At 57.6% G+C, this 251,166-nt stretch overlaps 11 protein-coding genes, 2 non-coding genes and 2 pseudogenes across 41 annotated transcripts in view; 6 read left to right on the forward strand and 9 right to left on the reverse strand.

Moving 5' to 3' along the window:
- Positions 1-5,659, reverse strand: part of PLK5 (polo like kinase 5 (inactive)) — a 12,876-nt gene extending 7,217 nt beyond the window's left edge. Inside the window, 11 exon segments of the mRNA XM_050771038.1 lie at positions 234-311; positions 561-645; positions 1,073-1,149; positions 1,362-1,488; positions 1,641-1,839; positions 2,744-2,839; positions 2,948-3,035; positions 3,188-3,317; positions 4,111-4,227; positions 4,364-4,477; positions 5,495-5,659. Of these exon segments, the coding sequence (XP_050626995.1) occupies positions 234-311; positions 561-645; positions 1,073-1,149; positions 1,362-1,488; positions 1,641-1,839; positions 2,744-2,839; positions 2,948-3,035; positions 3,188-3,317; positions 4,111-4,227; positions 4,364-4,477; positions 5,495-5,602 (1,219 nt within the window). The 5' untranslated portion in view covers positions 5,603-5,659.
- A 13,770-nt stretch (positions 5,660-19,429) lies between these two features.
- ADAMTSL5 (ADAMTS like 5) lies at positions 19,430-29,529 on the forward strand. 5 transcript variants are annotated; one of them, XM_050770491.1, is made up of 14 exons: positions 19,430-19,534; positions 21,300-21,505; positions 21,649-21,751; positions 22,450-22,522; positions 22,637-22,728; positions 22,944-23,004; positions 23,113-23,221; positions 24,839-24,966; positions 25,324-25,435; positions 25,790-25,876; positions 26,030-26,193; positions 26,705-26,894; positions 26,972-27,043; positions 27,318-29,529. In XM_050770491.1, the coding sequence occupies exons 3-14, from the start codon at positions 21,696-21,698 to the stop codon at positions 27,617-27,619; spliced, it is 1,446 nt and encodes a 481-aa protein (XP_050626448.1). In that variant the 5' UTR covers positions 19,430-19,534; positions 21,300-21,505; positions 21,649-21,695; the 3' UTR covers positions 27,620-29,529. The 5 variants fall into 5 exon arrangements, with proteins under 5 accessions (XP_050626448.1, XP_050626449.1, XP_050626446.1 ...); XM_050770492.1 differs by having other exon boundaries at positions 21,300-21,751; positions 22,327-22,522; XM_050770489.1 differs by having other exon boundaries at positions 21,300-21,751.
- A 5,608-nt stretch (positions 29,530-35,137) lies between these two features.
- On the reverse strand, positions 35,138-42,913 carry REEP6 (receptor accessory protein 6). The gene is made up of 5 exons (XM_050770874.1): positions 42,539-42,913; positions 37,929-38,022; positions 37,710-37,848; positions 36,624-36,792; positions 35,138-35,876 (listed from the first exon to the last, which is right to left on the reverse strand). Exons 1-5 carry the CDS (start codon positions 42,651-42,653, stop codon positions 35,839-35,841), a joined length of 555 nt encoding a protein of 184 aa, XP_050626831.1. The 5' UTR covers positions 42,654-42,913; the 3' UTR covers positions 35,138-35,838.
- A 343-nt stretch (positions 42,914-43,256) lies between these two features.
- Positions 43,257-52,353, forward strand: PCSK4 (proprotein convertase subtilisin/kexin type 4). Of its 4 annotated transcripts, none has more exons than XM_050770214.1 (15): positions 43,257-43,332; positions 44,044-44,148; positions 45,350-45,442; positions 45,538-45,666; positions 45,768-45,844; positions 45,938-46,026; positions 46,477-46,649; positions 46,725-46,937; positions 49,713-49,813; positions 49,892-49,995; positions 50,072-50,189; positions 50,376-50,555; positions 50,819-50,943; positions 51,309-51,431; positions 51,577-52,353. In XM_050770214.1, the coding sequence occupies exons 3-15, from the start codon at positions 45,440-45,442 to the stop codon at positions 51,957-51,959; spliced, it is 1,818 nt and encodes a 605-aa protein (XP_050626171.1). In that variant the 5' UTR covers positions 43,257-43,332; positions 44,044-44,148; positions 45,350-45,439; the 3' UTR covers positions 51,960-52,353. The 4 variants fall into 4 exon arrangements, with proteins under 4 accessions (XP_050626171.1, XP_050626168.1, XP_050626169.1 ...); XM_050770211.1 differs by lacking the exon at positions 43,257-43,332 and adding an exon at positions 43,485-43,783; XM_050770212.1 differs by lacking the exon at positions 43,257-43,332 and adding an exon at positions 43,510-43,783 and having other exon boundaries at positions 50,403-50,555.
- A 3,317-nt stretch (positions 52,354-55,670) lies between these two features.
- Positions 55,671-61,752, forward strand: C19H19orf25 (chromosome 19 C19orf25 homolog). Of its 2 annotated transcripts, XM_050770924.1 has the most exons (4): positions 55,671-55,734; positions 55,996-56,127; positions 59,809-59,935; positions 61,606-61,752. In XM_050770924.1, the coding sequence occupies exons 2-4, from the start codon at positions 55,998-56,000 to the stop codon at positions 61,697-61,699; spliced, it is 351 nt and encodes a 116-aa protein (XP_050626881.1). In that variant the 5' UTR covers positions 55,671-55,734; positions 55,996-55,997; the 3' UTR covers positions 61,700-61,752. The 2 variants fall into 2 exon arrangements, with proteins under 2 accessions (XP_050626881.1, XP_050626880.1); XM_050770923.1 differs by lacking the exon at positions 61,606-61,752 and having other exon boundaries at positions 59,809-60,889.
- Positions 61,708-89,282, reverse strand: APC2 (APC regulator of WNT signaling pathway 2). Its single transcript, XM_050769985.1, is given in 16 exon segments — positions 61,708-67,153; positions 67,156-69,713; positions 72,896-73,110; positions 73,909-74,025; positions 74,203-74,280; positions 74,735-74,874; positions 76,374-76,469; positions 77,181-77,571; positions 78,001-78,099; positions 78,264-78,341; positions 79,029-79,145; positions 79,270-79,378; positions 81,872-82,052; positions 82,146-82,236; positions 82,340-82,498; positions 89,180-89,282. Coding segments are annotated over 16 exon segments (6,972 nt in total). The 5' UTR covers positions 89,234-89,282; the 3' UTR covers positions 61,708-64,664.
- A 5,775-nt stretch (positions 89,283-95,057) lies between these two features.
- Positions 95,058-97,153, reverse strand: RPS15 (ribosomal protein S15). Its single transcript, XM_050770886.1, is given in 5 exon segments — positions 95,058-95,203; positions 95,310-95,500; positions 95,503-95,543; positions 96,693-96,778; positions 97,008-97,153. Coding segments are annotated over 5 exon segments (456 nt in total). The 5' UTR covers positions 97,032-97,153; the 3' UTR covers positions 95,058-95,089.
- Positions 97,154-99,837: 2,684 nt separating this feature from the next.
- On the reverse strand, positions 99,838-129,060 carry DAZAP1 (DAZ associated protein 1). Of its 11 annotated transcripts, none has more exons than XM_050770567.1 (12): positions 128,845-129,060; positions 117,575-117,615; positions 116,622-116,788; positions 116,270-116,335; positions 113,918-114,025; positions 112,776-112,824; positions 109,217-109,299; positions 106,201-106,354; positions 105,183-105,212; positions 104,830-104,970; positions 102,816-102,992; positions 99,838-100,778 (listed from the first exon to the last, which is right to left on the reverse strand). In XM_050770567.1, exons 1-12 carry the CDS (start codon positions 128,871-128,873, stop codon positions 100,603-100,605), a joined length of 1,221 nt encoding a protein of 406 aa, XP_050626524.1. In that variant the 5' UTR covers positions 128,874-129,060; the 3' UTR covers positions 99,838-100,602. The 11 variants fall into 11 exon arrangements, with proteins under 11 accessions (XP_050626524.1, XP_050626522.1, XP_050626525.1 ...); XM_050770565.1 differs by having other exon boundaries at positions 113,918-114,028; XM_050770568.1 differs by having other exon boundaries at positions 99,838-100,775; positions 128,845-129,054.
- Positions 129,061-136,837: 7,777 nt separating this feature from the next.
- GAMT (guanidinoacetate N-methyltransferase) lies at positions 136,838-141,411 on the forward strand. Of its 2 annotated transcripts, XM_050770719.1 has the most exons (6): positions 136,838-137,103; positions 138,635-138,780; positions 138,983-139,046; positions 139,376-139,443; positions 139,545-139,655; positions 141,067-141,411. In XM_050770719.1, exons 1-6 carry the CDS (start codon positions 136,923-136,925, stop codon positions 141,205-141,207), a joined length of 711 nt encoding a protein of 236 aa, XP_050626676.1. In that variant the 5' UTR covers positions 136,838-136,922; the 3' UTR covers positions 141,208-141,411. The 2 variants fall into 2 exon arrangements, with proteins under 2 accessions (XP_050626676.1, XP_050626675.1); XM_050770718.1 differs by lacking the exon at positions 141,067-141,411 and having other exon boundaries at positions 139,545-140,747.
- Positions 141,412-142,865: 1,454 nt separating this feature from the next.
- NDUFS7 (NADH:ubiquinone oxidoreductase core subunit S7) lies at positions 142,866-196,313 on the reverse strand. 3 transcript variants are annotated; one of them, XM_050770770.1, is made up of 9 exons: positions 196,310-196,313; positions 155,620-155,644; positions 151,993-152,029; positions 151,265-151,336; positions 150,922-151,027; positions 149,194-149,373; positions 149,079-149,125; positions 146,775-146,863; positions 142,866-143,056 (listed from the first exon to the last, which is right to left on the reverse strand). In XM_050770770.1, exons 2-9 carry the CDS (start codon positions 155,633-155,635, stop codon positions 142,959-142,961), a joined length of 645 nt encoding a protein of 214 aa, XP_050626727.1. In that variant the 5' UTR covers positions 155,636-155,644; positions 196,310-196,313; the 3' UTR covers positions 142,866-142,958. The 3 variants fall into 3 exon arrangements, with proteins under 3 accessions (XP_050626727.1, XP_050626728.1, XP_050626726.1); XM_050770771.1 differs by lacking the exon at positions 196,310-196,313 and having other exon boundaries at positions 151,265-151,333; positions 155,620-155,674; XM_050770769.1 differs by lacking the exon at positions 196,310-196,313 and having other exon boundaries at positions 155,620-155,655.
- On the reverse strand, positions 156,231-156,304 carry TRNAN-GUU (transfer RNA asparagine (anticodon GUU)). Its single transcript has one exon. It is a non-coding gene; the product is annotated as a tRNA-Asn (tRNA).
- Positions 156,435-156,507, forward strand: TRNAF-GAA (transfer RNA phenylalanine (anticodon GAA)). The gene has a single exon. It is a non-coding gene; the product is annotated as a tRNA-Phe (tRNA).
- On the reverse strand, positions 163,941-164,691 carry LOC126942800 (uncharacterized; annotated as a pseudogene). The gene has a single exon (XR_007721613.1). The product of XR_007721613.1 is annotated as an uncharacterized LOC126942800 (transcript).
- On the reverse strand, positions 163,941-186,873 carry PWWP3A (PWWP domain containing 3A, DNA repair factor). 7 transcript variants are annotated; one of them, XM_050770233.1, is made up of 14 exons: positions 186,819-186,873; positions 185,326-185,451; positions 184,683-184,768; positions 183,412-183,482; positions 180,861-181,751; positions 179,639-179,740; positions 177,428-177,498; positions 175,617-175,693; positions 174,790-174,850; positions 172,877-172,952; positions 172,568-172,618; positions 170,828-171,264; positions 168,812-168,900; positions 163,941-165,838 (listed from the first exon to the last, which is right to left on the reverse strand). In XM_050770233.1, exons 2-14 carry the CDS (start codon positions 185,383-185,385, stop codon positions 165,781-165,783), a joined length of 2,130 nt encoding a protein of 709 aa, XP_050626190.1. In that variant the 5' UTR covers positions 185,386-185,451; positions 186,819-186,873; the 3' UTR covers positions 163,941-165,780. The 7 variants fall into 7 exon arrangements, 5 of the variants coding, with proteins under 5 accessions (XP_050626190.1, XP_050626191.1, XP_050626194.1 ...); XM_050770234.1 differs by having other exon boundaries at positions 186,704-186,865; XM_050770236.1 differs by lacking the exon at positions 163,941-165,838 and having other exon boundaries at positions 166,857-168,900.
- Positions 196,314-213,022: 16,709 nt separating the features above from the next.
- LOC126941663 (uncharacterized) lies at positions 213,023-228,681 on the forward strand (annotated as a pseudogene).
- Positions 228,682-251,166: the final 22,485 nt, after the last annotated feature.

Raw genomic sequence — 251,166 nt, forward strand, 5'->3', positions numbered from 1 at the left:
GTCTCAAAAAAAAACAAAAGAGAGACCCTGAAAGGTAAGGTTGCCTCAGAGCCCTCTGTGCCAGGCTCTGCATACAGGAGGGCTAACCCACTCCCCTGATGTCACCGTGTCCTGGGGCCCTCACCCCTACTCCTCACCCCCAGAAACACCCAGGAGGGCCCAGGATGGGAATGAAGGCAATTTTACTTGGCTACTAAGAGAACGGGTGATCTGGGGGTTGGGCTGGCTCCTACCCGGGAGGCCCACGTCCAGGCACAGCTGCAGGTGTCTGAGGGCTGCCTCCACCTCCGGCCGCCGGCTCCCCTCGGGCCCTGGGAGGACAGGTCTACGTGCCGCAGACAGGCCTGGGTTCCCACCACCGGGCTCCTCCAACCGGCCCCGCTCCCCACGGCTCCATCCAGGAACACCTCATCCTCACCCCAGAGGCGGCATTCCCATTTGACAGGCGGGAAAGGTGAGGCCGGGACGGCGGCTGTGACCCTGGTAAGCCACGGCCTTGGTCCCCCCTTTACGTGTACCTCCCCACCTGCAGCCCCGGGCTGGGACGGGGATCTGCTCACCGGCCAGGTCACTCTGCAGCGTCCCATGTGCGAGCAGGTGGATGGGGGCTTCCAGGCAGGGAACCCCTTTCGCAGACAGGGAGCTCTGAGGTGGGAGCAGCAGGGGTGAGGGGTGGCCCCAGCCCCTGGGAGAGGCGTGAGGTGGGTGGCGGGCTCTGGCCCCTGCCTGTGCCCGCCGAGCTCTGCACGCAGAGGTACTGCTTTCCCCTTGGGAGGCAGCCTCGGAGTGTCTCAGAGGCATACACGCGGCGCTCAATAAATGCAATGGACTGAAGCCATGGATGGGACCCTTCCCGTGGCCTGGAGCCTGGCCCTTGGGAAACCCCAGGTGGGCACATTTGGACGCAAATGGATCCCAGCTTTGAAGCATCAGGACAGGACCAGGGAGAGGGGGCCGGGCTTGGAGACCCCAGAAGGGGTTCAGAGAAGCTGGCATGGAGGAGGGGGTTTTAGCAGGGGTCAGGCATGCCCTCCACCTGTCCCTCCCCATGTCCCCCACCCCGACGTCTCACCTCACCGCCCCACTCCATGGAGTCAGGGTCTGGCCCATCTTTTCCTGGACCCGAGGCCTCTTTAGGTGTGAAGGGGCCTGAGGGAGGCACAAGACCTTGGAGGGGGCACAGCCTGGGCCCCGAGCGGGGCGGGGGGCACCTGCTACCCACACCCACCCCTGATGTGGAGACAGAGCGGAGCAGGTGGCAGATGGGGGCAGGTGTGGGCAGGTGGGAGGTGGGAGCAGGTATTGCGTAGATAGCAGGCAGAGGCAGGTGTTGAGCAGGTGTGGGCAGGGGTGGTACTTACAGGGTGGCCGGCACTGGGTGAGCAGCAGCTGGCCCACCTTCCGGAAGATCTTGCCCAGAGGTGGGGGTACGGCAAATATGGGGGGACTGTGGCAGGAGTGGGCCGGCAGCCGGTCCGGAGTGAAACCCTTCAGATGGGAGATTTGGGGTCATCCCCAGCTTAGGTCGCCCAGCTCCTGAGCACCTGGGTTACCTGGGGCAGGGGGCCTGGCCTCGGCTGAGCAGGGCAGGCTCTGGCTCATCACCTGCCGGGGACCCCACGCCGGGGACCGCCGCCCACCTGCGTGAAGAAGTCATCCTGCAGCAGGTGGTCCAGGCTGGGCCGCTCGGCCGGGTTGGGTGCCAGGAGGCGTGCGATGAGGCGGCGTGCATTGGCAGACAGATGAGCGGGTTCAGGGTAGTGGCCCTCACGGATGTTTTGGTACATCTCCGACAGGGGTGAGGCCATGAAGGGCGGGGCGCCGGTCAGCACCGTGTACCTGGGCCAGGTCGGGGGCAAGAACCTGGGCGTCCAGGCACCACTCACAGCTGCCCCTGCACACTTGACTGGACCTGCCTACACAGCCCGACTTTGCAACCCCTGTCGACTTACTCACCTCCCAACATCCGCCTGCACCTGGCACCCTGTGCATTCCCATGCACCCTGCTTGGTTGACACCAGCATCTGTCCGTCCCCCGCCTGCACCTGGCACCCTGTGCATTCCCGTGCACTCTGCTTGGTTGACACTGGTGTCTGTCCGTCCCCCGCCTGCACGTGGCTCGCCCTGAACTCACCTGCATACACTTTTTCAATTCTCCTTTTTTTTTTTTTTTTTTAGACAGGGTCTCCTTCTGTTGTCCAGGCTGGAGTGCCGTGGTGCGATCACAGCCCTCTGCAGTCTCCACCTCCTGAGCTCAAGCGATCCTCCCATCTCAGCCTCCTGAATAGCTGCATACCACCACTCCTGGCTAATTTTGGTAATTTTTGTAGAGACAGGGTTTTGCCAACTTGGCCAGGCTGGTCTTGAACTCCTGGGCTCAAGCGATCCTCCTGCCTTGGCCTCCCAAAGCTCTAGGATTACAGGCGTGAATCACCACGCCCGGCCTCCACCTTCCAACGCTATCCTATGCCCGCTCACACCTGCCCTGTGCCCACACATGCTGCATCCCTGTACACATACACACTGACCTGCCTGTGCTGCTGCCACCTGCCCATACCTGTCCACGTGTCTGTGCACACGCATCCCCACACACATACTGTTCATACTGCACACTTGGTGGCGACAGGTGCCTGTTCCATGTGCCCCACCCTGCACACCGGTGCCCACCTGTTCCGTGCAGGCTCCCCCTTGCTGCACCTGCCCCCCTGGAGGCCCTGCCCGCCCTCCCCAGGACCCCACTCACATGATGCAGCCCAGAGCCCAGATGTCTGACTGGCAGGAGTGCCCGTTTCTGGAGACAACCTCGGGGGCCAGGAAGTTCGGGGTCCCACAGAGCACTCTAGGAGGGGTGTCGTGGGGGGCTGAGGAAGGCTGGCATCCTCGTGCCAGACTTCAGGGCCAGCCGTGCCCACCCGGACAGACTGTTCAGAGCCCCCCTGGCTCTCACCCGTGGCAGCGGCCCCCTGGCCCCACCTTGGCCGCCAGCCCCAGGTCTCCAATCTTCACCTCCATGTTCTTGTTAAGGAAGAAGTTACCTGGCAGTGGGAGGGGCATGGTGCACGGGGGCAGATCTGCACCCACCTCCCCACGCCTCCGCCCACAGCCCCCGCCCACAGTTCCCCCTTCCCGGCACTCCTGACGCCTCCGCCCACAGCCCCCGCCCACAGTTCCCCTTCCCGGCACTCACTGAGCTTCAGGTCTCGGTGCACGATGTGCCGCTGGTGCAGGTAGTGCAGGCCGCTGACCAGGCCCCGCAGGTAGTAGCGCACCTCCGGCTCCGTCAGGGTCTGCCGCGCCCTCAGCACGTGGGCCAAAGACTGCAGGTGACCAGCAGGCAGCAGTCCCGGCACCCAGCGGCCCCACATTAGAAGGCAAAGGTAAGCTCAACCTGGCCGAGGTGGTATGGCTGACTCTGGGATGAGCACAGGTGAGCACAGATGACCAACCCCAATAGGAGCCTACGGGTTCAGATGGGCCCACGTGGCCACTGAAGGGGGCACGCACCTTTCCCCACAGGCACAGCCACTCAGCCCCAGTCCTGCACCTGGCACCACCTTGAGGGTGAACACGGCGCTGGTGGACATGCCCGTCAGCTTGAGAAGGAAGGACCAGGTGATCGGCAGTGAGCGCAGAGGGGGCATATTCTGGCACAGGTGGACCCAGGTGAGCTCAGGTGTACTTAATGGGCACAGTGAGTTCAGGGGTGTATGATGGCATGACTAAATTCAACTAGGCCACGGTGGGCACAGCTGGGTGCAGGAGGGGCGTGGGCGACCCCAGGTAGGCATAGGGGCATGCTGGTGTGTACAGGTGGGTATGGGTGAGTCCAAGGGGGCCAAGAAGAAGCAAATGTATTCTGATGGGCCCAGGCGGTCACAGGAGTATAAGCTGGGTCCAGGTGTGGCAGGTGGATCAAGAGAGCCTAGGTGTGCCCAGGTGAGTAAAGGATGGACACAAATGGCCCCATGTAGGCATAGGAAGCGCTGGCGACTGGACAGCAGAGGGCACACAGGATCGTTCGGGGTCAGCAGCGAGGTGCAGATGGACACGGGGTGGACACAGACGGGCACAGCCGACACGAATGCTGCCCTCTCCCCACCCCCCGGGCACCTGGCGGCTGCAGTACTCCAGCACCATGTACACGTGGTCGCGGTCAGCAAAGTGTCCGTGGAAGGCCACGATGTTGCGGTGTCGCAGGCAGCTGTGCAGGGCAATCTCACGCTCCACCTGCAGGCACGGCCCCGACATGTACCTGCCTGCCTCGTGTGCAATCTCATATCCACCCAGGGCTGGGACGAAAGGGCAGGGCCTTCTTTGGGAAATGCTGCGGGCTGCGGGCCCTAGGGACCGACGGGACACGCACCTTTCCCTGTGTGCGAAGGCACCCAGCCCCGGCCCCGCCACGCGGCACCACCTTGAGGGCAAACACAGCGCTGGTGGACATGTCCGTCAGCTTGTAGCAGCGGCTGAAGGCGCCCTGAGGGGAGGGCCAGCGGATCAGCGGGCAGGTGCGCACAGGTGTGCAAGCCGGCAGCATGTACAGAGGCACAGGGCAGCCAGGGACACAGGTGTGGCCAAGTCTCTTCACACACACACACACACCGGGGAGAAAACAATACACAGCACCCACCCTCCCACCTGGACACACAAGAACGCACAGACACAAGCACATCCACGCCTGGTGCATACAGGTGCGGACCACAACACAGCACCGGACGCACAACACCACGCCTGAATACGACACACGAACACACAATGCCCAGACACAGAGTCACCATGCATGGACACAGAACACCACACCCAGACACACAACGCAGCAACATGCAAACACATGAATATACAATGTCTGGACATACAGTCACCATGTGTGGACACACAACCAACACCCAGACACAGCACAGGAACACACAAACACACGGACACACAACACCCGGACACGCAATACAACACATGGACAAAGACACAGATACACAAACACAACACATGAATACACAACTCCCAGACACACCACATATGAACACACAAACACAAGCACACCACATGAACACACAACACCCAGACACACAATGACTAGACACACAAAGGCATGACGCACAAACACAACAGGTTAACAAGCAACACAACACCCTGACACACACACGAACACCGCACAGCACCCAGGCACTTGGAAGCAGTGGGCACAGACATGGCACACTCGGACCCTCGCCAGGCTCGCACACACACCCAGAGGCAACACAGCGTCGCATCCCGAGGCCGAGCCGCACGCCCACACCCCGGACACGCAACCCACGGACACACCGCGCAGCGCGCCCAACACGGTTCCCGCCACGCGAAATCCCGCACTGGAGGCCCCGCGGCTGCGGACACGCGCCCGCGCCAGACCCCGCGCTCGCAGGGACGCGCCGCGCAGACCTCGCCGGATAGCCCGCGCCCCCGGGGACCCCAGCCTAGCCTGGCCCGGCCCCCTCGCGGACTCGGGGCGCGGGGCCCCCACCTTGCCGATCAGCTTCCCGCGCCTGTACACGCGGCCCGAGCCCGGGTCTCGCAGGAAGGCGGCGACCAGGGGGCGGCTCCTGCGCCGCCGCCGCGGCCGGGGCTCCATCGCGCGGGCTCTGGCGCAGCAGGGCCGGGACCACCGCTCCGGGACCGCTCCGCGGCCGCTCTCGGGGCGCAGGAGCCGCCGGGGCGCGTCTTATTGGCCGCAGGGGCGGGGAGGGGGCGGAGCCCGGGCGCCGGGCCGGCCGGGGGAGGGGCTGGAGGTGCCCGGCCGGGGAGTGGGGGGCGCGTGGGCGGCGGGGATGCCGCGGCTGGGGAAGTTCCAGGGACTAGAGCGCGCCCGAACCCCGTGCGCCAACCGGGCGCTAGGAACCACGTTCAGCCCGCGAGCTCCTCCGACCCTGCACCCCCGGGCTGGCTGGGAACCGCTGTTGCGGCCCCTTTACCGAGCGGGAAACTGAGGTTCTCTCGCGCGTGGGGGTTTGGGGGCTTCTGGGGGCCTCTCCCCCAAAAGTGCACTTGAGGTATGAGCCTCGTCGTTCCGAATGTGTGCCATTTCGGGTCCTCCCTGCTGGCAGGTCCCTGGGGCCCACATGAAAACGCGGGGCTTGATAGCCTTGGGCACTGGGGAGCCACAGCAGAATTCGGAGCGGCAGAGAAGCCCAGCATCTGTGATGCTGGGGCTGGTGGGGAGGGCGGTGAGGCCTGGGATAGGGACCCAGGAGGCAGGACTGGGGCTTGGGGACCCATGGGCTGGGGTGCGAGGGAGCTTCAGCGCAGGGAAGGGATGGGCTGTGTGGAGCAACAGGTGGACCCTGGCTGGGGTTTGCACGGACAGCCAGGTGGGGACGTCCTTGAAATGACGACCTCAGAGAGCGTCAGAAACCTCAGAGACCTCAGAGAACAGCTGGGTGGGAAGACAGTAGGGGGCATGGGACCCCCCGGAATCGTGGCTCCAAGCCCTGCCCCAGACTCAGGTTCACCCTTTTCCTGGGGACGTCTCCCCTCACCCTTCCACCCGGCCTGGGGCACAAGAACGGGCCTTATCCCCATTGTACAGCCGAGACATTGAGACCCAGGGATGTGAAGTCGCTCAGTCAGCCCAGGAAGGGGCCGCGCTGGGTTTGAATCCCGGCAGCCGCCCCTGGATGCCTCGGTATTAATCCCCAAATGTTACATAACACCAGGAATGGGGAGGGGTTACCAGGTTCCGTGGGGCTGGAATTTTCCAGGAACCAGATTTCAGAATCTGGCCCGGCCACACCACTAGGGACAGAAAACACCTTCTGAGTTGTCACATGTCCACCTGGTATCGTGAATGGGGTCCCCGTGCATTGGACGGTGCTGAGCTCAGGCACCTTTGCCGGGGTTCTGGTCCCAGTGCCAGGGCAGAAGATTCCTGGCCAGCCTGGGTCCACCGGGTTGCAGCTGGGGAGCCCAAGTCCCCTGCCGATGAGAACCAGGTGAGGCAGCTGCAAGGTGAGCAGCTCGGGGCCCGAGTGTGTGAGGTGTCACACGACTGTCACCCTGGAATCCTCCAGGGCCCGAGAGTCAGTTGCTTCCTTCCTTTTTTTTCTTTTGAGACAGAGTCTTGCTCTGTCGTCCAGGCTGGAGTGCAGTGGTGTGATCTTGGCTCACAGCAACCTCTACCTCCTAGGTTCAAGCAGTTCTCCGGCCTCAGCCTCCTGGGTAGCTGGGACTGCAAGTGTATGCCACCACACCCAGCCTTTTTTTTTTTTTTTTTTTTTTTTTGGTATTTTTAGTAGAAACGGGGTTTCACCATGTTGGTCAGGCTGGTCTCAAACTCCTGACCTCAAATGACCTGCCCCGCCTCGGCCTCCCAAAGTGCTGGGATGACAGGCATGAGACACCGGGTCTGGCTTCCAGTTCCTTCCTGATAGCAGCTGCCCATCCTGGCATCAGTTCAGGCATTTGTTAAGCACCTACTGCGTATCTGCCTGTGTCAGGCTGTGCGGGTCCAAGGCAGACCCTGCCCTGTCCTCGTAAAAGGACCACTGCTTAGGGGACTGCAAGAATGTCCAAGATTTCACCAAGTCGGGGTCAGGGAGAGCTGGGAAGGTGGAAGGGAGTGAGCCAGGCCCGTTCTGGGCAGTAACTTGTCCCTGAGGCAGGTAGTGTTCTTAGCCCTATGTTACAGATGAGGAAACTGAGGCTCCAAACGGCCGGTGCCAGCCCAGGCTCACCCGGACTGCATGTGGCTGAGCCTGGAGTCTAGGTGGGAGTGGATCCAGAGCTCCTGGTCCCCCCACAATAGGTCTGTCCCTCTTTCAGGCTGCCAGCCCCAGCAGTCCCAGGGAGCAGTGCCAGGCAGCGCCCTCGTGCTGGGGCGGGCGTCTGAGCTTCCCAGGGGGAAAGAAATCAGAGTTCCTGGCCCAGAGCCTCGCAGCCTGCCTGTCAGCTGATGCTCCTTGCACAGAGACCGGCTCGCCCTCCCTCTCCCCTGGCCGCCCACGGCTTTTCCTGGCTGAGACTCCACTTTGGAGCTGGGAAAGGCCTCCTAGTCTCAGCCTGTGCCCTTCTGAGCAGGGACTCTGTCCCCCAGCCTATGTGAGCCCCACTAACCAGCTGTCCCCATCCCCCACCCTGCCCCAGGCTCCCTGCTCACCCCAGCCTGGCTGCAGGGGAGTTTTGGGGGGCTAAGGATGAATGCCCACAAACACACCCCTCGGCTCTCCCTGAAGGCCTCTCACGCAGATTAGGGGATGGGGAGGGACTGCTGTTGAGTACATGTCTCCTTTCGAGGATGAAATGTTTTACATTTAGATAGAGGGGTGCTTGTTCAACACTGGGAGGCAGGAAATGCCGCTGAATTGTGCACTTTTTAAAAGGGTAAATGTTATGTTATATGAATTTCACCTCAAAGGTTTAAAAAAAAAAAAAAATTGGCCGGGCGCGGTGGCTCAAGCCTGTAATCCCAGCACTTTGGAAGGCCGAGATGGGCAGATCACGAGGTCAGGAGATCGAGACCATCCTGACTAACACGGTGAAACCCCATCTCTACTAAAAATACAAAAAATTAGCCAGGCATGGCGGCGGGTGTCTGTAGTCCCAGAGGAGGGTTGCAGTGAGCTGAGATCCGGCCATTGCACTCCAGCCTGGGCGACAGAGCAAGACTCCGTCTCAAAAAAAAACCAAACAATTGGTAACGCACCATGGCTCATGCCTATATTCCCAGCGTTTTGGGAGGCTGAGGCAAGAGGATCGCTTGAGGTCAGGAGTTCGAGACCAGCCTGGCCAACATTGCGAAACCCTGTCTCTACTAAAAACACAAAAATTAGACCAGGCACGGTGCCTCACGCCTATAATCCCAGCACTTTGGGAGGCCGAGGCGGGAGGATCACAAGGTCAGGAGATCGAGACCATCCTGACTAACACGGTGAAACCCCGTCTCTACTAAAAAATACAAAAAATTAGCCGGGCGTGGTGGCGGCGCCTGTAGTCCCAGCTACTCGGGAGGCTGAGGCAGGAGAATGGTGTGAACCCGGGAGGCGGAGCTTGCAGTGAGCTGAGATCCGGCCATTGCACTCCAGCCTGGGCGACAGAGCGAGACTCTGCCTCAAAAAAAAAAAAAGAAAAGAAAAGCGTAGATATTCATAGCAGCCTGATTTAGAGCAGCCAAAAGGTAGAGACAGCCCAAATGTCCATCAGCAGATGAGGGGAGAAACACCATGTGGGCCGGGCGCGGTGGCTCAAGCCTGTAATCCCAGCACTTTGGGAGGCCGAGACGGGCGGATCACGAGGTCAGGAGATCGAGACCATCCTGGCGAACACGGTGAAACCCCGTCTTTACTAAAAAATACAAAAAACTAGCCGGGCGTGGTGGCAGCGCCTGTAGTCCCAGCGACTCGGGAGGCTGAGGCAGGAGAATGGCGTAAACCCAGGAGGCGGAGCTTGCAGTGAGCTGAGATCGCGCCACTGCACTCCAGCCTGGGCAACAGAACAAGACTCTGTCTCAAAAAAAAAAAAAAAAAGAAAAACAAAAAGAAACACCATGTGGTCCATTTATACGAGGGAATCACATCCAGCCTTGGAAAGGAAGAGAACCCTGACACAGGCCGCGGTGTGGATACACCTTGAAGACATCACGTCCAGCAAGAGACGCCAGGCACAAAAGGAGAAACCTTGTGTGTTTGTTTGTTTGTTTGTTTCTCTTTGTTTTTTTGAGATGGAGTCTTGCTCTGTCGCCCAGGCTGGAGTGCCGTGGCAAGATTTAGGCTCACTGCAACCTCCGTCTCCTGGGTTCAAGCAATTCTCCCGCCTCAGTCTCCCGAGTAGCTGGGACTATAGGCACCCGCCACCACGTCTGGCTAATTTTTACATTTTTGGTGGAGACAGGGTTTCACCATGTTGGCCAGGCTGGTCTCGAACTCCTGACCTCAAGTGATCTGCCCACCTCGGCCTCCCGAAGTGCTGGGATGACAAGCGTGAGCCACCACATCCAGGTAAGAAATCCCGTGTGATTCCATCCTAGGAGGTCCCTACCATCCTCAGTCACAGAAATAGAAAGTAGAATTGGGGGGGGGTGGTGTGTGCTAGGGGCTGGGGAGGCGGACAGGGAGTGAGTGTTTTATGGGGACAGAGTTTCAGTTTTTGAAGATGAGAAAGTTCTGGAGATGGGCTGGGTGCAGTGGCTCCCACCTGTAATCCCAGAACTTTGAGAGGCCGAGGCAGAAGGATCGCTTTAGCCCAGGAGTTTAAGATTAGCTTGGGCAACATAGCAAGCCCTCGTCTCTACAAAAATAAAAAAATTAGGCCGGCTGCGGTGGCTCACGCCTGTAACCCCAGCACTTTGGGAGGCCGAGGCGGGCAGATCACGAGGTCAGGAGATCGAGACCATCCTGGCTAACACAGTGAAACCCAGTCTCTACTAAAAATACAAAAAATTAGCCAGGCATGGTGGTGGGCATCTGTAGTCCCAGCTACTCGGGAGGTTGAGGCAGGAGAATGGCGTGAACCCGGGAGGCAGAGCTTGCAGTGAGCAGAGATTGTGCCACTGCACTGTAGCCTGGGTGACAGAGCGAGACTCCGTCTCAAAAATAAATAAATTAGCTGGGTGTGGTGGTGCACGCCTGTAGTCCTAGCTACCCAGGAGGCCAAGGCAGGAGGATTGCTTGAGCTCCAGAGTTTAAGGCTGCAGTGAACTACGATTGTGCCACTGTACTCCAGCCTGGATGACAGAGGAAAACCCTGTCTCTAAAAAGCAAAAAAAAAAAAAGAAAGTTCTAGAGAGGGGTGGTGGTTATGGGATGCTTATGCAATAATGTTAATGTACGTAATGCTGCTGAACTGTGCATGTCGTATGTTTAACATGATAAATTTGGCCGGGCGCGGTGGCTCACGCCTGTAATCCCAGCACTTTGGGAGGCCGAGGTGGGCAGATCACATTAGGTCAGGAGTTTCAGACCATCCTGGCTAACACAGTGAAACCCCGTCTCTACTAAAGATACAAAAAAATTAGCCAGGCATGGAGAATGGCGTGAACCCGGGAGGCAGAGCTTGCAGTGAGCCGAGATCGCGTCACTGCACTCCAGCCTGGGCGACAGAGCGAGACTCTGTCCCAAAAAAAAAAAAAAAAAAAAAAAAAAGATACATTTTATGTTATGCACATATTACTACTATTTTATTTTTATGTTTATTTTTCGAGACAGTCTTACTCTATTGCCCAGACTGGAGTGCAGTGGTGCAATCTCAGCTCACCTCCTGGGTTCAAATGATTCTCTTGCCTCAGCCTCCCAAGTAGCTGGGATTACAGGCATGTGCCACCACGCCCAGCTAATTTTTGCATTTTTAGTAGAGATGGGGTTTCGCCATGTTGGCCAGGCTGGTCTGAAACTCCTGACCTCAGGTGATCCGCCTGCCTCGGCCTCCCAAAGTGCTGGGATTACAGGCATGAGCCACTGCACCCAGCCCATATATTACTACAATTTAAAAAGGGAAAAATAAGGCCGGGCACGGTGGCTCATGCCAGAAGTCCTGTAATCTCACGCCAGAAGTGATATAATCCCAGCACTTTGGGAAGTTGAGGCAGGTGGATCACTTGAGGTCAGGAGTTCGAGACCAGCCTGGGCAACATGGTGAAACTCCGTCTCTCCCAAAAATATAAAAAATTAGCTGGGAGGCCAGGCGCGGTGGCTCAAGCCTGTAATCCCAGCACTTTGGGAGGCCGAGACGGGCGGATCACGAGGTCAGGAGATCGAGACCATCCTGGCGAACACGGTGAAACCCCGTCTCTACTAAAAAATACAAAAAACTAGCCGGGCGAGGTGGCGGGCGCCTGTAGTCCCAGCTACTCGGGAGGCTGAGGCAGGAGAATGGCGTAAACCCGGGAGGCGGAGCTTGCAGTGAGCTGAGATCACGCCACTGCACTCCAGCCTGGGTGACAGAGCCAGACTCCGTCTCAAAAAAAAAAAAAAAAAAAAAAAAATTAGCTGGGCACGATGTTGGGGGCTTGTCCCAGCTACTTGGGAGGCTGAAGCAGGAGAATCGGTTGAACCCGGGAGGCAGAGGTTACAGTGAGCTGAGATCTTGCCACTGCACTCCAGCCTGGGCAACAGAGGAAGACTCTGTCAAAAAAAAAAAAAAGGGAAAAATATATTAGATTCCCTACCCCCTGAAATACACAACCCTACTAATGCCCCAGGTTACAGATGGGGAAACTGAGGCACGGCTTGTGTGATAAGCAAGGATGCCATTTTGCAAAGGGGCAGGGCAGGGTTCAACGGGGCCACCTGGCCCTCCCATCCTGCCTCCTGCCCTGGGTTCTTGAGGCCTGGGTGGTCTAGCGCTGCAGCCCCCGTACCCTCGGCACCTCTCACATCCCAGGCCACGGCTCAATTTCCTCTCCGGTCTCTGTTCTTTTGCTGACCTGAGAAAACCACAGACTTAGCAGATTTCACAGGAGAAGTGCCGGGAAGCTCTGCTCAAAATACCTACTGCAGGTGGAGGGGGCGTGGCAGCTGACACAGCAGGCGTCAGACTCCCTGGAGGCCCAGGAGGCTCATGGGGCCGCCTCCAAGGTCAGCGGCAACCCAGGCCTCCCCAGCCCCCTCCTTCCGGAAGGCACCAGGGTGGAGGCCACCAACCAGTGTGGCTCAGCCCAGCTCCCTGGTCCCTGCCTGGTCTCCTGGCGTTTACCAAACACCTGTGGGTCCCACGTGCCTGGACGCCTGACCACGCAGGTCCCAGGGACCCATGGCCCTGGGAGCAGAGCAGGCAGGAGACATCCCACCATCACAGGGCTCCAGAGACCCCCTGATTGTGGTTTATGCTGCACGACATGGCCCAGTGTGAGCGCGGGAGGGGGCATCCAGACTTGGTGCCCCGAAACCAAGCCCTGTTCTTCCCTCTCTCAGCTCTGTTTCCTCCTAAAACACTGCTGTCCGGATGCAGGGCTCATGCCTGTAATCCCAGGTACTCTGCTCTAAAGGCTGAGGCAGGAGGATTCTTTGAGCCCAGGAGTTTGAGACTAGCCTGGGCAACACAGGGAGATCCCCGTCTGTACAAAAAATAAACAAGAGTTAGCCAGGTGGAGTGGTGTACGCCTGTGGTCTCAGCTACTTGGGAGGATGAGGTGGGAGGATTGCTTGAGTCCAGGAGGTCGAGGTTGCAGTGAACTGTGATCACACCACTGCACTCCAGCCTGGGTGACAGAGCAAGACCCTGTCTCAAAAACAATAATAAATACTAATAATTACTAATAAAAGCACCATCCTCTCTTGTCCTCTGGGAGACCCCTGCTCCTGATTTTTTCCCATGGTTTTGTTTGTTTGTTTGTTTGTTTTTGTTTGAGACAGAGTTTTGCTCTTGTTGCCCAGGCTGGAGTGCAATGGTGAGATCTCAGCTCAGCGCAACCTCTGCCTCTGGGTTCAAGCGATTCTCCTGTCTCAGCCTTCTGAGTAGCTGGGACTACAGGCATGTGCCACCACATCCAGCTAATTTTGTATTTTTAGTACAGACGGGGTTTCTCCATGTTGCTCGGGCTGGTCTCAAACTCCCGACCTCAGGTGATCCGTCCGCCTCAGCCTCCCAAAGTGCTGGGATTACAGGGATGAGCCACTGTGCCTGGCCCCTTCCCATCTTTCTGGATGCATTTTTCCAATTCTCCTTTAAGCCACCTCCTCCTTCTCCTGGGAGGCTGGGGTTCAGTGCTGGGGCCTCCCACCCCCCTTCACTTTCTCCGCTGACAACGTCCAGGTCAGTGGCTTTAGCACTGGCAGCTGGGGCAGGTTGCTCAACCCTCCTGGCCATCTGTGTGGGTTCCCCCAAAGGCAGAGCCTGAAGCAAGGGTTTGGTGCAGAGAGTTGGTTCGGGGAGCAGGGTGGGAGCTGGGTACCCCCCGGCCACCCTGAGTCCCACATTCATCAGGGACCCTCTGAGGAACTGAATACAACATTCCCCAGGGTGACCACCCAAGGTGAGGACACAAGGCCAAGGCATCTACCCTCTGGACTTCCCGTTGGTCCTCAGACCCACATCAAGCTCCCCCTGCCACAGGGCCTTTGCATGTGCTGTTCCCTCTGCCACCCTCCCAGGCTTTACCTGGCATCCCCTTCTCAGCTTTTAGGCCCAGGCAGGAAAGAGCCCCCTGTGCCCAGGAGGCCGCCCCTGCCCCGAGATGCCCTAGACGTGATCCATGCCTGCTTCTCCCCGGTTCCACCACAACCCAGAATGACGGTTTCCTTGCTAGCTTGCTGGTGTGCGTCCCACCTGACGGGGAGCACCAATGGCAGGGAGTGGGTCTGTATCTCCATTAGGTGATGGGTGGACACCTGCCTCCGTGCCCCTTCTCTCGATGGACACAGCATCAACTTCCCATCAGGGACACTGATCAACTCCAGCCATGTTCAAGGTGCTGCGTGGGCACTGGAACCCGCCCGATTGCCACAGAAATAATCCATTTTTAATCTGCGTGGGTCTTTTTACTAATTATGAGACAAATAGCTCAATGTCATATGGAATCCGGGAACAGAAAAACTACATTTGTTAAAAAAAAAAAAAAAAAAAAAAAAAAAAGGCCTGGTGAAATCCAAATCCAAATAAAATAACATTTGGAATTTAGTCAATAATCATGAAATAGTAATTGTTATCACTTTTTTTCTGAGATGGAGTTTCGCTCTTGAAACCTTGTTTCTATAATAATAATAATTTTTTAAAAAAATCCAAAATAAGATTGGGAACAGTGGCTCATGCCTGTAATCCCAGCATTTTGGGAGGCCAAGGTGGGAGGATCACTTGAACTCAGGAGTTTGAGACCAGCCTGGGAAACATGGCAAAACCCCATCTCTACTAAAAATACAAAAATTAGCTGGGTATAATGGCACTCACCTGTAGTCCCAGCTATGTGGGAGGCTGATCCCAGAGGATTGCCTGAGCCTGGGAAGCAGAGGTTGCAGTGAGCCAAGATCGCACCACTGCAGTCCAGCCTGGGTGACAGAGTGAGACCTTGTCAAAAATAATAATAATAATAAAAAATAAATAAGAAACTCAAAATTGCTAACATGAAAAAAAAAAAAGGGCAAATGCCTTCAGATGAGGCTCAATCCAGGAACTCAAACAACCTTCTAGAAATCTGTCCTTTTGGGCTGGGCACGGTGGTTGGTACATGCCTGCAATCCCAGCAGTGTGGGAGGCTGAGGCCAGATAATCACTTGAGCTCAGGAGTTCAAGACCAGCCTGGGCCACATAGAGAGACCCCATCTCTACAAAAAAATACAAAAATTAGCCAGGCATGGTGGTGCATGCCTATAGTTCCAGCTACTTGGGAGACTGAGGTAAGAGGATCTCTTGAGCCCAGGAGTTTGAGACCAACCTGGGCCTGGACAACATAGTAAGATGCAGTCTCTACTAAAGATCAAAAAAATTAGCCAGATGTGATGGCATGCATCTGTAGTCCCAGCCAAACGGAAGGCTGAAGTGGGGGGATCGCTTGGGCCCAGGAGGTCAAGGCTGCAGTGAGCTGTGATTGCACCACTGCACCCCAGCCTGGGCGACAGAGCAAGACCCTGTCTCAAAAAAATTATAAGAAGAAAGAAAAGAAAGGAAGAGAAGGATTAAAAAAAAAAAATCTGTCCCCTTCCATTTGCTGCTGTGTCAGCATCTGCTTGAGACTGCACACCTCTTGGAGTAGTCAAGAAAGTCCAGCATACCTCAACTCACACCATTCCCAGAGCCCACCCGGGAAACCACCTTTTCCTCCAATGGCCCAGTTCAAGTCCCAGGGCAGGCTCTCATTGGCCCACTTGGGTCACGTGGTCATCCCCCAGCCAATCCCCAGCTCTGGGAGATGGAATTATCTGATTGGCCAAGCATGGGTCACGTGATACACAATCTGTTGCCAGAAGGTGAGAGAATGGGTGGTTTTCAGCGCGTGAAGGTGGAGGGGAAGAGGCACCCTGGGGAGGCACAGCCGTGTCAAAGGCCTGGAGCCTGGGCAGAGGGGTAAGAAAGCAAGGGGTCTCTTCCAGGAATTCCGGACGGTGCCCGGGGCACTGGGTGTCTGCAGGGAACAGATTCCGAGCGTGCACAAGAAGCCGGCACAGAATGAGGACCAGGCAAGCAGCGGTCAAGGAGGGTCCAGAGTCCCGGGTCCTATGGGGCGACTCCAGCCGGGGAGGGTCCCAACTCCGCGTGGCCCTTGCTGGTGCCCAGGGACAGATGGACAGCCCCAGGGATCGAGGGGTCCAGGGATCTGTGGGGCAGGGATGGGGAGGCCCCACCCACTCCACGCAGGAGGTTGAGGTGTCCTGGGACCACGTGTCCGGGCCTGAGGGATCAGGAGAGGCCACCGGGAGTTGTGGGGACACAGAAGTCCACCAAGAGGACGCAAGATCTGCTTTGGGGCATTTCTTTTTTAAATTAAATTGAATTTCCAAAGCAGCTTTACTGAGGTATAATTGAAGAAATGTACATATGCAATGTTTGCTTTTTTTGTTGAGACGGAGTTTCACTCTGGTTGCCCAGGCTGGGGTGCAATGGTGCGATCTCGGCCCACTGCAAACTCCGCCTCCTGGGTTCAAGCGATTCTCCTGCCTCAGCCTCCTGCGCAGCGGGTATTACAAACGTACACCACCAGGCCCGGCTAATTTTTGTATTTTTAGTAGAGACGGGGTTTCACCATGTTGGCCAGGCTGGTCTCGAACTTCCGACCTCAGGTGATCCTCCTGCCTCGGCATCCCAAAGTGCTGGGATTACAGGTATGAACCAACATGCCAGCCCCCCCCCCCTTTTTTTTTTTTTTTTGAGAGGGAGCTCAAAAAAGCCAGGCTGGAGTGCAATGATGTGATCTCTGCTCACTGCAACCTGCGCCTCCCAAGTTCAAGCGATTCTCCTGCCTCAGCCTCCTGAGTAGCTAGGACTACAGGCATGCACCACCATGCCTGGCTATTTTTTTTTTTTTTTTTTTTTTTTTAGTAGAGATGGATGTCACCATGTTGGCTGGGCTGACCTCAAACTCCTGACCTCAAGCAGTCCCCCCACGTCAACCTCCCAAAGTGCTGGGATTACCACCGTGAGCCACCACGACTGGCTAATTTTTGCATTTTTAGTAGACACGGGGTTTCACCTTGTTGGTCAGGCTGGTCTCAAACTCCTGACCTCAGGTGATCCACTGGCCTCGGCCTCCCAAACTGCTGGCATTACAGGCATGAGGCCACCGTGCCCAGCCCGATGTCTGCAATTTGATGAGTTTGCACATATGCAGTCACCACACTCAAGATGACAGGCCTAACCATCACTTCCCAAGGTCCTTGTGTCCCACTGTTTTTGTTATTTTATGGTAAGAACCCTTACCGTAAAATCTACCCTGTGAACACCATTCGAAGTGTGCGGTACCATAGTGTTCACTGTAGCCCAGTCACACGCAGATTACGGCGTTCCTTAAGCCTCGAGGCCATATGACCATGCAGGAAACGGAACCTAATTGACCCACATCCGCGGGAACCTGTGTCTCAGTCCCCCCTCTAGTCCTGATGCTGCCTCAAGGAGGGGGTCCAGGCTGAAACTCAGAGTAGGGGGACTTGGCTGACTCCCGAGTCAGGGTCCAGGCAAGGGTAGGGGAATGTAGCAAGCTAGGACCCCGCCCGACTGGGACTCCAGGAGCCTCTGAGCCTCAGCAGCCGTCCCCTCCACCTACACGGTGTGTCTTAGGCTGAACTCCCAGCCTCCTCCTATGGACGTCCAGAGGACAGAGGTGGGAGATGGTAGGGGACAAGAACTGGGGGCTGGGGGACAGCCCTCCACATCTTCACCACCCCCTCTGCCAATCTTGCAAGCTCTAGAGCCCCCACGCAGGGTGCAGTGACTGCGGTATGCACTCCCAGGAGGGCACAAGGGCTGCAGGATACACTTTCCATAGAACTCAGTGCCTACTGTATGCATTCCCTGCAGGAGACAGCACCTTCTGTATACCTTCCTTGCAGGACGCAGCACCTGCAGTATATACTCTCTACAGGATGCAGTGACTGCTGTATGCACTCCTCTGCAGGTGTCATATCTACTGTATACACTCCTTTGCAGGGCAGAGTCTACTCTATAAATTTCTTTTTCTTTCTTTCTTTTTTGAGACAGAGTCTCGCTCTGTCGCCCAGGATGGAGTGCAGTGGCACGATCTCAGCTCACTGCAAGCTCCGCCTCCCGGGTTCACACCATTCTCCTTGCCTCAGCCTCCCAAGTAGCTGGGACTACAGGCACCCGCCACCATGCCCAGCTAATTTTTTGTATTTTTAGTAGAGACGGGGTTTCACCGTGTTAGCCAGGATGGTCTCGATCTCCTGACCTCGTGATCCGCCTGCCTCAGCTTCCCAAAGTGCTGGGATTACAGGCGTGAGCCATCGTGCCCGGCCCTACTCTAGAAATGCATAATTTCTACAAGATGCAGCGCCTGCTGTATACCCTTCCTGCAGAGCATCATGCCTGCTGTGTGTGCTCCCTGTGGGCACTGTGCTTTCTGTATACCTTCCCTGCAGGGCACAGGGCCTGCTGTCTGCACTCCCCATGGAGCTCTGTGGACTGGACGTCTGGGAATGGGGCACATCTGAGGAGGATACAATTGTCCTAATGACACATTGACACATGCCCTGAGCTGACTTCTTTCTTTCTTTCTTTCTTTTTTTTTTTTTTTTGAGACGGAGTCTCGCTCTGGCGCCCAGGCTGGAGTGCAGTGGTGTGATCTTGGCTCTCAGCCACCTATGCCTCCTGGGTTCAAGCGATTCTCGTGCCTCAGTCTCCCAAGTAGCTGGGATTACAGGCACTTGCTGGCACACCCGGCTAAGTTTTGTATTTTTAGTAGAGACTGGGTTTCACCATGTTGGCCAAGCTGGCTTCAAACTCCTGACCTCAGGTAATCTGCCTGCCTCGGCCGTGCTAGGATTCCAGGCATGAGCTGCCGCGCCAGGCCTACCCTTCTCTCTTGACCCCTTCCGTGAGGGCCTTCCTGACATCCCCACAACCACACCCCCCGGGGCCATCTGTGGTGGGCCTGGGCTATTTTCTCCAATAGTCCAGGTCAGGCCAGACGGTGGGGTTATACACTCTGGGGGGGCTGCCTTACCTGCTGGCCTGGGACTGGCTGGGTTGTTCACAGCTGTGCACACAGTAGGTGCTCAATAAATGGCATATGGGTGGCTCTGCTGTGACATGCTACAGGCTGGAGGGCTGACTGAGTTGAACCAGCAGCACCCTGTATGTCCCCAGCAAACCTCTCTCTCTGTGGTCAGCGCTGTGGGACAGCCGGGTGGGCTTCCAGGAGGAGGGGGTGCTCAGGCTAAGCCTGGGTGGAGCCCAGGGAGCAGAAGAGCAGTCCCCCCCCTCGTTTAGTGACTCAGCCCTTCACCCCGCCCGCCAGGGGGCGCCGGCGGGCAACACCAGAAGCTGTTGGAGCCCAGAACCCAGGACCTGGTCTCATTCCTGCGTGGGTGGGCACAGGGCGGCGCAGACACGCCCGGCAGGAAAGGGTGCAGTAGGGGAGTCCTGGGGTGCCCCCTCGCGTTGCGCGTCCGCAGAGCCGGGTTCCAGATGGAAGGTGCGCGGTGGAGACCCCTGCCGGCCCCACTGTTGGGATGGGGAAACTGAGGCCGGAGAGGGTGGGGCCGCGGCTGTGAGGGAGAGGGACCACCTGGACCCAGGTCTGGCTCTGAAGCCCCGCAGGCAGCCCCGGGACCCGGCAGGGAGGGCAGGAGGTGGGGTGGGGCGCGTCCCCTGGTGACAGCAGCGCCCGGGAATGCGCCAGCTGGGAGGGTCTCTCCGCCCCCCGCGCGCGGCCCCCGGGGCTGAGCTTCTCCCCAGTGCGCTGGGGCCCTGCGCTGGGGGTGGCCGGGACCTGGATCGGGGAACCCCCGGATAGGAGCCCAGGCGCACGGAAGTCCCCCTCCACGAGCAGGGCGACCCCCCCGCGGGAGGGGTGAGGGGCAGGACCAGGGGAGGGAGCTGTGACCGGGGACGGGGACCCCGGCGGGACGCAATCCGGGCGTCGGTGGGGTAGGGGCAGCGCCTGGGACTCCCAGACCCAGAGCGGGGTGACCTCGGTTCGCGCACATTCCCGGGCCCTGAGCGCGGCGCCCGGAATAGCAGCCCCAGGGCAGAGGGGGGCGGTCAGTCCCCGCGCCGCGCCCCCGCCCGAGACTGCCAAGGTCACCGGGACCCGGGCGCCCGACACTAGCCCGCGGCTCTGGGACCCCTGCGCTTCGGCAGTCCCCTGCCGCAGATCCGCGCCCGCCGCGCGAGGGCGCCCGGGGCCGCCGCCCCTCCTGACCCGGGCCTGGGCGCGCCTGCGGAGGCCGCGGTGGGAGGGGCCGCCCCAGTCTCGCACCCGCCCGGCACCTCGGGCCCCGCCGCTTCCGCTCGCCCTGGGGCCGCTCAGGGAGCCGGGACGCGCTGCCTGGGCTCCGCGCAGCCGGTAAGTCCTTCTTCCTATCCCGCCACTTTCTCCGGGGGAAACTGAGGCCCAGAGGTGCGACTTGCCTTGAGATCCCACCGCCAGTCCGGGCTGCAGCCCACACGGGGAGGGGCCTTGATTCTGGGGAGGGCTCATTGAGGAGGGGGTAGGGTGGTCCTTGTAGCCCCCCACTTTTCACCACCTAGACCCCCACTCCTCAAGCCAGGCTCAGAGTCGGGTGGGGGTTGTCAGAAGGTGAAGGCCCCTCCCCCTGATTTTTTGGTTGGTTGGTTGTTTTTGAGATGGAGTCTGGCTCTGTCGCCCAGGCTGGAGTGCAGTGGCCCCATCTCGACTCATTGCAACCTCCGCCTCCTGGATTCAAGCGATTCTCCTGCCTCAGCCTCCCAAGTAGCTGGGATTACAGGCGTGCACCACCATACCTGGCTAATTTTTGTATTTTAGTACAGATGGGGTTTTACCATATTGGTCAGGCTGTCTCAAACACCTCAGGTGATCCACCCGCCTCGGCCTCCCAAAGTGCTGGGATTACAGGCCTGAGCCACCACGCCCGGCCCCCCTCCCCTTGTTTTAACTTTCTGGGGCAGACTTCTTCCTGCTTCCTGGGCTAGCCCAGGCTCTGGGCTCAGAGAGGGGCACGGATGCAGCTGACCACACAGCCGTCTCAGCACCTGGAGACACCCGGGACCCCAGACCCTTGGTGCCCCAGAGGTCCAAATGCTAGAGCCAATGGGGCCTGAGAGCCAGGGAAACAAGGTCCGGGTGGGACCCAGCCTCCTTCAGCTGGTGCCTGGGCCCGGGCTCACCCGCCTGCCTTCATGTTCTGCTGGCAGCGGGACGTCCTGGCTCACTTGGCAGCTGCTTCCCTTCCCTTCCCTCCCCTTTCTCCCTGCAGGCCGGGGTCACGAGGAGGGTGTGGATGGCAAGTGACTTCATCCCTGCCCGACGGATGGAGAAACTAAGGCCCAGAGAGGCAGTCAGCCTCCTCCCCTTTCCTGCTCCAGCCTCAGCAGTGGCCCCCTCCCTCCACGGGCCTCCCCGGTGCTCAGTCCCACCCCCTCCGCTGATGAGGCCATGAGGCACCGACTGGACCCAGGCCAGGTCACCCCTCCCTGTCCCATCCCCAATCCGGGGGACTCTCTGCTGTCTGGAAGCTGAGGGAGCCCTGGGGCCGCGGTGCAGCTGGGGGCCTCTTCCGGGGACCCAACTCCTGATCCAGCCCCTGCCGGCCGCACCTTCTGCAGAGTGTCACAGAATCATGGACTGAATCCATTCGGCCCCCACTGCACAGATGGGAAAACTGAGGCCTGGGAGAGTGGAGTGGCTGGCCTCAGGCCACACGGAAAGGTAGAAGCATTGATGTTGGGGAGGGCGAGGAGGGGGCCCCAGCCCTAGGAGGCACCTGTGTACTATTCTTCAATGATCCCTCCAATCATCAAGCATCGATTAAGCACCTACTGTGTACATTATAGCACAATACACATATCAATGACATTGCAAGCTGGGCACAGTGGTTCATGCCTATAATCCTAGCACTTTGGGAGGCCGAAGCGGGTGGATCACTTGAGGTCAGAAGTTTGAGACCAACCTGGCCAAGATGGTGAAACTCTGTCTCTACTAAAACTACAAAAAGTAGTCGGGCGTGGTGGCGGGCACCTGTAATCCCAGCTTCTCGGGATGCTGAGGCAGGAGAATCACTTGAGGGGAGGGTTGCAGTGAGCCGAGATTGCACCCCTGCACTCTAGCCTGGGCGACAGAGCGAGACTCCATCTCAAAACAAACAAACAACAACAACAATAATTGCAGATGACATTTTGAGTTCTTCCTCTCCATACCGGGCTCCATGCCTCTTGTCTTCTTTACCTGATCCACGGGACCCCTCAACTTTCCTGTAAGGGAGGCTCTGTTACCCTGTTTTTCAGAGGAGAAGTAGGGCTCAGAGAGGTTTAGTTACTGTCCAAGATCACACAGCCAGTCAGGACAGAGCCAGGACACAATCCTGTGTCTGGCGGTGGCTCCATGGATCCAGCCCCTCTGTTCCCCAGGCCCCGCCTCTTCCAGAACCTCCTGCTCCTCCTGTGGGCCCTGCTGAACTGCGGTTTGGGGGTCAGTGCTCAGGTAAGGGGGGACATGAGCCCAGGGGGTGGCGAGTGGGCATGGGGACCCAGCCAGCACTGTGGGGTCACCAGCATCTCCCCACCAGGCTGACCGTGCCTCTGTCTCCCCAAGTAGGGTCCGGGTGAGTGGACCCCATGGGTGTCCTGGACCCGCTGCTCCAGCTCCTGCGGGCGTGGCATCTCCGTGCGCAGCCGGCGCTGCCTCCGGTGAGCGGGCTGGGGCTGGGAGGGGGTCCCTGCCCCTCCTCCCCCGCTGGCCCAGCCCGGCCCCTGGCCACACCCTCGGCCTGCCCACACATGCTGTGCCCTTTAATCCCGCTGATCCCACTGGAATGTGGGTGGGGTTGGCGGGGGCAGAGGGTGGAAGGCCAGCCCCAGGAGGGGGTCCCTGGGGGTTCTCGCCACACTCTGGCTCCCTGCAGGCTTCCTGGGGAAGACCCGTGCTGGGGAGACTCCCATGAGTACCGCCTCTGCCAGTTGCCAGTAAGTCCTGCCCACCTCTCAGACCACCCTCCCACCCCAGGCTGCCTGAAGCCCGCCACCTGCCCCTTGGGTTGTCCCAGCCTCTGGCTCACCTATCTCTGTCACTAGGACTGCCCCCCAGGAGCTGTGCCCTTCCGAGACCTACAGTGTGCCCTGTACAATGGCCGCCCTGTCCTGGGTACCCAGAAGACCTACCAGTGGGTGCCCTTCCATGGGGGTGAGTAGCCTGGTCTCCTGTGGTCAGAATTGGTTCAGAGTGAACAACTTATTACACTTAAGGAGAGGGACTTGGAGGGTTGCAAAGAGACAAGGGTATTAGCACTAGGGTTTTGAAGGATATGTAGGAGTTGGTGAAGTGAAACAGAAACAGCATATGTTAGGCGTGAAACAGGGGCAGAGGGAAGCAGGGTTCATGCTGAGGATTCCAACTGAGGATTGACTTAGAGCTGTATCCAGAGGCCAACAGTTCTCAAACTTATCCCAGTAGCAGGAAATGTTGCTGCATTGAGCTGAAAATAGCAAGTTATATAACTATGTGCCCGGGGCAGTGCGCCTCCAGATTTCAGGGTGACAGGCAGCTTCACACGCCATGGGGAAGGCAGACACAGATAGAAGAAAAGCCTGGAATGAACGAAGTGCCATCCATCAACCTCATTTCCTTCCTTCTTTCCCTCCTTTCCCTCCTTCCTTCCTTCCTTCCTTCCTTCCTTCCTTCCTTCCTTCCTTCCTTCCTTCCTTCCTTCCTTCCTTCCTTCCTCCCTCCCTCCCTCCCTCCCTCCCTCCTTCCTTCCTTCCAAGAATTGGAGGAAACCTGCTGTGATCCCACCCTCGCAGAGGCCCACTGGGGCCAGCCCAGGATCCGTTCCAGGCAGGGTCCACCAGCCAGACTCAGGGAAATGGGAGCCAAAAGGAGCTGGAGAGGAGGAGTGGAAATCAGGGCTGTCAGACTGTGTGTATATGATCAGACAGCCCATTTTTGCCCCACTTCCAGGCAGAAGGGGAAACTGAGGCCCAGGGAGGACCAGCGACACACCTCAGTTGTGCGGGACTCAGTCCAGTCAGTACTGGACATACACTTCACTGGGCACTTGCTAGGTGCTTGGGCCAGGTGCTCAGATCTTTTTTGTTTGTTTTTTTGTTTTTTTGAGATGGAGTCTCGCTCTGTCACCTAGGCTGGAGTGCAGTGGCATGATCTCAGCTCACTGAAGCCTCTACCTCCCTGGTTCAAGCGATTCTCCTGCCTCAGCCTCCGAAGTAGCTGGAGTTACAGGCTCCCACCACCAAGCCCAGCTAATTTTTTGTTGTTGTATTTTTGGTAGAGATGGGATCTCACCATGTTGCCCAGGCTGGTCTTGAACTCCTGGCCTCAGGAGATCTGCCCACCTCAGCCTCCCAATGTGCTGGGATTACAGGCGTGAGCCACCGAACCTGGCCTTTTTTAAGGTCATCCATCTGCACACTGATAGAGTTCTTGCTTCTGTATCCTAGAGCTTAGAACAGTGTCTGGAAAACAGTAGGTGTTCAGTGGAATGAAGAATGAGTAATGGTGTTAAAAATGAATAGTATGTAAGGACTCCTAATATAAAGACTATGAATGAATGAATGAATGAATGAATGAATGAATGCAGCCCCAGGATACTTGCCTGGGAGTCCTAGGTTGCTGGAGGCAGAGCACCTACGGTCCAGTCCTGGCTCTGCCTCAGCCTCAATGTGTGGCTTTGGCTGAATCTCTGGGCTTCATCTGCCCAAGGTGATGGTCGCCTGATGAAGTTTGGTAGAGGGGGCCTGGAACTCGAATAGGGGTCCCCGGCCCACTGACTCCTCCTGCCCTCAGCGCCCAACCAGTGTGACCTCAACTGCCTGGCTGAGGGGCACGCCTTCTACCACAGCTTCGGCCGCGTCCTGGATGGCACTGCCTGCAGCCCGGGTGCCCAGGGGGTCTGCGTGGCTGGACGCTGCCTTGTAAGGACTCGCCAGGCCCCGCCCGAGCCCCACCCACCTTTCACTCAGGCTCCACCCACAGCCTCCTCCCTAGGCTCCACCTCCACCTTCCCATTAGCCTCCACCCCTTCCCTAGACTCCATCCCTTCCCTAGACTCCACCCCTTCGCCTCCCCTTCCAGGCCTCGCCCCCAGCCCCAGCTTAGGCACCCACCCCCTGGGCACCACACCCATCCTCCTCCCTCCAGGTCCTGCTCCTCCCTAGGCTCCACCCCCATCTTCCCTCCGGGCCTTGTCCTCTTGCTCCCAAGCACTGCCCTTTCCCCAGGTCCTGGCCCTCCCAGCGTCAGTGACGCCGCGCCTGTCCTTTACCCTTTAGAGCCCCGGCTGTGATGGGTTGCTGGGCTCGGGTGCCCTGGAGGACCGCTGCGGCCGCTGTGGAGGCGCCAACGACTCGTGCCTTTTCGTGCAGCGCGTGTTTCGTGACGCCGGTGACTGCCTGCCCCGTCCTCCCTGCACACACGTCAGAGCGGGCCCTTTAACAAGCTGTGGCCCGGAAGCAAATTTCCGTGCTGATTGGCCAGTGTGCGGCCCAGCCCCTCTTTCTCCTCATCCTGATTGGCTACTGACAGATTGTCCCTCCCTTCCCCAGAATAGATGGGGTTTTAACGCTTTCCCTGCCACACTGAAGCAATAGTAATTGTAACTCCAACCGTTTACGAAGGGTTTTCCGGTTCCCAGGACCCTGGCTAGCTGTCTTACCCTCAGTAGCTCATTTCATCTTCAAGTCATCGCTCAAATACACCCCCACTGGCACCCCAACACCCTTTTACCCTCCCACCCAGGTGCCTTCGCTGGGTACTGGAACGTGACCCTGATCCCCGAGGGCGCCAGACACATCCGCGTGGCGCACCGGAGTCGCAACCACCTGGGTATCCTAGGGTGTGAGGCGGGAGGCACCCTGCAGGCCGCCCGTGGGCGGTTGTCCCTGTTTACAGATGGGGAGACTTGAGGCCTGAGGCGGGGACCCCGGGGTCTGGGAGACGAGATGGACACGTTCCTGAGGGCTGACTGTTCCCTTGCAGCGCTGATGGGGGGCGATGGGCGCTACGTGCTTAACGGGGACTGGGCAGTCAGCCCGCCAGGGACCTATGAGGCGGCTGGCACCCATGTGGTCTACACCCGCGACACAGGGCCCCAGGAGACATTGCAAGCAGCCGGGCCCACCTCCCACAACCTGCTCCTACAGGTGCCGCCGGGCCTCCAAGAGGGTCAGAGGGGGGAGGCTGGTGAGAGAGAGTCAGAGGGGGGCAGTTAGGGACAAGGTCAGAGAGGGGAGGCTGGTGACAGATTCAGAGGGTGTCGGCTGGGGACAGGGTCATGGCAGGGAGTTTGGTGACAGGGTGTCAGAAGGGGTCGGATGGGAACAGAGGGTCAGACAGGGGAGGCTGGGGACAAGGTCAAAGGGGGTCAGCTGGGGACAGAGTGTCAGAGGGGTAAGGCTGGTGACAGGTTTAGAGGGGGGCGGTTGGGGACAGGGTCAGAGGGGGAAGTCTGGTGACAGAGGGTCAGAGGGAGTTGGCTGCGGACAGAGGGGAGAGGTTGGGGACAGGGTCAGGGGATCAGCTGGGGACAGAGCATCAGAGGAGGGAGGCTGGGGACAGACAGGGTCAAAGGGGGGAGGCTGGGGTCATAGGATCAGAGGGAGGAGGCAACCCCAGCCTCTGGTGAAGCTCCGTGTGTGCCCTCCCCTGCTCCAGGTCCTCCTGCAGGAGCCCAACCCCGGCATCGAGTTTGAGTTCTGGCTCCCTCAGGAGCGCTACAGCCCCTTCCAGGCTCGGGTGCAGGCCCTGGGCTGGCCCCTGCGGCAGCCGCAGCCCTGGGAGGTGGAGCCTCAGCTCCCCGCAGCCCCTGCTGTCATCCCTGCACGGACCCCAACCCTGGCCCCAGGTGAGGTGGGGACAGCCAGGGTGGGGAATGAGTGGGGGCTGAGGCCTCTGCCCCTCACAGCACCGCCCACCCCACAGACCCCTGCCCACCCTGCCCTGACACCCGAGGCCGCGCCCACCGACTGCTCCACTATTGCGGCAGTGACTTTGGTGAGACCCCCGACCCCTACTCTCACGTAGCCCTTATTAACCTGGCCTCCTGCTGACCTCTGACCCTAATCTGACTTTACCCTTGACCCTTTCTTCTGACCCTAATTTGCCTCTTGACCCTAACCACTCATTGATCCCTCACGTGATCCTGACTCCAGTCCCTATAGATCCCGAGGTCCCACCTGACCCTCAGCCCCTCTTCTGGCAATGTGGGTGGGGCGTGGAGATTTGCGCAGAGTTGAGCAGCCAGCCAGCTCAGTATGACCCCCAACAGTGTTCCAGGCCCGAGTGCTGGGCCGCCACCGCCAGGCCCAGGAGACCCGCTACGAGGTACGCATACAGCTGGTCTACAAGAACCGCTCGCCACTGCGGGCCCGCGAGTACGTGTGGGCACCAGGCCACTGCCCCTGCCCGATGCTGGCACCCCACCGGGACTACCTGCTGGCTGTCCAGCGCCTCGTGAGCCACAACGGCACACAGGACCGGCTGCTGCTGCCCCATGCCGGCTACGCCCGGCCCTGGAGCCCCGCGGAGGACAGCCGCGTACGCCTGACTGCCCGACGCTGTCCTATCTGAGCCCCCGCAGGAGCCCTGGCCACACACAGCAAGAAAGATACATCTGACCAGTCTCAACATCAGCGTATTTCCCCTCTCACCCTCGCTTCCAGGCAGCTCTGAAATATGTCCCACCTGTGCAGCTATGTGACTCCCTCCCACACACACTTAGACACCTCTGCATGCAGTTGGAGTCACTGTCACAAGCCGGCAGGCACTGGTGAGGAGACACTGAAGAGACTCTGACTTGTATTTCGCTTCTCTCCTTGGCTGCCAGGAAGCTCATAGCTATTTATACTCAGAAAGTTTAACTCTGCTTTCATTCTCTTTGCGTCACGCTCACTTGGAGACACTGTCATGAACGAGCATGACACCCTGCTGCCCTGGGTACGCGGAAACTCATCTGTTTAATTCCCAGACACTGTGCTGTCTCTCCTCTCTGCTACTCACACGCACCCTCGTGTGTGAAGAGCAGAGACACTGTCACAAACAGGCATGCCCCTTAGAAGACATGCCTAACCAGGCACTGTAACGTACCAATTTCCCCTTTTCCCCTGGCTACTGGGAAACTCAGAGACAATCTTTTCAGCCTCAGCATTTCTGGCTGGATTTCTGCCCATCAATATGCTCACCCCTCCCCTCCTCTTTTTTTTTTTTTTTTTTTTTTTTTTTTTTTTTTTTTTTTTTTTTTTTTTTTTGAGACACAGCCTTGTTTTGTCACCTAGGCTGAAGTGCAGTGGTGCAATCATCGCTCACTGCAGCCTCGAATTCCTGGGCTCAAGCGATCCTCCCACCTCAGCCTCCACAGCAGCTGGAACTACAGGTGTGAATCACCATGCCCGGCTACCTTTTAATTTTTTTGTAGAGAGGGGGTCTTGCTATGTTGGCCACACTGTTCTCCAACTACTGGCCTCAAATGATCCTCCTGCCTCAGCTTCCCAAAGCACTGGAATTTCAGGCATGCACTATCGTACTGGCTGTTCACCCCCCTTTTATTCCTCTTTAATTTTTACAAGCACTTTTTTAAAACTTACTTTAAGTTCTGGGATACATGTGCAGAATGTGCAGATTTATTAGATTAGCATCCATCAACCTGTCATCGAGGTTTTAAGCCCCGCATGCATTAGGTATTTGTTCTAATGCTCTCCCTCCCCTTGGCCCCCACCCCACAAAGGTGTGTGATGTTCCCCTCCCTGTGTCCATGTGTTCTCGTTGTTCAACTCCCATTTATGAGTGAGAACAAGTGGTGTTTGGTTTTCTGTTCCTGTGTTAGTTTGCTGAGAACGATGGCTTCCAGCTTCGTTCATGTCCACGGAAAGGACATGAACTCATTCTTTTTTATGGCTGCAAAGCACTTTTTTTAAAAGCACCCCCATCACATGCAGTCAGTCACAGAGACTCAGGGACGCGCTGGTAGAACCCCGTCTCAGTTTTACTCATGGGTAGACACACATGTTCACATGCACCCCACCCCTCCTTCCGGCCCAGCCTCACCTCCTCCCTGCACATCTGACCCTGTGTGGGGTGAGGTCAGGGAATAGATGAGGATAGGAGCAGGTGGGGAATGAATGGAGCTTTGGTAGGTCCTGAGCCTCCCCCAACTGCCACATACTTTCTCAGGCCCACACTGGGAGCCCCTCCCCAGCTGAGGAGGTAGGTGAGAGCCGCTGCTATCTGTGGGCTGCCAGCCCACTATGTTCTTCTGCAACCAGGAGGTCCGACATGGGCTGTGTGTGTACTAGGGGGTGTCACGAGTTCACTCAGTAAACCCTCCCCTATGGGGTGCCAACCCTCTGCCTCTCACTCTTGATGGATGGCACACGCTGCCACCTGGAACAAACCGCTCTGTGTGGGACCAGTGGTTGCATTTCTCTCTGGGGCCTGGGATGCCTGGGGTCCGTGGGTTCCCTCTGACCACTGGGCACGGACAAGCTGCCCCCACCAGGGAGGGAGCAGCCAGAGAGAATGAAAGGCAAGGAGGCTGCTGAGGCAGAGGGAGTCGGCGAGGGGTGCAGGACATCGGTGGACTCGGCCCCTGATCTTGCAGGTGACCCCAGGCCAGGTGCAGCCCCTCTCCGGCCTCAGTTTCCCCCTCAGTGAATGGCGCCCTCGAAACCCCTCCCAGCTCTGACATGGGAGTTACTCTTTCCTGGAGCCCTTCCCTAGCCCCCTTTCTTCCTTCAGACATTTCTGCAGCAAGTGCTTATTGAACACCGACGGCATACCAAGGACCCAGCGAGGCCTGGGACGACCCGGCGCTTCAGTGATGCGGTGCCTTCTGTGATTGACATCTGCAGCAAGCGCTGCCGGCGGGGGTCCCAGGAGCTCCCCAGCCAAGGGCCGCGGGTACTGCAGGGCTGCGTGGGGCCGCAGTGCCCCCTGGCGGCAGGACGGGGCATGAAGGGACTCCGTGCGCGCCGCGTGGCTTGCAGCCCAGGTGCCCTGAGCCCACTTCTGCGTGGGCACTCGCTTCCCCATGGACGCGGGCCCCTCTTGCAGGCCTCCTCGTGACAGCACTGGCTCCTGAGGCCACTGTCGGTGCCTGCCGGGCCCCCACTGCCCTCCCTCCCCAACTAGTCTGCAAGGCGGTCCCCTCTCCCCGGCTGTGGTTTGGGGTGTGCCAGGGAATGGAGGTTTCAGGTCTCTCTCAGCCACTGCCCTGGCGCCTGGATCTCAGACAGTCACCCTGGGGGCTGCCCAACACGCCAGGGGAGCTAACAGGGACCCCAGGCTGTGCCTGAGGCCAGGGAGAAACACGCATGAGGCTGTCCCACAGTCCCCACCGCCAGGAGCACGCCATTCCCACGTGGGCCAGAGGACCCCAGCATGATTTGAAAATGACGACATTGTTTCCAGTGAGAACCACGTAACAATCGGCAATAAATGGTCTCCAGATTTGCGCTTTAGCTTTAAAGCCAACTAGTGAACGTTCAGGTATCTTTGTTATTTTTGGTTTTTTGAGCCAGGGTCTGACTGTGTCTCCCAGGCTGGATTGCAACGATACCATCATAGCTCACCGCAGCCTCCACCTCCCGGGCTCCAGTGATCCTCCTGACTGAGCCTCCGGTGTAGCTAGGACTACAGGTGCATGCCACCATGTGTGGCTGATTTTTCTTTTATTTTTGGTACAGAGGGTGTCTCTCTATGTTGCCAAGACTAGTCTTGAATTCCTGGCCTTAAGCGCATCTCCTGTCTCAGCATCCTAAAGCGCTGGATTACAGGTGTCAGTCACTGCACCCGGCTGTCACTCTTTCCTCCTTTTATTTATTTTTATTTATTTTTTGAGACGGAGTTTTGCTCTTGTCGCCCAGGCTGGAGTGCAATGGCGCAATCTTGGCTCACTGCACCCTCCGCCTTCCGGGTTCAAGTGATTCTCCTGCCTCAGCCTCCTGAGTAGCCGGGATTACAGGCACCCGCCACCACGCCTGGCTAATTTTATATTTTTAGTAGAGACAGGGTTTCACCATTTGGCCAGGCTGGTCTTTAACTCCTGACCTCAGGCGATCTGCTCGCCTCAGCCTCCCAAAGAGCTGGGATTACAGGCATGAGCCACCGAGCCCGGCCTCCATTTACCATTTTAGACCAGCTGTGGTGGCTCATGCCTATAATCCCGACACTTTGTGAAGCTAAGGCAGGAGAATTGCTTGAGCCCAGGAGGTCGAGACTACAGTGAGCTGTGGTTGCACTGTTGCACTCCAGCCTGGGTCACAGAGTGAAACCCCCTATCTATTTAAAAAAATAAAGGCCGGGTGCGGTGGCTCATGCCTGTAATCCCAGCACTTTGGGAGGCCGAGGCGGGTGGATCACTTGAGGTCAGGAGATCAAGACCATCATGGCTAACATGGTGAAACCCCGTCTGTACTAAAAATACAAAAAATTAGCCAGGCATGATGGCGGGTGCCTGTGGTCCCAGCTACTTGGGAGGCTGAGGCAGGGGAATTGCTTGAACCTGGGAGGCGGAGCTTGTAGTGAGCAGAGATCGCGCCACAGCACTCCAGCCTGGGTGACAGAGCGAGACGCCATCTCAAAAAAAAAAAAAAAAGAAAAAGAAAAAGAAAGTGAGGGACCATGCCAGGTGCAGAGCGAGCTCGGCACCCTCTCTTCTCCCTCAGGGCCATGACCAGACCACATTCTTCAAAGCAGCCGGGCCAGTGATCGGCAGATCCTGACAGCCTGGTCTGCCATCCCCATGTGGTCACCGACACAGGGTCGGGGGTGATTAATCATTACCTTTGCTCTTTGCTCTGATAAATCCCGCACCCGGAGTAAAAGACAAAGTCCTGGGCCGGGCGTGGTGGCAGGTGCCTGTAATCCCAGCTACTCAGGAGGCTGAGGCAGGAGAATCGCTTGAACCCAGGAAGCAGAGGTTGCAGTGACCCAAGATCATGTCATTGCACTCCAGCCTGGGCAACAAGAGTGAAACTCCGTCTCAAAAAACAAAGAGAAAGTGCCCCTGTGCCCTCTCAGTGCCTGTGTGGTGCAGCCCTGAAAACTCCCCTTTTCCCTCCTTCCTGCCCTCCCTCCTCCCTGCCCTCTGTCCTCCCTGACCTCCCTCCTCCCTGACCTCCCTCCTCCCTGACCTCCTTCCTCCCTGACCTCCCTCCTCCCTGACCTCCCTCCTCCCTGACCTCCTTCCTCCCTGACCTCCCTCCTCCCTGACCTCCTTCCTCCCTGACATCCTTCCTCCCTGACCTCCCTCCTCCCTGACCTCCTTCCTCCCTGACCTCCTTCCTCCCTGACCTCCTTCCTCCCTGCCCTCTGTCCTCCCTGACCTCCCTCCTCCCTGCCCTCTGTCCTCCCTGACCTCCCTCCTCCCTGACCTCCTTCCTCCCTGACCTCCCTCCTCCCTGACCTCCTTCCTCCCTGACCTCCTTCCTCCCTGACCTCCTTCCTCCCTGCCCTCTGTCCTCCCTGACCTCCCTCCTCCCTGCCCTCTGTCCTCCCTGACCTCCCTCCTCCCTGCCCTCTGTCCTCCCTGACCTCCCTCCTCCCTGCCCTCTGTCCTCCCTGACCTCCCTCCTCCCTGCCCTCTGTCCTCCCTGACCTCCCTCCTCCCTGCCCTCTGTCCTCCCTGACCTCCCTCCTCCCTGCCCTCTGTCCTCCCTGACCTCCCTCCTCCCTGACCTCCTTCCTCCCTGCCCTCCCTCCTCCCTGACCTCCCTCCTCCCTGACCTCCTTCCTCCCTGACCTCCTTCCTCCCTGCCCTCTGTCCTCCCTGACCTCCCTCCTCCCTGCCCTCTGTCCTCCCTGACCTCCCTCCTCCCTGCCCTCTGTCCTCCCTGACCTCCCTCCTCCCTGCCCTCTGTCCTCCCTGACCTCCCTCCTCCCTGCCCTCTGTCCTCCCTGACCTCCCTCCTCCCTGCCCTCTGTCCTCCCTGACCTCCCTCCTCCCTGCCCTCTGTCCTCCCTGACCTCCCTCCTCCCTGCCCTCTGTCCTCCCTGACCTCCCTCCTCTCTGCCCTCTGTCCCCTGTCCTCCCTGACCTCCCTCCTCCCTGCCCTCTGTCCTCCCTGACCTCCCTCCTCCCTGCCCTCTGTCCTCCCTGACCTCCCTCCTCTCTGCCCTCTGTCCTCCCTGACCTCCCTCCTCCCTGCCCTCTGTCCTCCCTGACCTCCCTCCTCCCTGCCCTCTGTCCTCCCTGACCTCCCCCTCCTCCCTGCCCTCTGTCCTCCCTGACCTCCCTCCTCTCTGCCCTCTGTCCTCCCTGACCTCCCTCCTCCCTGCCCTCCGTCCTCCCTGACCTCCCTCCTCCCTGACCTCCTTCCTCCCTGCCCTCCCTCCTCCCTGACCTCCCTCCTCCCTGCCCTCTGTCCTCCCTGACCTCCCTCCTCCCTGCCCTCCGTCCTCCCTGCCCTCCCTCCTCCCTGACCTCCTTCCTCCCTGCCCTCCTTCCTCCCTGACCTCCCTCCTCCCTGCCCTCCCCTTCTGTGCTCCAGCCACAGGAGCCTCCCCCTGTGCCTCCTACTCACCAGCATGGTCTTGCCTCAAGGCCTTTGCACAGGCTGTGCCCTCTGCCTAGAACACTCTTTTTTTTTTTTTTTTTTGAGAAAGTGTCTTGCTCTGTTGCCAGGCTGGAGTACAGTGGTGCTATCTTGGCTCACTGCAACCTCCACCTCCCGGGTTCAAGCAATTCCCCTGCCTCAGCCTCCTAAGTAGCTGGGATTACAGGCATGTGCCACCATACCTGGCTAATTTTTTGTATTTTAGAGAGACGGGATTTCACCATGTTGGCCAAGATGGTCTTGATCTCCTGACGTCATGATCCGCCCACCTCGGCCTCCCAAAGTGCTGGGATTACAGGCGTGAGCCACCCACCCAGCCTTTTTATTTATTTTTTTTCTTGAGATGGAGTCTCACTCTGTCGCCCAGGCTGGAGTGCAATGGCACGATCTCCACTCACTGCAACCTCTGCCTCCCAGGCTCAAGTGATTCTCTTGCCTCAGCCTCCTAAGTAGCTGGGACTCCAGGCATGTGCCATCATGCCTGGCTAATTACTGTATTTATAAGTAGAGACAGTGTTTCACCATGTTGGCCAGGCTGGTCTCGAACTCCCGACCTCGGGTCATTCTCCTGCTTTGGCCTCCCAAGGTGCTGGGATTACAGGTGTGAGCCACCACGCCCGGCTCACCACTCTTTTTCTTTTGGAGACAAGGTCTTCCTCTGTTGCCTAGGCTGGAGTGCAGTGATCATGGCCAGGCATGGTGGTGTGCGCCTGCAGTCCCAGCTACACAGAAGGCCAAGGGAGGAGGAATTCTTGAGCTCAGGAGGCTGAGGATGCAGTGAGCCATGATTAAATTACTACACTCCAGCCTGGGCAACAAAGCCAGAACCTGTCTCATAAAAAAAAAAAAAAAAAAGTGTCTCCAGACAAGACCCAGAGGCCTGGGGACAAAACTGCTCTGGGTTGAGAATAACTGAGTTATGGCCCCTTGGACAAATATAATATCAGGCTTTGTGGTTTATCCTGCTTTTTTTTTTTTTTTTTTTTTTTTGAGACAGTTTTGCTCTTGTTGCCCAGGCTGGAGTGCAGTGGCGTGATCTCAGCTGACTGCAACTCCGTCTGCCTCCTGGGTTCAAGCAATTCTCATGCCTCAGCCTCCAGGGTAGCTGGGATTATAGGCGCCCACCACCATGCCTGGCTAATTTTTGTATTTTTTAGTACAGACGGGGTTTCGCCATTTTGCCCAGGCTGGTCTTGAACTCCTGACCTCGGGTGATCCACCCGCCCCGGCCTCCCAAAGTGCTGGGATTACAGGCCTGAGCCACCACGCCCACCTGGGGGAGTTTTAAGAGAAGCAGGCTAATGCAAACGGGCCAGACAACTAGCTCGGGAGGGGAGAAAGCACTGAGGTTAAGGACAAGCATTTCCGGGGCTTGCACCCATCCTGGCCATGCAGGTGAACCTTGAGTGGGTGAATTAGCCTCTGGGCCTCGGTCTCCTCATCTATGTTATGGGGCTGGTCGGCACAGCTGGGATTCGTGCCTGATTAAATGGAACAGTGCCCTCGCAGCCCCTCCCCCAGACACGTGGAGCGCAGGTCTGGTCCGGGTTAGCTTTATTGGAGCCTCCTAGCAGGCCAGGTGTTTCAGGCACCAGTAGTGCTGCAGGCACGGGGGCCTGTGGTGTGGCCAGCTGCAGGTGATCTCAGTGGTGGACTCCGAAGTGTACTCCAGAGAGGTCCCGGAGTGGCAGGGGACCAGCTCGGGCACTGAGGTGCTGCTGGCAAGCTGTTTCGAGGATTGCTTCTGGCGCTGTCCGCTGGTCTTGGGGGCTGTGTCCTCTGGCTCGCCAGGGGGCTTGCTGGGAGGCTGCGTGGGGACGTTGCTGCTGCTGGGAGACTGGACCACGGGTGAGACCGGGCTGGAGGTGACGTTGGGTGGCTGCAGGGGCCTCGAGGATGGGAGGGCTGACTGGGAGGGGCCGGAGGAAGTACCAGGCAGCTGGGTGCATTGCTGAGACCGCTGGGAGCTGACCCGTGCCCGACGCTGGCCCTGGGCCTTGCCACGGCCAGAGCTGGAGGGCAGCTGGCCCTGGGATTCAGAGCTGGGGGTGGCCGAGGACTGGGACTGGGACTTGCCCGAGGTGGCATTTAAGGAGACCCCCAGGGCCTTGCCTGGACCCGAGGGACTGGCGTGGGCTGCCGTCGAGAGATGCGCTGAAGACGATGTGGAGGACTGGGAGCCCGGCGCGGCCCCCTCCTCACCAGCCGGGAGGTCCTTGCGAGGCCCGGGGGGCTGCTTCACTTGTCCTTCGGCTGCAGGGTCTGGCTTGGCTTGACTGCAGAGAGAGGGGCAGGCGGGGGAGGGCGGTGAGGCAGGCCTGGGCTCCGCTGACTGCTCACAGGTGGGACTGAGGCTACTGGATGTGAGCATGGAAAGTCGAGGGGCCGGGCAGCCACCCTCAGCAGAGATGGTGTCGACCACACGCACGCTTTCATGGTCACCTATACACAGAGGGGTGCACACAGAGCACGCACATGTGCAGTCACACACACGCTCACACACATACATGCACACGTGGTCACACGCACGCACACATGCATGCACACTCACGTGCACATACACCTGTACACGTGGTCACACACACATGCACACGTGAGAAACCATGCTCCCTTGCTCACTCATACACACATGGAAACACCAAACATACGCTTGAGCCATGCACACACACACCGTCATGCACATGACAAAACATGCACGCACAATAACACATGTGCAACAGCAAACATACACTCAAACACATGCACACACACACACACAGCTCCTACCTCCCCCACGGGTTACGTACTGTCAGCTTCCAGGGGAGTGGAGGGCCCGGCCACAGCCGCTGGAGTGACGCCTGCCCGGCTACGGGCCAGCGCCTGCAAGACTGGTTCCCGGAAGCGTGAGAGAGAGAGGCGGACAGTGAGAGGGGGCGGCCAAGATGCCAGACAGTGGGCAGTCAAAGTCAGAAAGGGAGGCAAGGTGGAGACAGGTGGAGACCCAGGAGACGGTCAGAGGCAGCCGGGCGCCTGCAAGCACCCACCGTTCCTGGTTATTCCGGCCGCCGCGTCCAGGGCTCGCCCGCTGAGGTTGTTGACGATTCTGTCCACGGCCCCGTGGTGCCTTAGGAACAGCGGGCGCACGACGCGCTGATACAGCATGAGAGCCCCGTTCCAGGGCCTGGGGGCCATGCAGAACAACAGGAAGGCGCACTGCAGGGCAGGGCAGGAGTTACATGCAGCCCCACCCAGCTCTGTGCCCCTGGAGGGGAGAGAGGCTGCACTACCCCACCACATGCCCTCCCTGGACAGGAACCGGGTCTCCACCATCAGACACCCTTTGAGGGGGCCCTCCACCATCAGACATCCTATTGGGATGGGCCTGGGTTTTCGCCATCAGACACCCTTTAGGGTGAGCCCTCTACCATCAGACATCCTGTAGGGTGGACCCTCCACCATCAGACATCCCTTAGGGTGAACCCTCCACCATCAGACATCCTATCGGAGCAGGCTTGGGTCTCCACCATCAGACACCCTTCAGGGTGGGCCCTCCACCATCAGACATCCTGTAGGGTGGGCCCTCCACCATTAGACATCCTTTAGGGTGGGCCCTCCACCATCAGACATCCTGTAGGGTGGGCCCTCCACCATTAGACATCCTTTAGGGTGGGCCCTCCACCATCAGACATCCTGTAGGGTGGGCCCTCCACCATTAGACATCCTTTAGGGTGGGCCCTCCACTGTCAGACATCCTGTAGGGTGGGCCCTCCACCATTAGACATCCTTTAGGGTGGGCCCTCCACCATCAGACATCCTGTAGGGTGGGCCCTCCACCATCAGACATCCTTTAGGGTGGGCCCTCCACCATCAGACATCCTGTAGGGTGAGTCCTCCACCATCAGACATCCTATTGGAGCAGGCTTGGGTCTCCACCATCAGACACCCTTCAAGGTGGGCCCTCCACCATCAGCCCCCGGACAGGGCCCGTTTCCCCAGGGAAAGGACTGAGTCTTCCCCTCCCATCTCCCATCTCCTGGTATTCTTTCCTCCGGACCTCCTGGCCCCAATACCTCCCAGGAATCCCCAAGCCCCATGCGCTCCATGGCTGTACCCGCCCTGGCAGGGCCCACCTTGCCCACGTAGTAGAAAGGGAACCAGGACAGGAGTAGATCGCTGAAGAACTCGGCCAGCCCGAACAGGGCGTACACCACCCAGTAGGTGAGCCACACAGTGTCGTCGTCCTTGCTTGGGCTCTCGATAGCTTTGATTCTGCAGGGGGGCGCAGCAGGGTCAGGGGCTGCCCGGGAGCCCCCAGATCCCCCCACGTGGGCAGCCAGCCGTGCACTCACGAGGCATATGCGGGGTAAACAAATCCGATGAGATTGCACAGCAGAGACGCTCCGTATCCGAACAGCAGATACAGGCTTAGCAGAGTGACGGCTCCTGCGGGAGAGAGGTGGTGGTGTGCTAGGGCCAGGGACCTGCTGAGTCCCCATGACAGCACCCAGGCCTCCTTTCAGTGGACAGAGACTGCAACCTCCTCAGAAGCCTTGGTGATGCCTCTAGGATGTGTCCACTGCCCCCAAAGTGTCTGTGCATCCCCCCATCGTGTCCCTAGGCCCCGAGCCTTGTGCCTGTAACTGGTCAATGTGTCCATGTCCCCCACCATGGTTGAGAGCTCCCCAAGGGCAGGCAGGAGCTTGACACTGGGCAGTGGGGGTGGGTGCAGAATAGCTATCCAATAAAGTGTTTGCTGAGTGAGTAAGTGTAATCTGGCCAGATGTGGTGGCTCACGCCTGTAATCCCAGCACTTTGGGAGGCCGAGGTGGGCGGACCGGGCAGGCAGACCACCTGAGTTCAGGGGTTCGAGACTAGCCTGGCCAACATGGTGAAACCCCATCTCTACTAAAAACACAAAAATTAGCCAGACTTGGTGGCGGGCGCCTGTAATCCCAGCTACTTGAGAGGCTGAGGCGGGAGAATCGCTTGAACCCAGGAAGCGGTGGTTGCAGTGAGCAGAGCTTGCACCAGTGCACTCCAGCCTGGGTGAGATTCTTTTTCAAAAAAAAAAAAAAAAAGAATGAGCATAATCTGCAATGATAGGCATCTCGTTCCAGGCCCTATGGGAGGCGCTGGGAAACGAGGCTAATGTTTCAACATAAGGGATGGGTGAAGCCTGCAAGGGAGGCCAGGCTGTCATGAAGACTTGGTTCCAGAGCTGAGAAACGCAACTGTTTCATCCGTTATCTTAGTGCAGGGTTTCTCTGCCTTGGCACTGCTGATGTTCGGGGCTGGGTCATTCTTGGTTGTTTTCGGCGGGGAGGGGAGGTGGCTGTCCTGGACACTGCAGGGTGCTGAGCAGCGTCCCTGGCCTCTGCCCTCTCCATGCCATCAGCTCCCCAGTCATGACGACCACAGATATCCCTAGACATCACCCAGTGTCCCTGGGGCAGGGTGGGGGGCAGTACTACCCCCCCGCCCCGTCTTGGAGGCAGCAAACCCCAGCATCTGGGTCCCCCGGGTGGAGGAGAGCCCTTTGGTTGGCTGTGCACTCACCAGCCGGCACTGAGCAAGGCTGTGGCTGCACGGAGCCTCAGTTTCCCCCTTGGTAAGTGGGAATGGTAATGGCCCCTGCCTCTTATGGTTTCAAGTTAACAGAGAGGGCTGGGCACAGTGGTTCATGCCTATAATCCCAGCACTCTGGGAGGTTGAGGTGGGCGGATCGCCTGAGGTCAGGATTTCGAGACCAACCTGACCAACATGGAGAAACCCCATCCCTACTAAAAATACAAAATTAGCCGGGAGTGGTGGCGCATGCCTGTAATCCCAGGTACTCAGGAGGTTGAGGCAGGAGAATTGCTTGAACCCAGGAGGCAGAGGTTGCGGTGAGCTGAGAACATGCCATTGCACTCCAGCCTGGGCAACAAGAGCGAAACTCTGTCGCAAAAAAAAAGTAATAACAAGTTAACAGAGAGAACTCCTTTCTGCACGTTTATTTTTATTCATTTATTTATTTTTGAGACGGAGCCTTGCTCTGTCGTCCAGGCTGGAGTGTAGCGGCACAATCTCAGGTCACTACAAGCTCCGCCTCCCGGACTCAAGCGATTCTCCTGCCTCAACCTCCTGAGTAGCTGAGCGAGCCACCACACCCAGCTGAATTTTGTATTTTTAGTAGAGACGGGGTTTCACCATGTTGGCCAGGCTGGTCTCAAATTCCTGACCTCAGGTGATCTGCCCACCTCGGTCTCCCAAAGTGCTGGGATTCCAGGCGTGAGCCGCCGCGACCTGCCCTTCTCCACATTTATTAAGTGCCTTCAGGCAACAATAACACAGTCCCAGCAAGGAGGGTGTTCAGAGAAAAAGGTGTGTGTGTCCAGCTCAGCCCCAATCCTGAACCTGGCTCTGAAAAGAATGATGACGACAGCTGCATTTATTAAGCGCCTATTGTGTGCCAGGTTTTGTGCTTTCCCTGAATTATCTTATTCAGAACTGGGGGTGGGTGGGTGTTGCCCAAGGTCACACAGGGAACCCCCGTGCTTCAGAGAGCTTGGACAGCCTCCTTCCTCCTCCCCTGGAGCTGCTATCTGCAGAGTGAGATAGAGGCCGCTTCCGGACCAAAGGGCAGAGGCCCAAGTCCCTCCCAGCCCCTCCTACCTGCTTTAGTCTTTATCCACAAGCACCCGAGGTCACGGGTAGGCGGAGTCCCCCAGCTGGGAGGCTGTGTGGCCTCCCGGTCACTGTCTCCTCTGAGTTTCTTCGTATGTTACCCAGGGGTGTGGGATTTGTCGATTTAAATGAGGTGGGAGAGGGGGATGAGGGAATGCTACCTCTCCCCAGGCCTGGCTTGTGGGGAGGAGTGACTCTCCCAGGGTGTCCCTCCCTTAAATCCCTGTTCCTGCAGCTTCAGCAACGGGAGGATGACCTTGGACATCAGAACTGTGGAGGGGGGCCCAGCCCCCACGATTAGCAGCAGATGGGACTGGGAGTGGGCGGGGTGGAGGGGTGTACGCCTCAGACACAACAGGCGCAGAGGCAGCCCCTGCCTCCCTGTGCCTCAGTTTCCTCTCTGGTGACACAGTGCCCCAGCCAGCCCCTCCCTGCTGCCTGCCTCCTGGGCGCTCTGTGACCTAAATTCCTGCCCACTGGCCCCAGGGATGTGGAAAGGGAGGGCAGAGGCCAGGGACCTGCTCCCGGGGGCAGGCACAGCCAGGCCATGCCCATGCCACCTGCTGCACTGCACATGGGACCAGGCACCTGGGGACCTCCAGGGTCTGGACACAGATTTCAGACTGTTCTCAGGCTGCCTGGCATGGGAACCCCCAGATGGTGGGAAAATGGAGGGGGGGACTGGACTCCGGGGATCCACCTGCAGAAGGTGCTCAAAAAAGTGGCACTGTCCTCTACCCAGAACACCCCAGGCCCAGATCAAGTCCTTTCAAGTCATTCTGCGGAGCTTCCTGGAAGAGAAGGCAGAGCCAGTGGGGCTGGGAGCAGTGGCTCCCACGTAAATCCCAGAGCTTTGGGAGGCTGAGGCAGAAGGATCGCTTGAGCCCAGGAGTTTGAGACCAGTCTGGGTAACATAGTGAGACCCTGTCTCTTAAAAAAGTTAACTTTAAAAAGTTTTAGGGGCCGGGCGCGGTGGCTCAAGCCTGTAATCCCAGCACTTTGGGAGGCCGAGATGGGCGGATCACGAGGTCAGGAGATCGAGACCATCCTGGCTAACACGGTGAAACCTCGTCTCTACTAAGAAATACAAAAAATAGCCGGGCGAGGTGGCAGCGCCTTTAGTCCCAGCTACTCGGGAGGCTGAGGCCGGAGAATGGCGTGAACCCGGGAGGCGCAGCTTGCAGTGAGCTGAGATCCGGCCACTGCACTCCAGCCTGGGCTACAGAGCGAGACTCCGTCTCAAAAAAAAAAAAAAAAAAAAAGTTTTAGGCCAGGCAAGGTGGCTCACACCTGTAATCCCAGCACTTTGGGAGGCTGAGGTGGGCGGATCACCTGAGGCCAGGAGTTCGAGACCAGCCTGGCCAACATAGTGAAACCCCGTCTCTACTAAAAATACAAAAATTAGCCGGGCATGGTGACCTGCGTCTGTAATCCCCGCTGCGCAGGAGGCTGAGGCAGGAGAATCGCTTGAACCCAGGAGGCAGAGGTTGCAGTGAGCTGAGATTGCACCACTGCACTCCAGCCTGTGCGGCAGGGCAAGACTCGATCTCAAAAAAAAAGTTTTAAAGGTGGGGAGAGAGGCATTTAAGGAGCGCTTACTACATGCTCTTGCTGTAGTTTTGGAAAGGCGAAGGGGCGCGGCGTCACCAAGGGTGAAAGGCCCGGAAGAACTGTAATGGAGTCACAATCGGGGTGCCTGGATCTCCCGCTCTGTGGGCCCCAGTCCAACCTCCCCACATCACAGCTGTCAGACAACCCAACTCCGTCTTAACAAATATTTACGCGCGGTGGCACTAAGCCATTGAGCGGGGCAAGGTGAGCTAGGGCAGGAGAGGAGGAGGAGAGGAGAGTCCTGAGCAGCCCCCCGGGACGGTCCGTTCCCCTCCCCGCCTGGAGCCTCCCCTCGGAAAAACGGGAAGATCTCCACTGCTGCAGCCAGGTCGGGGTCCACGGGGGGAGGGGGACGGCGAAACGTTTAGGACACTGGCATCCTGGCCTCTCCGGGGCCACTGGGCAACTGGAAGAACCGGACTTCGGCATGGCAGGCACCCAGCGCCCAGAAGGAGGCGGCGGGGGACGGCCAGGGATGGAAGCTAGAGAGGGGTGGCTCGGGAGCAGGGTCGCAGGGCGCGGGCAAGGGAGGAGTTGCGGGCGGACCTCGAAGTCCCGGTCACCCCGCGCGCTCCACGAGCAGGACCGGACCCCGTAGCCGGGGAGGGAGTCAGACCTGCGACCCCCGGGCCCATGGCCTCAGTGTGCCCGTTGGCGAAACGGGCTAGCGCCGACGGCTCACCTGCAGCCAGATACCGCTTCTCCAGCCCGGTCTTGGCCTCCAGCGCCCCCAGCACGTCGGTGACCAGGTTCCTTTGCTCCAGGAAGCGCTCCACGCGCTGGCTCAGGCCGTCCATGGCCCCGACGCGCCCGGGGTTGGCTGCTCGAGCTCGCCCGCGGACCCGCGCACCCACTCCGCTGCACGCGCGCCGCTTTCCCGCAGCCTGAGCCGCGCTGCTCCGGCCCGGCGCCGGTGTCCGCCCCCGGCCCCCCGCCCGGACCAATGGGAGGGCAGGGCGGACAAAGGAGGTGGGGCCTGCCCCGTCTCCCCCGCCGCATAGCCCTCCGCCCGCTGCCGCCGCTGCCCAGACCCCGCCGGGAGAGGGCGGGGCGCGCCGGCCCAGGGCACCGATTGGTCGGGCCAGAGCGAGACGTAGCTGATTGGAAGGGCGGCGTCAGGGGACGGGATTATTGGCTGCGACACTGAGGGGGTGGAGCCAGGGCGAGGAGAGGCGCGGGTGGGGGCGGAGCCGGTGGGTGGGGCTAAAGAAAAATCCGAGCCGATTGGAGAAACGGGACGCGATTCATTGGCGAGAGCAGTGGAGGGCGGGGCTGATCACAAAGGAGGCAGGGCGGAATGGTAGGGGCGGGAACGGGGCGGGGCTTATCGGGGGAGGCGGGATTACTCGAAAGAATGATTCTGATTAGCCCGGATAGGAGGCCGGGCTGATTCTCGAAGGAGGGGTGTGTTGGAAAGTGGGCGAGGCCAAAGAAAGGGTAGGAGGCGTTACTGCAACAGTGAACCCGCTTCTCTGGGTTAGTCTTGTCGTTGTACAAATGGGAAAACTGAGGCTCCCGAGGGTGTGGGTCTGCGGGAGACGGGCAGGCGTGCGTCCCTGCCCCGCTTCTGTCAGATCTTCGCGCCCGTCTTGGCTGAGTAGCCGCAAGGCCCCCTGGGAGTCGAAGCCTTCCGCGTTGCTATGGAGCCGGGGGCTGAGAGGACGCCTGGGTCCACTCGGCGGTTTGGCGGGAGGGAGGGGCTTTGCGCAGGCCCCGCCCCCGGCCCCGCCCCGCCTCCATGCGGCCCGCCCCGATTGCGCTGTGGCTGCTCCGGGTCTTGGCCCTGGCCCTCGTCCGCCCCCGGGCTGTGGGGTGGGCCTCGGTCCGAGCCCCCATCTATGTCAGCAGCTGGGCCGTCCGGGTGTCTCAGGGTAACCGGGAGGTCGAGCGCCTGGCACGCAAATTCGGCTTCGTCAACCTGGGGCCGGTGGGTGGGACCGGGATGGACGGGAAGTGGGGGCGTGGAAGGGACTAGAGGACCCTAGACCCCGACAAGTGGGAGGGAGCCCACAAGGTCTCCTAAATATCAAGAGCCTCAGCCCACCCCTGCCTCAGCCAAGTTCAGCTTCTGGGACTCCCAGAGAGCACCTGGTGGGGAAGGACAAGAAAGGGGGCTGTTACCGGCCCTCGGGGGCTCCAGCAGGGGAGCCTGGTCCTATCGGTGCGGCCGCTTCCCCACATCCCCAGATCTTCCCTGATGGGCAGTACTTTCACCTGCGGCACCGGGGCGTGGTCCAGCAGTCCCTGACCCCGCACTGGGGCCACCGCCTGCACCTGAAGAAAGACCCCAAGGTGAGCCTGGCCTGGAGGCCACCCTCTCAGGGTCTCAGCCGCCTCCTGGGGCCACTAGCCATCTTCTGTGGTTCTCGTGGTTGTTATGAACAGCTGTGTGCTTTCTGTGGCTCAGACCCACCTGGACCACAAGTCTGTACAGCAGGAGGAGGGAGGGAGACCCAGATACGGAAATCATGGCGCCTGCCAGGGCCTGGTACACAGTGGTCACCTCTTGCCCTTCCCCTCCCTCCTCTGGGTCCCAGGGGCTCTGGTAAGGAGGAACAGATGGAATGCCTTCCCCACCGTCTAGGTCATAGGATGGAGGGAAGGGGATTTTACAACACAGGAATGGGTTCCAAAGAGTAGGAGCCTTAAAGTCACCCAGTGGCCCTCAGGACGCAGTGTCCGGGTGCTCAGAAAGGGGCCTGGGTCTGATCGGGCTGGGCCCTGTCTAGAAAATGCCTGAGATGTCAAGCTGAGGGGTTGAGATGGAGCCTTGGAAGCCCTCGGAGGCCAGGAAGTGCCTTGAACAGGACTGGACAGCTGCCTGCTTATAGCACTGGGAGGGAAAGCAGTGGCCGGTTTCTCATGTGGTTTGCAAGAGAGAAGCCAGGCCTGGTGTGGTGATTCATGCCTGTAATCCCGGCACTTCAGGAGGCCAAGGCAGGCAGATTATTTGAGCTCAGGAGTTTGAGACCAGCCTGACCAACATGGCGAAACCCCGTCTCTACTAAAAATACAAAAATTAACCGGGCATGGTGGTGTGCGCCTGTAGTCCCAGCTACTTGGGAGGCTGAGGTAGGAGAATCGCTTGAACCCGGGAGGCAGAGGTTGCAGTGAGCCAAGATTGCACCACTGCACTCCAGCCTGGGCGACAGAGCAAGACTCTGTCTCAAAAAAAAAAAAAAAAAAAAAAAAAAAAAAGGAAGTGATGCAGGAGAGAGAAGGATCTAGAACAGGGATGGGGGAAGGAGTGGAGTGGAGACCTGGGGACCTGCAGTCACCCGGGACAGCGACGATGCGTCTGTGGACCCAAGGACAGGTGGTCCAAAAGCCTCGGTCCCCTCTGACTGCAGACAGAGCCCCAGGTACATGCGGACGCTGGAGAGCAGCCCCCACAAACACGGGGCCCCAGGGCATGGGGCTGCCTCACTCCCTGAACCACGAGGGGCCCCAGGAGCGAGCAGCGGACAGGCCTGACCCACCTTCCGCTCTGCAGGTGCAGTGGTTCCAGCAGCAGACGCTACGGCGGCGGGTGAAACGCTCTGTGGTGGTGCCCACAGACCCCTGGTTCTCCAAGCAGTGGTACATGGTGAGCGGGCAGCCAGGGTGGGTGGGTGGGGACAGGGCCACTAGCGCCCTCGACCCCAGGCCCTCACAGGGTCACCACCCTGCCTCCCCCTGCAGAACAGCGAGGCCCAACCAGACCTGAGTGTCCTGCAGGCCTGGGGCCAGGGGCTGTCAGGCCAGGGCATTGTGGTCTCTGTGCTGGACGATGGCATCGAGAAGGACCACCCGGACCTCTGGGCCAACTACGTGAGACCGCGGGTGGCTGGGGGCGAGGGCTGCCCCAGGTGCCGAGACTGGCTCCACCCAAGGACGCCTCCCAGCCCCCTCCTATCCCCACCTGTCCCCAGGACCCCCTGGCCAGCTACGACTTTAATGACTACGACCCAGACCCCCAGCCCCGCTACACCCCCAGCGACGAGAACCGGTGAGCAGGGCTCCCACAGCACATGGGGGAAGCCCCAGTACCTGGCAGGGGGATGGAGGCCGTGACGGGAGCCCTTCTTGGCCCTGGCACCAGGCACGGGACCCGCTGTGCTGGGGAGGTGGCCGCGATGGCCGACAATGGCTTCTGTGGTGTGGGGGTCGCTTTCAACGCCCGAATTGGAGGTACCCAGGGTCCCCCAGCGGCACCATTGGGGGACAGAGAGGGAAGGGGGTGATGCTGGCGGAGAGCTGGGCCCGCAGACCAGGGGAGGAGGACTCGGGAGCCCCCCGTCACTGCTGGGTGGTGCTAGGGCCCCAGACTCTGGGGCTCAGGGGGTGCTGAGCCAATACGGATGGTCCACTCCAGGGAGCAGAGAGAGGGCCTGGGTGGGGCTGGGGAGTGGTGTTGGGTGGGCTGGGGAGTGGCGTGGAGTGGCGCGGGTGGGGCTGGGGAGTGGCGTGGAGTGGCGCGGGTGGGGCTGGGGAGTGGCGTGGAGTGGCGCGGGTGGGGCTGGGGAGTGGTGTGGAGTGGCCCGGGTGGGGCTGGGGAGTGGCGCAGGGTGGCGCAGGGTGGGCTGGGGTGTGGGGAAGGGCAGGGCTGGTGGCAGCGGCCCTCCCACCCTGGCTCTGCAGGCGTGCGGATGCTGGACGGTACCATCACCGATGTCATCGAGGCCCAGTCGCTGAGCCTGCAGCCACAGCACATCCACATTTACAGCGCCAGCTGGGGCCCCGAGGATGACGGCCGCACGGTGGACGGCCCCGGCATCCTCACCCGCGAGGCCTTCCGGCGTGGCGTGACCAAGGTGAGTGGGAGCCCAAGGAGGGCCAGGGTGGCAGGCCAGGCCGACGCCCCCTCCCCGCCCCTCCTGGTTTCCCAGGGCCGCGGCGGGCTGGGCACGCTCTTCATCTGGGCCTCGGGCAACGGCGGCCTGCACTACGACGACTGCAACTGCGACGGCTACACCAACAGCATCCACACGCTCTCCGTGGGCAGCACCACCCAGCAGGGCCGCGTGCCCTGGTACAGCGAAGCCTGCGCCTCCACCCTCACCACCACCTACAGCAGCGGCGTGGCCACCGACCCCCAGATCGTGAGTGCAGCTGCCTCAACAGGGTCCCCTCCCCAGGCCCTGCCATCCCAGCCTGGCCTCCTCACCTCCCTCCTGCCCCACCGCTGTGACTTAGCACCCTCCCAAAGCTGCTTTGAAAACGCAAATCCAGGCCGGGCACAGTGGCTCACGCCTGTAATCCCAGCACTTTGGGAGGCCGAGGCAGGCGGATCACGAGGTCAGGAGATCGAGACCATCCTGGCTAACACGGTGAAATCCCGTCTCTACTCAATATACAAAAAATTAGCCAGGCATGGTGGCAGGCGCCTGTAGTCCCAGCTACTCGGGAGGCTGAGGCAGGAGAATGGCATGAACCTGGGAGGTGGAGCTTGCCGTGAGCTGAGATCGGGCCGCTGCACTCCAGCCTGGGTGACAGAACGAGTTTCCATCTCATAAATAAATAAATAAATAAATAACCCAAATCCAGGCTGAGCACAGTGGCTCGCGCCTGTAATCCCATCACTTTGGCAGGCCAAGGTGGGTGGATCACCTGAGGTCAGGAGTTCAGGACCAACCTAGCCAACATGGCAAAACCTCATCTCTACTAAAAATACAAAAAAAAAAAAAAAATTATCCACGCATGGTGGCACGCGCCTGTAATCCCAGCTACTCAGAAGGCTGAGGCAGGAGAACTGCTTGAACCCAGGAGACAGAGGTTGCAGGGAGCCGAGACTGCACCACTGCACTCTATTTTAGGCCACAGAGCGAGACCCTGTCTCAACAAAAAACAAAACAAAACAAAAACAAATCCAGACGGGTGCAACAGCTCACTTTGGGAGGCCAAAGTGGGAGAATCACTTTAGCCCAGGGTTTCTTTTCGTTTATTTGTTTTTGAGATGCAGTCTCACTCTGTTGCCCAGGTTGGAGTGCAGGGGCGTGATCTCGGCTCACTGCAACCTCTACCTCCCGGGTTCAAGCAATTCTCATGCCTCAGCCTCTTGAGTAGCTGGGACTACAGACATGTGCCACCATGCCCGGCTGGTTTCTTTTTGTATTATTAGTAGAGAAGGGGTTTCACCATGTTGGCCAGGCTGGTCTCAAACTCCTGACCTCAAGTGATCCGCCCACCTCAGCCTCCCAAAGTGCTGGGATTACAGACGTGAACCACCGTGATCAGCGAGCCCAGGGGTTTGAGACCAGCCTGGGCACCATAGTGAGACCCCATCTCTACAAAAAATTAAAAAGTTAGGCTGGGATTGATAGCACACATCTGTGGTCCTAGCTACTCGGGAGGCTGTGGTGGGAGGATTGCTCGAGCCCAGGAGGTCAAGGCTTCAGTGAGCTATGATCACACCACTGCACTCCACCTGGACAGCAGAGCAAGACCTTGTCTTAAGAAAGTAAATACATAGATGAAACCCAAATCCCACCCCACCAGTCCAATCACAGCCCTCCTGTGGCCCACCAGCGTTCTTGGATGAAACCAGCTCCTGGGCCCCAGCCACCTGTCTCAGCCCCTTGCAAGAAGGTTCCCCCTCATTTCTCCAGGCCCCTCCTGCCTCAAATTCTCCTTGGGGAGGCCCCTGTGCCCGATCACTGCCCCTCTTTTTTTTTTTTTTTTTTTTTTGAGACTGTGTCTCGCTCTGTCGCCCAGGCTGGAGTGCTGTGGCCGGATCTCAGCTCACTGCAAGCTCCGCCTCCCGGGTTCCCGCCATTCTCCTGCCTCAGCCTCCCGAGTAGCTGGGACTACAGGCGCCCGCCACCTCGCCCGGCTAGTTTTTTGTATTTTTAGTAGAGACGGGGTTTCACCGTGTTAGCCAGGATGGTCTCGATCTCCTGACCTCGTGATCCGCCCGTCTCGGCCTCCCAAAGTGCTGGGATTACAGGCTTGAGCCACCGCGCCCAGCCAACTGCCCCTCTTCTGCCCTTGCTGACTCTTCCTTCAGACCCCCACCTGGGGCCACTGCCTCCAGGAAGTCTCCCAGGCCTTTCCCCATCTCATACACTCACCTCCCAGTGTTTGAGAGTCCCTGAGGCAGTGATGAGCTCCCCTGCAGGGCTCATCAGGCCAGAACCAGGAGGGCCTGGGTCATCTCTCAGGCTCCGGGGCCAGGTATATAGCAAATGCTTCCCTGAATACCTCCAAACCCAGGCGAGTTTCCTGCCAGGGCTGCCCTGTGGTCCTACTGCTGCTGCCCCATCGCTGACCTGCACATGTCTCAGGCAGGGCCGGCTTCCGGGCATATGACCCAGCAGGCACCTTTTAAGCTCAATCTTTAGTTTCTTTCTTTCTTTCTTTTTCTTTCTCTCTCTTTCTTTCTTTCCTTTCTTCTTTCCTTTCTTTTCTTTCTTTTTCTCTCTCTCTCTTTCTCTTCTCTCTCCCCCCCCCTCCCCTCCCCTCCCCTCCCCTCCCCTCCCCTCCCCTCCCCTCCCCTCCCCTCCCCTCCCCTCCCCTCTCTTCAGCATCTCCCTGTCACCCAGGCTGGAGTGCAGCGGCCCGAACTTGGCTCACTGCAAGCTCCACCTCCTGGGTTCATGCCATTCTCCTGCCTCAGCCTCCTGAGTAGCTGGGATTACAGGCGCCTGCCACCATGCCCGGGTAATTTTTTTGTATTTTTAGTAGAGACAAGGTTTCTCTATGTTGACCAGGCTGGTCCCGAACTCCTGACCTCTGGTGATTCACCCACCTCGGCCTCCCAAAGTGCTGGGAAGACAGGCCTGAGCCACCGCGCCCGCCCAGTCCTTGGTACATTTTGAAGAAGGGCTGTATTCTCACTGTGCACGGTCCCCCGAGTCCCGCCCCCCATCTGCCCTCAGGTCACCACCGACCTGCATCACCAGTGCACGGACCAGCACACGGGCACCTCGGCCTCAGCCCCACTGGCTGCCGGCATGATCGCGCTAGCGCTGGAGGCCAAGTAGGTGATTGCGGGGGCCCCGCCCACCGCCCTCGCCCCAGGCGCAGACCCCGGCTCACCCGCCCCCGCCCCCTGCAGCCCGTTCCTGACGTGGAGAGATATGCAGCATCTGGTGGTCCGCGCGTCCAAGCCGGCGCACCTGCAGGCCGAGGACTGGAGGACCAACGGCGTAGGGCGCCAAGGTATGGCGGGGCCGGGCGGGGGCGGGGGTGGAGACCCCGGGCCCACAGGGGGAATGACAGCCGCCCTTCCGCACAGTGAGCCATCACTACGGCTACGGGCTGCTGGACGCCGGGCTGCTGGTGGACACCGCCCGCACCTGGCTGCCCACCCAGCCGCAGAGGAAGTGTGCCGTCCGGGTCCAGAACCGCCCCACGTGAGACCCCTGCGTGCCCCTCCGCTATCACCGCTGGGGGTGTGGGGGACAGGCCTGAGGCCTCAGTTTACCCATCTGTAAAATGAGGGCTGGACCCCGTGACCTCTGAGCCCCGACCTCGCCTGCTGGCCGCCCCCCCACCCCCCAGCAGGCCGCAGGAGGGTCCTCACCCCTCGACCCCCCCAGCCCCATCCTGCCGCTGATCTACATCAGGAAAAACGTGTCGGCCTGCGCCGGCCGCCACAACTCCATCCGCTCGCTGGAGCACGTGCAGGCGCAGCTGACGTTGTCCTACAGCCGGCGCGGAGACCTGGAGATCTCACTCACCAGCCCCATGGGCACGCGCTCCACACTCGTGGCCATACGGTGAGCGGCCCGCAGAGGGGAGGGGCGGCCTCACGCCCTGTGGGTAAACGCTGCCATCTACCGGGAGTGTCCTCACGGCGAGGGGCCAGGCCCACAGGAGTCACACGGCAGCCTAGTGGATGAGACCCCCGAGTCACGGCCCCACCCACACCCAGAGGACGCCCGGCCACCAGCACGTGCGATCAGACACTTGGTGGGGCTCTGCGGGCTTCACAAAGCCATCCCTCTTGACACCCCCACCCCCACCCGCCCTTCTGTCGCAGACCCTTGGATGTCAGCACTGAAGGCTACAACAACTGGGTCTTCATGTCCACCCACTTCTGGGATGAGAACCCACAAGGCGTGTGGACCCTGGGCCTGGAGAACAAGGGCTACTATTTCAACACGGGTGAGGGCGGGGCGGGGCTGTGGTGGGCGGGGCAGGACCATGGTGGGCGGGGCTTGGCTCTCCAACCTACCCCCAGGGGCTCCGGAGTTAGCCTTGGTGACCCCACTGCACAAGGGGTTCCCAGTGGCCTTCTCCAAGAGAACACGCACACAGTAGGCGTGCAGTCACCCGGGAGATGGTGTGCAGTGACAGGCACACAGTAGGTGTGCAGTGACAGGTGCACAGTAGGCGTGCAATTCCCTGAGACATGTGGACCAGTCTGGGGCCCCGGGTGGGAGCTGCAGGAGAGGGAGCCTGGGGACTACCAGGACCAGGCCGCCAAGCGCCTCCTCCTCCTCCTGTGCCCACCTGCGACCCCTGCCCAGGGATGTTGTACCGCTACACGCTGCTGCTCTATGGGACAGCCGAGGACATGACAGCGCGGCCTACAGGCCCCCAGGTGACCAGCAGCGCGTGTGTGCAGCGGGACACTGAGGGGCTGTGCCAGGGTGAGTGCCGGCGCTGCAGGGCCCACTGCTGGGAGGTGGCGGTGGCCACCGTGGGCAGCGTGCATGTGGCCCCGGGCGGGCAGGTGGCGGGCAACAGGCCGCGGGTGGTGAGCTCATGGGTCTTTGCATCCGTGTCCCTGAGCAGTATGTGACGGCCCCGCCTACATCCTGGGACGGCTCTGCCTGGCCTACTGCCCCCCGCGGTTCTTCAACCACACAAGGTTGGTGACTGCCAGGCCTGGGCACACGGCGGCGCTCGCGCTGAGGGTCTGCTCCAGCTGCCACTCCTCCTGCTACACTTGCCGTGGCGGCTCCCTGAAGGACTGCACCTCCTGTCCCCCATCCTCTACACTGGACCAGCAGCAGGGCTCCTGCGTGGGACCCACCACCCCTGACAGCAGCCCCCGGCTTAGAGCTGCCGCCTGCCCCCAGCACCGCTGCCCAGCCTCAGCCATGGTGCTGGGCCTCCTGGCCATGACCCTCCAAGGCCCTGTCCTCTGCAGCATGTCCATGGACCTCCCACCATAGACCTGGCTCTCCCGTGCCAGGGCCACGCCCACCAAACCCCAGGTCCGGCTGCCAGCTGGAACCCGAAGTTGTCAGCTCAGAAAGTGACTTTGCCCCTGCCTGGGTCCCTGACAGGCACTGTTGCCCTGCTGCCTCCCCAGGCTGGCCCAGAGGAGCCAGCACCAGCCCCCGACGCCCGGCCTGCCAGGCGTGGGCCCCGTAGAACCCCGCAGCCTGGGGGGAAGAGAGAGAGAGAAGTCTCCTATGCATTTTGGGTTTGGGTGGGAGTGGGCTGGGGGGAGAGGCTGGAGCACCCCAGAAGCCAGGGGAAAGTGGGGGGAGAGAAACGTGACACTGTCCGTCTCGGGCACCGCGTCCACCCTCAGAGTTTGCAAATAAAGGTTGCTAGAAGGTGTTCAGTCTGTGGCCTCCTGTGAAGCAGGGTGGGCCCGAGGCCCCAGGGCTCAGGTGGTTTCTGCCTGGGGTCCCCGGACATCAGTCTATGGCGAATGCACTCGGCTATGGAGAAGGAGTTCGCCCAGGCCCAGGGACCCCAGGCAGTGGGGGCAGCAGGGAGCGGCCGGGTGTCGGCAGTAATGTCTAACCCCAGAAAATGGCTTACCATGGCTAAGAATCCTCTCCCGCCGTGGTTCCTTTTGTTGTTGTTGCTGTTTGTTTTGAGACAGGGTCTCCGTACGTTGACCAGGCTAGAGTACAGTGACGTGATTGTAGCTCACTGCAGCCTTGAACCCTGGCCTCAAGCAATCTTCCCTCCTTGGCCTCCCAAAGTTCTGGGATTACAGGCATTAACCACCGCGCCTGGCCCTTTTCTCCCTCCTTCCCTCCCTTCCTTCCTTCTTTCCTTCCTTCCTTCTCTTTCCTTCCTTCCTTCCTTCCCTTCTTTCCTTTCTTCCTTTCCTTTCTTTCCCTTTCTCTTTTTCTTTCTTTTCTTCCTTTTATTTTCTTTTTCTTTCTCTCTCTCTCTCCTTCTTTCCATTCTTCCTTCCTTCTCTTTCCTTTCTTTCCTTTTTCTTTCTCTTTCTTTTCTCCCTTCCTTCCTTTCTTCTCCTTCCTTCTTTCCTTCCTTCCTCCCTTCCTTCTCCTTCCTTCTTTCCTTCCTTCCTCCCATCCTTCCTTCCTTCCTTTCTTTCCCTTTCTCTTTCTTTCTTTGTTTCTTTCCTCCTTTTTCTTTTTTCTTTTTCTTCTTTCTCTCTCCTTCCTTCCTTCCATTCTTCTTTCTCTTTCCTTCCTTTCCTTTCTTTCCTTTCTCTCTCCTTTTTCTTCCTTCCTTTCTTCTCCTTCCTTCTTTCCTTTTTCTTTCCTTTTACTTTTCTTTTTTTCTCTCTCTTTCCTTCCTTCCCTTTTCTTCTCCTTCCTTCCTTCTTGTCTTTCTCTTTCTCCCTCCCTGCCTTCCTTCCTTTTCTCTCAACAATTTCTTTGATATCAAACTAGTTAAGTAAGCCCTGTCTGTGGGAGCCACTGCTATTCTGAGAACATTTTAATTTTAATTTATTTTATTTTTTATTTTCAGATGGAGTTTCGCTCTTGTTGCCCAGGCTGGAGTACAATGGCACGATCTTGGCTCACTGCAACCTCTGCCTCTCAGTTCAAGCGATACTCCTGCCTCAGCCTCCTGAATAGCTGGGATTACAGGCATGCACCACCATGCCAGGCTAATTTTGTATTTTTAGTAGAGATGGCGTTTCTCTATGTTGGTCAGGCTGGTCTCAAACTCCCGACCTTAGGTGATCCGCCCACCTTGACTTCCCAAAATACTGAGATTACAGGTGTGAGCCACCGCGCCCAGTCTTTTATTTTAATTTATCTTAAATTATATAGATGAAGTCTCACTTTGTTGCCCAGGCTGGTCTCAAATTCCTGAGCTTAATCAATCCCCCTCCCCCTACCTGCCTCAGTGTGACCCCATTTCTATGAAATGTCCAGGACAGGCCAATCCACAGAGATGGGAAAGGGATGCGTGGGTGCCAGGGGCTGGGAAGAGAGGAGATGGGGAGTGATGGCTGATGGAGGCTCAGAAATTAGGGGTAATGGTTGCACAACTCTACACAAAAAACCACCAGGTGCAGTGGCTCACGCCTGTGATCCCAGCACTTTGGGAGGCTGAGGCAGGCAGATCACGAGGTCAAGAGATCGAGACCATCCTGGCCAACATGGTGAAACCCCGTCTCTACTAAAAACACAAAAATTAGCGGGGCGTGGTGATGCACCCCTGTAGTCCCAGCTACTCGGGAGGCTGAGGCAGGAGAATCTTTTGAACCTGGGAGGCGGAGGTTGCAGTGAGCTGAGATCACACCACTGCACTCCAGCCTGGCAACAGAGCAAGACTCCGTCAAAAACAAAAAAACAAAACAAAACCCTAAACCATTGAGCTTACACTTTATTTATTTTTTCTTATTCGTTTATTTTTTTGAGATGGAGTCTTGCTCTGTCGCCCATGCTGGAGTGCAGTGGCCCGATCTTGGCTGCAAGGTCTGCTTTCCTGGTTCACGCCATTCTCCCACCTCAGCCCACGGAGTAGCTGGGACTACAGGCGACCACCACCACACCCGGCTAATGTTTCTTTTTTTTTTTTGTATTATTAGTAGAGACGGAGTTTCACCATGTTAGCCAGGATGGTCGCGATCTCCTGATCTCATGATCCTCCTGCCTCAGCCTCCCAAAGTGCTGGGATTACAGGCATGAGCCGCCGCACCCAGCCTAATTTTTGTATTTTTAGTAGAGACGGAGTTGCACCGTGTTGGCCAGGCTGGTCTCAAACTGGCCTCCAGTGATCTGCCCGCCTCAGCCTCCCAAAGTGCTGGGATTCCAGGCGTAGCCGCCGCTTCCAGGCTGAACTTACAGTTCAAGCAGGCGAATTAGGCCGGGCGCGGTGGCTCACGCCTGGAATCCCAGCACTTTGGGAGACCGAGGCAGGCGGATTGCCTGAGCTCAGGAGTTTGACACCAGCCTGGGCAATACAGTGAAACCCCGTCTCTACTAAAATACAAGAAAAAAAATTAGCCGGACGAGGTGGCGGGCGCCTGTAGTCCCAGCTACTCGGGAGGCTGAGGCAGGAGAATTGCTTGAACTCGGGAGGCGGAGGTTGCAGTGAGCTGAGATCACGCCACTGCGCTCCAGCCTGGGCGACACAGGGAGACTCCATCTTTAAAAAAACAAAACAAAACGAAATAAACAGGCGAACTTTGTGGTATGTAAACTGCATCTCAATAAAGCCCTTGAGACAGGAAAAGGGCGCTCTGCTCTTCCTGCCTTCCCAGGCATCAGCGGAGGGGAAAAGGTGACCTCCAGTACCGCCCCCGAGGCGGGAGGACCCGCTTTGGCTGGAAGTGGAGGCGCCGTGGCGGCCCCTCTGCGTCCTGGCAACCTAGGTGAGATTCCTGCAGCCAACATCACCGAGTGCTGGTGCACCACCAGGCCCCCTTAGGTGGCCAGCGACTTTGTGCTCCCGACAGCCACGTGGGTGACATATCCCCTGGGTGGCGTGTCCCGCTTTTCAGAAAGACGAGCCTCGGATGCTTTTCTACCCAGCCAGTGGAGCCTAGACTCGAACTCGCTCTCGTCCTAGTGCGTCCAGGCTCGGGTTCGACTGAAAGGCTGAGATCCGATTCTCAAGGGCACGGTCCCTTTAAGAAGGCGTGGAGCCTCGCGATGAGCGGCGGGCCGGCGCGAGAGGAGGCCGGAAGCGCGTGTGACGTGATCGGGGACGGGGCGGTGCTCCGGCCGGAAGCGGAGGTGGCTGCATCGCAGACACTCTGGGCTGGGGTTCCGAGCCCAGGTAGGTGGGGAGAGGCTGGCGACTGGGGTTACCGCGGGGAAACTGAGGCAGAGGTTGAGCCAGACCCTGAAGCCTTGGCCACCATGTTGTTGGGCGGAGGGAGGGTCAGGGCCCGGCGAGAACCCAGAGGGGCGGGACAGGGCGGGCTTCCTTGGGAGCGGGGCCGCGACGGGTGCGTACGAGTTCGCTGGGCGGGAGGAGCGGCCCGGGCAAAGGCGGAGAGGTGGACGCCCGGGTCAGCGCTCCCTTCCCCGCCTGCAGAGATGGGCTCCAAGACCAAGAAGCGCGTGCTGCTGCCCACCCGCCCAGCGCCCCCCACGGTGGAGCAGATCCTGGAGGATGTGCGAGGGGCGCCGGCAGAGGACCCAGTGTTCACCACCCTGGCCCCGGAAGGTAGGGGGAGACCTGTCCCGGGGAAAGGCGGACCTGAGACCCCGGCAGCAAGGGGGACGGGAGAGAAGCACACCCCTAACTCCTGACCCCACGCCCTGGGAATCCCAGTAACGTGGGCACGATCCATATCCTCTCCGAGCCTCCCTCTCCGCCTCTGTAGAGTGGGACTGATTTTCAGAGGGTCCTTCAGGCAGGGGAGGAGGCCAGGCGCTGTGGTTCAGGCCTGTAAGCCCAGCACTTTCGGAGGACGAGGCGGGAGGATCGCTTGAGCCCAGGAGTTCGAGACCAGCCTGGCCAACATGGTGAAACCCCGTCTCTGCTAAAAATGCAAAAAAAGAAAAAAAAATGTTAGCTGGGCATAGTGGCAGGCGCCTGTAATCCCAGCTACTGGGGAGGCTGAGGCAGGAGAATCGCTTGAACCCGGGAGGCAGAGTTTGCAGTGAGCCGAGATCATACCACTGCACTCTGGCCTGGACCACAGTGAGACTCCGTCTCAATACTAATAATAATAATAAATAAATATAAATAAATAAATAAAGTAAAACAGGGGTGGTAAGCTAGGGCCCGCCAAACCCTGCCCTTGGCTGTTTTTGTAAGGCCTGGGAGCTATGAATGGGCTTCACTTTTTTAAATTGGGGTGGGTGAAAAAACGTATCTGACACCTGAAAGAGGTATGAAATTCAGATTTCAGTGTTGATAAGTAAAGGTTTACAGCACACGGCCAAATGCTCTCACACCAGAAGGGCAGAGTTGAGTAGTGGGAGCAGAGACTCTAGCTTTTGGCGGGAAAGCTCGTCCACTCCTGATTTATGAGGTGGAAGCTAGTCAGAGACCAAGGGGTTCGGCAGTGCAGTTGGGCGAATTTTGTGTTCTCTCGATGAGGCTCATTCATTCATTCATTCAAGTCTTTTCTTGAGCACTTCTTTGTGCCGAGCTCTGGGCTCAGAGCACTGTTAATGCACAAGTGAACAAAAGAAACAAGAATGCCCGCCCCAGGCTGTTCTAGACGGGCAGGCGTAGAGGGGTGGTGCCGGCACTGACATTAAATGAAAATGAATCAGCCAGGTGCGGTGGCTCACACCTGTAATCCCAGCACTTTGGGTGGCTGAGGTGGGCGGATCATTTGAGGTCAGGAGTTCAAGGCCACCCTGGCCAACATAGTGAAACCCCATCTCTACTAAAAATACAAAAAAATTAGCCAGGCATGGTAGTGCATGCCTGTAATCCCTGCTACTCGGGAGGCTGAGGCAGGAGAATTAGCTTGAACCCGGGAGGCGGAGGTTGCAGTGAGCTGAGATTGTGCCATTGCACTCCAGCCTGGGCGGCAGAGCAAGACTCACTCTCAAAGAAAAGAAAATGAGTCATGTGGAATGACAGAAACTGAATTTTTATGGGAACATTTAAAAAAAGTAATATTAGAAAATTCTGGGGCCAGGTGTAGTGGCACATGCCTGTAATCCCAGCACTTTGGGAGGCTGAGGCAAGAGGATGACTTGAGGCCAGGAGTTCAAGACCAGCCTGGACAACATAGTGAAACCCATCTCTACCAAAAATATACAAATTAACTGGGTGTAGTGGCGTGCACCTGTGGTCTTAGCTACTCAGGAGGCTGAGGCAGGAGGATTGCTTCTGCCCAGGAGTTGGAGGCTCCAGCCTGAGTGACAGCGAGACCCTGTCTCTGAAAAAAAAGCAAAGAAAAATCGAGGCCGGGCGCGGTGGCTCAAGCCTGTAATCCCAGCACTTTGGGAGGCCGAGACGGGCGGATCACTAGGTCAGGAGATCGAGACCATCCTGGCTAACACGGTGAAACCCCGTCTCTACTAAAAAATACAAAAAACTAGCCGGGCGAGGTGGCGGGTGCCTGTAGTCCCAGCTACTCAGGAGGCTGAGACAGGAGAATGGCCTGAACCCGGGAGGCGGAGCTTGCAGTGAGCTGAGATCCGGCCACTGCACTCCAGCCTGGGCGACAGAGCGAGACTCCGTCTCAAAAAAAAAAAAAAAAAAAAAAGCCGGGCGCGGTGGCTCACGCCTGTAATCCCAGCACTTTGGGAGGCCGAGGCGGGCGGATCACAAGGTCAGGAGATCGAGACCACGGTGAAACCCCGTCTCTACTGAAAATACAAAAAATGAGCCGGGCGCAGTGGCGGGCGCCTGTAGTCCCAGCTACTCGGGAGGCTGGGGCAGGAGAATGGCGTGAACCCAGGAGGCGGAGCTTGCAGTGAAAAAAAAAGAAAAATCGAGTGGCTTTTTCCATTTAGGCATATTTTAAGTGCCCAGGAGCCTCTCATGGCTGGTGGCTGGTGTGGCCCAGCATCGGTGGAAGGTGTGCGCATCATCTGGAAGGTTCTGTTGGCCGGTACCGGTCCAGGTGCCTGAGTTGTGTTTATTCCCAGCATGCAGTTGGGGTCTTTATTCCCAGCATGCAGTTGGGGTGTTTATTCCCAGCATGCAGTTGGGTCATCTGAGGGCGCTGGGGCCATGGTTTCAGCATCATGGGCTCGGGTCCATGGCCGTTGAGTGTGGGGAAACTGAGGCACGCTGTGCCGGGGGCGGGGGACTCATAGAAGGTAGAGGGGCCTCCTGTGCTGGCCTGCCTTCATCCAGGCACTGCCCGGCCTTTCCCACCCTGTTGCTAAAGCAGGAGGTGACTGGTGATTTGATCAGCCCAGGCTTGTGTGGCACGTGCAGCCTTCGTCATTGCGAGACCACACTGCCGAGGGGCAGGCCAGAGCCGAGGAGACCCTGACGCTTCTCTGAGTGACCTTAAAGTCTGTGCTGCACTGGGCTTGCATACTTTGGGGGCCAGGGAGCCTTACATGGTTTCCGCCGTATGCGGGAGTCACCAGGACGTGAGTGCCCACCTCTCACCCTTGCCGCCCCGCCTCACTAAGTGTGGGCTCCATGAGGTTGCACGGCCCCTGGAGAGATCTTCGATGGCGGGCTTGTTGCGTCTCTGGCTTCCAGTGAGAGCAGGAATGAGAGCCAGGCCGGCTCAGTGGAGCCCATCTGGGTGGGTGCCACAGCTGTTGCAGGAATGGAAGCCCCAACCGCAGGAGGGCCACTGCTGGCCAGGCTCAGCTCTTTCTCTGACCCCATCCCTCTGGTCACACGCTTTGTTAAGGTGGGTAGCCTAGAGCTGGAAGCCCTTCTTGCCACCCAGCCACTGTGCCTCTCCCAGCTGATGGGCCAGGAAGCCTCCATTATTTGATATTTATTTATTTATTTATTTATTTATTTAATGAGACAGGCTCTAATGAGACCCTGTCACCCAGGCTGGAGTGCCATGGCGCGATCATAGCTTACTGTGTCCGCGGCCTCCCAGGCTCAAGCAATCCTCCCACCTCTGCCTCCGGAGAAGTAGGGACCACAGGTGCATGCTACCATGCCCAGCTAATTTTTGTATTTTTTGGGAGAGATGGGGGTCTCACTGTGTTGTCCAGGCTGGTCTCTAACTCCTGGGCTCAAGTGTTCCTCCCGCCTCAGCCTCCCAAAGTGCTGGGATTACAGGCTTGAGCCACCACACCTGGCCACTTTCGTCATCTTAAAAAGACCCCGGCTGGCAGCTCACACCGGGACTGCAGGGAACCCTGCCCTTTGGGGGCGGTAGTGAGGTGTGCCCAGGAGGCTGCCCTCCGGGGTTCCCTGGTCAGCAGACAGTGATGCTGCTGTGTTCTATCCCAGACCCCCCAGTTCCCTTCAGGATGATGGAGGATGCAGAGGCCCCAGGAGAGCAGCTCTACCAGCAGAGCCGGGCCTACGTGGCTGCCAACCAGCGGCTGCAGCAAGCGGGCGACGCGCTGAGGCAGAGGTGTGAGCTCCTGCGGCGAGCTGGCGAGGACCTGGAGCGGGAGGTGGCCCAGATGAAGCAGGCAGCACTACCGGCGGCGGAGGCTGCCTCCTCAGGCTGACCTCTCGGGGTCCGCAGGCCTGGGCAGCGCATGAGGTGGCCTGCGCCCGGGCTTTCCCTAGGGGTCCCTTGGCACCAGACGCATTCATGGGGTCCCAGCCTGGGTGGGTGTCTGACACAGGCACCCCTCCTGACGCTGGGGCTGCGGTTCATCCGTCGTCCCATTCATGCCAAGTTGGTGGGACCCACCCAGCTGGCTCTGTCCTGCGTGACCTGAGGGCCCACTGGGGTTTGGAAGAGGATAAGGACCTTACTGCTCTGCTGCGATTCTGTCCTCGGCTCAAGGTGGCCATGCTCTGTGGTGGGGCCCCTGGGAGCAGGCGCCACCTCCTTCCTCCCGGGGGCAGGCACTCGCCCGCCCACTTCTGAGTCCAGGTGTCGGGATCGAGGTGTTAACTGTGATTCTATCCAGCGAGTGCCCACCCGATGTCAGAGCAGCCTGGGGGCCAGCACGAGCCCCTGACCCCACTTCCTTCCGGGCTCTGGGCTCCTCCCACGAGCCACGTTGATCTTCACAACGACCCTGGGCTGCTGGGGTCACTCAAGCAGCCCTGAGACCCAGCCAGGCTGGGCGCAGCTCCACGGCACGGGTGTCTCCCAGCCACTGCCCTTGCTGGAGGACTGCTGTGAGTCACCGGCCCGGAGCCCAGGGTGTCCTGGGCCTCACAGCCACCCTCTGGCCGGAGCACGTCCTGGGCCTGATTCCCTGCGGTTCTGGCCCCGAGGGAAGGGGCATTAGGGCGGCGGAGGGACTTGCGAAGGGCTTTTCATCCTAGACATCAACTCGAGTGGAAACCTGGGCCAGGTGGCCCAGAGGCTGGGCCCGGAACATAAACCCCTTTGTGTGTGTCTGGCGGTCTGATTGGTGCCTCTGTGAGTGGCCCCTTCCCGGGGCTCTGGAAGCTGGGGAGGGATGAGCACTGGCGACCCTGGGAACCCTGCTCAGTCCTGCCCAGCACCGCATACAGGGACCGTCTGCCTGACTCAGAGACCTGGGGCTGCCTCACCCTCTCTCCAGACCCACAGCCAGCTTTGTTTCTGGAATGTGGAAGATGTTTCTTATTCCCTGAAGAGAGGGGGCCTGCCACACACAGCCTGGGAGGCGCCTCATCCGGAAACAGGGACTTGGCTAGCCGGCCTGGGCCCTGGGGACTTCTCACTGGTCACTCTTCTGAGTCCGCTCACCTGGCCGAGGGGTGTCCCGGCAGGATCTCAGGGTGGAAGGTGGGGAGGGGCAGCTCCTGCCATCCCTTGCCGCCCTGCACTTCTCTGCTGCTTGCAATCAAAGCTTTCCTCTCCCCGCGCTGGGCCAGGGCTGTGCTCCCTGAAGTGACTTTGATGTGGGGCCGTCCCAGCTCCTAGTTGCTCATGGATGCTTCCTGCCCCACACTGGGGCCTGCCATAATAACTGGCCCAGGTACCAACACCCAGGTTGGACCCCCTGGAGCCCGCTCTCCCTCGGGACCAGGGGGAGACTCCTGGCCTCACCCAGTGCCCCCCTAGCCATCTGGGTGGGGTGCCCCCAAGTAAACCCTGTGCCCCCAGTGTCTGCTTTCTGGCTCTGCTTCCAGGGGTCTAACCTGGGCGGTCTCCTCAGCAAATCTGCCTCAGCACATAGACGGCGATGAACCCGCCTTGCCCGCAGCCCATTTGAGGAACGGGTGATGGCGGCAGGCAATTCAACAGCTCAGTTTATTAAATGTGCGCGGGAGTCGGACAGCTGATGGTGTCCTCACGCTGAACAGATGGCTTTACATTTAGGGGAGGACAGGCTGTTACTATTTACACATTCGTTTAACACTCAGAGACCCGGTACAAAAACGTGGGGTGGCAGCTAGGGGAATCCGAGACAGACCAGGCGTGCGTCGTCGGGGCTGGACCGGGGCAACAGATGGGGCGGGGTGAGGTAATGCTGTCAGAGCTCGGGAGGACCACGCCGGTGGGCACAGCAGCCCGAGTTCAGCACCCACGTGTGGTGGTGTTGGGGGCCAGTGGCGGTCACCGTCCATCAGCCTCAGGACACTGCCACCCTCCCTGCGTCCTCAGACCCTCAGTTCCTTAGGATTCTGGCCCTGGAGTGTCGGGGCAGACGACCCCTTGTCACCCTGGTGCAGAGAGGCCGGTGGCCAGGCAGGGGCCGCGGTGGGCATACCTTGAGTTAATTGTCCAGAGGCCACCAACTGCCTGTCCCCTCCTGGAGACAGCTGGACTGGGCAGTGAGGTGTGGCTGTAGCCCCCGCGGCAGGGGGTGGAGAAGGCGAAAGTGAGCTCAGGACTCAGGGTGGCGGGCAGGGCCAGTGGCCAGGTTGCACTCCCTGCTGCTGGGCAAGGTGGCATGGGCAGGGGCCGGCCAGACCCAAGTTCTGTGAGCAGCACCAGGTGTCTCCCCATCATCGCTGCCACCATGCTCCCCCCAGAGGTAGCTCTGGGAGTTCCCCACGGCCCACATGGGGAAACAGAGGCAGGGAGCCGGGAGAGCACCGCCCAGAGACTTACCGTGTGTGGAAGGCAGTGCTGCACCACCTTGCACAACCCTGGCCCTGTCACCAGCGACCCAGTGGCTGGCTGCGTCCTACCCCTTGACGATTAGAGGTGCAGCTGGCCAGGGCGAGCATGAGGGTGAGCACGTGTTTGGCATCCCCAAGTCCAAAAGCCCCGGAAGAGACCCCAGGCTCCCCCTCAGGCCATGGATGGGGACAGCAAGTGTGAGATCCCCGCTGGGTCCTGAAAGGGGGCTCCTGGCAGGCAGGAGGTCGCCCCACTCAGCCTGCATTCTCCCCGCTCTCTGCTCAGCCACCCGTGAACCCCTCTTCCCCCAAAACAGCCCGACAGCCTCGCCTGGCTGCGAGGTCCTAGGAGGGAGGATCGAGCACCTTCAGCACGAGACGTCCTCCCCGGAGCTCCTCATCCTGCAGGGCGCGGGCCCAGAGCATGGGGTGCAACATGACATGCATTCAGAGAAGCAGCAGCGTTAACTGGGGGTGGGGGCTGGGGTCAGCTTCTCTCACAGTGACCCTGAGTTGAGGACAGCGCCTTCTGCCAGAAAGGCTGGCCTTGCACATGCTGGGGACAGGACGCAAGGGATGGTGGTATCCGTGATGGGGCTGGGGTTTCCTTCTGAGCTCCACCGACCCAATCCTCAAACCCCGCTTCCCTTCTCCCGGAGAAGGCACCTTGGGCGGTGAGTGTGTGCCCTCGGCCTGGGCAGATTCGTGTGTGAAGGCAGCGCCTGCCCGAGCTGGGATTCTGCAGAAAAGAGGTCGTCGGCTCCCTCTGCAGGATGAGGCGTTGCCCCAGTCCCAGAGCCCTGGCCCCTGCGAGTCCCACCCCACGCAGGAGACCCAGCTCCCATCCTCCCCGGCCAGGGGATGAGGCAGCCAAGCCCCCCAGGCCCCTCTGTCAGCTTTCACCTCATCTGGCAGTAAGTACTCCCCAGCCCTGTGTTCGCCTGCCGGAAGGCCCCCGGACCTCCGGCCTCGTCCCAGAGCCCCGAGTGGAAGGCAAGGCTGGGTTCCCGCTGTCCCCGCCCCAGCTGTGCTGTCTCTGGAGTCCTAGGGTCTAGCACTTTATGCATCATGAACCAGAAGAGAATTGAAAAGGGACAAGATCAGCAGCAGTGCAGTCCTGGGCAGTGACCACGCCCACATGTGATGGTCTCCGTAACGTGCAGGCTCCGCTGGGGAGAGGCCAGCGCGGCCTCCAGGTCCCAGGGCCTCGGGCTCACGGCCGGGACTCCCCTCAGTCTTCTTTCCATTGACCTCGCCTGCCGCGGCTGGGCCGGGCCGATCCTGACTCCAGCGACCCTTGGGGTCGCCCCAGCTGGAGCCAGCATCTCTGGGCTGGGGTCCAAATAGCCGGCCCGGCGTCTGCACCAGGGTTCCAATGTGCGCAGCCCGCTGCCTTTCAGTCTTCCGCCAAGGGGTGCAGCAGGCAGGGGGATCCGTTGGCCCCTGCCCCTCCCACCCCCACCCTTTTGGGCTCCGCCGGGCGCTTGGGCTCCGGGTTCCCTGAACACCGTCGGGGCGGGGCTTCCTGCCGGGGATCGGCCACACCCCCACCTCGCACTCCCACAGCTGGGGCTGAGAATGAAAACAAACCCTGCAAAGCCCTCATTAGCGAATTACCCGCGGCTGCCGTGATTACAGGCTTCGCCCCTGCGCGCCGCGGAGGCCCCCAGCTGGCAGGCCCGCCGTGGCGCCGCCCTCCGCGAGCCTCGCCCCACCTGCGGCGGGCGCCGTCCCCTCCCCAGCGCTGCCCCTGCGAAGCAGCGGATCCAGACCCGGACCCGAAGGCTGCCGCCTCCCTCGCCCGGGGTCAGGCAACGGCTCCCGACAGGGGAAGGGCCGCGCGCTCAGGGCTGGGCCCGGGCGCCCTCACCAGCGCTCCACGGCCGGGACTTGAGGCCCAGCGGCCGCCCCGTTTCCTCCTGGACCCCCGCGATACAGAGGCAAGGTCTTCCGGTGAGGCGCAAGGCCGCAGTGCACTGAGCGGGGGCTCTGAGGGTGGTGGGGCTCAGGTGGGCAGAGGCCCTGGGGCGACCTACGGGGAACATCTACAGCGCAGGCCCATGGGGCAGCCAGACCCGGCCGCAAGGCCGGGAGAGAAAGTTCCAGAAGGCCGGCCTAGGCCACTATTCCAGGAGGGTGGCGGAGGAGGTGGCCGGGGCTTTCTCCGCGGCCGAGTCGGTGGTGGCTGCGACCACCATGGGGCTGGGCACATAGTTGAAGGGGGGTACTCGGGCCGAGCGGCTGGGGGAGCCGTGCCGGCTGGCGGGGAAGCCCCCCACGGCGACCCCCAGGCCCTCGTGCACGAAGGGTGCGGAGATGGGAGCCTTGGCGAGGCTGGGCCCGTCCACGTCGCTGCCAAGGAGGGAGAGCTGGCCGCTAGCGGGGGCCCCGGGGGGCTCCCTGCTCTCCAGGCTCGGGGACGTGCTGGAGTTGGTCTTGGGGGCGGCGACCTCCTCAGTCTGGACCACGGCGTCGCTGGTCTTGCGCGGCGGGGGCCCGGCCGGGGCGTCCTCGGGCGTGGAGCCCCGCAGTGGCAGGGCCGTGGCGGGCAGCGTGCTGCGCAGGATGTGGGGCACGTCCTCGTCCCGGATGCGCCGCCACGTCGTGCCCGGCGCAGCCACCCTGGGGAGCGACCGGGGCTCTCCGTCGCTGCTGCGGCGCGCGGCGTCGGCTGGGGCTGGGGCAGCCGGGACGGCGCCGTCGGGTCTGCGGGCCACGCTGATGTGCGGCAGCGACGCGTAGCGCTTCACCGTCTCGGGCCGGGCGGCAGGCGCGCGCACGGGCAGGCGGGACGGGCTCTCGGAGCTGGTGCGCCGGGCAGGGCGCTCGCCGGGGCCGGGTCGGGCCGCGGGGGGCCGCTGCCGGGCCGGGGCCTGCCGGGGTGCCGCTCGGAGCTCTTCGCAGCGCGAGGAGCAGAGGAAGACGGCGGGCAGCGCGGGCCGGCCGCGGCGGGGCGAGGTGCCTTGGGGGGCAGAGGCCGCAGACTCGGCCGAGGATAGCTCGGAGCGGCGGCGCCGCAAGCCCGGTGACTCCTTGATGAAGGTCAGCTGTCGCCGGAAGCCTGAGCGGTCGGAGGACTCGCTGCCGCTGGAGAGGGCCGAGGCCACGCGCACCAGGCCCAGGCGGCCACCGCGGGCCCCCGGGCCAGCCTCGGTCCCCGCCCGGCCCCTGGGGCCCGGCTCCGGGACCGCCCGAGCCAGCGGGGGCGGCCCCCGCCGGGCCGGCTTCTGCATGAACGGGATACGCACGGGCGACCTCTGCGTCTTGTGCTGCTTCGCCAGAAGAGTGCGCGCCGGCGTCTTGGGCACTGGGGAGGCCCCGGGGCCGGGCAGGGGCCCTGCAGCCTGAGTGACCAGGGGGCGCTTTCTGGGCAGGGGCTGGGAGGCGGGCGAGGTCTGGGAGGAGCTGGAGGAGGGGGTCTTGGCGAGGCGGGCGGGCGGTGTAGCGCTCCTGGGGGGCTGGCTCAGCGTCCCCAGCTCCGAGGTCTTGCCAGGCCGGTGTAGGCTCCGCGACCGCTGCTGTCCGGGGCTGGGGACCTTGGCTGGAGCTGCGGACTGTGCCAGGCAAGGGGGCGCCACCTTCCGCGGTGTGGCGCGGGGGCCGGGGGTCCCTTTGGGCTGGGCACGAGGTGCCGGACTGGGCACATAGATCACTGTTCGTCCCCGGAGCACAGCTGGCACCCCGGGCGTGGTCTTCTGTGTGCCACGTGGCTTCTCTGGGCCTGCAGGGGAACGGGGGCTCCCGCTGGTCTTGGCTGAGGCTGCGCCCCGTTTCTCTGGCCGCCGGGCACTGCCCATTTCGCCCCCCGCCTGTCGTCCCTTCCTGTGTTTGGGGGGCTGTAGGGTAGACCCCACTGACAGCCCGGATACAAAGGACAGGATGGAGTCGGACTCGGACGAGGCCTCGCGCGTGGCAGCTGCTGCCTGGTGCAGCCACGTGACGATGGAGTTGGCGCCCTCCTGGATGGCGCGCCACTCCACGCTGTCCAGGTCAGAGGCCCGGTCCGAGCCCGCTGCCTCCTCGCCGTGTTCCCGGGACCCCTCCGCAGGCCGCTCATCCAGCCGGGTGGCTCGGGGCTTGCGGCGCCGCAGGCCGGACACGGGCCGGCGCCTGGGCAGGGCCGAGCTGATGCACCGCTGCAGAAGCTCCTCCGCGGCCCGCGGGCTGGGCGAGCTGTCGCGTCCGCCTCTCGGGCCCGGGTCCTTGGTGACCGCGGGCTCCTGGCCTCGTGGACTGACGGAGGGCGGCTCCGGGGGCTCGGGCTCGCTGAGGGAGCTGGCGGAGGAGCTCAGGGAGTAGCACGGCGGGGTCTCGTCAGCAATGAGGCTGGGCTGGGCCCGGGTGGGCGGCGGGGCGGATGGTGCGGCCTTGGACGGGGCAGGGGCCTCCTTCCGGCCCTGCAGGCGCTCGCGGGTAAGAGCGCGGGGGATGGCCGATGTGCGCCGGTGGGTGGGCGTGGGCGCAGCTGCCGGGGGCTCCTCGTCCGAGTCGTTGCCATAGAAGCAGTACACGGCCTCCTCGGTGGGCGTTGTGAGGCACAGCGACTGAAGTGCCCCGTCCCCACGGGTCCGGCCGGGCTTCGAGTCGTCCTTGTCTGCGGGGGCGCTCGGGGCCGGCCCAGGGGCAGCTCCAGCCCTGCTCGGTTCTTGCCGGTGCCCCGAGCCTGCTCCACGCTGCGGCCGGCGCCTCCCGCCTTGTGCCGGTGCCCCACGGCCTGCCTGGCAGAGGTGGGGCGGCCGGTGGGTCTTTGCCTGCCCTCTGGTCCCCCGGGCTGGTCCCTGGGGGGTCCCTGCAGTGTCTCGTCGCTGAGGGAGGCGGCGCTGGAGAAGTTGACTGGCGTGCCCTCCGCGGAGTCAGTGCAGGAGTCGTCCTCCTGGGCCCGGGCAGGGGCGGGCACCAACATGTAGACGGGCACGGGGAGCGCGCGGCGACCTGGCACCAGCGCCGAGGCCACCTTGCGCAGCCTGGCAGGCACAGCGGCCCCCAGGCACTCCCGCAGCAGCTCCAACTCCTGGTCCGCGGCACCGCGGGGGCGAGAACCCGTGGGCGCTGGCCCCTCCTCCCGTCGCCGGTGCCCTGCAAAGTGGAGGCCGGCGCCCCCTGTGCCCCCGCCGCGCTCTGGGCAGGCCGAGGGCAGCAGCCGCAGCTCCACGTCCTGCTGCACGTAGTGCTCGTGCAAGGCCAGCGCGCTGAGGCTCGAGGCGCACGAGAAGTTCTCATCCGGCTTCTCCACGGTGAAGCGCACGCTGCCTGCGTCCAGCTCAGACGGCAGCCGGCAGCGCTCTCGGCAGTCGGCGATGTCCAGGAAGCGCTTCACGTAGCTCTCCCACTGCAGGCTGAACTGGCTGGCCTCGGGGGGACCCTGCGGCGCAGGCGCTAGTGGCGGCGTCTTGCTCCGGCTGGGAGGCATTGTCTGCCCGGGGCTGTCGGGCAGTTCGCTAGGGCTGATGGTGCCGCTGCCCTGCCCGCTGCAAGGGTCACTGGGGATGGAGCTGGCAATGGACGGGCTCTCAAAGCTACCCAGCGAGCTCACAGAGCTGCAGCGGCTCAGCACCAGCGGTGTCTCCTGCACGTAGTTCTCTGAGGAGCTGGACGGCGTGGCGTCCTCCACCCCCAGGCCCCGGCCTCGGTTGCGCCGGGGAGCCGGAATGGCTACGGGCAGCGAGGTGGCCCCGGGTGCCCGCCACACGCTGTCCAGCTCAGCCTCGCCGGGGCCCGCCTCCTCCAGCCCCTCCAGAGAGGAGTCAGTGTCATCCAGGTCACCGCCCTCGCTGGGGCCTGGGCGGCCGGCAGAGGACAGTGAGGAAAGGGAGCTGCATCGGGACAACGAGAGCGGACCCTCCTGCGCCACCAGCTTCTGCAGTGCCTTGCTGGCCACGGACAGCGGGGCGGCTGCTAGCTTCTCAGGAACTTTGCTCAGGTGGTCTGCCGGCAGCCAGGCCTGCTTCCGGGCCCCTGGAGAGGTTCCAGGCCCCGCGAGGGGCTCCGCACCCGCCCTTGAGGCACCCTCGAGCAGTGGCACGTGCTGGTAGGTAGGTGACAGCTTGATGGTACGCACGCGGGCGTCGGCGGATGTGGCTTCACGGGCAGGCGGCTCGGCCTGGCTGCCCGGCAGGTCAAGGTCAAGCCGGCTGGGCCGAGGCTGCCCACACCTGGGGTCCTCGCGGCGCGAAGCCAGTGCGGCCAGCGGGCAAGGCAGCATGTGTTCACGTGGGCAGTACCCATCGCTGGCACTGCCACTGTTGAGGCTGTCGTTGGAGAGGCTGGCGTGGGCCGCCTTGAGCCGCAGCAGCGGGTGCGCCCGGCTTCCTGCCTCTCGCCGCCCACCCTCCGGGCCGCGGCATGGGGAGCAGGACTGGGCGCGGCCCTCCCGTGGCGCCTCCTGCCCCGGGTCTCCAGAGCTGAGGCTGAAGCTATCGTCGGACGAGGTATGCAGGGCGGAGATGTCCTCCACCAGCTGGTCGATGCGCGCCACTGCAAGCGCCAGCTTGGCCTTGGCCTTGGCCGCCACGGCCGCCTCCCCACTGGCGTCCTTCTCTGCCTCCTTGCCGCCTCGGCGGGTGGGCGGGGTGCGGGCCAGCGCCTGCCCCTGCAGGAAGGGGCTGCCCAGGAAGAGGGACAACGCGGCAGGGCTGGCTGGCTCCCCGGTGGCCGCGGCCGCGGCCAGGGATGACGGTGCATCGTCGTCGTCAAAGCAGCCAGAATCGGAAGCATAGTCTTGGGCCAGGCCGTCCAGGTGTCGCAGGGGCGGCAGCGGCTTCTTGCTGGTGGCCTCGGCTGCCGGCGGGCGGTGCTTCTCCAGGTGCTCCAGCGCCTGCGCCAGGTGCCGTGCGTCCAGCTCGGCCTCCAGCGCCCGCTGCTTGCGCACGTACAGGCTGGGCACGCAGCTGCCTGGGGACACGGCGGTGGCGGCCGCCTGGTGCTTGGCAGGTCGATGGGCGAGCAGGTTGCGCAGGGCGGCGGCGCTGCCCATGGCGATCATCTTGTGTTTGGAGTGCACCAGATTGCGCAGCATGCCCACAGCGCCCAGGTCCCACAGCAGCTCCTGGTCTCGCGCGCTGCGGGCTGATAGGTTCCAGAGTGTGCCGCATGCGTTGCTCACGATGGTCAGGCTGTGCGAGGTCAGATGCTGCAACAGCGTCTGCAGGCAGTTGTGATCCCGGAGCACCTGCCTGTGGGCACAGGGCGGGTTAGCCTGGGCCACCCCCCACCCTCCCCTGCTCACCCAAGGGTGGGGAGGCCAGATGTGGCAGATAAAAGCAAACCCATCTGGTCAGGTTTGGATCTCGGAAAGACTAATTTTTGGTATATGTCCCAAAGATTGCATGAGACAGACTATAACTAAATTTTTTTATTTTTATTTTTTTGAGATGGAGTTAAAAAAAAAAAAAAAAAAAAAGGCCAGGTGCAGTGGTTCACGCCTGTAATCCCAGCACTTTGGGAGGCCTTGTGGGGCGGATCACCTGAGGTCAGGAGATGGAGACCATCCTGGCCAACATGGTGAAACCCTGTCTCTTTTAAAAATACAAAAATTAGCTGGGTGTGGTGGCGGCGCCTGTAATCCCAGCCATCCGGGAGTCTGAGGCACGAGTACTGCTTGAACCCAGGAGGCAGAGGTTGCCGTGAGCCAAGATCGTGCCACTGCACTCCAGCCTGGCAAGAGAGCAAGACTCCATCTCCAAAAAAAAAAAAAAGTGAAAAACAGCATGAATAATATCCTATATGATATCTGGGATATACTTAGATTCTGTCTATATCTTTTTTTATTTTTTTTTATTTTTGAGAGTCTCACTCTGTGATCCGGCCTGGAGTGCCGTGGTGCGATCATGGCTCACTGCAGCCTCCAACTCCTGGGCTCAAGCAATCTTCCTGCCTCAGCCTCCCAAAGTGCTGGGATTCCACAGGCATGAGCCACTACGACCAGGTAAAAATAATACTTTGTGTTTTCATAAATAACATGTAAATGTTTTTATTTTAATGTTACTTATTTAACAACTTTTTTTTTTTTTTTTTGAGACGGAGTCTCACTCTGTCGCCCGGGCTGGAGTGCAGTGGCCGGATCTCAGCTCACTGCAAGCTCCGCCTCCCGGGTTTACGCCATTCTCCTGCCTCAGCCTCCCGAGTAGCTGAGACTACAGGCGCCTGCCACCTCGCCCGGCTAGTTTTTTTTTTTTGTATTTTTTAGTAGAGACGGGGTTTCACCGTGTTAGCCAGGATGGTCTCGATCTCCTGACCTTGTGATCCGCCCGTCTCGGCCTCCCAAAGTGCTGGGATTACAGGCTTGAGCCACCGCGCCCAGCCAACAACATTTTTATTTTAATATATATATATTTTTTTTCTGAGATGGAATTTCACTTTTGTTGCCCAGGCTGGAGTGCAGTGGTGCGATCTCGGCTCACTGGAAACTCCATCTCCCGGGTGCAAGCGATTCTCCTGCCTCAGTCTCCTGAGTAGCTGGGATTACAGGCGCCCACCACCACGCCTGGCTAATTTTTGTATTTTGTGTTTTTTTGAGACAGGGTCTTGCTCTGTTGCCCAGGCTGGAGTACAGTGGTATGATCTCAGCTCACTGCAACCTCCGCTTCCTGGGTTCAAGCAAGTCTCCTGCCTCAGCCTCCCAAGTAGCTGGGATTACAGGCGTCCACCACCCCACCTGGCTAATTTTTGTGCTTTTAGTAGAGATGGAGTTTCACCATGTTGGCCAGGCTGGTCTTAAACTCCTGACCTCAGGTGATCCGCCCAGCTTGGCTTCCCAAAGTGCTGGGATTACAGTCATGAGCCACCACGCCCAGCCAGTAAGTTAATTTTTAGTATTAGTATATCCCATGCGTATTTGGGATGTATTTCAATTAAAAATATTTATTTTTATAAATAAGTACTCTTTATTGTTTGGTAAATACTTTAATAAAGACAGTTATATTGATATGATTTAAAATAAATTTGAGACAGGGTCTCACTCCATCACCCAGGCTGGAGTGCAGTAGCTCGATCACAGCTCACTGCGGCCTCCACCTCCTGTGCTCAAGTGATTCCTCCACCTCAGCCTCCTCAGTAGCTGGAACTACAGGTGGATGCCAAGCCCAGCAAAGTTTTTTTCTTTCTTTCCTTTTTTTTTTTTTTTTTTGAGACAGAGTTTTGCTCTTATTGCCCAGGCTGGAGTGCAGTGGCGCGATCTCGGCTCACTGCAAGCTCCGCCTCCCGGGTTCCCGCCATTCTCCTGCCTCAGCCTCCCGAGTAGCTGGGACCACAGGTGCCCATCACCATGCCCAGCTAATTTTTTTGTATTTGTAGTAGAGACAGGGTTTCACCGTGTTAACCAGGATGGTTTGGATCTCCTGACTTCATGATCCGCCCATCTTGGCCTCCCAGTGGGATGACAGGCATGAGCGACCGCGCCCGGCCCACACCTGCCTAATTTTATATTTTTAGTAGAGATGGTTTTCTCCATGTTGGTCAGGCTGGTCTCGAACTCCCGACCTCAGGTGATCCGCCTGCCTCGGCCTCCCAAAGTGCTGAGATTCCAGGTATGAGGGACCCAGCCCAGCCTGATGTAACTTTTTTTTTTTTTTTGGGACAGAATCGTGCTCTGTTGCCTGGGCTGGAGTGCAGTGGCGCAATCTCAGCTCACTGCAACCTCCGCCTACTGGGTTCACGCCATTCTCCTGCCTCAGCCTCCCGAGTAGCTGGGACTACAGGAGCCCACCACCACGCCCAGCTAATTTTTTGTATTTTTAGTGGAGATGGCATTTCACTGTGTTAGCTAGGATGGTCTCGATCTCCTGACCTCGTCGTGATCCGCCTGCCTCGGCCTCCCAAAGTGCTGGGATTACAGGCGTAAGCCACCGTGCCTGGCTGCCTGAATTTTTTTTTTTTTTTGAGCTGGAATTTCGCTCTTGTTGCCCAGGCTGGAGTGCAGTGGCGCAATCTCAGCTCACCGCAACCTCTGTCTCCTGGGTCCAAACGATTCTTCTGCCTCAGCCTCCCGAGTAGCTGGGATTACAGGTGTGCGCCACCACACCTGGCTAATTTTATGTTTTTAGTAGGGACCGGGTTTCTCCATGTTGGTCAGGCTGGCCTTGAACTCCCGACCTCAGGTGATCCGCCCGCCTCAGCCTCCCAAAGTGCTGGGATTACAAGCGTGAGTCACCACGCCTGGCCTGAAGTAATTTTTAATGTAATAAATCCGCATTTTAGTATATCTCACACAGTATTTGGGACATATTTATGCTGCAAATAGCAGCCCCAGGGGAAGCCTTGGGAGCATCCGTTCACGGGAGGACAGTGCCCAGCCCAGATCCCCTGTGCCCGCCCCGAGTGCAGCTGCCTGTGTGCGGGTAGGGGGGTGGGGGCTGACCTGTAGTCCTCACGGGTGGCGATGAGGCTGGACACGTTGCGGAGGATGCCGCCGCCGCTCTCGATGATGGCCAGCGAGTTGCTCTGGCACTTGTAGGTCAGGGTGCTCACCAGGAAGCCCAGGGCGCCGTCCACCTGGCAGATGGCCGCCTTGTTCTCCGTGCTGTGTGCAGACAGATTCCACAGGGCACTCAGCACACTCTTCAGGGTGGACTCCTGGATGAGGGGCGGGAGAGGGGCGGGTCAGGGCCTGAGTAGGCCGGGAAGAAAGGCTCCCACACTCACGTTCAGTGAGGTGGTTTTTTTTTTCTTTTTGAGACGGAGTCTTGCTCTGTCGCCCAGGCTGGGGTGCGGTGGCCGGATCTCAGCTCACTGCAAGCTCCGCCTCCCGGGTTCACGCCATTCTCCTGCCTCAGCCTCCCGAGTAGCTGGGACTACAGGTGCCCGCCACCTCGCCTGGCTAGTTTTTTGTATTTTTTAGTAGAGACGGGGTTTCACCGTGTTAGCCAGGATGGTCTCGATCTCCTGACCTCGTGATCCGCCTGCCTCGGCCTCCCAAAGTGCTGGGATTACAGGCTTGAGCCACCGCACTCGGCAAGGTGGTTTTTTTTTGAGATGCAGTATTGCTCTGTTGCACAGGCTGGAGTGCAGTGGCACAACCTCCGCCTCCCACGTTCAAGCGATTCTCCTGCCTCAGCCTCCTGAGTAGCTGGGATTAACAGGCATGTGCCACGACGCCCGGCTATTTTTTTTTTTTTTTTTGTAGAGACGGGATTTGACCCTGTTGGCCAGACTGGGCTCGAACTCCTGACCTCAAGTGAGCCACTGCACCTGGCCCACACTTGCTTTCAAAGAGCAGTGACATGAGGAGTGAGCCCCAGCCGGTCTGAGGCTGGACCACCTGCTAAGCAACTAACAACTTGATTTCTTCCCAAGTCAGAGAGCTCGCCCGCTGCCGCCAGCGTCTCCTTCCAGTGACTGAAGAACCATCCCTGCCGCCCACCAGGTGCCCACCTTGGTGGCCCGCAGGACACACTGCACCAGGGCTGTCACGCTGCCCGCCTCCCTCAGCACCTTCTTGCTGTTTATGTCGGCCCTCCAGGACAAGTTCCGAAGGATGCTGGACACCACCTGCGTGGGGTGAGGGGCAGGTGTGGTGGGACTAGGGTCTAGGCCTCCCAAACCCCCCAGCAAGTGTGAGGCTGCAGAGTGGGACGGGACCCCCCCGCCAGCCCACCACACCCCTGGGGAGGGGCCTCTGCCTGTCAGGACGCCCTGGAAGGCTGTCCCCAGCACCCTGTCCTGTACCTGGTGGAGCTCCTCACTGTCCGAGGCCAGCTGGGCCACGATGGCCTCCATGCAGCCCCGGCGCGCACACAGGGTGGCCTGTTGGGGGTGATGCAGCCAGGGTCACGGGGTGGGGCAGGAGGGAGACGGCGCCCCTCACCTCCCAGCCCCGTCTGTGCTGCAGCTGCAAACCCGAACCCCTGCTGATCCTGACCACCATGGGAGGGTTACCCCATGCTCAGGTCGGGAAACTGAGGCCCAGACGGGCAGACACCCAGCCTCGGGGCCCCCCCTACAATGAGGGCCATTTTCTGCAGAGGCAGCATCAGGGCGGGTGTGAGGACACCGCTGGGTGGAGGAGGTCCAGCACGGGCTCCCGTCCCCCAACATCTCACTCTCTGGGCCTCAGTCTACCCGTCTGCAAGTTGGGGACAAGTGGCCCCAGCTCTCAGGGCTGTTTCAAGGCTGGGATGAGTTGGAAGGAGGCTCAGACAGTCCCTGGAAGACCGGATGAGGGGAGTGCCAGTCCCGCCCACCCACTGCCCCTGGGCACCTTGTTGGCAACATCCCCAAAGGTGAGGTTGGTGAGGGTCATGCCCGCGTAGCGGCGCAGTGCCAGGTTCAGCGGGTCCCGGGTCATCTTGTGCATCTCATAGTCAACCTGCAGCAGCTCTGCCACGGCCTGCAGCCCACCTGTGGGGACCCGACAAGGTTGGCAGGGACGGCCCTGCCCGCTCCCTTGCTCCACCTTGCTCCCTTGCCCAGACGCCCTCCCTACCCCCCAGATGTGTCCTCCTCAAGTCCCCCTTCCAGGCTCAAGTCTGAGACCTCCTCCAGGAGCCGGCAGGGCCTCACCCTGCTGCCAGACCCACAGGGGTACCCCCAGTGCCCTGTGACTGCCACTCCTGCCTCCTGTCAGCCCTCGGCCCTGGCTCACACTTCCTCCAGCCGCTGGGCCTCTGCACCTGCTGTTCCCTCAGCCTGGAATGCTCTTCCTTGCCCTGTTTGGTAGGTGCCTCGGGGAAGGGCCCCTGCATCCTCTAATAATCCACTCCAGGACCATCAGATGGAGAGCAGCGTCCCCAGCACAGACAGGGCTGTGGTGATGGGTGACGGTCACACCCACCCTCTTCACTCGCCCAGCTCTCCCATTCCAAAAGGGGGAATCAACGGGGAGATGGTGCCTGGGAGTCAGAGGGAGACGACTTGTCACCAAAACACTTTTCTCCCCCTTCAAAGACAACAGAGGCAAATCTGACTTCTCAGGGCAGGGGTGGGTCAGTGGAGACATCCTTTGGGGAAGTGAGTTAGGGACATGTCTCAGAAAACTTCCAGACCGAAACACATACATCCAGGTTCACCACAGCATGGTGCCCAGAGCCAGGAGTAGGGAGCAGCCAGAGCAGGACAGGTGGGTCAGCACAGGGTGCCCCAGCCACACGATGGGACGTCACGCGGCCTCAGAAAGGAGCCAGGCTTTGGCCGGGTGTGGTGGGTTGTTCCACCTGGAATTCCAGCACTTTGGGAGGCCGAGTGGGGGCAGATCACTTGAGGTCAGGAGTTTGAGACCAGCCTGACCAACGTGGTGAAACCCCATCTCTACTAAAACTACAAAAATTAGGCGTGGTGGCGGGCGCCTGTAATCCCAGCTACTTGGGAGGTGGAGGTTGCAGTGAGCTAAGATTGTACCACTGCACTCCAGCCTGGGCAACAGAGTGAGACTGTCTCAATAAATAAATAAGTTACAGCAAGACTTTTGTTTTTGAGACAGGGTCTGGCTCGGTTGCCCACTCTGGAGTGTGGTGGCGTGATCATAGCTCATTGCACCTTTGACCTCCTGGGCTCAAGGGATCCTCCCACCTCAGCCTCCCCAGCAGCTGGGACTAATTTTTTATTTATTTGTAGTGATGGGGGGGGGTCTCATGATTGTTGCCCAGCCTGGTCTCGAACTCCTGGGCTAAAGTGATCCTCCCGCCTCAGCCTCCCAGGTATGAGCAGCCTCACCCGACCTCAATTACTTTGATATTGACAAAGAGAAGATGTTGCAATGTCCTCAAACGTAAGCCGCCACATAGGGCTCCAATCCCCATCCTGACCACACAAGCTCAGATGACCCAGCCTCTGTCCCTTTAACAGCTGAGGAGCTGTTCGGGGGCTGGAGGACGGCTCCCCAGAGGAGCTGGGACACTCACCCAGCTCGTTCATGGCACGGCGGTACTCCTCGTCAAAGGACAGCTTCATAACCGCACAGGTGGCCTGGCAGATCTGCGGCTCGATGGGGACCGGGGCTGTGGGCACAGAGACCAGATCAGAGCCCCCATTCCCAGGAAATGTCCCAGCTGACTCCGGAAGGTTCCCCCCGCCCCACCCCCTAGGCCTGAAGGATCCCAGGAACTTTACAAATGGCTGCAAAGCTGGGGCTTCGTTTCCCAGCCTCTCTAAGATGGGATGAGGGGGTGGCCTCCCTCACTCAGCCTTGGGAAGGGAGGTGAGGTAGTTCCTGGAGCACCACACCTTTTAGCTGTGCTGCTGTCCTTTTAATAAAACTTATGAGACAAGGTCTCGCTCTGTTGCCCAGACTGGAGTGCAGTAGCATGATCTCGGCTCACTGCAGCCCCAAATTCCTGGGCTCAAGCAATTCTCCTGCTTCAGGCTCCCAAAGTGCTGGGATCACAGGTGTGAGTCCCGGCCCCCGGCCCCCATATTAACTTTGCGATCAACTGCAAAAAAAGAATCTCCAAGTCTGCACCCAAGTTTCGAGAGCTACCCACGATCCATCCATGCATTCAACGACTTAGGGAGCGTTTACTCTGCGCAGGTACAATCATGGGCGGGTCTTCTCCCAACGTCAAAGGCCCCCACAGGCCTCGGCCTGGTACTGCAGCCTCCAACTCCAGAAGGCAGGCAGCAAAGGCTGGAGGTCCTCAGTCGCCCACCCCCCGGGAAGCCCTAGCTGCACGTTAATTGCGCAGAGGGGGCCCACCAGGCCAGGCACTCACCGCCGCTGGCGCCGCCTCCCTCGGGCGCGCCGTCTCGGGCCTGCAGCCAGTCCCAGCAGGTCTCGCAGTAGGCACGGATCTGCTCCAGCACGTGCAGGACGCGCATCTCCTTGCGTGCCAGGCCCTGGTCCGGCTGCGAGAAGACGATGTTGTGCAGCGCCGCGTTGGCGCGCATGCGTGCGTCTTTGGCGCCCGGTGCTCCTGGGGCCCCGGCGCGACCCCCGGCCGCGGCCTCAGTGCCGTGGAGGATTTGCAGCAGCAGTGGCAGACAGCCCGAGCGGCGCATGGCCACGCAGCTCTCGGGCGAGCTTGACATGGCCAGTAGCGTGCGCGCTGTATCCTCCTGGTCGCGCGTCGCCAACATGGACAACAGCCAGAAGACCACCTCCACCTAGGGGGAGGGCAGGGTCAGGGTGGGGTCCCTCACCTGCCCCCGCACACCTGGAAACCCGGTGGGAGCCCTGTGACCCCACGCACAACTGGGGACGGATGGGGGAGGTGGTGCCAGGAGGCTGCACACGTGCTTCGGGGAGGCTGGCCCCCCTCACCTGGCATTCCTAGGGTGGCAGCACTCAGCCAAGGGACTCCACAGGGACACCTATGGTGCCCCACTCAGGCCCCCGCTACGGGATGTGTTTCCCCATCCACTTCGCCAGGCCCCCAGCTTCTCTGTAAGCTGCACGCCAGGGAGGGGCCTTCCTACACCCAACGGGGTGCTGGATGGAGGCCTGGGAGGGCACCACATCTGGCAAGGATGCAGACCTGATCCCCCTCCCAGCCCTGACAGCTGCGCCTGCCCCCGTTCCGCCCTCCCCCTCACCTTGCTGTTGCCCGGTTGAGGGGTGCCATCCTCAGGGTGTGTGGGGACCTCTGTCTCCGGGTCCTCGTCCACCGGCACAGACTTCACCGCCAGCAAGGCCTGCAGGGAGAGGACCAGGGTGGGGGAAACAGTCCTAGAGCACCCCAAAAAGCACCCAGCCTGCTCGCCCATGATGATGTGGGTGGGGGCAAGCAGGACTCTAGGAGCCCCGTTCTGCCTGGGCCGACACCACCCCTGGGCCCTGGCTCTGCCCCATTCGGTACCTGGGGCTCTGTCTGCTGCACTCGGTCCTGCGCCTCCAGCAGCTCCTTGTCAATCTGCTCCAGGCGCGAGGCGCGGATCTGCTCACGACAACAGGAGGGCGAGTGCTGGGGCTGACCCCGCCCCCGGCTCCAACCCCGCCTTCTCCCTGGGATGACCCCACCCTGGGATGACCCCACCCTGGGAAAACCCCACCCCGGGCTCTGACCCTGATTCTTCCTGAGGTGACCCCGCCCCAGGCCCTGACCCCACCCCTTCCTGGGATGACTTCGCCCCTGGGCTCTGACTCTGTCTTCTCCCTGATCCAGCCCTGCCTGCTCCCTAAGCCCTGCCTCCTAAGCTATGACCCCACCCACTGTCTTAACCCCGCCTTATCCTTCTAGACCCTGCCTTTATCTAGCCCATCCCAGGCTCTGACTCCTCCCACTTCCCATTTGGGCTCCACCCAGAACCTAGACGTCATCCTTCTAGGCCCCACCCACCCACTGATCTGGCCTTGCCCACAGGCCACGCCACCTTCCACTGTCCCACCCCCCCCACCCTTGTGCTCAGGCTCTGCTCTGAGACTCCTCCGACCCCACCCACCAACACCTCCAGCTTCCGGCTCCGCCTGCTGAACTAGACCCCCCCCACCCGCCAAACCAGGAGGCATGAGACTCCTCCCATTATCCCAGACCCCGCCCATAGTAAATCTCTGCACCCTGATTTGCCCACTGGCACAGGGCCCCACCTATCACCGCACCGCCCCACCCCGCCCACCACCGCACCTGTGCCCGCTGCACCATCTCGTCCGAGGTGCCGAAGCGCTCCTCCATCAGCGAGCGGATGTGCTGGGCCTCGAACTCAAGTTGCTGCCGGATCAAGTCCATCTGCATCGAGAACTGCTGGGAAAGGCAGGCGGGCGGGCCACGGTGAGGGGCGCCTGGGCCACGCCCCGTTCCTCCCCACGCCGCTTCCTGCAACCTAGGTGGGCAGGCGTGCTGCCCCCTCCCTCCCCGGCCCGCTCACCGTCTCCACGTGCGGCAGCTCGTCCAGGCGCTTGGACAGGCCCTGCAGCTGAGAGTAGTACCAGAGCTTCTCCTTCTCCTCCTTCTCAATCTCATTCAGCAGCAAACACCTGGGGGAGCAAGTCAGTGGGGGAGGGCTCAGAGGGCGGAGCCATGTATATGTGTTTATTTTGATATTTGTACTCACTTGTTGGCGCTTACTGTATGCCAAGTTGTTTTTTTTTTTTTTTTTTTTTTTTTTTTTTTTGAGACGGAGTCTCGCTCTGTCGCCGAGGCTGGAGTGCAGTGGCGCGATCTCGGCTCACTGCAACCTCCGCCTCCAGGGTTTACGCCATTCTCCTGCCTCAGCCTCCCGAATAGCTGGGACTACAGGCGCCTGCCAGCATGCCCGGCTAATTTTTTGTATTTTGTTTTTAGTAGAGACGGGGTTTCATCTTGTTAGCCAGGATGGTCTCGATCTCCTGACCTCGTGATCCACCCGCCTCGGCCTCCCAAAGTGCTGGGATTACAGGCGTGAGCCACCGCGCCCGGCCCTGTATGCCAAGTTTAACAGGCAACATGGCAATGTCTCCCGTGGCGCTCCCCGCGCTAAGGTAAGGGGGGTGGGTACTGAAATTAATTGGGGGATGCAAAAAATTAAAGGAGAGAAAACAGTCTGGGCAACATAGCGAGACCCCCCTCTCTAAAAAGGAAAAAATAAAAATAAAAAATAAAAAAAATAGCCGTCGGCCGGGCCCGTTGGCTCACACCTGTAATCGAAACACTTTGGGAGGCTGAGGCGGGAGAATCACCTGAGGTCAGGAGTTCGAGACCAGCCTGACCAACATGGAGAAACCCCCGTCTCTACTAAAAATACAAAATTAGCTGGGCATGGTGGCATATGCCTGTAATCTCAGTTACTTGGGAGGGTGAGGCAGGAGAATCCCTTGAACCCGGGAGGCAGAGGTTTCGGTGAGCTGAGATCGCACCATTGCACTCCAGCCTGGGCAACAAGGAGGAAACTTTGTCTCAAAAATAATAATAAATAGCCGGTCGTGGTGACTCGTGCCTTTAGTCCCAGCTACTCAGGAGGCTAAGGCGGGAGGATCACTTGAGACTGTAGTGAGCCGTGACTGCACCACCACACACCAGCCTGGGTGACAGCGAGACCATATCTCAATAAACAAACAAATAAATAAATAAAGACCGGGAGCAGTGGCTCGCGGATCAGGCCTGTTATCCCAACACTTTGGGAGGTGGATGCGGGCAAATTGCTTGCTTAAGCCTAGGAGGTCAGGACCAGCCTGGGCAATGTAGTAAAACTCCCATCTCTACAAAAAGTACAAAAAACTGGCTGGGTGCGGTGGCTCACGCCTGTAATCACAGCACTTTGGGGGGCAGGCAGATCACAAGGTCAGGAGATTGAGACCAACCTGACCAACATGGTGAAACCCGTCTCTACTAAAAATACAAAATTAGCTGAGTGTGGTGGCACGTGCCTGTAATCTCAGCTACTTGGGAGGGTGAGGCAGGAGAATCGCTTGAACCTGGAAGGCAGAGGTTTCTGCGAGCTGAGATCGCGCCACTGCACTCCAGCCTGGGCAACAAAGAGAGACTCCGTCTCGGGGAAAAAAAAAAAAGTACAAAAACTTAGCCAGGCATGATGGTTCGCACCTGTGATCCCAGCTTCTCCCTGACATGGGAGGTTGAGGTGGGAGAATCACCTGAACCTGGGAGGTCCAGGCTGCACTGAGCCATGATCATACCACTGCACTCCAGCCTGGACGAGAGTGAGACCCTGTCTCAAACTATATGTATTAAAAAAAACAAAAACAAAAAAAGAGAGAGAGAAAGCAGTTCCTTTGGAAATTCTCCTGCTTGAAGAAAGACTGAGGGAGGCTGTTCTGCCTCTTATACATCTCAGATAATTGCTAATCTCCCTCCAGCTTACAAGGTAGCTTCAGGCTCAAAGAGCAGCAGGTGCAACAGAGAGTTCCCTTAACCCCACGGGAGACACGGCCATTCCCATTTTACAGGGCAGGAGTCTTAGGCTGGGAGGGTTTAGGGGAGCTGAGTGAGGTCCCACAGCAGAGTACAGACAACTCCATGCTGCTCTTCAATGGCCCCATCTGACCACACACGACCCCTCCCAGCTGCACACGGTGCCCGGACCCTGCCTCCCTCTGCTGGCCCTGAGCCCACGTTTCTTGGGCCACAACTCTGTCTTTACAAAGACTGCTTTGAGCCCCTCTGGCTCCAGGCCTGGCTGAGCCCTGGCACCGGACACAGCCCAGTCCCTGGCAATGCCTGCGTGTCGCAGACCCCTGGGGACGTCTCCAAGGAGACCTTCCCTCAGCCAGGAACGTCCCCCATCCTCTCTGCACTCCCGCTGAGGTCAGCCGGGCTGGAGAAGGTCAGCCAGTCTGGAGAAGGGGAGGGAGGCCACGTGGGGAAGAAGCTTCGAGGTGGGTGGGGTTTGTTCGGTGGGCGGTGCCATATGCAAGTGGGTGGGGCGTGTGAGGTATGGGCAGAGACATATGCGGGTGGGTGAATTAGAGGGCAGAGCCCGCTGGGGATGGAGTCAGTCACCAGCTGCCCGAGGCTGGGTTCCCATGCCCGCTCACCGTTCCCGGTCCAGTTCCTCCAGCAGCCGGATGGTGGCCCGGCTCAGCTCCCCAAAGCTGTCCTTGGAAGGCCTGGAGCCGTGTACCGGGCTGCCCTCGGGGGTCTGGGAGGCAGGTTCCGGGCCCAGGGCGGGCGGCTGGAACTTGAGGTTGTACAGGCTGGTGATGTCCATCTGCAGGGCTGGATGGGCGGGGAGAGGGCGGAGGTCAGAGGTCCTGTCTGCCTTTTCCCCCAGCCTCTCCCGCTCCCTCTGCGGATGGCCCCACCGCTCACCCTTCAACTGCTCCAGCACCTCCGTCTGCCCCGAGGACACCAGCACGCGGGCCTCCTGCTCCAGTTTTCCCTGTAGGTGCTTCAGGACCTCCTGCAGGGGCACAAAAGAGGGCAGGGGGGCATCGGCCACTGCACTGGGCTGCCAGGGGCCACCCCCTGGGACCCTAGCCCACCTCCTCCATGTAGGCCCCCACCTTCATGCCTGACGTCTCTGTCTCCAGCTTGGACAGGTGGCTGGAGTTGTCCCGTAGCTCCTGCCTCAGGTGACTGTTCTCAGCCTTCAAGGCCTCCACCTGCCGCACCAGCTGCTCGTAGGGTGCCACGGAGCTCGCCATCTTCAGCTCCTGCAGCGTCTGGGATCACAGGGTCAGAGGGTTCAGCTGAGGGTCTGGGGAGGGCACGGTGATGCCTTCCGGACAGCCCCTGACCTAAGCCCCAGCCCTCCTGCCTGATCCTAGTTTGGGGGTCTCAGGCAGGAGTCACTGGTGTGGACAAGTACAGGCCCACGTGATGCTGGCCAGGGAATCCCGGGCGCAGAGGGGCAGGTGGAGTGAGAGGTGACCCCAACGGGAGACAGAGGGGCCAGCAGACAGACGTACAGACAGCTGAACCTCCAACTGACCAGTCGACCGACAGACGATGGGACGGCCTCTCCTTCCCAGCCCCCAGGACACATCCTGACAGCCGGACAAACACACAGACAGCTGGGACAGCCTAACCCAGCGAGCCAACTGGCCAGCCCAGCACCCCCAGGCTCACAGCCAGAGAGGGCGACAGACAGACAGACAGGACCCTCTCCCACAAAAGCACAGCCTGCCCAGAGGCTGACAGCCAGACAATGCGGGGCGGATAGACCACCAGCTGTCCCTGCTGACGGACAATAAAGACACCAAGATGCCAATGGGTGACACCTAAGATGTGCAGAAACGGCAGGACAGATGGACCCAAGCCCACCAGCATCACCGCAGCAGCCCCATGCCCCCTCCATCAGTGGCTGGGCTCAGGGCGGCTACCTGTGTGGCCCGCACCCCCTGTGCAGCCTTCAGCTGCTCCCTGCTGGCCCCGGCAGCCCCTGCCCCATCCCTTGGCTCTGCCAGTGCCGCTAGCTTCTTTGTGCCTCTGGCCGTCTTCTGGCTCCAGCCTGGCCTCCTCCCTCTGTCCAGCTGGACGGTGCCTCCTCCCTCGGCTCGGCCCTCCTGCCGGAGCCCCTCCTCACACCCCCCTTCCCTCTTTGTTCCTTTCCCATCAGCGCTCGCCTCCTCCCTCCGCCTTTGTCTCAGACGTACCAATGGCAGCCCATCCCTCTGCCACCTCCCCCTGCCAGCCTGAGCCCCCTCCTCACAGCGGCCCTGTCCGGCCTGCCTGTTTCTCCCCTCCCTCCTCCACCTGGCAACACACATATATTCACCTGTCATTCATTCTCTGACCCCCAGGTGTCCCCTCATCCTCTCCCCTCCCACCCAGATGTCACTAGGGGCACGGCTGGGACAGGAGTAGAGGTGGGGCCTCAGTCCCAGGTGGGAGGATAGGGTCAGGCTGTCCTGGCCTGCTCAGGGGACCCAGTGTGTGGCTTTCCATGTCATCTGGCTCCTTTCTGGTCTGAGTCTCAGGGACCACCATGTGGCTGTTCCCAGAGGGAGAAATGAGGCCCTAGGAACCGAGGTCTGGCACCCAGACGCTGCCCCAGAGGGGCTGGGAAGTCCAGGCTGGAGGCCCGACAAGACCCGCCCCTCTCTGGCCTTGGGTTGCCCCTCTGAGGAACCTGCAGGGCAGGAGTGCCCAAGGGCAGGGTGGGAGGGGCACAGAGACTGGAAGTCAGATGGCAGAGGCTGGCAGCCGTCACCTCCCACCCTGATCCGACGATGTCCAAAGCTGTCCAGGTCTCCACCAGGGATCCAGTCTGGGGTCGGGGGCTACATGCAGGGAGACCCTGGGGTCTGGCTCAAGCCCCATGTTCTAGCTGAGGTCACCATCCCATACCCAACTAGGTGGAAGGACCAGATGAAGTGCAAAGTAACACACGTCTGCCTCCTGCTCCCCAAACCCAGGCCTCCCCCACCTGGCTCTTCTCAGCTGACCCAAGCCAAGTCTCAGACACCTTCCTTTTCCCCACGTTTGGTGGTCACTTCTGCGTCCTCATCAGACTGAGCTAGTTCCTCCAAGCTCTGCCCAGAGGGATCGTGCCTCCCCCAGCTCCTGACACCCCTGTCAGGACATTCTGATCAGCCTCTTCCCGGCCTCCCACAATCCCCTGTGCACAGCCAGAGGGAGTTTTAAATGTCACAAGCTAGATCCCATTTCTCCCATGCTCAAACACCTTCCATGGCTCCCCAGTGCCCTCAGGATAAGCGCTGACTCCTCCATGTACACCACGACTCACTCAGAAGCTGGAGGCTCTCTTCTCTCAGGCCTTTGCACGTGCAGTCGCCCTGCCTAGAGCACCTTTTCTAAGTCCTGCCATCCCACACAGTGCAGCTTCTTCCACGAAGCTCTTCTGCCTACCTGTCACCCCCAGGTTGCATCGTGTAGCCTCCTGGGGGCTGGTCTTATTGAGTGGGCTGCATTTCAGGGGAGGGAGGCACGGGCGGGGGGAAGTCAGGCCCAAAGGGGCCTTTCTCCTTCCTTTAATCCAAAACCCCTCTTTCCAGAGAGGGAAACTGACGCCCAGAGAGATACAGCAACACCCCCCAAGACACACAGCAGGCCTGCCCATCCCTCCCTCCGATCACCTCAAGGGGGTCCGGATGGTGAAGCCCGTGAGTGGGTGTGTGCGCGGGACCGGCTGCAGAGACGCTGACGCCCAGCTCACCGGGGACACAGTTTCCCCTGCAGGCCCCAGCCTAGGGAAACGGAGGGTCCAGAGTCTGCGCTGACGGGCAATGCAGAGAGACGGGGATGGAAACCTCGACGCGAGGCGGAGGTCGCGCCCCCTGCCCTCCTCCCCGAGGACACACACCTGCTTACTTGCAGCTGGGCCGGCGGGGCGCCCGGGCCTGGGGCCTCCTCCCTCTGCGCAGCTCCACGGGCCCCACGGGAAATCCCGGCCCGGGGTGGCCTCGGAGGGCCGGCTCCGGGGTCTCCGCGGCGCAGGCAGGGGCTCCAGGGCGGACAAAGCCCGGTCCGGGCCTGGGCAGGCGGCGCCGCCGCTCCTAGCGCTGGGCGAGACCACCGCGAGCGGGGGAGGATGCGGGATGCGGGATGCGGACGAGACAGCCAATGAAGGCGCGGGAAGACGGGCTGGTGCCATGGCAACAGCCAATGGCGGCCCGGGGCGGAGACCAGTGGCAGCCGCGGGGCGTCGGGCCTCCGCGCGGGCTCAGGGGCTGTGTGTGCGGGGGGCGAAACCCCCCGAGGGAAGAGGGTACGCCGAGGACCAAGATTCCTGTGTCCTCCACTTTATTGCAGGGTGCAATGGCCTCTTAAAACCTCCTGCGTCTGGATTTGCACAATTGGAGAGTAAAACGTCAAATCCTGGATGTTACATCAGCATCTTAGCGGAGGAGGGGTTTCCAGGGCAGTGGCCGGGCTGGGGCCAGGCCTGCCCCCACCCCACAGGTCCAGCCTGGCCTGGTGCAGATGCACCAGGATGGCACAGGGTTCGGGTCCAGGCTGGAGCTCCCTGAGGGTCCTGCCTGGTGGGGAGGGGAGGGGAGAGGGGAGGAGGGGCAGGGCCACTGGGGAGCACTTGGGACCCTGCATCTTCCCACATTTCTCCCTGTCTCCCCAGCAGAGCATCAGATCCTCCTGTAACTCCGGTGCTCCCCACGTCCCTCTTTCTGTCTCCCCCTCTGTTCTCTGTCTCTCAATCTCTGTCTCCATGTGTCTCTGCCCCGGTCGGTCGCACTCTTAATTCACCCTCATGGACCGAAGGCCAGAGGAGGGAAGGGCCAGGGGTCGCAGGAGTCCCCATCTCCAGGTGTCCTGGATCCTCCATGGGTCCCTGGAGGCCATTTGAAGGTTTAACACACAGAGCCCGCACCTGCAGCTGGGAGCAGCCCTTCCTGCTCTGGACACAGGCTCACAGCACAGAAAGGGAGGCGGCCAGGGCCAGAAATGGTTTTTTTTCCGGGCTGAGCAGCCAGGGCAAATCATTTGCCGCTCAAACCTCAGTTTCCTCCTCTGTAAAATGGGGAGGAGGCGGAAGATTCTGCAAGGGCTGGTGCAGGGAATGACAGGAGAGGGTGGGAAGGTCTGAGCGTTCAATGCCCCGCAGAACAAAGGCACGGGAAGACCCGTGCTGTTTCCTGTTGGGCCTTGAGCTGAAGACCCGAGGGCCCGGTCCTGGGCCAGCACTGCCAGGGGCTGAGAGCACTTAGGCCTGGCTGTCTGGGAGCCCAGACCTGGACGCAGCTGTCCCCACTGGTTGGGTCTCGGGAGGGAATGCAGTGGGCAGACACAGGGATCTTTCCTTTTTTTTTTTTTTTTTTTTTTGACACGGAGTCTTGCTCTGTCGCCCAAGCTGGAGTGCAGTGGCGCGATCCTGGCTCACTGCAAGCTCCGCCTCCTGGGTTCACGCCATTCTCCTGCCTCAGCCTCCCGAGTAGCTGGGACTACAGGCGCCCGCCACTGCGCCCGGCTCATTTTTTGTATTTTTAGTAGAGACGGGGTTTCACTGTGGTCTCGATCTCCTGACCTTGTGATCCGCCCGCCTCGGCCTCCCAAAGTGCTGGGATTACAGGCGTGAGCCACCGCGCCCGGCCTCTTTTTTTTTTTTTTTTTTTTTTTTTTTTTAGATGGAGTCTAGCTCTGTCCCCCAGGCTGCAGTGCAGTGGCACGATCTCAGCTCACTGCAACCTCCGCCTCCCGGGTTCAAGTGATTCTCCTGCCTCGGCCTCCTCAGTAGCTGGCATTACAGGCACGAGCCACCATGCCAGCTAATTTTTGTATTTTTAATAGAGATGGGGTTTCACCAATTCTCCTGCCTCAGCCTCCTCAGTAGCTGGCATTACAGGCACGCGCCACCATGTCAGCTAATTTTTGTATTTTTAACAGAGATGGGGTTTCACCATGTTGTCAGGCTGGTCTCAAACTCCTGACCTCATGATCTGCCCGCCTCAGAGGGGATTTTTTTTCCTGGAGGCTGGAAGGCTGCCCTGAGAAGTGAACAGCAGTGATCAGGAGGAGAGGCGTTCCAGGCTGAGGGAAGATCAACGACTGCTTGGGACACAGGGGGTGTCTGGTGGAGCCATGGGGTAGGGTATGTGGTGGGGCTTGACCAGGTCAAGCCAGGGCAGAGCTGGGCGAGGCTGGAATGGGGTGGGGGATGCAGAGCCCAGGGCCCTGGCTTCAGCTCAGCCTTGAGGTCCCTGTGTCACCCTGGGCATGTCTCATTCTGGCCTCAGTTTCCAGTTTCGTTTACTGGAAGGTGTGTTGGATCATCCCTACCTCTCCCCAAAGAGGAATTAAGTCCCACCTCCCTGTTTAGTTTCAGATGTATCAGCTCCCCCAGACCCCCATCAGGCAGGGGTTTGGGGGATCCAAGGTCAGTCCTGTTCTTGCATACATGGGGAAACTGAGGCCTAGGCCAGGGAACACGTTGCCTGAGTTCACCTGTGCCAGCCAAGCCTCTGGAGTGACATTGAGCCTCCCTCCTTATCCCTCTAGGGGTGGCCAGGGCCTGGAGGGTTGAGGGTACATGGGGGCTGAGAACCCAAGACAAGATGCCCTTGGCCCCAAATCTCCAAAACGTTGTCCCCGAATCCCCCCCCCACACTAAAATCCTTGATCCTGTAAATCCTTGAACCACAGTCACACTCAGACATCACTAGACATTTTAGAGCCACAAGAACCCCCCACAGTCCCCTAGGACCTCAGGAGGCTGAGAGAGGCCTCCCCCTTCTCCCATTGCAGAAAGCAGGGCCTAGCCCAAGACCCCGACACAGGCTCCTTCCTGGGATCCTCCACGCCCCCTACTGCTGCTGGGCCAAAGGGGAAGTTCCATCAAATGCTCACTCCCCCACCCCTGTCCTGTGACACTCCCCGCAAGTCTGCAGCCTGGCACAGGGCTCACTCTTGGAGTGTCTTTGAGCCTTCTGAGTCTGACCTCGAGCTGTCCTCGCCCCCTTGATGCCTCCTCTGTGCCAGGGGCTACAGGCAGAAACAGGGGCGGCCCCCATTGGGAGCTGGGTGGGGACGGAGAAGGCACCAAGTCATCGTTGGAGGATAGAGACGGGCCCGCCGCGGGCTGGGTGGCCGGGCAGGGCCCTGACCGGTGAGGAGGCCACTGGAGGTGGGGGAGGGGTGAGGTAGGCCGGTCCAGGCCGCGCGCTGAAGCGTGACCGCCGCTATGGGCCTCAGTTTCCCCGGCGGCGAGTCGGCAAACGTGCGTCTCCGTCAGCACCGCGGACAGCTCCCCGGCCCCCGCCCCGCGTTCTGTTGCGGGCGCCTTCGCTCCGCAACGAGGCTCCGGCCCTGCTCGAGGCGTGACCTTGGGCTCCCCGCTGCACCCCCCAGCCTCAGTTTCCCCTTCAATGAGGGATGTCACAGCCGCGAGATTCAGACGATTCCGGAGGCTAGAGGAGCTCTGGGGTCGTGAGCGGACGGATACGAACAGCAGCGGCGGCGAACGTCAAAGCAGGCCATACGCTCGCGCCCAGAAGGGGAAACTGAGGCCCAAAGAGGTGCAGGGCGTGGTCCAGGCCCCCACCCTGCGCAGGGCCGAGCTTCCGCAGGATGCCCCCGCAGCCGCCCCCGCCGCCCCAGCAGGCGCAGCCTCGGCGTCAGCGCAGTGAGGAGGGGTCGGAGGGTCTCCCGCAGAGGCCGAGGGCTTGGCCGGGCGAGTCCTGCGCTTGCGCAGACCCGGCGGTGGGGGTCGCAGCGGCGCGAGAGAGGGGCTTCCAGCGCCACCAGCCTCCCGAGGCGGTTTCTTCGGCAACCGTCTCTACGGCGACGGCATCAGACCCCCGACTTCGCAGCCTCCGCGCCCTCGCCCCGTGCGCCCCCCGCCGCCGCGCCCGCTGTTCTCGAAACGTGGACCCCGCCCCGTTCCCGCGCAGCCCGGAGCCCTCCCCAGCGGCCCGACCCCTGCGCCCTACCTGGTCCCCGAAGAAGGCCGAGTGCAGCAGGCTCAGGAGCCCCAGGAGCCCCATGGAGCCGCGGCCGCCCCGGACCCGCCGCGCCCCGCCCCTCGGCCGCCCGGGTGGGGGTGCGGGCTGCGGCCGGGGCCGCCCTGCGCCTGCGCGGAGACGGGCGGGAGGGGTCAGTCCACGGGCCCGGGGCGGGGCTCCTCCCGAAAGGGGCGAGGGAGTCCCGTGGGGTCTGGAGGTGCTCGCGGGGGCTGGGGAGTCTCGCGGGACCGAGGCTGCGGAGGGGCGGCGGGAAATCCAGGGATAGGAGAGAGGGGAGCGGACTCGCGTGGGCCAAGTGGCGCCAGGGTCCGGGTCCGACCGCGCTAGGGAGTTCGAACGTGGCGGAGGCTGGGGGCCCGAGGCGGCGGGGAGGAGGCCCGCTGGGGGTGGGGGCACGAGACGTCCCACGGGGAACGGGGGTCGCGGAGAGCCAGAGGCGGCGTCGCCCTGCGGTTGTGGTGCGCTGCCCGCGGACGGTCACCATGCGGAAGCTCGGAACCACCCCCGAATCAGCCCGGCCTGGCGCGCCTGAGGTTCATTAGTCATTCAGCAAACATCACATCACCTGCGCACACAAGGCTTGCTGGGCGCCGAGCCGGCGCGCGGGGGACCGCCTTAAGGGGGCGACACGGCACGCGGGCATTCATGCAACAAGCATGTATTAAGCACCTACTGTGTGCTGGGCCCCCTGCAATGAACAAAACAAAACCCTTGCCCTTGGGAAGCTGACGAGGGGACTGCAGCGGGCTGGGGAGAGACGCCAGCGGGGCGGGCAGGGCGCGGGGAGCTGCTGGGGAGATCGAACAGCCCTGGGAGTGTTGGGGGAGAGTGCAGCACGCTAGGGCAGTGAGGGCGGGGAGGCCCCGGGGCAGGTCGCGCAGGCCCTGCGGGAGGTGGGAGCCACCGCGGGCTGTGGGCAGAGCAGGGCCGCGCCCGACTCCAGGCTCACGGGCGCCGGCTGGCGGCTGCGCGGAGAACAGGCCGTGGGCGGTGCCGGGAGAGGGCTCAGGCGGCTGCGCGGGTCGAGGGCTGGATGATGGGGGGAAGATAGGGTCCGGGCAGGATCGGGGGTGCTATGAATTGTGCTAAGTCCCTGGAAACCAAAGAACGAGCGGCCGGAGAAAGGGGCGCCGCTTTAGCAGGGCGGCGAGGACAGGCCGCCTCCAGCAGGTGGCTCAGCTGAACCCCGGAGCCGGGACGCAGCCGTGCGGCCGCTGGGGAGGCTTCGGGGCCACGCAGGACTCCTGCTTCAGAAGTCAGGGGAGGGCGCCGGGTTCACTGTAAACTGCCGTCCAGGCGGGAGGCCGCGGGGATGTGAGAAGCGGCGGGAACCAGGTCAGGGCCTGAAGGCAGCTGACCCGCAGCGCCGGGGCCAGACCGGAGCCTGATGAGGACGGAGCGGCCTGTCTGAGACGGCACGGACGGGGCCAGGCAGGTCTCGGAGAGTCCCCGCAGGTTCTGGAGCGGGGTGTGGGACCAGAGGGTAGAAACGGAAGAAGCGTGGGGCCGGGCACGGTGGCTGACGCCTGTAATCCCAGCACTTTGGGAGGCTGAGGCGAGTGGATCACCTGAGGTCGGCAGTTCGAGACCAGCCTGGCCAACATGGCGAAACCCCGTCTCTACTACAAATACAAAAAATTAACCGGCGTCGTGGCGTACGCCTGTAGTCTCAGCTACTTGGCAAGCTGAGGCAGAATCGCTTGAACCCAGGAGGAGGAGGTTGCAATGAGCTGAGATTGTGCCACTGCACTCCAGCCTGGGCAACATAGCCAGACTGTCTCAGGAAAAAAAAAAAAAAAAAAAAGAAGGAAACAGAAGTGTGGATGTGGCCAGAGGCCTAAAGACAGAGCCTGGGCCTTGAGTTGGGAGTGGGGCCCAGCAGTGGCACCCTAGTGCTAGTTAAGGGCTCCCATCCCCGCTCCTGGACACCCCGCAAATGCTTGTGGACCTAGGGCGCAACCTGGCCACCAAGACGTGTCTCTCTGAATTGGGGTGGGGGAGGGCAGTATCTTTTTGCTTTAAATACTAATATATATTTTCCCTGATCACACATGCTGGATTCCAACTGCAGAAAACCAAGGGAATTACCCATTAGCACAAGCGCTGGCCAGACAGGGGCGTGTGCAGGGAGGGCTTTTATGGACAGAAAACTTCCCGTCAAGGTCCAAACGGTAAATTCTCAGCGTGTGCCCGACAGAAGTAATACAGGTATGAATGGGCACAGCTGGGTGCCAATAAAGCTCTGCAAAAGCAAAGTGAGGCCCAGCACCCATTCCCATTATGCTTTCCTCGGGGAGGGGCCCTGCAGCTTGTTGGCAGCTAGCTGCCTCACCGTGGGTGCAGCCCCACACATCTGTCATTTACTCTGCAGATGGACCTGGTAGCTCAAAAGCTCTGTCATTTCCACTGGTTTATTTTTAAAAAGGGCCTCAGCAAGACTTCAAGTGTGCACCACGGTGTACCACTTTTGATTTCTAATGGTCAGGGTTGAAAAACTACGCTGCAGATAAAGCTGTTTCAGCGGGGCATTCACTCATTTCCCACTTTGCTTATCTGAGGCAAAAAGCACCTAAAACGCCTCAACAATTTCATTTTTAAAAAGAATTCCAGGCCGGGCGCGGTGGCTCAAGCCTGTAATCCCAGCACTTTGGGAGGCCGAGGCAGACGGATCACGAGGTCAGATCGAGACCATCCTGGCTAACACGGTGAAACCCTGTCTCTACAAAAAATTAGCCGGGCGTGGTGGCACACGCCTGTAGTCCCAGCTACTCAGGAGGCTGAGGCAGAATTGCTTGAACCCGAGAGGCACAGGCTGCAATAAGCTGAGATTGCACCACTGCACTCCAGCCTGGGCGACAGCAAGACTGTCTCCAAAAAAAAAACCAAATAAAAATAAGTAATTCCAGGAAGGGTGCGGTGGCTCGTACCTGTAATCCCAGCACTTTCGGAGGCTGAGGGTGGATCACCTGAAATTGGGAATTCGAGACCAGCCTGGCCAACATGGTGAAATCCTGTCTCTACTAAAAATACAAAATTAACCAGGCATGGGCGGTGCTTCTGTAATCCCAGCTACTTGGGAGACTGAGGCAGAATTGCTTTAACCTGGGAGGCATTTGGGTGCGGTGGCTCACACCCGTAATGCCAGCACTTTGGGAGGCCGAGGCGGGCAGATCACGGTCAGGAGTTCAAGACCAGCCTGGCCAATATGGTGAAACCCCATCTCTACTAAAAAAACACTAAAGTTAGCCGGGTGTGGTGGCACGCACCTGTAGTCCCAGCTACTTGGGAGGCTGAGGCAGGAGAATCGCTTGAACCCTGGAAGTGGAGGTTGCAGTGAGCCGAGATCATGCCACTGAACTCCAGTGAGACTTCGAGAAAGAAACAAACAAACCTGGGAGTAGAGGCTGTAGTGGACTGAGGTCGCGCCACTGCACTCCAGCCTGGGCGACGGAGACTGTCTCAAAAAATACATTAAATACAAAGAATTCCAAATGCTGACAACTGAGACTACAATGAGCCCTGCATTCACATGCCTTCCCTCCCTCTCCTGGAGCTGGACCTGGGGTGGGCCTTTGAAGTTGGGTCCTGCACAGGCTTCTGCTGTTCATGCCGAAGTGAACCTGGCCAGTGCTGCCCAGAGACCTCTGGTGGAGACTTAGCAGCCACACCATACTGCAAACTTTCGACCCTTGGTTTCAAGCCCAGGTTGGTTCAGGTCAGCCGACAGGCCAATTTTCAAATATTCTACATATTTCAGGCGCTGCCAGCCAAGACTCGCCCCCAATTCTGACTATGCAGCCAGGTCCAGGCCCTCAGGGGCCTCCCTGGTCTCCTTACTTACTGGCAGGGTTGGCCAGGACACCCGGTCCAATGGAGGGCTTGAGAGGCATGTCCAACTGCAGCACGTTGTCCCACCGGGTGCGGGTCCCTCTGTGCATCCGCCAGCCAGGTCCAGTCTCATGCTGCCTGTGGGGGTCCCAGCTGTACTGGACCCAAGCTTATAACGCTGGGCCGTCCTTCCTTTGTCCAACCCACCTTTTCCCAATCAGAGAGAAAAACATGGACCCACACTTTCTCTGTATTGTAACTCGATTCCAAATTGAGAGGTAAGAACAAGAGTAAATTTTGTTTTCTTATTTTTTTTTGAGGCAGAGTCTAGCTCTGGTCGCCCAGGATAGAGTGCCATCTCCGCCTCCTGGGTTCCAGTGACTCTCCAGCTTCACCCTCTCAAGTAGCTGGGATTATAGCCACAAGACACCATGCCCAGGTTTTGTATTTTTTTTTTTGAGATGGAGTCTCGCTCTGTCGCCCAGGCTGGAGTGCAGTGGCCAGATCTCAGCTCACTGCAAGCTCCGCCTCCCGGGTTCACGCCATTCTCCTGCCTCAGCCTCCTGAGTAGCTGGGACTACATGCGCCCGCCACCAGGCCCGGCTAATTTTTTTTTTTGTATTTTTAGTAGAGACGGGGTTTCACCGGGTTAGCCAGGATGGTCTTGATCTCCTGACCTCGTGATCTGCCCGTCTCGGCCTCCCGAAGTGCTGGGATGACAGGCTTGAGCCACCGCGCCCGGCCCGTTTTGTTTTTTCAGTAGAGGCAAGGTTTCACCGTGTTGGCCAGGCTGGTCTTCAACTCCTGACCTCAGGTGATCCACCCACCTCGGCCTTCCAAAGTGCTGGGATCACAGGAATGAGCCACAGCGCCTGGCCACTAATCATGTTTAACTGTGAAGATAGAGCTAGGTGCAGTGTCTCATGCCTGTGATCCCAGCACTTTGGGAGGCAGTGGGAAAATCACTTGAGCCCAGGAGATGGAGGCTGCAGTGAGCCATGATCATACTACTACACTCCAGCTGGGCAACAAATAAAAAAAAAAGGAGTGACATCACAGAAGAGGGCCCACAGGAGGCTGTTGTGGGGCATTTGAGGGTGAAATGAGGTGGGGCTCCTCACATCTCTCCCGCCCCCACCTGCCTGGCTGAGCTCTCACCCTCCTGTCCACTGCCCAAGCGGTGGCCTCCCTGCCGCCATCCCCGGGCCGCTCTGCTGGGTGCTTACTGAGCAGTTACCACCTCCCGCCTGGTTTGAGGGCGACGTCAGCATTGAACGGGGTTAGTTCTCACAACGTTCCCCAACCCACCTACGCCATTAGGGAGCCCACGAAGGGCTGGACGTACCCCCGCCCAGAGGCATGGCCGCCTTGTCCTGTTCTTTTAAGCATCCTGCACAAAGGAGACAGAGCTGGCCAGGCCGCAGGCGGTGCAGCCTCGCCACGGGACACGGGGCCCCAGGCTGGGAAGACGGGGCTGGCTGCAGCCATAGGGCCTGCCGGGAGGGCAGACTCCAGCAGCCTGGCGTCAGGAGCCTCTGAGGAGCCAGGCAGGGGTGAGGATGGGAGAGGCTCAGGCCGCCCAGTTTCCTGCTGCTGCTTCACTTCCTGCGGGAACCCTCCCAATAGGAGAGGAGGGAAGCCAGAAAGGAGAGCCCAGGCCAGGTGGGGGGCTTGAGGAGGGTGCCCCCTCTACATGGGGCACCCAGAAGACAGCGTGAGGCCAGGGAGCTGCCCCGAGGTCAAGAACGCTGAGGGGATCAAAGGGATGGGGCTACACCTGGGCTTGGGCGCCCAGCTCCACAGCTGTCTCCACAGCTGTCCCCGCAGACAGGAGCAGGGGCAGCGGACCTGGCATGGGGACTGCACAGCTATCAGTCTTGGACACTGAGGCCATCCACGCAACACTCCCACACAGCCCTAAAAGTCCAGCTTGAACCTCCTCACACCACAAACCTGAACCAGGCCCAGGCCCCTCCCAAAGCCCCGGACACCGGGAAGAACAAGCTCCACGAAGGACTGGAGCCAGGTGCGCCTTTATTAGCTGAGCCACTACTTGAGAGGGATGAAGCGGGAGGAGTGGGTGGCTCCAATGCCGGGCCGGCCGTGCTTCACGGGCTTGTAGGTGATGGAGAACTCGCCCAGGTAGTGGCCAATCATCTCGGGCTGCAGGAGACCAAGAGCGGAGCTGGGTGTCAGGCGATCCCGCCCGCGTCAGGCGACCCCAGCCCACCCCGGGCCCAGTCCGGTTGGCAGGGACGGCCGCACACACCTTGATCTCCACCTGGTTGAAGGTCTTGCCGTTGTAGACGCCCACCATGCTGCCCACCATCTCTGGCAGGATGATCATGTCCCGCAAGTGCGTCTTCACCACTTCTGGCTTCTCCATGGGCGGCGCCTCCTTCTTGGCCTTGCGCAGGCGCTTCAGCAGTGAGTGCTGCTTCCGCCGCAGGCCCCGGTTCACCGCCGCCGCTGGCGCGCACTGTACAGTTGCATCAGCTGCTCGCTGGAGAGGATGCACCAGGCAGAGTTTTGTGAGCGGCCCGGCCTGGGGTCACCCTACCCACTCCGGGGGACAGAGAACTAAAGCTTGGTTCTCCCCAGGGACAAAGCCGCACTGGACTTGTCACTGTCCATTGTAGTGACCGCAATGAACACGCCAAGTCCCTCTGGCATCCCCGCCAGATATGCGCGACTCATCCCTCAGATGCAAGAGCCACCGTGTGACTGCAGAGACTCAGGACAAGCGGCCCGGAGACCACAGTCTCAGACAACATGCTGTAGCGCACAGGTCGGGCCCAAGGCCTCTAAAAACGCAGCAGAAGGCAGGAAGGGCGCGGTGGCTCCCGCCTGTGATTCCCAGCACTTTGGGAGGCTGAGGCGGGAGGGTCGCTTCAGCCCAGGAGTTCAAGACCAACCTGGATGACATAGAGAAACCCTGTTTCTACAAATAATTAAAAATCAAGGCCGGGCGTGGTGGTTCACGCCTGTAATCCCAGCCACTTCGGGAGGCAGGTGGATCACCTAAGGTCAGGAGTTTGAGACCAGCCTGGCCAACATTGAAACCCGTCTCTACTAAAAATACAAAAATTAGTGGGACGCGTTGGTGAGCCCCTGTAATCCTAGCTACTCGAGAGGCTGAGGGAAGAGAATCGCTTGAACCCGCGAGTCGGAGACTGCAGTGAGCTGAGATCGAGCCACTGCACTCCAGGCTGGGAGACAGGATGAGGCTCCGTCTCAAAATAGTAAAAAAAAAAAAAAAAAAAAAAAAAAAAAAAAAAATGAAAAAAATAAAAAGGAAAGCCAGATGCCCACCACCACCCTGCCTGGACAGGACCCAGCTACTGCCACTGCCCTTAGAATCCAAGGCTGCCCGTTATCTTAAGTCACGTTGGCTACAGACAGTGGCTACACCCTCCAACTAATCCGCGGAAAAGGTAACAACGGGGAGCAGGTTGAAAATAAGTAAAAACCTCAACGTCTCTGGACAGTTTTCTGGGCGCAAGACCACGCTCAGTCCCAAACCCGGGCGGAGACTGTGCTCGCCCACCGCCGCAGAGGCGCTCGGACCCCCGGACCCCCGCCCCACCGCCCGCACCCGACAAGCCCCACCGCTGGCCCAGCCCCGCCCGCGACCCCTGCCAGCCGCCCTTACTAGGACATGTCCAGCAGCTGGTCCAGGTCCACGCCGCGGTAGGTGAACTTGCGGAAGGTCCGCTTCTTCTTCTGCTCTACCTCTGCCTGCGCGGGCGCGGGTCGGGCGTCAGCGGGATCCCGACACCCACCTCCCACGACCACCGGGCCCGAGGACACCGTGGAAGACGCGCGGCGGCGCCGCCGGGGACAGAAGCCCGACAGGGACACACCGCCTTAACCCGTCCCTGGGGGTCACGCGCGGCTCCGGGTTACGGGGACCCAGACATGAAGGCCCGGACAGGCCTTCCCGACCCCGCGTCGTCCCGACACCCACCGGGTCCGCCCCGTGCCCCAACATCCAGCCGCCTCCAGGGTCAGTAGCAAGCCGCCGTAGTCGGGAGGCCGAACTGCGGCCCCCGCGGGACGGTCAGAGGGTGGATGGCGCCGGATAGGCCCGGCAGAGACTACCCAACTCGCAGCACTCACCATCTTGCCGGATGCTCAGAAAAGAGCGCTCTGGTCCGCGCCTGCGCAGTTATCGCGAGACTGCCGGCGTGTCCCGCCCCCTCAGCTGTGCGCGCACACGCGCTTCCGCTTTCCCGGCGGCGAACACACGCCCTCTGCCGTCTGGAGGGCAAAACACAGGCTGCGGGGATTAGAGCAGCCGCGGCCTGAGGTCTGCAGAGCCGCTCCCTCCACGGAGTGGGATTTTGGACACGCCGCCTCCCCTGCCTGAGCCTCGGGTTCGTGCTCCGTCATCTACACGATGGCACCCACCTCAACAAGTATCTATGGAGCGCCTACTGTTTGCTCGTAGGTGCGGTTTGAGGGTTCAGGTCCCCGTGTGGGAAGCAGACAGGTCATTACAGATACCAGAGCAGGGACAGGACCTCCCTGAAAAGCACAAATCAGGCTTTAACAGCTATAACATTTTGTATATAAGTTAGTAAGGGGCAACATAGCGAGACTGCCTCTCTACAAAAAAATACAAAAATGTGTGTTTACAAAAATTTGTGTACACATGGACATAAAATATTAAAAAATACAATAATTCCCAGCTACGCGGGAGGCTGAGCCTTGAGCCCAGGAGGTCGAAGCTGCAGTGAGCCGTGATCACGCCAACGGCACTCCAGCCTGGGCAACAAAGCAAGACCCTGTCTCAAAAATAAAGTTAGGAATATCACTGGGTTTGTTATGTAAATGTAGTATGAATAATAAGGATAGCTCAAAAAGGAAGAGGAGTAACTAGAACTATGTAGGAGTGACTTTTTTTTATTTTTTTGAGACGGAGTTTCACTCCTGTTGCCCTGGCTGGAGTGCAGTGGCGTGATCTCGGCTCACTGCAACCTCTGCCTCCCGGGTTCAAGTGATTCTCCTGCCTCAGCCGCCCAAGTAGCTATTACAGGCACCTGTCACCATGCCCGGCTAATTTTGTATTTTTAGTAGAGACAGGGTTTCTCCATGTTGGCTAGGCCATGTTGGTCTCGATCTCCTGACCTCAGGTGATCCACCCGCCTTGGCCTCCCAAAGTGCTGGGATTAGAACCGTGAGCCACCATGCCCGGCCTAGGAGTGACGTTTCTATATCTTACTGGAATTAAGTATAAAGTTGAAAGTGATTATTAACTATGATGTGGCACCCGGCTGGGCGCGGTGGCTTATGCTTGTAATCCCAGCACTTTGGGAGGCCGAAGCGGGTGGATCATCTGAGGTCAAGAGTTCAAGACCAATCTGGCCAACCCCATCTCTATTAAAAATACAAAAAATTAGCCAGGCATGGTGGTGGCGCGCCTGTAATCCCAGCTACTTGGGAGGCTGAGGCATGAGAGGCGCTGGCAGTGAGCCTGGGTGACATTGAGACTCCTCAAAAAAAAAAAAAGCACAAAACCTCTGGGAACCCGACTTTAGCTGTGGCACTGTCCAGGGAGCTGAGCTCTCCCCAGCCATCCATCCCCACAGTCCCAAGGGAAGCAATTACACTGTACCCAGGAAGGGCTGAGTCTCCATCCCGAGGAGCACAGGACCTGTGTGTGGGGCCCATCCACGTTGCCCATTTTCCTGCAGCAGATACCGTCCTGGCTGGGAAGCTGATTTTGTGAGTGCTGCCCCTTGGCTGGGGGAGCTAATGTGATGGGAGGGGTTGACACTCAACACCATGATGACCTGTGGTGTGGAGAGAGAGCCGCCCCCGCCTGGCCCTCCTGGAAACTGGGGCAGCAGCTCCTGAGGACATGGGAGGAGGCTCTGACAGCAGGGAATGGAGCTGGCTTCCTGGGCCGAGGCGTTGAGGGGTCCTGTCTCAGTGAGGAAGCTGCGCTGCACAGGGATGTGGGAGGTACCCCTTTTCTTGGCTCTCTCCAAACTAAGCCAAACCTTCCCTGTCCCCAGAATATGAACTGGGGCAGGGGTTCTGGCTGTTGCCTGCAGTCTCACGCCTGGCACGCTGTAGGCTTCCAATTTGGGACTTCGCGGTCCTTTTTTTTGTTTTTGTTTTTTTTTGAGACGGAGTTTCGCTCTTGTCGCCCAGGCTGGAGTGCAATGGTGCGATCTCGGCTCACTGCAACCTCCACCTAACCGGGTTCGAGCGATTCTTCTGCCTCAGCCTCCCAAGTAGCTGGGATTACAGGCGTGCGCCACGACACCCAGCTAATTTTGTATTTTCAGTAGAGATGGGGTTTCTCCATGTTGGTCAGGCTGGTCTCAAACTCCTGACCTCAGGTGATCCACCCGCCTCGGCCTCCCAAAATGCTGGGATTACAAGTGTGAGCCACCGCGCCCGGCCCTTTTTATAAGTCTCGCCTTCCCTGACAGAGTGAGAGTATCGCTTCCCAAAGATGCCCCTGTCCTAATCCCCAGAACCTGGGGATGTGTCACCTTCCATGGCAAAAGATGTGACTAAAGGTCTTGAGATGAGAAAAGCCTGGAGCCCACATTCCCCCAGAAAACCGGTGGCGGCCATATCCTAAAAGTCACAGCATCGCAAGACCCACTGAGGGATGGGCCCAGCTCTCCACTCAGCCTCTGCCCTGAAGCCCTCGGCGCTGCTGAGACCACCAAAAGCCAAGGGCAGGGTGAGGGCGCCTCCGTCACGCTTCAGACCTTTCCAGGCACTGGAAGGGTAGGCACAGGCCAAGACCAAGGAGGGAAAAAACGGACACAAAGTGGTTTCTAATCCAAACGCACTTCTCTTTATTCAAACCAGGGTCAAACTGGTCAATGGGAAACGCCCTGAAGCCACGTGCCTGGGGAGAATGGCTTCCTACTCGGTTCCGGTTCGGCGCTGCCGTGGGATCCACGTGGCTGGCTGTGCGCAACCCCCACAGTTCACCTCAGACACTACCAAGCAGGTCAGTCGACAAAAGCAAGGAATTAAACAAAAAACAGAAACACACTCAGTAGATTTCTTCTTGAAGCTCCCAGAGTTTCTGGACCACCAAGTCCCAACCCCCAAAGCCAGGAGCGAGGAGACTAACAGCGCACCCCCTCCACCAGTGCCGACGGAAACCCTGTTTTAAATTAAAAAATAAGCCAGTATACATTGTAGAAAATTTCTCTTAAAAATCTCACAATTTGTAAATGTATATTTTTTCTTTAACATAAAAGTTTACAATATACTGTAAAACAAAAGGCTCAGGAAAATAATTTCCAAAAAAAAGGAAGAAAAAGAAACCTGAAGTTTTGAATTAAAGCTGAAGACATTTTTTTTTAAACCCTGTTGTTGAACCAGTGACTTTTTTTTATTGTGCTGATGGGTTAGAGAAAGAAATATTTAAAAACCTCAGTCCAGACGACACCCACAGCCGCTCCAAAAGCCTCGCGCCCCCCCGCCCCCCAAGGTTGAGTCGCTACTTTGCCGCCACGTTTGTGATTGTCACGAGTTCCCAAGTTTGGAATCCTGGGTCAGCCGTGCAGGCGTCGCGGCGCCGCGGGCTAGCGTCGGTAGGGGTGGAACCCTTGCACGTTGTGGTTCTGCCCTCGTCCAAAGCCGCTGCCACCGGCGGGGGGGCCCCCGGACCCTGGCACGGAGGGGCCCCCGTAGGAGGGAGGCTGCTGGCTGGGGTCCGAGAAGCCCTGTCCAAAGCCACTCAAGTCCTGCCCGTAACCTGCTGGGGGAGAGAGTCCTGTGAGCTCGGGGCAGTCCCCGGGCAGCTGGCACTGCCATTGAGCGTGGCCACCTGGACACAGTTCCGCCGAGCCCGCCTTGAGTCCACAGGCCCCACAGGGTGGGGTGGGGCCCTTCTGAGGCCAGCACCTGGGCCAGAGAGAGGAGCCCCGGGCGTGTTCTCTCCCTCAAAATCACGTGAGCAGGGCGCACACAGAGAAAAGTGGCTTCCAGAGCCCTCACGGCCCACATAACCTCGCTGCTTCCCTGTTCAATCCCGAAGACGTGGTTGGGCGAGGGGGGGGCGAGGGGAGGCTGGAGAAGCCTCGGGGGTTGGAGACACGCATGCCCCGAGGTACCACGGCGGACAGGGCTTCTACAAAGCTGGCTCTTGGAGTTTCAGAAAACCCCTGATGGGCCCTTGCAGTGATACAGGGCCTGCCCCTCCATCGCAGACCAGACCCCACGTTGTCCTTCCTGTCAGGGCACATCCATTGGTGGCACGTGTCAGGGAAGGGTCTCTGGGCCCAACCTGACTGCCCCAGTGACACCACTGGCTGAGGGGCCAGCACACCCTGCAGCCCGTCCGGCCCACACAGCCAACCTCAGGAGCATGGACAGCGGTGTCTTCACAAGGACAGAGCTGCTCGGGCTGCTCCCCACCCCACTGCACACCTGGCAAGAAGCCCCTCCCATGACCTCTGGGTTCCCAGTCGGGTGCACATGGGCACGGGTGGGCGTGGGCTCTCTCTGGGGGATCCTGGGCCCGCTGAAGGCTTGTGGCCAACATCTTGGCACTGGCAAGGGCCCCATCCCAGAGGGCACCGCCAGCGTCCACCCCCGCCCGGGACGGCAGAGGAAGCCACGTCCACCTCCCGGTGCAGGCGGGTGGGAGGACCCTGGAGAAGGAGGCGGCACCTACCTAGGCCACATCACTGCTCAGCCTGACCATAAGACTGTAAACAAAGTGTGGGCCGCAGCCCGGCGGGGCTGGAGAATAGGAACCCAGGCCTGGCAAGAGACGAGACCGGGGTGACCAACCCAAGCAGCCGCCACCAAGAGCAGCGGCTGACACACACGCCACGCCCCAACTGGGCGCCTCACGCCCCCCTGCCAGTCTCAGACACGCCAGGGTTTGGTGGTGGGTCAAGAACCCACACATGCGGCAACCTCGGCCCAAGGCCTGGGCGTGGGGGCAGGGGAACCAGAGCCATGCGAGGTGGGTGGGCGGGCACCTCGGCCAAACAACTCCCACGCCCCGGCCTCCACCAGGCCTAAAGGAAGCGTGTTCACAGGCACCCCAGAAGCCCGCGGCCACCTGGAGACGGGTGCCCCATGTTCTCAAACCCGGCTTGGGAATGACCCCTGGTGCTGGAGGGGCCGACTGTAGTTGGAACCCTGCCCACTGAGGCCACCGCACTGATCCTGAGCAAGGCTGCTGTGACTCCTGGCTCGGTGCAGGGCGAGAACTACAAACATGCAGACCTTGACCCGTGCTGACCCTGCCCCCCACAAGCTCCTGCCCCAGAAGCACATGCGCTGCCTACAGATCACGTCCAGGCAGATCCAAGCCACGACAGCCATCCAGCCCAGGGCGAAGCCCACATCCAGGCCACGCCTGCTACAGACCCGGCTTCTGCCCCAAGCAGGGTCTGGACCCACAGAATGCTGATGACGTCAGCAACTGGAACCCACCAAGGGGCCAGTGCCCGCGGGACCCACACCAAGGGCCTCAACCTTGAGACAGTGATCACAGCCTCGTGGGACCCACTTCCCTTGACCCAGTCACCACTCAGGTTCCCACACATGCAGGCCCTGCGACGAATGCTCTGCTGCGACCAAGACTCCCGCGCTCCCTTCTGCTGGGGCCGGAGTTGCCACAAGGTCTCTCCAACAACCCCTGCACCTCCCTCTCCTCCCTCTCCCCTTCCCAGCAGGTAAAGGCTGGGGGGCGTCCAGCAGGGGAAGGAAGCAGGAGAAGGCAGGCCGTGCCCAGGGTCCTGGGGCCAGCGGGGATGCGGCATGGCAGGAGACCACTTACCATACTGACCATAGGGGAAGTCTGGCTGAGCTGTCGGGGGCTTGCTCATGTCCGGGGCAGCCTGAGATGGAGGCGGTGGGAAAGCCAGAGGTGCTGCCCCGGGGGTGGCCGGTGGAGGAGGAACCCCCGGAGGGGCAAACTGATCTGGCGGTGGAGGTGGAGGCCCGTAGCCAAAACCTGCAGAGGCACAAGACAGCAAGGCCCGAGACGTGTTGTGCAGCTGGGGCAGACCAGCAGGAGCTGCCCGGACGGGACTGCCACCCGAACCCACAGAATGCCCAGGCCTTGTGGACATCCACAGAATGGACCACAGAGCCACGGTCCTGGGCCGCTCCCCCCAGAAAACACATGCTCCTGGGAGCGTGGCGGGACGCTGAGCTGCAGCACGGCTGCCTCATTCGTCGCGGAGCAGCCACCAGGTGTGCCTCGGACAAGAACTCAAGGAGCAAGTAACCCCACAGCAAAATCGCTCCTTCAGACAAAAACCTGCCCCCATGCCCAGCCCCCATGTTTAGGAAGCTGCCAGCACAGGCAAGGGCGCATCCTGACGTGCTTGGAAGGGACTGCCGGGCCGGAGGTGCTGCCGCCCTGCTCTCTGTTGCTGGACATCAGGTGGGCCGAGGTTCTACCCAGCTCGCCTCCTACCAGTCATCTGGCCCACGGGCCTCCAAGTGCAGAGCCTGATTCAGGCCAGAGGGCGGAACTGCCTGCTCCTGTGCCATGGCCATGTGGAGCCTCCAAGCCCCCCAGACAGGACTAGCTCACACTGTGATATGCCCCAACTGTAAAACACCCCCAGGGCCCAGGGGCTGCAGGTGAAATCAGATCACGATACCATTCCTGCTGGTTGCATGCTGTGAGGCGCAATCCCTGGCTAGGCAGGTAAGGGACGCAAGACTCCTAGAAAGGACACCCTACGTATGGCCCGTGTCCCTTCTTCTCTACTGGAGGGTGCCAAGGCCCCACCCTGGGGGCCCGTCTAAAATTCTGGGTGTGCTGAGGTCAGGAGTTCGAGACCAACCTGACCAACATAGTGAAACCTGTTCTCTACTAAAAATACACAATAAGCCGGGCGTGGTGGCGGGCACCTGTAATCCCAGCTACTCAGGACCGAGGCAGGATGATTGCTTGAACCCAGGAGGCGGAGGTTGTAGTGAGCCAAGACTGGGCCACTGCACTCAAGTCTGGGCAACAAGAGTGAAACTCCATCTCAAAACAAAAAACAAAACAAAAAAATAAAATAAAATAAAACCCTGGGTGTGTCGGCTGATCTTACACTCAGCTCTGTAATTACAACTGACGGGTACAGGAAAATTAGTAAAAACCGAGAGCTCGTGAGGCCGGGCGCGGTGGCTCACGCCTGTAATCCCAGCACTTTGGGAGGCTGAGATGGGCGGATCACGAGGTCAGGAGATCGAGACCATCCTGGCTAACACAGTGAAACCCCGTCTCTACTAAATATACAAAAAAATTAGCCCGACGCGGTGGCGGCGCCTGTAGTCCCAGCTGCTCGGGAGGCTGAGGCAGGAGAATGGCGTAAACCTGGGAGGCGGAGCTTGCAGTGAGCCGAGATGGCGCCACCACACTCCAGCCTGGGTGACAGAGCAAGACTCTTGTCTCAAAAAAAAAAAAGAAAAAAAAATTAGAGCTTGTGCACCCTCAAACAAATGCCAGACAATCCTGAAGTACCAGGCTAAGAGACGAAGTCCAGGCAGGCTCCGTCTCCTCAGGAGCTTGTGAGAACTGGCCGGACACAGACATTCCTGCAGTGAGTTCTCCAACCCACAGGAACCTGGGTCGCCCTTTAGCATAACCAGCGAGGCCACGCGCAACAGAGCCCATCTGCAGGTGAAGGGCCTGGTGGCAGCTGACCTGCTGACCAGCCGGCACCCCACCTATGGCCTTCCCTGTGGCTGAGGCCGGACGTGTAACATAAGACTCCCCATCACCCCCACCCACCACGTGGTGTCTCCGGAGCAGGCGGGAGGCCCTCCCACAGGCCCCCTAGACTTACTGAACTGTGGCGGGGCACCATAGCCCTGAGGGAAGCCCTGGGGAGGGGGAAAGCCTCCAGGAGGGGTGGATACGATGTAGGAGGTGAACGGTGGGGGTGGTGGGGGGGCTCCTCTTCCTGCAGGGGGCGGTCCATAGCCACCTGAAACACACAGTACAGGGGTGATGGGCAGAGAGCGCTGGACGACACAGCCTGGCCACAACCAGATCAAGGCCCCAGCAGGACCCTCACCCTCTTCCTCTCTAGCACTCAGGACACAGGAACCAGGCTTTGCTGGCTGCCCCAGGATGTCTGGTCAGTCAGCCTGCCATGTGGCTTCTGTCCCCGCCTTTGCTCTATAAACAAGGACTTACCAATCGCCTGTCCTGCCGGCACCCACATTCCTAGATAAGAGAACAGAAGAGGAGGTTGGCGCCATGTCCACCCAGGTGCCCGATGCAGAGAAGGAGCCGCAGAGCATGGACGTCAGGGGCTGGGACCGAGCCTGGAGCCTCCTGTGCTCAGAGCTCGTTTGTCCTGAGGGCAAAGGCCCTGAATGCTGAGCAGAGAGGCGCTCCCCACCCCTGTAGAACAGCCTTGAAGCCACTTTCCTCTGCGCCCTGACAGGCGGCAGGCACTGTGTCTGCTGACTGGGGAACGGGTGACCTCCCAGCCCCACCTGAGGAACCCAGAGAAACCTGACTTCTAACCCTCGAGAGGGCAGGGACCGTCCCACAGCACCTCTGAGTTTCCAACAAGGGAGGCTCCAGAGAGAAAGATTTTAGACGAGGTGCAGGGAAGCCAGTCTCGGGACCCGGATGAGGCACATCTGGAACCCTGACCTGCAACTTGGGTCAGGCTGCCGCCAAGCCCAGGGGTTCTGTGGCTGCTGGAAGCTCCGAGGGGGGCAGGTCGGCCACACATGGGTCTGGCCACTGAGGGCCCATGGCACTGCAGAGGGAACGGCAGGTGGCAAAGATCCAAAGCCTGCCGGGTCCTCATGGCCCCCTGGGGGCAGCACCCTGATTCTGAGCTCAGCTTGGCAATGCCAGCCCTTTCAGGGTTTCATTGCTCAGACCCGCTGTGGCACATGATTGCGAGGTGCAGACGCTCACTGCAGCTCTTCCCCGTGACAGCGAGTCCCAGGCCCCGGACGGGCACCGAAGCCGTGGCCACCCCGCTACTAAGGAGGCTGCGGGTGCTGCCCAGGAGCTGGCTCTCAGTTGGCACCTCGTGGGGGCTCAAGGACACTGTGCTGTGCCAGCTCTGCCAACATCGGCTCTGTGCATGCACAGCAGAGGTGTGGAGGCCATGGTGATTGCAGAGCCCAGGATGCCCAGGTCGAGTCTGAGAAGGGGAATTTTCCCACAGGCACTTGTGCCTCGGCCTTACCTTGCGGGCCGTATCCTTGCTGCCACGTGGGCGGGGGCTGGCCTGCCCAGCCATTGGCAGCGTTGGGCACGACCCTGCTCCCCCACTGGCTGGCACCTGGCTGTCCCGGCGCTTGGCTCTTGCTGTCGCGAGGCTCAGCTCGTTTAACTTCCACCTAAACAAACCGAGCTCTGGTTTAGGGCGAGGCTGCCAGTCCCAGCACCCCCTTCCCTTTAGACACACCCTTGGGTAACTTACAACTACACTTAGCATCTTACAACTTAAGACTAAATACTTAACTATAAACCTTATTTAGGCCAGTAGCATTTTTTTCTTAAAAATTTTTTTTGTGTTGAATTTTTTTGTTTAAAAAATGTTTCTCAGGTACAACAGATACAACTGTAAGACACACAGAGCCCGCCCGCTGCAGGGCAGCAGGACCAAGCCCAGAGCCCTCGGGGTTTCCTGCATGATGAAGGGTCTTTCACTCAAGTAAAATGGCAGTGTCCTCCTTCCTCTTGAAAACACGGGTACAAAAAGGGACCAGGATCTTCCCAGCAATCGGCATCCTCATTGCCCTTTGGACCGCTCAGAGCCCGCCCACCTGTGCTTTTAACTCATACCTGAGAAACACGCTTGGTGTTTTACTTAGATTTTTTAATTTAAAATGTCTAATGGAAGATAAAGACTTACCTTCCCCAGGCTAACGCTTAAAGAATCTCAATTAACTCAAAAATAATGTCAGAGGGAATGGATGTGATAAGAGAATCTTACATTACATCTAACAAAAAAAAGTAACAAACATGCAATAAAATGGACATTTGGATCAGTAAGCAATCTTCATACTGTGTTCACTCAGCAGCCCGGGGCCCTTGCTCTCTAGAAGTGTCAGGAGCCACAGCCTTCTCAGGAGGAGGGTGCAGGGCCAGGGACAATGGATGGAGCAGGCCTGACCTACTTATTCTAGGCGCAGTGGCTGACCTTCCTTTAATGCCTGCTTGAAAATATGGGCGGATTGACAACACAAAACTCCCCCAATTCCGGGGCTGCCTCAGCATTTGAGAATCCTGAATTTGTCTTATTTTTATGATAAACTGTAATGAGAATAAAGAGACAATGGATCCGCCTGCAGCCGGCCTTGGGGTCTCAGTCTGGAGAGCTGCACATCCGGTGTTCAGAATCCCTCAGTTCTGCCTGTTAGAGAACAGACAGCAGCAGCCGTGAGGCACAAAGCCCCCACCTGCCCAATGCCCCAAGGACCCGCCTATGATGGGAACAGGATCCCGTTAGCTCACGGCAATGCGACAGCAGGACCAAGAGACCCGTTTCAAAGAACTCCAATTAACGAGTCTCACACACTCTCCTTAGGGGACTGTGGTTCCTGCTTACAAAGCAGAGCAGTCCTTGTACTTAAAAAAAAAAAAAAAAAATTCTTTTACCCCTTCCTATCTGAATGCACCAATGCAGAGTCGCCTGGCATGGAGGGTTAATTACCGCCCGGGACCAAACACTGTACAAACAGAAAATCCCCATGAGGGGCCAGTGTCGCTCCAGCCAACCAGTGAAGGTCGGCGCCGGGCAAGCTGGACTCCAACGACTGCCTTGCTTGGAAGGCGAGACCCACACTGAGGTCGCCCAGCTTGGGAGCTCGCGCAGACCAGTCACGGCTGGGGGCACCTGCGGGCTGCCCAGGGACAGCAGGTGTGTGCGCTGTACAGAGCACTTTCTGTCCCACAGACCAAGACCATGCTTTCCCCAAAGTGTCAGCGTTGTAGTCCCTTAAAACGCTGAGCACAGACTCCTTGAACCTCTGCTTGTGCTGTCGCGCACCCATGCAGCCTGCATGCTAATTTTAAACTACAAGCTGCGCTGAATGTCGGAACAAAGATTGTGTCTCCTATTTTAGTTGGGTTTAAAGGGAATTAATGAAGTCTGCAACCAAATCTAAGCCACCTGTATATAAAAATAACTACACAGGCTACTGTTTTTAAAAAAGTTCTGCTATGGAGACCTCGGGCTGGGGCAGAGGGCGGGGGCAGGAGACAATGAGCGCGATGCTCCCTCCAGGACATTTTAATTGAAAAAACCACCACGGCCTTGTCCCAAGGGCTGAGCGTCATCTCCTGTTAGGGAGATGCTGCCACACCAGGGAGGCCGGGTCAGAATCCCACTCAGTGTGTGAGGCGGCCTGGCACAGCCAGCGGAGCTCCTTGGTTTGAAAGGACCAAGACAGGAATCCTGCAAAAACTTGGACCCCTAAGCTTTTGCTAACTGCAAGAAATTCCACACTGTAGAATTTCTACCAGTTACTTATTTCAGAGTCCGCTTCTCAAGAACCTCCAAGGGTCCAGGTAAAACAAGGATTTAGGGACCCCTTTCTGACACACACCTTCCAAGGGCTGGCCTGGGGGTGGGGGTGGGGTGGCCTCCTGTCCCTCTCACCTCCGGGGGTAACACAGTATGAAGATGACACAACCAGAGGTCACTTGACTGCATGGTGGCTGAGTACTACCGAGAGCATGTGGCTGGTGCCGGAGTTCCACAGTAAGTGACCCAATTCAAACAACCAGTCCTTCATGATGTTTCCACTGTGCTTTCGATTTTAAGCGGAACCTGGGCTCTCAAAGGTCCCTTGCTGATCACATTACAGGTCAGTGTCGGACAATGGGGATTTGCAGACATCTGAAGGAGTGGTCGTGGAAACCAAGCCTGAGGCAACGCTGCGGTTTCACTGGAGCCAGCCCCAACACCGCCACAGCCGCCCGGCCCCAGCACCCCCTCCCCCTGCCCAGTCCCAGGTCACCCAGAGGGAGGGCTCCAGGAGCAAAGCTGAGAGACGCCCACCCCGCAGGAAGGGTGCTTAGGAAGGACAGGACCCTCCTCACATCTAAAGACCCAGGTCCACCTTAGGCAGCGAAGGTTCACAGGACGAACTCGCCCGACCCTTTCTGTGAAGGAATGTTCCTTTCCAGTGAAACCCCTAAGTTGCCTAAGACTTGGTTTGGTCTTAAGGTAAAATAAAACTACAACTACACACTTTTTTGCCCATGATGTCGTGAAAATGCATGTTGACAGCCTGGTCCACTGATTGTTCGTCCTCGAAAGTAATAAATCCAAAACCTAGCCAACGACGAAGAGTGAATCAAGGTAGCAGGGTGTTGTGACACAAAACAGGATGATGAACAGTATTAGGGACGGGCCGAGGGATCGACCTTGGGTTTCAGCTAAGCTGTGTGTGGGGCGCTGTGGGCCCCTGGGGCGGCTGCCTCCCTCCCCAGGAGCCGCCACTCGACTGGACACGGAGTGGACAGACGGTGACGTCCGCACTCCCGGTGACGGCTCTGCTGACTGAGGCCTAAGTCAAGTCTCCGCCCCAGACACCCAGGACTGGGGCTCCGTGTCACGAACAGATTTGGAACAAGGAGCTCATCTTAGAAAGCAGCAGTGGAGACAGTGGAACGGTGAGGGCCTCCATCACTACTGGCAGACAAAGTGCCCCCCAGGGGAAGGTCAGAGGCCTGTGCTGGAATATTCTGGCTCTCGCCTGTGGAGAGATTGCCAGTGAACCCTGCAGGCCGGGGGCCCACGTGGAACGCTCCACCTCAGTCAGGGGTGTGCACCGTGGATGTGTGTCTGCTTCTCTGAAACCCAGGATTCTCCCCCTTGGCTTGCAATTTGCTTTGCAGCTAGTGCTGACAGCAGCCATATATCGTTCTAAAGCGTTAACAGGTACAGTATCTATCATAGCTGGTGCCTCACTAGGCTTACCCAACACTGTTGGGTAAGCCCAAGGAGTCCTAGGAGAGGTCATATCATACGCATATATGCATATTATATACAGGTAGATAAACAATGCACAAAGATACAGGCCACAACGGGTTCCAGCAGGTCAGACTCTGCTGTCAGCAGCAAGAGCGAGATGCACCATGGGATCAAAACAGAAAATTTTAAAGGCAAAAAAAATTTAGCATTTCCCAAACACGAGAGTGGCAGTATAAACGAAGTTTAGTGGGTCTGGGGTGAGCGCGGCCCCCAGCTAACGGGGCGGGTCTCCTCCTCTAGGCGCAGGAGTGCGCTGGACTCTCCAGGCCTCCCCAGCTGGGTGGAGCGCGACGCCGCGAAGCACAGTCCTCCCGAGGCGGGGCCCAGGCAGCACTAGCCCCTCCCCAGATGGAAGTGCGCGGCAGACAGCTGCCCAAGACCTCACAGAACAAAGACGGACGTGGAAGAGCTGAGACCGGGCTGAAGATGGGCTGCCCACGCCAGAGGCACAGGGTGCGTGACAAAGCACCACACAGCAGGGGACAGTGCGACACGGGCGTGAGGCGTGAATGAGCGCGGCAGAGAAGGGCCGTGGGGGTGGGAGCAGGCAAGGGCCCCCGGAAGGAGCAGCCCACCGTGGGGCCTCTCAAGCTGAAGAGACAGGGACCGGGGCTGCTGTAGCCGGGACCAGGCGGAAACGGACAAGCAAAACTGGGGGCAGGGAAAGATGGAAACGGGGCAGAAAGGGCAGCTCAGACTGTGAGGGGACAAAGGTCACTGTGGTTCAGGAGCCTCCCACCGTCCTGAGCACACGCGTGCACCTGAGCGTGGCTGTGCACGCAGTGTCTGCAACCTGACAGGAGGAGGAGGAGGAGGAGGAGGAGGAGGAGGAGGAGGAGGCGGAGGGACCAGGGGGGCAAGGCACACAGCGAGAGGAGCGCAGGATGGAGAAGACCTGAGGGGGTGAGAGGTGAACGAGGCAGCGGCTGGAGCAGGCGGGCCGAGGGCAGACGTGGGAGGTCCAAGCGGGGACCCGCACAGACACTGTGTGCCTGAGACACAGGCGGGGTCCCCGACAGGGACATGGCCATGACCTTCAGTCAATGGAGAGGAAGAGGGAGGAGGTGGTGGGGAGGGGGACACAGACCCATCTCAGAAGATGCAGAAAGGCCAAGGGAAGAGGACACACTCTCTGGGAGGACCCGCCAAGCAGTACCGTGGCGTCTCTCTGGCCCTCCACTCGCCTGACACCCAAGGGACACTTTCAAAGCCCAACATCTAAGGACATGTGGCCACGCGCTGGCCCCGAAGTGCTCCGTACACGAGTGTGGACTCAGCAACACTCGCCATGTCCCGTCCACATGGGACAAGACAGGATGCAAGGAGAAAGGGCGCCAGCTCTGGGCAGCCGGAGGGGGACCAGGAGGATCTAGAAGCAACCCTTGGATTCCCGCGCACTCAAGTTTCCCGAGATCAGAGGCAGTATTTGGAACACGGCATCGGTGATGGAAATGAAACAACATATTTAGAAGTAGACATTTTCGCAAACTGCAGGAGTGTCTGAAACCACAGGGCTCGCCTGGTCCGGGCACAGTGCAAGAGGCGCTGGGTCCTGGGGGAGGCGCCCTGAGCGCTGTCTAGGAATGCGGCTGTCAAGAGGCGACATCACCACTGAGGAAGCGGGACAGAAACACCTGAAACTTCGTTTACACCCCACTGGAGCAAAGCCGCTCCCTCCTCTGACTGCGGGACTGGCCTGTACCTGTGTGATATAATTTAGCACCTGGAGAAGAGAAATCTAAAGAGATATCGTTAATCACACACAATTCACAGAGAGAAAAGGAAAAACAGCTTACTTAACATCACTGTACTTTACTATGAAACACTTAAGTACGTCACTAAGCATGTATGTCTAAATTAAGTTACGACTAAGACTTAACAGCGTAACCGACATGGAGGAGGAGCGCTCCTAACCGTGGGGAGGGAGGTTCAAATGGCAAACTATGCTCCAGCATGGCGGGCATGCTGCGGCGCCACCTGGCGCTCGGGGCTGCCCGGACTGACCTGGGCCGGTGCGGGGGCGGCACATTCGCGGCGGGCAGACCCAGGCTGCAGATCTGCTCCCGGGGCCGCCAAGAGCAGCCGATGAACCAAAACCATGCGGGCAGCGGGCGGGACAGACAGCAGCAGCCACGGAAAAGGGGCACAGAAACTGGGCGCCCATCGTCCCAGCTCCACAAACCAGCATGGATGGGCGGGCAGGAAGCTGAGGGAAAACGAGGGGAGGCCCTGAGGTGACTCCTCACCCCTCCTCCCACCTGCCCTGCTGACTTCAGAGAGGGAACAAAACCGAAAAAAAAAAAAAAAAAAAAAAAAAAAAGGAAAGGAAAAGAAAAGAAGAAAAAAAAAAAAAAAAAGCATGGGATGGATCACGGAAAGTCCAAGCTCCACACCGAGCCAGCTGACTCAGCTGACGACACGAAATGAGACCGGCCACACTGGGAGGACTGGACGAGGGTGAAGGAAGGTCAAATGCAGGAGGACCACACTCTTCTGGACAGTGAAAAACAGAATCCAGGCCGAGACTCATGTCAAGTCATAAAAACTTGAAAAGAACAAGCCAAAAACAATGTGTGACGTCTGACCTCGGGAAGCACAGACAGGCTGAATGGGGTGCACATGAGGAGCCCACATTTTAGTCATTTGTCTCCAAATCGTCCTTTCCTGAGGCTGTTTGCTACAGCCGCCACCTGTGTGTGCCTGGCGGGTGAGATAGTTTGCCATCTGAGGGAGGAGCAGGGAGAAGGCTGAGGACAAACTAGATCTGCCCTTACCTCGGGGCCTCTGCTTCTCGGCATCATAGATCATGACTACCTCTGTGACCTGGAAGGAGAGAGTGGCGTCAGTTCGGGCACCACGGCCAGCACCGTGGGTGTTCTTCTGAGGGCACAGCCTGTTCCCACAAACCCAAACTCTCAGCATAGGGCGCGCCCTCCTTGAGCAGGGGAGGTGCATGGGCAACAGCTGCTCCATGGGGCTGCCGTCTGAGAAAGGCGGGAGCCCCAACACTCCCAGGGCCAGAAGCAGGCAGTGAGAAGCAGCTCCAGGGCAGGCGTCTGGATATCCGCCTCCGGGCTGCCCATGGCCCCGCTCACATGTGTGCTGAGGGACAGGAAGGGCCAACAATGTTGGCCACGTGTGAACCAGGCCATGTGTGAATGCAGGGTACGTGGGAACCAGGAGACCCCACAGAAGCCCTTCCCACCCAAACGCGGGAAGCAAAGGGCACACTCGGCCCTCACTTGAAGTGGCGGGGCAGCCACACACAGCTCCTTGGTGGAGGCTGTGCTCCCAGGCCCCGCTCGGGGCCTCTCACTCCTGGCCCAGGCCTCAGGCACCAGCTGATGAACATGCGCAGTACCCGGGCACGCAGGGCTGTCCTGCTGGCGGGGCTCGTGTGTGACCTGCGGGGCATGGCATGAGTCCCAGCAGGACCTTGGGGTGACTGCATGCCCCTGCCTCAGGTGACTGGGACGGCTCCCCACTGGCCCACTCCCGGCTGTCCCAGCTCCCTCTGGCACCAGGCTCAACTGAGCTCGGGCATTTTCCCACCTGCCCACTGGAAAATCAGCTCTGGCTGGCTCGCCCAGGCCACGATGAACCCCGTTTCTGTGTAACTGCCCCTCTCTGACACTTGACCCCATGGTGTTCACAATGGAATCGGGCGGCTGCCCTGAAGGCTGTCAAGCTGGTTCACTGCAGAACTACCCTACTGGGACGCGAAATGGCCACGAAGGCAAAGGCTGGGCTTTCTGTCTTTCTGGAGAGCGCAGGCGTCAGGGAAATGAGAGAGAGACAGCTCCCAGCCGGAAAGGCCTGCGCACCTGCGGCTCCGCCACTTCAGCCCCGAGAAGGCCGAGGACTGAGCAGAAGCGGCTCTGTCCCAACAGTGCTGCTGGGGTGGGGAGAAACTCACCACTCCAAACTTCTTGAAGTATTCCCTGAGCTCTGTCTCACCACAATTGTGAGGAATTCCACCGACAAATATCTTATTTGATTTACTGTTATCACTCCTGGGTCCTTTCTGCTGTTGAAGAAGGGAAGGACAGTTAGTTCACGCGGGAAGCCTCCAAACCCTCCCGCGAGCTGCGTGGGACGTGAAGCTCAATCCGCACTGGTTTTGAGTCAGCTGAAAGCCAGAGCAGAACACTCCACAAGCCTGCTAGGTCCAAAGGGCAACCAACAACACTGGGCTCTGCTGAGACGCTTCTCATCTTTCTAGAGACCCAAGGAGACAGGGATTCAGCATTTTTGCAAGGCTGAATTTCAGCTAAACTGACACACAGCACAGTGCGTGCCATGCCTTCAGTTATTCTGAATTACAACCACTACAAAGTGGAAAAACACTCCAGTGTGAAGCAGGGACTTTAGGATGGCAGGAGAACGGCAGCAGCAGCGATGACATGAGAAGAGATGAAGTTGGATTTCAGCCTGTAGTTCTCTAGCAGGTGACAAAGACGACTACGGAAACCTCCAGCAGCTCAAGAGCCACGTGAAACAGTGGCCCAAACCACACAGCCCCTTCTGCCAGCCTCCCGCTGTCAAGGGCGCCTGCTCTGGGACACCACTTCCCGGGCCCTCATCGCTCACTGGGCGGCCAGAGCCAGGAGCCTCGGGTCCAGTTCCTAGGCCGCCCTTGGGGCTGGGGCTGTTCTCCTGATCCCACCCACCAACCATCCTTTTTTTTTTTTCCCTATCCATGGTTATCATATTTTAAGTTGTCCCAACTGCTTTGGATTAAGAGACTATAAACCTTTGGGGATAAGTGCACACTGCCATGAACGTCGGGATGGTTTCATAAGTGTGTGCGTGGGCCAGAATCCATCAAGTGGTGTAGTTTACTACTTGCCCATTGTATCTTAATAAAAACTAGAGAGATTAATTAATAACCAGATGGAATAAGAACCTTGGATTCCAGTCTGAAAAAACCAGCTATGAGAAACACTTGTGAAACAATTCTCGAGCTGGGAACAGGGCCTAGACACAGATGACACGGGATTCCCGGCAGCCGTTTTCCGGCATGCTGCCGGTGGGTGCGTGCGGTTGTCATTTTAGGAGACGCGCCCTCCGATCCTTAGGAATGGTGTATGTGGACACAGATGGATGTAAATACATATAGATACATTTGATAAAATATTAATAATGGATAAATCTAGATGGTATATTCAGGTATTCTTTATGCTATTCTTCTAATTTTCCTGTAGTTAAAAAGTTTCCCAGGCCGGGCGCGGTGGCTCACGCCTGTAATCCCAGCACTTTGGGAGGCCGAGGCGGGCGGATCACAAGGTCAGGAGATCGAGACCACGGTGAAACCACGTCTCTACTAAAAATACAAAAAATTAGCCGGGCGCGGTGGCGGGCGCCTGTAGTCCCAGCTACTCAGGAGGCTGAGGCAGGAGAATGGCGTAAACCCAGGAGGCGGAGCTTGCAGTGAGCCGAGATCGCGCCACTGCACTCCAGCCTGGGCAACAGAGCGAGACTCCGTCTCAAAAAACAAAACAAAACAAAAAAAAAAAAGTTTCCCAATAAAAGGTTAAAAAAAAAAAAAGAATTGTTCCAAGAGTTCTGAAGCCTGCAGTAGATGGGATTCTGCTAGAAATGCAGACTCTCGGGCCCTGCCTGCTGCCCACACTGTGGAGAGGCTGGCACCTGGTGCCTCAGCAGGCCTCCAGGTCTGCACTGTCCAGCACGTGCTGCAGGGAGGCTAAGAGCTTTTCCATCTGCACCGCCCCAGTGGTGGGGGGTGCAGGAAGGTGAGGTGTGGGTGGTGGTGAGACCCAAATGCCAAGGAGACCCCCTGCCAGGACGGTGCCCTGTCGGCCAGGCAAGCACCAAGGCCGCAGGTCAGAGAACCCAAGTTGCCACGTCAGGAGATCTCAAGTGGAGCCGTAGAGTGGCCACAGCACGAGCTGTGAGGCGGCCCGGCCCAGCCCCAGCAGTGGAAGGATGGCCCACCTCTGAGGAGGGCCAGGCCCAGCACAGAGGGCACACAGGGCACAGAAGAAAGATGACTGGCTTCTGACAATCAATGGCATTAGCTGTCATTTTTTTTTTTTCTTAAGATAGACTGGTAACAATTGTCTTGGCTGTGAGATAACACACTCGCAGCACTGATAAATCTGGGTGATCCTCAGCTGCTCGAGTGCCAACCTAGAAGACCTGCGTCGCTGTCAATCCTAATGAGCAACAACAGCAGATCGAAGGCACGTATTTCCTTTCCATGTGGAGTGGAGAACACACGAGGAGGCCGCCCTGCCCAGCCCCTTACCCATCCTTCCTTCGGCCGTGTTCTCTCTGGCTGCATCCCCCGGGGTGTGCATGGCTTGGGGTCGATCTGTAGGAAATTTCAAATCAGCCAGTTGTGAATAAGAGGCTGTTTCTCTAGGAAAGAAGGTGTCAGCACAACAGCAGCCACAGCACAGCAGCCCGCCCCGCCCTGCCGGCTCCATTCACCCTGTATCCTCCTGCAATATCCAGCCTCAGCTCCAAGGCTTAATCCTTCCCAATCAAGCCCACGTTCAAACACGCTCTATCGTGAACATGAGTCAGAGTCCAGGACAAAATGAAGCAGAGGAAGGACAGGGGAGACAGTGGGTGAGAGCTCCCGGAAGGGCACTTACGTTTCGGCCGTCTAGCGTGTGCGGTCTGCTGGCCAGCACCGTCCCCACACAGTTTGGGTCCTTAAATTTGACAAACCCAAAGCCTCGAGACTGGTTGGTGGTTTTATCTTTCATGATAACACAGTCTACGACTTCTCCATATTGGGAAAAGTAGCTGCGCAGAGTCTCTGCTCAGAAATCGGGAAGAAAACACAAACACACAGGGCCAGAGCATTAGGCACGTGCCTGGCGGTGCTGCTGGCACGCAGGCGCCTCCAGTCCACTGGCCGCGCACCGAGCAATGCTGAACTGGGGCTGGAGGGGGGGAGGGTGCGGTGTACAAGAAGCACTGGGGGATTCTGCCCAATATACACTTGAGGTCCTCATGTAAATCAGAGGGGCTGCCAGTGAGCACAGCAGTGGCCAGCGGTTACAACCTGACTTTGTGGGCATCCAGGAAGGCAGCGTTTAAGGCCAAGGCAAACACAATTCTGAATGCTGGCAGTGGCCAAGGAGCGCCGACTTTGCTGCACTCTTTCCTCCTAATCTGGCCTCAGTGACGGCCCGGCCAGCCCCTCGCCCTCTGCACTCTTTCCTCCTATTCTGGCCTCAGTGACGGCCCGGCCAGCCCCTCGCCCTCTGCACTCTTTCCTCCTATTCTGGCCTCAGTGACGGCCCGGCCAGCCCCTCGCCCTCTGCACCTCCAGACAACAGCTGTCTGCCTCCACAAGCCACCTCAGCCCGAAGTCTTCCCTGTAACTTGGGATGGAAATACCAAATTAACAGTCTCAGAGCAAATACACACTTACTCTCTGCCCCAGCCAACTCCAGTGTGCCCTGCCCAGAAATCAAAACAATGTCAAAAGGCCTTTAAAACATCCGAGACAGCAGCAAGAGGCGGGCAGACAAAACTTGAAGGCCAAGGTCCTAGAGCCCTGTCTGCAGTGCCCACCTGACACCCCTTCCCCACCTACCTTGGGTCGTGCTCCAGTCAAGACCGCCCACAAAGAGCTTCCTGCAATTCAATGAGAAGATATTCAGGATCAAGACAGCGCTCACCTTAGAAATGCCCCCCATCTGAGTCAAGCTGAGGTCTTAATTCAAACCACAGCAGCAGTTTCTGCGAACATGCTTGTGCACGTGATGGTACACAGAGCTCACAGCAATGGCGAGTCAGCCTTGCCCATGCTGTCTTCAGACATGAAAGATGATCCCAAGCCTTGCCATGGGGAGAAGACTGTGCCAGAGTCACACGCCGGCCTCAAGCGCAGCAGGCGACGAGCTCCTGCGCCAGGCCAGTGGTGCCGGCACCAGGCTCACCTGCGCTGCTGAGCGGGACACAAGCTTGCTTTCCTACAGCTTTTGCAAATATTTTATAATCAGGAAAAAGAATGTAGAAGTCTAGATTTGAAATGATGCACAGTAAACTAGATGCCTGTGCCACACGGCCTCTGAATTACAGGCTGGGGAGGGGGTGGCGGGACACAGAAGCCTCTCTATGAGCCTGCACTCATGAACGAATGAGGGGCCCACAGATGAAGGTGAAGGCCCTGAAGCTCCAGTCTCAGCACTGGCCCCCCTTACCTGCCCCCGACAAACCCACGCCATCCCCATTCTGGGTCTGTCTCTTCCGGGCAGATGAGAAGGGCCTAAAACTCAGTCTCAGCACTGGCACCTCCTGCCCGCCCCCCCCACCAAAGGCCCACGCCGCCCCGTCCTGGGGCTGTCTCTTCCAGGCAGATGAGCTGGAGCTCTCCCAAGGCGTCCGCCATCGAGGCGCCCATCGACCTTGGGCGCCATCGTCCGCCCAAGGGCCCACCCACCTTTCCACCTCACTGCCGCTCCAGGTGGCCCCAGGGCCCTTGGCTGTTCCATCTCCCAAAGGGGACTGTGCCACCTTGCATCAGCCATGGCACCCACTGAGCATGTCTGAGACACATGGGCCATAAGGCTTACCCAGGCACGGGGCCTTAGATGTCATTCAAGCTTCCCCCAAACCCAGGAGGCAGGGAAGAGGTGGTTCTATCGGCAACTATCCCATTCTGCCTGCTTTCCCTGGGAAAGGGGACTTGCATTCAGAGATGAAGTCCCTGAGCTGAATCTCAGTTGTGACTGACTGCCAGCACCATCATCACCCTTGGTCTTCAGAGAGCAAAGCACCGTGCAGGCCAAAGCTCCCACCCGAGACCCAAGAATCCTGCCACCCTCACTGAAAACACCGGTCCCATGCAGGGCCCTGTATCCCTGACGGCCAACCACGCCACACTTGGCTTGGGCTTTCAGCAAAAAGGTCCCTGGCAGGTTGAACACATTACTGCCCCACCAGTGGTCAGGAGCAACGTGCTCCTCACTGCTCCTACCAGCTTGCCAGGAAACACCCCTGCAAGATGGCTGGCACGTTCACCACCCCTTATCAACCACCACCTGGGGCCTGTGCACTCAGCCCCCGCGAGTCAGCCCCTGGTGAAGTGTCTGCCACAGCCAACTGCCAGGAGCTTGTCCCTGTTCCTTCTTTTTCCCTAAGAAAGGTTAATTTAAATTTAGTGTGTGAAAAACAAAGCATGTTCCCACCACAGGGAAAGTACCCACTGCCATCTTCAAAGTGTCAACAAGCAACCCCCCAACTCCATTCTTTGGTGGGGAGGGCTGAGGCAGGAAGAATTAGAGGCGGGAAGTATTAGAGGCAGACTGTGCCAGCCGCCCTGTGCTTCCTGACCCTTAGAGAAGAGATCTGAAAAGACAAATTTCAGGGAAAAACGTGCTGATCACGCAACAGCAATAGGCTTAGGTTTAGGCCTCATTAACTTAATATCCTGCGTCTCCCACGCACCCTTCGCAATCAGGCCAGGGAGCGCTGAGGTCAGGCCTAGAGACCGTGGGAGGAGCGAGGCCTCCGCGTGCCTCACTCACCATAGGCTGTGCCCGTGCTGAGTCAGGGCCAGCCCCGCCCACAACCCTGCCAGCAGGGCCCGGCACCCAGCAGAAGCAGGCAGCAGCCCCCACCGTGTGAGGGAAGGGCCCTCAAGGCTGGAACTGCCTAGAAAAATACTCATTTACACAATTCTTTGGAATTAAAGTTCAAGCATTCTCAAAAAAACAAACAAAACACACACACACAAAAAAAAACCTGAAAACAAAACGAAACCCAAGTCACTTGAAGAAATACCAGCCTCTAGTTAGCACTGCACACATCAAACAGCCAGGCAACAGGCAGGTGTCTTCCAAGCAGCCCAGGCCCCCCGCCACCCCGCCCACCTCGCTGGCAGAAGGAACTCGTCAGACCAGTCCAGTTTCGGTCCTCATTTAAATTTCAAGAATTGGGTATTAAGGGGGAAGGGCTGGAAACCTGAGAACAGGGTCGATGGGTTAGATAACCTGGTATCAGTACTGTCTTTCTCAGCTGGGCGCATAGCATAACACGCCTGTAATCACAGCATTATGGGAGGCCAGGAGTTCAAGACCAGCCTGGACAACGTAACAACACTCCAGGTGGTGGTGGGGCCTGTAGTCCCAGCTACGTGGCAGGCTGGGGCAGGAGGATCGTTTGAGTCAAGGTCGAGGCTGCAGTGAGCCATGATCGTGTCACTGCACTCCAGCTGGGGTGACAGAGACCTCATCTTTTTTTTTTTTTTTTTTTTTTTTGAGACGGAGTCTCGCTCTGTCGCCCAGGCTGGAGTGCGGTGGCCGGATCTCAGCTCACTGCAAGCTCCGCCTCCTGGGTTCACGCCATTCTCCTGCCTCAGCCTCCCGAGTAGCTGGGACTATAGGCGCCCGCCGCCTCGCCCGGCTAGTTTTTTGTATTTTTTAGTAGAGACGGGGTTTCACCGTGTTAGCCAGGATGGTCTCGATCTCCTGACCTCCTGATCCGCCCGTCTCGGCCTCCCAAAGTGCTGGGATTACAGGCGTGAGCCACCGCGCCCGGCCGAGACCTCATCTCTTAAATAAAAATTTAAAAAATAAAAAATAGGGCCGGGTGCGGTGGCTCAAGCCTGTAATTCCAGCACTTTGGGAGGCCGAGACGGGCGGATCACGAGGTCAGGAGATCGAGACCATCCTGGCGAACACGGTGAAACCCCGTCTCTACTAAAAAAAAAAAAAAAAATACAAAAAACTAGCCGGGCGAGGTGGCGGGCGCCTGTAGTCCCAGCTACTCGGGAGGCTGAGGCAGGAGAATGGCGTGAACCCGGGAGGCGGAGCTTGCAGTGAGCTGAGATCCGGCCACTGCACTCCAGCCTGGGCTATAGAGCGAGACTCCGTCTCAAAAAAAAAAAAAAAAAATAATAATAATAATAATAATAATAAAATAAAAAATAGGCTGGGCGCGGTGGCTCACGCCTGTAATCCCAGCACTTTGGGAGGCCGAGGCGGGTGGATCACAAGGTCAGGAGATCGAGACCACGGTGAAACCCCGTCTCTACTAAAAATACAAAAAATTAGCCGGGCGCGGTTGTGGGCGCCTGTAGTCCCAGCTACTCGGGAGGCTGAGGCAGGAGAATGGCGTGAACCCGGGAGGCGGAGCTTGCAGTGAGCCGAGATCGCGCCACTGCACTCCAGCCTGGGCGACAGAGCGAGACTCCGTCTCAAAAAAAAAAAAAAAAAAAAAAAAAAAAAAAAAAAAAAAGTTTCTCAAATTTTTTTTTGAGACGGAGTCTTGCTGTGTTGCTAGGTTGGAGTGCAGTGGCGCAATCTCGGCTCACTGCAACCTCCGCCTCCCAGGTTCAAGCGATTCTCCTGCCTCAGCCTCCCGAGTAGCTGGGACTACAGGCGCCCACCACTACGCCAGCTAATTTTTGTGTTTTTAGTAGAGACGGGGTTTCACCATATTGGTCAGGATGGTCTCGATCTCTCAACCTTATGATCCGCCCGCCTCAGCCTCTCCAAGTGTTGGGATTACAGGCGTGAGCCACTGCGCCTGGCCGCTTTCTCAATTTTGATCACTGTGCTGTGTTCACGTGAGAGAATGTCGTCGTTCTTGGGAAACAATAGGTATCTCAGTGTCCACATAAAGGGGAGTGTATCGGTCTCCAGCTACTCTCAGATATTTCAATAGAAACACACACCACACAATGGGGATGGGTGCAGTGACTCACACCTGTGATCCCAGCACTTTGAGAGGCTGAGGCAGGTGGATCACCTGAGGTCAGGAGTTCGAGACCAGCCTGGCAAACATGGTAAAACCCCATCTCTACTGAAAATACAAAAATTAGCTGGGCTTGGTGGTGGGTGCCTGTAATCCCAGCTACTCGGGAGTCTGAGGCAGGAGTAATGCTTGAACCTGGGAGGTGGAGGTTGCACTGAGCCAAGATCATGCCACTGCACTCCAGCCTGAGCGACAGAGTAAGGATCCATCTAAAACATACACACACACACACACACACACAGAGCTCACTGGGGGTGGGGCAAGAGGCACCACATGCCAAAGGGTAAAATGTCAGCCAATGGTGAGTCTGGCAGAGCCAAGAAGATATGGGAATTTTTGTAATTTTCCTGTAAGTCAGAAGTTATATATGAAACTATGGTATAAAAGACTAAGATTTTTTTGAAAAAAGTCTCATTACTTATGAAATCTGAGACAGCAACAGATAGCTTTCGCTTCACATAGCTGTGTCTCAATCTCCTGACCTCAGGTGATCGGCCTGCCTCAGCCTCCCAAAGGACTGGGATTACAGGCGTGAGCCACCACGCCTGGCCACATTGTGTGTGTTTCCACTGAAATATTTGAGAGTAGCTTCTAACGCTAAAGCTTCCTGTGTCCATGTTTCTTTTACTACTGCTCAGGAGCCACCGGCTAACACCTTCTCCCTGGGCTAACACCTTCTCCCTGGTCTACAGACAGAAGCCTCCAGGAAGTCCCAGGGGGAAAGTCACCTCCTCAGTGGCAGGGACTGCCTCCAGGGCCCCGGCACAAAGTCCCTACTTCTGAGTCTCAGGATGTTTCAGTCAATAAAATAAGAAAGCTCCTGGCTGCCAACCTCACCTCACCAGGTAGTGAGTGAGAAGCCGGCACCCTAGAAATATGCGGGGCCCTGGGCAGGCAACTCCCAGACGCTGTCCATCAACTACCCAGGCAGCAAAACTAACTCTCACACAAGTAAACGTCGGGGTCCAGGGAGCCAGGGGCGAGCACAGGACAACAGGAGGTGCCGCTGGCTCTCAAGGGCTTGCTGCGGGGCTGACGGTCTGCTTGTCCTCAGCTCCAGGCTTTCTCAGCCTGCACCTGGGCTGGCAGCGTGTGGACCAAGGACATTAACAGGGCAATGCAACACTGGTCTATGCAGATGAAGGGGTTAGCGAGCAATGTGACTCCCGCACTCTGTCTCTGAGGAGGCCCTGCTCTGAGGGGCCCACTGCTGATGGCATCTCCGAACTGGACATCGTGGCTCCTACAGACCTCACATCCCACAAACCCAAAAGGGGTGTTCTCGTCAGTGGGAGAGGTGTGGGGTGAGCTCCACTTCTTCCCTTGCAACCTGCAGTCCGGTGTGCAGTCTGCCCACCAAAGGTCATGATGAACATCTCCCAGGACCTGCAAGCCAGGCACCTAGGGCCTGCAGCTCCACACCTGGCAGGTGCTCCTCAGTCCACGGGGGCCGGCGCAGCCACCCTCTTCCGCCTGTTAAAAGCAAAAGCCGGCCGGGCGCGGTGGCTCAAGTCTGTAATCCCAGCACTTTGGGAGGCCGAGATGGGCGGATCACGAGGTCAGGAGATCGAGACCATCCTGGCTAACACGGTGAAACCCCGTCTCTACTAAAAAATACAAAAAATTAGCCGGGCGAGGTGGCAGGCGCCTGTAGTCCCAGCTACTCGGGAGGCTGAGGCAGGAGAATGGCGTGAACCCAGGAGGCGGAGCTTGCAGTGAGCTGAGATCTGGCCACTGCGCTCCAGCCTGGGCGACAGAGCGAAACTCCGTCTCAAAAAAAAAAAAAAAAAAAAAGCAAAAGCCGTTTTGGAAGGCAACCTCGCTTGCTGCGTGCCATTAGGGTAGCTGTGTAGTATTTATGCAGAAAGTCCATCCGCAGAGCTTCCTCTGGCCTAGGCTGACCACAAAGAGCCCTGGCCTCCTGGCAGCACCACAGCGGGCTTCAAAAAGCGGTGGCCAGCCTGGCCACTGGGGGCCAGCAGCCTCACTGGGGGCAGTTGGCAGGCGACCTTTCCCTTCCTGCTGGGCCGGGGGATGAAGCCAGGAGGAGCCTATCTCCCCACAGACCCCACTTGGCTCCAGGTTCTGCCAGTCACACTCAGCTCAGTGCACAATCTTGAGAGGCAGAAGCCCAGGCCCAGGGGCGGCTGATATGTGGGGAGCCCTTCTCTTCCTCCAGAGAATCAGGAAGAGCCTCTAGGGACTTTCCTGCCTCTAAGACCAGGTGGGGACTGGGACCACTTCACCCACTGTCTGCCTCAGGCCAGTGAGCCCAGCCCCACCCTCCACAAGCCCGGCCTCCCTCTCACCAGCAGGGTAAGATGCCCTGCCCCAGCCAATGCCTGCAGGGTGTGGGATCCACAGAACACAGGAGCAGTCCGTGAACCGGAACACGCTGCTGTGTGCTGAAGGAGTCCCTGAATGCCCACATCCCGGGTGCTTACTGTGGCCACCCTCATCCTCTCCCTGACAGCCCCGCCCTTCCAGGCAGACCAGTGTCCTCCTTGGCAACGCCTGGAGCCAAGCTGGAACCTCAGCCCATAAACATCTGTCGAATGAGTGGCCTCTGCCAAAAGCCCTGTCACAGCTCTCAGAGAATCTGACATCATGACGTGGTGTCACGGCGACCAGGCCTGGATCGGAAAAGGTCTCAGTCCACAGAAGACAGCACAACCTCAGGTTGACAGATCGCACCATGCACACAGCCGCCCACCAGGAGTGCCCTCTGTGCGGGGCGGCCAGTGGAGGAGTGTGGACTCCCAGCTCCAGCTCTTCCACTCTCTGGGGTGACCCCAGGCGCATCTCTCAACTCCTCTGTGCCTCAGTCTCTCTGGCAAAGTCAAGGGTTAGAGCCAAGGCTGCAAGCACCAGCTGGGCACACTACATGCTGCTGCTAGCTCTGGGCTACGGGGGAGCCGCTGTGTAAAGGGCAAGCACCAGGGCCCATGCCGCTGCCTTTCTAGACACCGGCCTGCTCCAGACCATCGGAGCCAAGGCGAGCCAGTCAGGAGCACATCTAACCTCACGGCCCATTCACAGGAATCAAAGGAGCCAACACAGGACAAGCCGTAAACCACAAGGAGCAGCTGCCCCCAGCGCAGTGGGAACCAGGCCAAAAGCACAGATGCTCCCAGACAGTGGTTCTCCCCAGAGCAGGACACTGGGTGATGTCTGGGGACATTTGTGGTTGTCACGACTGGGGGTACTCCTCGCCCGGAGTGAGTGAAGGCCGAAGATGCTGCCCAGCACCCTGCAGTGCCCATGGTGCCCCAGAGTGATCCAGGCCAGAGTGCTGACAAAGCCCAGGAGACCTGCCTCAGAATAACCCCAAACGCACCAAGAGAGCCCCAGAAAGGCTGGCACAGCCCCATGAGGTTCCCCGTCACTCCCCACACTGCAACAGCCCTCCCCCAGATCACCGCCCTCTCTGGCCTGACCAACAATCCCTCCCAGGTGCCTCGTGCTCACTCCACACAGACCAAGTGGTCACAGCCTCTAGCTGCCCAGCCAGGAGCCACCCTCAGGATGTCTCCTTCCACAGCTACCCAATAAACCCAGGGACCTGCCACGGGCCTGGCTTTGAGCGGCACGGGCCCCGCCACAGGCTTGGGTCCCCTTGAAGCTGCCCAGAGGCGGCTTTCTCCTCTCTCCACTGAGTCCTTCCTCGCTCTGTGACTTCCCTACAATACTTCCAGATGTCCCCGTCTTACCATTCCCTAGCCTACCAGATAAAATCTTCCATAAACCTCCCTCTCCAGTTCCATGATCGCATGCCGCCTTGGAGGCCAGCAGAACACAACAGCCTGGGCGCTCGAGGTGACCCCTCTGAGCCTCTGTCCCCTCCCCAGTAAGCTGGGCATGGGCCCTATCCCTGACACCTGGCCTATCACCCAGGCGCCTGGCACCCAGCAGCTACTCACACAGGCTGCCCAGCACCCAGCAGCTACTCGACAGGATGCAGCAACCCCGACCACACTGTGTCAGCTTCCCAGAATCCAAGTCAGAGGTGCTCAACCCAGACTTTAAGATGACTTCACGGCCGGGCACGGTGGCTCAAGCCTGTAATCCCAGCACTTTGGGAGGCCGAGACGGGCGGATCACGAGGTCAGGAGATCGAGACCAGCCTGGCTAACACGGTGAAACCCCGTCTCTACTAAAAATACAAAAAACTAGCTGGGCGAGGTGGCGGGCGCCTGTAGTCCCAGCTATTTGGGAGGCTGAGGCAGGAGAATGGCGTAAACCTGGGAGGCAGAGCTTGTAGTGAGCTGAGATCCGGCCACTGCACTCCAGCCTGGGTGACAGAGCGAGACTCTGTCTCAAAAAAAAAAAAAAAAAAAAAAAAGATGACTTCACAAGGCCAGGAAGGGCAGACTGGAGACTCAGGCCTTCCTGACCGCCTGTGCCCTGAGTGCTCCAGACCACCAGCTTGTGCCAACCCCTTAACCTCCCAGACAGGTCAGTGCCTATCCCCCACTCTTCACAAGAAGACCACAGGACAGACCCCGCTCCCAAATGAGGACACTGTCCATCACATCCACCATGTGGGGTCCGCGTGCCAAACCCACCATGGTCCGGACAGGGACTCCCCACACCCCACCATTCCTATGCGCTTCCTTCTGCATGCAGCCCCCTCCTTAGGCTGACTAGAAGTCGGGGTGTGTAAGGCATCCATTATCACCAGCAGGCCTCAGTTGACTTTCATCCCCCATCGGGCTTCACGTGGACTTCTAAGCCAGCACAGGTACTCTCAGAACTTGGGAAGACTTCTCAGACTCAAAACCAGAGCTTCCCCCAAGGGTGGCTCCCTAACCCACCTTCCCAGGGCAGCAGCTGGACAGCCACAAGTGTCTCAGAACAGGGGTCTGCTGAGCTCCAAGTCTCCTGAAGTGTTGACCCCGCACCCATCGTGCTCCAGGCCCAGCCCTCCAGGCAGGGTCCCGCAGGATCTCCTTTCCCCTCCGAGGCAGAGAGCAGTGAGGGTTCTGCGTCAGGAAGAGAGGCCGCTCCTCAGGCTGCCAAGCCCTCCGGTGGGTAAGCGACACCGCAGACCCATGGCATCCTGAGAGCTGCCATCTGCCGCAGAGAGGGCCTGCTTCCATCCACGCTCAGCACCCTCCCGGGTGGCACCCGCCGCAGGGCTGGTCCTGTGGCCTCACAGGAAACTGCAGGGAACCTGCCAGGAGGGCGCTTCACAGGGTCACAAGCACTTCACCCACACAACAACTCCACACAGCAAGGAGGTCAGAGTAGACCCTGGACTACACACAGAATGGAAGCCGGTCTCTCATGGGAGGTGTAGCTGTGTCAACACTTCTTGGCCAACGAGTCTGACTCAGAAAGCAGTGGACGCTCCTGGCAACCGGGGAGAGCAGGGTCCATGAACTCCAGTCCTCCTCCACACAGCCCATGGCGTCCAGGTAGCCTGCGAGCCTATCTGTGCTGAGGGTGGGACCCCTCCAGACCCAGGGTGGGACCCCAGCTGCTCCATTTCCCAAGGGTGTCCATGCAGGGAGGGAAGGGACAGGAGCCCTCACCTGTCTCCAGCCTCCTCACAGCCACGGCTTGGGTGGAGCAGACTCACGTTCACCCACGGCTTGAATGGACCTAACCCAGGTACCCCATCTGGGAGTCCCTTCCTCGCCTCACCCCAAAGTCGGTGGCTCCATCCCCCGTGGCTGGTGGACTCCCTGCTCAGGCCCACCCGGGCAACGTCTCCCACATAGGCACTCCGACTCTGCCAAACCAAAGCGCCCGGAGAGGACTCACAGCACGGGCGAGGCAGGGGCTAAGTGCTTTCATCCCGGTTCTCCAACGGAAAGTGCTCTTTGTTTTGTCTGGGGAGGGGGAGAACCCACAAAAGGCATTTCCCGTCCACAACTGTGACCTGTGGCTGGTGCGAGACGGGCCTGCCAAGGCAACCCTCTAGCAGCAACCGCTCCTGCACTGGCCAAGCCCAGCGCTGAGAACACGGGGCGCAGCTCACAGCTAAGGGCACCGAGAAAATTTACACCAGACCACGAGGAAACCCAACCCAGACTGTTTCGCCGGAAGAATGCAACTCTAAAACAACGGTGCTGCCGCAGGAGCCGCTCCTGCCAAAGAATGGAGCCGAGCCCCGGGGCACCGCGGAATGAGGTTTCTCGGCCCCGCGGGGTCCGGAGCAGGTCTGGCTCCTATGGGAGGGGACGCCTCGGCTCCGCGAAGATCCGCGGGCCCATCGCTGCCTCGGAAGCGCTGACTCTCCCTTCCGCAGCTCAAGCCCACCCCCGGCGGGGAGGCGCCGAGGCAACGTAAACACAGCAGGCCCCGGCTGACCCTCTGGGTTTGCGAACCCCTCCCCTCCTTACCACTCTGGGGGGGCGGGATGGGAGCGGGGAGCCTGGAGCCCAGAGTGGGGTAAGTTGGGCGGTGGCAGAACCGGAACCCTAGGCTCGACTCGCCACGTGCGCCGCCCGCCAAGTTTGGGCGCGCGCTGGGGGCGCCCCGGACCACCCATCCCCCAGACCACGATTCGGGGTCCCCCGGGCCAGGAAGCCGGGAAGCGGCGGCGAGGGCGCCCTGGACTTCCCGCAGGCTCTCTCAGGTTCTCATTCGAGGTCCCCCAGGCCAGGAAGTCTACAGGCAGCAGCGGGGACGCCCCAGACCCCCCCAGGTTCCCGTTCGGGGCCGCCACAGCCAGGAAGCCGGGAAGAGGCGGCCGGGGCCCCCGAACCCCTCAGGCTCCCATTCGGGGTCCCTCAAGACGCGCAGTCGGGAAGCGGCGGCAGGGGCGCCCCAGGACCCCCCCCAGGTTGGCGTTCGGGGTTCCCCCGACCAGGAAGTCTGGAGGCGGCGGCGGGGTCCTCCGGACCCCTCAGGCTCCCCTTCAGGGTCCCCCAGGACGGGAAGCCGGGAAGCGGCGGCAGAGGCGCCAGGACCCCCCAGACCCCGGGCACCCGTCCAGGGCCCCCGGCGAGAAGCCGCGGCGAGTCCGGATCCCAAGTCCGCCCCCGGCCGGCGTGACCTTGACGGGGCGGCCCCGGGGGGCGGCGTCTGAGGCCGGGTGGCGGGGAGCGGCGGGCCGGGCCCGGGGCGGAGACGCAGGCCCGCGCCGCTCGTCCTCACCCGATCTCGTCGGCGCCCGAGTTGTTCATGGCGGCGGCGGCGGCGACGCTCGGCGCTCCCGGGTCTCCTCGCTCGCTCCCGCCTCCGGAAGGTCACCCGCTCCGTCGCCCTCCCCACAGCCGCGGCCCGGATCTGCGCAACGGCGGCGGCGGCGGCGGCGGCGGCTGCCTCCTCCCCTCGGCGCCAACGGTCACCGCGCGTCCCCGCGCCGCCGCGCCGCCGCCCCTGCGCACGCCCGGGCGCGCTCCCGCACGGGGCCTCCGGGGGCGGGGCCAGGGGTACTCCGTGTGTGCGTGCGTCCCTGCGGCCGATTTCGCGCCGCCGCAGTCGGCGCCGTCATGCGTTTCCCTTCCTCCTCGGAGGCTCCCGGCGTTGCCGCGGGGCACTCTGGTAAATGGAGTCCCTGCGCCGGCCCCGCCCCTGAGAGGGAAGGATGCGCGCGGGCCGAGCCACGTGCGTGCGTGCGCGCGCGTGCGAGCTTGCGTGCGCGTGCGCGCGGGAGCGCCTGGCGATCCGGGCTAAGCGCAGGCGCGGCTGCTGCTTCCTCTTTAACTCTCCACTGGGAAGCGGTGGAGCCGTGTGGGGCGCTGGGGGGAGTGGGAGTGTCCCCGCCCGCACCCCAGTCGGGCGGACGGAGCGGGAGCGGCACGTGGCCGTCCCGCGCGAGGCTCCTTCCCGTGTCCCCATTTCACAGAAGAGGATCCCGAGGGTCCGAGAGGCTGAGTCACTTGGTCAAGGTCACTCAGTTCGGGACTGGACTGGAATCAAATCAAAACAATTAACTAAATTCCATTACTATGAAAGGGTATTATTGACCCCCCCAAGTGCTATTCCTATTAATAGCCAAATACTGTTTTAGTTGCATCTGTTAATTGCATACATCAGTGGTTCTTCTCCTGGGTGACTTTGCCGCCTAGGGGATAACTTGGCAATGTCTGAAAACACGGTTTTGGTTGTCACATCTTGAGTGGGGGGTGCTGCTGGCATGTAGTGGGTCCAGACCAGAGATGCCGCTCAGCACCCCTGCAGTGCACAGGACGGCCCCCCAAAAAGAATGATGCCCGTCCTCCAATGTCAGCAGTAAGGAGGTGGAGAAACCCGTCTAGGCTGACAGTGGTAAACAGGTGACACGCAGGGTTTTGTCAAACCGGGTAGGTGATGCCTACTGCTTTTCTCCTTAATCTCACAGCACATTGATAACCTGATCGTTTGATTTATTCATCATCACAAGATTAAATAAATACAAGAAACAAGGCTGGGTGAGGTGGCTCACACCGATAATCCCAACACTTTGGGAGGCCGAGGTACGTGGATCAATTGAGGTGAGGAGTTCGAGACCAGCCTGGCCAACATATATAGTGAAACCCCGTCTGTACTAAAAATACAAAAGAAAATTAGCCAGGCGTGGTGGTGGGCACCTGTAATCCCAGCTACTCGGGAAGCTAAGGCAGGAGAACTGCTTGAGCATAGGAAGCAGAGGTTGCAGTGAGCCAAGATCATGCCGCTGCACTCCAGCCTGGGCAACAGAGCGAGACTCCCTCTTAAAAAAGAAAAAAAGGAGCCGGGCGCGGTGGCTCAAGCCTGTAATCCCAGCACTTTGGGAGGCTGAGACGGGCGGATCACGAGGTCAGGAGATCGAGACCATCCTGGCTAATACGGTGAAACCCCGTCTCTACTAAAAATACAAAAAACTAGCCGGGCGAGGTGGTGGACGCCTGTAGTCCCAGCTACTCGGGAGGCTGAGGCAGGAGAATGGCGTGAACCCGGGAGGCGGAGCTTGCAGTGAGCTGAGATCCGGCCACTGTACTCCAGCTTGGCCGACAGAGCGAGACTCCGTCTCAAAAAAAAAAAAAAAAAAAAAAAGAAGAAAGAAAAAAAGGGCCGGGAGCGGTGGCTCACGCCTGGAATCCCAGCACTTTGGGAGGCCGAGGCGGGTGGATCACGAGGTCAGGAGATGGAGACCATCCTGGCTAACACCGTGAAACCCCCTCTCTACTAAAAATACAAAAAATTAGCTGGGCGTGGTGGCGGGTGCCTGTAGTCCCAACTACTTGAGAGGCTGAGGCAGTAGAATTGCTTGAACCCGGGAGGCAGAGCTTGCAGTGAGCCAAGATCGCGCCACTGCACTCTAGCCTGGGCGACAGAGCAAGACTCTGTCTCAAAGAAAAACACACACACACAAACAAGGAACAAGATCACAGGCAAACAGAACAAAAACACTTTTTTTTTCTTTTATTTTGGGATGGGGTCTTACTCTGTTGCCCAAGCTGGAGTGCAGTGATGCAATCATAGCTCACTGCAGCCTTGAACTCCTAAGCTCCAGCTATCCTCCCTCCTCAGCTACCCGAGTAGCTGAGACTAAAACCCTATTTTAAATAAAACTGGCCGGATGCAGTGGCTCATGCCTGTAATCCCAGCACTTTGGAAGGCCGAGATGAGAGGATCGCTTGAGCCCAGGAGTTCAAGACCAGCCTGGGCAGCATGACAAAACCCCATCTCTACAAAAATAATAATAATAATTGCAAAAATCAGCCATGTTTGCTGGTACGCGCCTGTAGTCCTAGCTACTTGGAGGCTGAGGTGGGAGGATGGCTTGAGCCCAGGAGTTGGAGGTTTCAGTGAGCCAACATCCCACCACTGCACTCCAGCCTGGGCCACGGAGCCAAACCCTGCCAAAAAAAAAATGTGGGCTCAGAGGCTCACATCTGTGGTCCCAGCACTCTGGGAGGGTGAGGCAGGAGGATCACTTGAGCCCAGGAGCTCGAGACCAACCTGGGCAACACAGCAAGACCCTGTCTCTACCAAAAAAAAAACCAAACAAACAAACAAAACCGAAACAAAATAAGACTAGACTAAAACATTTGAAACAACCACACATGCATCTATTGGTGACTGGATAAATGAATAATGAAGCAGTGGGTGGATGAAATGCACAGAATGTGGCCCAAAGAAGGAAGTCAGGTACAAGCTGCTTACAAATAATATATTTTTAAAAATACAGGCCGGGCACGGTGGCTCATGCCTGTAATCCCAGCACTTTGGGAGGCCAAGGTCGGAGGGTCACCTGAGGTCAGGAGTTCGAGACCAGCCTGGCCAACATGGCGAAACCCCGTCACTACTAAAAATACAAAAATTAGGCAGGTGTGATGGTAGGTGTCTATAATCCTAGCTACTCAGGGGGCTGAGGTAGGAGAATTGCTTGAACCCAGGAGGCAGTGGTTGCAGTGAGCCGAGATTGCGCCATTGCACTCCAGCCCAGATGACAGTGCAAAACTCCATCTCAAAAAAAAAAAAAAAATTAGCCGGGTGTAGTGGCGGATGCCTGTAATCCTGTAATCCCATTTATTCAGGAGGCTGGGGCAGGAGAATTGCTTGATTGTGAGAGGTGGAGGTTGCAGTGAGCCAAAATCATGCCACTACACTCCAGCCTGGCCTACAGTGCGAGACTCCACCTTTAAAAATAAAAAAAAAAAGGGCCGGGCGCGGGGGCTCAAGCCTGTAATCCCAGCACTTTGGGAGGCCGAGACAGGCGGATCACAAGGTCAGGAGATCGAGACCATCCTGGCTAACACGGCGAAACCCCGTCTCTAGTAAAAACACAAAAAATTAGCCGGGCGAGGTGGCGGCGCCTGTGGTCCCAGCTACTCGGGAGGCTGAGGCAGGAGAATGGCGGGAACCTGGGAGGAGGAGCTTGCAGTGAGCTGAGATCTGGCCACTGCACTCCAGCCTGGGCGACAGAGCGAGACTCCGTCTCAAAAAAAAATAAATAAAAAATAAATAAAAATTAAAAGAAAGAAAGAACTAGAAGAGCCTGCTTCTCCCTGTTCCCCATTCATTTCCTTCCTTCTACCCCAGGGCAAAGGCAGCGAGAAGAAGGCTGTGCAGACACCGATCTGAATTTACTCCCAGTGTGACTATAAACAGATCCAACACACATTATATCGTTTTGGTCCCCTTTTTTTATTGTGGTAAAATATACGTGACATAAAATTTCCCATTGTAATTATTTTTATTTTGTTTTATTTTATTTACTTATTTTTTTGAGATGGAGCTTCGCTCAGTCACCCAGGCTGGAGTGCAGTGGCCGGATCTCAGCTCACTGCAAGCTCCACCTCCCGGGTCCACGCCATTCTCCTGCCTCAGCCTCCCGAGCAGCTGGGACTACAGGCGCCCGCCGCCACGCCCAGGTAATATTTTGTATTTTTAGTAGAGACGGGGTTTCACCATGTTAGTCAGGATGGTCTCGATCTCCTGACCTTGTGATCCGCCCACCTCGGCCTCCCAAAGTGCTGGGATTACAGGCATGAGCCACGGCGCCCGGCCTTATTTTATTTTTTGAGGCAGCGTCTCACTCTGTCACCCAGGCTGGAGTGCAGTGGCGCGATCGTGGTTCACTGCCAGCTCCGCCTGCCGGGTTCACGCCATTCTCCTGCCTCAGCCTCCCGAGTAGCTGGGACTACAGGCGCCTGACACCACGCCCGGCTAATTTTTTGTATTTTTAGTAGAGACAGGGTTTCACCGTGTTAGCCAGGACAGTCTTGATCTCCTGATCTCGTGATCTGCCCACCTCGGCCTCCCAAAGTGCTGGGACGACAGGTGTGAGCCACCGCGCCCAGCCCGAGACCCTGACTTAATAAGTAAGTCCAGGCCAGGTGGCTCACACCTATAATCACAGCATTTTCGAAGGCCAAGGCAAGTGGATCGTTTGAGCTCAGGAGTTGGAGACTAGTCTGGGAAACACGGTGAGACCTCGTCTCTATTAAAAACACAAAAAATTAGCCAGGCACGGTGGCACATGCCTGTAATCCCAGCTACTCAATCTCCTGAATTTGTGATTCGCCCATCTTGGCCTCCCAAAGTGCTGGGATTACAGGTGTGAGCCACCGCGCCTGGCCCAATGTTAATTATTTTTAGGTGCAGAGCTCAGTGGCATTAAGCACATTCCCACTGCTGTGCAACCATCACCACTGTCCTCTCCAGAACCTTCTCATCTTCCCAAAATGAAACTCTGCCCTGTGAAATACTCAATCCTTGTCTCCTCCCCAGCCCCTGGCACCCCCCGGCCCATCCTACTTTCTGTTTCTGTGAATCTGAGGACTCCAGGGACCTCCTAGGAGTGGATCCACACAGGGTTTGTCCTATTGTGACTGGATTATTTCACTGAGCGTGATGCTCACTGCAGCCTCTGCCTCCCAGGTTCAAGGGATTCTCCTGCCTCAGCCTGCTGAGTAGCTCGGATTACAGGCATGCACCACCACACCCAGCTAATTTTTGTAGTTTGGGTAGACATGGGGTTTCACCATGTTGCCAGGCTGGTCTCAGGTGATCTGCCCGCCTCGGCCTCCCAAAGTGCTGGGATTACAAGCATGACCTACCGCGACTGGCCCTGGCTATTTTTAAAACATTTTTTTTTGGAAAAAAGAGTTCTCTGTGTGGGGTCTAAGCTGGCCTTAAACTCTTGCACTGAAGCAATCCTCCTACCTCAGCCTCCCAAAGTGGTGGGATCACAGGCCTGAGCCCCTGCACCTCCCCAGGCATTGGGATCCCAGGCGGGAGCAGCTACACCCGGCCTATCAAGCATGTTCTGTGTGCCAGGATCACTGACAGCCCTGTGAGAAGGAGGCGAGAACTATGAAGAAATACCTTCCATTAGTGAACTACCGAAGAGAGAGAAAACAGCTTCTGGCCAGGTGCAGTGGCTCACAGCTGTAATCCCAACACTTTGGGAGGCTGAGGCGAGCTGATCGAGACCATCCTGGCTAACACGCTGAAACCACGTCTCTACTAAAAATACCAAAAAAAAAAAAAAATTAGCTGGGTGTGTTGGCGGGCTCCTGTAGTCCCAGCTACTCGGGAGGCTGAGGCAGGAGATCATGCCACTGCATTCCAGGCTGGGCGACAGAGTGAGACTCCGTCTCAATAAAAATAAATAAATAAATGAAACAGCTTCTGGCCGGGTGCGGTGGCTCACGCCTGTCATCCCAGCACTTTGAGAGGCCGAGGCGGGTGGATCACTTGAGGTCAGAAGTTCGAGACCAGCCTGGCCAACGTGGTGAAATGCTGTCCCTACCAACAATTAGCCGGGCATGGTGGCGCACACCTGTCATCCCAGCTACCCAGGAGGCTGAGGCAGGAGAATCGCTTGAACCCGGGAGGCGGAGGTTGCAGTGGGCTGAAATCATGCCACTGTACTCCAGCCTGAGCAACAGGGTGAGACTCTGTCTCAGAAAAACAAAAACAAACAAACAAAACAGCTTCTGATCAGGACATGCCTGTCCTGGGGCAGAATGGGGGTGTCTCCTAGAGGACACGTGGGCTCAGCTTGAGACAGAAAGAGAAAGTGGCCTGGCCAGGAGAGAGGCTGTCCAGGCAGGGGGAAGAGCGTGTGCCAAGGCCTGGGGCTGAGGGTCACAGGAGCTGTGCAAGAGGTGGCAGGGGTGTGTGGAGTGACAGGGCAGGCAGCTACCCACACAAGGTGGTGCAGGGAAGGCTGCGTGCGAGAGCTGTTTCGGAGGCTGCCTGCGTTCACACCCTGGCTCTGCTGCAACCTGTGACCTCAACCTCTCTGGGCCTCGGTTTCCTCATGTGTTAAATGGGTGTAATAACTGCTGCACCTGTTAACCTGTGCAGAATGCATGGCAGGCAGGCAGGCTTTGCTCAGGGCTCATGACCATGGCTCCACATTCAGAGGGGGAAGGAAACCGGGTATCAGAGCCAGGACGCCACCGCAGCGGGCTTGGGGGCCCCCAGGAAACAGACGGGGGTGTGGTTGACCCTAAGGGGCTACCCTGGGCTGCAGAGGCCTAATTCCACCCCTGTACCCCCCAGCTGCAGGGCCGCCCGAGGAAAGGGCATTGCTGGGATTGAGTCCTGGTCTCCAGACCTGGAGGGGTCTTTGGGCAGAGGCCCCCATCAGGGTCCCGGGGTCTCAGGTAACACCCAGCCTATGGGAGTGTGACGTGGGCTCATGAAAGGGGGGCATCGGCAGGGCACGGTGGCTCACGCCTGTAATCCCAGCACTTTGGGAGGTCGAGACGGGTGGATTATGAGGTCAGGAGATCGAGACCATGCTGGCTAACACGGTGAAACCCCATCTCTACTAAAAATACAAAAAATTAGCCGGGTGAGGTGGCGGGCGCCTGTAGTCCCAGATACTTAGGAGGCTGAGGCAGGAGAACGGTGTGAACCCGGGAGGTGGAGGTTGCAGTGAGCCGATATTGTGCCACTGCACTCCAGCCTGGGCGATAGCGCAAGACTCCGTCTTAAAAAAAAAAAAAAAAAAAAAAAGAAAAAGAAAGGGGGACATCAGAGCTCTAATCCTGGGTCCCCACCCTCGTGGCCACCAGACCCCCGGCTTTGCTTCTCAAAGCCTCAGTTTCCTCATCTGTATGACGACAGTCAGCTGCTCTATGGAATAGCCGTTCTTTTTTATGCCTTAATAAACTTGCTTTCATTGAAAAAAAAAAAAAACAGAAAAGAAAAAGAAAAGAAAAAACGACAGTACAGAACCTGGCCGGCACGGTGGCTCACGCCTGTAATCCCAGCACTTTGGAAGGCTGAAGCGGGAGGATCGCTTGAGCCCAGGAGTTTGAGACCAGCCTGGGCAACACAGCAAGACCCCGTCTCTATTTTAAAAAGACAGAGCTCACTGTAGCATCTTCTGAAGATTAAATGATTTTAAACACTTAAAGCACTTTCAACAGCGCCTGAAAGATCCTCAGATTCTGACGCCCCAGTGAGGATTCTGCGTGCTAACAGATGAGGAAACCGAGGCACGTAAGCGGCCAGGCAGGGATTCCGGTCCTCGGCCTGCAGGTTCGCTTCCCCCGGCGCGGGGCTGCGGTGTCCGCTCCGCAGAGGGGGCACCGAGGCTCCTTGGGGAGGCGGCAGCCGCGGCCCCAACCCCACTGCCGCCACCTCTCGCGTGGCCGCCGCTAGAGGCCGCTCCCGGAGTCGCGCGCGTCCTCTCGCGGGTCCGCCCCCCGGGCCTGTTGGACCCGCCCCCGGCCCACAAGGCCCTGCAGGGAGTGGGCCCGGGCGCTGCGCGATCCAAGTCGGGTCGCCGTCCAGCCTGCAGCATGAGCGCCCCCAAAGCGACCCCCATCTTCGCGCCCGGCGAGAACTGCAGCCCCGCGTGGGGGGCAGCGCCCGCGGCCTATGACCCGGCGGACACGCACCTGCGCATCCTGGGCAAGCCGGTGATGGAGCGCTGGGAGACCCCCTATATGCACTCGCTGGCCGCCGCCGCCGCCTCCAGAGGTAGCCCCCACCCGGCCTGCACCGTCCCCGGGGCCGCAGGGGAAACTGAGGCCGGGGCCGCCCCGATCCGGGGACTCTGCAGTCCACCCTCCCGCTGGGGCGCCTCTGTCTCCTGGCCTGGGAAGTGGGGCTGCAGGTGGGGGCACACGGAGGCCTTCACGGGGAGTGCCGCAGGATTGGGGCCCCGCACACATTAGGCGCCTCCTAAGTACCGGGAACTTCCTCTCCAGGGGGAGTGAGACCCCCGCTCTCCGGATGGGGACCTCAAACGCGAGACCTGGGTGGAACCGGGTCCCCAGCTCCCTGTCTGAGATCGGGACGAAGGGGTCCTGCCAGGGAGAGGCTGCCGTTCTGTCTGCCAGGGAGAGCAGCCCCAACTCCCGTGGCTAAGAATAGCACCCAGAAAGCTGAGCTCAGGGAGACAGCTGTCCCCGGGGTGGCCCTGGCTTGCCTGGCGTCAGAGGCGGAGGGCTGCTGAGAAAGGACTCCCTGGCCCCCACACAGGTGCCATCCCGGGGCTGGGCCCCAGTGTTCGCACCCTGAAAATGGGCATGTCCAGTGTCCAGTGCCAATTAGGATTGGAGGGGCATGTGTGACCTACTGGGGACCAGCCCTTCCCCTCCCAGATAGTCTCAAGTCCAGGTCTTGCCTGGCCACTCTTGCAAATCCAACTTTCGGATGGAGGGAGGGGGAGAGAAAAGTAACCAACCTGAGAGATAAGGGACCGGGGACAAACAGCGTGGGCTGGGCTCAAAGTCCAAGGCTCTTGCCTCCCCACAGGCCTGGCCCCAAAAGCGGCCATCTTCGGCCTCCCTGGCTGGTCATCCTCTCTCTGGCCGCTGGCCAGGGCCCACGCTGTTCCCGCTTAGGACTACTGTGTTCCGCCTGCCTCTGTCCATGCTGGCCCAGGGCGCCCTCCCGTCCTGTGGCAAATGTGACTCACAGCCCAGTCCAGCCTTGTGTCCCCTCCTCCAAGCAGACCCCCAGCTCAGCCCTGTGTCCCCTCCTCTAAGCAGACCCCCAGCTCAGCCCTGCGTCCCCTCCTCCAAGCAGACCCCCAACTCAGCCCTGCGTCCCCTCCTCTAAGCAGACCCCCAGCTCAGCCCTGCGCTCCTTCCTTCAGGCAGCCTCCCCAGCCCAGCCTTGCCCTACCCTAGGCCCCCTACTCCAGGAAGCCTCCTCAGCCCTGCCCTAAACCCCCTCCTCCAGGCAGACTCCCCCAGCCCAGCCCTGCGCCCCTTCCTCCAGACAGACCCCCAGCCCAGCCCTGCGCCCCCTCCTCCAGATAGACCCCCAGCCCAGCCCTGCGCCCCCTCCTCCAGGCAGACCCCCAGCCCAGCCCTGCGCCCCCTCCTCCAGGCAGACCCCCAGCCCAGCCCTGTGCCCCCTCCTCCAGGCAGATCCCCAGCCCAGCCCTGTGCCCCCTCCTCCAGGCAGTCCCCCCAGCCCTGCCCTGCCCTGCGCCCCCTCCTCCAGTCAGCCTCCTAAGCCGAGCCCACCTAGTGATGTCGGGCGCCCTGTGTCTGCCCAGGGGGCCGGGTCCTGGAGGTGGGCTTTGGCATGGCCATCGCAGCGTCGAAGGTGCAGGAGGCGCCCATTGATGAGCACTGGATCATCGAGTGTAATGACGGCGTCTTCCAGCGGCTCCAGGACTGGGCCCCGCGGCAGACACACAAGGTGCCCCTCTGCCCGCAGGCCCTCCAGGATCCCCACTCCTTGGGGTGAGGGCACTGCTTCCTGGGGGTTGGGGGCCTGGGGCTGCCAGAGATGGAGGAGATGGTCTTCTCTCTCGGGAGTCCCCCGGCCGCTCCCTTTCTGCAGGTGGGGAGATCCTGGGAACCTCTCTACCCTGTCCACTTTTTCTTTTCCCCTCTTCAAGGTCGTCCCCTTGAAAGGCCTGTGGGAGGATGTGGCGCCCACCCTGCCTGACGGTCACTTTGATGGTGAGGGGTGAGGGGACGTATCACAGGGTGGGCCTCCCAGCTCCACTGCAGCCCTTCCTTTGCTTGTGGGGGGCCCTCTGATGTGCACTGGGGGGACAGAGCCCAGGTGGGTGTGGGCCTGGCTGTGAGGGCTGGCAGGGCACCGGGGATGGGCACGCTCACGGAGGAGCCCTGGAGGCAATCTTGGAGTTCTCAAGCCCACGTGGAAGCCCCACCTCTGCCCACGGCCCCGTCTCACTGCACCTCCACCTGCTCGGGGATGAGCAGGGTGAGGCTGGGCGAGGTAATGAACCCGGCCATGACTGCGTGGGCTTCTGTCCTCCATGCAGGGATCCTGTACGACACATACCCACTCTCGGAGGAAACCTGGCACACACACCAGTTCAACTTCATCAAGGTGGTTCTCTCTGACTTGCTGGGATGCTGGAGGCCCTCGGGGAAGCCCCTCTGCCCACACCCCCACCTCCGTTCTGACCACTGGCCACTCCCCTTCCACAGAACCACGCCTTTCGCCTGCTAAAGCCGGGGGGTGTCCTCACCTACTGCAACCTCACCTCCTGGGGGGAGCTGATGAAGTCCAAGTACTCAGACATCACCACCATGTTTGAGGTGCGCCCACCTGGAGTTCCCTGTGGGTCTCCAGGCAGTGACCTTGGGTGGGGGTGGGAAGGGACTGCTGGAGCCACCTTGCTACCTGGGGAGGGTCCCTTCCTGACCCCCTGGGTGGGCTGGACTGTGCTGGTTCATTTAGAAACCAAAGTCCTTTGCCTGGCGCGGCGGCTGCCAGGAGTGGTGGCTCAGGTCTGTAATCTCAGCACTGTGGGAGGCTGAGGTGGGCAGATTGCTTGAGCCTAGGAGTTCAAGACCAGCCTGGGCAACAGAGCAAGACCTCATCTTTACTAAAAAAATACAAAAAACTAGCTGGGTGTGCTGGTGTGCACCTGTACTCCCAGCTACTTGGGAGGCTGAGGTAGGAGGGTTGCTTGAGCCCAGGAGGCAGAGGTTGCAGTGAGCCAAGATCGAACCACTGCACACCAGCATGGGCAACAGAGCCAGACCCTGTCTCAAGAAAAAAAAAAAAAAAAGAAAATTAAAAAAAAAAAAAAAAAAAAAGAAATCAGGCTGGGCATGGTGGCCCACACCTGTGATCCCAGCACTTCAGGAGGCCAAGGCAGGTGGATCACTTGAGCTCAGGAGTTTGAGCCTAGCCTAGCCAACATGGCAGAATCCCATCTCTACCAAAAATACAAGTTAGCCAGGCGTGGTAGCGGGCGCCTGTAATCCCAGCTACTCGGGAGGCTGAGGCATGAGAATCACTTGAACCTAGGAGGCAGAGGCTGCTGTGAGCCGAGATCGCACCATTGCACTACAGCCTGGGCGACAGACCCAGACTCCATCTCAAAAAAACAAAAACAAAATGGAAATCAGAGTCCCTCGCCAGCTCAACAACCTCCCATGGCTCCCCAGTGCCCTGTGGTTCGGCCCAAGCCCCTCGTGTTCCCCTCTCTCTGGCCGCCTCCACCTGGCTGTCTTCGCTGGTTCAGTAGTGTTTGTCTGGCTGTTCCCTCTGCCTGGTGGAGGCGGCCTGTCTGAGAAGGGCTCTATGTGGTTGCCCTGGGCCGCTGTTGTGAGAGCTGGCTGGGTGCCTGTGGCCCTTGGGGCAGTTTTTCTTCGAAAATGGGAACTAACGGCCTGTCTTCTTTTTCTGTCATGATTCTTTGGCTCCACCCGCCATACTGGCAAGGTCTGGAAAACTGTGGAGTAGGTGCCCCGGGGATGGCTTGAGCCCAGTGATGCTGGTGTGGGGCTGGGGTTCCAGGACAGCCCGGCAGCTGCTGCCGGCACTGGGGAGCTGGAGATTCCCATTCGCACCTGGGCTTCCAGGGCTGCCCTACCACATGCCTCACGGCAGCTGCAGCCGCCCAGCCGGGCCTTGCCATTTGTAAACACTCTTCAATGAGGGGAGGGTGCACGTGACCCCCATGGCCCTCAGAGGTGACCTGGCACCATCCCCAACCAGGAGACACAGGTGCCTGCGCTGCTGGAGGCCGGCTTCCGGAGGGAGAACATCCGTACCGAGGTGATGGCGCTGGTCCCACCGGCCGACTGCCGCTACTACGCCTTCCCGCAGATGATCACGCCCCTGGTCACCAAGGGATGAGCCCCCACCCCGGCCTGGGCACACCCGTGCCCTCCTCCGTGCCTTCCTGGCCGGGAGTCTAGGCTCTCCCGCCAGCCCCGGGCTGATCCCAGCTGTGTCACCAGCAGCTTTCCCAGCTTCTCTGTGAGGGGTCACACTGCCCGCTGCCGGGTCTCTGAGGTGAAGTAAACACCGGCGCTGGCTTGGCTGGTCTGTCCACAGTGAGTGTTGTGACTGTTACTTCCAGCGGCTGCTCCCTCACCTCCCGCCCATCCCACGGACACAGGAAAAGCGGGTGACTCTCCTCCAGGTTTCTGAGCGGCCCCAGGATCCCCCCACCCCGCACTGTCTTGCCCATGGCAGACATCTCCAGCCGATGCCAGATGTCCCTTCCTCAGACGAAAGCCACTTGACCCTTTACAGTGGGGTCAGGGTCTCAGAGGGTGGCAGCGTCATGGCCGAGTGAGACAAGGACCCTTGCCCACCCCAGGCAGGAGCCCGCTTCTCTGCCTGCCCTGGCACACCCTGAGCTCCCTCCTCCTGCCTCAGGAGCGGCGTGGCTGCTGACAGCCCCGTGCCCCGAGCCTCCCATTTCCAGATGTTGTTTCCTCTCGGGAGGCATCAACCCCGCTGGGCCCAGTGCAGGGGTAGCCCCACCTGCCCAACCCCAGGAACATCCCGGGTCCTGCCTGTCCGTGCCCTTGTGCCCAGCTGGTCACCCCATGCCTCCCGCTTTGCCCCCTGCGTCCACGCGCATGCAGCCCACCCATCTTCCTGGGGCCGTCCTGCCCGCCCTCTCCACTGACCTCCGTGCCCTGAGAGAAGGCCGGCTCCTGTGCTCTGCACTCCGGCCCGGGACTGCCGTTCCACTGGCAGATGCCCCGTCCCCACCCCCGCATGTCCTGCCTCCAGGCTGGGCGCCTGCTCCCCACCCCCGCCCCCGTCTCCTGGGACCCATCCCAGCCTGGCCTGTCACAACTGCCGGTTCCCAGCACTGTCCTGCTGTGCAGCAGGCATGCAGGGCGGGCCTGCAGAGCGGGGTCTCCAGCACCGGTGGCGTCTGGCGCTGAGCACAGGAAGACGGGACGTTTGCTGAATGAATGCACGTCCCTGGTGAGGACTGGACTTCGACGGATGAAGGGGCTGGTGGGGTGAAGCCAGGGTCCCCCGAAAGCCCTGGGTGAAGAGGGTCCCCAAAGTGGGGTCAGACAGCCAGTGAGGCTCACAGCCTTGCCCTGCAGCCCTTTGGTGTGGACCAGGTGCCATCTCCCCATCTCCCTGGCCCCAGCCCGCAGCTAACCAGCCCATCCCACTGCCTGGAAATGGGCCAGAGGGCAGTGGCGACCTGCCCAAGTTCACACACAGGCCACAGGCCACACTCTGAACCCCGGGGCAGGCTCAGACGGGCTCTGCTCAGCCTGCCTTAAGGCACAGTGGGAGACTGAGTCAGGGCCCTCCCAGGAGGGAAGGGCGTGGGGCCTTCCATGCTCGGGACTTTGGGCCGCAACATCCACACCAGGGTCTTCACAGAGCAGCAGGAAAGGACCTGCTGGCAGGCACAGTGCCCGTCCCTGCCCCTGGCTCTGCTCCAACCACCCTCAACCCAAGGGCGGCACGCTGCTGGGGGTCTGTGGTCCCCCCAGGTCCCCAGCTCCTTTCACCCACACACTACACTGGGAGGCAGCGGCCTGAGGGCAAATTTATTGACAACCTCACGGGACAAAAGCAGGCTGGGGACAGGACGGCGACAGGCTCCGGTGGCAGTGGCGGCACTACCTGCGGTACCAGATCTGCACCTTCCGCTCCCGCTTGATCTTCCTCTGCAGCTGCAGGACGCCGTAGAGCAGGGCCTCGGCCGTGGGTGGGCAGCCTGCAGGGACCTTGCCTCAGTCTCCCTTCCCGCAGCCAGAGCCTGCGTGACCATGTGCACAGCGCAGCCGGCTCGACTTTTGAGGGGCCTCCCGTGCCGGCCTGAGGTGGAGGCTGGCAGCCCAGGGCGGGCGCAGGGGCCAGGGGCTGGCAGCCGGCGTGGGGGACGTCCCTGCAGGAAGACTGGGGTCCTCCCCTGGGCAAGGCCCCACTGCCTTCCTCCCGTGGCTCATCCCGGGCTGCCACAGGAACCTCCCGGACAAGATGCTGACCTCACTAACCCGGCCCTCGGCTCCAGCCCTCAGGACTCCGTGGGGCCAGCGCTCACCAGACACACTTAACAATGGGGACCAGGGCCTGGGGCTGCTCTGGACGGAGATGGAGGCAGGGGGGCTGGGCGGAGGGAGGGGAGGCGGCCCAGAGCCCGGGCATCCCACAGGACCCGATGACCCCGTTTCTGAGCCCCAAGCCAGAGCTCTTTGCTGGGGATCCTCCAGCCCAGCTGCCAGGCAGGCTCAGAGCAAAGGGCTTGAGCAAGAGGACACAGTCCAGGGCCCAACAGGGACAGCAGGAGTGGAAACAGGTGGGAAAGGACAAGGCCACCACAGGGCCTGGGAAAGGGTGGCCGGGCTCCACCTGGCAGAGTTCTGGCAAGTCCAGATTGCTCCAAGGAAGGGAGAAGCACAGTCCGCAGGGAGGGAGGGAGGAGCACAGTCCGCAGGGAGGGAGGGAGGGAGCATGGTCGGGAGGGAGGGAGCACGGTCCGCAGGGAGGGAGGGAGGAGCACGGTCCGCAGGGAGGGAGGGAGGAGCACGGTCCGCAGGGAGGGAGGGAGGAGCACGGTCCGCAGGGAGGGAGGGAGGAGCACGGTCCGCAGGGAGGGAGGGAGGAGCACGGTCCGCAGGGAGGGAGGGAGGAGCACAGTCCGCAGGGAGGGAGGAGAGGAGCACAGTCCGCAGGGAGGGAGGAGCACGGTCCGCAGGGAGGGAGGGAGGAGCACGGTCCGCAGGGAGGGAGGGAGGAGCACGGTCCGCAGGGAGGGAGGGAGGAGGAGCACGGTCCGCAGGGAGGGAGGGAGGAGCACGGTCCGCAGGGAGGGAGGGAGGAGCACGGTCCGCAGGGAGGGAGGAGGGAGGAGGGAGGGAGCACAGTCCGCAGGGAGGGAGGGAGAGGGAGGGAGGGAGCACGGTCCGCAGGGAGGGAGGGGGAGCACGGTCCGCAGGGAGGGAGGGAGGAGCACGGTCCGCAGGGAGGGAGGGAGGAGCACAGTCCGCAGGGAGGGAGGGAGGAGCACGGTCCGCAGGGAGGGAGGGAGGAGCACAGTCTGCAGGGAGGGGGAGGGAGGGCAGGGAGGAGCACGGTCCGCAGGGAGGGAGGGAGGAGCACAGTCCGCAGGGAGGGAGGGAGGAGCACAGTCCGCAGGGAGGGAGGGAGGAGAGCACGGTCCGCAGGGAGGGAGGGAGGAGCACGGTCCGCAGGGAGGGAGGGAGGAGCACGGTCCGCAGGGAGGGAGGGAGGAGCACGGTCCGCAGGGAGGGAGGGAGGAGCACGGTCCCGCAGGGAGGGAGGAGCACAGTCCGCAGAGGGAGGGAGGAGGTCCGCAGGGAGGGAGGGAGGAGCACGGTCCGCAGGGAGGGAGGCACAGTCCGCAGGGAGGGAGGGAGGAGCACAGTCCGCAGGGAGGGAGGGAGGAGCACAGTCCGCGCACAGGGAGGGAGGGGGAGGAGCACAGTCCGCAGGGAGGGAGGGAGGGAGGAGCACGGTCCGCAGGGAGGGGGGAGGAGCACAGTCCGCAGGGGGAGGGAGGGAGGAGCACGGTCCGCGCAGGGAGGGAGGGAGGAGCACGGTCCGCAGGGAGGGAGGGGAGGAGCACAGTCCGCAGGGAGGGAGGGAGGAGCACAGTCCGCAGGGAGGGAGGGAGGAGCACCGTCCGCAGGGAGGGAGGAGGTCCGCAGGGAGGGAGGGAGGAGCACGGTCCGCAGGGAGGGAGGGAGGAGCACAGTCCGCAGGGAGGGAGGGAGGAGCACAGTCCGCAGGGAGGGAGGAGCACAGTCCGCAGGGAGGGAGGGAGGAGCACAGTCCGCAGGGAGGGAGGGAGGAGCACAGTCCGCAGGGAGGGAGGGAGGAGCACAGTCCGCAGGGAGGGAGGAGCACAGTCCGCAGGGAGGGAGGAGCACAGTCCGCAGGGAGGGAGGAGCACAGTCCGCAGTCCGCAGGGAGGGAGGAGCACAGTCCGCAGGGAGCACAGGCAGGGAGGGAGGGAGGAGCACGGTCCGCAGGGAGGGAGGGAGGGCAGGGAGGAGCACAGTCCGCAGGGAGGGAGGGAGGAGCACAGTCCACGGTCCGCAGGGAGGGAGGGAGGAGCACAGTCCCGCAGGGAGGGAGGAGCACAGTCCGCAGGGAGGGAGGGAGGAGCACAGTCCGCAGGGAGGGGAGGGAGGAGCACAGTCCGCAGGGAGGGAGGGAGGGAGGAGCACAGTCCGCAGGGAGGGAGGGAGGGAGGAGGAGGGAGGAGCACGGTCCGCAGGGAGGGAGGGAGGAGCACAGTCCGCAGGGAGGAGAGGAGGAGGTCCGCACAGTCCGCAGGGAGGGAGGGAGGAGCACAGTCCGCAGGGAGGGAGGAGCACAGTCCCGCAGGGAGGGAGGAGCACAGTCCGCAGGGAGGGAGGAGCACAGTCCCCAAGGAGGGAGGAGCACAGTCCACGCTCGCACCCTGCCCCTTTGGTCTGCACTGCAGAGGAAGATGCCAGGGGCATGGGCTGAGCTCCTGACCCCGGGATGGACCTCTCTGTGCTGACGAGGGTCACGGGGAGGCCCAAGCTGCCCTGTCCACTGCCCCTAGGTGACCTGAACAGTGCAGAATGCTGAGCAAATCAACGCTCTTTCCAGGGAAGCGGAATCCAGAGTCAGAGCCTGTTCCTCCACTTTTGAGAGGCGCCAGGACGTGCCTCCCGCTTGCCCAACCCTCCAGACTCGGGACTCAGGGCTGGGCTCTCTGCGCATGCGCTAATGCCACAGCACAGGGTGGCCAAGAACAGGACCTCTGTCCCCTGTCCCACATGAGCGCCACCTCTAAGCCTGCCTACCATGGACCATTGTCCATGGTGTCCAGGTGAACGCCCCGGGTGGCCCTCGTGGGACCACATGAGGCGCAAGTCTCCCACAGGATCACCAGATATAAAGAACGTTCCCCGTGCGATGTGAATTTCAGGTATGCAGCCAATGCTCCTTTTTAGTGTCAGTATAGCCCAAATACTGTTGGGATATACTGGTACTAAACAATTACTCCTAATTGTTTTCCTGATGGTCAAACTCACCCTAACCTCACAGTCAAACTGAGTCTCCCACATTTTCATTGGCCAAAGGAAGTCCTGCGTGCCCTTCTATAAGGGTGAGGGCGTGGGACGGTGTCCTTGGCCTCCAGGAACCTTCTCTCTTGGTATTTCTAACTGCAGGTCTTTGGTTTCTGTCAGGCAGGACCGTATGAAACTGCTTTAAAGCACTCAGCCTCCCCTGCTCCCTCCGATCCCTCTGATGCCTGAATACATCGCTGACTTCTCACAGGGCACACGCTCCACTAAGACGGAGAGCCCGGAGCCGGCTCATCCATAGGATGGGGGAGCCCGCCGTCTGATGGGGGTGTGACATGGGCCGCCGGGCTCCGTGTGGCGCTGGCCCTGCCCCCAGCTCTCTCGTGGGCGGTGTGGTCCCAGCCCTACCTGGGATGTAGATGTCCACGGGCACGATGCGGTCGCAGCCCCTCACCACCGAGTAGGAGTAGTGGTAGTAGCCTCCTCCGTTGGCGCAGCTGTGGGGCAGGGGACGTGAGGGAAGCGTGCTGAGGACCTGCCCTGTCCACCCTCCCTCCTCACAGCTGTGGGGGAGGTGCCGTGAGGACACCTGCCGGGGACCTGCCCTGCCCACCCTCCCTCCTCACAGCTGTGGGGGAGGTGCCGTGAGGACACCTGCCGGGGACCTGCCCTGTCCACCCTCCCTCCACGAGGCCTCGCCCCATCCCCACCCGCCTTCAACTGCAAGCCAGGCACCAACGAGGCTGGAACTTGTCACGGAGAAGCAATGAGCAAACACGTACAGGCTCCGTGAGCCTCCGTGGGACCAGTGGGGCGCAAGCACGCGTGTGGCTGCCAACTCGGGGAAAAGCGCTCCCCTCCCGAGGGGGCTCCTGACCATCGATTCCTGGGGCTGGGAAGTGTCGGATCACATGTGTCAACAAAAAGCCACTTCAAGCAGCCATAGTACCAACACCCAGCCCCTGTCTATGGGGCGGCAGAGCCTCACGCCAGGCCCTCGCCCGATTCTGGCTCTGTCGGTGAGGTGCTGGGGTCCACCCGGGGCAGGGAGCTGGAAACCCCAGGCGACCACACAGACTCCACTCCCAGCACTGCTTCCCACAGCCGTAAAAATGGACATAACCTGAATGCCCAGCAGTGGGAGACGGTTATGAAAACTCTGGAATATTCTAATTCTCTGTGTAGAATTAGATCAGTAATATATCCACACAGTGGGATATTATTCAGCCAAGAAAATGAGCGAGGCTCGGACACAGGCCACCGCATGGATGCACCTTGAGGACGTCACGCTCAGTGAGAGATGCCAGACACAGAAGGCCATGCAGCGTGTGATCCTGTTTCTGTGAAATGTCCAGGAAGGGCCCATCCACAGAGACAGGGAGGGGAGGTGTGGGCACTGGGGCTTGGAAGGGGATGCAGAATGACTGCTGATGGGGACAGCGTTTCATTTGGGGGTGATGAGAATGTTCTGGAATTAGAGGTGGTGGCTTAAAAACCACTGAACTGCTCGCTTTAAAAGGGTAAACTTAGCAAGACCCAATCTCTACAAAAATTTAAAAAATTAGGCACAGTGGAGCACATCTGTAATCCCAGCACTTTGGGAGGCTAAGGTTGGGGGATCACTAGAGCCCAGGAGTTCAAGGCTGCAGTGAGCTACGACTGCACCACTGCACTCCAGCCTGGGCAACGCAGTGAGACTCTGTCTCTAAAAAATAAAAATAATAAATACTGACTGGGCACGGTGGCTCATGACTGTAATCCCAGCACTTTGGGAGGTTGAGGTGGGTGGATCATGAGGTCAGGAGATCGAGACCATCCTGGCCAATATGGTGAAACCTCGTCTTTACTAAAAATATGAAAATTAGCCAGGCGTGGTGGCGGGCGCCTGTAATCCTAGCTACTCTGGAGGCCGAGGCAGGAGAATCACTTGAACCTGGGAGGTGGAGACTGTACTTAGCCGAGATCGTGCCACTGTACTCCAGCCTGGGCGACAGAGCTAGACTCCATCTTCAAATACATAAATAAATAAATATTTTAAAAAGTTAAGAGACTAAATATCTTTCAATGTTACGGGGAAATGACTAAAAATGATGGCAAGGCCAGGTGTGGTGGCTCACACCTGTCATCCCAGAACTGTGGGAGGCCGAGGCGGGCAGATCACCTGAGGTCAGGAGTACAAGACCAGCCTGGCCAACACGGTGAAACCCCGTTTCTACTAAAAACACAAAAATTAGCTGGGTGTGGTGGTGCATGCCTGTAATCCCAGCTACTTGGGAGGCTGAGGCAGGAGAATTGCTTGAACCTGGGAGGCGGAGGTTGCAGTGAGCCAAGATCGTTTCACCGGACTCCAGCCTGGGTGACAGAGCAAGACTCTGTCTCAAAAAAAAAAAAAAAAAGAAAAAAACTTATGGCAAGTTAGAAGGCTGAGATTATAAAACCATCTACAGCACTCGTCATCACTTGTGTGTGCCTAAAGCAGAGAACTGGGCGGAATGTGGGGTCTGCGGCGTCGGGGTGGACGGGAGCAATCGTTCTCGGGAGAGGACCCCCAGTCTGCCTGGGGTGGAGGCACCAAGACGGCTGAAGGGCAGAGCTGGGACCACGTGGGATTTCACTGAATGTAAATGACACTTTTGATAAGCGCCATTAGGGCACAGCCAGGCCAGCACTCGCGCCACTTCTGTCCCTGGAGACGCCCCGCCCTGCACTCACCTCCCCATGGAGATCACGTAGCGCGGCTCCGGCATCTGGTCGTAGACCTGGAAGAGAGGCGGGGTCCATGCGCAGCTCACTCTGGGGGCAGCTGGGCGGCGGGGAAGAGCCCTACCTTGCGGAGCGCTGGGGCCATCTTGTTAGTGAGTGTGCCGGCCACGATCATGACGTCGGACTGGCGCGGGCTGGCGCGGAAGACCACGCCAAAACGGTCCATGTCGTAGCGGGGTGCGGCCATGTGCATCATCTCCACGGCGCAGCAGGCCAGACCGAAGGTCATGGGCCACAGAGAACTCTGCGGAGACCAGGCTCGGGTCAGACGCCACCCCTGGAGCCCCGCGTGGCCCGGCGTGAGATTCCACGTGGGCTCATGTCCCGGGGCGGCAGCCAGCAGAGGTGAGAGGCACAGCGGCTCCTGCAGGTGGCCTCCCGGCCCCAAGAGGGTTGTAAAGCGCGCCCCACCAGCCACGTTCAAAATAAAATAGAAACGGGTGAGATCTGTCCTCATCACACAGTTCCCCAAACCCAGTGTATCCTAAGTCCCACCATCTGAACAGGGGGCTCTAGCCACTCTCTGAGCGTGTGGGCTACAGGCGAGTAGCAGCGCAGGTCTAACGGGGAACTCTCTGCCTTAACTAGATCTGGGTCTGCAGACCAGGTGCGATGCCTCCGGGAAGCCCTCTCAGATCTCCTTGGCCACTCCCTCCCCCTCCTCCATCCACGTGGCTTCTCATTTCCCCCACGGTTCCTGCTGTCCCTGCACGCAGCTCTGAGACCTGGCAGGGGCCTCTGCTGCATGTGTTGATGGGTGACAGGGCCAAGCTACAGAGCGAGGCAGGGCTGCCCGGGCAGAAATGGCCAGGCTCACCTGCCCGCCAGGAGCCTGTGTTGGGATGGCCCGTGGCCATTCTCGGGTTCCCTCCATTAGAAACTATCCTGCAGTGGGCATCCCTGTCTCGACCACTGCGGCCCTGGCAGGACGTTCACCGTGGCATCGTTTAGGAAACAGAAAACAAAAGGAAACAGTGAACGTCCATCAGTGGGGCATTGTTGAACCCGGGCTGTCGCGGCGAGTGCCGCAGGCGCTGGAGGGAGCTGCCCGTGCCCAGGCTGCAGGGGGATGGCAGGGGCTGCGTGGGGGCTGCTGCCACAGGCCGGGGAGGCTTTAGACGGGTACTGAGAAGGATCTGTTGCCTTCACACGCGCTCCTTTTAACTTAAAATACCACTTTCACCTTAAAAGAGAAACAAGAGGAACGCGCAGAAGCCAGAAAGAGAATGGCGGAAAGGGAGGGGTCATTTCAAGCAGGGTCTCAATACTCAGATGGAACCACAGGCCACCAGGCCAGCACAGGGGCCTCCGGGAGGGTCCAGCCTGCTCCAGGCCGCAGGGGTGTGTGCATCAGTGTGTGTGCCTGTGTGCATACATGCGAATATGCGCACATGCATGTGTCCACATAAGTACGTGTGTGCGCGTGTGCATGTGTGTGTATGTTTTTGTGTGCGCGTGTGCGGATGTGTGTGCATGTGTGTGTGCGAGTGTGTGCATGTGTGCACATGAGTGCGAGTGTGCGTGTGTGCACGTGTGCGTGTGTACATATATGTGCATGTGTGCGTACGTGTGTGCATGTGTGCATGTGCATATGTGTATGTGTGCATGGCTGTGTGTGTGGTACATGTACACACATCTGTCCATACATGTGAGCTTGCATGTACATGTACTCGCGTGCATGCATGTGTTGTGTGTGTATGTGTCTGTACATGTGTGTGTGTATGTGTGTGCCTGTGAGTGTGCAGAGAGGCCCTGGCGCTCCAGGAGGGCCTGCAGCTCATAGTAGACTCACCCGGCGGGCCCAGTTGACGAGGTCATCCAGCTTGGCCACCACATACTCGCCCCGGCTGCTGGGTTTGGGAACCATGGCTCCAGCCTTCGGCAGGGCAGGCTGGGCGCTGTCACAGAGACACATGGGCACAGGAGGCGTCAGCCACGCAGGTACTTCCCAGAGGTGGATGCCGGCCCCCACGGCCACTGCCAGAGGCCTGGACCCACATGAGGTCAGGGACTAGGCTGTGCGACCCCTTCCCCGCCCCATCCAGGCACCCCTGTGGCTGCGGCGCTGATGCAGAAAATGAAGGAGGGGCGGGGGGGGGCAGGGGGTACGGCCTCCCCTAGAAGGCCAGCTTCACCTGCTTGGGCCATCGGTGGCCACGCTCTGATGGACACCTCGTGCCTGCACAGCCGCGCCCACGCTGGAGCTACTGGGAGATGGAGCGCAGGTCAGTGGCCGTCCCAGGCCCCTCCGACTCCCCCAACCACACTCACTGTTGTCCTGCTTCTCCCCTCCCTGATGCGGGACTGCTCTCGCCTCTGCCCATCAGCACTTGGGCCACTGGTCAGAGCCGCTGGGGCCATCTGGCCACTGCCCTGACCCCGAATGATGGCCCAGACTTGAGTGGAGTTTCTTTTGTGATGTACCCAGCAGGTCAACAGTGTCCAAGCAAGGACGGTCCCAGGATCATCCACAGAAGGAAACTGGGACCAGGCCTTCCACATGTGACCAAGGTCAGATCCCTGGGCATGCGCCCTCACCGCCCTGTCAGTCGCCTGGGTCTCCAGGAGGCCTGCCCGTGGCTGCCATCTGCACAGAGCTCACAGAATGCCTTCCCATCACAAGTGGCGGTGAGCTCTGACGGTGCTGAGCGAGGCCCACAGGGTTTCCCTCCTGACTGTCCAGCCTTTGCCACTGCATGGACTGTTCCAGGGAGGGTCCCAGCACATCACGTGCAGAGTGCAGACTGTCACCTGCATCCTTTCCTTAACGTACACACACGTGACCTTCATGAGGACCCGCCCCCTTTCGTCTGGCGCTGCTGAAGGCCCCTCCCAGCTCAGGGCTGGAGACTCAGGCACTCACCGCAGACCAAGGATCCGGAAGCCGCGCAGGCCAGGAGCTGCAGAGAGGACCACAGGGGTGGGGACAGTGAGCCGTGGGGACAGTGAGCCGTGGGCAGCACCAGGGGCCACCGATTCAGGACCCCTGGATGGGCCACAGGGCCAGCCTCCAGGCACTTCCCCGTCAGGCTCCTGCCCGCACGGCCTAGCTCTGACCCCACCTCAAGTACCACTTAACAAACATTAGGTAACAAGGGGGTTTTCAGAATATGAGCGACTCTTAGTCCCCTGCTTGAGACCCCATGGCCCCAGAAGAAACCCAAACGCTGCCCCATCTCCCCACCCTGGCGATATTCACCAGTACCTGCTGCTTTCCTGCCCCAGGGCCTCCGCGCCGGCTGCTCCCCTGCGGGGGACACCCCACCTCACAATTGCACACCACTGGCCCCTTCTCATGAGGCAGGTTTCAGCTCAGATGCCCGGGGCGTCCCGCCTACACCAGCACCCCAGGTCCTCCTGTTGCCGGCACCCGGTTCTATCTCCATCTATGCGTGCTTGTGGGGTGCCTGCCACCCTGGCAATGCCAGGGCCTCCCTGGGTGCCCAGTGCTCGTCCTGGCCTCAGCTGTGCCTGACAAGCGTGTGCTGGGTGCTCCAGGCCCTGGCTGGTGCTCGGGGATTTCCCACGCAGCTGAGCACAGGCCCCATCCTCCAAGAATCTAGTCGGCTGAGCAGGCAGGGCGCTGCCCACGTCAACCTACACAGCAACGCGCCCCTAGAGGAGCCAGCCTCAAAGGAAGCACAGAGGAGGGAACGCGCCTGCACGAAGGCTCCTGGGAGGGGAGAGCCTTCCCGAGGCGAAGGCTGAGGCCAGAGCAGGGCCTTGCCACACCCAGGGGCACTCTGCGGGGGGAAACGCCTGGAGGTGCCAGGAATCCTGGCTCACAAGGAAGAAGCCAGAAAGGCAGGCTTGGTGCTGGTGACGGCTAAACTGTGTCCCTCCACTTGACCTGTATCTGAAGCCCTAACCCCAGGACCTCAGAATGTGACTGCTTTTGGAGAAGGGGTCTTTAAAGAGATCATTAATGGCGGGGCGCAGTGGCTCACGCCTGTATTTCCAGCACTTTGGGAGGCTGAGGCAGGTGGATCACTTGAGGTCAGGAGTTTGAGACCAGCCTGGGCAACGTGGTGAAACCCCGTCTCCACTAAAAATACAAAAATTAGCTGGGTGTAGTGGCGGGCACTAGTAATCCCAGCTACTTGAGAGACTGAGGCAGGGAGGTGGAGGTTGCAGTGAGCTAAGATCGTTTCACCACACTCCAGCCTGGGTGACAGAGGGAGACACCATCTCAAAAAATAAAATAAGGGTCAGTATAATGTGCAGTGAGGTCATGAGGGTGGGCCCTCATCTGATATGACTTATGTCCTTGTAAGAAAAGGCTTTCAGGATACAAACACGTACAGAGGGAAGACGCAGGGAGCAGATGGCCATGGGCAAGCCAAGGACAGAGGCCTCAGCAGGAACCAACCCTGTTGACCCCCAGTCTTGGCCTTCCAGCTGCCAGAACTATGCGAACATCAGCTTCTGTTGTTTAAGCTGCCCAGGAGATGGTACTCTGTTGCTGTGGCCCCAGCAGATGCGGGGTGAGGCCCAATGGAGAGGCTGTAGGCAGCTTCCAGGGACCAGGACCAGGGTTTGACGCCCCCGAATGCAGCCGTTCATGGGGCCTTCTCCTGCCTCTGAGCCCCTCCCTCACCCCAGCCTTAGCCTCATCCCGGGTTGCTATTTCCCATGGCCCTGTCCAGGCCACAACTCTCTGAAGGACACAGGCCTGTGACCTACTTCTTGGCATGCCTGAGGCTGGGCACAGCAGACAGGCTAACTGCCCAGCTCCAGGCTCTGGTGGGAGCTGCCCCACTCCAGGCGTCAGTTTCCCAAGCTGAAAATTCTGGACTTTGGATAAGCTCCTAGCAGAGGAAATGCTCTTCTGAGAATTTCTGAGGTGATGGGATTCTGTGCCTCTGGGTCCGGCTTTTTTTTTTTTTTTTTTTTTGAGAACGGAGTTTCACTCTCGTTGCCCAGGCTGGAGTGCAATGGTGCGATCTCCACTCACTGCAACCTCCGCCTCCTGGGTTCAAGCGACTGTCCTACCTCAGCCCCCCCAGTAGCTGGGATTACAGGCATGCACCACCACACTCTGAATTTTGTATTTTTTGTAAAGACGGGGTTTCTCCATGTTGGTCAGACTGGTCTTGAACTCCGGACCTCAGGTGATCTGCCCACCTTGGCCTTCCAAAGTGCTGGGATTACAGACATAAGCCACCGCATCGTGGGCCAGGCATTCTTAACAAGGGGCCTGGTGAGGAACTGTGAACTTGCTTGGAATAAAAAAACAAAATGTCTTTGTTGTCTTATGGAAAAAAATGTCTTCCATCTTACGGAAAATTAGCCCTTTGTTCAATTCTTAGTGTAGGCCGGGTGTTGTGGCTCACGCTCAGGCCTGTAATCCCAGCACTTTGGGAGGCTGAGGTGGGAGGATTCCTTGAGCTCAGAAGTTTGAGACCAGCCTGGGCAACATGGCAAGACCCCCATCTATACTAAAAATACAAAAATTAGCCAGGCATGGTGGCGCACACAGCTACACAGGAAGTGCCAGAAGCCGGGAGGCAGAGGTTGCAGTGATGAGCCAAGATGGTACCACTGCACTCCAGTGTGAATGACAGAGGCAGACTCTGTCTCAATAAATTAAAAAAAAATTAAAAATTCTTAGCACAAACAACAAAATATGGCAGTATTAGCAGGACCTGTAACTTTTCACCAAGAGGAATCACAGAGGGTTCCTAGCCATGGTACAGGGGTTGCAGACCTTTCCGTATCGTCAAAGCCTGATTTGCAATTCTCACTCCTTCCAAACCAGTCGTAGTTAGACCTGCCGCTAGATCGCGTTCATAAGGAAAGCGCTTAGATTACTAAGTAGCCAATAAGGTTTCAAGACAATCTTTTAATAACTGCCTCTCCGTGTAACTGATTTCCTTGCAATTCTATGGATTTTATTCCATGCATTATAATAACTTTATCTGAGCAGGGGTCCGCAGGCTTCAGCTGATCCCAAAAAAGTCCCTGGAGCGGGACAGGCTGAGATCCGCTCTGCGAGAGGCCCTTACCCCACAGGGTTGGGGAGGGAGGTGGAGGGTCCAGCAGGGTGGTGTGGATGCCCTGGGTCCTGTTTCTTTCCAGGCCCGGCCCTGTAACTTCGAGGAGTCTCGGACCCTCAATGGGCCTCAGTTTCCCAGCACGTCAGGCAGGCCACGCTCTCTCCGGGGCATCTCAAGGGCAGCCTCGCGGGCCGTGCCCTGGTCTCGGGGACGTGAGCGGGACCCCTCCAGCCTCCGCCCCGAGCGCCCTCCTGAGGCTGGGGGCTTGCGTCATGACCTGCTGGGTCTCGGTTTCCCCGACTGTACCCTGGACGCAATAACGGAGACCATTCATCGCAAGCCGGGCGGGAGCCCGAGGAGCGGCCGGCTCGGAGAAGCCCGGAGGGGACGGCGGCCACGATGCCGGCACCGACCCACGACGCCACCACGGCACCCGAGGCTCCCACGGACCCAGACCCGCGCGGCCCCACACCCGCCGCCGGCGCCGGGCTCACCTGACAGCGCCGCCATCTTGGCCTCGGCCTTCAGACAACCTCTGAGGTCCGTCCTCCTTAGCGCTCCGGGTCCCCGGGGCCGTCGCCCAAAGAGGCTCGGAGCGCGTGCGGAAACCGGAACCCAGAGCCAACAGGTTCCGCTGCGCTTTTGGCCTCCGTGGTCGTGCCTGCGCCGTGCAGCCCCGGATCACCCGAGACGGAAAGGTCATCGGAGTGCGCGCGTGGGGGCCGCGGGTCTGCGGCAGCCCGACAAAAACAGATGCGACACGGCCGGGCGCGGTGGCTCAAGCCTGTAATCCCAGCACTTTGGGAGGCCGAGACGGGCGGATCACAAGGTCAGGAGATCGAGACCATCCTGGCTAACACGGTGAAACCCCGTCTCTACTAAAAACACAAAAAATTAGCCGGGCGAGGTGGCGGCGCCTGTGGTCCCAGCTACTCGGGAGGCTGAGGCAGGAGAATGGCGGGAACCCGGGAGGCGGAGCTTGCAGTGAGCTGAGATCTGGCCACTGCACTCCAGCCTGGGCGACAGAGCGAGACTCCGTCTCAAAAAAAAAAAAAAAAACAGATGCGACACTCTAGTTATTACAGGAGGGCAAAAAGTCCGCGAGCGTCCCTGGGTGGGCTCGAACCACCAACCTTTCGGTTAACAGCCGAACGCGCTAACCGATTGCGCCACAGAGACAGCGATGCCACCCGCTGCCCGGGGAGACTTTATAAAGTATGTGGGGCCTGCTGACGCGAAACCAGCCACGCCTGCGCGGGGAAGGCGCTGCGCGGGCCGGAGTCGCGGCGAGAGCGACCCCTGCCGCTCAGCCGAAATAGCTCAGTTGGGAGAGCGTTAGACTGAAGATCTAAAGGTCCCTGGTTCGATCCCGGGTTTCGGCAAAAATTTTAGCGCCCCTGAGAGGATCGGTCTGGCTGCCTCGCAGCTATCCCGGACCGCTCCTCGGAACATCATCCTATTCTGCAGAGGAGGAGTCAGGACGTGGACTCATCCCAAGGTAGAAGGGCTCAGACCTAACAACCCTAAAGCCAGCTCTTCCCACCCCCAAGAGGTCATGATTTCAGCCCAAACTTCCCCCTTCCCTGACAAACCCTCGATTTTTCCATCTTGCTTATATTGCTAAGTTTACAGCCCGTACTAATTACATAAAAACTAACACTAAATGCCCAAACTAGCAAAACAGAGTTTGCAGAACGCTTTCTGCATGCATATCATCAAATTTTCGTAATTCCACTGGAGGTTTTTTCTGCCGGTTTTATGATTACGAAAACAGAGGCGAAGGCCAGCGCGGTGGTTCACCCCTGTAATCCCAGCACTTTAGAAGGCCGAGGCAGGCAAATCACCTGAGGTCAGGAGTTCGAGACCAACCTGGCCCATATGGTGAAACCCCATATCTAAATCCCAGCTACTCGGGAGGCAGAGGTTGCAGTAAACTGAGATCATGCCACCATACTCCAGCCTAGGCGACAGAGCGAGACTCCATCTCAAAAAAAAAAAAAAAAAAAAAACAACAACAAAAAAAAACGAAGGCCGGGCATGGTGGCTCAAGCCTGTAATCTCAGCACTTTGGGAGGCCGAGACGGGCGGATCACGAGGTCAAGAGATTGAGACCATCCTAGCTAACACAGTGAAACCCCGTCTCTACTAAAAAAAATACAAAAAACGAGCCAGGCGAGGTGGCGGGCGCCTGTAGTCCCAACTACTCGGGAGGCTGAGGCAGGAGAATGGCATGAACCCGGGAGGCGGAGCTTGCAGTGAGCTGAGATCCGGCCACTGCGCTCCAGCCTGGGCCGCGACAGAGCGAGACTCCGTCTCAAAAAAAAAAAAAAAAAAAGGAAAAAGAAAAGAAAACAAGAGGCACAAATTAGGTGAACACGGCTGAGAAGCAAAGCTGAGGGACCCTCGAGGACCACGGTAGGTGTTTTTTTTTTTTTTTTTTTTTTTTTTTTGAGACGGAGTCTCGCTCTGTCACCCAGGCTGGAGTGCAGTGGCGCTATCTCGGCTCACTGCAAGCTCCGCCTCCCGGGTTCATGCCATTCTCCCGCCTCAGCCTCCGAGTAGCTGGGACTACAGGCGCCCGCCACCACGCCCGGCTAATTTTTTGTATTTTTAGTAGAGACGGGGTTTCACCGTGTTAGCCAGGATGGTCTTATCTCCTGACCTCGTGATCCGCCCGTCTCGGCCTCCCAAAGTGCTGGGATTACAGGCGTGAGCCACTGCACCCGACCAATGTTTAAATTTTTTGTAAAGATAGGGTCTGGCCATGTTACCCAGGCTGGTCTTGAACCCCTGGGTTCAAAAAGAAAATAAGAAAATAAGAGAGAGGAGGAAAATAAGAGAGAGGAGGAAAGGAAGGCAGGAGGAAGGAAGGCAGGAAGGCAGGAAGGCAGGAAGGCAGGAAGGCAGGAAGGAAGGAAGGGCCAGCCTGGAGCCTCTGGACTGCCCTGATGGAAGTGTCTTGGATGCTAAAGGGGTTTATGTGCTGATTCCCTCAGCCTCCTCCCGTCTAACAAGGTCTGGTGTTCCATCAAGGCAGTGGGTATGTCCACAAGAAGTTTGCAAATGACAGAAAAGCTAATTACAGGTCAACAAACCATGACCTGTGGGCCAAATGCAGCCTGCCACCTGTTTTTGTAAATGAAGCTTTTTTTTTTTTTGAGACGGAGTCTCACTCTGTCACCCAGGTTGGAGTACAGTGGCACGATCTCGGCTCACTGCAACCTCCGCCTCCAGGGTTCAAGCAATTCTCCTGCCTTAGCCTCCTGAGTAGCTGGGATTACAGGTGCATTCCACCACACCCGGCTAATTTTTGTATTTTCAGTAGAGACGGGGTTTCACCAGGTTGGTCAGGGTGGTCTCGAACTCCTGACCTCGTGATTCACCTGCCACAGCCTCCCAAAGTGCTGGGATTCCAGGCGTGAGCCACCATGCAATTTTTCTTCATGGCTTGTAGACGATCTCCTATGAAATTACTCTAACTTGGCTGGGCGCAGTGGCTCATGCCTTTAACCCCAGCACTTTGGGAGGCAGAGGTGGGTGGATCCCCTGAGGTCAGGAGTTCTAGACCAGCCTGGCCAACGTGGTGAAACCCTGCCTCTACTAAAAATACACAAAATTATCCAGGCGTGGTGGCGGGCGCCTGTAACTCCAGCTACTCAGGAGGCTGAGGCTGGGGAACCGCTTGAACCCAGGAGGCGGAGGTTGCAGTGAGCCGAGATCACATCACTGCACTCCAGCCTGGTGACAAGAGAGAAACCTGTCTCAAAAAATTACTCTAACTTGATTCTGAAGGATTGGGGAGTGTTGAAAATCATCTTGGGTTTCTAAGCCAAATTGCTGGGTGGTGATGGAGCCATTATGAGGTGAAGAGGCTGGAGGGAGAGCAAGTTTGAAAGGGGAATGATATCAATCTTGGACCTCTTAAGCTTGAGGTGCCCATTGTTGAAAGAATGAACCTGTTTCCCCAGCTGTAAGCAAATAAATGGATTGCAATGAAAAGGCATGCTTTCAACTGTTGTTCCAAAACCTTGGTCCTGGTCTGGAACGGAGGTACAGACTATCTTCTAGTTACTCTATTATTCATTTTTTAAAATGTAATTTAATTTAATTTACTTTTTTTTTTTTTTTTTTTGAGATGGAGTCTCGCTTTGCCGCCCAGGCTGGAGTGCAGTGGCCGGATCTCAGCTCACTGCAAGCTCCGCCTCCCGGGTTCACGCCATTCTCCTGCCTCAGCCTCCCGAGTAGCTGGGACTACAGGCGCCCGCCACCTCGCCCGGCTAATTTTTTTGTATTTTTAGTAGAGACGGGGTTTCATTGTGTTAGCCAGGATGGTCTCGATCTCCTGACCTCGTGATCCGCCCGTCTCGGCCTCCCAAAGTGCTGGGATTACAGGCTTGAGCCACCGCGCCCGGCCTACGGTAGGTGTTTACTGAATTCATGCCATGGGCTGGGGGTGCACTGCTGAACAAAGCCAGACCTGGTCTCTCTTCTTGGGCAGCTCAAAAGGATTGGAGGGGTCCAGCATGGTGGCTCACACTTGTAATCCCAGTGCTTTAGGAGGCCAAGGCAGGAGGATCACTTGAAGCCAGGAGCTTAAGACCAGCCCGGGCAACATAGCAAGACCCCATCTCTACAAATAATAAAGACTTGGAGAAAAGCTGACAGGAATCTAAGAGGTTGGCAGTTGCACAAAACTGTCTTCCTTCTATAGTTCTCATAGCTGCCCATGCTGTAGGGTTTTGGTTTTATTTTTATTTACTTTTTTGAGATGGAGTCTTGCTCTGTCACCCAGGCTGGAGTGCAGTGGCAACATCTCAGCTCACTGCAGCCTCCGCCTCCCTGGTTCAAATGATTCTCCTGCCTCAGCCTCCTGAGTAGCTGGGATTACACACACACACACACCACCACGCCCGGCTAATTTCTGTTTTGTTTTGTTTTTTGAGACGGAGTCTTGCTCTGTCGCCCAGGCTGGGGTGCAGTGGTGCGATCTCCACTCACTGCAAGCTCTGCCTCCCGGGTTCACACCATTCTCCTGCCTCAGCCTCCCGTGTAGCTGGGACTACAGGTGCCCGCCACCATGCCCGGCTAATTTTTTTTTTTTTGTATTTTTAGTAGAGACGGGGTTTCACCGTGTTAGCCAGGATGGTCTCGATCTCCTGACCTCGTGATCCGCCCGTCTCGGCCTCCCAAAGTGCTGGGATTACAGGCTTGAGCCACTGCGCCCAGCCAATTTCTGTATTTTTAATAGAGATAGGTTTTCACCATGTTGGCCAGGCTGGTCTGGATCTCCTGACCCCAGGTGATCCGCCCACCTCGACCTCCCAGAGTGCTGGGATTACAGGAGTGAGGCACCGCACCCAGCCATGGTTTTGGTTTTAAATTTATATACATATTTTTAGAATAGAGTTCTGAGTACCCCATGCCCAGTTCATGAGTGGGACACATCTGTCACATAATACATTATTACTGACCAAAATCTACACTCCATCCAAGTTACCTGGGTTTCCTCTAATGCCCTTTACTGGCCCAGGGCTCCCTCCAGGACCCCACGTGGCATCAGGTGTGGTTTCCTCAGCTCCTGGGACCCTGGCCGTTTCTCAGGCGTTCTCATTTCTGACGCCCTGCAGGTCTGAGGCAGGACTTAATACTGCAGAACGTTGCTCATTAGAGATTTTGCTTGTGGGCCTTTTTTACAGGGTCAGGGACAGCAGAGTGCCTCCCCTGTCCCCGGCGTGCCATGTCGGGGTCACGTGTCCGCTGCCCTGGACTCCTCCCGGGAGGAACAGTGAAGCCAGCTCAAGGGTTTCTGGCGGCTCTTAGTCCTAGTGCTGGTGGTGGGGGATGGGGTGGAGACTGCAGCTGAGCCTAGTAGGGGCCCGGGGGATGGTCCTCGGGCCGCTGGGATGACAGGGCCCCTGGGCTTGTGTGTGCTGTTCAGCCTCTTGCCTTCCTACAGGGTCTTTTTTTTTGAGACTGAGTCTCGCTCTGTCCCCCAGGCTGGAGTGCAATGGCACAATCTCGGCTCACTGCAACCTCTGCCTCCTGGGTTCAAGCGATTTTCCTGCTTCAGCCTCCTGAATAGCTGAGATTACAGGCATCCGCCACCACACCCAGCTAATTTTTGAATTTTTAGTAGAGATGGGTTTTCACCATGTTGGCCAGGCTGGTTTCAAACTCCTGACCTCAGGTGATCCGCCCACCCCGGCCTCCCAGAGTGCTGGGATTACAGGCGTGAGCCACCAAACCCAGCCCCTACAGGGTCTTCATGTTCAGCCGGGGCTGCTCCGTGTGACCGACAGAATGGCGACGATACTCGTGTGCAGCTGCTGGGGACCCTGGGCCGCTGACTCAGAGGCGAGCTGGCCATTACAGAGGGCGGGCGCTCAGGAAGCTTGACCCACGTGGAGGAGAACCGCAGCCTCCTTCCCATGCCTTGCCCCGCGCGAGGCTCCTTGGACCCCCAGCCCCGTTGGAGCCTTCAGTTGATGTGGCCCCAGCCAGCATCTAGACCGCAGCCCCACAAGCCACCCCAACAACCCCTGGCCGGGCTGCTCTTAGATGCTTGTCCCACGGAAACCGTGTGGAGAACGTTCCAGCCGCTGGGTTTTGGGGGGGCATTCTGCTGCAAAGTGGGCTGATTGATAGGCTGACTGGATGGAAGGGCGAGGTAGGTGGGGAAGAGAGGAATCTGGTCCAGGAACTCCGGGCCCTGGAGGACACCCCTGAGACAGGGAACAGGGACAAGCTGGCTTCACCGGGCGGAGGCAGGATGTGAGCAGAGGGCAGGCAGCAGTTCCAGGAACAGCTTGGGCCAGCGAGAGGGGAAGGACCCAGGGCGGGGTCAGAGTGGCAATTGGGGAAGGTGAGAAGGGGGCATGAGGCTGGCACAGGGAGGGAGGCAGAGAGGCACGAGAACCCAGGCAGGCCAGCTGCGGTGGCTCTCGTCTATAATCCCAGCACCTTGGAGGCCGATGAGGGAGGATTACTTAGGCTGGGAAACACAGCAAGCCCCATTTCTACAAAAAGCACAAAAATTAGCCAGGCGTGGTGGTACACACCTGTGGTCCCAGCTTCTTGGGAGGCTTAAGTGGGAAGATCGCTTGAGCCGGGGAGGTCAAGGCTGCAGTGAACCACGTTCACACCACTGCACTCCAGCCTGGGCAACAGAGCCAGACCGTCTCCAACAAACAAAAAGCAAAACAGAAATGCCTCAGGCAGTGGGGTCCATGAGAGTGAGGTTTCTGTGGTTTGGAATTCTCGCTGCGTGCCTGTGTTGCCCCTTTTAAGATGGACAAAGTGCGCTGTGCGGCCACCAAGGTCTCCTTGTTGGAAGTGATCAGACAGGTGCGGCTGCCGCAGTGAGGGGGACCCCAATTGCCCTTGCACTGCTGGGAACCACTGAGACCAGCTTTGGAAAAAGCATTGGCAGGGACATGGGGGTCTCTGCAGCTCAGTGAAGGGGGCTGGGGAGTGTGGGCCAGGCGGCTGGGGGGCTGGCAGAAGCACGCACCCAGGCTCTGAGACACCAGCTGGGCCAAGTCAGAGGGAAGGGGCAGGGGTCAGGGGTCAGGGGAAGGACACCATGGTTTGTGGCCAGCAGTTTTCCATGGGGCACCAGGCCATGTCTGGGGACATCTGTGGTCAGCACGATGGTAGAGGCGGGAGCCCCTGGCATGGAACCGCTGAGCACCTAGCAGGACCCAGGACGCCCCACCCCAGGGACCCAGGTCCAATGTCCTCAGTGCCAGGGACAGGCCCAGGTGGGGTCGCAGTGTCGGCTAGCTGCCAGGAGAGGGGCAGAGCGTGCTCCTGAGGGTAGGGCTCCTGGAGTCTCCCTGCGTGTGTGCATGTGGTCAAGCCTGTCTTCCTGGGGCTCTGGAGGAAGTAGAGGCGCGCCAGCCATGCTGCGGGGAGGGCGAGCCCAGGACCACCCATGCTGGCATCCTTGGAGCCCTGGAATGCTCCTCCCTGGCCGTGCTTGTCAGGTCAGCACCCCCGACTCCCACCCAACTGCCCAGCTGACAACCCAGAGCACCCACAACCCCCCATTACTGAGGGAAGCGCCTAGGCAGAGCCTGCCCCAGCGGCCTTGACGGCCTCAGAGCCCACAGGACAGTAAGGGCAGAGGGTGCCGGCGGGGTGGGATGCACTCGGGGACCTCTGGCATGTTCTGGTTCCACCTGCTGGGCAGGGCTTCGCGGCCAAGACAAGTGCTCACTGTCATTCAGGCTGGAGTGCAGTGGTGTGATCTCGGCTCACTGAAGCCTTGACCTCCAAACAAGTGATCTTCCCACCTAAGCCTCCCCAGCAGCTGGGGCCACAGGCACGAACCCCAGTGAGGCCCCTGGCTGCTGCTGCTGCTGATTTTTTTGAGACAGAGTCTCACTCTGTCGCCAGGCTGGAGTGCAGTGGCACAATCTTGGATCACTACAACCTCTGCCTCCCGGGTTCAAACAATTCTCCTGCCTCAACCTCCCGAGTAACTAGGACTACAGGCGCCCGCCACCATGCCCGACTAATTTTTGTATTTTTAGTAGAGATGAGGTTTTACCATGTTGGCTAGGCTGGTCTCGAACTTCTGACCTCAGGCAATCCGCCCGCCTCAGCATCCCAAAGTGCTGGGATTGCAGGCGTGAGCCACTGCGCCTGGCCTCTGGCTGCTGTTTAAACAGCACCCTAGGCCCGCCAGTGAGGTGGGAATCCACCCCGGGGCCAGGCCGTGTCCCTGAGGATGGCAGAGTCACTCCCCCATTTCCAAGCTTGGACAACCCACACAGTGGGACGTGTTTGGGGGTTCAGAAAAGACAAGCCAGAGGTCTGGGAGGTGTTTAATTCCACCTCAAACAACTTGGCAAGGTCAGCAGAGAAACAAATGGATAAAACTACTTCACAACAGCAGAAAAATTCCAGCAGGGGGAGGCGTGGTTCCCACAAAACCGTGGTGACATGTCCTACCCTCAGGAACCCACCATGGAGGGCGGCTGGGGGGATTTTCCACGAGACAGCACGAGGCCCATACACGCAATGCTGCTGAGCCCCTCCTCAGGCGGTGGTACTGGCTGCTTCTTGTCCCTGAAAGAGCGACCAGCAGGGGGCCAGGGCCGACGCCCCTGACCCCCGCCTCCTCAGAGGTCTGCCCCACTGCTCCCGACAAGACAGACCCCAGCGTGCGGGCATAGGAGGCAGAGCTGCCAGGCCAGGGCCGGATTTCCTGCTCTCGGATTTGAGCAGAATCAGGTGAAACAAAAGCCAGTGAACACCGAGTCCCAGAGCAGCCGCCCCTTCTGGCACTTCCCGAGTCCCAAGGACCCAATACGAGAGTCCTTGAGGCTTCGTCCTGCTCAGCGCCCTGCACCCCGAGACAATCGTGTTCTGATCTCCTCTCCGGTGGCTGTGGTCAGCTGGGGAGGGCCTGGGGGAAGAGGGTCATGGCCCCTCAAAGTAAGGCCTCCAGCCAGGGCCAGATGCAGCCCACCTAGTGGGGAGAAAGCAGCCCCCAGGCCACCGGGCCCTGGAACCCTGGGAAGTTCACCAGCACTGCCGTCCAGGCGCAGCCGGGAGAGCATCGGCTGAGAATGGACCCTTCATCGTCTGTGGCTTTGCTCTTAACAGCACATGGGACCCTGCTGGAGCCTGGCTGAGCCCCACCGAGTCACAGCCTTCAACAACCTGCAGACCCGGCACCGCCCGGCACTATGCTGTGGACCAGAGCCGACCTAGCAGCCACAGCCTGGAAGCCGTTTCTCCAGACAGGAGCGCAGTTGGGCTTCCATACAAAGGCTGCACTTCCGCGATGGTGGGGCACAGGACAAGGCCTTCTTCTCACTCGACCCCAGGGCTCCCACAGTGACCCTGACTGCTGCGGCCAGCACAGCCATCCAGGCCGATGACCACGGTGACTGGCCATGCAGTGACGACACAACGCAGGAAAACTCACTCAGGCCAGGCGGACGGGCGGGGGAGGTGGAGGTGGTCCAGCCCACAGCAGCCAGGGCATGTGGCTGTGCGCTGTGGTCCACTCACCCACAGTGCGGAGCACAGAGGCCCCTGGAAAGGTGCGTGTCCCGCTCCTCTCCCTGCAGCCACAGCAAACACGACACAGAGCAGCGGCTCGTCTCAGCTCCCGCCTCTAACGAAGGCTGTTTCCTCACAGCTGCAAAGCACACTGAGTGGCAGAGCAAATTCTGGAACTGTCGCAGGCAGAAACCACACGAGGGGGAAACAGACAAAACGACAAACCCGGAAGAACTATTCCCGCTTCCGAAGCTCCATCATCACGGCAGATGCTTAAAACCTCCCGTTTAATATCAGATGCCACAGACAAGATCAATGTGTACGTCGGGAGAAACCATAGCACAGTCACGAGTACTGACGCACAGTGAACACGCTTCTGTCCTTTCAAAAGCCTTTCCGGAACGGTGTCTTGAAAAAAATGCCAAAAATAAAATGAAAAAAAATTGCCAGGGAAAGAGAACTGGCTTTCAATGTTAACAAAATGGGTTCTCCAGAAGTATGGAAATCAGGACAGCCATGCAGAATGCACAGACAGGCCCAAACGCAAATGTGCCCCTGAGCCCCCCATCTTCAGACACGCTCATGCATACTGGAGGCGCTCCCACCGCCAGGCCCCGCTGACAGCACAGCTGACCGCTCCATCACCAACGGCGCCGTTTCCGCTCTTCAAGGAGCTGGTTGTCAAATATTTCTTTTTCCCTTCAGAAAACAAGAGTCTTCATTTTAGTAATTCATCATTGTGTGTTAAAGAATATGAGAGGGCTGGGTGTGGTCACTCTCCTATCATCCCAGCACTTTGGGAGGCCGAGGCAGGTGGATCACGAGGTCAGGAGTTTGAGACCATTCTGGCTAACACTGTGAAACCCCGTCTCTACTAAAAATACCAAAAACAAAACAAAACAAAACAAAAAACCGGGCGTGGTGGTGCAGTCTGTAATCCCAGCTACTTAGGAGGCTGAGGCAGGAGAGTCGCTTGAACCCGGGAGGCGGAGGTTGCAGTGAGCCAAGATCACACCATTGTACTCCAGCCTGGGTGACAGAGCAAGACTCCATCTCAAAAAAAGAGAAAAAAAAAAAGAACATGACAGAGAGGCTGGGCGCAGTGGCTCATGCCTGTAATCCCAGCACTTTGGGAGGCCAAGGCGGGTGGATCACAAGGTCAGGAGTTCAAGACCAGCCTGGCCTAGATGGTGAAATGCTGCCTCTACTAAAAATACAAAAATTAGCCGGTCGTGGTGGCAGGCACCTGTAATCCCAGCCACTCCGGAGGCTGTGTCAGGACAACCACTTGAACCCAGGGGTTGGGGGTTGCAGAGGTTGCAGTGAGCTGAGATCACACCACTGCACTCCAGCCTGGGTGACAGAGCAAGACTTCGTCTCAAAAAAAAAAAAAAGAAATATATATGTGTGTGTGTGTGTGGGTGTCTGTATGTATATACACATGAGAGGGCAGTTGTTTGATGGGGACAGAGCTGCAGTTTGGAAGGATGAAGTTCTGAGATGAGCAGTGCTGCCGGCTACACAGCAGTATGAATGTACTCACCGCCATCGAACCGGACACTGAAAAAGGGAAGGACGGTAACTTTTATGCTATGTGTAATTTTTTTTTTTGAGACGGAGCCTCGCTCTATTGCCAGGCTGGAATGCGGCAGCACAATCTTGGCTCACTGCAACCTCCACCTCCCTGGTTCAAGTGATTCCCCTGCCTCAGCATCCCGAGTAGCTGGGACTGACTACATGTGCCGCACCACCATGCCTGGCTTTTTTTTTTTTTTTTCCAGTAGAGACAGGGATTCGCCATGTTGGCCAGTATGGTCTCGGACTCCTGACCTCATGATCCACCCGCCTCAGCCTCCCAGAGTGCTGGGATTATGGGCATGAGCAACCACACCTGGCCTTAACAATGTTTTAAAATAATATTTATTTTTAGAGACAGGGTGTTGCTCCGTCACCCAGGCTAGGATGCAGTGGCATGACGGCTCGCTGCAGCCTCAAACTCCTGGGCTCAAGGGATCCTCCCACCTTAGCCTCTCAAAGTGCTGGGATTACAGACATGAGCCACTGTGACTGGCTAAAAATAATTTTTTACGAAAGAGTATGAGATGCCAAATTGTCCTTACTAAATGACCTCCCTGTAAAGGAAAATTATAACAATTGCTTAGCTAGCAACCCCTCCCAGGAACAGGGCTGCCCCGGATCAAAAGAGATCAACAAGGGCTGCTGGCTCTGACGTGTGCCCCAGCAGACCTGGAAACAGGGGAGAGCACGCCAGCGGCAGTGCCGAGAAAGGCAGGTGTGAGAAGGACAGCCTTGGGAAGAGTGCAGAGCGGCTCATGGTGCAACTCTAAAAGGACAAGAGAGCCTGGGAAACGCCGTGCAGGGGGCGGGGACTGGGTCCCAGGACACCCAGTGTGTGACCCAAGCCTCCACTGAGGCCAAAGGTCAAATGCGATGCTGCTCACTGGCCTTACTTTGACCACGTCCCCGGCACGATAAAATCACGGCCTGTGTATTCAACCCAACCAACTTCGCCATCACAGCACCTGCACCGTTTCTCGCAGTTGGCTGGAGGTTTTGATGGTAACTAGAAGCCGTGATGAACTCCTAATGGGTACTGATGTCGGCAACCCAGACTCAGAAAAAAAAATCAGGAGGATGGAAGATTTCCACAGATGGGAGTGGAGCGGTGAAGAGGCTTCTGAGACGGAGGCAGAGGACAAACCCGGAGGCTGAGTCCAGGTGTGCTGGCTCTGACCTTACTTCCCCGGACCTCACTGATTCTTACGGCAAGCTTGACGAGGGGACCATGAAGATCCAGCAGGAAAACAGCCCGTGTCTGCATCCAAAGACCTTTCCCGTTTTGGTAAAGCCAGCTGGACCAACACTCCCTAAACAAGGCCAAATTCCACCTTTGGGCAGCTCTGCGGGGCTGGCCTGCCAAAGCCACCGAGGCCCCACACCTCCTCCTCCCTGACCTCTCCAGCAGCCCCTCCTGCCCTGCCCAGGGAGGACATGGGGCTGGTGAGGGAGTTCAGCATCTTCACCACGAGTCTCCTGTGACTGTGGGACCGGGAGACGTCGGTGGCCGCGCAAGTCGCCCTGGCCAGAGACCCTGTCCTTGACTCTAGTTGAGTCTTCAGCCTGTCACTGAACCGTGGGCCCCGCCTGGCTCCCAGCAAGGCCTGGCCGCATGCCCAGAGACAGGATTAGGCGCTCTGGGGGCCAAACATCCAAGGGCAGCTAAGCACACGGATGTGAGAGAAACATCTTGATCACAGCATTCTTCTGGCTGCTGGAAAGCACCGGGCCCTGCTGCTGCTTAATCTCGCCGTACTTCTCACACAGCCATGGGGCTGCGGAAAGAGGGGAGGAAAGTTCAAAAAGCAAACATCAACCCTTGCAAAAAGAGATTAAGAACAGACGTGGCCCAGGCACGCGCCCGTGGCACCGTGCTGCCCACAGCGACCAGCTGGGGAGACCCGGGCCCAGCCTTCCTGGAGGGCAGGAGTGATCCGCAGGGCGGGTTCAGCATGTGTAACCAGCTCACCGCCCAGCACCTGGACCACCTCGTGAGGGGGAGGGGCTGTGGCACCTGGAGCCAAACTGCCTGTAGAAACACAACCTGCAAGGCAGAGATGCTAGTGGCTGGAGAGAGCGCCGGGAGCAGCCTACCGGTAGCTCAGCGAAGGCCCCTTGATGTACTTCTCCTCGGCCGTCTTGTAGTCCACCTCGTCCACTGCAGAGATCGCACAGATGATAGCCTGTGAGAGGGCACGAGGCTCAGCAGCAGCCGGCACTGCCCAACCGGCCCCATGTGGCCCGCAGCTGAGAAGGCCTCAGGAAGCCCAAGTCACCAGGTTCCGCCCTCCAGACAAGGTCTGGCTCATGATTCAGAAGGTACGAACCTAGTCCATGAACCCCTGCTTGTAATGATGTTTCTTAATTAAATCAGTGTTATCTTTTGGACTAGAAACAATAGCTCAGATCACTAAAAGCACAGAATAAAAGGCAAGACCCAAACTCACAAGTGCATTTCTGAAAAATTTTAAGTTTTTGTTGTTGTTGTTGTTTTTTCTGGGACAGTCTTGCCCTGTCACCCAGGTTGGAGTGCAGTGGCACAATCTCAGCTCACTGCAACCTCCGCCTCCCAGGTTCAAGTGATTCTCCTGCCTCAGCCTCCCGAGTAGCTGGGATTATAGGCACGTGCCACCACGCCCGGCTAATTTTTGTACTTTTAGTAGAAACGGGGTTTCACCATATTGGCCAGGCTGGTCTCAAGCTCCTGGCCTCATGATCCACCTGCCTCGGCCTCCCAAAGTGCTGGAATTACAGACATGAGCCACCACGCCCGGCCTTAAGTTTATTGTCAAAAAAAAAAAAAAAAGGAATATCCTGAATACACAATACATACCTGACACTAAGGAATCATCCCTATGTTTTAGTATTATGATTATGGTAAACACATTTTTAACAGAGTCCATTTGGTTCAGAGCAGAGTCTCTCCCACTCGGCCCTGTGGACATTGGGGCCAGACTGTTCTCTGGGGTGGGGCCGTCCTGGGCACTGCAGGGTGCTGAGCAGCAGCCCTGCCCCAACCCACTCCATGCCAGAAGCACTCCTAGCTGTGACAAGCACAAATGTCCCCAGACACTGCCAGTGTCCCCCAGGGGGCAGAATCACTTTACACACTAAAGTATTTATGGGTTAAAAAAAAAAAAAAGTGGCCGGGCACGGTGGCTCACGCCTGTAATCCCAGCACTTTGGGAGGCCAAGGCGGGTGAATCATGAGGTCAGGAGATCGAGACCATCCCGGCTAACACGGTGAAACCCCGTCTCTACTAAAAATACAAAAATTAGCCAGGCGTGGTGGTAGGCGCCTGTACTGTAGTCTCAGCTACTCGGGAGGCTGAGGCAGGAGAATGGCATGAACCCAGGAGGTGGAGCTTGCAGTGAGCCAAGATCGCGCCACTGCACTCCAGCCTGGGTGACAGAGCAAGACTCTTTCTCCAAAAAAAAAAAAAAAAAAAAAAAGCTTGAGGGTTTTTATGCTCCAAAATAATTCCAGGCAGCTTGTGGGCACATTATGAGTTCATTATGTTATTTTCTTTTGGGGTCTATTTGAAAATTCCCATAGTTATGAATAGTTTTGAGTATGTTTTTCTCCCACAGATGTACACATATGCCCAGCAATGTCCTCTCTGAAATTTCAGATACAAACTTCAAAATAATCTGTATTTGCTCCTCACCAAGCACCAAATCCGCAGCTGAAGTTCAAAATCACAGACAGTCTAATTTCTGTTTTATTTAACTTACCATGGGTTTATCAGAGTATCAGATGCATAACCGACTCACAATTTTTCAACTTACAATGGGTTTACCTGGGTACTAAATGCGATTCTGACTTGGGAATTTCCAACTCACCGTGGGTTTCCTAGGACTGACCCACCGAGGCCGGGGAGCATCTGTTTGCCCACGGTGGGGAGGGAGTTCGCACCCCCTGGTGCTGACAGCTTAGGACAGCTTCCAAGCGGCTCTGTCTCTGCACAGGGGTCAAGTGCACGCGCTCACATTTCCCAGCACTGATGGGACGTAAACACACGAGGCCTCCGCAGCCTCCTCGTGCAGAGTGTTGGAAAATCCCAGCATAGGCTCCTCCCTGCCCACACGACACACCAGTCTGCGGCTCACCTCGGGCAGAAGCACGTCCAGAATGAACCGGATCCGGTCACCGTTGGTGCGCCGGAGCACCTTGGCGCCCACCTCCTGGTAGACGCCCTGCAAGTACTTCACCACCAGGTCCAGCTGCCCCTCGTCCTCCAGGTAGGTCTCCACGCAGGTCACGTACTGGCTGGAGCTCAGGAAGGTCTGCAGCCAGCGAGACGGCTTCCTGCTCTTCAGGATGGCCCGCAGGTGGCTCTCCGCGCCCTTGGCCTTCACGATGTACTCCACCAGCTTCTGGTTGGCCCGGTCCCGGGCGGCCCGCGAGCGGTCGGGGAGCACTTTCCGGCAGGGCTGCCTCTGCCCCAGGGGGCGCCCCACCACAGGCTCCTCAGGGCTCCCCTTGCTCAGTTGAGGAAACCTGGTCCCCGGGGCGTCCTGCTGGATGGATTTTCGGACAGGAGAGCCTGCAAAGGAAGCGCCTGTCACGGGACCAGTGCGTGGGCTGCCTTCCTCGGGCGGAATGGGTCAGGGCCGATGAAGGTTGCGACACGGCAGGGGTGAGGGCAGACCCTAGCGCTCGAGCTCCGTGTCAGCATAGGAGTGGAGTGTTCCTGCTCCTAAAGACACTTCCTCTGCTGGGACCCCTGGCCTTTCTCCCCTCACTGGGCCCTGCAACCAGGTTTAACCCTTAGAGCAGAGCAAAGTGGCTACCCGTGTAGCACTGCCCAAGAAGAATCAATTCAGCCACGTCCACTCCTCTACCAACTGGGAGGCATGGAAAACCCCACTACTGTCGATAACGGAAAATGCTGGATCGACAATGAAGTGGTGGCCAAACATCCTGGTGTCCGTGACACTTTTTTTTTTTTTCTTTTTTGAGACGGAGTCTCGCTCTGTCACCCGGGCTGGAGTGCAGTGGCCGGATCTCAGCTCACTGCAAGCTCTGCCTCCCGGGTTCACGCCGTTCTCCTGCCTCAGCCTCCCGAGTAGCTGGGACCACACGCGCCCGCCACCTCGCCCGGCTAGTTTTTCTGTATTTTTTTTAGTAGAGACGGGGTTTCACCAGGTTAGCCAGGATGGTCTCGATCTCCTGACCTCGTGATCCGCCCGTCTCGGCCTCCCAAAGTGCTGGGATTACAGGCTTGAGCCACCGCACCCGGCCGACGACACGTTCTTTTTTGAGACAAGGTCTTGCTCTGTCACTCAGGCAGGAGTGCAGCAGGGCAGACACACAGGTCACCACCGCCTTGAACTCTCAGGCTGAAGTCATTCTCCCGCCTCTGCCTCCAAAGTAGCTGGGGTTGCAGGCGCGCATGCCACATGCCTAGCTCATTTTTTTCTATTTTTTTTGTGGAGACAGGGTCTTGCTCTGTTGCCCAGGCTAGTCTTGAATTCCTGGCCTCAAGCAATCCTCTTGCTTCAGCCTCCCAAAGTGCTGAGGTTACAGGTGTGAGCCTCCATACCTGGCCTACATTCCTAACAATAGCTGATGTGTGCAGCCACCAGCCACAGCGGGGACAGGGTGGGTGTGGCCCATGGGACGAGGGCCCCAGGGCAGGCTGGGGAAGCTGTGCCAGTGGACACCAGCAGCCGGAGGTCCCAGGGAGCCTCAGGGGTCAAAACCTCATAGGGGTTGCACAATGCTGTGTGGCTATGGACAGTGCCTTGACCCCAACGTCCCCTTCCACAGCTCTAGACATAGAAGATTGCTTTTTCTAAAGGACTAAAAGGCAGACTACACTTTCCAAGATGTGCCTGTAGACTTACTTATATCAGCCGCGTAATATTCCAGGAAAGAGCCAGCAAAAGACCCGCAGCCTGCAGGGGGTGGAGGGGAGAGAGCACTCTGTAGACTTAAGAGGAGTCCCGGGAAGTGTGTGCCAGGAGCCGGCCCAGTATCTCTGTTTAGGAAATAATCAGGCCAGGCCAGAACCCCAGCCCACCCACAGGGAATGTCCCAGGGCCATGAAAATATGCTCTGCCTCCAGGCAGCTCCAGCCCAACCCCTCCAGGGAGTCTTCAGAGGAGGCCGGATGCCTGCCGCCCGGCTCCACCCCTCCCCAGCACCCTGCATACCTAACCGGACCCTGTAGTCAGTGATGAGGGAGACGCACCAACCAATGGCCTGGTCGAAGTCCACCCTGGCTTGGTTCTACAATGAGACCCGGGCGACAGGCGTCAGTGGGAGGCAGTGCCAAGCACCCCGGGTTCAGAAGCCACACAGAGCCCAGGGACCAGCCAGGTGTCCAGGCTCCCCACCCTCCAGCCCACACCTCTGATCCTCCCTGACAAAGGGGCAGACACCTCAGGCAGGGATCCCCTGGGAAACGGGAAATCCACCAGGCACAGGTCTGGGCCCTGAGCTGCTCAAATGGTGGGCACAGGGGACCCGACGGCTTGGGCCAATCTGAACGCATCAATGGTGGAAACACCTCCCATGTGGCCACTGTGCCACATGACAGGACGTGATGTCCTGGAAATAAGCTGCTCTAACAGCCGTTTTTGTTGGGAGCTGTTGACTGCAGCCAGGCTAGGCCACCACCTGGGCTGCGCTAACAGCACCTGGGCTGGCAGCAGGGTGGGTCCTCAGAAAAGGACACAGCAGCCCCAAAGATGCCACAAAGCCACGACCATCACACAACGACCCAGGGAAGGCTCTGGAGCCGAGGGCCACTGGGGGCACCCATCAGAACACCCCAGGGCCGGGTGGACGCCGCTCTCTGCCGGCCCAGCAGCCCCTGCACTTTCCTAAAGCACGGCCTCCCCAACATCATCCCTCGGAGGCCACAGTGACTGCCACTGAATCCAGTGGGCTTCGGGAGCCCCACACACCTGACTCACGGGCAGACGCAAGTGCACTCTCAGGACCCAGGGTGTTTTATATAAACAGCAGCCCTTCTACATTTAAGGCACGGAGCTTCCTGCTGTCCTCCTCACCCCACACCTTCATCCATTTTGAGAAAGGAACTCAGATCCGGCCAGGCACAGTGGCTCACGCCTGTAATCCCAGCACTTTGAGAGGCCGAGGCAGGCAGATCATAAGGTCAGGAGTTCAAGACCAGCCTGGCCAGTATGATGAAACCCCGTCTCTACTAAAAATACAAAAATTAGCGGGGTGTGGTGGTGCATGCCTGTAGTCCCAGCTACTCGTAAGGCTGAGGCAGCAGAATCGCTTGAACCCAGGAGGCAGAGGTTGCAGTGAGCCAAGATCACACCACTGCACTCCAGCCTAGGCGACAGAATGAGACTCTGTCTCAAAAAAAAAAAAGAAAGAAAGAAAAGAAAGTAACTCAGATCCCTGAGAGTGGAAAAGACCCACCACATTTTCTTTTTTTCCAGAGGAGTAAAAATAACTGCACTGAGTTGACGTGTTGGTCCTGAAAGTCGCTACAACAAAATGAGTATTTCTAGAGGGAAAATAGACATTTCTGAGTTAGACAAACCCCTTGCAGTTCATCGACAGCACGTGATGAAAGCTGGCTGCAGATCCAGGGAGCGGGAAGCCGCTCCGCAGCAAGCTGTCTACCACGTGGTATCAGCCAGGCTCACAGGTGGCACTCAAGGGCCCAAAGGGCTCCCGACGCTGACCTAGGGACGCCCCCGGCTGCAAGGCGCTGGCTACCGAGGCCCCCGTGCCGTGGGGTGGACTGAGACAGTCGGCCGGGGAAGGCGGTGGCCTTGCGCAGGGGCTCTCTGCTGCAGCCTTGCCTGGTGGCCCTGGGCAAACTGTCCTCGCCAGAGTCCCAGCTTCCTTACCTGTAAAGCGGGGAAATGGGGCCACAACTTCCCAGGACAGTCGTGAGAATTTAGTGCAGTGACTGAGCCCGTGATCTAACTCTAACGGCCAGAGTGCAGCCCGGCTCTGTTACTTCCCACAATCATTCACACGCATGCACCGCAGCCAGGATTTCAAGAGCTACACACAGAGGACACATTTACTAATCACAAAGTAAACCATTTAAAGCAAGCACAAACCATAATCCACCTACCAGAAGTGTCTGTTTCTCTTTACAATCAAAGTGCTTTAAACTTTTAAGAGACACTGTGAAACTTGAAGCAGAGAGAGGGAAAAGTTAACAAGAATGAACTTCCTCTAATAAGCTAAAAACCTTTCCCTGCCTGATTAAGATCAGTGGAGGCCGCTGGAGTCCCCGCCAGCCCCAGCTTATTTACGGAAGGTGACCGTTTCCCCAGCTGCCAAGAAGCCCCCAACGCACCATGGTGGGCCCAGTGACTTCAGCAGCACTGACTGGGCCCTGCCAGGCCAGGCCGACTCTGGGGCCTGGGTCTCCACTCCACACCTCCCACCTCTCGGGAGCAGCACAGAAGCACCAGATGACACCGGTTCTGCACGTCTGACTTGGGGATGTGCAGTGCGAAGGTTTTAAAGGCTGCTTTCGGCCGGCTGATCCATCCACGTGTGTTTTCGTCCCATGACTAAGGAACAATCACGTAACCCAGGGGCAATCTCAGGTGGATGCAGGACGCTGTCTGCACACCTGCGTGGACATTTTGCTAGTTTGTGGGAAACAGGGCCACAGGGAGTGTCTGGTTGGGCTGCCTTTCAAAGCCAGCAAATCAGGTTGTGAAAACTGCAGTGTTTGACCAGATCCTTCACACACAGCCTTTGTGTGACTCACCCTTCCCAGCGAGGGAGAGGTCACGAGAAGGACATGCCTCCAATGAGACCCCGCCAGCCCTGCCCAGGCCTGGACTCGTGCCGGCGTCTCCCCTCTGCCCCTGTCCCCACGCCTGCAATGAGAGCGGCCAGCCTGCCACCCGGGCCCACTCACAGAAACCAAGAACAGCGGGTTACCCTTTCCTTTTCGGGTTCATTTGTCCTTCGATGTAGACCACACTTGCTTTCTTATCTCTCTGCCTGACGCTTTTGACCTGTTCGCAAATCCAAGAAAATAAAACGTCAAAAGAGAGACCATGGCTGACATCACATGATACATCTAACAGGCGTTGCCCCAGCTCTGGGGCGCCCTAGCAGAGTCTCCCGTAAGGAGGCGTTAAGAAACGGCCCCACGCTCTGCCACATGCGTCACTTCAACGCTTTCCCAGCAGAGCAGAATCAGCCAGTTTTGTTTGGGTTTTTGAATAAAAAGAGCCACAGCTACCGCTGCCAGCTGCCTCTTTAAATAAGCGTCCTGAGATTCTCCAGCAGCTCGGGGGGCAGGTCTGTCCTCCTCACGCTCTGGGGGAGTGGAGGAAGTGCAGAAAGGCTCGGGAACAAGCCCGGGCCACATGGGGGAGGGGCAGGGACTGCGCCCGCGCTGCCACCTCCCCCCAGCCTCCCCAGTCCTGGCCTCCCGGGGTCACCGTGAGAAGGCAGCGACGAGCGCCAGCGACCAGCGCCTCCGGTGGCCCTTCCACCCTGCACTCTCAGGGAGGCTGCCTGTTCTTATGCCCCAGGAACCTGTCACATCAGTGACCTGTTAACCCAGCAGGGACCCCAGAAACTGATGAAAACAAGAGAAGACTAGCAAGGTGCGGGAGGGGAAGCCAGTGCCAAGGGAGGGCGGAGGGCCCAGAAGCCCGGCCTCCATCACTGCAGACCAGCAGGCGATAAGAGGAGCCCAACTAGGCCATAAATGTGTTGAACCTCCCCAGCAAACAGCACACAGAGTCAATCCCAGGTTTCCCGGAACCATAATCAGTCACATGCAAGGAGCCTGGGTGACTCGGGTGAGGTCAGTCATTACAGAAACAAAAGCATCTCCGGATTACTGCAAAGCAAGCGCCTTTTGGATTTAAACATCATTGTCTCTTAGGAGGATAAAGGGAAAAAAGGGATAAAATATGAAGAAGAAGTGAAGGCCAGGACAGCACCTGTGCCCAGGACAACAATCAACTAATGACCTGCAACTTCCAGGCCTGCAGAGACGGAAGCAGAGAATCTGCCCCGGCTTGAACGCATCACCCACACCGGGAACTTGGACAGGATTTCAAACTCCTGTTTGTATGCATGCAACCAACCCCACCACAAAATCCAAATTAATGAGCTCTAATGGGGGAAAACGGGGTAAAATGCACAATTAAAATGAGCAAATCACAAATTTTTTTTTCCCTTTTTCTTCCTTCCTGAGATGGAGTCTTGCTCTGTCGCCCAGGCTGGAGTGCAGTGGCACGATCTTGGCTCACTGCAACCTCCAACTCCCGGGTTCAAGCGATTTTCCTGCCTCAGCCTCCCAAGTAGCTGGGATTACAGGCGCACACCACCACGCCAGGCTAATTTTTTTGTATTTTTAGCAGAGACACGGTTTCACTGTGTTGGCCAGGCTGGTCTCAAACTCCTGACCTCAGGTGATCCACCCACCTCGGCCTCTCAAAGTGCTGGGATGACAGGCGTGAACCACTGCACCCGGCCACAAATATTTTTTTCGAGCAGGTCTTTCTAAGCCTGCTTGGTGAAAATCTGCCCTATAAACTTAACACCATTTCTTAATTTAGGTACAGGCATCTCTTGAAGTCTTTTGTATAAACCCACCAACTTTTCCCAGGAATAACAAAATAATGAAAACATTTATCCAGGTCAAATTATCAAGAACTGAAGATGGGTGGAATAAAAATTCATGAAATTTAAATAACTACATCTTAGAAGACGGAGGAAGCTGTTCTTACCACTGCTGGCCAGAAGGGGTATTTTTTATATTTAAGCCAGACTAGCATTCCTACTTCAAACGAACGTGGTTCTAGAATTAAAGAAAAAAGAAAAACAAAAAAAAGAATAGACAAGTCAAATCCATATCAAGCACGGGATGTAACAGCCTGAGAAAACACAGTTAGCGCAATATTGTTGAAACCTGACTTTATGTCATTCGCTTAAAAGATGAGGAGAATGTGAAAGGCAGATTCACATTCCCCACACTACTGGAGTCTAACCAGCGTCAATGACACAGTAAAACCACAGCAGCTGAGTGTGGGGCTGCACCAGGTTCTCAGCTGTGACACACGCACCCTCGGGACGGGAGCGGCGCATGATGGGCGGCAGGGGCTCTGTCCTACGTGTGCACGACTTCCATAAGTCTAAAATAACTCCACAGGGAGGCACTTTTAAAGAGAGTGTGGCACAAAACAGAAGTGAGATAATGGTACGCGAAGAAGACCCAAACACAAGGACTGAGATTCTAAAGAGGATTCTGAGAAACTACAGTCAAAAATGGGAAAATTATTTAAATCATAACCAGAAAACTATGTAAGAATGAATTATTTTCAATGCCAAAAAAGGGCGAATTATTTAAAATTTTAAAACTAAAATATCAGAAAAACTACTGGAAACAGTCTGTCGTTAGACACACAGCCTGTGTCTGACCGCACTGTGGAAGGTGGAAGGAAGTGCCGTGGTACACGAACACAGACCAAAACCCAAAGGCCTGTAAAGTAGCCGTTACATGACCAGAGGAGAAGGGAGGCTCACAGGGGTGAGTGCCTGCCGTGAACGTGCACAGCTCGTTTCCCCGGTGAGGGGCATTTCATCTTTAAGAGAAACTTCCAGGCCCACGTGGACAAGCAACCAATTCAAAGGCTGGTCAGGGAACCCTCAGAAAGATGCCCAGCCTGACAGGTAGGAAACAAAACCAAACGGGAGCAACACCCAGTTCCCACTGCAGGCAGAAGGCAGGCAGCACCAGGCTCGACGACGTCCCGGTGAGCCGACCCCAGTGGGGCAGCGTGGTCGGAAGGGGCCCTTCCCAAGGGCACTGTGTTCTTTCTGTGTGCGAACTGATCCTGCAGAAATGATTTCCTGGAAGTCCCGATGGGTGCCCCACGGCACCTGCGGTCCTGGGACCACCCAGACGGGCACCCAATGGATGGGCAGGGTTTGGTGAGTGGTGACTGCTCACTCCAGAGGAAAAGGGTCAGAAGAGCATGTGGAAAACTGTTAAAAAGTCTGACCATTAGCATTAGACAAAAAAAGGGAAAATGTGAAACTGCAATGAAGCCCTTTCAATGAGGGAAAAGCACTCAAACAGTGCGGACAAACAACATAACAAGGCCACAGGCACACCAGTGTGCACAGAATGGCGCTCCCAGGGCTGCACAGGCACCAGCTTCCTGGCCAGGGGGCATCCTGCATCTTACGGATGCTGCCAGTGGGGAAGCCCGGGTAAGAAGCCCCCTCACCTCCCTGTACTATTTTTGCAACATCCTGTGAATCTGTAATTATTTTGAAACTGTAAGGTTAAAGAAAAGAAAAACAAGACTCGGCTCAGAGGAACGTTCATGGCGAGTCTGAAGTGGGGCTGGTTCTCATGACTCGGTTCGCAAGGCTGACTTTCTGTCCACGGCTGGCTCAGACCTTCGGGTCTCTCGCTTCTAGTCCCTTCCACGCAGATGCTCAGCAGCACCTAAGGCAGGTTTTCCTCTCGTGCAGCAGCTACTTACAGGAGGGGTGCGGGAGCAGTTCCCCCTTGGGCTGAAGACCCTGCCTCCCAGGACAGCCCCCGAAATGCAATCATGGAAGCCGCCAGACAGTATGTGGCCACACCCAAGCGATGGCAACACAGCCCCTCAGCTCACTGGGCCGTCCCTCATTCTCAGCGAGGGGACAGGAGGACAAGGGCTTGAGGTGACAGGAGTAATGCTCTAACAGGGAGGGCTGGGCCATCTCTTCCCAGGAGTCCCTCTTCCCTTTGTGTAGGTTAGTCTTCAGATAGAGGACTGAAAATGTGGCACTTCTGAAGGTCCCTTCCAGGTCTCGGTTCAGTGGGAGAGAAATGAACTCGCAGGGGACCTTTCGTGGAGGATGTGGGGTCCGATCTCAGAGCCCCGCCGCCACTGCCTTTGAGTGCACCGTTAGGACTGTAGGCGCACCCCGTGGTCATTTCTTACCATGGTATAAAAGGACTCTTGGTGGCTCCTCGTCTTCCTCGTCTTCCTCCAGGACAGAACGCACGGAATTAGGCCCCATGGATGCTTCGGAAGACTGGCAGTCTGCCAACAACGTGATATTAGACTTTCATTGTCATTGTATTATCTTGATGACTCATCCCAAGAAAACACTTCATGACACATGACCACTGATGCATAAAGAAAAGGTTCTGTGCTACACACAACTCCACACTGCCAGATTCAAATACAGTGTGCTTCTATTAAACTACATTTTAAAGAAAAACGCAAGAGGGAGGGAGGGAGGGAGAGAGGCCTGCGGTGAAGGGAAGGCGGGCCTTAAGCAGCAGCCTCCTCGGCCACAGAAGCTGTGAGCACTCTGGGTGGGAATCCCTTTTGTCCCGGCCCCGCTGCCCCTTCACATCTGAAGCGCTCAGTGGATACGCAGGGAGGGGGCCAGGACAGGAGCTGACTATGGAACAGGGCAGGGGTGCGGAGATGCAGGAAGGGGCCAGGACAGGAGCTGACTATGGAGCAGGGCAGGGGTGCGGTCACTTTGTCTTCAGAGCGTGGCAACCTCAACATCTAAGGAGATGACGGCCTCAGGAAAGAAGTTCAGAGTAAAGACTGAAATATCTCCGCAGTAAGTTTGTAGCGAGTAGATTTCCAGACATTTGATCATGCCCTAATTAAGATTTCTGAAATAGCATTTCAAAAATAAGAGATGCTACAATGTTAAAGGGAAAAAAGTCACAGGGCTTGCCTGCAACCACACAAAAATATATCTGCACAAGAATTCTTAAAAAGTCAGGAGTCTTGAGTGAGTGAATCACTTTTGAGATTCCTGCCCAATTTAATGGGAACACATTATTGCTTCTGTAAAAGAGTTAATCCTCAGGGGTGCAGCCGGAGCTGCAGCCTCAGCACAGCCACAATGCTCCCAGCCCTGTCGCAGACAATCGTGGCCTGCCGCCCCTCCATGGGCTCCCCACTCACTCAACTCGCTTTCCTTCTAAACAAAAATAAGAAGACAAATATTTAGAAGTTGAAGCAATTATAGCCCAGTGGAGAGACAAAAAGGAATGAGGAACTCTCTGCTCTAAGTCTATTTTGGAAACGATCTCATTAAGATCTGGTCAAAAACACCCACGAGCCTGGCTCCGTCTAGCTACGGAGCGGCAGGACTCCACCCTCCACACTCTCCGCCTCCACGAGAAACTTTTACCTTCCTCCAGCTTCTGGGAATCCGGGCAAGGAGGACGTCTGGTTTCATCCACGGAGGCGTGGGAGGGAGGCGGGCCGAGCCTGGTGGTGCTGCGCAGGGTCATAGACTCTCTGGGCCCCGGGCCGGGGGCTGGTGCATCTCCTGCTGCCCTGGGCTCCAGCTGTGCGGCAGGCGGCCTCTGGCTGCCATCCAGGCGCAGCCTCTTCTTCGCAGGGCGTTCTCTGGGCTCTGAGCAGGCTGAGGGCTCAGGGGCTGGGAGCACAGTGAGGCTGCCCAACGGCAGACCGGGGTCGCGTCCCTCAGCGTTGGCACAGGGATCGTCCTCCCTGACCCCGGAAGGCGAGGACGGGGCTGCCCAGCTGCCTCCCTTGCTCCCCATGTCTCTCTCCGCGTCGCCCTCTGAAAGGGAAGATCCATTCCGGCACAAGCTAGACTTCTGCACTGAGTTTCTTCCCCTCTTACTTGCAAGAGTCCAATTTTTGCGGTGGATTCTGGACCTGCTCTCATCCTGAGCACCACCTCCAGCTGAGAGGACCGACAGGCCTCTTGGGTTTTCACTTTTCCTGAGCCCCTTCTTGTGGTCCGCTTTACACTCGGGGTCCTTTTCACAAGTGAACGAACTTGACAGGCTTTGTTGCACGCATTGCCTCCTCCTGTGAGGTCCGGAACTGCCCAACACATCTCCACGGGGAATAGATGAGAAGTTGGAATCACAGGGCGAGGAAACGTGTTCAGTGGGCTTCTCTCGCAGAGACTGGTCGGCTCTGCCTGTCCCTGGGGAGCTTTCTTGACTCCAAATGGGCCCCTCGCTCAGAACATCCAGAGCCACGCGAAGTGACCGTCTGTAGGCCAGTTCTTCCAGGGGTGCCGCAGGAACCTCACTCTGCGAGGCTGCAAGGACCGAACATACACAATACTGGTTACGTTCACTGGGCAGGCACTGCGGTCACGCCATCACTTTAAAAGCCTGCTTGTCTCATTCTGACGGCTAGTTTCATACCTAAATCACTGAAGGGGAGGACTAACATTTCTCACCTACATTTTCCCAGAAAGGGGATGAGGCTACAGAACAACAGCTATTCATTCCAGGATTCGAGGCTTCATTTTTTTAAAAACCAAATTTACTGACCTTAACCTGATTGGCTAAAAAGATAAATTCCTCCAAGTTACAAAACAATACTGTGAGCAAAATGTATTCAAATGTTTTGCAAATCCTCTCTCAGCCTTACAATTTCAAATTCAATCAGGGTCAATAAAAACCAATGCCAACTAAATAACTCTGCTGGCAACATATTCTTGGTTGGTGCGAGGGTTGGTGGTAGCAAGGAACAGGAGATTTAAAAGGCTCATTGTGGGCTGGTAAATTTTCAATACTTCTTTGCAAGGGCATTTCAAAGCCAGCAAAGAGCATCGTGGGCCTCTGGTTTCCAACCCAACCTCCCTGCTGCAGTACTTTTATTTATTCATTCCGACATACAGATACAGCGCTATTTATTTGAACAAGATGATAGATGTAATATCACAACTCAGCGGGCGTAATGCCTCAATCAAAACAGTATTTTCCCCGTTGAATATTAAAGGCACCCATAGACAACCAGCCCCCCAACACAATCTGCGCCAACAAGGACGACGCCATCCGAGATGACGGTCAGCCCTGCCTAAGTGATGCAGAGATGGAGCCTGGTTTAAACAAGAGCTGTTTTTCGGAAAACACAGGAAAACAGAGTTGATTTTATAAACATCATTGAAGGAATTCCGGTCCATCTTTTCACAAGAGAAACAATTATTTGCAAATGGGATAAACAGTCCCACTTTGAGAAGAGGAGAAGGCAGGCTGGCACGTTGGGTTTGTGGAACTGTGGCTGGGGGGCAGGCAGTCACCAATGCTCCTCACTTGCGTGTGTGCATGAGTCCCTGGCTGGGCTCAGGCAAACCCTTTCTCACCCACAGCGTGCAAAGGAGGTGGGTGCTGACCTGGGAGAAAGCACACCCGGATGGACAGGAAGCCGAGAGCTCCACTTCCGACCTGCCTCGTGCCCACCAAGACAGTGCCTCAAACAATGGGTGCCACCAACCTCAGTGCCAGGCCACCGGTTCTCTCCCCTGGGCTCCGCTCTGGAATTTTAAACACACAACCCACTGCTTCTCAAACCTTGGGCTGAGACCAGACTGGCCAGGCAGCAACAGAACCACGGGAAGTCTTACTATAGGAAGAGGAAAGGAAAAAGGAGAACATCCCCCCTCAAGGCAGCAAAGTCCTTCCTCGTCTTGTGTACTGGAGGCCACGGAGGTAATGAGATGACCTTGATGCTCACCACTGACCATTCTGGGCGTCAAGAATAGGAGTGATTCTAGGGGCAAATTCTGGAAAGGTTTAAGAAAGCAGATCCATTTTTCCTTCTCCTTCAGCTCAGGGGATTCGCGTTCCCTTGTATGAAGAAAAACATGGTGAACAGGGTGAATTTTTACCCAGAAACCTGAGCCTTCACATTCTCCCAAACGACCTCTTATTTTATGAAAACCTAATGGCCGCTTAGAAATCCGCTCTTACCTAACGAGGAGGCAATGGCTTCAATTTGAGACTTCTCTAGGATCTCAACTTCGGTGCTTTTCACCTTAATCCTGCAGAGACAGAACTGGCGTTATACACCACCAGCCAACGCCGCCAAGATATTTTCAAACATGTTTTCCTTTAGATAACAAAAGAATTAATTTCATTTTCCTCCTCAACCTTCTACTTAAACCAAAAGTCACAGCCAACTAGGAATTCATCTGCCTGAGGTTAGAGGCAGCAAGAACCCTGGTGAATGTTTTGGTGTTTTTTTTTTTTTTTTTTTTTTTTTGATCCCCCTTTTAAGACAGAAAAGGTTGGCTGGATTTAAAAGAAAAAATGAATTCAAATTGTGACTTTTATGAGGCAAATCCTACTTTCAACTGCACAAATAACTCCTTTGTTAGATTTTCAGAGTAGATGGTAATGTCACTAAAAGCTGTTTACAGCCCAGCAGGTGCGTTTTAGTTTAAAAGGATGTGCTTTCCTTTTAAACTCGAGTATTCAATTACCTTCCCAGCCGCAGGGAAGTGTGAGCTGGGGACCAAGCGTGCGTCCTGAAGACGCAGGCAGGAAAGAGCGGGGCAGGGGGAGCTCCACAAGACCAACGGCGGAGCCAGTGGCTCGGACTACGCAGGGTCAGTCTCCTTGCTCTCTTCAGAACGCGGAATTTTCACGGCAGACGTGCCCTCGCCACAATCACACAGGACTGGGGCGTCGGAATCCCCGTTATTTTAGACAATCTACACCTTCCCAGTGCCTGACACTCACGGAGCAGAACAATGTGCCGCCTGGTAATCAGTTATTTGCCTTTTGAATGTTAAAGACTAATTTAGAGTGACAGGCTCAAAAACCAAATATTTCCAAATTGATGGGCCTGTCACAGAGGTTTCTGAAAAAAGACACACAGATCTCTGGGAAGGAAACATCCCTATTTTTCTGGCATGGTAGTCAAAAAAAAAAAAAAAAAGGAAATATCCCTATTTTAACCACAAATAGGGTCTACCCTGAGTATAATTTACACGTATTCAACGTTTGTACCAATCTCTCCGTAGATCTCACAGAATGCCTCGTTTAGATCTTCAGCTTCCAAACTGACATTAAATCAAAACTAGTTGCTTTCTCGTGAGGTTTTTATGAGCATTAATGAATTACATAAATGATGAATAAGCCCATTAAGAATGGGCTTCAACTGTTTTAGGGTGGTAACGGATTGACGTATCAGAAATCTACACAGGAAAAAACAGTATTAAAAAAACACGACACTTAACTTTTCCTCTAGGGAGAGGATTTGAACATCTAGAAAATACTCCTTTTTTCTCTTATTTTTTGTTGAAGTCTCAGTTCGGGCCAAAACCTATTTTTAAAAAAAAAAGATCCTTGTTATTAAAACAGTTGACATAGTGAGAAACAGTGGCAACATTTAGTACAAATTTAACAGGTAATCCTGAAGGCCTATAACCACGGGATTTCAGATATTTCGTCCAATCCCCATTGTTTCACAGATGGGGAAACTGAGGCATGAGAAGCCAGTGGCAGACAAAGACAACGACCCGGGCTTTTGCACTGCAGCTGAGCACTGTCTACTGAATTGCTGGAAAGCATCCCTGGGCACGACGATAATTTACTATCACAGGGCTGCTTGCCAGATCTTTCCTTGAGTTACAGCCTTACATGCCTTTTTATAGCTGATTCTTTTTTTTTTTTTTAAGTGTGAAAAAAAAAGACATTTCTGGAAGAGTAACCTTGGAAGCACTAGACCAAAACCCCATTAAATGGGGAACGAGAATCAGTGCCAACCGTTCTGGCTCAATTATTTCACTGAAGCAAATCCTAGGTATCTCCTGATAAAGATTTTACTTGTCACCCGAAAGTCATTTCTAATTCCTGAAATTACAGAATAATGGCTGTCACCTTTGCAGGCCATAACCGCTTTTCCCATCGGCAGAGGACATACTTGGCATCCGCCATCATTTACACTCATGTAGCAAGTGGCAATGATTTGGCACAAAGTACTCCCAGGTCTGACGCCGATGTGCCCTGCAACAAAATTTGCACGGTGGTTTATACAACTGTTTGCTTGCGATGTTAACGCAGACACAGCCCTCGGGGGCAAAGGTTAGCTCGGCTTAGCCTCAAGTAGATGGTTCAATTCCACAATCTTGCATTGAGATGCTCAATGCCAAAAAGCAGACTGACAAACAGAAACGACGGGGCTCGGTACCCAGGGAGGCGCCTGCATTTTTTTCACAAATAAAATACAGCACAGTCCCTCCCAAAGGTTCTGTCTAGATTATTTTTAAAAGGCTCCTGAATCAATCGTCTCCGTGCAGAAGGCCTGCCTCCGACCTCGGCAGGAAAGGCATTTTACACAATCAAAGCTCACAACCCTCCCCAATTTGGGGAGTTAAGAGTTGACCACAGCACAAAAAAAATTAAGAGCGGAAAAACGACTGCTCTTTTGGCTGCCATGTCCCTGAAAGGACAGGGACAGCTGCAGACCGTTCACAGCATCAATGGGAAGGGCTGGCTCGGTTGTTGACAGAAATGAAAAGGAGGCTTGGGGTGGGGGTGGAATTCAGCAGCAACGGAGGGGGGCGTCCCCGCAGCAGGGAAGAGGGGGTTCCCTGCAGAGGTGGGGGTGGCATTTCCAGCAACAGAGGAGGGGATCACAGCAGCAGCAGAAGTTGGGGTCCAGGCAGCAGGGACAGGGATTCCACGGCGGAGGGAGGGTTGTGGCTTTCAGGAACGGGGGATTCGGACAGCAGAAGAGGGGGTCACAGCAGAAGCGGGAGGGCTCAGGGAGCAAGGATGAGGGCTCACGGAGGAGGTGGAGCGGAGGGTCCAGGTGGCAAGGATGGGGAATTTCAAGGTTGGGGGGGAATCCAGGAAGGAGATAGGGGTCCAAGCAAGAGATGGGGTTCACGGCAGACGTGATGGGGATCCAAGTAAGGAGATGGGGATCCAGGCAGCAAGGATGGGGGAGGGTGTCCACGCAGGTGACGGGGTCCAGGCAGGAGTGGAGGGGCCCACGGAGGCAGGGACAGGAAAGGGGGTCCAGGCAAAGTGAGGGGCCCACGGAGGCAGGGACGGGAAAGGGGCTCCGGGCAGAGTGGTGGGTCCGTGGCGCCAGGGGCGGGAAAGAAGATCCGGGCAGAGTGGGGGGCCCATGGCGGCGGGGACCGAGCGTCCCAGAGGAGTCTCTAGGCCGGGGCCGCCCCTCCCCCCAGGCCCGGCCTCCTCGCCTCAGCCCCCGCCCGACGGAAGCGAGGAACGCATCCCGCGGGCTCACCGGGCCCCCGGCGTTCCCCAGCGCGGAGCCCCGAGCCCGGGCAAGGAGGCCGCAGCGGCCCCAACAGCGGAGGACCCGCCCGCCAACCGCCGCCGTCCGCGCCGCCCGCGCTCACCGCCTCCGCCGCCGCCGCCGCTCCCCGCGGGGCCGGGGGCGGGGTTTGCCTCGCGGCGGCGCCAAGCTCCGCCCTCTTCTCCCCGCCGCCCAATGGGACGCGCGCACTCCCAAGCAGCGCAGGCCCCGCCCTCTCCTGCGTCACGGCCGCGCGCTGGCCCCGCCCCTTCCGCCGCGCGTCGCCTCCGTTTTCCCTCGAGTCGTGCCTGAGGAAAGCGGTTGGGGGGGGCACGTGTGACCGCTGCCGGGCGCCGCCCTCCCGCGCTCCCGGCCCTTTGTCCTCCAGTCAGACTCCGGACGCCGCCCTCGCGGGTCTCGGTGGGAAAAGAGGCTACCCCGCCCGTGACGACCCCTGAGAGAACCTTCCAGAACTTTCGAGAATCTTCCAGGTCCTGAGGCACCTCCCAGCCTGGGAGCTGCGCGTTACGGACCCGATTCCTACCGATGTCCACCGATGCCAAAGCCGAGGCGGCCCGGCGTCCCCACAAAGGCGTCATACGCTTCTGAACTAGAGGAGGCCCAGCCTCGGGAGGGTCCCAAGACCCCGGGGGGGCGCCAGAAACAGCCGCGGGTGGCGGGAGCACCGGAGCAGTCGCTGCGTCAGTGTCAGGCGTCTCCCTGAGCTGTTTTTGTTTGTTTTTTTGTTTTTTTATTTTTTTTGAGGAGTCTCGCTCTGTCACCCAGGCTGGACTGCAGTGGCGCGATCTCAGCTCACTGCAGCCGCCTCCTGCTGGGATTACAGGTGTGCGCCACTCCGCCCGGCTAATTTTTGTATTTTTAGTAGAGAATACTAAATGTTGATCAGGCTGGTCTGGAGCTCCTGCTCTCAGGTGATCCGCCTGCCTCGGCCTCCCAAAGTGTTGGGGTTACAGGCCTGAGCCACCTCGCGGCTCCCACAGGTGTTTAAAAGCACAAGGAGGCCAAGTTGGCGGATCCCTTAAGCCCAAAGATTCGAGACCAGCCTGGGCAACATAGCGAGACCCCATCTCTATAAAAAAGGTACAGGCTCACACCTGTAATCCCAGCAGGAGGCCGAGGCGGGCAGATCACATGAGGTCAGGAGATTGAGACCAGCCTCGCCAACATGGTGAAACCCTCCTCTCTGCAACAAATAACACAGATGAGCGGGCGTGGTGGTGCGCCCCTGTAATCCCAGCTACTCAGGAGGCTGAGGCAGGAGAATGGCTTGAACCCGGGAGGCCGAGGTTGTGGTGACCCGAGATCGCACCGTTGCACTCCAGCCTGGGTAACAGAGTGGGACTTTGTCTCAAAAAAGGAAAAAAAAAAAGACTGGTAGCCGCATTCGCCACGCACTGGCCCCGACTTTTCAAGGGGAAGGGGCAACAGCAAAGCCGGCTCAAATTTCTTTTTCCTTCGCATGCTTGTAGGAATAGAAGGTTCATGTCTTCCGTCAATCCTAGCAACCTCAGCAACTGATTTTTTTTCCTTTATTAAGTTGAGAATTTTCACCTTTAACTTGTTTCTTATTTACATTTTTGAGTCAAAGTCTGGCTCTGTGGCCCAGGCTGGAGTGCAGTGGCGCAATCATAGCTCACTGCAGCCTCAACCTCCCAGGCTCAAATGATCTTTCCACCTTAGCCTCCAGAGTAGCTGGGACCACAGGTGCGTACCACCATGCCTGGCTAAAATTTTTATTTTTTGTAGAGACAGGGTCTTGCTATGCTGGCCAGGCAGGTCTCGACCCTTTGGGCTCAAGTGATCCTCCCGCCTTGGCCCCCCAAAGTGCTGGAATCACAGGCAGGATCCACCTTGCCCAGCCGAGTCTCAGTTTGTCTATAACATGGGGGTGGTGGTCTGTGGGTGGTTGGCAAAAACCATGTCTCTGATACCATCCTCTTACCTTAAATCTGAGCTGGTGTTTTCTGACGCCTGTAATCCCAGCACTTTGGGAGGTCAAGGCAGACATACCGCCTGAGGTCAGGTGTTCGAGACCAGCCTGGCCAATATGGAGAAACCCCATCTCTACTAAAAATACAAAACTTAGCTGGGCGTGGTGGTGTGCACCTGTAATCCCAGCTATTTGGGAGGCTGAGGCAGGAAGATCACTTGAACCCTGGAGGTGGAGGTGGCAGTGAGCCGAGATCGCGCCAGTGCACTCCAGTGCGGGTGACAGAGCAAGACTGACTCTGGCTCAAAAAGAAGAAAAAAATTCTGAACTGGCCTGTGAGCTGCTTCAGCCCGGAGATACAGCAGAAGGGATGATGTGCCAGATCCAAGCCTCTGCCTCAGGAGGAGTGGGGCCCAGTGTGGTGGCTCCCACCTGTCACCCCAGTGCTTTGGGAGGCTGAGGCGGGAGGATCACATGAGCCCAGGAGTTCGAGACCAGCCGGGGCAACATGGTGAGACCCCGCCTGTACAAAAACAAAAAAGAATTAGCCGGGCATGGTGATGCACACCTGCAGTCCCAGCTACCCAGGAGGCTGAGGCAGGAGGATTGCTTGAGTCTGGGAGATCGAGGCCGCAGTGAACCATGATTGCACCACTGCACTCCAGTCCAGGCGAGAAAGCAAGACCCTATCTCAAAAACAAAACACTGAGCGTGGCAACAGCTCACACCTGGAATCCAAGCACTTTGGGAGGCCAAGGTGGGAGGATCGCTTGAGCCCAGGAGTTCAAAGCTGCTATGAGCTCAAATGAGCTGTTTTGTTTGTTTTAGAGACAGCCTTTCTCAGTAGTCCAGGCTGGAGTGCAGTGGCGCAATCTCTGCTCACTGCAACCTCTACCTCCCAGGTTAAGTGATTCTCTTGCCTCAGCCTCCTGAGTAGCTGGGATTCTAGGCACACACCACCACTCCCACCTGGGTGGTCTCGAACTCCTGACCTTGTGATCCACCCACCTCGACCTCCCAAAGTGCTGGGACTACAGGCGTGAGCCACCGTGCCCAGCCTCTGGCTCTGGTATTAAATAAATTAATGCTTTTAAACTACTTGTGCCAGCGGTGAAATGTTAGGTCTTATTTTATTGAATGTCTTCGCCATTCGTCTGTGAGTTCCCTGAGTCCTATTTTCTTCACCATTGTATGCCCAGTCCCTGTCACCGAGCACTCACTCAAATTTTGTTTAAAGAATGAATTTCTATCCTAAACCATAGAGATTCGCAGTTGCAATAAAGGGTCTGCTTCTAAGGCAGCACAAAGGCCTGGCAGGTCGCTGCAAGAACGTCCTTTCATAGGCTCCTTCCGGCTGGCACCTCAGTTACGGCTTTAATTAAAACGTTTCCCCTTCTGCTGGAAATGTATCATACACAATTCCCTCTCGTTACTCAAGACGTTGTAAAAAAACGGTGGCTATCGTATTTGTGTTAACCAGACCGCTATTGTGGGACATCTCAGCGATTCTTGATTTTTCCATGATTTAAATAAGGCCACAGAAAGCAACTCGCATATGTAAATCTTGGTGCACATCTGATTATATCCTTATGATAAATCCCTGGAGGCAGAAATTGCTGGGTCTGAGGGTCTGGACATCCTCAAGGCATTTGACAGATAACATCAAGTTGCTTTTCAGAAAGGTACCAATTCACGTCAGCAGCCGCCCCGCTCACCACGGCCCATCTAACACCCTGCACAAGGGCCGGGCGCGATGATTTCTCTCATCTTTGTTAATTTGATGATGGGTGAAAAATGTATTAAGTTTGTTACTGAACCATGAACTAAATCAAAGATTAAAACACACAGACACACACCTAGTGTGCCAGCCTGAACCAGAACTGAATCTATATTTTCTAAAGTGATTGAACTGTAACATCAAAATAGCCTCTGAACTGAAACTCAACCAGTGTTCCAACCCATTCAAGTCCCTAATTAGGCCATAAGGGGACCACACTGGAAACCTTGACCAGACCTTGACCTTGTTAACACGGAGCTACGACCGCCAGCTTCGACGGGGCCCCACCACCAAGGAGCTTTACAGATGTCCAATTACCAGCCCCCTTCACACAAGCGAGGTTTACACAGGAAATTCAGAACACAAGAGAGAGGGCTGTGACTGGTGTTTCTGGAGATCCAGGGGCTCCACGGAAGTCAGGAATATCTTGGGGAGACCAGGATGGCTTGAGCCCAGAAGGTCAAGGCTGCAGTGAGCCGACATCACTCCACTGCACTCAGGCATGGGCAACCAGGAACAGCGGGAGACCCTGTTTCTACCAAAAAAAAACAAGGCCGGCCAGGTGCAGTGGTTCACGCCTGTAATCCCAGCACTTTGGGAGGCCGAGGCGGGCGGATCACAAGGTCAGGAGTTCAAGACCAGCCTGGCCAACATGGTGAAACCTATCTCTGCTAAAAATACAAAAATTAGCTGGGCGTGGTGGCAGATGCCTGTAATCCTAGGAACTTGGGAGGCTGAGGCAGGAGAATTGCTTGAATCCAGGAGGTGGAGATTGCAGTGAACTGAGATGGTGCCACTGCACTCCAGCCTGGGAAACGGAGCGAGGCTGTGTCTCAAAATACATACATACATACATACATAACATACCTATATACATACATAAAAATAAAAACAAAACAACAGACTCCTTCACAGGTTCTCGGAATTTGGAAGAGACTAAAACGAAAACAGACTCCTTGACGCTTTCCACAGCATGAGACCTGTGTGAAGGCCCAGGTCATGCAGCCCCGAAGCCCGCCATGTCTCAGGCGCTGACACAGGTACCCTCTTTCTGGGCCATAGGACAAATGGGTTACCGCAGTCCTCCCTTATGCGAGGGTTCGCTTTATACGGTTCCAGTTAGCTGTAGTCAGGAATTTTTTTTTTTTTTTTGAGACGGAGTCTCACTCTTGCCCAGGCTGGAGTGCATTGGCGTGATCTCGGCTCACTGCAAGCTCTGCCTCCCAGGTTCCAGCGATTCTCATGCCTCAGCCTCCCAAGTAGCTGGGACTACAGGTGCATGCCACCACGCCAAGCTAATTTTTTGTATTTTTAGTAGAGACAGGGTTACACCGTGTTAGCCAGGATGGTCTCAATCTCCTGACCTCGTGATCCACCTGCCTCGGCCTCCCAAAGTGCTGGGATTACAGGCGTGAGCCACTGTGCCCGGCCTACAGTCAGGAAATCTTAACTGGAAAATTCCAGCCCGGGCACAGTGGCTCATAACTGTAATCCCAACACTTTGGGAGGCTGAGTCAGGAGATCGCTTTACTGAACCAGGAATTCGAGGCCAGCCTGGGCAATGTAGCAAGACCCCTGTCTCTACAAAAAAAAAAAAAAAAAAGATTGGGGTGTGGTGGCACACACCAGCAGTCCCAGCTACTTGGGAGACTGAGGCAGAAGGATCACTTGAGCCCAGGAGATCAAGGCTACAGTGACCTAGGATAGCACCACTGTACTCCAGCCTGGGCAGCAAAGTGAGACCCCAACTCAAAAAAGAAAGAAGTAAAGAAAAATGGCCAGGTGCAGTGGCTCACATCTGTAATCCCAGCACTTTGGGAGGCTGAGGTGGTGGATCACCTGAGGTCAGGAGTTTGAGACCAGCCTAACATGGTAAAACCCCTGTTTCTACTAAAAATACAAAAAAATTAGCCAGGCGTGGTGCTGTGTGCCTGTAATCCCAGCTACTTGGGAGGCTGAGGCAGGAGAATCGCTTGCATCCGGGAGGCAGAGGTTGTGGTGAGTCAAGATCACACCACTGCACTCCCATCTGAGTGATAAGAGCGAGACTCCGTCTCAGAAAAAAAAAAAGGAAAAGAAAAGAAAAAAAAAATTTTCTGTAGAGACATGGTCTTGCTATGTTGCCCAGGCTGGTCTGGAACTTCTGGCCTCAAGTGATCCCCCACGTTCGACCTCCCAAAGTGCATGGTCTATGCCTCTTCCTCTTATAAAGACACCTCGTTAGATTAGAGCACACCCTTCTCCAATACAACCTCATCTTTTATTTTTATTTATTTATTTATTCATTTTTTGAGATAGTCTCTCTCTTTTGCCCAGGCTGAAGTCAAGTGGCGAGATCTCGGCTCACTGCAACCTTCACCTCCCGGGTTCAAGAGATTCTCCTGCCTCAGCCTCCTGAGTAGCTGGAACTACAGGCACGTGGCACCACGCCCGGCTAATGTTTTTGTATTTTTAGTAGAGACAGGGTTTCACCATGTTGGCCAGGCTGGTCTCGAACTCCTGATCTCAGGTGATCCGCCTGCCTCAGCCTCCCAAAGTGCTGGGATTACAGGCGTGAGCCACTGAGCCCGGCCACAGCCTCGTCTTAACTAATTATGTCTGTGGAGACCCTACTTCCAAGGAAGGTCACATTCTGAGGTTCTGGGGAGATGAATATTTTGGGCTGACACTATCCAAAATGGTCCAGCAAGGGTGAGTGTGAAATCAACCTTAGCTGTGTCTAGTAGCTGCGCCGTGGGGATGCCCCTCGTTTCAGTGCTACCTCGCTCCGCTGCACTCATGTGGGACACTTTCCACACTGGAACATAATTACTGGTCTACACGCTTGTCCTTCCGCAGGACGCCGGCCTCCTGCAGACGAGCAACCGTGTGTCATTCATTCTCGCATTGTAGAGGATGAGAAAAAAATTAATTTTACCAGCTGGCACCAGAATTCATTTGAGAGACGCATCTGGGCTTGTTTAGGAAAATACCTTAATTAGGGCCAGGGGCGCGTGAGGGAGGCCTGAGGGCATGAGATAGAAAAAGGACCCACAAAGAGACCGTCGAACTCCTCTGCAGGAGAATGCAGCTGCAATCTGGGGGTCGCCAGAGAGGGACTGTGGAAGGTGGGGACCCAGAGAGGTGAAGACAGAGAGAGACAGCCAGAGAGACACAGGAAGGAGAAATGGGGGATCCGGACGTCCTCTAGCATTTCAGGAAGAGCAAGGGCTTTCGGGAGCTGGCCTCTCCCGGCTAACACAGAGCAAGATGGAAATGCATGTCCAGCTACTCATGAGGCTGAGGCGGGCAGATCCCTTGAGCTCAGGAGTTCAAGACCAGCCTGGGCAGCACAGTGAGACCCCACCTCTACAAAAAAATCACAAAATTAGCCAGATGTGGTGGTGCACACGCCTGGGGTCCCAGCTACTTGGGAGGCTGAGACGTAAGGATCATTTGAATACAGGAGTTCGAGGCTGCAGTGAGCTGTGGTTGCAGCACTGCACACCAGCCTGGGTGACAGAGCGAGACATTGACTCAAAGAAAATTGAGGCAGAGGCCACGCACAGTGGCTCGTGTCTGTAATCCCAGCACTTTGGGAGGCCAGGGAGGGTGGATCGCCTGAGGTCAGGAGTTCAAGACCAGCCTGGCCAACATGGTGAAACTCCGTCTCTACTAAAAATACAAAAATCAGCTGGGTGTGGTGGCGGGTGCCTAAAATCCCAGCTACTCAGGAGGTTGAGGCAGGAGAATCACCTGAACCTGGGAGGTGGAGAGAGCAGTGAGCCAAGACTGTGCCATTGCACGCCAGCCTGGGCAACAAGAGCAAACCTCCATCTCAAAAAAAAAGAAAAAAGAAAATTGAGGCAGAGACAGGCAGGCCTTGCTGGAGCCTGGGTAGCCCCAGTGACCCTGGCTGGCACCCAGCAGATTTGTGGGGAGTGTGTGTGTCCTCGTAAGGGATGAATTTTTTTTTTTTTTTTTTGAGATGGAGTCTCGCTCTGTCTCCCAGGCTGGAGTGCAGTGGCGTGATCTCCACTCACTACAAGCTCCGCCTCCGGGGTTCACACCATTCTCCTGCCTCAGCCTCCCGTGTGGCTGGGACTACAGGCGCCCGCCACCACGCCCGGCTAATTTTTGTATTTTTTTTTAGTAGAGACGGGGTTTCACCGTGTTAGTCAGGATGGTCTCGATCTCCTGACCTCGTGATCCTCCCATCTCGGCCTCCCAAAGTGCTGGGATTACAGGCGTGAGCCACTGCGCCTGGCCAATTTTTTTTTTTCTTTTGAGACGGAGTCTCGCTCTGTCGCCCGGGCTGGAGTGCAGTGGCCGGATCTCAACTCACTGCAAGCTCCACTTCCCGGGTTTACGCCATTCTCCCGCCTCAGCCTCCAGAGTAGCTGGGACTACAGGCGCCCACCACCTCGCCCGGCTAGTTTTTTGTATTTTTTAGTAGAGACGGGGTTTCACCGTGTTAGCCAGGATGGTCTCGATCTCCTGACCTCATGATCTGCCCGTCTCGGCCTCCCAAAGTGCTGGGATGACAGGCGTGAGCCACCGCGCCCGGCCGTAAGGGATGGATATTAAGGTGACTTTGGGACCAAGCGCGGTGGCTCACACCTGTCATCCCAGCACTTTGGGAGGCTGAGGCAGGTGGATCACTTGAAGCCAGGAGTTTGAGACCAGCATGGCCAACACGGTGAAACCCCGTTTCTACTAAAAATACAAAAATAGCTGGGCATGGTGGCGGGTGCCTGTAATCCCAGCCACTTGGGAGACTGAGGCAGAAGCATGGCTTGAACCTGGGAGGCGGAAGTTGCAGTGAGCCAAGATCACACCGCTGCACTGCAGCCTGGGCGACAGAGCGAGGCTCCATCTAAAAAAAAAAAAAAAAAAAAAGATAATTTTTGGGAAAACTCTCAGAATTCACAAGAAACTGGGGAGAACCAAGCTACAAATTAAAACCACAAACCCCAGCCTCTCTGTGCTGTCAGATAACTGAGGCCCTGAGAGTTGGTTTGGCCACATTACACTGATTTGATGGGGGTGGGGGGTGTCGAGGGGCCTGGGGTGGTCCTGGAATAGGGACAGGATCAGTGTCTTTTCTATTCCGTTTCTTAGTTTTGACTGGTTACCTGGGGCTTGTATTAATTCTGTTATTGTAAAGCAAACAAACAAAGTAAAAAAAAGTTAAGACCCTTGGTAGGGTCTGGCTCTGTGTCCCCACCCAAACCTCATCCTGTAGCTCCCATAACTCCCACGTGTTGTGGGAGGGTCCTGGTGGGAGGCAACTGAATCGTGACAGCGGATCTTTCCAGTGCTGTTCTCTTGATAGCAAGTAAGTCTCACGAGAGCTGATGGTTATATTTTATTTTTGAGACAGAGTCTCACTCTGTCACCCAGGCTAGAGTTCAGTGGTGCAATCTTGGCTCACTGCAACCTCTGTCTCCTGGGTTCAAGTGATTCTTCTGCCTCAGCCTCAGAGTAGCTGGGATTACAGGCATCCGCCACCACACCTGGCTAATTTTTTTTTTTGAGATGGAGTCTCCCAGGCTGGAGTGCAGTGACCTGACCTCGGCTCACTGCAAGCTCCGCCTCCTGGGTTCACGCCATTCGCCTGCCTCAGCCTCCCAAGTAGCTGGGACTACAGGCGCCTGCCACCACGCCGGGCTAATTTTTTGTATTTTTTAGTAGAGACGGGGTTTCACCGTGTTTGCCAGGATGGTCTCGATCTCCTGACTTCGTGATCCGCCTGCCTCGGCCTCCCAAAGTGCTGGGATTATAGGCGTGAGCCACCGTGCCCAGCCATTTTTTTTTTTTTTTTTAAGTAGAGATGGGGTTTCACCATGTTGGACAGGCTGGTCTCGAACTCCTGACCTCAGGTGATCCCCCCCCGCCTCGGCCTCCCAAAGCGCTGGGATTACAGGTGTGAGACACCTCTCCTGGCTGAGATCTGACGGTTTTAAAAAAAACAGGAGTGGCCGGGCGTGGTGGCTCAAGCCTGTAATCCCAGCACTTTGGGAGGCCGAGACGGGCGGATCACGAGGTCAGGAGATCGAGACCATCCTGGCTAACACAATGAAACCCCGTCTTTACTAAAAATACAAAAAAATTAGCCGGGCGAGGTGGCGGGCGCCTGTAGTCCCAGCTACTCGGGAGGCTGAGGCAGGAGAATGGCGTAAACCCGGGAGGCGGAGCTTGCAGTGAGCCGAGATAGCGCCACTGCACTCCAGCCTGGGTGACAGAGCGAGACTCCGTCTCAAAAAAAAAAAAAAAAAAAAAAAAAAAAAAAAAAAAAAAACAGGAGTTTCCCTGCACAAGCTCCCTTCTCTTGTCTGCTGCCATGTGAGACTTGTCTTTCACCTTCCACCATGATTGTGAGGCCTCTCCAGCCACGTGGAACTGTAAGTCCATTCAACCGAGTTCTTTAGGCCAGGCGCGGTGGCTCACACCTGTAATCCCAGCACTTTGGGAGACCAAGGAGGGCAGATCACAAGGTCAGGAGTTAAAGACCAGCCCGGCCAACGCAGTGAAATCCCATCTCTACTAAAGATACAAAAAATTGGCCAGGTATGGTGGCACATGCCTGTAATCTCAGCCACTTGGGAGGCTGAGGCAGGAGAATCGCTTGAACCAGGGAGGCAGAAGTTGCAGTGAGCCAAGATCATGCCATTGCACTCCAGCCTGGGCAAAAAGAGTGAAACTCCATCTCAAAAAACAAAAACGAAAACAAAAACAAAGAAGGGATTAAGGTAAAATGTCATATGGCTAGGCCCTAATCCACCGTGACTGGTGTCCTTATGAAAGAAGAGATTAGAGCTGTGCACGGTGGCTCACGCCTGTAATCCCAGCAGTTTGGGACGCTGAGGCAGACAGATTATATGAGGTCAGGAGTTCGAGACCAGCCTGACCAACATGGTGAAACCCCATCTCTACTAAAATACAAAAATTAGCCGGGTGCGGTGGTGCATGCCTATAATACCAGCTACTCTGAAGGCTGAGGCAGGAAAATCGCTTGAATCCGGGAGGTGGAGTTTGCAGTGAGCCGAGATCACAATACTGGACTCCAACCTGGGCGACAGCGTGAGACTGTCTCTAAAAAAAAAAAAAAAAAAAAAAAATTAGCTGGGCATGGTGGCATACACCTGTAATCCCAAGCTACTTGGGAGACTGAGGTGGGAGGATCACTTGAGCCGAGGAGTTTGAGACCAGCCTGGGAAACAGAGCCAGACCCTGTCTCTCCAAAAATTTTTTTTAAATTAGCAGTTAAGGCCAGGCACAGTTGCTCACGCCTGTAATCCCAGCACTTTGTGAGGCTGAGGCGGGCGGATCACCTAAAGTCAGGAGTTCAAGACCAGCCTGGCCAACATGGTGAAACCTTGTCTCTACCAAAACTATAAAAATTAGCTGGGCGTGGTAACACGTGCCTGTAGTCCCGGCTACTCGGGAGGCTGAGACAGGAGAATTGCTTGAACCTAGGAGGCGGAGGTTGCAGTCAGCTGAGACAGTGCCATTGCACTCCAGCCTGGGCAACAAGAAGGAAACTCCATCTCAAACAAACAAACAACAAAAACCAAAGTCATAGGCCAGGTGCGGTGGCTCACACCTGTAATCCCAGCACTTTGGAAGGACGAGGTGGGCAGATTACAAGGTCAGGAATTGGAGACCAGCCTGGACAACATGGTGAAACTCCATGTCTATGAAAAATATAAAAATTAGCCAGGTGCAGTGGTGGGCCTCTGTAATCCCAGCTATTTGGGAGGCTGAGGCAGGAGAATTGCTTGAACCCGGGAGGTGGAGGTTGCAGTGAGCCGAGATCGCGATACTGCACTCCAGCCTGGGAGACAGAGTAAGACTCCGACTCAAACAAACAAACAAAAAAAATCATTGCCGGGCGCGGTGGCTCAAGCCTGTAATCCCAGCACTTTGGGAGGCCGAGGTGGGAGGATCACCTAAGGTTGGGAGTTCGAGACCAGCCTGAGCAACATGTAGAAACCCCGTCTCTCCTAAAAATACAAAAAATTAGCTGGACGTAGTGGTGCATGACTGTAATCCCAGCTACTCGGGAGGCTGAGGCAGGAGAATCGCTTGAACCTGGGAGGCGGAGGTTGCAGTGAGCCGAGATCGTGCCATTGCACTCCAGCCTGGGCGACAGAGTGAGAATCCATCTCAAAAAAAAAAAAAAAGCCTTTCATTTTAACTGTTAGGCATTTCAGGGCAGGCTGCACGGTGTCATCTGCATTTCAAAAACAAAACAAAACAAAACACTGCCGTTTGAGGATTTGTTTCCTGTCTTCTTTCTCCTTCCTTGTTCTTCTCTCCGACGTGGGTAATCCACAACCATCTTTTATTTTTCTTCAAGGTCCTCCATCATATTGTCTTCTATTGTTCTCAGCCAGTAACCTCCTTCTCTGTCTGAAACTCTCACACGCAGACACAGCCTGCAATTTGCGGACAACTGCCCCGTCCTCCCATCTCCCCCGGGAGACTGGGTGACTGCTGCACCTGCCACAGAGAACCCAGAATTCTCAGGGTCATCCCCAACTCTGCTTCAGTTTCTACCCCCAGACACACTGACCTCAAATGCGGATCTTGCAGGATTGTTATTTATTTATTTATTTATTTATTTATTTATTTATTTATTTTGAGACGGAGTCTCACTCTGTCGCCCAGGCTGGAGTGCAGTCTTGTGATCTCGGCTCACCGCAACCTCCGCTTCCCTGGTTCAAGCGATTCTCTTGCCTCAGCCTCCCAAGTACCTGGGATTATTGGCACCTGCCACCACGCCTGGCTAACCTTTATGTGTATATATTTTTTAGTAGAGACGGGGTTTCCCCATGTTGGCCAGGCTGTTCTCGATCTCCTGACCTCGTGATCCGCCCGCCTCGGCCTCCCAAAGTGTTGGGATTACAGGCGTGAGCCACCGCGCCTGGCGAGGTTTTAATTTCTTAAACAGATCCATATGGGAAATTAAACTGTTGTGTCCGGATGACAGATATGTACGTACATGTTCTTAGGAACACACAAAAAAGAACCCAGGTTTGGCCGGGCATGGTGCCTCACGCCTGTAGTCCCAGCACTTTGGGAGGCCAAGACGGGCGGATCACGAGGTCAGGAGATCGAGACCATCCTGGCTAATATGGTGAAACCGCATCTCTACTAAAAATACAAAAAATTAGCTGGGCGTGGTGGTGGTCACCTGTAGTCCCAGCTACTTGGGAGGCTGAGGCAGGAGAATGGCGTGAACCCGGGAGGCAGAGCTTGCAGTGAGCCGAGATCGCGCCACTACACTCCAGCCTGGGCGACAGAGCGAGTCTCCGTCTCAAAAAAAAAAACCCAGGTTTGACCAGGTGCCGTGGCTCATGCCTGTCATCCCTGCACTTTGGGAGGCGGAGGCAGGCGGATCATCTGAGGTCAGGAGTTCAAGACCAGCCTGGCAACATGGTGAAACCCTGTCTCTGCTAAAATACAGAAATTACCCGGGCATGGTGGTGGGCACCAGTAATCACAGCTACTTGGGAGATTGAGGCAGGAGAATTGCTTGAACCCAGGAAGCGTAGGCTGCAGTGAGCTGAGATCATGCCATTGCACTCCAGCCTGGGCAACACAGCAAGATCCTGTCTAAAAAAAATTACTAAAATAGGCCGGGCGCGGTGGCTCACGCCTGTAATCCCAGCACTTTGGGAGGCCAAGGCGGGCGGTTCACCTGAGGTCAGGAGTTTAAGACCAGTCTGGCCAACATGGCGAAACCCCGTCTCTACTAAAGATTTATCCTGTGTGGTGGTGGGCACCTATAATCCCACCTACTCATGAGGCTGAGACAGGAGAATCGCTTGAACCCAGGAGGCGGAGGCTGCAGTGAGCCAAGATTACACCATTGCACTCCAGCCTGGGCAACAAGAGGGAAACTCCATCTCAATAATAATAATAATAATAATAATAAGATAAAATAAAAATGCAAAAGTCAGCTGGGTGTGCTGCCAAGTGCCTGTAATCTCAGCTACTTGGGAGGCTGAGGCGGGACAATTGCCTGTACCCAGGAGGCGGAGGTCATACTGAGCTGAGATTGCACCGCTGCACTCCAGCCAGGGTGACAGAGCAAGACTTCATCTCAAAAAAAAAAAAAAAAAAAAAAAAAAAAAGAGCTCTCAAGCCAGGAAAAGACATGGAGAAACTGAATGCATGTGACTACGTGAAAGAAGGCCGTCTGCAAAGGCTCCGTGCTGCAGGATTCCAGCTATAGGACATTCTGGGAAAAGGCTAAACTACAGAAACAGTAAAAAGATCAGAGGCTGCCAGGGGCCGGCGGAGGAAGGGATGAATAGGCAGAGCACAGAGGATTTTTAGGGCAGTGAAGCTATTCGGTCTGAGAGTGCAAGGTGGGTGCAGAACATGGTACCTTTGTCAAACCCGCAGAAGAAGGCTACGCGTAGTGGCTCACGCCTGTAATCCCAGCACTTTAGGAAGCCAAGGTGGGTGGATCACCTGAGTTCAGGAGTTCAAGACCAGCCTGACCAACATGATGAAACCCCATCTCCACTGAAAATACAAAAAAAAATAGCCACGTGTGGTGGTAGTCACCTGTAGTCCCAGCTACTTGGGGGACTGAGGGAAGAGAATCACTTGAACCCAAGAGGTAGAGGCTACAGTGACCGGCATCGCACCGCTGCACTCCAGCCTGCTTCAAGAAAAAAAAAAGGCCAGGCGCCGTGGCTCACACCTGTAATCCAAGCACTTTGGGAGGCTGAGGCAATCAGTTCACCTGAGGTCGGGAGTTTGAGACCAGCCTGACCAACATGGAGAAACCCGTCTCTACTAAAAATACAGAATTAGCCGGAAATGGTGGTGGGCACCTGTAATCCCAGCTACTTGGGAGGCTGAGGCAGGAGAATTGTTTGAACTCAGGAGGTGAAGGTTGCAGTGAGCCGAGATTGCACCACTGCACTCCAGCCTGGGTGCCAGAGTGAGACCCCATCTCCAAAAGAAAAGAAAAAAATAACTAGCGCTGGGTGTGGAGGTGTGCATCTGTGGTCCCAGCTACTTGGGAGGCTGAGGTGGGAGGATCGCTTGAGCCCAGGAGGTCAAGGCTGCAGTGAGCTGTGATCGTGCCACCATACTCCAGCCTGAGTCACAGATACAGTGAGACCCTGTCTCAAAAATAAATAATAAAAATAAATAGGCCGGGCGCGGTGGCTCAAGCCTGTAATCCCAGCACTTTGGGAGGCCGAGACGGGCGGATCACGAGGTCAGGAGATCGAGACCATCCTGGCTGACACGGTGAAACCCCGTCTCTACTTTAAAAAATACAAAAAACTAGCCGGGCGAGGTGGCGGCGCCTGTAGTCCCAGCTACTCGGGAGGCTGAGGCAGGAGAATGGCGTGAACCCAGGAGGCGGAGCTTGCAGTGAGCTGAGATCCGGCCACTGCACTCCAGCCTGGGCGGCAGAGCGAGACTCCGTCTCAAAAAAAAAAAAAAAATAAAAATAAAAATAAATAAATAAATAAATAAGGTTCCCTCAAATCCACTTTGCAATGGACACATTTAGAGTGTCATGTTTGCGTAACTCTGGTCACCCGCCACGGTGGGTGAGATGAAGACTACAGCCAATATAATTACGGTACAGACAATTGTGAAGGCAAAAGGAGGGGGAAGGAAGCCCAAGTTTGATTCCTAGCCGGGGTCCAACCCTGAAGTGGGGGAGGACAGCCCGATGCTGTGGACACACTTCTCTGGGCGCCACTAGACCTTCTTCCTGGAGATTTTGTCGGCCTGGAGTCTGAGCCAAGGCTCTTGGGGACTTAAAAAGGCAGAGCCATCCTAGCTAACATGGTGAAACCCCGTCTCTACTAAAAATACAAAAAGTTAGCCGGGCGTGGTGGCGGCGCCTGTAGTCCCAGCTACTCGGGAGGCTGAGACAGGAGAATGGCATGAACCCGGGAGGCGGAGCTTGCAGCCAGCCGAGATTGAGATCGTACCACTGCACTCCAGCCTGGGTGACAGTGCAAGACTGCGCCTCAAAAACAACAACAACGCTCGGGCGCGAGGCTCAAGCCTGCTTGCAGCGAGCCGAGATTGAGTCTCTACTAAAAAATACGTAGGTGGCCACTGTGCACTCCAGCCTGGGTGACAGTGCAGTGAGCCGAGATCTGGCCACTGCACTCCAGCCTGCGCCTCAAAAACAACAACAACAACAACAACATGCTAGTACCTGATTAGTATCTAAGTGCTCCAGTATCTGTTTACTCTAATACCTAGTTACTTTAGTATCTAGGCACTCCGGGATCATATCGTTTCTGGCATCGAATTGCTGTATCATCCAGGTACTCTAATCTAGTACATTACATATTGTGTAGGTTCCCTACTATCTAGTTTAAGACTAGCATCTAGGCCAGGCACGGTGGCTCAAGCCTGCAATCCCAGCACTTTGGGAGGCCAAGACGGGCGGATCACGAGGTCAGGAGATCCAGACCATCCTGGCTAACATGGTGAAACTTCGTCTCTACTAAAAAAAAATAAAAAAAAAAAAAAAAAAACAAAACAACTAGCCGGGCGAGGTGGCGGGCGCCTGTAGTCCCAGCTACTCGGGAGGCTGAGGCAGGAGAATGGCGTAAACCCGGGAGGCAGAGCTTGCAGTGAGCTGAGATCCGGCCACTGCACTCCAGCCTGGGCAGCAGAGTGAGACTCCGTCTCAAAAAAAAAAAAAAAAAAAAAAAGACTAGCATCTAGTTACTCTGGCATCTAGTTATTCCGGTATCTAGTATCCAATTACTCTAGTATCTAGTGACACCACGTGTCTACGATCTAGTCACTCCAGTATTGGTTACACTAATCTCTAGTATCCACTTACTCTAGCAACTGGCTACTCTAGTATCTGGTTACCCTAAAACCTAGTTACTTGAGTATCTAGGCACTCCAGTATCATATACTCTCTAGCATCTAAATATTCTAGTACCCAGGTACTCTCGTATGTAGTATATAATATATTATGTAGATACGCTATTATCTAGCTAATATTAACATCTAGTGGCCGGGCGCGGTGGCTCACACCTGTAATCCCAGCACTTTCACTTTGGGAGGCCGAGGCAGGCAGATCACGAAGTCAGGAGATCGAGACCATCCTGGCTAACAAGGTGAAACTCCATCTCTGCTAAAAATACAAAAGATTTAGCCGGGCGTGGTGGTGGGCACCTGTAGTCCCAGCTGCTCGGGAGGCTGAGGCAGGAGAATGGCGTGAACCCCAGAGACGAGGTTGCAGTGAGCCGAGATCATGCCACTGCACTCCAGCCTAGGCAACGGAGTGAGACTCTGTCTCAAAAAACAAAAAACAAACAAAAAACATCTCGTTACTCTGGTATCTAGTGACTCTGCTAATATCTCATTGCTCTAGTATCTAGTTAGTTTAGTAGAGTATCTAGTATCCAATTGCCGCATTATACAGGTACTCTAGTATCTAATATATATTTAGTAGGTACCCTACTATCTAGTTAAGGCTAGCATTTAGTTATTCTGGTATCCAATCACTCTAATAGCTAGTATCCAGTTACTCTAGTACCTAGTTATAGTAGTATCTAGTAACAAGTTACTCTAGTATCTGGTTACTCTGGCATGAAAGTATGAGTAGATACTACTAGATACTCTAGTATCTGGGCGGTGTCTAGTTACTCCCGTATCTGGCTACTCTAGTTACACCAGGCACACACGGAATGTTCCTGTATGTTTCTTTACACCTTTCTGTGATTCTATAATTATTTCAGAATTAAAAGTGTTTTGTGTTTTTTTTGAGTCAGTGTCTGGCTCTGTCGCCCAGGTTGGAGTGCAGTGGCGCGATCTCTGCTCACTGCAAGCTCCGCCTCCCAGATTCATGCCATTCTCCTGCCTCAGCCTCCCGAGTAGCTGGGACCACAGGCACCCGCCACCACGCCCGGCTAATTTTTTTGTATTTTTAGTAGAGACGGGGTTTCACCGTGTTAGCCAGGATGGTCTCCATCTCCTGACCTCGTGATCCACCTACCTTGGCCTCCCAAAGTGCTGGGATTACAGGCATGAGCCACCACGCCTGATCTAAAAGTTTTGAAATACATTAAAACATGTTTTTTTTTTTTGTTTTTTTTTTTTTTTTGAGACGGAGTCTCGCTCTGTAGCCCGGGCTGGAGTGCAGTGGCCGGATCTCAGCTCACTGCAAGCTCCGCCTCCCGGGTTCACGCCATTCTCCGACCTCAGCCTCCCGAGTAGCTGGGACTACAGGCACCCGCCACCTCGCCCGGCTAATTTTTTTGTATTTTTAGTAGAGACAGGGTTTCACCGTGTTAGCCAGGATGGTCTCGATCTCCTGACCTCGTGATCCGCCCATCTCGGCCTCCCAAAGTGCTGGGATTACAGGCTTGAGCCACCGCGCCCGGCCTAAAACATGTTTTAAAAGCCAGGCATAGTGACTCACACCTGTAATCCCAACGCTTTGGGAGGCTGAGGCAAGAGGATTGCTTGAGCCTAGGAGTTCAAGACCAGCAGGGGCAACATAGGGAAAGCCCTAATAAAAGTTTTTTAAATAAATTTTTTTTCTTTTTTTTCTGAGATGGAGTCTTACTCTGTCACCCAGGCTGGAGTGCAGTGGCATGATCTTGGCTCACTGCAACCTCTGCCTCCCAAGTTCAGGCGATTCTTGTGTCTCAGCCTCCTGAGTAGCTGGGACTACAGGTGCACACCACCACACCCAGATAATTGTGTATTTTTAGTACAGATGGAGTTTCACCATGTTGGCCAGAATGGTCTTGACCTCCTGACCTCGTGATCCACCTGTCCCAGCCTCCCAAAGTGCTGGGATTACAGGTCTGAGCCATTAAGTAAAATTTTTTAAAAGGACTTCCTTGAGATGTCAGCTCTCCCCCAAAGCCGGCGGGGCTGTAGTGTGCAGGGCAGCAAAGGGCCACCCACGTGGCCACTCCCAGGTGGGGGACCCTGAGTGTCCCCTGAAGCACGGTGGGAAGCAGGGTCCCTGCAGCAGGTGCTTCCCACCTGGACCCTGAGTGCCCCTGACTCTGGGTCCCCCACCCTCCACTCCAGCCAAGACTAAGTCCCATCCCTCCAGGAGGCGTGGAGGGACCCCTCTGTGCAGCCTCAGCTACACCCCTGGGGTCCCTCCCTGGATGTCTGCCTCCACCGAGACCTGTGAGTGAACAGTCTGAGGGGCCCTGGACAGTGGTGGTCCCTCGTGGGAGCTGTGGGACCCACAGGCCCAAGCTCTCTGGGGACAGGGCCTTGCAGAGGGCGTGGGCTGACGCATCTGAAACCCGTCTCCTTGTGGAGAATCCCTTGGCACACTGTGTCTCTGCAAACCCCTGCTGGGACCGGGAACGCCTGCCAGGGAGCGGCTCTGCATCCTGTCATAAAGAAGGAGGGTGTTTATATTCTGCAGGACAACTCAGGCTTCCAGAAGCAACAGGAAAAAAACTCCTTTCTCAAAACACAGACAGGGGAGGTCCGCAGGGATCTCGCGGGGGAAGGTGACCACAGTGTCCCTGGGCAGGCGGCAGCTTAATGTGCAGAGCCTCCGGGAGTCACCGTGACCCAAGTCTTGTGGGTGCTGCGGTCCCCACGCTGGTGTGGGGCTGGATGTTTTGTTTCTGTTTTTGAGACAGAGTTTCGCTCTGTCACCCAGGCTGGAGTGCAGGAGCGCGATCTCGGCTCACTGCAACCTCCGCCTCCGGGTTCAAGTGATTCTCCTGCCTCAGCCTCCAGAGTATCTTGGATTACAGGCACACGCCACCGTGCCTGGCTAATTTTTGTATTTTTACCAGAGACGGGGTTTCACCATGCTGGCCAGGCTGGTCTCGAACTCCTGACCTCAGGTAATCCACCTGCCTTGGCCTCCCAAAGTGCTGGGATTACAGGCAGGAGCCATGCGCTTGGCCCAGGGGGTTTTCGAGAATCTGGCTGAACACCGGATTACCTGCTCCCTGAAGGACCCTGCCCGGCCAGGACGCCTTCTATTCAAAGCCAGGGTAGAAGCTGGGTGCGGTGGCTCACGCCTGTAATCCTAGCACTTTGGGAGTCTGAGGTGGGTGGATCATAAGGTCAGGAGATCGAAACTATCCTGGCTAACGTGGTGAAACCCCATTTCTACTGAAAATACAAAAAATTATCCGGGTGCAGTGGCTCAAGCCTGTAATCCCAGCACTTTGGGAAGCCGAGGTGGGCGGATCATGAGGTCAAGAGATCGAGACTATCCCGGCTAATGCAGTGAAACCCCATCTCTACTAAAAATACAAAAAATTCTCCGGGCGTGGTGGTGGGCACCTGTAGTCCCAGCTACTCTGGAGGCTGAGGCAGGAGAATGGCATGAACCGGGGAGATGGAGTTTGTAGTGAGCTGAGATCACGCCACTGTACTACAGCCTGGGCGATAGAGCGAGACTCCGTCTCAAAAAAAAAAAAACAACACACAAAGCCAGGGTAGAGGACACAGAAAGGTAGGATGCCCGCTCTGGCTCCTCGCAGAGATGAATGGTGGCAGTCCTGAACCTCCAGGCAGGATGGTGCCCTCTGCGGACCTGGAGTCTCTCGAGTCTCCTCAACACAGTGCCAGTCCCCAGGACAGAGGGGGCTTGTTAGGAGGAAGCCTTTGAGAGCAGCTCCCGGCTCCTTCACAGCCACCTGCAGAAAATGTTCCTGATGCCAAGAAGCGCCTGGGGGTTGGGATTAGAATCCACGGTGACCTTGACAAGTTCAAGAAGGGCTTTGGCAGCGGCTGAGAGTGAGGTGCCAGGCACCCCAGGGGCACGAAACCCACAGAGAGACAGCAGGTGGCGGGCACTAGGGTGGAACCACGTCCCCCACAAAACATCCACGGGCTGCAGTTGTAACCCCAGGACCTTACCTGGAAATAGGGTCTTTGCAGAGGTAATCAGTTAACATGAGGTCATTCTGCAAGACAGTGGGCCCTGATCCAATGTGCCTGATTTCTTTACAAAGACGGGAAATTTGGCCGGGCGCGGTGGCTCATGCCTGTCATCCCAGCACTTTGGGAGGCCGAGTCAGGTGGATCACCTGAGGTCAGGAGTTCGAGATTAGCCTGGCCGACTTGGTGAAACCAAGTTTCCACTAAAAATACAAAAGTATGGCCGGGCACGGTGGCTCAAGCCTGTCATCCCAGCACTTTGGGAGGCCGAGACGGGCGGATCACGAGGTCAGGAGATCGAGACCAGCCTGGCTAACACGGTGAAATCCCATCTCTACCAAAAAAATACAAAAAACTAGCCAGGCAAGGTGGCGGGCGCCTGTAGTCCCAGCTACTCAGGAGGCTGAGGCAGGAGTATGGCGTGAACCCAGGAGGCGGAGCTTGCAGTGAGCTGAGATCTGGCCACTGCACTCCAGCCTGGGCAACAGAGCGAGACTCCGTCTCAAAAAAAAAAAAAAATACAAAAGTTAGCCAGGCGTGGTGGCGGTCGCCTATAATCCTACCTACTCGGGAGACTGAGGCAGGAGAATCACTTGAACCGGGCTGGCGGTGGGGCACAGGTTGCAGTGAGCCCAGATTGCAGCACTGCACTCCAGCTTGGACGACAGAGTGAGACTCCGTCTCCAAAATAAATAAATAAATAAATAAATAAATAAATAGGGGTGATTTGGGCCAGCCATGGTGGTGGCTCACACCTGTGGTCCTGGCACTCTGGGAGGCTGAGGTGAGAGGATGGCTTGAGCCCCGGAGGTGGAGGCTGCAGTGAGCCACGATTGAACCGCTGCACCCCAGTCTGGGCGACAGAGCAAGACCCTGGCCTGCAGACTGTGAGACGGTGACCGTGTGCCGTTTCAAGTCACCAGGTTTGTGGTCTTTTTTTTTTTTTTTTTTGAGACAGAGTCTTGCTCTGTCGCCCAGGCTGGAGTGCAGTGGTGCAATCTCAGCTCACTGCAAGCTCTGCCTCCCAGGTTCACGCCATTCTCCTGCCTCAACCTCCCGAGAAGCTGGGACTACAGGCGCCCGCCACCACGCCCGGCTAATTTTTTTTTTGTTTTTTTAGTAGAGATGGGGTTTCACCGTGTTCTCCAGGATGGTCTCGATCTCCTGACCTTGTGATCGGCCCGCCTCGGCCTCCCAAAGTGCTGGGATTACAGGCGTGAGCCACCGCGCCCGGCCGGTTTGTGGTCTTTTTACAGCAGCTTCGCCAGAGGCCCCCACCACGCGGAGCCCGGAGGAAACCAGCCTCGGAATCACAACAGTAACCAGGGACTCCAGGACGGCAATTCCAAACCCCACACAAACAAAGCTGATTGTAGAAAGGGCCCATGTATGAGCTCAAATGGAGGGGACGCTGGAGAGATGCCGGGGGCCCTGGGTGGGTGGCTAACACGGTGGTCCCCGCAACTGCCCCAAGCTTTCCACGCCCTGTGATGCAGGGGCTGCCTCTCAGTCACGGGGGTCAGGATAGGCGACGCCCCTGATTTGCCCTGTCTTTGCTATTGATTTTTTTTTTTTTTTTTTTGAGATGGAGTCTCGCTCTGTTGCCCAGGATGGAGTGCAGTGGCTCCATCCTGGCTCACTGCAAGCTCCGTCCACCTCCCAGTTTCAAGCGATTCCCCTGCCTCAGCCTCCTGAGTAGCTAGGATTACAGGCACGTGCCACCATGCCTGGCTAATTTTTGTCTTCTTAGTAGAGACGTGGTTTTGCCATGTTAGCCAGGCTGGTCTTGAACTCCCGACCTTGTGATCTGCCTGCCTCAGCCTCCCAAAGTGCTGGGATTACAGGTATGAGCCACTGCACCCGGCCCCTTTTTTTTTTTTTTTTTTTTTTTTTTTTTTTTTTTGAGACAGTCTTGCTCTGTTTCCCAGGCTAGAGTTCAGTGGTGCGATCTTGGCTCAGTGTAACCTCCCGGGATGAACCTCCTGGGTTCAAGTGATTCTCCTGCCTCAGCCTCCCGAGTAGCTGGGATTACAGGTGCCGGCCACCACGCCCGGCTAATTTTTGTATTTTTAGTAGAGATGGGGTTTTACTATGTTGGCCAGGCTGGTCTCAAACTCCTGACCTCAGGTGATGCGCCCGCCTCGGCCTCCCAAAGTGCTCGGATTACAGGCATGAGCCACAGCACCTGGCCCCAAGTTGTTCTCTAAAACCATACTCCCATGTGGCATCCCTAGATATGGATCCAGGAACTGAAACCCTGACCTACTTCTCGGGAGTTGGAGACAATGCATCTCAGGACACAGGAGGAGAGGGACACATGCCTCAGCACCTTCCCAGCTGGGAAACATATTTGCAGTTTTTGCTGGGACGGGCTTAATAACCCCATCCCAGACAGCCGTCCCAGATCATGACAAGAGAAGTGGTCATTCCGAAAAGATGAGGGGGATGATAACAGAAGCACAAACGGCTAACGAGCGTGGGAAAAAATATGTTGGCTCCTAGTGGTGAATTTTGTAAAAGGGAGAAACCGGCTGGCGCGGTGGCTCACATCTGTAATCCCAGCACTTTGGGAGGCTGAGGTGGGCGGATCACTCGAGCCCAGGAGTTTGGGACCAGCCCGGGCAACATAGTGAGACCCGGCTCTTCAAAAAATGGAAAAATTAGCTGGCCGTGGTGGCGGGCGCCTTTAGTCCCAGCTACGCAGGAGGCCGAGGCTGGAGTCGAGGCTGCAGTGAGCCATGATTGTGCCACCGCACTCTAGCCTGGGTGATAGAATGAGGCCCTGTCTTGCTGGAGCACAGTGGCATGATCTTGGTTCACTGCAACCTGCGCCTCCCAGGTTCAAGCGATTCTCCTCCCTCAGCCTCCCAAGCAGCTGGGACTACAGGCGTGCGCCACCACACGCAGCTAACTGTTGTATTTTTAGTAGAGATGGGGTTTCACCATGTTGGCCAGGCTGGTCTCAAACCCCTGACCTCAGATGATCCACCCGCCTCAGCCTCCCAAAGTGTTGAGATTACAGGCACGAGCCATGGTGCCTGGCCCAAAAATTGTTTAAAAAATCTATTCTACCAGGGAGGCCAAGGCAGGAGGATCACTTGAGCCTAGGAGTTTGTTTGTTTTTTTTGAGACGGAGTCTCACTCTGTCGCCCAGGCTGGAGTGCAGTGGCGCAATCTCAGCTCACTGCAAGCTCCGCCTCCCGGGTTCACGCCATTCTCCTGCCTCAGCCTCCCGAGTAGCTGGGACTACAGGCGCCGCCACCACGCCCGGCTAATTTTTTTTGTATTTTTAGTAGAGACGGGGTTTCACCGTGTTAGCCAGGATGGTCTTGATCTCCTGACCTCGTGATCCGCCCGCCTCGGCCTCCCAAAGTGCTGGAATTACAGGCGTGAGCCACTGCGCCCGGCCTTTTTTTTTTTCTTCTTCTTTTTAATAAAAATTGAGATGGGGGCGTGTCTCACAGTGTTACCCAGGCTGATCTTGAACTCCTGGCCTCAAGCAATGTTCCCACCTCTGCCTCCCAAAGTGCTCAGATTAAAGGCATAACTCACCAAGCACGGTCAAGTCCACAAATTTGAGTCTAGCCTGGGCAATATGGTGAGAACCCATTTTTAAGAAAAAGTCAAAATAGCCAGGCATGGTAGTGCACGCCTGTAATCTCAGCACTTGTGCTCAGGAGTTCGAGACCAGCCTGGCCAACATGGCAAAACCCCGTCTCTACTAAAAATACAAAGATTAGCCAGGCGTGGTGGCAGGTGCCTGTAATCCTAGCTTCTCGGGAGGTTGAGATTGGAGGATCACTTGAGCCTGGGAGGTCGAGGCTGCAGTGAGCCAAGATTGTTCTACTGCACTCCAGCCTGAGTGACAGAGTGAGACTTTGTCTCAAAAAGGAAAATTTTAAAATAAATAATAAAAATAAAATAAAGTCTACTAATAATAGAAAGAAAGGCGGGGTGTGGTGGCTCATGCCCATAATCCCAGCACTTTGGGAGGCCGAGACAGGCGGATCACGAGGTCAGGAGATCGAGACCATCCTGGCTAACACAGTGAAACCCCGTCTCTACTAAAAATACAAAAAACTAGCCGGGCGTGGTGGCGGGCGCCTGTAGTCCCAGCTACTCGGGAGGCTGAGGCAGGAGAATGGCGTAAACCCGGGAGGCGGAGCTTGCAGTGAGCTGAGATCCGGCCACTGCACTCCAGCCTGGGCGACAGAGCGAGACTCCGTCTCGAAGAAAAAAAAAAAAGAAAAAAAAAAAAAGAAAGAAAGAAAGGCAGGGTGTGGTGGCTCATGCCCATAATCCCAGCACTTTGGGAGGCCGAGGAGGGCAGATCACGAGGTCAGGAGATCGAGACCATACTGGCTAACACGGTGAAACCCTGTCTCTACTAAAAATACAAAAAACTAGCCAGGCGTGGTGGCGGGCGCCTGTAGTCCCAGCTACTCGGGAGGCTGAGGCAGGAGAATGGCGTGAACCCGGGAGGCGGAGCTTGCAGTGAGCTGAGATCATGCCACTGCACTCCAGCCTCGCGACAGAGCGAGACTCCGTCTAAAAAAAATAAATAAATAAAATGAAATAATAGCAAGAAGAAGGGCCGGGTCCGATGTCTCACGCCTGTAATCCCAGCACTTTGGGAGGCCGAGGTGGATAGATCACTTGAGGTCAGGAGTTCGAGACCAGCCTGGCCAACATGGTGAATCCCATCTCTACTAAAAACACAAAAATTAGACGGACATGGTGGCAGCGCCTGTAATCTCAGCTACTTGGGAGGCTGAAGCAGGAGAATTGCTTGAACCCAGGAGGCGGAGGTTGCCGTGAGCCAAGATCCCGCCACTGCCCTCCGGTCTGGGCGACAGAGCAAGACTCCATCTCAAAAATAAAATAAATAAATAATAACAGGAAGAAGAAGAAAAGTTCCCACAGAGGGCTTTAAACAGCCCTCCCATTCCTCTGCTGTGGGGCAGTTAGCCCGCTGACTCCTGGGGGGCAGCCGAGAGGCACTCGCTAATGGCACAGACCCCGAGCTGAAGGCTTTCGAGGTACGACCTGGTCTCTTGGCCCCGGGAAAGGGGGGTCTCTCTGCTTCCCTCCTGCCACTGCTGGTGACCGTGTTTGGGTGGCGGCCCCCAGCCTGTGCTGAGCTGGGGGGATGCCCTTCTGTAACCAGGGGCAACGGCGTCCTCACACCCCAGCCCGGGGAGCTGGGACCGGGAAGCATGTGTGTGCCTGTCTGTGTCTGTCGCCCACGCTGGCCCCAAATCTGTCTTGAAACCATTTACATTTTCACCTCCAGGCAAATGAAGGCTTCACTCAGCGTCGGTTTGGAAAAGTAGGTTTCTCTGATGCTATTTGGGGACCTGCCTGGTGCTGGCAGGGTGAAGAGCCTGCTTCCTCCTTGCCAGGCCTATGCAAAGCTTTACCAGCATCTCCAGGGCTCCCTTGGGCCAGGTGCCCCCAGCCCCTTCTCCCACCTCGAGCAGAGGGCGTTCCCGGCAGCTGCTGAGTGACGCTGGGATGAGAGCGGGTCTTGCTGAGAACGGCCTCCTGCTGCACCATTGTGGGTGAACACCCCTCGGTGACCCAATGTGACCCGGGGCCAGTGGGCCCGAGGGGCCAACACGCCTCAAGAGCTGCTCCAGGCCTCATTCCAGTACATGCCAGGAGGAGCCCAGAGTTGGACAGAGAGGCCTGAGCCTGACCCAAGGAGATGGCAGGTCCCAGGCCTGTCCAGACAGTGCTGCTGGATACAGCAGTAAGAATACGGGACAAGCCGGGTGCGGTGGCTCAGTGAGCCGTGATTTTGCCACTGCACTCCAGCCTGAGCAACAGAACGAGACTCTGCGATCCTCCCGCGATCCCAACAGTGTCGGAGGCCAAGGCGGGCGGATCACCTGAGGTCAGGAGTTCGAGACCAGCCTGGCCAACGTGGTGAAACTCCATCTCTACTAAAAAATACAAAATGTGGCCGGGCGCGGTGGCTCACGCCTGTAATCCCAGCACTTTGGGAGGCCGAGGCCGGCGGATCACAAGGTCAGGAGATCGAGACCACAGTGAAACTCCATCTCTATTAAAAATACAAAAAATTAGCCAGGCGCTGTGGCGGGTATTTGTAGTCCCAGCTACTCGGGAGGCTGAGGGAGGAGAATGGCATGAACCAGGAGGCAGAGCTTGCAGTGAGCCGAGATTGTGCCACTGCACTCCAGCCTGGGCGACAGAGTGAGACTACGTCTCAAAAAAAAAATAAATAAATAAAAAAAAAAAAAAAAAAAAAAATATATATATATATATATAAAATGTATGCCTGTAATCCCAGCACTTTGAGGCCAAGGCAGGCGGATCACCTGAGGTCAGGAGTTTGAGACCAGCCTGGACAACATGGTGAAACCCCATCTCTATTAAAAAATACAAAAATTAGCCGGGTGTGGTGGTAGATGCCTGTAATCCCAGCTACTCAGGAGGCTGAGGCAGGAGAATCACTTGAACCAGGAGGTGGAGGCTGCAGTGGGTCAAGATCGCGCCACTGCACTCCAGCCTGGGCAACAGAGTAAAACTCCATCTCCAAAAACAGCAACAACAACAAAACACACTTGCAGGTCCATCTTAGCCGGGAAGCCCTAAGGAGAAGCTGGAGCATCTGCGGGGACCAGGGCCCTGTAAACTGCAGCAGATTCCGGGCACCAGCCATCCTCCGGAGACCCCGCTCTGCCTCCAAGTGGTGCACAAATGACTGCGACTGGCAGCTGGAGTTCTCCTTGGCAGGAGGGGCTGTCTGAGGTTAGGCAGGAGGTCCTGTGCCCCCAGCCCCACCCAAGGTTCCATAGCAGGCAGCGGCCGGCAGACCCCTCCACGGCTGTGAACACAGCCCTGCTCTGGGCCTCGCCACGGCATCTCAGCTCAGAAATCGATGCTGTTTACAAACAGGGCCCAAGCATCCAGCCCCTCTTAACCCCCAGCCCCCCAACTCCCCCGTGGACAAAATGACGGATCACCCCCAGGAGGGGGAAGCAGTCTCGTCCTCTGGGGCTGGCGGGGGCTGCTGAGTGCCTAATGCATGTCTCGGACTCCTCGCCTTGTCAAACGCATCAGCCCGAAGCTGGGCCCGAGAGGCAATTAGCAGATCGAGCCATGAATCATTGATCGCTGCTGGGGTGCGGCCGCCTCGGACGCCTCGTCGCCGCAGTTTTGGGCTGATTATGCATTCGCTGTAGGAGAGGAAGCACTAACTCCAGACCTCGTGTTTTATTCATGGATCTGGGCTCCATGTAATCATCACAAGTTTTTAGTGGCGAAACTGAGGCCAACAGGCACAGCGTGCAAAGCGCTGGTGATCTGGGCCTCCCAAAGTGCCAGGATGACGGGCATGAGCCACCGTGCCCAGTTATTTTATTTAATAAATACATAAATACGGCCGGGCACGGTTGCTCACGCCCCTGTAATCCCAATACTTTGGGAGGCCGAGGTGGGCGGATCTCCTGAAGTCAGGAGTTCGAGACCACCCTGGCCAACATGGAGAAACCGTCTCTATTAAAATACAAAAATTGGCCGGGCGCGGTGGCTCAAGCCTGTCATCCCAGCACTTTGGGAGGCCGAGACGGGCGGATCACGAGGTCAGGAGATCGAGACCATCCTGGCTAACTCGGTGAAACCCCGTCTCTACTAAAAAATACAAAAAACTAGCCGGGCGAGGTGGCGGGCGCCTGTAGTTGCAGCTACTCCAGAGGCTGAGGCAGGAGAATGGCGTAAACCTGGGAGGCGGAGCTTGCAGTGAGCTGAGATCGTGCTACTGCACTCCAGCCTGGGCGACAGAGCGAGACTCCGTCTCAAAAAATAAATAAATAAATAAATAAATAAATAAATAAAATACAAAAATTAGCCGGGTGTGGTGGTGTACGCCTGTAATCCCAGCTACTCAGGAGGCTGAGGCAGGAAAATCACTTGAACTCAGGAGGCAGAGGTTGCAGTGAGCCGAGATTGCGCCGCTGCACTCCAGCCTGGGGGACAGCAAAACACACACACGCACACACAGACAAATCCTTTTTTTTTTTTTTTTCCAGTCAGAGTCTTGCTCTGTTGCCCAGGCTGGAGTGTAGTGGCAAAATCACGGCTCACTACAGCCTCAACCGCCTGGGCTCAAGCGATCCTCCCATGTCAGCCTACCAAGTAGCTGGGATTACAGGCGCACACCATCACGCCCAGCTAATTTTTTCTTTTTTGTAGAGATGGCATTTTTCTATGTTACCCAGGGTGGTCTCAAACTCCTGACCTCAAGTGATCCACCTGCCTCAGCCTCCCAAAGTACTAGGATTATAGGTGTGAGCCACCACGCCCAGACTGGGTTTTGTTTTTTTTTTAATTTCATTTGAAAATTTTTTTTTTGGTGGGGGTCTTTCTTTTGAGACAGGGTCTCACTCTGTTTCCCAGGCTGGAGTGCAGTGGCACAATCACAGTTCACTGCAGCCTCCACCTCCTGGGCTCAAGAGATCCTCCCACCTCAGCCTCCTGAGTAGTTAAGACCACAGGTGCACACCACCACGCCCAGCTAAATTTTTATTTTTGTAGAGATGAGGTCTCACTATATTTCCAGGCTGGTCTCAAACTCCTGAGCCCAAGTGATCCTCCTGCCTTGGCCTCCACAAGTGCTGGGCTAATAGGTGTGAGCCATGCTCCTGGCCTGGGCTTCTTATTTTATTTTTAAAAAATGGTGTACCTGGCCAGGTGCAGTGATTCACACCTGTAATCCAGCACTTTGGGAGGCTGAGGCAGGTAGATCACGTGAGGTCATGAGTTTGAGACCAGTCTGGCCAACGTGGTGAAACCCCGTCTCTACTAAAAATACAAAATTAGCCATGTGTGGTGGTGACTGCCTGTAGTTCCAGCTACTTGGGAGACTGAGGCAGGAGAATCACTTGAACCTGGGAGGCAGAGGTGGCAGTGAGCTGAGATCATGCCATTGCATTCCAGCCTGGGTGACAAGAGTGAAACTCCGTCTCAAACAAACAAACAAACAAACAGGCTGGGCAAGGTGGCTCACATCTGTAATCCCAGCACTTTGGGAGGCCGAGGCAGGCGGATCACTTGAGGTCAGAAGTTTGAGACCAGCCTGGTCAACATGGTGAAACTCTGTCTCTACTAAAAATACAAAAAATTAGCTGGGCGTGGTGGCAATCACCTGTAATCCCAGCTACTTGGGAGGCTGAGGCAGGAGAATCGCTTGAACCTGGGAGGTGGAGGTTGCAGTGAGCTGAGATCGTGCCACTGCACTCCAGCCTGGGAGACGGAGCGAGATTCCATCTCAAAAAAAAATAATAATAAAATAAAATAAAAACTAAATAATCTGTATATTCTGTAAAACTCATCACTGCTGGGCCGGGCGTGATGGCTCACGCCTGTAATCCCAGCACTTTGGGAGGCTGAGACGGGCAGATTGCTTGAGGTCAGGAGTTTGAGACCAGCCTGGCCAAGATGGGGAAACCCCGTCTCTACTAAAAATATAAAAATTAGCCAGGCATGGTGGCGGGCGCCTGTAATCCCAGCTACTCGGGAGGCTGAGGCGGAAGAATTGCTTGAACCCGGGAGGCAGAGGTTGCAGTGAGCCGAGATTGTACCACTGCACTCCAGCCCGGGCGACAGAGTGAGATTCCATCTCAAAAAAACAAAACTAAACAAAACAAAAAAACGAAAACCAGTCATCACAGCCTGAGAGTCCTTGCTGGAAACATTCACAAAAGTGATGGGTCCTTGTTTTCTTTCAACACCATTTTCAGATGTTTCGTTCTGAGCGCCACTACATTTTCCATAATCTGCAACACGCAGCTTCCAGGACTAGGCTGCTGGTGGGTTCCCAGGCCCCTCTCCTGCCACAGCGGGGCTGGGCCGATCCCAATCCCGTGGCAGCGGTGGGTTAAATGCCTGTGCGACACCGACTGTCTTGACGTGAGGGAGACCCCACATCCCCACGGGGAAATACACGCAGGTCACAGCTCAGGATGCTCTGCGGACAGTGATCTTCCTGTGGGCAGGACGGGCGGTGCCCACAATGCCTGCAACCGGGACTGAGCAGTGACAGGGGACCGGGAGCCGGGCCCCCTCCTCCTTCCCGAGAGCCCTCCGGCACCCGGTACACGCACCAACGCTGTCACCCCTGCCTCATCCAGAGGGCGAAAGGGAAGGTGTCCCCTACTGTCTCCCAAAGGATGCATGACACAGTCACAAAGAGAGCCTGCCTGGAAGGGCTCTCAAACCCCAATTTCCACAGCCGCCCCAGGGGACCCAGACAACGGAGGCGGGGACGGCAGAAAACACGGGACGACAGCAGGCATTGTGCGCCCAGCGCCCGGCCGCGGCTTTCTGCAGCCGTGTCCATCTGATTTGGGGGGAACCGGAACCGGGGAGGGGTGCGGCCCAGCCCATTGTCTGCTGCTTCCTTTCCAGCCCCTCCCCAGGCAGCTCCTAGCCCCCACTCCGGACTCCGGAGGCCCAGGGGAATCCACACAGCCTTTTTTTTTTTTTTTTTTTTTTTTTTTTTTTTGAGACGGAGTCTCGCTCTGTCGCCCAGCCTGGAGTGCAGTGGCCGGATCTCGGCTCACTGCAAGCTCCGCCTCCCGGGTTCAAGTGATTCTCCTGCCTCAGCCTCCCGAGTAGCTGGGACTACAGGCGCCCGCCACCTTGCCCGGCTAGTTTTTTTGTATTTTTTAGTAGAGACGGGGTTTCACCGGGTTAGCCAGGATGGTCTCGATCTCCTGACCTTGTGATCCGCCCGTCTCGGCCTCCCAAAGTGCTGGGATTACAGGCTTGAGCCACCGCGCCCGGCCCAGGCTAATTTTCATATTGTTACTAGAGATGGGGTTTCACCGGGTTAGCCAGGATGGTCTCCATCTCCTGACCTCGTGATCCGCCCGTCTCGGCCTCCCAAAGTGCTGGGATTACAGGCTTGAGCCACCGCGCCCGGCCTTTTTTTTTTTTTTTTTTTGAGACGGAGTCTGTGTTGCCCAGGCTGGAGTGCAGTGGCACAATCTTGGCTCACTGCAACCTCCACCTCCCTGGTTCAAGTGATTCTCCTGCCTCAGCCTCCCGAGTAGCTGGGACCACAGGTACCTGCCACCACGCCTGGCTTATTTTTTGTATTTTTAGTAGAGACGGGGTTTTACCGTGTTGGCCAGGATGGTCTCGATCTCCTGACCTCGTGATCCGCCCGTCTCGGCCTCCCAAAGTGCTGGGACTACAGGTGTGAGCCACCGCGCCCGGCCCCCCACACAGCTTTTTAAAGCTGAAGTCTCGGGAGACATCTCGGGTGGTGCAGAGAGTGACCCCCAGCCATGGTGGCAACGTGGAGACCTCGGCTCCCAGGAAGGCTCCTTCCCGCCTGGCCTCTGGGTGCCCCCTCTCCAACCTCAGCCCCCCTCCCCCACACCAGGGCCTTTCTCGGAGAAGCACCCGCCCTACGTCCCCTTCCCAACTGGAGTCTGAAACAAGCCTCTGCCATCTCTCGACGAGTTGCAGTTTGGAAGCGTTTTTTGTTTTGTTTTGTTGTTGGAGACTTTAATCTTGTTTGTGGCGGAGAACATTCTAGAAGCTAAAAGGAAGCAGCACCTTGCTAGAAGCCAAAGATTAAAAACTCGGGGCCGGGCGCAAGGACTCACGCCTGTAATCCCAGCACTTTGGGAAACTGAGTGGGGAGGATCACTTGAGCCCAGGACTTCGAGGCAACACAGTGAGACTGGGCAACACAGTGAGACTCCCATCTCTGAAAGTGAAAATAAGGCTGGATACGGTGGCTCACGCCTGTAATCCCAACACTTTGGGAGGCCGAGGTGGGTGGATCACCTGAGGTCAGGAGTTCGAGACCAGCCTGGCCAACATGGTGAAACCTCATCTCTACTAAAAATACAAAAATTAGTGGGGGTTGGTGTGTGCCTGTAATTCCAGCTACTCGAGAGGCTGAGGCAGGAGAATCGTTGGAACCCAGGAGACAGAGGTTGCCATTAGATGAGATCGTGCAGCCTGAACGATAGAGCAAGCCTCTGTCTCAAAGTAAACATTTTGTAATAAAAATAAAAACAAATTCTGTCCCAGAAGACTGGTTTACATGGGAAAAGAGCTGTGATATTAACACAGTGTGAAGTGACAAACAGGTACATATCAGCAGCTAAAACATCACTCTTTGCGAAAGGAAGGTACCTGCGTATGCGACCACGCCCGGACACACACGTGGGTGGGGACACACACGTGGGGATTCTTTTTTTTTTTTTTTAGATGGAGTCTTGCTCTGTCGCCCGGGCTGGAGTGCAGTGGCCGGATCTCAGCTCACTGCAAGCTCCGCCTCCCGGGTTCCCGCCATTCTCGTGCCTCAGCCTCCCAAGTAGCTGGGACTACAGGCGCCCGCCACCTCGCCCAGCTAGTTTTTTGCACTTTTTAGTAGAGACGGGGTTTCACCGTGTTAGCCAGGATGGTCTCGATCTCCTGACCTCGTGATCCACCCGTCTCGGCCTCCCAAAGTGCTGGGATTACAGGCTTGAGCCACCGCGCTCGGCCTGTGTTGGTCAAATTTTCTAGGTTCCCGATGTCCTGTCCTAACTGGCGAGAAAAGCAGGTATGTTTTTTTTTTTTTTTTTTTTTTTGAGATGGAGTCTCGCTCTGTCACCCAGGCTGGAGTACAGTCGTGCGATCTCGGATCATTGAAACCTCCGCCTCCTGGGTTCAGGCGATTCTCCTGCCTCAGCCTCACGAGTAGCTGGGATTACAGGCGTGTACCACCACGCCCAGCTAATTTTTGTAGTTTTTTTTTTTTTTTTTGAGATGGAGTCTCCCTCTCTTGCCCAGGATGGAGTGCAGTGGCACAATCTTGGCTCACTATAACCTCTGCCTCCTGGTTCAAGCGATTCTCCGGCCTCAGCCTCCCGCATTTTTTTTTTTTTCTTTTTTTTTCAGGAGAGAAAAAAAATTGGGTTGGCCAGCCTGGGTTGGCCAGGGTAGTCTCAAACTCCTGACTTCAGGTGATCTGCCAGCCTCGGCCTCCCAAAGTGCTGGGATTACAGGCGTGAGTCACCGTGCCTAGTCTGGTTTTTTTTTTTTTTTTTTTTTTTTTTTTTTGAGATGGGGTCTCACTCTGTCACCCGGGCTGGAGTGCAGTGGCACAGTCTCGGCTCACTGCAACCTCCGCCTCCCTGGTTCAAGCCATTCTTCTGCCTCAGCCTCCTGAGTAGCTAGGATGACAGGTGTGAGCCACTGCGTCCAGCCCCAGGTACATTCTTTTCGGACAGCCAGGCTGACAGCAATTTGATGTTGGAGTCAGCACGGGGGTGAAAGGGCAGATGTCCCAGCAGCCCGCCTCTCGACCCCAGCCTAGCTCTGACACTAATTCCCTGTGTGAGCAGGAGCTGGGGCTGGCCCGGCCTCCACCCTCTTCTGTACAGCCCTGACATCTGCAGAATCACAGACCGTCAGGTCTGCAGGGAACCACAGAGAAGAAGGCAGGCCTTTAACTAATTCAGGGCACTCAAACCACAACCCACATCCAGACGCTTCTCACACTGGAGATGCCCATTTTCCAAAAATTAAAAACTGCTCGACCGGGCGCGGTGGCTCATCCCTGTCATCCCAGCACTTTGGGAGGCAGAGGTGGGAGGATCACCTGAGGTCAGGAGTTTGAGAGCAGCCTGGCCGACATGGCAAAACCCTGTCTCTACTAAAAATCCAAAAATTAGCCAAGCATGGTGACAGGTGCCTGCAATCCCAGCTACTTGGGAGGCTGAAGCAGGAGAATCGCTTGAACCTGGGAGGCAGAGGTTGCAGTGAGCCGAGATGACGCCATTGCACTCCAGCCTGGGCGACAGAGCGAGACTCCATCTTGAAAAATAAATAAATAATTTATTTATTTAATTTATTATTTTAAAAAATTATTATTTTTATTTATTTATTTATTTGAGACAGAGTCTCACTCGGTCCTCCAGGCTGGAATGCAGTGGCACGATCTCGGCTCACTGCAAGCTCCACTTCCTGGGTTCACACCATTCTCCTGCCTCAGCCTCTCGAGTAGCTGGGACTACAGGTGCCCGCCACCATGCCCAGCTAGTTTGTATTTTTAGTAGACATGGGGTTTCACATGTTGATCAGGCTGGTCTCAATCTCCTGACCTCGTGATCCGCCCGCCTCGGCCTCCCAAAATGCTGGGATTACAGGCAAGATCCACCGTGCCCAGCCAAATAAAAAATAATTAAAAAAAAATAAAGTGGGCCAGGTGCAGTGGCTCACACCTGTAATCCCAGCACTTTGGGAGGCCTAGGCGGCTGAATCACAAGGTCAGGAGATCGAGACCATCCTGGCTAACACCGTGAAACTCCGTCTCTACTAAAAATACAAAAATTAACCGGGCGTGGTGGCAGGCGCCTGTAATCCCAGCTACTCAGAAGGCCAAGGCAGGAGAATTGCTTGAATCTGGCAGGCGCAGGTTGCGGTGAGCTGAGATCATGCCACTGCACTCCAGCCTGGGCGACAGGTCTAGAAAGAAGAAAGAAAGAAAAAGAAATAAAGAAAACAGAAAAGAAAGAAAAGAGGCCAGGTGCGGTGGCTCACCTGTAATCCTAGCACTTTGGGAGGCTGAGGCGGGTGGATCACGAGGTCAGAAGATCGAGACCATCCTGGCTAACACGGTGAAACCCCGTCTCTGCTAAAAATGCAAAATATTTGCCGGGCGTGGCGGTGGACGCCTGTAGTCCCAGCTACTCGGGAGGCTGAGGCAGGAGAATGGCATGAACCTAGGAGGCGGAGCTTGCAGTGAGTTGAGATTGCGCCACTGCACTCCAGCGTGGGCGTCTGAGCGAGACTCTGTCTCAAAAAAAAAAAAAAAGAAAAAAAGAAAAGAAAGGAAGAAAGGAAAGGAGAAAAAAGAAAAGAAAAGAAAGAAGGAGGGAAGAAAGGAAAGGAGAGGAAAGGGGAGGGGAGGGGAGGGGAGGGGAGAAGAAAAGAAAAAAGAAAGAAGAAAGCGGATCCGTAGCGTCAGGGCTGGGGCCGGGGACGGGAGTAAGGCCCGATACAGATCATTAAGCTGACTTTAAAATGGTTACTTTTGGCCGGGCGTGGTGGCTCAAGCCTGTAATCCTAGCACTTTGGGAGGCCGAGACGGGCGGATCACGAGGTCAGGAGATCGAGACCATCCTGGCTAAAACAGTGAAACCCCGTCTCTACTAAAAAATACAAAAAACTAGCCGGGTGAGGTGGCGGGCGCCTGTAGTCCCAGCTACTCGGGAGGCTGAGGCAGAAGAATGGCCTGAACCCGGGAGGCGGAGCTTGCAGTGAGCTGAGATCCGGCCACTGCACTCCAGCCTGGGGGACAGAGCAAGACTCCGTCTCAAAAAAAAAAAAAAAAAAAAAAAAAGGTTACTTTTGCGCTGTGTGAATTTTGCCTCAATAACAGTCACCTTCCTGATGTTCTCTCCGTCGCAAAGGTAAGGCAGTCTCGCCGGTAAATGAAATGGTAATCAGGGCGTGTGGCTCTCACCAGTCCTTAAAAGCACCTCCAGGGAGATTGGTTTGTGTGAACAGCACCGTTTTCACGTAGCTACCAAAAAGCTATGACAGCAAAGGCCTTCAGTCCCCAAAGCCGAGGCCAGCTCCTGGCCACGTCCCTGCTGGCCACCAAGGTGCTCAGATCCTGCAGAGCGAGAAACAGCCACCTCTGACCGAGGGTCTCAGGCCCATCTCATTGCTCCCGGGACCTCTGCCCTCAGGTTTGCAAATCTGAGCCTCCAGTCCGCTTCCGGCCCAGAGGGGCCACCAGGGTTCCGGCCCCAGCTCGGGGAAGGGGGCAGGAGAAACCAAGCCTCCTCAGAGTCCCAGCTCACACTCATGGGGTCTCACCCCAAAAGGCTGTGATCAGGAGACACCTAGGATGTTGGCCAAGACCCCCAAGCTTTCTAGAGCACGAGCCCCCTGGAGGGCCTACGAATCTGCATTTTTTTTTTTCTGAGACGGAGTCTCGCTCTGTCGCCCAGGCTGGAGTGCAGTAGCGAGATCTTGGCTCACTGCAAACTCCACCTCCTGGGTTCACACCATTCTCCTACCTGAGCCTCCAGAGTAGCTGGGACTACAGGTGCCCACCAGCACGCCCAGCTAATTTTTTTTGTGTGTGTATTTTTAGTAGAGACGGGGTTTCACAGTGTTAGTCAGGATGGTCTCAATCTCCTGATGTCACGATTTGCCCGCCTCAGCCTCCCAAAGTGCTGGGATTACAGGCGTGAGCCATCGCGCCCGGCCCCATAAATATATATATATATATTTTTTTTAATAAAGACAAGATTTCGCTATTTTGCCCGGCTAGTCTTAAACTCCTGGACTCAAGCAATCCTCCCACCTCAGCCTCCTAAAGTGCTGAGATGAGGCCAGGTGCAGTGGCTCACACTTGTAATCCCAGCACTTTGGGAGGCCAAGGTAGGTGGATAATGAGGTCAGGAGTTCAAGACCAGTCTGGTCAACATGGTGCAACCCTGTCTGTACTAAAAGTATAAAAAATTAGCCAGGTGTGATGGCACACGCCTGTAGTCCCAGCTACTTGGGAGGCTGAGGCAGGAGAATCACTTGAACCTATAAGGCGGAGGTTGCAGTGAGCCAAGATCTTGTCACTGCACTCCAGCCTGGGCGACAGAGCGAGACTATCTTAAAAACAAACAAACAAACAACCACCAAAGCGCTGGGATGACAGGCGTGAGCCACTGTGCCCGGCTAGAGTCTGCATGTTTTTTTGTTTTGTTTTGTTTTGTTTTGTTTTGTTTTTTGAGACGGAGTCTCGCTCTATCGCCCAGGCTGGAGTGCAGTGGCTCGAACTCAGCTCACTGCAAACTCCGCCTCCCGGGTTCCCGCCATTCTCCTGCCTCAGCCTCCCAAGTAGCCAGGACTACAGGCGCCCGCCCCCATGCCCGGCTAATTTTTTGTATTTTTAGTAGAGACGGGGTTTCACTGTGTTAGCCAGGATGGTCTCCATCTCCTGATGTCACAATCTGCCCGCCTCGGCCTCCTAAAGTGCTGGGATTACAGGCGTGAGCCACCACGCCCGGTCAGTCTGCATGTTTAACACAGTGGTTCCCACACCAGACCAGCCTGGAGATTCCTACCCTGAAGGGCAGACATTGTTCCCATTTCACAGCCAGGAACCTTGAGGCTTACTGGTTTGAAGACAGCCTGGCAGGGGCCGAGCCAAGATCTGCCCCCCAGACCCCCACATTCCTTCCCGGGCCTCCCAAAGCCATCGCAGTGCTCCACTCCTCCCTCTCTGTGCTCCAGCCTCAGCTCCTCACAACCCCTGAGCCTCCCAAGCCCCCAGCCCCCAAGCCCACGGCCGGGCCCTTTGCACGGGGCATCTTTGGGAGGGGAATTGTCTGTTCTCCTTAAGCCTCCATCTTTAAGCCGGCCGTTGTCTTGGCAACGGTCTACGGCTGACCTTTGTGAAGAAAAAAAGGGTGACCTTCCCAGTACAGGCCCCCCGGCCGCCGCCCCCACGCCATGGCGCAGTTTAAAGGCATCTGTCTAAACAATGCATTATGGATTTCTCCGCCGGGCGTGCACGGGCTGAGAATTTCAATCCGGGCGGCTCTGCCATTTCCTAAACTTGAGGCATCCAGGGAGAGGGCGTTACACACACTGGCCAGAGCGCTCAGGCCCTGGGAACTGGCAAACGCTTCGGGTTCCAGCCCCGCAACTCAAGCCGGGTGAAGACCAGAGCCCCCACCTCAGTTCCTCCATCTGTAAAGTGGCACCGAGGAGGGTCCAACTCCCGGGGTGTGGCCGGCGGCAGCGTAAATCTTCAGGGCTGCCGACACCCAGCCTCCGGGACCCCCCTGACCCGCTGTGGAAACTGAGACAAGGACCGGAGGGCAGATCCCCCGGGCACCTGCCAAGGCCACCGACCCAGGTCTGGATGTTCCCTGTGGCCCAAGGTCACCCCTGGGCCCCCAGGGACTGATGAGAGGCCTCTAGCGGGAAAAGGGGGTGGCTCAGGCAGGTTGGTCCCCACGTGGGGTGGGTATCAGGCCCCAAAACCCCTGCACACGCTGGCACAAGAAGCTCCATCCATGCCTCTCCCTCTGATTTCTCAACCTGTGATGGGAAAAGAAGAGAAAAGGAAGGAAGACTTCCTCCAAAGCTTCACCCTGGCAGAATTCTGCTCTGAGGTCCTTGCCCACTTCCAGGCAGCCCTCCCTGCTCGCCTCTCACCACGGGCACAGGGCACAAATTATGTCCCTCTTCTGCTCTAAACTCTGCTGTGGCTCCCCAGTGCCTTCAAGAGAAAAACCAAACTCCTCCCTGCGGCCCATGAAGCCCTCAGCAGCCTTAGAATCCCCTGCTCCAGCCACACCAGCTCCCTGAAGGACACACCAGGCTCCAGGCTGCCCTCAGCCCTTTGCACTGGCTGCTCCATGAGAAACCCAGCTCCTTCTCGCCCTTCTGAACTCAGCTCAAAGGACCCCTCCTCCAGGAAGCCCTCCTGCCTGCCCCCTTAGACATTTCCAAGACAGAGAGAGAGAGACAGAGAGACAGGGAGATAACCGGCTCTTTCAAGCTCATGTCCTGTAGGCTCCCCGAGTGTAGGCACCAGCTCTCTCTTTATATTTTTTCTATTTTATTTGTATTCCATTTTCAAACACTCATGAACGGGGGACTTGGTGCCAGACACCCCTCCAAGTGGTTTACAGAGATGAAGTTTCTGGTGCCATAAACAATGGTTATGCAACATCCAGAGGTGGGGACTGGGATTGAAGGAACAGTTCCTTTTCACCAGTGCCCAGTCAGGGCATGTGTATTTTATATGGACGCCAGTCACGCTGCGCCAGGGCCCAGTCGAATGACCTCGTCATATGTTGGTCACATCTGCAAAGGCCTTCTTTGTTTTTTTTTCAGACGGAGTCTCGCTCCGTCGCCCAGGCTGGAGTGCAGTGGTGCGATCTCCGCTCACTGCAAGCTCCGCCTCCCGGGTTCACACCATTCTCCTGCCTCAGCCTCCCGAGTAGCTGGGACTACAGGCGCCCGCCAACACGTCCAACTAATTTTTTTGTATTTTTAGTAGAGACGGGGTTTCACCGTGTTAGCCAGGATGGTCTCGATCTCCTGACCTCGTGATCTGCCCGTCTCGGCCTCCCAAAGTGCTGGGATTACAGGCTTGAGCCACCGCGCCCGGCCCAAAGACCCTATTTCTAAATCAAGTCCCGTTCACAAGTTTCGGGGTCCAGGATGTGAACAGATCTTCCAGGGAGACACCAAGCAGCCTCAGTGTCCATTAATGGATCTGGGCCCTCCCCTCAAGCCTTTTCTTATCCCCTCCCCCACCTCCTGCACCAAGACCCCAGCATGAAGCTTCCTCAGCCCTCACTGACCTCTGCTAGGTCCCAGAGACGCTGTGAGCACCCGAGGGCAGGGCCTGAGGCTCCCCCGCCCCACCTGGGCTGGCACCTGGTAGAGGCGGGTTCCCCCTGAGCATTAGCTGCGGGCTGGCTGTGGGCCCCTTGACAAACTCCTGGGACACTTGAGCTGAGAAGAGCCCGAGGTGCCCCAGCCCCTTTCCGAGTCCCCGCTGGGCACGTGTCACCCACTGATGGGGAGATGCCCGAGTACTGTGACTCCGCGGTGGGAGGGTGAGGTGGCCCCTGGGGACCCAGAGTCCCGTCCTGCCAGGGCCTCCTGCACCCTCAACCCCAAACCCAGAAAAGTCAGGTGGAGCCCAAGGCCAGAGCAGGCCAATCACAGCTGGGAGACGGGGGCCCAGGGGCCAGGAAGCCGGGATGGAGCGTTCGGCCCATTGCCCTGCACAGCCACCCCCGGTCTCTTTCCCTCTCTGTCTCTGTTTCTCCGTCTCTGTTTCCCTTTGTCTCTCTCTGTCTCTGTTTCTGTCTCTCCCTCCTTCCATCTCTCTCTGTCTCCCTCGTCTCCCTGTGTCTCTGTCTCTCTCTGACTGGCTCTATCTCTGTCTCTGTCTCTCTCTCTATCACTGTCTCTGTCTCTGTCTCTTCCTCCCTCCATCTCTGACTCTCTCTGCCTCCATTCGTGTCTCTCTCTGTCTCCATTCGTGTCTCTCTCTCTGTCTCCATTTGACTCTCTCTGCCTCCATTCGTGTCTCTCTCTGTCTCTTCCATTCGTGTCTCTCTCTGCCTCCATCTGTCTTTCTCTGACTCTGACTGTCTCTGTCTGTCTCTGTGTCTGTCCCTCTGATGTCTGACCCCGGTGGGCAGTACCTGCACTGGTTTTGCTGCCCCTGAAGGAACAACGTGTTCTCACTCTGTCTGGGAGATCCCCTTTGCCTCCTCTGGAGGGTCTGAGAAGTCAGGAGGGCGCTGGGCCCGCCGCAGGGGCAGGTGACCCACGCATCACCCTGCCCACCACAGGGCACAGCTGCCACCAAAGGGCTAGGGGGTGGCCAGCCGCCGTGCTCTGGCAGGGACAGGTCTCCCCGCGGCAACCCCCAGGGAAGAGCAGCCCCTCCACCCACCTCCTGCCACCTGCCTCCCTCCCCTTCCAGCCGGCGGGCAAGGGGGCTTCCCGTGCCGCTGGGCGGGCTGCAGGCATCCATGGGGGCCACAAAAGCTCAACCAGATTCCGGGACACTCCCGCCCCCTTCACCCTCCTTTCCCCGGGATTTCCCGTAGAGGGGACAGGGCCACACGTTGCTCCACACGGACCACCCCTCCCGATGCTGGAGCCCACAGCAGGGAAGTGGACTTCCCACGGGTCTGAACGGAAATCTGGGGAACCCCGGACACACAGACACCCTCTCCACCCACCCAGCCTGCGGTACGGGAATGACACGGCCGTCTGCAGGAGCATTCAAACGGGCAGGGGCCGCCTGCGGAAAGCCTCCCTCCCGTGGACGAGCCCTCCCGTGTGCAGCTGCCACGCCATGACAACAGCTGCCGCCACAGAGCCCCCATCACCGCCACCTTTGCCGACGAAGAAACAGCGTCACAGGGTGGCCGGGTCACCTCCGGAAGTGGCGGGGCCAGCTGGGAGACACAGGGCCAGGCCTGGAAGCTGTTTCCATGTATCATGCCCCGAACGCACGCCAGGCCCTGCTGGGGAACACGCCCTCTGCTTCTGGCCTTGGTGGGACCTGCCTGGCCTCTGCCTGGCCTTCTGTGAGGGTCAAAGGCCCAAATCCAGGGCCATTGGAAGAGTTTGCAAGAACAGCATTCCCTGCACACTCAGAAACGTCTGGAACAGCCCAAATGTCCATCAACACAACAATGGGGCAAACGCAGCGCGGCCATCCACCCACTGGAACACGACTCAGCCATGAAAAGGAGCGAGGCTCTGACCCAGGCCGCGGCGCAGATGCACCTTGAGGACGCCACGCTCAGTGAGAGACGCCAGACACAAAAGGCCACGTAGTGTGTCATCCCATTTCTATGAAACGTCCAGGGCAGACCCATCCATAGAGACAGGGAGGGGATGTGTGGGTGCCGGGGCGGGAACGGGGTTTCCTCTTGGGGTGATGGAAATGTTCTAAAGTTGATTGGGTTGATGGACACACAGCATTGTGAAGAAAATAAAACAAATCAATTGTATACTTTAGGCTGGGCGTGGTGGCTCACGCCTGTAACCCCAGAACTTTGGGAGGGCGAGGCGGGTGGATCACCTGAGGCCAGGAGTTCGAGACCAGCCTGGCTAACACGGTGAAACCCTGTCTCTACTAAAAAAAAAAAAAAAAATACAAAAAATTAGCCGGGTATGGTGGCGGGCGCCTGTAGTCCCAGCTACTAGGGAGGCTGAGGCAGGAGAATGGCGGGAACCCAGGAGGCGGAGCTTGCAGTGAGCCGAGATGGTGCCACTGCACTCCAGCCTGGGCGACAGAGCGAGACTCCGTCTCAAAAAAAAAAAAAAAAAGAAAGTTGATTGGGTTGATGGATACTTCAGGCCAGGTGTGGTGACTTACGCCTGTAATTCCAGCACTTTGGGAGGCCAAGGTGAGTGGATCACCTCAGACCAGGAGTGTGAGACCAGCCTGGCCAAATCCCGTGGTGAAATCCCGTCTCTACTAAAAATACCAAAAAAAAAAAATTGTATTCTTTAAATGAATGAACTGTATGCTACGTGAATATCTCAGTAAAGCTGTTTTAGAAATTGCCTTCTTGGGCCGGGCGCGGTGGCTCACACCTGTAATCCCTGCAGTTTGGGAGGCCGATACAGGCAGATCACATGAGGTCAGGAGTTCGAGACCAGCCTGGCCAACATGATGAAACCCTGTCTCTACTAAAAATACAAAAATTAGCTGGGCGCGGTGGCGGGCACCTGTAATCCCAGCTACTCAAGAGGCTGAGGCAGGAGCAGTGGCTCACGCCTGTAATCCCAACATTTTGGGAGGCTGAGGTAGGAGGATCCCTTGAGCCCAGGAGTTCGAGACCAGTCTGGGCTATGTAGTGAGACCCCCACCTCTACAAAAAAATGCAAAAATGAGATGGGAGGATCACTTGAGCCCAGGAGGTGGAGGCTGCAATGAGGTGAGATCACACCACTGAACTCCAGCTTGGGGAATGGGGGTGAGGCCATGTCTCAAAAAAAAAAAATGCCGGCCGGGCGCGGTGGCTCAAGCCTGTAATCTCAGCACTTTGGGAGGCCGAGACGGGCGGATCACGAGGTCAGGAGATCGAGACCATCCTGGCTGACACTGTGAAACCCCGTCTCTACTAAAAACTACAAAAAACTAGCCGGGCGAGGTGGCAGGCGCCTGTAGTCCCAGCTACTCGGGAGGCTGAGGCAGGAGAATGGCGTGAACCCGGGAGGCGGAGCTTGCAGTGAGCTGAGATCCGGCCACTGCACTCCAGCCTGGGTGACAGAGCGAGACTCCGTCTCAAAAAAAAAAGAAAAAAAAATTGCCTTCCCTTCTGTCCCTTGTCATTTTTCCTCAGTGACATTGAAAGGTGTCACCTTCACCTTCTTCTGCAGCCACACGCAAGGAAGCCTCGTCTAGGAGCCTTGCTAGGTGGTGAGCCTGCCGTCTCTGGAGGTGCGTAAGGGGAGAAGAGTGAGCCTTGGGTGAGGCTGCCTGCCCTGAGTGATGAATGGCCTCTGACTCTTAGGCCCAGCATCCAAAACCCCAAACTCAGCCAGGCGTAGTGGCTCACGCCTGTAATCCCAGTACTTTGGGAGGCCGAGGCGGGTGGATCACTTGAGGTCAGGAGTTCGAGACCAGCCTGGCCAACATGGCAAAACCCTGTCTCTACTAAAATAAAAATTAAAAAATATATATACATATATATTAGCTGGGCATGGTGGCAGGTGCCTGTAATCCCAGCTACTCGGGAAGCTGAGGCAGGAGAATCGCTTGAACCTGGGAGGCAGAGGTGGCAGTGAGCAGGGATCATGCCACTACATTCCAGGCTGGGTGACAGCGCAAGACTCCATCTCAAAACACAAAAACAAAAAAAAGAAAACCGAACTCCTGGCTGCTGGAATGAATCCCAACCCTCCTGGCTGAGCAGAGGCCTCGGGTGGGCACCGTGTGGACAGCATCCCAGCGGCCGGCCGGGCCAGAGCACTGCATACACATACGTGTGCGTTCACATGCACATGTACAACTGGTGGGGGATTTTCCCCCCTTCTTTTCTTTAAGTAAAGAGGCCTGTCATGGTGCAAGGGGCGTCCTGACACTGTATATTTCACGGTGCTTTCATCACAACCGGCCGGCGGGGGGAGCCTCCCGGCCGGGCTCACAAAAGGCCCTTTAAGCCCTCTGCGTCCGCATTCTCTACGTGGGAGCCTGCCCCGTTTCCTATTAACTTCAAAAGTCTCAATCCTATTACGGCGGGGGGCGGAGAAACAGCGGAATGGAAGAGGGGGCCTTTATTCCCCAGTCCGAACTGGGCAGAGGCCCCAGGGACCCTCATTAGGCAGGCAGTGTTCCCCACGGTCTCAGGGGGACTCTGACAACGGCCCTCCCCACCCGACCGAGAGCCCGGAAACAGCGGTGGGGCCCCTGAGCTGCCCAGAGCGGCCCTTCCCTCCCCAGCGGGAATGGCAGGCGGGAGGCGGGTCCGGCGGGCGCAGCTTCATGCTGCCATAAGCCTCACTCACCGGAGCCTCTGGGCAGCGAGACCCAGGGCCCTGACCTGGGTGTTAGCTCCAACCCCCAGCCTTGGTTTCCTGCCCTGGAAAATCTGGGCAACCCCACTTCCCACTCTCGCAGCTCTCTTAGGCTCCTATATGGGTAGAAGGAAGCACCTCCCATTCCTCGCTGAGCCGGGACCCTCTGGCTTTTTCAAGTTCTTCTGGCCTTGCCCTGTGCCCAGCCAGGCCCGGGAGTGGGAGTTAATCCTGGGGCACAGGGAGCCATCGTAGGACTGAGGCAGGGGAGGGTCACCATCTGAGTTTCAGGGTTTTTTTGTTTTTGTTTTTGAGACGTAGTCTTGCTTTGTTGCCCACGCTGACTGCAGTGGCACAATCTTGGCTCACTGAAACCTCTGCCTCCCAGGTTCAAGCAATTCTCCCTGCCTCAGCCTCCTAAGTAGCTGGGATTACAGACGCCCACCACCACGCCCGGCTAATTTATTTGTATTTATAGTAGAGACAGGGTTTCACCATGTTGGCCAGGCTGGTCTTGAACTCCTGACCTCAGGTGATCCACCCGCCTCGGCCTCCCAAAGTGCTGGGAGTACAGGCATGTGAGCCACTGCACCCAGTCTGTGATCCCATTTCTATGAAATGTCCAGGACAGGCCAATCCATAGAGGCAGGGAGGGGATGCGTGGGTGCCGGGGCTGGGGTGGGGACGGGGAGCAACAGCTAATGGGGATAGGGTTTCCTTCTGGGGTGATGAGAACATTCTGGAACTAGACAGAAGTGATGTTTGCACAACTCTGCAAATACATTAAAAGTCACTGGATTACACCTATAAGCAGGTGAACCTCATGGTCTGTGAATTATATCTCAGTGATGAAAAGTTGAGAGCCACTCACTCTGTTGCAGAGCTGCTTCCTTTATCCCGTCGCTGTGTGCTGCAAGCCTTCTGTCTTCTGTGCGTGACTGTGACTTTCTAGAGGGAAGGGAACATGTCTTCGTCCCCTTGCTGTATCATCTCTGACTCACTTGTCACAAATATTGTCAAACTGAACATAAAAATGGGTGTCAAGTCCAGGCGAGGTGGCTCACGCCTGGGATCCCAGCACTTTGGGAGGCTGAGGCGGGAGGATCACTTGAGCTCGGGAGTTGGAGACCACCCCCACCAACTCAAAAAAATAAAACAGAAAAGAAAAAGAAAAAAAAATGGGTGTCTGAAGATTGGAGGGATGTGGCCGGCCACAGGTGGGCAGCGAGGGAGCTGCTGGGCTGGCCACGTGCAGGGACAGAGCAGGCTGTGCAAAGTCCCTGGGGCAGAGACAAAAGCAGCTTGTTCTAAAGACAGAACTGGGAGGTTGGGTCGGAGTGAGCGGGAAGGGGAGGAAAGAGGGCTGAATCGATCCCTCCTTCCCTCCCTCCCGCTCTATCCCCAGGCTAAAGTGCAGGGGCGTGATATCTTGGTTCACTGCAACCTCCACCTCTCAGGTTCAAGCAATTCTCCTCCCTCAGCCTCCTGAGTAGCTGGGATTACAGGCCCGTGCCACCCCACCTGGCTAACTTTTGTATTTTCAGTAGAGACGGGGTTTCACTACGTTGGCCAGGCTGGTCTTAAACTCCTAACCTCAGGTGATCCACCCCTCTCGGCCTCCCAAAGTGCCAGGATTACAGGCGTGAGCCACTGAGTCCGCATCCGGCCCAGAGGGCCGGATTCTTGATTCCTGGTGCCTTGAACCCATATGGGGCAAGTGGACAGAGTCATGGGCCAGGTGCAGAGCAGCAGAGCTCGCGGGCACGGGTCCAGATGGAGCAGCAGGTGTCTCCTTACCTCCCAAAGCCTTGGGGTTGTATCTGGCCCCCCCGACCTGGAAACCCAAGCCGTCTTGCTCCCAGGTCTTCCAGCTTATTTCTCTAAGGATTTGAACATTCCAGAGGAGGAAACTGAGGCACAGAAGTTTCCATGACCCCGGAGAGCTGCCCGAGAGCATGGCACAGCAGGTGTTCATCACGCCCAGCGGGAATGACAGTGGCAAGGCCAGGAGTACCGGAAATCAACCAGGATCCTGCAGCAGGGGCCAGCTGAACCCACCAAGGGCACCCGTGGGTAGGACCCTCTCCTCAGCCGTGATGTGGGAAGCTGCAGCCGCACCAGACGGCCCCCAGGGTGTAAACGGCCTCACCAGCCCTGCCTGGCAGCGGCAGTAAGGGGTGAACCCAGACGGGTATCCCTGCCTGAGTAGAGAGGACCGTCCCAAGACCAAGGAAACCACCCACAGCACCCATGGGAGGGTATTTGGAGCGGTGACGTTGTGCAGCCCACGACCCAGAAAGTGGACGCGGGTGTGGTCATGACACAGGAGGACCCAGGGGCGCTCATCACACAGGAGGGACCCAGCTGTTCTGTGACTGACAGGACGCTCTGTGCCTCAGTTTCCTCCTGTGAAAAATGGGTCTTCCAAGAGGATTATGGCACAAACCACTGGCCGGGGCAGTGGAGGGGCAGCAGAGGTGAGGAAGAGTGGTGGCCAGGCTTGGGGTTCCTGTTGGGGCATCAGACCCAGACCTGAGGCTCCAGGAGGTGGACATGAAGCTAGGACCCCAGGTCCAGCCAGGGGGGCTCACCAGCACCTGAGGCCGCCCTGACCATCCAGACCTCTGAGCCTGCCTGCTCCGGGATCCCGGTCCCGACCGACCCAAACCACGCGCCCCGGACGCCGCCCTCCTGCGCCCGGAGCGGGCCCCTTGCAGACTGTCCGGCTGGGCCTCCCAGGGGCGCTCGCTGTCTGCGGGGCGGAGCTCCGAGCGCCGAGGGGCCGCGGGTGTCCACGCAGCCCTGCCCGCGCGCCAGTCCGGCTCCCTGGCCTCTGCAGCTCCGAGCGCGCGTCTGCCCGCGCCGCCGTCTCCACCGGCCTCCTCGCTCCACCTAGCGGCGGCCAGAGCCCGGAGCCGCGGGGGGCCCAGAGACGGCGCCCCGGCTGTGGGGGGTCGGGGGGCGCACAGTCCGGCAGGTGCGGCCAGGGAAACTGAGGCACGGGAGGGCCAGGCACGCCCCCAGGGTCACGCAGAATGAGCGGGAAGGTTCAGATGGAACTCCGGCACCCAGGAGCCTATGTAGGTTCCTCCACGGCCACCCCGGAAAAGGAGGGAAGCCTGGAGGCCTGAAAGGAAGGAATGCAGCGCGCAGAGGAAGGAGCCAGCCGCACCGCAGTCCTGCCAGGGACCCGGACAGGTCCGAGCTGGGTCCGAAACCCCAGTGCTGCCAACGCCAGCATGGCCGTGGCCTCCTTCCCTCACCTCCCAGCGGCCTCTATCTGTGGCCTCAGTCTCCTCATTTGTAAAGTGGGTATTAGAGGATCCTTGGGAGGTTCCAGGGAGATGAGGCAGGGAAAGCCTGCTGGCTGACATGGTACACAGTAAGCACTCAATAAATGTTGGCTATTGGCCAGGCACTGTGGCTCACACCTGTAATCCCAGCACTTTGGGAGGCCGAGGCGGGTGGATCACTTGCACTCAGGAGTTCAAGACCAGTCTGGGCAACATGGTGAAACCCCATCTCTACTAAAATTACAAAAATTAGCTGGGCGTGGTGGCAGGTGCCTGTAATCCCAGCTCCTCGGGAGGCTGAGGCAGGAGAATCGCTTGAACTCGGGAAGTGGAGGTTGCAGTGAGCTGAGATTGCACCACTGCACTCCAGCCTGGGCGACAGAACAAGACTCTGTCTCTAAATAAATAAACAAATAAATAAATTAGCCGGGTGTGGCGGTGCACACCTGTGGTCCTAGTTACTTGGGAGGCTGAGATGGGAGGCTCACTTGAGCCAGGGAGGTCGAGGCTGCAGTGAGCTGAGATCGCATTACTGCACTCCAGCCTGAGTGACAGAGCAAGACTGTCTCAAAAATAAATAAACAAATAAATAAACAAGCCAGGCATAGTGGGGTGCACCTGTAATCCCAGCTACTCGGGAGGCTGAGGAAGAAGCACCTGAACCCGGGAGGTGGAGGTTGCAGTGAGCCAAGATTGCACCACTGCACTCCAGCCTGGGCGACAGAGCAATTCTGTCTCTAAATAAATAAATAAATACATTAGCCTGGCGTGGTGGCATCTGTGGTCCCAGTTACATGGGAGGCTGAGATGGGAGGATCACTTGAGCCAGGGAGGTTGAGGCTGCAGTGAGCTGAGATGGCACCTCAGCTCACCGCACTCCAGCCTGAGTGACAGAGTGAGACTGTCTCAAAAAATAAATACAGAAACGTTAGCTGTCAAGTAATATTGTTGCCTGGGCTTGTGCACCTTCCTCTGTGGCTTCACCTTAACCATTTCCCCCAGGGCTGGATGCTCCCTCCTGCCTCCCCCCTCTACCCCTCTGCACACAGCCTCACCCCTGCAGGAACGCTCTTCCTCCCCTTCCTCTGCCTCCTACTCAAGTTCGCCTGCCGTGACCCCCACGGTGCCCCAGGGTGCAGCCCAGGGTCAGGCGCACGGCGGGCGTTCGGTGACTGCATGAGGTTGGATGAAAATCAGGCTGGCTCCACACTGCGCTGCCCTGCGCCCTCGCTCCACACCCGGAGAAACTGAGCCCCGGAAAAAAGAGGCAGGCCAGCGGAACTCTCTCATCGCAGGCGACGGTCCCAGGGACCTGGAGGGAGGGCTGCGGAAGCCAGCAACTCCTTCCCCTCCACCAGCCCCCAAGGAGGGTCGTGCTGCAGAAGCAGAGACCGGGCCAAATTGAAATTGATCGTGGGGAACAGCTCGGCAGGGTGGAACAGACACACGGCCACCGGGGAGCAGGGGCGCCCAAGCGTGTGAGCGCGTCCCAGCCTGCGACGGAGAATCTTTTAATCTGCGGTGGATGCTGCTAGCTGAGGCCTCTAAGTAGCCACAAGGCACGGGGGCTCAACTGCAGCAGCTGGCAGGCATGAGGACGCCTCCTTTCACTTCCTTCATTTCTTCCTCCTGAAGACACTGGGTAAATCTAGAGCGGCAGAGGGTGGCCAGAAAAGCCCCTCCCCCTATTCCAGACAAGGGGCTCCTGGGGGGACACACAGGGGCCAGGTACCCAGAGGGGTTCCTGAAGACTCAGGGTTTAGAAGCTAGCCGCGTCTTCCAGGACCAGCCAGACGTCCCAGAATTCCTGTTTGGTGACACAGAGGGGCAGCTGCCGGCCCTGTGTCCCTCCCTGCAAGCGGCCGGGCCTGGCTCCCACCCCAGAGCTGTGGGGCTTACAAGGGCTCCTCCACGCCTCAGTTTCCCGTGTTGGCCTCTGAGAGGTGATGACCGGGCACGTGGCCAACGGGGCAGCCGCGTCCTCCTGCAGCCCCTCAGACCCTGACCCGGAAGCCCCCTTGGTGCCCGGGGCGGGGGTCGTGCCCCAGCTCATCTCCCAGGGCCCCTCTCTGGTGAGAGCCCTAACCCCGGGATTAGGAGGCTGGGGTCAGGGGTCAACAGCATTTGCCGCGGCTCCATTCAGGCCGAGAGCGGATCCGTTCTCCCTGCCACCTCGAATTTCCTGGACAAAGGCTCAGTGGAGGGACTGGGCAGAGGGACCCCTGAGCACCCTGGGAAAGCCCCGGGAGAGCCTGTGCCCCCGCCAGGCGCCTCTGCCCACACAGCCCCCATTCAGCCGCCAATGAGCCGACGAGAGGGACCCCGCACGCCCATGCTGCAGATGGGGAAACTGAGGCAGCCAGCAGATGGAGCGGGCCGAGAAGCTGCAGGGCTTTGGCCAGGCAGGGGCCACGTGAGGGAGGCAGCCTGGCCCCCAGAGAAATGGGGCTCAGGCACGGGAGGCGGGGTCCATGACGGCAGGTGGGTGGGGGGCTGGCAGCAGACAAAGGCGGGCGGGCCAGGTCTGCGGGGGTGCGTTCCGCTCGTCAGCCCTGGTTCCACTTCAGTCCACCCTGGACAGGCCGGAATAATCCCTCCCGTGACCGCTGCTGGGCCGTGACGACTTGAAGGGGGCCCGGCTAGGCTGACTGACGGCCAGGCGGGGGACAGGGGCGCCTGGAGCACCCCCCGACACCCCTCAGGCCCTCTGCCCCCACCCAGTGCTGGGAACGGCATCTGGTGGTTGCTGATGACACGGACGAGGAAACTGAGTCACAGACAGGCACACACCCCCTCCCAGGTCACAGAGCAAGCCCACCATGGCCCGGACACCAGGGTCACCCTCACTGGGACGGTCCCACCCTGCTGCAGCTTTGCACAACCCCTCGCCTGGGACTTGGAGGAATTCGGAGGCCTGGGCCTGAACGAGTCACAGAAACCACTCGCCTCCTTTTCATTCCCCAGCAACCAGGAGGCAGGGACAAGCTGGTGGCTGGACCCGGGCCAGGCCAGGGGCCCCGCGAAGGCCCTATCGGGTGCCGCCCGAGGCCTGCAGAAACGACTGTCAGCTCATGCCTCAATTTTTTCTTTTCTTTTTTGAGATGGAGTTTCACTCTCGTCCCCCAGGCTGGAGTGCAGTGGCACAATCTCGGCTCACTGCAACCTCCACCTCCTGGATGCATGCAATTCTCCTGCCTCAGCCTCCCGAGTACCTGAGATTACAGGCACGCGACACTACTCCCGGCTAATTTTTGTATTTTTAGTGGAGACGGGGTTTCACCATGCTAGCCAGGCTGGTCTCGAACTCCTGACCTCAGGTGATCTGCCCGCCTCAGCCTCCCAAAGTGCTGGGGTTATAGGCATGAGCCACCGCTCCCAGCCTCATGCCTCAGTTTCTCCAGCTGCCAGCTGCCTGCGAACTCCACTAGGTGGGGGTGAGAAGGGGCATCGCCCCCCCTCCTCCTCCTGCACTGGGGCTCCTGGACGGATTTCAGCAAGTGGGGACAGTGTCCAGGAGAGGAAACTGCTGGACCAAGGGCCCCACGGGCAGGAGGGTGAGCAGGCCCTACTCGAGGGGGCTGGGTGAGCCTGGGAGAGTGTGGGGCCACACTGAGGAAGCTGTGCTCCCAAGCGTGGACCCCAAGGGCTTGGGGGTCCATGGTCCTGCCACGGATGCCACTTAGGCTCAAACCCTCTGAGAGCTCCCTGCCACCCTCAGGAGCAGCCCAGCCACGGGGCTCCTCAGCTCATGTCTCCGTTCAGCCACCAGGCCTTCCCTCGGGCCTGGAGTGGCCTCACCACACTTCTGTAGGGTGACCTCCTCCTCCCCACCTCCCGGCGGAAGCAGGAGTCCTTGGCCAAGGCCTCTTCTGGCTGCCTTTGTCTTCGGCGAGTGCCCTGAGCTGCCAGGGCACTGGCATCCCCTCTTCTGTTACCTTTGCCGCCTCTGGCTTGGCAAACAGTAGGTGATTAAAAGAGACATTTCAAAAGCACCAAAGGATGGGGCAGCTTCAAAGGGTCTGGGACGCCGGCAGAAGATGCAGGCCGGGCCACGGAGCCTTAAGCTGGGTGCAGGGGTCCCACGATCGTAGCCCTGGGGTCCCCAGCTCCCCATCCTTCCAACCCACTGAGGCCACCTCATGGGAAAATACCCCTGGGTTTGCGACAAAGGAAGGAGTGGCCAGCAAAAGTGCCCTTGACATTGAGAGGGGACGCCGGGGTGGGGGCTTTCCCCGGCCTCAGTTTCCCCAGCTATAAAATGGGTGCTGGCTTCTTCAGAGGACCTCTCTCCCTCTGCCCTGGACCTCCGGGGACTGCTCCCCCCAACCCTCCAGGGGCCCCGCTGCGCTAATCCGCCAGGCGGCCTGCGCCTCGGTTTCCCCTCCCGACAGCCTAATCCCCGGATTGTCGGAGGCCGGTTTTACATACATTTAGAGGCTTTTCATAATAGATTTACTGGGCCCCAGAACGGCCCTCACTGGGAGATTAGCTTCTCCGTAATTGAAAACTGCCCCCCCGCAACCTCCGCCCCCTCCCCGGGCTTGGGTCGAAGGGAAGGGCCCAGGGAGGACCCTGCAGCTGTGTGGGCCCCACGGGGGCCTCCCTGTGAGCTAGAACAGGGTCTCCCTGGTACCCAACCCGACAGAGGCTGCTCCCAGCCCTTGAATGCTCAGCCCTTGAACCAGGTCCACCCCATGCCCACTGCCAAGGGCAGCCTCTGTGCTGGGAGAGGGAGCCACGGTCTCCCTGCTTCAGACGAAGACACTGACTCAGCCAGGGCACCCCATGGGCAGCTGGTCTCTCTCTAAGCTGAGCCAGATCCTGGGGCCCAACTTGGGGCTCAGAATTTGGGTCTTTACTCCCTGACCCCCTCAGCACCTCCCAGGAACCCAGCAGGACAGGGGTCTCGGGAATATTCATGGGATAGAATGTGGGAGAGGATGGGGCTGAGTTACTGCCCTTGGTAATTCGGCCCCATCCCCTTCCACTCCCAGCCTTCGCTGCCCGGTCCCCAACTGGGCAACTTAATTCCGCCTGTCACCAGGATGTGGGCTGAGTTTATTTATCTGGTGTATATATGTATTTTAATTTAAAGATCTGCCAGCCAGCACGGCTGGCTCCTGCAGTTCCCCTGCTGCCCCCCTCACCTTCGAGAGGCCGTCCCCACCAACACCCCTGCCCCCCAGGCCTTCCCGCAGGAGTGAATGATGCAGAATGAGCCCTTTGCCTCTAGTATTGCCCAGTAGTCGAGAAAGAGCACTTGACTCAGAGTCCACGCACAACACACTCATTCAGTCATTCAACAAACATCCATGGAGGGCTTGCTGGCATTGCGCTGGACAATGGGATCGCAGGGAAGGTCGGGGGCGGGGATCAGGCAACAAAGGGCCTGCCTCCATGGGGCTGGCGATTCTGCTCATCAGGAACCCCCAGAATGTGAGACCCCACCCTGCATCACTGTAGCCTGTTTTCCAGATGAGCAAACTGAGGCTCAGACAACAGGGGCCTCATCCACAGTGGGTGGTGGAGAGCACACCAGAACCTGGGCTTATCCGATGTCTGCTGCTGTGCCCTCACGCAGGGGTTGAGGCGAACCTCTCTGTGCCTCGGTTTCCCCTCCTGGCCACAGAGCTTCTAGAGCCGCAGCCACAAGCGTGACGGACGATGCTAACAGCCCCGGGTGCTCGAGGACTCGGGTGCCACCGTCACTAATGCTCAGGCTGGGAGGGAGGTGGGATATTGCAAACCATAACTCTAGTGCCTGGCGGGCGGGCGGAGGGGGCCGACAGCCGTCCCTGCGAGGGGCTGGCCCCCACTCCATCACAAGATCATAACAAGCTCTGGTTTTTGACGCTTAGGGGGCCACGAAGACCGCCCAGCGCCAAGACCACCCACTCGGGTGCCCCCAGCTCCTTCTCCTCATGTGGGGAATAAACATCATTCTTTGCTTCTCCGGGCACCTGTGCTGCTCTCCCCGGGGGCCGGGGTGGGAGGCCAGGCTGGGGTGACTGGCTGGAGTCGGGAGTGGTCAGGCTGCCTCCCCTCCACCATCCACTGGACCCTAATGGGGTCCTGGCTGCGGGGCCCAGGGCCTGGGCACTCCCCTTCTCTGACCTCATCTTCCTTATCTACAAAATGGGCCACAGACTGGGTGCAGTGGCTCATGCCTGTAATCCCGGCGCTTTGGGAGGCCAAGGCGGGAGGATCCCTTAAGCTCAGGAGTTGGGAAATCAGTCTGTGCAACATGGGGAAACCCCATCTCTACGAAAATCAATAAATAAATACACACAAACATACAAAAATTAGCCACGTGTGGTGGCTCATGCCTGCAGTCTCAGCTACTCAGGAGGCTGAGGTGGGAGGATCACCTGAGGCCAGGAGTTCAAGACCAGTCTGGGCAATACAACGAGACCTCATCTCTACAAAAATTAAAAAAATTAGGTAGCGTGGAGCCGCATGCCTGTGGTCCCAGCCACTCGAGAGGCTGAGGTGGGAGGATTGCTTGAGCCTGGGAGGTGGAGGCTGCAGCGAGCCACGATCGCACCACTGCACTCCAGCCTGGGCAACAGAAACACCCTGCCTCAAAAAAAAAAAAAAAATCACAGAAGCCCCGGGGGAGGCCAGGTCCGGGCGGAGGAAGCCCCTGAGTGATAATAAACTCCCCCCATGCCTCCCTCCTCTCTCCTGTCATCCACGCTCCCTTTGGAGCTTGAGCTGGGGAGGGGCAGGGATGGGGGATGCTGTTGAAAGATGCTCACAGATTGTCTCTAGAAGCTTCTCTCATGCCTGGAGATAGGCACTGTGGACCCCAGACCCAGAGGGGATGCCCCACAGCCCCTGGTGGGAGCCAGGACTTGAGCCCAGGGCAGAGCTGTAAGCCCCAAACGCTGGAGGGGCGGTCGGAGCTGGGGAAGAGACCAGCCTGGGCAGACGCAGCTGGGCGGGGTGTCCTTAATGAGCCCCAGAACGAAGGGTCCCCACCCTCATTCTCCCTGGGCTGCTCCAGATGCAACTCCTGACGCGGCAGGGCTCGCGCTGCTCCACGCCAGTGACCCGTGGGGCCTGGGAGCGGCCTCAGTTTCCCCCTCTGCACAGGGAAGGGTGTCTCCTGCGACTCAGCGCCCCTCCCCCCGACACAAGTCCATTAGGGCGCATTGATCGCTCCTGGGCCGAAGCTCTCCGTTTCTGGATCAATGAGGGTGGGGGAGTGAGGGGCTGTCGGGTGGGCAGGCCCCTGGGAGGCCTGGGCAGGGTCTCTCCCTCTCTCACGCTCTAAAGGGAGGGATCTGGTCTGAGATATTCCAGACTCGAGCGCAGAGCAGGTGACTCTGCAGTTCTGGCCCCGGAAGCCAACGTCGGAGCCCCGGAATGTGTAGGGACAAATGGACAGGGAGCCGCTGGCTGTTTCTGCTCCAACAGGCGACCGTGCAGGAAGGCCCAGAGCTTGGGTCCAGAGCTTGCCGGGCACGGTGGCCCACGCCTGTGAGCCCAGCATTTTGGGAGGCCGAGGCAAGAGGATCCCTTGGGCCCAGGAGTTTGAGACCAGCCTGGGCAATATAGCAAGACCCCCATCTCTACAAATAATTTTAAAAAATAGCCAGGTATGGTGGTGTGCACCTGTGTTTCTAGCTACTCAGGAGGCTGAGGCAGGAGGATCGCTGGAGCCCAAGAAGTCAAGACTGCAGTGAGCCATGATCACACCACTGCCTTCCAGTCTGGGCACCAGCAAAAGACCCTGTCTCAAAAAGAAGGGCCTGAAGAGCTTTTCTGAGGATGCAGCAAGATGGCAGAGGTAGAGTAGAAGAAACGGACCTTCCGCAACTTCACCTACCGCGGCGTGGACCTGGACCAGCTACTGGACACGTCCCCCGAGCAGCTGATGCAATTGTATGGTGCGCGCCGGCGGCGGCTGAACCGAGGCCTGTGGTGGAAGCAGCACTCGCCGCTGAAGCGCCTGCGCAAGGCCAGGAAGGGGGCTCCGCCCATGGAGAAGCCGGAAGGGGTGAGGACGCACCTGCGGGACACGCTTCTCCTGCCCGCGATGGTGGGTAGCACGGTGGGCGTCTACAACGGCAAGACCTTCAACCAAGTGGAGATAGCCGGGCGCGGCGGCTCAGGCCTGTAATCCCAGCACTTTGGGAGGCCAAGACGGGAGGATCACCTGAGGTCGGGAGTTCGAGACCAGCCTGACCAACATGAAGAAACCCCATCTCTACTAAAAATACAACGACAAAAAAAAATAGCCGAGTGTGGTGGCACATGCCTGTAATCCCTACTACTCAGGAGGCTGAGGCAGGAGAATCGCTTGAACCCAGGAGACGGAGGTTGCAGTGAGCCGAGATCACGCCATTGCACTCCAGCCTGGGCAAGAGGAGGGGAACTCCGTCTCAAAAAAAAAAAAAAAAAAAAAAAAAAAAAAAGGCCGGGCGCGGTGGCTCAAGCCTGTCATCCCAGCACTTTGGGAGGCCGAGACGGGCGGATCACGAGGTCAGGAGCTCGAGACCATCCTGACTAACACGGTGAAACCCCGTCTCTACTAAAAAATACAAAAAACTAGCCGGGCGAGGTGGCGGGCGCCTGTAGTCCCAGCTACTCGGGAGGCTGAGGCAGGAGAATGGCGTAAACCCGGGAGGCGGAGCTTGCAGTGAGCCGAGATCGCGCCACTGCAATCCAGCCTGGGCGACAGAGCAAGACTCCGTCTCAAAAAAATAAATAAATAAATAAATAAATAAATAAAAATAAAAATAAAATAAAATAATAAAGGCACACATCTCCAAAAAAAACAAGGCCCAGAGCTCCTGGACGCCTCCCAGGCAGCCTCAGGCTCTGTAGCACCCCCCAGCCCAGAGTCCACCCCTCATTCCCAGCCTCCAGTCCTACCCCAAAGCCTCCTGTGGCTATCCCGCCCACCTCCTTGGCCCAACCTCGAGGATGCCCCCAACTTAGGCCCCTGACCACCCCCCACCCCACCCTCAATAAAGGCTGGGTGGACAAATGCCTGAATCGCCTACAAGCCCAGCTTCTGAGAGTTTGCCTAGGCTGGTCCCACCACCTGGCTTCCCTTTCCTGTTCCCCAACTCAGCTCCCTGCCGGACCCCACCCTGACCATGGCTCTCCCTCCCCAGGCTCGGCTGGCGTCTCCCAGGGAGCAGCTGTCAGGGCAACAGGGTCCAGGAGGGTTATAATGCCTCCTGCCCAGCCCGTGCACCGAGTTCGCGGCTGCCCCTTCCCTCCTGCTGCACCCCAGCCCCAGCCCTGATGACTGTCACGGATATTGCTATGATCGTGGTGATTACCTCCAGTCCAGCAGCTCCAGAGGGGAGACCGAGAATGCCAGGGGCTACACCACCTCCTCTGGGGTGCCTCTCCACCAGCCACACCAGCCTGCCTGCAGCCATTTAATTTCCAGCTTGGGCGTCGTCTCAGTGGTGATGTCTGGATCTATAGGGTCCCCTGAGCTGGGAACTTGCTTTTGTCTGCATCCTGGCCACCTGCAGCCTGGAACACAGTCCCCGACACCACGGCCTCCTCCCAGAAATCCCCCAGACCTGGGGCCCGGAGGCCGCTGGGACAGCCCCACCATCCTGACCCTGAAGCCACAGATGAGGGAGGGCCCAGCCCTGGCTGCACACCGTAGGTGCTCACTAAGTCCTCGCTGGGGATGTTGACATTGATGTGCCAGATGCAATTTTTATGGAATTTTCCCTTTTCTGATCATGTAGTTTCTGCATGCATATATACATATAATGTTTATTCATTCATTCAATCAAAAGCATTTATTGAGCAACTACTGTGTGCCAGGCATGCTCTGGACATTGGAGATCAGGAAGGACCGAGACAAAATCCCGCCCCTCAGGGAGCTGACACATAAATGAGGAAAATAAAGACAGGGTGTGCCTGGGGTGATAGATAAATGCTGAAAGGCCAGGCGCGGTGGCTCACACCAGTAATCCCAGCACTTTGGAAAGCCAAGGCGGGCAGATCACTTGAGGTCAGGAGTTCGAGACCAGCTTGGCCAACTTGGTGAAACCTCGTCTCTACTAACTACAAAAACTAGCCAGGCATGGTGGCGGGCATCTGTAATCCCAGGTACTCGGGAGGCTGAGACTCAAGAATTGCTTCTACCTGGGGGGTGCAGAGTTTGCAGTGAGCCGAGATCGCACCACTGCACTCCAGCCTGGGCAACAGAGCGAGACTCTGTCTCAAAATACTTACATACATAACATACACACATACATAAACGCTGAAAAGAAAAGAAGACAAAGCAAGGAGAAAAGTGTGGGTGCAACTTTATGTCAAGGAGTCGGGAGGCCTCTCTGAGGGGGCAAGGCTGGAGAAAGGCCCTATAAAGAGGCAGTGAGAGGTCAGACGTGGTGGCTCATGGCTGTAATCCCAGCACTTTGGGAGGCCGAGGCAGGCGGATCACCTGAGGTCAGGAGATCTAGACCATCCTGGCTAACACGGTGAAACCCGTCTCTACTAAAAATACAAAAAATTAGCCGGGCGTGGTGGCGGCGCCTGTAGTCCCAGCTACTTGGGAGGCTGAGGCAGGAGAATGGCGTGAACCCAGGAGGCAGAGTTTGCAGTAAGCTGGGATTGCGCCATTGCACTCCAACCTGGGCAACAAGAGCGAAACTCCATCTCAAAAAAAAAAAAAAAAAGAGGTGGGGAGAGCCCAGAGGAGACTCGGGAAGGGTGTGTCAGCCAGAGCAAAGAGGGAGCACCCGTGAGCGAGAGGAGCCCTGGGGAAGAAGCAGGTGTCAGGGCTGGGTTGGGGGCCAGAGGAGAGAGTGCTGTGGTCACTGAGGGTGGTGTTGGCGGCTTCTTCATTGTTTCTTCTTTTTTTATTTTGTTTGTTTTTCTTATTTTTTTTTTAATTTTCTTTTTTGGAGCCTCTTATTCCTGCCATGTGGCTGTTGGACCCCTGCAAGGCGATTCTTGTGTTTCAGCCTCCCGAGTAGCTGGGATTACAGGTGTTTGCTATCACGCCTGGCTACTTTTTGTATTTTTAGTAGAGACAAGGTTTCACCATGTTGGCCAAGATGGTCTCGAACTCCTGACCTCAGGTGATCTGCCAGTCTTGGCCTCCCAAAGTGCTGGGATTACTGGTGTGGGCTGTTTAGTCTTTTTTCTTTTCTTTTTTTTTTTTTTTTTAGATAGGGTCTGGCTCTGTCACCCCGGCTGGAGTGCAGTGGCGTGATCATGGCACACTGCGGTCTCGACCTCCTGGGCTCAAAGGATCTTCCCACCTGGGCCTCCTGAGTAGCTGGGACCACAGGTGCGCGCCAGCATGCTGGCTAATTTTTTAAATTTTTATTTTGCCAAGATGAGGTGGGGGTCTCACCCTGTTGCCCAGGCTGGTCTTAAAACCCCTGGCCTCCAGCAATCCACCTGCCTCAGTCTCCAAAAGTGCTGGGATTACAGGCAGGAGCCACCATGCCCGGCCTCCGTTCAGTCTTGAGGGTGAAGAATGAGACACCATTTTTTTTTTTTTTTTTTTTTTTTTTTTGAGACGGAGTCTCGCTCTGTCGCCCAGGCTGGACTGCAGTGGCCAGATCTCAGCTCACTGCAAGGTCCGCCTCCCGGGTTTACACCATTCTCCTGCCTCAGCCTCCCGAGTAGCTGGGACTACAGGCGCCCGCCACCTCGCCCGGCTAGTTTTTTGTATTTTTTTAGTAGAGACGGGGTTTCACCATGTTACCCAGGATGGTCTCGATCTCCTGACCTCGTGATCCGCCCGTCTCGGCCTCCCAAAGTGCTGGGATTACAGGCTTGAGCCACCGCGCCCGGCCAAGACACCATTTCTAAAAAAAAAAAAAAAAATGGGGGCCTCCTCCATCAGGGCTATTTGGACCAGAGCGTGGGAACAAAGGGGTTTTCTCCTCAAACACAGGTGTAGACAGGGACACTGAGTTTCTCCTCAAACACAGGTGTAGACAGGGACACTGAGACTCAGTGGCGAGGGCTGGGGGCTGCGCCTCCTCCAAACGGAGATGGCCAAGGTCTGGGGGGAGGCACAGTCCCGCCCTGGGCCATCAGTGGAAGGGCACGGTTCCACCCCAAGCCGCACTCAGGGTTTTGGGCGCCTCAGGCCTCTTTTCCCCCAGCAGCCTCCGCCCACCCCCTGCCCGCGGCGGGCACTGAGGCGGCAGTAACAGCCGGCAGGAGGGAGACCACTTCCCTCCGGATCCTCCGGGCGGAAAAGGCGCTGCGCGGGACCAGCGTACCAATGGCTGTCCCGGGCTGGCAGGAGCTGGTGTTGGGGTCTCGCTGGGGCTGGGGTCGGGGCCTGGGGGTCACCGGCTTCCCCAAGGAGCTCCCACACCCGGCGGGGACATCCCAGCAGAGCCCCTGGAGTGAGTGGCCACTCGACACGTTGATGCGGCCACTGGGACAGAGACTGGGGTCTGACCGGGGTCTGGCGAGGTAACAGAGGTCAGTTCCTTAGAGACTGGGGCCCAAACGCGTGTGTCTGGTGACACAGGGGCGCACAGGCGTGCAGGTGCAAGCGCAGGGCTATGCATGCGTGTGCACACACATGTCTGAGTGTGACCAATGACACGGTCCCAGGAGATTCCCTGCTCTGGGCCCAGCACTGGTCCCGGTGATGACCGGGACAGACCCAGCCCCTGCCCTTGGGGGCTGCAGCCTGGGGAGGAGTCAGGCAAGGAAAGAGTCACAAAGGGCACCACAGCCTCCTGGCCAGGAACTCAGGTGACATCTGAGCTGAATTGGAAGGGGCTGAGTCGGGGAGCCTGGCTGCAATCTGCAAGAGCGGTTCATCAGGCCGTGTGGGGGGCGGGCGGCGGACAGTGTGTGCAAAGGCCCAGAGGCGGGACCTCAGCCAATCTTTGTGTATTTACCCAAAGTCACCTTTTAGGCTGGGCGCAGTGGCCCACATCTGTATTCTCAGCACTTTCAGAGGCCAAGGCAGGTGGATTACTTCAGGTCAGGAGTTTGAGGCCAGCCTGGCCAACATGGTGAAACCCCATCTCTACTAAAAATACAAAAATTAGCCAGGAGAGTTGGCACACACGTGTAATCCCAGCTACTCGGGAATCTGAGGCAGGAGAATTGCTTGAACCTGGGAGGCAGAGGTTGCAGTGAGCCAGGTTCGTGCCACTGCATTCCAGCCTGGGTCACAGAGCAAGACTCCGTCTCAAAAAAAACACAAAAACAAAAACAAGAAAGCAAAGTCACCTTTTGCATTGAAACTTTGTCTCAAAAATAATAAGATTGTCACAATATGCCTGTAGTGCCAGCTACTCAGAGGCTGCGGGAGACAAATCGCGTGAACCCAGGAACTAGAGGCTTCAGTGAGCCGTGATCACACCACTGCACTCCAGCCTGGGCGACAGAGTGAGACCCCATCTCTAGAAAATAACACAGAGTTAAAAAATAAATCTAAAAAAAGCGTCTTGGCTGGGCGTGGTGGTTCACTTCTGTAATCACAAGAACTTTGTCTTTCAAGTTTTTGTTCTTTGTTTTTTAGAGACAATCTCTGAAAATGGTGAGATTACAGGGGTGAGCTACCATGCCTGGCACCCCCAGCACTCTGGGAGGCCAGGGCGGGAGGATCGCTTGAGTCCAGGAGTTCGAGACCAGCCAGGTAATATAGCAAGACCGCATCTCTACAAAAACCAACAATAATAATAAATTGTATTTTTAAAAATTGTCATAATAGCTAAAAGGTGGAAAGTACCTAAGTGTCTCTGGACAGATGATTGGATAAACACAGCATGGTCCTTCCACGCACTGGAACATGACTCAGCTGTGAAAAGGAGCGAGGCTCTGACCCAGGCCACAGCACGGATGCACCTTGAGGACGTCACGCTCAGTGAGAGACGCCAGACACAAAAGGCCACACGGTATGTGACCCATTTCTACGAAATGTCCAGGACAGGCCCATCCACACAGACAGGGAGGGAGGGGATACATTGATGCCGCCGGAGGGGATAAGGAGTGACGGCTGATGGGGACGAGGCTTCCTTTTGGGGTGACGGAATGTTCTGGAATCAGACAGAGCTGATGGCTGCACAAGTCTCCGAATGCACTAAAATCCATGCGATTGTATTAAAATGGAAGGACACTATTGTGTTTTTGTAACAGCATCACAGTCAGCGCTGGGCTGCCTCCTGTGATCCCTGATCTCATTCTGTCCCTGGTCCTCTCTGTCCCTGTGGTCACGTTGCAGTCTTGGGTTTGGGGTCTCGGGGTGAGTGGGCTGTGGGAGTCACCTCCCTCTCAGAGCCTCGGGGTCCTCTGCAGAATGGGGCATGGTGGGGCCTCCCCCACAGTGCTCAGCATGGTGGCTGGCCGTCCCTCTGTGCCTCCGTGCGTCCACCCGGCGCGGGGCAGGGGCGAGGCGGGGCACACACAGGGCTCTTTGTGCCTGGGCTGCCTCATTAGGAGGCGGCCCCCGTCACCCGGCCCAGAGCAGCTGAATTAATTAGCTGGGAGCCTTCCCGCTTGGCTAATTGTGCTGGAGACGCCGTCGTCACGGCGGGTGGGATGCAGGCGACCATCATCCAGCCGCAAAGACCTCAGTCCCCTGGGCCGGGTCACCTGCCACGTCACCCCCAGCCTCTCTGTGCCTCAGTTTCTTCAATCGGGGCGTGCCTGGCGTGAAGGCCCCTGGGACCCCAGAACTCACACATGTGCCTTTTGCAAGGGGAAGAGGTTAGGAGATGACAGAGCCTCTGCCCTGGCCTGGGGCAGGTGGGGAAACTGAGTCACACGGAGGCAGAGCTTGCCAGTGGAGGTTTCACAACATTTGATTGGATCCTGAGGCCCGGGAATTCCACCATGCTCAGGTGTGTGCTGGCCAGCGGTGTCCCCGGAGCCAGCCATCCACAAGCCCTGTGTCCTCCCTCCATCCTCCCAGCCACCCCCTCCCAGCCCTAGGTGGGCCGTTGCTACTTCCCAGAGAGGGAAACTGAGGCCCATGGATGACTATGAAGGATATGGGCCCTATAAAATGCTCATCCCAAGGCCTGATCCCAAAACCATGCACATAACTAATGAATCAGGTTCGCAGCTCTGGGGATCCCCAGACATTCCTCAAAGCCGCACCCCCCTCCCCGGTAGACTCCAGACCCACCTCTAAGTTGTTATTATTTTATGATGATTATTATTATTATTTGAGGCAGGGTCTTGCTTTGTTGCCCAAACTGGAGTGCAGTGGTGTGATCATAGCTCCCTGCAGCCTCCACCTTCCAGGCTCAAGCCATCCTCCCATCTCAGCCTCCACCTTCTAGGTTCAAGCCATCCTCCCACCTCAGCCTCCATCTTCCAGGTTCAAGCCATCCTCCCACCTCAGCCTCCACCTTCCGGGCTCAAGCCATCCTCCCACCTCAGCCTCCACCTTCCGGGCTCAAGCCATCCTCCCACCTCAGCCTCCACCTTCCGGGCTCAAGCCATCCTCCCACCTCAGCCTCCACCTTCCGGGCTCAAGCCATCCTCCCACCTCAGCGTCCCGAGCAGCTGAATCTACAGTCATGCACTACCACACCGAGCTAATATTTTTTTCCTTTTTTTTTTTTTTTTTTTTTGAGACGGAGTCTTGCTCAGTCGCCCAGGCTGGAGTGCAGTGGCCGGATCTCGGCTCACTGCAAGCTCCGCCTCCCGGGTTTACGCCATTCTCCTGCCTCAGCCTCCCGAGTGGCTGGGACTACAGGCGCCCGCCACCACGCCCGGCTAGTTTTTTGTATTTTTTAGTAGAGACGGGGTTTCACAGTGTTAGCCAGGATGGTCTCGATCTCGTGACCTCGTGATCCGCCCGTCTCAGCCTCCCAAAGTGCTGGGATTACAGGCTTGAGCCACCGCGCCCGGCCTATTTTTTTCCTTTTTGAGACAGAGTTTTGCTCTGTCGCCCAGGCGGGAGTGCAAAGGCATGATCTCAGCTCACTGCAACCTCCGCCTCCTGGGTTCAAGGGATTCTCCTGCCTCAGCCTCCTGAGTAGCTAAGACGACAGGTGTGCACCACCTCACCTGGCTTTTTTTTTTTTTTTTTCATATTTTTAGTAGAGACGGGGTTTCACCATGTTGGCCAGGCTGGTTTTGAACTCCTGACCTCAAGTGATCCGCCCGCCTTGGCCTCCCAAAGTGCTGCGATCACAGGAGTAAACCACCACGCCCGGCGTCCACCGCCAAATCAGGAATGCAAAACTCTCCTTCAAGTAGGGCAAGGCCCCCACATACGGACACACGCGTTTGAGGTTTATGCTCATTTTATTATAAAAAAATACAGAATCCAAAGTTGATTGTGACGGGAAGAGGGGAGGCCCGGTCGCCAGCTCCAGGCCTGGCAACGTGGCCCGCCCCGCCAACCCCCTACAAAAGCCCTCTGCCCACCCACCATCACCGGGCGTGCCTCGAGCCGCCGGCCGGCAGCCGTACACAATATATATTTATATATAATATATATAAAACACAGAATCAGGAAAGGCGGGTAGAAATATGAAATCCGTATAAATGCGTTGTTTCCTTCATTAAAGTGTCT

The sequence above is a fragment of the Macaca thibetana genome, chromosome 19 (genome assembly GCF_024542745.1).
Source record: "Macaca thibetana thibetana isolate TM-01 chromosome 19, ASM2454274v1, whole genome shotgun sequence".
Lineage (NCBI taxonomy): Eukaryota > Metazoa > Chordata > Mammalia > Primates > Cercopithecidae > Macaca > Macaca thibetana.

Coding starts and splice junctions, on each gene's coding strand:
- ADAMTSL5 (XM_050770489.1), top strand. CDS start 21,696: ATGGGAAAACTGAGGCCTGGGAGAGTGGAGTGGCTGGCCTCAGGCCAC. Junction 23,005..23,112: donor ACCGCCTCTGCCAGTTGCCA/GTAAGTCCTGCC, acceptor CTCTGTCACTAG/GACTGCCCCCCAGGAGCTGT. Junction 26,194..26,704: donor CCCACAACCTGCTCCTACAG/GTGCCGCCGGGC, acceptor CCCCTGCTCCAG/GTCCTCCTGCAGGAGCCCAA.
- REEP6 (XM_050770874.1), bottom strand. CDS start 42,653: ATGGACGGCCTGAGCCAGCGCGTGGAGCGCTTCCTGGAGCAAAGGAAC. Junction 38,023..42,538: donor GAAGCGGTATCTGGCTGCAG/GTGAGCCGTCGG, acceptor TCTCTCCCGCAG/GAGCCGTCACTCTGCTAAGC. Junction 35,877..36,623: donor GGCCGGAATAACCAGGAACG/GTGGGTGCTTGC, acceptor CTCTCTCTGCAG/TCAAGCCAAGCCAGACCCTG.
- PCSK4 (XM_050770211.1), top strand. CDS start 43,595: ATGCGGCCCGCCCCGATTGCGCTGTGGCTGCTCCGGGTCTTGGCCCTG. Junction 49,814..49,891: donor GCGCTAGCGCTGGAGGCCAA/GTAGGTGATTGC, acceptor CGCCCCCTGCAG/CCCGTTCCTGACGTGGAGAG. Junction 49,996..50,071: donor CAACGGCGTAGGGCGCCAAG/GTATGGCGGGGC, acceptor CCTTCCGCACAG/TGAGCCATCACTACGGCTAC.
- C19H19orf25 (XM_050770923.1), top strand. CDS start 55,998: ATGGGCTCCAAGACCAAGAAGCGCGTGCTGCTGCCCACCCGCCCAGCG. Junction 56,128..59,808: donor CACCACCCTGGCCCCGGAAG/GTAGGGGGAGAC, acceptor GTTCTATCCCAG/ACCCCCCAGTTCCCTTCAGG.
- DAZAP1 (XM_050770565.1), bottom strand. CDS start 128,873: ATGAACAACTCGGGCGCCGACGAGATCGG. Junction 112,825..113,917: donor ACTTCAAGAAGTTTGGAGTG/GTGAGTTTCTCC, acceptor CTCTCCTTCCAG/GTCACAGAGGTAGTCATGAT. Junction 102,993..104,829: donor TGGTGCCCCGCCACAGTTCA/GTAAGTCTAGGG, acceptor GTGCCTCTGCAG/GTTTTGGCTACGGGCCTCCA.
- GAMT (XM_050770718.1), top strand. CDS start 136,923: ATGAGCGCCCCCAAAGCGACCCCCATCTTCGCGCCCGGCGAGAACTGC. Junction 137,104..138,634: donor CGCCGCCGCCGCCTCCAGAG/GTAGCCCCCACC, acceptor GTGTCTGCCCAG/GGGGCCGGGTCCTGGAGGTG. Junction 138,781..138,982: donor CCCCGCGGCAGACACACAAG/GTGCCCCTCTGC, acceptor CCCCTCTTCAAG/GTCGTCCCCTTGAAAGGCCT.
- NDUFS7 (XM_050770770.1), bottom strand. Junction 149,126..149,193: donor TGGCCCCAGCGCTCCGCAAG/GTAGGGCTCTTC, acceptor CCTCTCTTCCAG/GTCTACGACCAGATGCCGGA. Junction 146,864..149,078: donor TACGTGATCTCCATGGGGAG/GTGAGTGCAGGG, acceptor CCTGCCCCACAG/CTGCGCCAACGGAGGAGGCT.
- PWWP3A (XM_050770233.1), bottom strand. CDS start 185,385: ATGATGGCGGATGCCAAGTATGTCCTCTGCCGATGGGAAAAGCGGTTA. Junction 184,769..185,325: donor AGCGGTTATGGCCTGCAAAG/GTGACAGCCATT, acceptor TTTTAAAAATAG/GTTTTGGCCCGAACTGAGAC. Junction 179,741..180,860: donor TTCCCAGAAGCTGGAGGAAG/GTAAAAGTTTCT, acceptor CGTTGTTGGCAG/ACTGCCAGTCTTCCGAAGCA.